This window comes from Aquila chrysaetos, chromosome 2 (genome assembly GCF_900496995.4).
Source record: "Aquila chrysaetos chrysaetos chromosome 2, bAquChr1.4, whole genome shotgun sequence".
Classification (NCBI taxonomy): domain Eukaryota; kingdom Metazoa; phylum Chordata; class Aves; order Accipitriformes; family Accipitridae; genus Aquila; species Aquila chrysaetos.
In genome coordinates, this window is record NC_044005.1 from 52,337,705 (window position 1) to 52,626,062 (window position 288,358).

The window sequence follows — 288,358 nt, forward strand, 5'->3', positions numbered from 1 at the left end:
GGAAGTAATTGGAACCTAAAAGGTTAGAGATTTAGGAATTCAGATGACATTTGAAACTGAGAATTCATATTCTCTGAGCTGAAAGGTTAACACTGTCCAGTACAGGACGTGTTGGGAATGATTAGAAAAAGAACATCTGAATCACAGTTATGAAACAACTCATTTAAACAATACTATTCATAGTGTAATTCAGTAATGTTTTATTATTCTTTCTTCGTCCTCCTCTGGTTCTGTGTTGATTTTTCTCAAATGCAAATTCATATATAAAGCGAGTTGCTGACATTTTCAGAAATCAATCCTAGTTGTGTCCTCTAGAACAATTTTCCCTCCCCCTTCTTGATTGCTCTATTTTCAGCAAATGAGAAAATCAGATATATATATAAAAATGTATATTTATATAAATATAGACATTATCAGTGTTACTAAGAATCAGACCCAAGCTGTTAAATTTAGGTACTCTTTTAATTTGGAGTAGAACAAATGCCAATACAAGATTCATTGAAGATACCTCCTTTGCTCAAATCAACATTCGATCAGTTAGTAGTAGTAGTAAACAATTACATGTCTGTAGAGTGCTATCAGATAAATGAGTGAGAAGATGTTAATGAAAGCTAAAATATTTCTGTCATCTTCTTTCTAGCATTTGATCACTAGATCCCTCTTCCTATACTGCTACATCCGAACCCTTCTTTCACACTCAAGCCCTGCCTCTTAATTTTCCCCAAATGACTGCTTCTTCTCTGGATTCCAAGACTTGATGATTAATGCAGACTATGTGGTAGAGCTGGGCCAGCGGAGACATCTATTCTCCACAGTTTCCTGTCCAACCTCTTCAATACATCCAGGTTTCCAAAATGCCAGGGTCTGTAAAGGAGCACTCTGGAAGACAGAGCAGATTGGAGGCACCTGTGCTCATTGTCTTATGATTCATTCTTGGTCACTGTTAATGGCTATGTAATACATTAATCAATCTTATTGTAAGTTGTCTTACCCATTTTCTAGCTTTTCTGGGTCTCTGTTGTTTATACGTTCTTTTCTTCTTTGTCTGTTTTGTCTTTTCTTTCCCCTCTTTCATTTTTTCTTCTTCGCTTTCCCAACTAACTTCAGACTATGCCCTTTTCTCTCCATCTCTTACCACAGCTCCCCCATACCCTTTCTCCCTCTTCCCATCCATATACCTATATCCTTAATACCAAGTGCCCATCTCACCCCCTTCACATGAACTCATGACCATTACACTGCTCTACTATAATGACAGCAAATTACTCGAAGGAGTTGCATGCCCCCTCCTTCAGACGAATGAAGGACTGTGTCTCCCAAACTTTCTGTAATTGTTTCACGCACTGCATTCATCCCTACACTCCACAGCTCTGTACTGGTAAGGTTTTTTACTTAAAACTCCTGAATGCGGTTTTCAAAGATTGGAAAGAGATAGCATGATTTCGCATTTTGTACCTACATCTAGATACATGTCTGAAACAGAAGCATAACCTTATGTCTTTGCTGAGTGCAAAACAGCATTTTATGTTGTAGTTGTAAGCTCTACAAATACCTTGGCTTTGCTACGCATACACTCCTGCCAGATGTGTACCTAGCCTCTAAACCACAGCTTTGAGAGTACGAGGTTAGTAGGCACCCTACATACTTTAGCCTGAGACCCCAAAATTCCTGTTGATGTTGCCTTCAAATACACAGGGAGCCTCACAGTGCCTTTCTGAATGGGGCATTGCCTGTTGTTAAATCCTTTATTGTTATCTGTGCTGTGGAATGAGGTTTGATGGGGAAGCAGATTAACTCGAAATAGCAGCTCTGGCTGTCCTGTGGTCAGCTTCTGCTCCAGCAACTATTCTCTTATCAGGAAAAAAATGAACTGTTTTCCTGGTGGTATGTGGTTGCCTGTTGTCTTCAGGCCCTAGACCTTATTCCTTTCCTGCCAAAAGGAGGCTAAGAGCTAATTTTAATTGGGGGGGGGTGGGAGGATGAAAAGTATCAGACACTTTCCAAAAATGGTTCTCAAAGAGAGGATTTCTCAGGTAAACAAAACCAACATTGGGCTGTGATAACAGTAAACTCCTCTCCCACTTAATGTTGTGAGAACTGCAGAAACTCTTATGAAATACTGCTCAATCTCAGTGCACAGATAAGAGCATGAAACCTTTTAGTCATGTGCATGGTGGGGATATAATGATGGACTGTCTCGCTGAACAAGAAGAGGATGCTGATGAATGCCAGGTGATGCACGCTAGTGGGAATGGAGAAATGAGAGATTGCGTGGAGGCAACCAGTGTCTGAAAACAGGAAATTGTGATACCTGCTGGAGGGAAAATTCTCCTTTGTAATTCCCAAAACAGACCTGATGTTTACATATTCTGGCATAACTAACTTACACAGCATGAATATTAACATGGATTTTTCCAGTTCCCTACCTCAACCTCATCCAGACTTCCAATAGCACTCTAGACTCACTATTGAGTAGACCCAGGAGAAAAACAAAAAGGTGGATAAGCAGCAAAAGCTTCTTTTCACAGAGAGCAAAATAAAAAACAGAAGTCAAGGGAGATGCCGAATTTTGCCCAAGACCAGAAATAAATGCCAGGTTTCAGGGCTCTCACTCTGTACCCTGAAGACAATTTCACCTTTCCAGAACTCATGTGGAACAAGTATCAGTGTGAAAATGATAGTGGCAGGAAGGGCATTGCATTTCCTCAGAACTATTCAAAAAACATTTTGCTCTCATCGCAGTAATGAAGGATACATAAGAGATTTGTTGGAAAAATGTTGAGCAGAGCTTTAAGATGGAGAGGTGTTAGTTTGGCAAATTTTGTCACAAAGCCTTGTGGGAATTATTTTTTCTGCCTTTAACTAAGGAAATGAAATGCAAACAAGTCTCCTTTATAACTCATTTGAGATTTTTAAGCACTGAGAACTCAAGAATTTCATTACTAACGTTCCCACAGCAACTGTAACTTGTCCATACTGCACATGTATATGGCACCATAAAAACTAACACTCCAGACAGTAATAGAAAATTTCTGAACAATACTTTTGTATTGTGGTAGTTATTGCAGAAGTTAAAATGCTGATTTCCATCATACATGTTGTATCAAAATGTCAGCCAGAAGGCTGAATTAACATTGGATAGGTTTCACTTAACCGTTAAGGCACTCTCTCAACTTCCTGGGAGGAGTTCCCTTAACCTCTGCATTGTCCTTGAACTTTCTCCACCTTCACACTGTCCTTGGCCATGTCCATCACCATAAGCCATGAGACGAGAACAGCTGCAGGTCTGTTGCATGCATGGGAGAATGCAAAAGGCTGGTAGCACAGCCGCTGGGATTCATCATTGACCCCGTTTCACAGGAACACAAGAACAGGCCAAAAGAGAGGTGTCATCAGTCACGTTGGCCAACTCTTTGGTCCCACCTGCAGATTTGAAGTGTTTGATCATTCTGCTACTTGAAAAGTGAAGCTTCCCCCCAGGCTATGGGGTGAATTCCTCTCTGTTATGCACAAATCCAGCATTCAAGGCAGTTAATCACAGTGGCAACAGAGCTTTGATGGTTTTTTCACATGGCGTCAAGGTTATGCTTGGCCATCAGGCAGGAAGTCTTGCTCAGTGCATCTGCATTAAAAAAAATACTAATAAACCTTCTGTGAAATGTATAGTGTATAATGAGCGAGTTGTTGTGATACCATCTTTCACCTCTGCAATAGCAGCTGAGCTTGTGGAAGCCAAGCTGAGTCAGGAAAAAGTTGGCTTTATCTTTGTGTCCGTCCAAGAAGCACCATCTGGCATCCACAGCAGGAGAACCGCTCCAAAGCTTGTCTTGGTATCACCGTCTGCCAGCTGGAGGCAGAACAACCATGTAACATGTTCAGGTGACCCAATTCCTTGAGTCGACCAAGGGTACTTGCAGGAATGACCGAGCGTGAACAGTGTATAGGTCCTGACCGGCCACGGAGGAAGGCTTGGTGCTGGAGCACATAACTAGCAGCTGTCAGGAAGCCCACTTCTCCTGCACTCACGTCCCCAGTTTTTTCGCTTGTCCTTTCTGAAACATCTCGGCTGCCTTTTGTTCTTCTGCCCCTCCAGCCCTGCTCCCGGGATGGGTTTTGCTGAGTGTCTGGCTCACTCCTCCAAAACCAGTTCCCACCAGCTAGAACGGGCAGACCATTGGCGATCGGGACTGCACGCAAAGCAAACCGAAAAGGTCTTTCCTATTTACGGCGTACCTTCTCGTTCTGGCCTGCCGCCGGGGAAGGGAGCCGTGAACGGGGAGGAGATCGCTGCTCGGGCCAAGCAGGTCATGGGGACGAGGGAGCTGGTAGTTTGAAGGGAAGCTGAGGATGTTGGCCAGGGAGCAAGTGGAAAGATGAAAATACGGGAGACTCCTGCTTCAACTGCGTTTTTGGCAGCTATGGGACTGTCGTTGGCTCAGAGCACGGTACATGACTGGCACAAATAGCTGTTTGGAGGAACAAGGGAAAGGGAACACTGTATATTTCACATACGGTTTGACCCACCATAATCAAATTTGTTAATAATAACCAGCAAATAGCTGAGCGGTAATGAAATGATACAGAACATGTTCTGTGGAAATTTCTAGACAGCACCAAAACTCTCATGCTGAGTTCTGTAAAACACCGCCCTTTTAAGGAGGGAAGAAGCCATTTGAAAAACAGCCTTCCCATCCTCCCGTCGGTCAGATGCAGCAGATGGATTCAGTTATGGCAAAATCAATAGAACGAAGAAAGGAATTAAAAGTAATCAGGTACCTGAGCACTAGTATGTCCGAGCAATAGTGTAAAGACAGCAAAGGAAGACATATTGCCAGTGATTGGGAGCTGAATGGGGAAAATGTCTGAGGGAGAGGGAGAGGAAGGAGAGGAATCTGTGGGAGAGAAACAGCAAAGCAGAGCTAGAGCCAGACTGCCGGTCCTGGCGTTTCCCCAGGCAGCTCTGTTCTATGGCACCGCACAGGCACAGTACAGCTCTCATACTGGGGAGCAAGGTGAGCTGGCCTTGGCCATGAAGCATGGTTCGGCAGATCCCCCCAGCGAACTCGGCCTTGCATGGTGCTGGGCAGGCAGAAGACCCTGGGTCTGAACGTACGTCTACACGCAGAGACCTAACAGGAATATAGAGAAAAGTTTGAGATAGACAAGTCCACTGAAGCCAAATAAAGATTGTAAGCAGTGAGGAGGGAAAGACAGGTAGCGCGCTAGTCTGATTTTTGAATCAGATAAAATAAAGTCAAGCTCCATGAACTGCCACTCAGTGATTCCTATATATATAAAAATATAAATATGTATGTATATATACATATAGTACTCCATGACCCACATGATGGAGAAGGTCAGAAAAAATTCTCATAACGGTCTTTGCTGGCCTTATACTTTATGAATCTCTGAATTTATGAATTTATATTTGAAAGTACAGCCCTTTCTCATGCCCAGCAAGATACACTGTGGCTCCAGCAGCACTTCAGTAGTGAGCCAAGTGGGAGCCACACAAGGAGAGTAAAGTCACGAACAACCAGGCAGTGGGGCTATTGCAATCACTTTTTATGCTACTATTTAGGAAAAAATCTTAAAGATTTCCCAGTATTTTTTCCGTATGTGAAAAAAATAGCTGCAAGATCCAGGTCACAGCATGGGGATGAGTATCCAGGCCTGCCTGGGAAGGTTCTGCTCTGCAGCTGGTCATTGCGCACTGTTCATCTCGCAGCTGCCACGCAGTTTTGTCAGCACAGTGCTGCTTCCTGACTCGCACACTCCATGAATCTTATCTACTGTCAGTGCATCATGCAGAGAGGATTTTGTTTATATACACACATGCCCGTGTGACACAGAGCTCCCCAGAGCTGCGTGCGTTATAACATGTGCTTTGACCTTTTCCCTTCACTGGCTTTGATCAGACTGAGAGATTTTTGTTGCGGATTTGCTATATATGCAAAGTAGATTTTGGGCAGCGTGATAAGGATAAAGCAGTGGGATGCTAGCTGAACAAACAAACAAACAAGCAAACAAACCCCAAACCGCTTCTAAAAATTGAATTTTGCTGTCACATGATTCTATTTGGGCTTCTGTTTGCAACATGTAATGATAACCACGCTGGCGGCTGACCTTGAAGAGCCCAGCTGCAAATCCCCCTCTTTAACTTCGCTGGGTTCCTCCAGGTCATCCTATAACCCTCTTTTCTCTCCTTCATATTTTCCCACATAGATCATTGCATTTGCAAGTGTAATATTTAAAATCGTAAGCACCGAATTGTTTGCCTGCCTGCCTTGGAAACGCTGCAGCCGCTCCACCCATGTGCACGTTCATCTGCTGTCCTTCCATTCCACTTCAGCCCCTTCTGAAGCTGCGTGCTGGTTGTCCTCGAGGCTGGCTGGGGAGACCGTGCCCTGCCCGAGGGAAGGATGCCCTCAGCACCGCTCAGCGAACGCGCATGTTGAGCCGGGTCCCAGAGATGCCCTGGTCCCGGGAGGGGTTTCGGTCAGGGCTGGTGCCTGCTCAGCCATGGGATACAAACCATAGCTAATTAGGCTCATTCATTCCAGCCCACAGGGAGCCAGTTGTTTTTACAGGGAACTACATAGATCCTGGTCCCACATGGAGTGGCTGTGGCCCCGGCTGGGGTCATTTGGGGTGTCGGCAGGGACACGACTGCAGTTCACAAACGTGTCCCAGAATGAACCAAATGGAGGAGAGGCTGCGGGAAAGTCTGTTCCCCCTCCCCGGGCACCCCCGTCCCGCCAGAAAAAGCCCTGGCAAGACAGGGGAAGCCGAGATCCCTCCCTCTTGTATTGTTGTTGCCTTGTATTTTGGTTGCATTTGAGAGTCCTGGTCAGAAATCAGTTAAGCTCATTACACAAGGTAGTGTGAAAATAAAAGTGGAAGTTCCTGCCCCATATATGCCTCCGTCACTTCTCTATGAGGTGAGGAGGTTTTCTGATGTGCTGTCTTCCTTTCTGTTGTCGGTCTTTTGTACAATACCATGCTCAAAAGTCTCCGAAGCTCCACTTAAACATAAACAGTAAATTAGATCTACCCAGACACAACTGTCCTTATGCCTCCAAACAAATCTGCAGTTAGAAACTGAACTCGGGACACGCAGTGACCTTTGAATTTTACATTACACATCTGAAAAAGCAGTGACGCCCAGCTTGCTACAAATTATTTGTCTTGGATTTAGTTCTCAAGTTATCATGCTTTGAAAATGAGGAATGGAGGAGAAAAAGTGCAAGGTAAAACCTGACCAACACTTCATAATGATCGCTGCAGTGATCACCCCATCAGCCGAAAGGGCTGGCTTCCAGGTAAGGCCTCTGACCTATAATATCCCTATCACTGACAGGCGTATTTCCTCTGGGCTAAAATCTTGGCGTAAGAGGTCTTACAGCTCACGCTTAAAAGCAATAGCTCTGAGAAGGGCAGGTACCAGAGAGTGTAGTTTTTTAAATCCCTGTTATATTCCTAACGCTTGCACAATGACCATATCCTGAAAGGGGTGGATTTTCTGTCTTTCTCAGGCCTGATTGATTTAGATCAGAATAGTTATTTGGTTTTCAAGAAAGAGTTATTGTTCCCATGTGCAGCGATTTTTATATGGCCAACAAAGCTTTGTGATGTTTCTAGCATATGGCGCGAGTACATTTACTTGACAGCTCACTTTATATTTAGTCCAGGAGCTTGGGTTAGAAGTGGGAAAACACAAGCAGTGATTAGAAACTCCTTAGCTCTCACCTGGCTCTTCTCACTGACTCCCTGTGTGGCTTGGGATGCTGGGCTAGAACAATTTTTAAAAACAGCCTCTGAGCGGGACTGCCAAGTTTCTGGCTAGTGCGAGACACTGTAGGCCTTCTCCTTACATCACTGTAAAAAATCAAATGTTTTTTCTCTCCTGAAGTGTTCACCTAACAACTTAACCACCTAAAAGTTACTGGACATAAATGTTGATACCAGTTTCCCCATTTCTAAATGTGGTATGCTTCATCAACATGCACCAAGAATCAGTTATTTAAAATCTATACAAAACTTTGATGTTCACTTTGAAGCAGTTCATACTCAGTCTCTCAATACAGAATTAAAGTCAGGTTGAATCGGGATGTACATGTCCTATACAGCATAAGGAAACCTTCCTTTACTGACAATCCAGAACGGTCTGATTTCAGCCCAGTTCTGATGGCAATTGATCGGAGCGTTTACTGCAAGTCCAACAAGTCTGCAAGACTTCTTGTGCAAATGTGCAGGTTGACTATTGCCACTTAGGCCAAGTGGCCTTCGTACAGGATTTCTGGATGGCTGGCAGACTGGGAGCTCGATTTCCAGCCAAACAAAGTGACAAGGCAGTAGGGAATTGCTAAAATCTGTGATCTACCACCAAAGCTTATAGAGCCAGCAGGGGTAGAATAACCCCTGACTGTATCTGCAAAAGGAAATTCTTCCAGCATAAGCTGTCTCTGGATAAAGCCACGTTCTGGTGATTGCTTCAGATGGCTTTACTCGCACAAATCACGGGCATTTACTTTTTTTCAACCATTGTTGCTCTGCTGCATCTGATGAAAATGGCAGGGTTATGAAAGGGCTGCCCGGCTTCCTTACCGCAAAGCATTAAGTGTCCAGGATGAGAGCATTTCAGAAAAAAGTGTCATAAAAACAATCCGCAACTCACAGGTGACCAGCCAGAGGGAAACGCCGGCTGCTCTCAAGTATCTCAGGTGCTTCCCAAGGCCTTCTTCTCTGGGTCCTCACCTGTCAGTGCTGAGGTGAAGAATGTTTTGCTGTGTTTCCACTTTGTCCACCGCAACGAGAGGCGTATGGGGAGGCCCCTGGGGCTGAGGTCTCCTTACAAGTCATCGTGATGGGCTCTGCTGCTTGACTGGGATTTTTGGTGGGCCTGGGATGAATGGAAGCCATCCCCTTCATCCGTGTGATCACAAAAATTATACACTTTCCACAGAGAAGATGTTAAAGCAAATTTAAGCAGTAAACCTCTATATGAGGACAATCAATTGTATAATGCAGCATAAGGACCAATGCCATCGTTGATCATTTGATGACAAGTAGCTCCTTTAGCAAGTATTGTCCTCTTACTGGCTGCCTACTGTTGTATTCCTAAAATTGCTAGGATCTTCTTAAATCAATCAGACACGTGCGCTTCACAAGCAATTGCCGGTTTCTGAGTAAAATTTTCAGAAGTACCTTTGTTACTAAGCCCTGTTGACTTTGAGTGGTACTTAAAGATCAAACACATGGTCAGGTTACCCAAACTTGTCCGGCCAGGAGTTACCAGAGGTTGTGCATAAGCTGAGTGGCAGTAAATGTCTGTGTGCGTACAAATGCAATGTAATTTGACCTAATTTAAGCCTCTCATATTATGAGGTAAGTTCAGAGCTGCCACAGACTGAAAGCAGACACATGGCGAGGTATTGCAGCTTAGCGGACACGTGGTAACCTGCTATGCCGCAGGAGTTCGGTGGTTGACCTGGGCTCTTAGGGTCTCAAATCCCTTTTGAAAATGGAACTTGGGCACTTCCAAAAATTGCACAAATCTCGCTTGTGTGTCGACAGCTTAAAGTCAGCTTTGTGAGTGCCACGTAGCTTTGGAGGGACTTTTAGAGATGACTGCTACCAACCAATAACAATAGCACTTGAGGGGAAAAGAAAAAAAAGCTTTCAAAACTAAAAAGTAACTCTGACAGAGTTTCTCCTTCCCCCAACTGAAGGGACTATGGGACCTTGCAACTTGCAATGATTTCTGACTCCCATGCAGAACACAACAATTTCCCTCAAATAGTCACAGTGAGAAGATAACTTGGTAGTGGAAAACTGAATTACCATGTACTTAACTTTATTTTCAGAGAGGTTTCTAATGAACTTATCATGTAATTTCCATAACAAAGTGTGTAATTATTCCTCTTTTTTATAGTGGAGATTTAATATTGAGTAGTAGCCTCAGGTCTATTGCTAAACCACATGCTACAATAAAGCTGTTGTTTTGTTTGATTTTAATTCTTAGACCTAACAAAAGGACACCCTGGCAGAGCTTTTTTAAAGTGGAAAATTGGCTACATCCCTTGTAGCTCAAAGAAAATATAATTTATTATACAGTCTTCTCAATGTCTTCATAAGCATTGTCCATTTTCTGGAAAACCATGTCAATAAATCAGCCACTAATTGTTGTTTGAAGGTCAAGCTAAAGGTTTTGTTTTTCTTGCAGTTGACTTCTGTAGGTGAAGAAACATTTGGCTTCATGGCTAGACATTCTTGGAATTAATTTTCCACCAGTTCTTATGCTACTGAATGTCAAATATTTCTGCCTTTGAAACTGTCACATCATTCTGAGGAGCTAAATCTAATTGCCACCTCTTTGAAATACTTCTTTGAGCATTTCTGTGGCTTTTTAATTTTTGCCTGTATTCTTTCCTTTTCTGCCTTTGGCACTTTTTTTAATTTTTTTTTTTTTATTTTTCTCCAAAGACCCTTCTGAATCTAAGTAAATGCCTTGTTAGGAGTCAGGCTAAAAACAAAAATTGCAAGTGAAGCTTCACTGCTGTGTGCTTACCTCCTTAATACTTTAGAAAAGGGTCTCACCTGCCCCATTGGGCTGAGACGGGGAGCGTGGTGGCTGGATGGAAAGGCAGCCACGAGAGTTTGCTTCACAGATGCAATAGTCTGCATGGGAATAGATGTAGCAGATGACTGGAGAGAGACAAGTATTGACAGGGGCTGACGAGAGGGATCCAAAGGAGAGAGCAACCCTGGAAAGCTGGCTGGCTGAGGGTTTCCAGGCTCTAGCTGTGGGCCCTGGGAGCGCTTTGGGAAGGGCTGTGCAAGAAAAGGCAAGAGGCCATAATGAGAGTCTAGCAGACAAGGTAACCTGGAGCCTGGATACCTTCAAAAGGAGAAAAGGTAATTACAAGGATGCAACTCTTCCCTGATTTCATCTCATACAAGTTGCTGCTGGAGGGACCTGCTGTACGAAGGACGTTATCGCAGTTTCTTTCCCATTGCGTGGGCTGAGTTATCGTATACCACTTAGCACCAGTCCCAGGGGACTGGCTGCACCCATGTGCATGAAGCTCTGGCTATGCAGCCCATTTCTTTGCTCCCCGTGGTGACTCATGGTGGAGGACTGCCACATCGCTCCTGGCACGGTGTGCGTTGCAGCATCCCTTCTGCTACGGCCACTGAGGCTCATCTCACCTACTATTAGATGCCAATAGACATCTACACCTGGACTAGTTGTCTAAACTCACTCTAGAGTTAATGGGGAGAAACAAACACATCTAGAATGCAGTTCACCTCTTCCTAAGACAGGCGTCTTAGGGCAGATGAATTGCTCTCCCAAGACACTTATTTCTTTCCTTTGACTCTAAAGGCAGTAGGCTCTGTAAGCCTCTAAAGTTAGTTTAGGAGAACACGCCCTGCATATCTGTAAGAACTAATTCTCTTTGTACAATGTCGACATGGCAACATTTTTTGGATTTTTTGCTTCTTTCTACTATTTGTTCTTTTCCAGACCACTGACTCTTTTTCATATTTTAATCTCTTTGCCTTTGCTATATGTATGATGCACGATGCCTGTTGCTTCTCTGTTGCCTTGTTCATTTACTAGATACCAGCAACATGATTAGGTGCCAGTTCCATCACAAAATATTCACTCTGAATTCACTGACTGAGCAAAAGTAGATCTTCCAGTGTAGTTGTTGACATTTGGCCCAGTGAATCCCACCCTAGGTGAGACTTCTTAGGTGCAGAGCCTGGCAGTTACACTATGTTTTAGAAGCAGAGAGAAATTCTACATCTTTTCCTGAAGACCTGGTCTTCCAGCTGAGAGAGGCAATCAAAATAGCAAGAACCACGCAGCAGATTGGGAACAGATGATTTCAGAACAGAACTGAGTTTTGGGTGGGAGTGTTTGGATGTGTTGGATGGAAAATAAAATCTGGGTCCATTCTTCTAAGGAGGGAAATGAAATCTCTGCACATAGACAGGAGAAAAGACTAAAATGAGAGAAAGAAAGAGGATGAAGAATATAGGAAATGAGTGAGGGCAGTCTGCGGAGGGTGTCCCTAAACCTCTCTCATCTCCTGCTCTGCTACAATCAGACCCAATTTTAGAAATGCCTGATGGTGCCCTGCCTCCTTGTGCCACCTCTTCCCGCAGGCAGCTCACGGTGTCATGGTGCTGCCCCTGCCCACGTCCCTGAGGAGAGAGCCTGGCCTCCAACAGCAGCCGAGGTGAAGGGGTGGGAGGGAAGGACTGCACGGAGAGAGGTGAAGAAACTGTTCAGCTTTGTTCAGCTGGGAGAGGTTTGTACCCTACTGAGATCTAGAAAAACAAGTGGAAATAGTAGCCATAAGTTTTGAATAAATAAAATAAACATTAAAAAAAAAACAGTTCTGCAGTTCTAAGGAGAAAATAATATTTGATTAAAAGACAAAACATGTATGGGGTAACTTTTTCATTTCCTGTTCATGATGAAGGTATTACTGACATTATTTAAGCTGTGTTGAAGACATATAACTAGAGTCTAAGCAGATATAAATGTTCTTTTGGAATGTTATTTATAGTTCCTTGGTACCCAATGCCAAACGTTAATAAGGTTTATGAGAAACCAGTGGAGACTGTAAATTGTTAGACTTCTAATTTAAATCATGTTGCTGACTCCATTTGTTTCCTACGCATTGATCTGACATTCAGATAAATCTGATAAAATTCTCCAAGTTGGAGAGAGATTTGTTTTCTGTCAGTGGGAATCTAACTATTAGAAAGACAAGGAGTGAGGTTATTGGGAACAAAGCCACAGGCAGTAATATACCACACTTGAATCCTTCTTTTTTATTTATTTAAATGTTACAGTGTTTGATAAATTGCTTATGCAGCCATTTAACTGACTCTTCTGGAAAGTGTTTATTTGCAGTCACCTCAATGTCAGCAGTGAAATGAGCTGGGACTGAAATTTCATTAAGAAAGTCATATTTCATTATTATGGCCCCAGCGATCATCACTCTGTATACATTAAGTACAAAACCTATAGAATGTTTAAATAATAATACAGCTATGGCAAAAAATGGGCACGAGCCAGACAGGATATTCACTGTTAATGCACCGGCCATACCAACAGCTTGAGCTCTTGTGGGACAAATAGCTGAAAGAGCATGTGGGTTTTAAACTTTGAATTTCCTTTGATTTGCCCATTTCAAATTGCAGCCTTAATTTCCTTCAGTGCAAAGAAAACCTCAGGGTACCCGCTCTGTGCCAAATTGAGCCCTCCTGCTGTAAAACCTGAAGGAGAAAGCCAAAAAGGGAGGGAGAAGTTACGCGGATCCTCCGTAGGATGCCTCGTCTGAGCGCTTCCCTCAGGACAGAAGGTGGTTTCCCTCCCGTGAAGGGTGAGGTTTAGGGAGGTGGGTCAGTCCCCCGTCCCCTGGACAACCACAGGGTCTGGGCCAGGGGCTCCAGCTTCCGAAGCTCCTACCATCTTATTACCATTTTAGAACAGCTAAATTCAGCCTTTTTCCAAACTCCTCTGTAATGTGTGTTTACAAACCAGCTTGCCCCAGTTCGGCTGAATCAGCTGAAGCATTTCTTCTCCCAGACTACAAGTCTACGTTGTAGGGGTTTGGTATTCCTACGGAGGGACGTGATGCAGAGCCTATGGAGCCAACAGAGAGAGGGACGGACAGACAAACAGGCAGGCAGGGCTGCAGCAGCCATGCCGGCCCGAATCAGGTGAGAGCCCACGGCACAAAGCTCAAGGCAGGGGAAGGCCCTGCTGGGAAGGACGCTTTGCCCAAGCGTAGTCTTGCACCTTGATTTTTCTTCCCATCACAGACCCTGTCACCCAAGTGGTCCGGTGCACCCCAAATGTCACCCGCTGACTCAGAACCAAGCCACGATATTTGCATCTGACTGTGTTATGAAGGTAACTATGGGTTTACAAGTCTGATTCAGAGGAAAAAAATACTTGGAAATAACAGCCTGTTAAGAATCAGGAGATAGAGCACTTTTATGGCTCCTTATGCCTTAGAGAGATTAATGATACGTGGAGTTTTATTCCTATTTTCTGTCAGTCAGAAAAGTCCTCAAGGAAAACAGGCATACAGAAATGAACACAATTTAGATATAGTAAATAAAATAAATCACAGAAGGTAGGCTTATATTGTTTTTTTTGTTTGTGCCTTTGGATATACTGGCATGAACCAAATGAAAATCAGAAAATCACAGGAAAATGGGACCAAATGGGACCTTGAAAGACAAGCCGCTCTTAGACAGCTTATCTACACCTTCCCTCCCAACAGTGTGATTCAAACCCTGCAGAAGTCGATGTGTGTCACAGGCTTCGGTGGCTTTAACTCAGCTCCTCAGTGTTTTACAGTCCCTTTGCAGCAAGAGAAATCTAGCTTGCCTCCTCCCATACACCAAATAAAGTTTCCAAAATGGCACCTCTGCCTTGCTGACTATACTCTTTTCTTTTTTAATTGTACACGTGTATCCCTGAGAAACCTCACTCCAAGTTCAGGATAAACTCATGTTTCCTCTGCTTGCCAGAAGAAAATGAAAAGTAAAGCCCCATCAATTTTATTGCTCATAATTGTGGATAAAATGCAATATATTTGGCTCATATAAATTTGCTAGCAAATTATATTCAATAAAACCCTGGTGAGCAATTTAAAAGCATAAATCCCCCCATGCTGAAAAAAAGCTCATAAATTATACAAGAAAAAGGAGTGATTTCATCAAAGAGCCAAGCTCTGCCCATGGAATGTTTCAATAGTACTGGATTTATAGTTTTCTGGGAGACGATTTATGATCCCTAATTTTCTGCAATAAAAAGCTCAGCAGGGATTCTCTGAATGAAATATCTTTTAACAAAGAAATAAATAATAAAATAAATCCATCCGAGAGTGAATGCAGACAATGCCATTCTTGGAGAGCTGCCCCTTTTGTGTTCCTGGTCCAAAATCAATCATGGAAGACCCTAATAAAGATTGCATAGTGCAAAAGGAAAGGAAGACCAGTAGACTGAAATAAACACATTGCACGGTTGGAGAGGGCATCTTTAGTAATAAATTCAACTGTGATACTTTACAGCCATTGTCTTTAAATAAGAATAAAATGATCAGACTGGTTTGAAGGAAAGATTAAACATTTCTAAAACACACAGGGATGATTACATTATATAAATAACCTAGAAGGGGAGGTTGTGTGTGAAGCCTGTGCACAGATGTGACGTGTCATCACAGCTAGAGGCACAGAGAGATTCACTCATTTCCCCTAATTTTAGGGCTCTGATTCCCAGTCCTTGCCAAATTTAGTGGTGGTGGCTGAAGATGTTCCTGTTCCCACGGGCCATCAGCCACCAGGCAGCAGGGACCATGAATCAGAGCACCCATCTGTTGCAGGTCACAGACCAGGGTGCTAAGGTGAAGTGAGAACGACAAGATTGAGGTCAATGTGCCAGGCTATGAATTATGACAGCTGAGGAGGAAACTTAATGTCTCTTTGACTGCTAAAGGGATGGGATGGAAAAAAAATCTCCAATCACCTCTTAAAAACTCCCACATAAATGACCAAGGTTGTGACGAAGAATTCCTGCTTTGAGAATCTGCTACTGGGTGGTAAGAGAGAGAAGACAGTGGGCTGGATGGCCATTAGCTGTAGTACACCGTGGTTGTTTCTCAAGGTGTTATTGTTCCCATTTTATTGATGAGAAGCTGAGGCATAGAAAGATGTAAAGACCTGTGTGAACGATCAGACAAGCAGATTGACAATACTGGGATCTGAGTGCATTATCCTACACATCAGATCGAGGACTGTCCTCCCTCTCTACCATACTAGTCACCCATACACAGTCCATGATCCTAGTACACAGGGATAGGGATAGCTGCCAGGGCAAGTGGGAGCAGCGAAACTACCTACTGCCGAGTACCTACATCGCTGGGGTCAGCAGCAAACACTCAAAATCTCTCACTGTCCCACCAGACTTCCAGACTTTGAGACATAGAAAAAGGCTGAAGGTGCAGTTCAAGCAGATTTCCCATTTCTACCCATTGGATTTTCCCTGCTTATTTCTCCAGTGGGAGGGCTCCAATCTACACCCCCACGTTTTCAACTTCCATGGCAAAAAATACAGATGCAGGCAGTTAGGAGCTGATCCAATGCCCACGCAAGCCTATGGATGAAAGGACTCTATTGCCTTTGCTAAGTATTAGATTGAGCCCTTGTCTAAACCCACGTAATACAAATGAAAAGAAAATGCACAAAAACATTTTGTTTTGACAGCAAACAATGGGCAGAAAAGGTCGGTGAAGATATTTGACTGACCAGCCTTTTTCTCATCAAGTTTTATCATGAAATAGAACAAGAATTACTGAAAATAACCTTGGTTCCACCAACTCTTTCTTATATAGCACAGCAGACTCAGTTGACAGAGCTTGAGGAAAGAGGGGTAAGAAAACTTCAGCAAGGAGGAAGATTTTTTCATGAAGTTAATTTAAACTCACATTGCAGCTCTGGAAGACTACCAGCTAAGAGTGCTGAGGCAGAACAGCTGGCTGAAAGGAAGGAAGTGTGTCTTTGGAAAGGTAATTTATAAGTATTAAGCATGCAAGATTTGCTACCTATCATCTATCCCTGCTCCAAAACACTTTACAAGCACCGGGCATTTTGCCCATGTCTGTCCGGCAGGACCTGGGAATACTTCCTAGCTCCTCTGCCTAGGTATTCACGCCAGCTCCATCCAATGCTATGTTGGGAGCAGACCCAGCTACAGACTGGTCTCCTCCACCCCATGGAGTGGAAACCCCGACTTACGGCCCAGCAGGTAACTGCAAAGTGCCCCTGCTGCTCCCCTGATCTGGACAGAGAGTGCGTGCCTGGAGCTAACTTACCCTGTACCCTTACAACATTTGTGGCTGAAGCAAACCAGGAGAAGGCATTCATCAACACCTTATTCATCGTTCCCCTAGGAAAAAAAAAAAAAAAAAGAAGAATAGACTGCAGCTTGATCATTCACTGCTCTTGCAGAGCTGATTTGGGGTTTTTTTTTTTGTTGGTGTGTCGTTGTCCCCCCCCCCCCCACCGAGGATGTGGACTGTATTTCAGATTCATCAAGAATGCAAAATAAGACTTTATCTTTGCAGGTATAACTGTTCTAGTTATCTACAGATATTCCAGTAAATATATCTATATTCTTTTCACCCACTACTGATACCGAAGAGACTTTAGGGAATGTATACATGTAGCCATATATTAACACATCTACTTGGCATCCCAGTGTACCAAAAAAAGTAGCATTTTCTTACGCAGACAGTGGTATCTGGCTTCCATTCCAAATAGCAATAACATTTCTTTGACATAAGTAGAAACATCCCTACAAAACAACAGCTCCCCACAAAATAAAGGCATTAAAAACTAGAGCTCTGTGATCCGTTCAGTCAGCTGACTAGATTAAATTTCAGAGACAAAACGAAATTTCTTTTTTACATATCTTGGGGATAATTCTAACATTTCAGTAAATGAGACTTATCCCTGATGCTGCAGTGTCCTAGTGTGTCCCCTGAAGTACATCAACTGGCCGACCTAGGCAGGAGCCGTTTCTGCTTAGGAATAGCTGTTCCTGAAAAGGCCTTTAAAACATTCCTTCTGTGGATCTGTCCAGGACTTTGACACAACTGGGGGGGGGGGGAAGAAAAGGGGGAAAAAAAGGGAGGGCGAAAAAAGCACCATCTCTTAGTTATTTATCTTGATCCACAGAATAGATCCAAACCTACTCTCCAGACTTTTACTTGATACCATATGGAAACTCAGGTCAATAAACATGGCAATTATTCATGGCATTGTGAAGCCTTACTGTGTTAGTACAGGCTCCCAGTGATCTGTAACAACAAAAATAGGATTTTTGAAGAACCTGCCCATTATTAGTGCCTAAAATAGCAGAGCCGGACCCCAGAATAAGTTATGTTCAGAGAACTGAAGGAACCCTGCCTGAAAGCTTTCCCCTTCTCTTGCTCAGCACAGTCTAACTGACCTGCAAGAGATCTTGCAGCTACTAAAAAAGGAACCAAGCAAATAAGAAGCCAATTCCTCAAACTGAAATGCAGAAAAGGACATACAAAAGGAGACAAAACAACTAAAAGACAAATGTACAGCAGACATAAAAGAAGCAACTTGAGCTGGAGAACAGTCCACTTATATAGACTAAAACCAGGCAGAGACATACTGCCCGGGGAGGGCTCCAGCTTGAACAAACAGCCTCACAGGCAGCAGATGTAAAATGCAGGGTAACATTTTTGCATAGTGAGTTCTAGTAAAGTGAGAGTCATAAACATCCCAGAAGCAAGGCTGGAAGGGATCTCAAGAAAACATTTACTCCATGCTTTTAATGTGAGGCAGGCTAAATACAGCTGAGAGCGTATGTTCAATCTGTTCTTAAAAATCTCTAACAAAGGTCAAGCCACAGATACATGTGGAGAGTAAGGGAAGGAAATGAATTCAAAACACACTACCTGCCTTGCAAATGGCCGGGTTCCCCAAGCTGACCTACATGTTACGTGCAAAGTTGCTTTATGGAAGCAATAAGCAACGTCTTTATTGTCAGTTACAACCATAAGTACGAGGCGTTGGGATCAGATCGCCAGTGCTAATGCTGGGTGCCCGTATTTTCTCCAGAAGAGGATAAGGAAGAAGTGGGATATGTCCCCTTTGAAAACAAAATCCACTGTTACTGACACAAGAACAAGAGCAACATCTCAGTACGACGATGAGTTGGCAACTGGATCCTGATGGCTCTTCAATGTATCCGGGAAATTCCCAGAGTCATAGGCCATGGCACTGACTATCCACAAATCGTGAGTTATGATCCTGAAGTCAACCTCAGCAAGGCCAAGATGTGCCCACATCATTCAGATTTAATGCAAAGGTTATTTTTTGTTTGTGATTTTTTCTGAGAGCTGAAGGCATAGGAGGCTCTTCCGAAATTTTGTGAAGTATGATCCAAGACCCAAATGCCATACAATCAATATTCAGCAGCACCCGACCACTAAGCCTTATGAGTGGAAAATATTAAAGGGAAAGGAAAGGAAAGAAATGCTCAACAGTAAAAACAGGTGCTTACTAAATAAGCCATAAATGAGCCAGGGACCTCTGGCCTAAATATAATGGTGTACTTATTCCTTTCTCCACTTAATTTCAGACATAACAAGGCTGAAAATGGCTGAAAAGGAAGACAGAGCAAGACGTGACTGTGTGCTTTACCGAGGGTCAGTTCTAGGATGCCCCTGGGACTGAATCAATAGAAAGCAAGAGAAAAATTAGCTGGAAGGAGAGCACTAACCTGCCTACATGCCTGCTGGGGCAATCAGATATCTCACGGTGATTCTGGGCTACAGTGAGACAAATTGGTGCTGATGTTCATGCCAAGCCACAGATACCACACTCAATTTGTTAGGGAATAACCCCAGGTCTTTCCAGCAAAATATTCACTCCCTCCATATCCTGTCAGTGAGCAATATGGAAAAATTTCCCTCTAATGGGTGAGTGCTGTGTCCTAAAACAAGACTGGAAAACCATAGCTTGTACTTCGTGCATGAAAGTACTGGACAATTAGAAACTCAGCTGAACCATGCAGATTGTCTGCTGATGAGGGTAGACGCTTATTAAAAAAGCGTGGAGGAATTTATTCTTTGAAGTTTACAGCTGTTGCCATTTCAACCTCAAGGCCAAGTTTACATCCATGACAGCAGAAAAACATAGCACAGAAAAAAGAGATCCAGCTTGCTAGTTACATGACCATTTTCCACCTTTCTGAGGGAGGCTTTTGTTTCCTTCTATTTCAGTGGTTTGTCAGGGCAAAAGATGATTTGTTTGGTACCCCAAGGAAGATGAAGTCACTTGTTGTTCCCCAAGATGGGGTAGCTGGGACAGGAGGAGTGTCTTGGAGCAGTTTCTGTTCCCTCTGGGTGGGAGGCCAGGCTGTTTTCAGTACGAGTGGGATTGCTAGTCTCTCCTCTCCATAATGCCTTCTTCCCCTCACACTCCCCGTAAAATGTCCTCTACCAAAATCGTACTTCCCTCCCAGAGGGGAGCCAGGATGGGACTCAGCTAGAGATGAAAGAGCACATTAGTGTCCATGCTTATTTTCTTTTTGGGTTACCTGTTAAGATCCAGGAAAGACTCTGGAGATGTGTTTTTCTTGGATACCTGGATAGAAGGCTTATGCTCTCTAGCCACTGCAATGACACTCTGACATCATGCGTTTAACGCAGTCCATTGAACAAATGATAACAACCTTCCCCTACCTTGACGTTATATCCTTGATTAAACTGAGCTGCTGCCTATTTGTACTTCACCTCAGAGCTGGGTGATCTCTTCACTGTTGTTCCAAAATCAGTGAAAAAAGATGAAGGCCATCCAAGACCAAACTTTAACATTGCCACACAGCTCCGGTTCCAATCTTCTTAACAAAAACTTTTCGGAAACACCCCTGAACCTGTAGATTGCTTACTCTGATCAGAAGAGCACAGGTGTCGGGGCAGGCGTCTCTCTACATTCATCATGCTGTGCGACTCTAAAGTTGATGTCCTAGGGACATCTGTATATGTGATGGACAAGGAGAAGCCTATTGCGTATTTGGCTGGGTAGCGCATGGTGTGGTGGACTCAGAGCTACTCCGCAATAACTTTAACAGTGTGCGTTGGCCTGTTTATTGCACAAATATTTTGGTTAAGTTTAATAGCAGACGGTAAGGAAAACAATCAGAAAAGAAGAAAAATGGCTTGAACTCAGCCAGCCCTGCAGTTAACACAGGACAATGGGAAAGTCATGGGCTCGCAGGAGTCTGGTTCAACTTCCTGCAGGGCCTACTGAACTGGTTGGGAAAAACGGAGCCAAAAGTCTGACAACCGAGAAGCGCAAATGAGCTCTGGCTGCATCAGCGGGACTCTCTTTTCAGAGCCAGGGAGATCTTGGGGAGCTGTTCAGGGGCACCAGACCGAGACTCAGGCACTCGCTGTAGTGTCTGCAGAAGCAAGACCTGCCTCAGTTGCCAAAGGGGCAGAACTTTGGATAACTTGGAGGATGGGGAAGAATTGCTCATTTTATACATCCTTGGAAAAGGAAACAATACTATAGTCTCGAGAAAGCGGTTTTGACATTTTGTGGGCATCAGTTGTCACACTGTCCTTGAGGAAAAGTCCACAGGCATCCAAACATGGCTGGATACTCTGGTGAAACCTTTCCTCCCTGTACTGCAGTCCCTGGCAACTCAAGGAGAGACGAGACACAAGCTCTTGAAATCTCCCCCAGCTGGCCAAGGCTAGGTGCCCAACGTGATGTCAAGACCCAGTTGCCAGTAACAAACTCTTGTGGGAGACGTTCTCTACTGGGGGACGTAGAGGCTGCCCTGTGAGCCCCACAGCCCAGCTGGTCCTGGATCACCCTGCTCAGACACTGGCAGTGGGCTCCTCCACATCTGTCCTGCCAAGAAGAACATCAGAGAGAGCCCGATGTCTGAGCCAAACTGTTTTCTTCTCCTCTTGTGGGCTTTGCAGCCCATCAGAGCCCCAACACCAGAGGGGCAGAAGTGTTGCTAGCCCTGCAGTCAGCCTGGGTGGGACAGAGTGTGCTTAAACAGATGCACGGGGCAAGCTTATACCAGCAGGAGAAACCATCACCTACTGGTGCTGAAGAAGGTAACGCCTCTTGCTAGGGCCTAGTATCCTTTGCTCTCCTGCAAATAAGTAAGCTAGGCTAGTTTAAGTCACCCGAAATCATGTTTAATCTATTAGCTTATTAAGGATTTTGCATTACATGTGCAACGCGGTATGTGCTAGGCCTGCTCAGTTCCTGCCTTCCAGCTCCAGGGCAGTAACAAGAAGTGCTAATGCATGTCCTCCTTGTGATCATTTGAGCATATACCCACAGCATTGCTTTTCCGTGCTGCATTTCAGGACTAGCAGTTCTTCTCTTCCAAAACCAAACTGCTTATTTAGATGAAATTTCATTGAGACTTCTGTGGGCATTATAGATGTGCATCAGTAAGAAAGGACACAGCCCTTGCGGGACAACAGCGAACACCCGCTGGCTTATGTATATGAGGACAAGTGACTGCTAGGTCATATTTAATTTACCCTTACCACACTGACCATAATTCTGTCTAACCAGAAGAAAACATTGCATGATAGGGAAAACAGGCAGACCGCAAACTAAGTATACACCACAAAATCCAGTACAGCATGTTGAGTAAGCAGATGCCACTGGAAGGAAAGTACAACACTGTAGGTACTGAAAACCTTCAACTGACATCTGCATTTCTTTATTGCTATCTAAAGGTCTCCTTTAATAGCTGGCTTCATGATCTCATTTTTATTCTTTCAGATGTAAAATGGTGAGAGCTTATATCTGCAGTTCGCTGAAAGACATTTTTCTCCTATTCAGAAAATCAGGTATCTTCTTGTTACAGGTGAATTAATGTTCATCTGACAGACGATTTCTGACCAACACTGGTGGGTTACTTTAGAGAAGGTCATATATGATCATAAAGAAAATGACATTTAGCTGAAGAAAGAATTGGCAGCAAAACCAAAAGGTTTGTCAGCCTTAGATAACCTAAGCAGCACCTTGTCCCTTAGCAGGGAACTAGTCTTGAAAAGCAATACTAACAAGGGAAGAACTCGCCCATAAGAGCAGTAATCCTTTCTCTTCTGTCCACAGTTGCTCATAGAAACTACAGCTCAAAATCTCGGCAGGGAGCTGGATGCCGAGTACTTCATGCTTTGGATGCACAACTTGAGAAATATTACAGGGGCCCAATTTTAAGGAGTCCTCTCAAAAATCAGGCTTCATTTTGGCCATCATAAGCTATTCAGCATCACCAGTCAGATGCTAAGATCCTGGCTAGAAAGTACATCTTCCCATAAGCAGTATGCACATCTTCACAACAGGAACCCGGTCTGCTGTTTGTAATGCTTGGCATTCTAACCTCAAGTAAATACACCAAGTAATCTGCAGGATATGTCTCTGAGCATGCTTAACATGGTAATAATGATGTTAAAGTAGAACGGCCGTATGATTTATTACGCCTTGTGAAATAAAGCAAAGCCAATCTCTTCCCACCATGGGAAGTACCATTACAGTAGAAAATGGAAACAAGAAAAAATGAAATACCACCCAGGCCTGGTTCAAACATGCAAACTTTCTAATAAAATATCAGAACCAGATGCTGCTAAAGATGAGTGATAATTAAAGAAGATAAATTAAAGAAATGTTTTTCCAGGGAATGACTCTACTGCACACAAATTGTTTCAGCATGGGGAAAAAAATATAATAAAATTACTGCTGCTGCCTGTTTTCAAAAGTTTCCATTAATGAGTCAAGGCAGGTTCCCTGCTAAATTCCCTCACATCCAGGCTCCCTCTTTGCCTCTGTTGGTTTAATCTCGGTGTGGTTTAGCAGAGTGAGCAGAGGACCGAGCGCCAGGAACTCGGTTCCAGCACTGACTCACTGTGTGGGCTTCCCTATGTCATGCTCAGGGCAGGTCAGCCCTGGAAAGCACATCTCTAAAAAGGGTCTTGAGGGGTCCAGAGCCTGACAGTCTCCCCACTCTCTCTGTCAGACGTGCACAGTTCACCAGAGGGTTTCCCCTGACTGCCAGGCCAGCAAACTGATCTCGGGCTAAGCTGGTGTAATGTGATTTTTTTTTTCGGTTTGGTGTCTCATCGCAAGAAATGAGTACACTGGAAGCCAAATTATGCAGACACCTGTGCAAACTCACAGCAGGAAACACGGCTGGAGCGCTGCAGATGAAGGGCGGATTCGGCAGACCCTCTAAGACCACCCTGGAGCTTTACGTGCCCGTGTACAAACTCCTCTTAGTCCAGGTTGTTGTTAAGCCTCATCCTGGCTAAGCACAAGATGATGTTTAAGCCCCTCAAAGACTTTTAATTTCTTTAGATTTCTTGCATGCAAAAAGCGCCTACCCAATTGCCGCAGGCACTTTTGTAGCAAATAAAATAACGTGCTGCACCGGGAAAGGAAAAGAATAAAATGAAACCATGTAAATACATGGCCTAGTTCCCTTTTAACCACATGTTCCCCAGGCTCATAACCTCTGGAAACGCCTATGAGGAATAATGTGGTTTGCAGTGTGCCTTTAAGGTCAACAAATCTGGCCCGTTTCAGGCTGAACAAGGGCTCAGACACAAGATCGGGTTCCCCTTGCTTAATGAGCTGCCGTGCGGCGAGCGTCTGCGTGAGCACGCGTCGCCCACGGTGAGCGCAAGGTGAAACGGCGCGGTTTCAGCGAGGTCGAACTTCGTAGAGTTCGGCGGCCGCGTCCCCGCTCGCTAAGCCGGGGTACCGCAGCTGCGAGTCTGACGTGAACGTCAAAGCAAAGAGAGCTCCGTGAGGGACACCGGGCTCCCAGATCTTCCTCCTGGACCGCTAAGTCAAACCGAACGGGTGAATGCACGTGCAGAGTCAAGAACACGGACAGGCCTCCCGAGCACGCAAGCTCCTAGCTATTTGCAGATATTTTAGCTAAAACTGGAAATTTATACTCGGTTGGAGACTCCGTGCAAGCTACATCTGTCCGCAGGCCATCGTCTGCCGGCCCCAGCCCAGCCGCCCACGTGGCGAGGCCAGCCGCGCTTGCGCCTTCTCCTTCCCAGCCCGCCGCTGCCGCCGCAGCGAGGGGACGAGCCGTGGGTGACGGTACCTGGGGCTGCTTCCAGAACAGTAACGGCCCCGATCTGCTGGCCAGAGGGAAGAGCAGTGCTGACCGCAGCTCTCGCCTCGTCCTCTAAAAAGGGCATTTATTAAGACCCTCTACTCCCTGCAGACCTTTGAACTTGAAATAAGAAGTATTGGTTACACATCCCATAGGGAGCCTGGCGATCTCTCCTCGGTCTCTGCTTTGGTCCTCGTGCTACCGATGCCGCAGGGCATCTGCCCCTGAGTCACGCTTCTCGCCCATGGGACAGACTTCCCCGGAGACATTGGATGTCGGAGTCAGTGGCAGGGGGAGGGAGAGGAGAGGCGAGGTGAGGAAAGGAGAGGAGAGGAGAAAGAAAAAAAAAAAGAAAAAAGAAAAAAAAGAGAAAAGAGAAAAGAGAAAAGAAAAGAAAAGAAGAGAAAAGAAAAGAAAAGAAGAGAAAAGAAAAGAAGAGAAAAGAAAAGAGAAAAGAAAAAAGAGAAGAAAAGAAAAGAAAGAGGACAAGAAAGAGAAAGAAAAGAAAAGAATAAGAGAAAGAACAGAAAGAAAGAAAAGACAGAGAAAGTAAGAAAGAGAAAGAAGAGAAGACGAGAAAAGAGAGAAAGAAAAAACCCACAGAAAGAAAAAAGAAAAAAGAAAAGAAAAGAAAAGAAAAAAGAAAGGAAAAGAAGAGAAAGAAAAAGAGAAAAAAGAAAAGGGAAAAGGAGACATGAATCTGGGTGTGTAATTTATATATGAGGGAAAGTTTAAACCAGTGTGATTGGCAAGAATACAATGTTACTAAAAGCCACAGACATGCTAATTGGTGAGTCATTTAAGTAAACCCTATTGATCTTGTAAGTTTGCCAGTTTTCAATTTTCACTTTTGCTTGAAAACAGCTCAGAAAATATGACTTAATCAGAAACTCATGATTGGTGACTTTTTAATCCAATTTTTTAGCAAATGTAACTTACCTGTCTGGAGGGGTGTTTTCTTCCTGACCAAGGGCACGGTTACAGAGAGCTTCCCTTTACTCGCCTAAGCCTCCCCCAGCGCGGGCTGGAGATGCGCTCTCGGGGCAGGCCAGGTCCTACACGCTTTTCTCCTGCAGTGGCAAACCAAGATTTTCTTTTCAATGGTGATCTTCGCTGCCAGCAACCAGTTTTAGGTGTACGAGGAATAACCACCAGGGGCCTGTGACGCCTCAGCAGCGGTGGGGGAATCCAAATGGTCAAGCTTGGCTCAGCTTGAGTTCTGCAGTTCTCACAGCCGTGCCCAGCACGGGAGCTCTGAGCTGCTCAGAAATTTGGCTGATATCATCATCTTGCTGACAGTAAATGAACTTGACTGGTGTCTAACAGTTAGAAGATGAGTTTAGTATGGCAAATCACGTAAAGGAACACACAAAAAAAGAAGCTTTTATCCCATTATCCCATTCCTCCTTTATTAGTTGGGCTGTAGCTAAGGTAAATTTGATGGAAGTGCCCAAAGCAGGTATCCCTGGCCGTCCACCTGCTCCTCTGCCACAGGTTAGGGAGGTCTCGTCCTCCCTGAAAGGAGCACCGTCGGCTGCCAGGCAATCCTGAGCTGCCGTGATAGAGGGACGGGCTCCTTCTCCCCCTCAGAGAGAGCGTCAGTAAGCAGGCACAGGCTTTCCACATTCTTAAGCAAAATATTTACTTTACAAGCGCTGAAACAAAATTTGGAAAAGTGAAGAATAATATTTATTTTGACAATGTTAAATTGCATTAAAGTTGAAAGTGAAAATTAGATGCATGCACATACACCGAGGGCATTAGCCACTAATCACAGGAACATAAAAGAACTGGAAAATACCCTCCTCCACTGCCACTAGGAAAGTTGGTCTGGACTAAATTACAGGCAAAATGTATAATTAAGCAAGCTATTATTATCCAGTGTCTTAGCAGATGCTGACCTCGTTTATGGTGATTGGGATACGAATTCAGCTGAGGGTTGATTTTCCAGCTGTGTCCATGGTGCCTTGGACCTGTTGTACTGCCCCAGAAATTCCCAGCATGTTAGCACTGGTGTCTAAGTGCAGCGCTTATGGTTTCGTATCCTCCTCGGCTGCTGACCGGGGAACTTTTCTTTAGCTTCTTGGGAAAGAGAAAATGGTTTTACTGATCTGTCAGCCAGGCTTTATACTTGAAACCTGCGTTTAATTACTTTGAAGAAGCTTTAATATTCCACCAGCACAAGGAGGGGGGACCTTCCACTGCTGTGTTATTCTCTTATTTTTTATTTTTTGCAGGTGTAGGCTTGTGGCTTAGTTACTGAAATAATAATTCTGTTGGAAATATCATTGGCATGAGAGATGAGCTGCCAAAGTGTTATGGGCTCAGTAATTTGTACATGGAAATGAGGATCCAGGGAACAACATAAACATCAGTGGCCCGAGGAGCTTATGATTAAAACATGATGCTGAGCTTTTATGATTTCTACAGCTAATTAGCAAGATTTATAAGCATCTAACAAAAAACAAGGCTGAGTACAGTAATGATCCTTATTTTCCACTTGGAGCAGAAAACTACGGGGCTCTAAAATAGCAGGGAAAGGAAGAGAAGAGCACCCTTATCTCTTCATTTGCCCACCATTTAGCCCAATTGCTCCTCTCTTTTCCATAGGATGAGTGGATGTCTCTCAGGTGGCAAGCATGAAGCCTGTGACTTATTCACATTGATGGCAATACCTCATTGATTTAATAGAGAAAAGGTTTCCTGCCGTTTCTTTATGGCTTCAGACTAGTACCGGCTTTGTTTTCTAGCAGCGTGTTGGGGGGAAAAGCCACTTCGACCAGTATATACTTGGTTGATTCTGTTTCCCACAGGTGCAAAAGGAAAAGGAGGGGGGGGGGGGTAGAGGGGGGAGAAGAAATACCAAGCTAGCCCGTAGAGGAATGAGAGACTTAGTCTGCAGCCGTAGACCCACGAGGGCCCCCGCTGTTCCCCGGAGGGCTTCTGGCTGGCAGCGCCGGCGCGACCTGCTTGGGAAGTTCCCGGTGTGCACGGAGGGGCTGTGCGTGACCTGAGCCCTTTCCCTACGGCTTCTGCATTTCCAGAAGCCCAAACATCCTCACCTAGTCACGGACTGGAAAACCGCTGGCCAGTGTGTCAAACTCTTCTGTTCTGCCTGGACAAACCTTTCAGCCAGAAAAGGAGAGATCCTCCAGAAAACTTGGTTGCATGGACACCTCATCGCATAGGATGAGCCTTGCTCAAAGCGTAGATAAAAAAAGATGACTGTTACTGAAGCCATTGGCAAAGGAATTGCTCCAACGCAGACCCGCAGCAACTGAAGTCAGATGCGATGACCAGTTTTGTTGTGATTGCAGCTAGCTCCTGTGCTGCTCGTCACCCAGAACGCAGCTGGCGGTTTTGGCCAGCGTGTCCCTCGCCCAGTTTTGCCTTTGGGAAGAGGCTCTCCAGCCACTGCAGGCGTTGCCCATTTTCAGCATCTGGACCGGGCACCTCTCCCGCTTCTAGCCAGGAATGCAAGGACCACAGGTGGGTCTGTGCTCCCCTGACTGGGAATTGTGACCCATGGTGGGCGAGTGAGAGCCCCTGCCGGGCCCTCAGCTGCCTGGGCAGCAGTGCTGCCCTTGGCACAGAGCTATGTGGAGGGAGATGTGCTGTTCGTACAGCCAGCCCAGGCAAACCTGGCCTTCAGAGGGCTGTACTTCATTCTTTGCCGGTTGTAAACTTCTAGGAGCAGGCACAACATCTTCCCCTGTCCATGGGAAGTGCCTTACCCGTTCTGTATGTCACCGCAATGTAATAATTAAAAATACACTGTCTTATTACACAGTTAGTGTGACCACAAAAGTCCATTTATAAAGCTCCATCTATTTATATTGTAGCTGTGTTTCCTCAGCTTAGAGATATACAAATGCTGGTATGCCATCCTTAATAGTATCCTAGTATTTTATTATTTTTTAATGAACCACTGTCATCACCTCCTCCAGTGTTGGTTTTTTTTCTTGTTCCCATATTACTAGACAGTTGGCCTAAATAGGTATAATGGAATAATTTCCACTCCAGCAATGGTTTGGCGCTTACGTTAAAAAGTGCCTGGTAGCTGGCACATCCTTAAGACCCAGAGTTTGCCGAAGCTTATGGCGAGAGCCACACTGGAGTGATGCCACACTCTTCATTTTCACCTCCAAAACCAGTCCGTTTTTTTGGTGACATGGAGTGGGGGCAATTACAGCGAAACATTCTTGGAGAGTTTCTGGTCTAACGTTAGATAGGGAGGTTGAGCCAGCAAAATTCCACCAAAGTGGCACCTGGCATCCCGCTTTCTTGGCCAGACGGGAACCTCACGTCGGCATCTCCGGCTGCAGAACGTCCAGGGAGAGGAGCGTCAGCAGAGCTCGACCTCACGGTACAAACTCAGGGCTGCGTACGGATGCAAAGCTCTCCCAACCGGGCTGCGGGTGAAAGGCTCTCGCCCCGCTGCGGGGACGAAAGCGGAACGAAGGTCTGGGCTCGGCCAGCCTCGCCAGGACGCCGGCAGGGCTGGGGCTAGTCCTGGCGGCAGCGGGAGGGGAGCGGGACGGGGGGCGTCCCGCCGCAGGGCAGCCCCCCTCACCCTCCGGCCGCTTTTACAGGTGCGCGGGGAAACGGGGGAGCGACGGGCTGCCGGGGCTCTCCTCCCGAGCATGTGTGCTTCCAGATGTGCCAGCAGCCAACGCCAGCCAATACGGAACATTATTTATAATAACAATAATAACAATATTAATAACATAAGAACATCTGGTAGCGTTTTTTTTTCCATCTACCATTTGGCTGGAGGCAGAGCATCCGGGTGACACGACGATCGGTATTTCTGGTTCCAATTTAGCCCCAGCTCAGCCGCTGCAGTGTCTCGGAGACGGGCGCTTCCAGGGACGCGGCCCCAGCTCCCCGCAGGTGCCGCTCCTGCCGCTGCCGACGGCAGAAGCACCTAAAATCCCCTGGGTTTGGGCTTCCTTTGTCAGCTGTTTCACAGGAGATTGCAAAGGGGGTTTTTACACGTCCACGGCTCCTTTCCGTCCCGCCCTGTGAGGAAGTTACCCAACTACAACTGTGTGCGGTTTCAGACAGAAAACATTAGCTAGCTGTTTTGAAATCAAAACACAAGTGGCTCTATTACACATTTCACGCTATTGAAAGTATATTTGACTAAATACACATTTAAACCATTTTGGTACTGTTTTGAATTCTAAGGCTTCCAAATGTGTCCAGTAAATATACCACTCCCACCTACAAAGATTTCGGTTTTGACACACAACTAACATCCGGCCTAAAAAATTAATGCTGTGATTAAGAAACAGTCCTCTAGCTTTTCTTTCCTCATTATACTGACAGAAAGCTAAAAGCAAAATTACCATGGGAGCTGCAGCTGCTGCTCCTAAGGTGTATATAGATAGTTGTAGTAGAAATCCTTTTACCCATCCTGCTCATCATCAGTTTCTCCCAGCAAGTTGTAGGCTGGAGACTTGATTTCTTCGGGATCTAGTGCGCAGAGGGTGGATTCCTCAGTCGTGGAACAGGCTCTTGCTTCAAAGCAGATAACGCATTGCGCACAGACTCTCATCTGCTATAAATTTATACAGGTCGATGACAAACTTAAAATGTGCACTATTAAAACTTCGTGTTCAAGAATAATGTTCATTTAAGTATTTGAACGTTCTCCCTCAAGTCATTAAAGACTGAGATTTATGTAAAGCAAATGAAGAGGCCCCCTTATGCCTTTGGAAGCATGTATCCCGTTCCTGTCCTTGGGGTCAGCCAGCTCTGCACATATGCTCAAGGACAAACTAGGCCCCAACACTCATTATCTTATCGAATTTGCATATGAAGCAGCAAAACTTGCTGATAAACAGAAAATCTAGGCCTTTGGCTCAGCACTTGTCCAATTATTAAAATCAGTTGCTTTAGATGGCATCTTAAATAAATCCATTTCTCCTAATGCACTTTACACACTGCTCTGTGAATAATAGGTTAGATTAAATCTAATTATGCAGCTAGACCTCCTAGTTTATGCAGCTGAATTTATAGGGCAATGCACGACTGCTCCCATCAGCTTTGGCTCCAGTGCAGAGATTCTTAAAATACATAAGGTGAAAATGTCAATAGTGCAGCACTATTTGTAACTGGCAAAAGCCAGGAATTTGGGTTAATTCTACCTCCAGCCTTATTTTAATCCCCACGTAGGTTCCCTGTTGTCACAAATATTATTAGCATACGAAATCTGCTGACTGCTAAAGTTTGGGGAATTCCAATAATGAAGGAATTTCCATACCCTTAAGTCTGTCACATTTTCTGAAGCAGATGCTCAGCTAATATATATTACAAAGCTCCCCTGGTTGTTTCAACACTAACTCAGAGTAGTCGAGAGCCTGGAGCTCTGGCATACAAATACAGGGCCCGACTCTCGGCCGGGAGAGCCAGCGGCTCCCCTTCCCCTTGGGGATGCTCGCGATGCCACCCAAGTGGGGACCCAGCACCCGCCTTGCTTTGGGATGCCGTGGCTGGCCCCGGGTGCAATCATTACAGGGCAGCACACAGACAGACTGGAAATTCGGCAGCTGAGCAGCCAGGAGAGATTGGGAAGCAGCAGAGTGGGAATGAGCAGACCTGGGAAAAAGAAACTGGGAAGGAACAAAGAGAGAGCTGTAATCGGAAATCATCTGAAGTGATGCTGTTAATATGTTATGCATAACAACATCCTTGATGACGGTCCAGGAGTCTCGGCTCGGGCCAGGGAACTGTCAGCTAGAAAGGAGTAAGTCGTTACATAGGTTCATGCTATTAATAGTGAGAGTGCTCAGTAAATCTTACCTTGTGCACTGTAAACAAGTTTTTATTCCTGTGGTTCAGGACAAGTCCTTCCAAATTCAGAATTTATCTGTGTCCCAGCTACACAGACCAGCGGTCCACCTTTGCAGGCAGAACTGAAACACCGCAACACTGAGCACTGCACTGGCTGTATACATTTTTTTAGCATAAACAGGTAGGATTCACCTTCCTCTTGCAAGATGTTGAGCCTCTCAGTTCAATTTCTCCTCCCCTTCCCACGTCCTACCTCTCTGAAACAGGGTCTTCACTCCATTCTGCAGGGCATTGCCTCGCATACAAGCTCTTTTGCTTTATATGAACTAAAGAAGTATCTGTGACAGTCATCTGGGAGGGTGAGAAGCGGGTTCCTGCCTCCGTCTGAAAGATTTGGTGCAGTGGGAGAGTGGCATCCAGATCTGCATGGTCTCCAGAGAGGTCTTGCAGCCTGGCGAGACAGCCCTGCCTCTTCCAGTGCTCCCTCTGAATGTCATAACTAAATCCTTGAACCCAAAGATGACAGCTTCAGTGGGAAGACTGACGTCCCCCACCTCAAAGCTTTCTAAGCCTTTTCTCCTAGAAGGTGGGTTAAACAGCCCTGGTTCCCCCTGGCAAGGGAGGGGTTTCAAACTGGGTGTCCCACAGACTGGGTAAGCAGGTAGAGCTGGACGTGCCTAAATCCCTTCTCCGTCCTTTGGGGTCTGTCTTACTGAACCGTCAGAGGTAAGCAGTGAGCCAGGCAGTCTTTGAACACCGAGTCTCTGTGCAGTGGATGACTGAACACCTTCAGGCAGAGGTGCTCTGCTCCCCAGTCCAGGGTTTCAATAGTCTATTACGAAACAATCATAAATATCAACACTGTTTTTCCGGTAAGATTTTAATTGGTTTTTAAAATGCAGGTGTAGAAGGTGGACGAAAGGTCCCCAGAGCAATGTGTGTTATGGTGTCAACATCAGAAATCTAGAGAGAGCATCAGTGATTCGCTCTCATATTTCTGCAGGCATGTCATCTGAAGGAAAAGCTGATTTAGTGCTGAGCATCATACTATTATAGAAGGACAGAGAAATCAAGTAATAGGATAGGGCACACACACTTCTGGCCACACTGAAAAATATCCCTAGGAATAAATATTGCAATTTATTTTTGTTGGTTTATGCCTCTTTCCGAAGGTTGCCTTTGAGCGTCACTCACAGGCAAGACACCTTCCTCTCCTTCTAGGCAAAAAAAAGAAAAACCGCTCTCCCAAAAAAGGCCTGGAGGGGAGTAGACGCAGTCTAGCTGGCAATTAAATCTGGGAGTCTCCAAGAGCTTCAGGATCTTCCAATGCATCAATGCCCACAAACTTGCTTGAACATTCAGATTTGTTCTTGAGTGGAGAAAAAATGTCAACTCCATTTACCCTTGATTTCCAAAAATAATCTATGGGCTCTCTGAACACCCGTGCATGCACTGCAATACTTGACGCTTCCTCCTACATACTTCTGAGTGTTTCAGCCATGGGACCACGGATTACTCTGTCTTCTCAAAGAGGACGCTGCTAGCAGCAAAGCTCCCTCCTGACACCAGGTTAGCATTGCTGTTAGTGAGCTGTGGGCTCATGCTGTGGGGGAAGGAAGAGAAAATACTTGGATTAATAAAGAGAGGACCCTGAAGCGGTCAGTAAATGGGAGAAGAAGTGAAGATGACTAGTGTCATACTGATTGCTGTCAGCAAGTGACTCAGAGCACAGTCCCTTCCAACCTCTTCATAAGGAAGGACAACAGGCTGGGGCTGGGGAAGAGGAGAAGCCATCCAGCCCAGTGAATCAGGATGGACAGTCCAACTCTGCAATGGGTAAATAAGCTGGTCCAGCTCCTACCACAAAATAGCAGAAGCTGGAGGGCTAAGCCCACTTAACTTTAACCAACTTTTGCTAATGTGGGACCTTAAACCACACATTTTGGAGGATCAAGAAACAAGAGTGCTACTGGCTGCATTACAATGAACAAAATGAGCAGCAAAGTGACTGCATGTGGGTAATAAAAATAATAGCCGGTGGGAAACATGAGGAATCATTTAAATGATGCAAGAGAAACGATATACATCTGAGTATATTTTTCATAGGCAAACAGATGAAAACTGGTCCTCCAGCAAAGCTGGGGTACAGCCAGGGACTTAGATGTTGCAATGTTTTAATTTGCAGATTTCCTGTTGCCTAGCAGACTCCTCAGTCAGGAATTAGACAGTCAAGATACAATTCCCGGGGAGAATTAGGTGCCTTAGAATAGTATTCCTAGAAACCAGCACACTGAGCACGAAGTTATTTACACTGGCCTGGAGAAACCACAGAAGAACAGAACAGGACCACAGTCAGAGACAGCAAAAATCTCTCTCTCTGCTCAGTCTTGAATCTCTTCCTGAAGGTAGGTGTTCAAGCCCAGTTAACTCTTTGTCACAAAAAGATACTCTGCTCTTTTCGTCGCCTCCCATTGCACGCGGCGTCTCGGTAGCTAGATTACTCTCCACAAAGGCGGCAAACCTGCTTCAAACCTCCATGCTGCCTGATCTGCAGCAAGGATTTGGTCCTGACTGCTGCCCATCACAGGCGAGCATCCACATCAAACCGGGTTCGCCTGCACCCTCTCCCTCGCCCAGCGACTATGCAAAGTGAAACAGCTTCAGCAGCAGAAACTGAGAAAGGCTCACCTTAAAACACCAGCTGAATGCTGACAGAGGGTGTCAGAGGACGGCATTCAAATTTTTGTTCCAAATCAGCTAGAGAGTGCGAGTTTGCAAAAATACCCCACTTCCCCGGTCAGCCTTCTGTCTGCTGGGTAACGTCTGTCCAATACATCCCAAAAAGCCTAATTTATGGCTGCTTGCAACAGCAAGACCCAGTCTGAGGATAAGTGTGAAAGCCGAGCTACAGCTGCGGTGGGGGGAGACATGCTCCATTGGAGAAGTTGCTCGGCAAGAACTTGGAGGTGAGCGAGGCTCTGAAAAGACAGGCCACGCCAAGACTGAAGCTGCGGTAAATGTCACAACAGCCAGAGGTTTAGGTGGACAGCACGGCCTTTCAGCTGTGCCTAGAAATCAGGATTTAGGTGCCCTGAGAAAGCTACCCATCTGATACTAACACAACAATCCCACAGCTGCCTGTGTTACTCACGGTAACATGAAGATGCAGATAAACTTCGTAAAAGCTTAATGGGGAAGAGTTTCACAGCCAGCTCTTTGTCAGCATTTTCTCACCCCTGTATTAGGCGTGGAAAACCAATAGACAGACTCTTGATATCTTCCCTTGTGCTTGCTACCTGTGAACGGAGGCCCTGCTCTCCCTGAGGAAGAGAAGCACAGCTGTGTATTTCTTTTATATTGGATGCAATATCTGTTGAATTCTGCCAGAAATTTACCTTCTCCTTATGCTCCCTTATTAAGTGTACAAGAGTAATAGAGAGCTGCATCCAAAACCCAACTATCCCAAAGAATATTTATGTGATTTTATCTAGCTAACAGTAAAATGCTTCTCCATGAGCAGAATCTATTTATGTAATATTATAATATGGACAGCTGTATATTGCTTGCAGGCAACCTCTCCACTGATTTTGCTTGGTATGCACACCTTAAGGCACCGAAGAAACCTCCTTTAAAATAATTAAAAGTATACTTCTCATTGTGAAATTTAGAATAATCTTGAAAGTCTAAACTTAGAGAATAATTTTGAAATTGGCATGAATTATATATGCTTTAGACTGGTATTATGGATTTTTTGAAATTTAACATAAATGTGCACTAAATCATTTTCATAATGACGTTTGCAATGCAGTATCACTCCGAGTCTCAGATTCAGTGGATTTCTGTCTCTGTGGCTGCCAGTGAAACTCTTACTTCCTTCTACAGGCAAGTAATTTTCAGTAGTGTCTTATCTAGCTCCTTAAGACAGGCTCCCCTGCTAGATAAACCACTGCAATTTGAAATCACGGAAAAGAAAACTGCAAACCTCTTTGCCCAGAATGACTGTAAACATCCAAGCAAACATGCTCTCAATAAGCAAAAGAACCTTTGAGTTAATGACGACGCATGCCAATAGCCATCTTGTTTTCTGCTAAGAGAATATTCTAGACTGGAAGAATTGAGATAAGCAGGACTCAAACAGTGCTGTTGGTGTAGATGTTTGATTTGACCAGTTAATGAAATGTGCTTCAGAAAAATGTACCAAATCTGATCTGAGTAAGAAGAGTCAAAAACCAGATCATTTTTCTGACCATACGAGACCATCTTCCACCTCTCAACAATACCCCAGACTACCCCCTTGTTATAATTAGGGTTATGTGGGGTATTACTGGTGGCAAAACTTTGTGAAATAAACAGGACCTATTTAGCAATCAGCTGGACAAAACAATAGCAAATAGACCATGAAAGCAATAATCCTGTGCTGGCAGAGATGGACACTGGATGATCTAATTGACCTTCTGCATTTGAACCTTGTCATCTATCACTGGCTACAGGCTGCAGAAGAATGAAAAATGTGTAAGATGAAAACAGGTTTAACAACAGAAAAAGAAAACACAAATGCAAACGCCGAATGCAATACGATTGCTCAAGATGCAAATTATAACCAGACCCAGGGACAGATTAAGAAATGATGAGTATACTCAGAATGCCAGACTCCAAATAGTAGGTTACTGTAATGCCTCCTTTTTAACCCCACTCAGTCACTTAGCCAGCAGTAAACTTCCTTTGCAGGACTTGGATCTCCTCATGTTCAGGACGTAGGTAGAAATGCACATTCAAAACTCCAATTTTACTTCTAGGTCTACGGCACATTAGAGACAACAAGCTAGACTTTGTTTTACAACTGGAAGAGTCACAGAAAGTAGCTCATCTCATCCGAGGCAGCTGAAGGCTGGATAAAACCTGTGTCTGTGGAAGATGGTATAATGGACACATCACCTGTGAATACAGCTCTATACACTCTGATTTCCCAGAGTTTATACTAGCGGGTATGCCAATGGTAGTGCTGCAATTAGCTGAAAAAACGCCTTGGATTTCTACTATAATCAGCCTGAAAATCTTTGGTTTGTAGAAGAAGTTAACTGCGTTGCTTCCATTTCTGCTGATTTGTTACCACTTCGTGCACAACCTGCAGCCAGCCCCTTTAGGCTAGCCACGGCCTAAGGACAACAGCATGCGAAGTGCTTCTCAACGCTCTCGCTCCTTCAAGATGTAGCCATGGGAGGATTCTCCATCCTCATCCCCAGGCTCAGGCCCATCACCCCACCAGGCAAAATACAGGAAAAGAGACTGTTCTCCTGCTCTAAAACTGCTCTCCTTCCTTCCTTTGGGAAACACTGGATTTGCTTCCCAATTCCTGGTAAAGAAGCAACTCTAATGCATCTCCACGTTGTCCAGCTGAAGCTCAAAAGCAGAAATTTTATAGGAGAGAGAAAAGAAGGAGAAGTGCTTGTGATGGGCCACAGCTCTGCTCTTTCTCATCTCTGCTACTCAGCTCGAGGTCCATAGAGCACCGGGGTTTCTACGACATCAGGAGGTGGCTGGTAAAATGACGACACCTTGCTTCAAACATACCCATGGCTTCCAAGAGGGTTTGCTGGGAAGCGTCACTGCCTGCTGGAGAAAACAGTAGAAGAAGCCAGTCACTCAGCCATCAGTTTTTATGGGTTGGCAGGACATATTGGCAGGTGTAAAGACATTTTTATTATCAACACTTCTAATCAAATTGTTTGATTACAAGGTTAAGCTAGGATTTTGCAAAGTGATTACCTCAATTGACAAAGATTTTCTTACTTATTACTGACCCTTTTATCCAACAAAGAGTAGGATACAGAAAGGTTCATAGACATTTATAAGACTACATCATTCTTCAATTAAGAAAGGTTGAGAAATACTACCCTTATTCAAAATATTCAAAGACGTTACAAATCCCCCTGCTCCCTACCACATGACTTTCAAAGCCAGATTAAGAAGGGAAAAATATAACCTTAAAACAGACAGATCAACCTCTCCCAAGACCTTAGCTGCAATAGAAATGGAGATGGAAGTATATGAGCGACTCCTTATTTTGCAGTTTTGCAATTTCTTCTCTTGCAAGTAGAATTAATAATAAGTTTAGGTTCATTCTATTTCTTAGACTCTTTAACAAAAGCAATTTCTGTCCTCCATCTCTAACAAAAGATCCCCAATCTCAGCATTCCCCCAACAGCTCTAATAAACAGTTATGGGTCTCCAATGAACAATTTCTTTGCAAATCAGATTGACACAGAACAATTTCTTTGGCCAAGAAAACCAAGAATTCAGCCAAAAAAAGAAAAAAAAAACCCACAACCTTTCCCCTCAATTTTCAGGCAAACACACAACTGTAATAATATTTGAGCATATTTTATCATCAAAATCAACTACTTCACTCTTGAACAACTTACACTATTTAGCCAACCATCCAACTAAACTGCTGGTCGGTCCAAACAATTAGTTATATTTTAAACCAATGATAACAGGCAAGATCGTGGTTTCCATAATAAATAAAGTGATCATTTTTAGTAGAAACCATACTTTGTATCTGTTTCTCCAATATATATGTTATTGTATGTATATCGATGTAGTTAATACTCAGATGACAACTGATGGAGAATAGAAAAGAAACCAAGGCTGGCGTAGATCCTACCTCATCCTGAGTTTCTGCTTCTGGGACAGGAGTCAGAAAAATGAAAGGTCTTGGTAAAGTTCATTCTCTCATAAATAACGAGGAGGAAAGAGGAAGGTGAACCCACAAAGAAACCAGAACAAGATGAGACCTTAGGATTTCAAACTCTCTTCCAACTCATATAGACAGAGGCTATTTCCTTTGGGTTTAAATCCCTACCCCACCTTATTGCTCTGTTGCACATGATAAGTAGAGGTCCCAACCATTTACCTGACTGACTTACCACAATACCTTCCCAGAAGAACTGCTGTCACCAGGAGAACTCAGGTCATCAGCACCCAGCCCAAGAGATCGGCTGCTCTACCACCCGCAAAGGGGTGGGTGGTTCTACTGGCACGAAGCAGACACGTTTGGAGCCAAGAACATGGCACGTTTTGGTCCTTCCAAGCCCTGCACCTCAGGGCACAATGTCCTGCTTCAACAGAAAAGCTATCAAGGCACAAAATAAAGCAGCTCAACACACCAGTGCTGGTTTCCTACCATGGTGGAGAGAAGGAATATCTGTCTTGACCTGTGACACCCGGGCACAGATCCCTTTCCCCTCTAGCTGCCCATCTAGTGCTAAGAGGGGACCCGTGGCTGGCTACTGGTGGTCACCTCAAAGCCGGCCACACCAGGACCCCCTTTCTCACAAGGACCAGCTGAAACAAAGACTTGGGACCTTCAGAACACAAACCCAGCCTTTGGTGGGGTTTTGGGGGGGAGTGGGTTTTGTTGAGGGTGTTTTTTTTTCAGGCAGACATTTATGTAACAGGGAGCACCTGAACTAACTGAAATCCTAGTAACGATGTGGGGAAGGGAGAGGAACAGGGAAAGGAGTGAAAAAGCTTGGTCATCAGTAATTCCTTACCTGTAATAATTTCTAAAGCTGGCTAAGCACCTAAGCATGTGCAAAACTGCATAGACTGAAGCCTTCCTCTGGATCACCTCCAAGACATTAATGCATACACAGTTATAATTAATGAGATTACAGATTTCGTGAGATCCCATCATTTCCAGCTCAATGTAAGAACAATAATTTTGGAGGGGTCAGTTGCCCTTTCTTATCCACAGGACGTGCGCCAATGTAAAATTACTAAGTGGGAGGAGAATTAAAGCATGTCACTGGAAACTGGACAATTTAAGTCTCTGGAGATATACATCTGGTTTTATAGTTCATTCTTTGATATTTTTCTTTAAAAGCCTGAAAAAGTACAAGCAATTGAATACCAATTAAACCATTACAGTGTCTGCAGGGCTTTTTTTCCATTACAGGTTCAATAACCTAAATGAGGCATTTTAGTTACTTCTACAGAGTCCAGATTTACAAAAACATTCCCCCCCCCCCCCCCAAAGCCTTTGAATGCTGAAAACCCTGGTTTACAAAATCACATATTGAGATCAGATCTGAGGAAACTCAGAAGCAACAGTGCAGTTATATATCTGATAGGACAGCCAGCAGATAGGGATAATTTCGAAGACAGGCACCCCTTTTGTCCCACTCAGAACAGCTATATTTTTGACAGTCCGTCAAAGTGAAGTACATTCTGCCATTGTAGCTACAAAGGCATCCTACAGTTATGGCAGGGACTACTGCAAAGTTACAGCACTTGTGCTTTGAGTTATAAATAAAACCACCTGTGGGACTGGGTGCTTAATGTTTGCAATTCAACGGATATTCTTTACCCCCTTTTTCAGAACTTAGGTATTAACACAACAGATTAGTTGGACGCTTTAAAGACTGCCCTATCCAACTTTCCAGGTGCTCCAAATCTACAAAGCAAAAGGCAACTGGTACCAAAATAGAGTCTTTGGGTACCAAGCTTACAGACGGCAAAACCTTAAGCCAAGAAGCGGTTAGATTTCCTGCTCTCTGCCCAGACTATAAAGAGGATGTAATATTTCATGGTAAAATATTGCCATGGAAGATATTTGCCTGCACTTTTTTTAATAAAGTCTATTTGGCAGCTATAGGGGAATGGACCATTAGGTATTTTTCCATCTCTAGCATCTATTATTCTAATTTCATCTACGAATAGCAGTCCAGTATCCATCAGTGAAGGCTAGAAAGGTAGAGTTAAGCACAGACATAAAAACACAGGCTGCTGGAACAGCCAACACGATCAGTTGTCCATATCTGGTAGCCAGTAATCTGATAGTTTAGCCTCCTACCTTTAAGACTGAAAATATCCATCATCGTAGAGTGGGAATTCATTTCTAGAAGAACAAACAGAAAACTGAAAATAATCTTCTAGGCATGTGCTGGAGGTACCTCACCACCCCGTCCTCTGTCTTCGCGCTGATGTGTTGCATCCTGTGAAGAAGGCTAAGACAGACTCTCTGAAATGTTGTGATGTTTTTCTCTTCACCTTGTCACAGCTCTGCTGAGTGACGGACGAGGATCTGAATGGTCTATTCTCTCTGGAGTGAGAGAATAGTGTCAACACTGCTCTAGATTTCAGATCTGGCAAAACGTGCCTGAAGGTGACATGGAAGAACAGTAAGTTTTAAATGACATCTCCATTCTCATATGACTCCTGTGAAGGTCTGCCATTAATAAGATAAAGCTTTCTTAAAAATTAAATGTTATTCTTCTGTCTCTCATACCGAGTGTCTCAGCTCAACACTGAGTTAAATAAGGCAGGCACTTATTTTAGATGTGGAGTGATAAGCACCAATTACTTAACCAGTTTTAATGAAATTCTATGAGTACATTTTAGTCCCAGCACCATCGGTGCTCAGAGACTAGCAATGCTCCACAGATAAATTAGTCTTTCTTGACAGCAATCACAAACATTCAGTTTTTTTCTTTGGAAACCTAACAGAGTTAGGTCTTTAGTGGAAAAAAACTTTCAGACCAGCTTTGAAGATAACCACTACAATAAAGGATTATTTCTCTTAGTTTCCTAGGTCTTGATCTGTTTGTTGTAGTTTGATATAAAATAAAGGGTACCTTCCTTACAAATGATAAGTCGGAGTGAATGAAACCAGTTGTGCAGATTACAACCTTTGAAGTTTTACTTTAAGATCATACTAATTGTCCAGAAAAATCTAACAATCATTGACAAATCTGCTTGCATTGTTGCTCACGGTACCAAGCCATTTACATAACCTGTATTTTGTTCAAGAGAACGTGCAGTATATTGTGGACAATTACTTTATAGTTCACCACGAATTTCCCCACTGATTTTAAAATCAGTCTTTCTTTCATGTATTTTCAGTACACTCCTATCCATCTCTGGTTGTTTCCAGTTAGAAAGCAAATGAAGGTAGTGCCCACAAGCACTAAAATATTAAATGCTACAACAGAACCCTACAAAATTATTGGTTTCACTGATAGATCCAGATTTAGATTTACAGATCCAGAACATTTTGCTTCCCTGATCTCCTAGCACAGAAAAAAATCCCAGTGAATGTACACCATTGTGAGTTGGTTGTGATCAATCCTGGAGGAAAAGATGGTGGCGTGGTTTGGGAGCTAGCCTGAGACTTGGGAGATGTTCATTTTTCTGCTCCACTATGATGTCATGTATGACCTTGGGCAAGTCACATTTCTAAGATGGGAATAATATCTATTTCATAAGGATCTTGTGAGGACAAATGCATTCAAGAATGCAAGACACTCAAATCATAGAATCATAGAATGGTTTGGGTTGGAAGGGGCCTTAGAGATCACCTAGTTCCAACCCCCCTGCCATGGGCAGGGACACCTTCCACCAGACCAAGTTGCTCAAAGCCCCATCCAGCCTGGCCTTGAACACTTCCAAGGATGGGACATCCACAACTTCTCTGGGCAACCTGTTCCAGTGCCTCACCACCCTCAGAGTGAAGAGCTTCTTCCTTAAAACCATTACCCCTCATGCTAGCACTACACTCCCTGATAAAAGATCCCCTCTCCAGCTTTCTTGTAAGCCCCCTTTCAAGTACTGAAAGGCTGCCATAAGGTCTCCCCGGTGCCTTCTCTTCTCCAGGCTTCCAGGTTCTCCAACCCCAACTCTCTCAGCCTGTCCTCATAGGAGATGCGCTCCAGACACCTCATCATCTTCGTGGCCCTCCTCTGGACCCGCTCAAGCAGGTCCATGTCTTCCTTATGCTGGGGGCCCCAGAGCTGATGTTTTATATAAATACATAAAATAATTACGCAATTTCTGTGGCTGGAAGCTTTGCAGGATAGGATAAGGAGTCCTAGGTTCCCATATCATCTGTAGAAAGAATGGCCACAGCACTATATAAAACGAATCTTCACCCTGCATTCCCAACGGCAGATGTTCCACATGGGAAGATGTTCTCAGCCTCAGAGATGAATGCCTACTTGCATTTCACACACAGAAAACCCCTTCAGGCTTCAGGCAGGACAGAAAATTGGGGGTACCCATGGCAGTCACAACTGCTGCTCTGTCTCTCTTGTACCGCTTCATCATCTCAGCATATAAGGTACAAGTACCCCCACGAGGACACACACAGCATCTCATCCCAAACACCTCCCCAAACTCCTCTGCATGCTGCTGTTGGCTGGGTAACTGACTTAACCTGCTACACAACACTGCTGCTCCCCCGTACTATTCAGGGTGGGATTAACTAGTCAGTGATTTCACACATTGAGTCTGGTTTATGTCCTGCTACTCAGACCATACCCGCACAGACAAGGACCGTCTCACCAAACCGCACTCAGAGAGGAAAAAAAAAAAAAAAACAACCCAGCACATCCTCACACCAGCTACCCAGGCATGCTCTTTGAAACGCCTGGGTCAAAAAGTTGCAGCATCCAAACTAAAGGAATCCCAGGTCACCCCTCAGTTGAAAGACTGAGAGCAAAGAACTGACTGCTCAGTAAAAATCAGTAGCCACTGAGATGCAAATCCAAATAGGACAAAGACCAAATCTTTATGTGACCAAACACATTATGCTCCAAAAGGGACAGTTTCACAGGGTTGGAAACTATTATGAATCAAATCAGCTTGGGAAGAGAATTTGTGAAAGGAAAACAGAAGTAATAGGAGGTATTAGAAAAGAGAGCACTGAATACCTAAAGATTCACAATCACACAGAAAAAAAGGAGATTTTTGCTGCTGTGACACACGCTGTGGCTGGATTTTTCTACACCTTAAAACCCTCCAGAAGAGAGGCTGCAAGTGCCCCAGGGCTGCAAATCTCTTCACGCCTCTCCGAGGTGCTAAATCCCATGGACCAAAAGCCCAGCTGCAGCTCCACTACTGATCCTCGTGGTTCCTCTGGGTTAACCTTGGCACACCCTGTCCCTGGATCACAACAAGAAAAGAAAGCTTTCAGCAGCCGCAACATAGCTTTTCATTTAAAAGAAAAACACAGTAAAGGGTAAGTTGCAAGTGAGTAAATAACCCCCAAAGGCAACCCTTCTCACTTGAGTTTATCTTTCCTTTTCTCAAAGATGTGGCCAATCTGTGCTGAGAAAGGCAGCTAATGACTTTTCTTCTTCTAACCTTCCACAATTTTAACAAAGCCCACCCTTACACAAAAGACCATCGGCTGCTTTCTTTCCGCCAGGAGGTTCTTGGGTGATTCAGCGAGGAGCTGCACAGTCTCTGCAGTCAGCCTGAGGTCTAGGAGCAATGTGACAGAGACCACAGTTTCACGACCACAGCGAGCTGATCCAACAGCTCACCTCCAATGGAAGGCAATTCACTCCCTTGCAGTAATCTTTTTTCCAGCAAAAAGAATAGTTTTCTGCTGGCTTAGTAAATCGAACTGGCAAAAGAAAGGCTCTAGTAAGAACCAGAGTCAGTGCAAGAGCGGGCAACTCTGCTGAGCCCAGCAGGAGAAGAGCTAGGACCAGGGAATAGGGAAAAGGCACAAATCCCCGCTCCTTTCAGCAGCACTGCACTGTCACATTAGCTTCCCTGCTTGTGAAACCGCAGGCTGAGGACTCGCTGCAGAGCAATAACTCATCTGCAAAACCTCTCATGAAATGTAATCCGGCACTCCCAAGCAGGATTTGTATCTCACCCATCAGCTCCCCAAAGTATCATACATATAAAGTAACAATCTAGTGAAAGGGGAAGTAAAATTAGCCGTACAAATATTTAGAGAACTCATGAAAAAAGGAGAAACAGGCAGCAACTCATAGAAATCATAAGCCAGAAAACTGATAAGGCGGCCAAAAGGACAAAGGGAAATAAATTCTGTAACTGCCAAAAGACACTAAGAAAGAAGAGATTTTGATGTCTGGGTGTTTGCTCTCCCATGTGTTTGTTGAATTCTTGTTTTTTGCTGTATTTCAAAACCAAATTGCTTCCTTTTTGGAAGGACAAAGTAGATGAAAATGAAGAGGCAGAACTATTTCATAAATATTCTTACCCAGCATTATAGAAGCATCAGCTGATAAGCTTATATGAAATGAAGGTGAATTAACTGGCCTCACTGTAAACAGAGTGTTTCAGTAAAACAGACGTTACCAACCAGAGTAATTCTTAAATGAGCAAGTCTGAGCCGTGCACATCCAAGAGCTCTAGACGAGCAGACTGACAAGTGCTCTGGACTTATTCCTCTCCATGGACTAGAAGGAGACTAACATGACTGTGTTAGATACAGACCTTGACATGAAACGTTGGGTGAGTCAAACCTCAGTCTAAATATTGATTGTCAGTCTGTTGCAGAAACTTAACGTATCTGGAATAAAGCGAATGTTCTGCCAGTTTGGTAAAAGACAAAGTACTGGCCTGCCAACTTGATCAGTGGTACCAATCTTGATATGAAACCCAGTTAATAAAAAAAAATTAAAGGAGATTAAAACAATCAATGCCACGCAGAATGGGTATCTGGAAAGAAGGCTTTCTCAAACTTGTAGCAGTTCCTGAAAGCCTGCTATGTGAAATTCTAAAATATCAGGGTATTGTATGGTTTAAACAACGCAAATTTTGAAAATGTCATTCCCAAACCATGCCTGATTTCCATAAATCATGAGAGACTGAAGTATCATGAGAAACAATAAACTATTTTGTCCCGTTGATTAGTAAGTGAGTTAAATGGATAGCTCTTGTTAATTAGGTATACATTTCTAAAGTACAAATGATTCTTAGTGAGATGAAAAAGCAGAGGAAGGATTCAAAAAATCTCCCATGTCTTATTCTTGTAGAGTTGAATGAATTAAAAACTTTTATCACATTAAACTAAAATTGTATAATATTCATCATTTACTTGGTTACTTTGTTAAAAGCTTTAGCTTTTTCAGGGAGTTCATTTCAATCCATTATGGGTGTAAGGATCACAGAGGCCTTAATGTCAACAAAGAACTTTCTGTATTACCTTTTACCTAAATTCTCTTTTCTGAGTGGCAGGTATTACCACCACTGAGTACAGTGAGAATTGCTCATGTAAAAATGAATGCTCCTTGTGGCTTATGCTATGGACTTTTAGATTCGGACATGTCAGCCTAAGAGTCGCAAGTCGATGGAAAAGCAAAGCAACCCATTAAAATTTTTTTTTTATTATTTCAAAAGCGGGATTCAAGACCTGCTGATTGTTGATAATTAAAAGATGATTAGACAATATATCTTTAAAAAGAAGCATGTCCAAATTCATGCCTTGTTTTTGCACTAATACTACAAACAGGTAGATTGCGGCAGATGTTTTCAAAGGCACAATCTGAAGGCAATAGCTTTATAAAGAACTTGTAAGGAGATTATCCTGAATAACTCTTTCTGCTCATAATAGGCTAAGTAGAAAAAACCCGCGTGCTGTTACAGAACTCAAAAAGCATTTGCAAAGGTGGCCGTCAGGGAAGAAATACTTCTTGCTCACAGACTGCGCACACTTGGTATAGAAACACGCAGGATGATGGCTGAAAATACACGCCAGTGCTGCCTCGCCTGACTGAAAGACAGGCTGGACTTCAGCTGAGACGTTTCACTTTCCTCTTGCTGCCTCCTTGAGTCTACACTCATCCCTACCCCAGGGCATCCCGAGAAGGAAAGAAGAGCTCGGTCCCTGTGCATTCCCCCAGTTCCTCGAGGCAGCTGGGAGGCCAGTTGAGGCAGCCTGTCAAGCATCTGCTCACGCCTGCTGAACAGCCAACGGAGAAAACCAGCAGCTAATGGTGACGAGGAGCACGCCCTTTAAAAACAAAGCCCTCAACCCAGGGGGAATGAGGGGAAGGTCTCCTGTGGGAGGTCAGAGGGGTTGCGTGGCTTTCTGTGCCACTGGAGATGCTGCTGCCTACACCGTCCCCCATAACGCTTCAGCAGTGGCCACCTCCTTCACCATCTTCAGGTTTGCCAGAAATTGTGAGCGGTCCACCTGGGAAAGCTGCTCTTGCTGTTGTTCATCATGATTAACAGAATATGCCATAAATATAACTGGTAGTGTTCATATTCCCTCTTGGTTTGGGTTTGTGTGGTGGGGTTTTGGTAGTGGGGAAGTGGGTTACAGGGCTGACTTCTGTGAGAAACTGCTCGAAGCTTCCCCGGCTCCACGTCGGACCCGCCGCTGGCCAAGGCCAAGCCCGTCAGTGATGGTGGTAGCACCTCTGGGAGAACAGATTTAAGAGGGGAAACCTTCAGCAGCGGAGGACGTTAGAATGTGAGAGAAACCCCTGTGCAGATACCGAGGTCAGTGAAGAAGGAGGGGAGGAGGGTCGCCGGAGGAGGGGATGCCCCCGCAGCCCACGGTGAGGCGGCAGGCTGTCCCCCCCAGCCATGGAGGGGAGCGGGGGAGCAGATGCCCCCTGAGATGGCCGGGACTCCATGGGAAAGCCCGCGCTGGAGCAGGCTGTGCCTGAAGGACTGCAGCCTGTGGGAAGGACCCACGCTGGAGCAGTTCGTGAAGAACTGCAGCCTGTGGGAAGAACTCGCGCTGGAGAAGTTCATGGAGGACTGTCTCCCGTGGGAGGGACCCCACGGTGGAGCAGGGGCAGAGTGAGGAGTCCTCCTCCTGAGGAGGAAGGAGCGGCAGAGACAGCGTGTGAGGAACTGACTGCAACCCCCATTCCCCGTCCCCCTGCGCCGCTGGAGGGAGGAGGTGGAGAAAATCGGGAGTGGAGCTGAGCCGGGAAGGAGGGAGGGGTGAGGGGAAGGTGTTTCAAGATTTGGTTTTTACTTCTCAGTATCCTTGTTTTGATTTGATTGGTAGTAAATGAAATTGATTTTTTTTTTTCCCCCCAGGTTAACTCTGTGTTTTGCCTGTGACCACAAGTGGGGAGCGATCCCTCCCTGTCCTTGTCTCGACCCACGAGCTTTTTGTTATATTTTCTCCTCCTCATCCCACCGGGGGGTAGGAGTGACGACGGCTGCGTGGTGCTTTGTTGCCGGCTGGGCTTAAAAACCACGACACCTCTCCGTGCAGGAGATGCTCCAGGCAGGTCAGCAAGGCGCTCAGAGCACCTGCAGCAAGGAGCTTCTGCCATCCCCGCCGGCAAGCGCTCCATCGAAGCCGAGGTGCTCACAAGCAGCTTTCCGACGCCCCTGTGAGCTGCAGCCTCACGCGTGGAGGGGCTGCGCCGGTGGAGACGGCACCTCCTGGCGAGGTCACGGGAAGAAGGTGTTAGCGTCCCACGGCACTGCCCGCGGTCGGAGCATTGCCTTCGCTCTTAGTGCGGTCACGAAGAGAGAGGAACACACCGAGCAAGGTCTTCGTAAGCTCCCAAGCTTCCAGAAGCCTCTCCTGGCAAGAGCGAGGAAGGGAAGGAACACGGGCCGCTTGCCAGAGGATTGTCCAATTTAAAGAAATTAATTTAATTGTTTATGGCAGCAGAAGAGCTTGCAGCTGCTGGCTCCGGGAAGCCTGGACAGTAAGAAAACACGGCGTCAACGCTGCTAGAATTAAGCAGGCGAGGTGAGCACCTAGCAGCCGGGACTCGGGAAGCTGGGTGGCTTCGTGTCCCTGCAACGACAGGCTTGCACACCCATTTTGAACAGTCACTTCCCAGCGTGGCAACCCTCTCTCAAATCCACGCTGGCTGTTAACACGTAGAGTCGCCAGCATGAGATCGTGCTTAAAAAAAACCCCACCACCCTGCAAAAGCCAGAGGTCTGTCCCACCAAGGGGAAGCCCAGCAGGCTACTCGGGCGGGTGGGAGCCGCCGGCACCGTGCTCCGTGCCCTGCTCGCCCCAGCCCAGGGAGGGGAAAGGCAGGGAGAGTGCTAACAACTGTGTAATTACAAAATTGGGTTTGCTTGGGGGTTTTTTTCTTTCTTTTTCTATTTTTTTTTTTTTTTTTTTGCCTCAGAAGATAAGAACAGTTGGAGAAGTATATGCTGTGGGGCCTCAGCAAATCTACTGCCAGGATTTGCTGTTTGAGGCTTTCATCCATCCAGTTTTAATCCAAATTAGTAGGAGCTTCAGAATGGGATTCTGGCAAAGTCACAGCTGGAAAGATTTTCATCATTAATTCTGCCAAGCATATAAAAATACAATTAAAAAAAAATAGAGAAAGGGGGGTGGGATATAACAGTTATTGGCACAAACATGTTTTGCTTTGCTTTTAGAGTAAAAACAAAAACCAAAAGAAATTCTATATTTAATTAAGAAATAGTCCGTATCTTTGTCGTCTTTGACATCTTTACATAAGGCTAAAAATGCTATGCTATGGTTATTATAAAATTAATTTCTTACTGAGGTAGAAATTTGCTTTGCTTTATAAAGAGGCAAGGCAGCCGGGGGCGAGAGGGGAGGTCCCGCTTCCCTGGCCCCCGCGGCACGGAGCCTGTGCGGTTTTTTGGCAGGTCATTCCCCGTAGCAAACAGCAGTAGTTTGTCGAGTTCAGCCCGCAGCTTGTCAGGTCGCTCCAGAGAACACCAGAACAGGGAGGCAGAACAAACACAGGTGGTGCTTGGGCACTTGTGCGTATTTGCCCAGTATGCACAAATATATTCGCCGCTGTCCGTACCGGCTGCTTTGCAATTACGGGACCGAGCAGAGGCATCACGCTACCGCAGAAGCTGCCTGCCAGGAACCACTACCGAAGAACCAGCCGTAGGTGCACACACACCTCTGTGACAGCTCCTGTTGCAAGCCACGGAGACAAAACCATGACATTTTGCAAATGCCAACTGTGACAAATATTTACTGGTTAAGTGAATCAGCCCCTTTTCTCATGTCATTTCATTACCTTTTTGCAGGGAATGTTAAGGAATGAGGCTCAAGCAAAGGCATACAAGTACTCTTTGCCACATACACGTTTTGAAGAGAGAGTAGAAACTTCCCAAAACTTTCCTAAATGGCTAGAAGTTTGTTTAGTAGCAAGACAGAAGGTTCTCTCCAAGACAGAGCGTGTGCCCTATGGTGCTGCTCGCGATTCTGGTTATCCTAGTCTCTGCCACAACTGGTTTTGCAACAAACACATTGCACCTGTCTAGCCCTTCTAATCTCAGGATCTCACAGCTTTATGCAAACACCCTCAAAACAAACCTGTAGAGCAGAACGATTTATAATGGCATGAACTGTGGCCAGAGAGGCATCATTCCACCCATCACATACATTCCCACGAAGAACAGGACCACAACTCAGTGGAGAAGACCGCCTGTGTGTAAGGAGCTATCCTTCCAATTGAATAGATCCAACCACGCAAAGGATTTTCTCCACATAGCTGTGTTTCATCTCTAGCCAAAAATCACAGTATTTTATGAAACTTCCCTATTACTTGTTAAGAATTTTCACAGCTAAATTTATCCTGTACTGAAATCACCCACTTGCATTTCTCCTAGTGCTGCATCCAACAGAAAAAAAGATATAACGAGGATTAGTCTTGCCTCCAAAATGCAATCATCAGCATAATTCCCTGTGTTCAGTGGAGATCTCTCGTATCAGTCTCAGGATAAAGCAAAGACACTCTGGGCTGTCCAGTCGTGGCACTGAACACCCATCCTTAGTCATCACTCCACTCGGAGACAGCCCATCTTTTGGGACATACTCTTACAGAAGTACGTACTATGATTAATTGCTATATGACTATTTTGCCAGTAGTATCTCCTTATGGAGATGAGATTGTTTAGTTAGGAGTTATGTATTTGATTAGAATTAACTACTTATCCCATCACATACAGTAACATGGCCTGTTATTTTGCACTTTATTAGTGAAAAGTTTATTAGAATGAATCCATGAAGAACAAGTTTTAAATCAGAATTTTACACAGCAAGTGGTATTTTCATTGAAAAAAACCTGAAAAGTAATTTTTAAATAGTATTTAGTTTTGGAGAGAATTAAAACAGTGATAATACTATGCTGTTTTGACATCTTTAGAAGGTAAGATTTTTTTTTTTATTTTAACCACTTTTATGTAAAGCAACAGAAATTTTGGATTAGAATCTCAGATAACCATTAGCAATCATCATGTCTTTGTACAAAATAGTCTCTTTCTAGCACCCAAAAATTAAATTTGAAAAAAATAACTTTGGGGGAATTTTAAATGAAGCAAAATGTCCTGTTCCTACCCAGTTGTACTCAAAATACTCCTTGTCAAACCTGACATGTAGGGTCGAAGCCTCCGGTGCCTAGGTCTGCTGTGGGTCATCAGCAATCTGTATCGCATCTCCTGGCCACCTGAGAGTACAGGTACCCAAGATCGCAACAGCGGCAGTAAAGACGGTAAGATCTCCCTCCTACCAATGGATTTTACCTTTCAGCTGCCCACCTCATTTTAAGCAACCTACAAGAATTAAAAAAGATCTTACCTGGCAAACCTGTCTTGAGGTCCGATACCCTTAGTGTAGCCAGACAGATCGTCCTTTCTCTGAGACCTTGGCTCTGATGAGGCCTTTGAGCTAACAGAGAGCTGCGTCTCTTTTGAGTGGTGTCCTCCCCATCCATCGGCTCAGGAAAGCTCTAACTGGTTAGAGGCACTGGACAAAATAACAGCAGCCATAATAGAAAACTATAATGAAAACAGTTGTGAGGATACATACCTAAACAGAGATTTTTACGGTAAAATAAGCCAATAAGAGAACATCAGAGAAATTATTCAAAAAGGTAGCAGGCAGGCAGGCAAGATACATTTTGCTGGTTTAAATTATGTGACCACCAAAATCAATGATCTAAGAGAACAAGGTTAAAAACCCACATTTTTTCCAAATAGCAAACAGAAGAGAGAGGCAGAGAGGGATGCTGGCCTCTTCCTTCTCCTGGGTACCCACAACTCCATTTTTTTTTAGGAGCAGGGAAGAAGTTTCCAGACTGAAAAGGCAGCCTTGTTCAACTCTGGACCTCAGTTTAAACTGCAGACCAAGTTAAACAGCGAAGAAAGACTGCATTACATTTTTCTTCTCAGCTTCTGTGATGGGGTGGAAAGGAGAGTCAGAAAAGAGAAACATGGTGGTGACGGGAGCTGAGCCAGCAGAGAACAACCTTTGCCTTTTGGAGACTTCATCAGCCGCCTGCCAGCTAACCCCAGAGCTGCTTGTTGTCCGACGGGGAAACCCGATACCACTGCGTATCAGCCGCTCCAGTCTTGCCCACTCCAACTGGAATTTTTGTCTCTGGAAAATGTGTGACCAGAGGACAGTGCAAAGTCACAGGGTCACCATCTCTGTGACACCCTTCTCTGGCTGGCGCCCCTGAGGCTATGGAGTTCTTCTGGGGACAGTGGAAATAACCACTAAAAAGAAATCTTAAAAAGCAGTGATAGAAGGAAAGAGAAGATTCAGAATTATTAAGGTGTTTCCTCCCTATAACACATCTACAGTTAACAAATATCAAAACAGCCTGAGAGAAAGCTCGTACTTTATCTTCTTAGCAGCATTTTTCAGTGTTTTTGGACAGGAGAGCCTTGACTGAGAACTCAGAAAAATTTGACTGCCTTCTGCCAACTGCCATGTGTATGGATACCTATGACCCTCTTATAAGTCACAACTCTGAGCTAGTCTATATGGAAAAGGAAGAGACGCCAAACAGTTAAGGGCTTCTACCACAGTCTTCCAGTCCTGTTGAACAGGCAGAGAGAAAGGAAGGATCCACCAAAACCAGACTTCAAGAGTTGCTGTTGAAGTGCCCGTACCCAGTGAGCGGACACTGCCGCAGCGCATGGTCCCAGCACAAAGTCCAGCAACAGGCGTTGTGGAAACAAGAAGCCTGCTCTACTAGAGGAGACCCAGAGTTGTTGTTGTCCCAATAACAGACACCAGTTTCTTAGGCTGGTTTAAAGGGTGGACTGGGCTCTCCTTGAGATGTTCAGCAAGCTGACACAGCTGCTTGACTCCACTCATCAGAGCAATAAGGAGAAACTACCGAGTCTGAGCTCTTGTGAGTTGGTCTTGTAGCTTGAGTAGATGTGGTAAGTTCAGCCGAGACCATTATGTTCCTTCTAAAAAAGCTCTCTGTATGCCTTCATTTGAGTCTTTTTGTTTTAAAGAGAAGATCAAGAAGCAGCAGGACCAGCACTGGTTGTCGCAGCAGCAACAAAAAACATTAGTTAAGAGTTTTTGTCTCCAGGTCTTGTTTCCATGTGGGTTCTCTGATGTTTAATGAGGGTGGAACTCATATTACAACCTGTTCCCTGGAAGAGATTAACTAGGTCTTTTCTCTTCAATACCTCTGCGTATTTCAACAAAATTTGTAGCTCCTTGATACCTCTAAGACCTCACTGAACCTTGAACTTCTGTCAAACTTGTTCAAACTGGCCACTAATTAAAAAAAGTATTAGAGAGAGATAGCAGGTAGGGCGCACAATTAATGCAGAGAAAATCGATTTCCGCTACTTTTCTGCTTCCTCTTCCCACAGCTATGTGGGAGGCTTGGCAGCCAGGAACACCGCCACCGGGTAAAAGGATTCTGTGAAAAGAAGACACGCTCTCCCTCTGTCGCCTCAACAAATCGCTCCCGGCAGCATGAGACAGCCTCTGCCCGTATCACCTCACAGCCGTTTTCAGCTCCTTCCTCCATCCAATTTGCTGCAGCGCAACAAAGTGCTCCAAAAATAACACTTATTTTTCAAAACTGGAAAATGGCACAAACCACCCCAAAGGAGAGAATGACAACGGCATGAGTTCAGCGCGGGCTCGTGAACTGACCCTTCCCTGCCAGCATCAGGAAACTGGAACCTGACGGAAAGAGACTGAATGGAACCAGATCGAACAAAAGCGCCAGAAACCGCGGCCACCGATCGCCAAATCCTGCCGAAAGGATAACTCACCCGCCTGTCAGTCCTTCGCTAGAGCGAGCGCAAGGACTGTGTCATGGCTCTGCAGCTATAAACGCCTCCGCTTTGCAAGTCTGCACATACAATCGGCTGGAGCATGAACGTTAAGCGAGGAGAAATTTAAAGATCAGAAATGTTTCCAAATGATAGCTTTAAAGTTGGGGATCAGCAGAGCTTGAACATCTGATTTCAATTCTAAACTATTTTGATTAGCGGATGTTGATGCAGTACCCCAAATACACTTACAATTTCTGTTCAAAACGGTATTCTTCAGTAATGATAGAGCTGTTATGTATGAACTGCTAAACAGAGGCCACACCGCTGCTGCTGAATGGACTAAAAGTTGGACCAGGCAGAGAAGAAATAAACTAAATCATTCTCTTTGAATAGACAGAGCCAGATTTGCCACTACCTTACATCTTGTATAACCATTTAGATCATGTCTATGTAGGGTAACCTTTATGAAAATGAAGTTACAAATGCATAATAAATCCATCTTGAAAAATTCCTTGCCTATGAAGAACAGAAAGTAATTTTAATTTGTAAAGTAATAAAAGCTGAATGCCAAATTTAATGCTAAAATTGAAGTCAGAAGTTATATGAAGACAGGTTTTCAGAAGCAGTAATTTTCTGATGTAATATTTGAAAATGATCAATTCAAATTCTGCTTTTGAAAAATTTTCTGAGCTTTGATCTTGCTCCAAGTTTAGCCCAGAACAACTATTATATGGCTGACATTAAAAGTCTCAAAACAAAGTGATTTACAATGGAAACACAGAAAATAAATCAGTATTTCAGAACTTCCTAACACACCACAGATTAGATCCAGAAGGTCAGACAAAGTTGTCACTGAGTATGCGAGCTCTCCCTGCTGCAGCTGAGGACCGCAACGCACAGAAAAGCAGAGTCCGTTAATGAACTCGATCAGATATACACAATGACTCGTGCCTTCCTAGGTATCTCTGATTTTTTGGAGAGGCACTTCAAGATTATAATCTACAACGACTGTAACATGACCACAGCCAGTGACTTACAGCGAGTTGAGAAGCGAGGCTTCCTCTGGCCGGAGCAAGTAGATACATTCACCAACGCCCTGCTGAAGAATATTTGACCACCAAAACGAGAAGAACCATTAACATCCTGAATTAATGGGCTTAGTGGTTTTCAAATGAGGTATTTTCATGATGGACATGGTGTGGATTCAGCAAAGTTTGCCCTTTAACAAATGCAGCTTCAATTTCAAAGATTTGATTAGGTTTAATACCATTAGGGAACCATTACTGATTTTATGCTGTTGTTGTTAACTGCTTTAACTATCAGTTTCTGAACCAAAAATTGCAGACAGTTGGCTTGACCAAGAGTCAAGGTTTAGGAATGCAAAAGCAAATCCAAGGTACAGATGAGCTTCAGATGTGGACAGGCTTCACAGGGTTTAATAGGCTCTCCAGAGTTTGTCAGGTCACAGGGGCTTTTTTTTTGGGGGGGGGGGGGGTATACCCACATTTGTTTCTTTGTGGTTTTTGTTTGTTTTAAATACTTCTGGCATCAGTCAGAGCAACTGGAATTCATACAAGCAGTTATTGCATGCAACAATTAAAAAAAACTCAACAACAATCTTTTGTTTTATTGTATACCATTTACAAAAAAACAAAACAAATGAAAACGATCACCACCACGTGTTTCTAAAACAGCCAGATGTTCACAGTTTAAGAAGCCAAATAATACTACTACTTTTTTGTAAACGTTAATGGTGAAAGAACAATAATAATGGTTTTAGTCAATCATCATTAGTACTTGAAAGTACACATATAAATTAAATAAGACTCAAAAAGCTTGTACAATAAAATCTGCTATAAACAAAGCTAATTAAAAAGAACTGCTCTCAACCTGTGTTGTGGGTTTCATCTTGTTTTAAAATTAAAAGCAGTATTTATTTTTCTGAAGCATCCAAATGAATGTTCATATCCAGATGTCCTTACAAAGAAACACGATCTTCATTCTTTCCTCATTTTTTAATCTGTTTATATTATATTTTACTTCTGATTGTCTTTTTCTTCCTTGGCAATCCTCTTTGTCACACCACTGAAATACTTCTCACGGAAAGAATTGTGTCCCCTGTATGGCATATATTGACCATCCAACAAGTAAGAATGCTGATCTTGATCCTGCATGGTATCAAAATGCAAGCATTAGATTTTATGGGAGTATGTTCAGCATATATTGCCATTGGTTTTCCTCCAAACTTTTTCAAAGAATTACAAGCAAGAGTAAAGTTGGTTTTGGTTTGGTGTTTTTTTTGTTTGTTTGTTTGTTTTGTTTTTTGGGGTTTTTTTGGGGTTTGTTTTTTTTTACAATTCAATGGCAAACATTTAAGTCACTAGATTGATTAAAGAATTTAAAAATTAGAATGCTAAGGCTTCCATAAGGATTAACAAGAACATATACATCCTACTGCAAAGTCTTAACATTTAACAGAAATGAAATTCCGTATGCAATGGATTCTCATTTGACATTGATCAAATGCAAGCTGTAAGCAGACAAGGGGTTTTTGTTGGTGTTTTATTTTGGTTTATGTACTCATTCAAATGTTCATTATTCTACTCTGTACAGCAAAATGATGCACGTTGTCAGTACCAGACACTTAAAGTGTTAACAGCACTGTATCACTAGAAATATCTCAGCTAACATCACCAGAATCCAATCCTTGCATGAATGAATGATAGCACAGGTAATATGCCACACAGACTTTTATAAAGGAAAATATAAAGTTTAGTTTCCAGAAAAAATACCGTCTGGAGAATTCAACCACTCAGAGGTTTGTGGAAGGTGGATACAAACAGAAGAGGAACACAAATGACTGAAATGAGTTCCTACAGTAACCGAAGCGCAATCAGAGGATTTTTTTCTTGTACAGTATTCACATACTTCTGAAAGTTAAAGTTGATGCAGTAAATCCCTACACATAATACCTATTTGACATCAGCCAAGAACATAGTTTAGAAAATTGGCCCATTATATATACAAAGGTTTAGTTCATCATGTACTGTGGCTTTATACCATTAAGATACTTGTCAACTAATGTTATCAACACTGTAAGATAAACAATACATCACACTTTAATCTGAGTGCTAAAGAAAACTGATGGCAACTTTTAAAAATGGTTTTACACTTATGGTTGATGTCAGTTTATTATGCTCAATAGCAAGATGGAACTGAGATAAGCAGCCTCACATAGAACAACTGAACTGTGCAAAGAGAAAATAAAAACAAGCGTACGACAGAACTAAACCTCTGTTCCGCTAAATGTTTCTTCTCAATGCATCCTCACTGTCATAACCTTTTTAAGCAATGCAGCAACATACAGATTGGTTCGTTACTTAAGTTCACAGTTCAGAGTTATTTATTCATATTTGAAAATACGGTTACTGTGGAACGCTTTAGCATAAGTACTAGGAACATGGAAGTAGATTTAAGTCAATATTTTCATACTATGAAAGTATTACAATGCAAGGATTAACTGAATCCTAGTGGACAATCTCCCCCTCCAGCTATTCCAGCTATTCCTTTCCAGGCCCTCCCCTAGCAAGATCAACACCTCATCTTGCTTTGGATATCCTAATACCCACTCTAAAGGAGTGAAACAAAAGGTTTTTCAACACAGCAAGATGCTTGTGTGCATGTACAAGTGCCCTCTTCTGGACACAATGAGATATTCCTATGAAGTAGTTCTCATCTGCTATCCTAGCAGATACCAGTAGCATGCCACTGGCTTAAATTAACTTGCTAAATGTTAAGTGCCACGTGGCTATCTAACATGTAAAGCATGTACACCAGTAGCAGCAAATTAGTTCTATTTAAATACCGCACTGTTGGAAAATAGCAGGAGAAAATGACCTCAGTAAACCCTACTGCAGACATGGTACTATCGGTTGTCTTTTGGTCACCTGTCAGAGACTGCCATCTCCAAAGCCTTTCTCAGGCTGATAATCAACAGGCTTTGAACATGTCCATGGGGGAAAAAAAAAAAAATTTACTATAGGCAGACAGGAAACAGGGACGAATTAAGACGCCCTCCTCTCACAGCCAGCCTGTACCCACTTCTCCAGGTCTCTTATACAGGACCACTCTGAGGAAAAGAGCACTTAATTCTTTTCCTGAGTTTGCAAGTCAGAAATCCTTCTTTGACCTAAACTTATAATATATTTTTATAGCTTTGGGATGTGTTTTAACGATAATTCTACATAATTTGCTTGTTTTGAGAAACGGATGGGATATTTGACCCTGAAGGATAATGATATATGGGTCAACAGTATTTTAACATAAAAATTAATCCCCACAACCTCTAAGAGGTCGCACATCTGTACACCATTCATCTTGATTCCTTAAGTAACAAAATGCTGATTCAGGGTGAAGGGAGGAAGGAAGAAAGGAACTACCCCCCTCTACCCCCAAGCTGGTTAGGGCAAAGAGAGGATATGATATGTAAGACAACAAACTTCAAGTTAAACACAGCTGTAAGAGGACCATCTGCCTTCATCAAATGGAAACAGGTTTGGTGCCTCACTCCACAGCAGAATCCATTTTGTAAATCCAGGCCTCATCAAAAGCTATGCAAATCATTGCTCACTAGATGAGAGATCTGCAGTCAGGCACGGATTTCTTGGGAGAGCTTACAAAGGAAGCTCCTGGCCCATATCAAAATCATTCCAGCTTAAGAGCTTCCATTCCCTACCTCACCCCTGTACAGACATGACTGCCCCATAAAGATGGTAATTGCTTTAAAGAAAAATAACAGATTGGGAATTGCTCCTTAAAAAAGGGAAAAGAAAATAAGAAATCCTGAACTACCTGGAGATGCCACTCACTGTTGACATTTACTGGCCAAAACAGTTTTATGGCCAACATGGGAACTGATCAAAGTAAAAGGAATTCTTGGATTTCAGAGACTAATGATCCGAACAAATTCTAACTTAGGGTATTTTATATCTACACGGGGAGCTGAATGGGTACAATCTGAACACTAGGGATAGGCTGCATTTAACTCTACAGAGATAAGAACTGGTCAAAAATAATCTTCATGAAACGATTTGTTGTGACTATTTGGACTAGAATTTGCCTGGGCATGAGGCACCAGCTCGTTTCAGTAAGGAAGCCAGTCAAACATCCTCAGTTAAGCTCTATCTTGAGTAGCATAAATTGGTAGAATATGCACTCTAAGTATCCGACAGGAATGTTTTGCAGTAAGAGAAGATCTCTTATGGAGGGTGGCAGTGACAGTGTCAACTCTCCCTCAAGTACATTAACTGTCCAGTACAGTTAATATGGATGTTTTTTCCTTTCTCTTGCTTTTTTTAAAAAATAGTTTAAGTTCAGGGAATGGAGTTGAACCACAGTGTTTTAAAGGAGACAGTCTCTTTCCTCCTCTTAACATGACATACTTAGAGAGGCATAAGGAGTACTGCTTGTGATACACAGCTGCATCTAGGGATGAGTAGCTTTTGTCACTTATTTCCTTTAAAACAAGTGTACATAGTTTTCAAGGCATAAAGTTTGTAATTGGTTACTCAACACAAAACAGCAAGACTTCCCAAGAAATCATTTCCAAGACTGATCAGCAACGATCAGCCTACTTGGCATTGTCAGCTCTTTCCCCGGTCTGCCAGCACTACCAAGACGACAAAGACTGCTTCCTTTATTTGTAAAAGTCAGAACTGAAGATGTTCGTTAATCCCAGGTCATTCTTTACCATTATCCTTGGTTGTCACTTTGAATAATTTAAGTTCTCAAAACTTAAAAGTCTGCTCAAAAGAGCAGACTAATTGCAAACAACAGTTATCACATAAAACTTTTGCTCTGAAATGTTTTACGATGACTTCTGTGACAACTGAAAACCAACAAAGCTCTTGTCAAAGTGCACCCTACCAAACTGCTTTTAGCTAATTTGAGTTTTCAACTCAACACTTATTTGTTCTAAAGACAACACTAAAAAAGGTGTTACAGATCTCCAATAAGCAACAAAAGAGGTGAAAGAAAGAGGAGGAAGCTTAAAGATATCAAGAAAGCTTTGTTTTTCTTTAAATCTTGGCAAATACTAAGTGATATTCTAAAGGTTTTTATGAATCTAGCATGCCTCAGTTCAGCCCCAGGGTAATTACCCACATTCAGTTTTTGTTTAAGAAAGAGAGAAAAAAAAACTTCCTAGCCTTATCACAGCTTCCTACCACTCTACATCTGGTGCTAGACAGTAGCTACAGAAACCACTTGTACTAATGTTATACAGCTATAAACAACACTGAGCAGTTTCCAAATCAGGGTCATATCCAGGAACAGACACTGCTAAATTCAGTAGGAAAAATTCTACACCAGTAATGACTCTGGAGTGACCATGACACACAGAAATCCTGGACCCATTCAGCGTCGTGGATGTGTATGCCCGATGCTCCAGAGTCCTTTCACGGGCAGTCATATGCTCAGAATTCATCCTTCAGTCAAGTTTCCTGTTTCATCTTGCTATGTAATTTCTAGGTGTCTCTCGTAGCCCTTGTCAATTACAGATCTCTCCTCCAATATTTTTTTTAAGAAGTCCTGATGAGAAACTTCAGAACTAGGAAGCATGTACCAGCCAAATAGATACCATATATTTCTGTAAGACAGCCAGCAGAGGAATGAAACAAGTAATTCAGCAACAGCTGAAATAATTCAGCATGGGAAAATCAACAAGCCTCAGAAAACAGAAAGCTAGACATACTGTTGTAAAGAAAGGGAACACCAAACAAGCCTACAGTTAAACACTGTTAGTAAGTCCACCCCTTCTGAAAACAGCTGGTTGATCACCAGATAAAGATTCCCAAGAACCCTTGTGGTAATAATGCTGTAAGTTTTTTACACTCTAATTTTCCTATTGATTAACCACTTACCAGATATTTGACATTTAAATACAAATGATGACAATTCAGATATAGGTGGCACAGACTGAGACCTTTCAGCCTTATGTAACTATATTTTTTAAGGCTTTTTAAAAATAAACTGGCACAATGGCAGGTATATTTTCACTTGATTTGGGCTGGAAAAATCGGTTCAAACCTCCTCTGACCTAAAGCAGAAGACTGGACTCCTACTAGATCACAGTCAACAGACATTACAACACGAATCTACTTGGCCAACAGCTTCTCATTCTTCCACTACTGCTGTATTTCAGTTCTTACATAAAAATGCCTACAGTCTTTGGAGAGCTGAACTGGTGTTTTTACTGATTCAAAAAAAAAAACAAACCCCCTCCCTTCACAGTTCAATGAGGGTAGACTCACACACAGTCCTGCCTGCTATAATATCAATTAGAAAGTTTTATTTGAGGTTTAAAGAGATGTTGGGGAGATCCATATCCATTTAATACCAGAAGAAGGGACACTAATGTCCACAGAAAAAAGTAATACATCAGGCTAGTAAGCTCTCACCTCATATCACTTCTGTTTTGCTCCTCTCCCGTTCCACAATCTGATTCTTCACTTCTGTAATTCTTCTGCCTTCAGAGTTTTAGAAGACTACAAGTTGCTAGCTGGCTACAGCTAGCTGCCCTCTACAACAACTGCCTTCATTCACTTTTATTATTATCACCATAATTTAAGATTGGGGAGGAGGGGAGTTACTAATGACCACCGTGGCTGTCCAAAAAAAGCGTTAAATGTTAAAAAACAAACAACTCTTCTGCTCATATCGTGCACATGCTGGAAAAGCCTATTCATATCAACTCTGTTCAGTAAGAAATCTTTTCCAGTTGGCACGATTTCATCATAAACTTAAATAGAACAGACTGGATGCATACAAGACAGTGAGTTATATACCACCTTTTGTGAGGCTTTTAATCCAACATTTATGATCTTCATGCTTGTGATTAAGTACAATAGATCAATACTTCAACTATTCACTTTTTACATTCACTTTGGTCTCCTTTATATTACAAGCACAATCAAATTGCACCACCAATTTCATGTTCAGTAACTGATTGAATTAATCTCCAGTTAAGAGTTTAGAGTGTTGATAGTGAAATCGAATTTGCTGTGAAATCTGGAATTCATTATTGGTGGCAAACACTGGGGAAACCGGAGGACTGCATAATGACACTACATGATTTGTAAAACTTCTTAGCCACTTGTGAGTACTACGCTAAGCTGAATTCAAAGGCACTTGTGAGTGCCTGTTACAAACCAGTTTAGTAAAGCAGACAGGAACTGTCTGGAAATATAAATGCTTACATATTCATAAAAATTCATTCTTTCATTTAGGAAAAAGAAAAAATGGCCAAAGCTCCGACTATTGAATTTTATGATCGTAATTGGTGGGTCAGAAGTATCCAATTCAAAGGTTGTTCAGGATATTAAAACAGGAAAAAACATGTCCCAGGTAAGGGACACTGGGCTGGGAAAATCTTAGATAGTTAGATGCCAAACAGCAAGCAGGCACTAGCTAAGGAGTCAGTATGTATTTGTTATTTGGAAAAGTTTTGCATCATCAGAAACAGTACATGGGTTCTGGTATCTTTAAATTACCTAAAAGACATCTGGAGTCCTGAGTGTAAGCACCTGCAGTTTTATCTAAGCAGTAAGCCTGCCAACTAGACTCAGGTGCTCAGAGTTAAGCATTTCCAGACATGAACCTCTCAAAGCATGTACTGAAGAACAGGTGATGCACAAGAATAACAAATGATGAAAGTCTATTTGCAGAAAGGTGGATATATTTTTTTAAATTAGAACATGTTATCCTACAGCACTGGCGTTAATAAAACTCCTGCAGAAAACCTCCAATGAACACCCTGAGACATGCATGTCAAAAACTTCCATAATTTACCCTCTTGGCTCGCTACTGGTAAAGTTGGCAGCTCTGGCTCGGAACTCCACATACAATGTTTTAAAAAACATTCAGGTGTTGCTTGAGAATCTCAGTCATCATTAGCATTATGAATGCAGTACTGAAACCATGCTGTGTTATTAGAGCAAGCACCATGCAGACAAAGCAGTCTGACTGTATCTCCTGTCATTTAAAATAGCTCTTCCAACTGACAAGGAATGTACTAAAAACACTTGCTCACTGTTTGCATGTGTTTTCATTAACAATTTGCTTCACCTTTGTTTAGCATCTGTCCTGATTTCGGCTGGGACAGAGTTAATTTTCTTTCTAGTAGCTGGTATAGTGTTGTGTTTTGGATATAGAAGAAGAACAATGTTGATAACACACTGATGTTTTCAGTTGTTGCTAAGTAGCATTTACACTAAGTGAAGGATTTTTCAGCTTCTCATGCCCAGCCAGCAAGAAGGCTGGAGGGGCACAAGAAGCTGGGAGGGGTCACAGCCAGGACAGCTGACCCAAACTGGCCAAAGGGGTATTCCATACCATGGGACGTCATGCCCAGTATATAAACTGGGGGGAGTTGGCCTGGGACGGGGGGGAGCAGATCGCTGCTCGGGAACTAATTGAACATTGGTCAGCGAGTGATGAGCAACTGCATTGTGCATCACTTGTTTTGAATATTCCAATTCTTTTATTATTATTATTGTCATATTATTATTATTATTATTATCATCATCATTCTTATTATTTTCTTCCTTTTCTGTCCTATTAAGCTGTCTATCTCAACCCACAAGGTTTAGTTTGGGGGTTTTTTGTTGTTTTGTTTTTTGGGTTTGGTTTTTTTTATTCTCTCACCCATCCCACTGGGTGGGAGGAGTAAGCAAGCAGCTGCATGGTGCCGGCTGCGGTTAAAGCACGAGAGCATCTCTTTTAACAGTATTCTAAGTGAGAGAAGCAGCAAGAATGCAAAGGAGACCTGAATGCAATATTCCCTGGTCCCAATGCCTCAGGAGAGGCACTTGGCATGTCCCAAAACAAAAAAAAGCCAATGTGCTTCACTGTACTTATATCACAGCTACAATATTATTTCAAAAGCTAAAAAAGTACCACTCCAAAAATGAAGTGACAGAATTGTATACAGTCTATCTGTACTGCAAGACCCACAAAGGCATTTAGTATTTACTTGGGCATCAAATTACACTTTGGAATCAGTGGGAACTTAGGCATCTAGGCATCTCTGTGTGTCGGATTCACAGAGTTCAGTTTTCCAAGAAAAGCATATGCAGCTTTCACAAGTAACCGTAAGTTCAAAGATCTCTCTCTCACTATTAAGCAGCTTGCTCAGGATTAAAAGTTCATCAAAACCTGAGGAGAAAAAGGAAAAGACCAAAACCAGAACACTCCCCTAAATCACTACCCAATTTATTTAAAAAAAACATGTGGCAATTTTACAAAAGCTCTAACTCCCATCATAAAAAACTCAAGTGTGATAGAAATAAGGATCAAATGCTGAATACAACAAACTTTTCATGAATGCAATAGCTAGTATTTTACACAATATAATCAAGAATTCAAGCTTACCTTGAATTCTTTCACCTTTTCCATGGTTATCAGGCGCCTTGATGTGTGGCTGGAAAGCATCTGCTCACAGTTGCTAATAAGTTTCAGGCATGGGTGGCGGGGAATGATCTCTTCTGTGTATCTGGAAGAAATAAACATTCATAGAGCTGTAAGCTCATGAATTGGAAGACTTGCGTCTGAAACTAAATTCATACAGATTCTTCACAAAATGGCTCACACTAGAAAGTTGCTGTGCATTTTAATCTATTAAAGAAATTCAGGTATTGGTGCTCCAGAGTTTTTACATCATGTATTCCAATCATCTTGTGACATAAAACGTGTAGAATAAATTAAAACCTCACAGTAAAGACACACCCACACACATTTCCTACATGTATTTACATGATGTTAATGTATGCACACAGGCCTGCCTGTGTCATTTCAAGGAGAAAATACCTCAGCCTATCAGAAATAATAACTTATCCAATCAGAGCTGTAATTTTAAAAATGTATTCCACAGTCAACATATATAAAGTTGCAGGAACAACAGACTTAACTCTGGCTCCCTAAAAGGAGACCATTATGCTTCAATTCCAAAACATATTAAACCAGCTCTCATTAGACAGTGACATTCCTGGACTTCAAAATTTGGTGTTACAAGTTTATCACATTGTAATTACTTTTTCTGAAGGGAAGAAACAAAAATCAATTATCTTTTAACATCAGATGGTAGCAACACTGGCTTGCAATTAAATCCTATCTATAGAAGCAAGCAGTTAGTGTTTTAAATGCCCCCATCTCATAAGCATACTATTTTCTATAGAAACAGCTTTCTCTAGATTGCTTTCAATCCTTCTATTTCTCCAAATGCTGAAAGAGGAATTTAAGGATTTAAGGGCTTTGCATGGGACTACAGGAGCTAGAAGCATTGACCTAGCTAATAAGATAAGTATGAGAACAGACATCCTTCCTATATACTGAAATATAGATCAGCTATTTAGTCTTAGTTTTTGTAATAAACTTTCCTGTAATAGTTACAACATAATACTGAAAATGGTATATGGTATTGTCAGTGACTATGATTTCATGTAAAATGCTTGCTCTCATGATTCCCCAATGCTTGGGGGTCAACAGAAGTCAGACATTAAAAAGCAGAACTAAACAACTTTCACACCTAGCACATGAAGTTAAAAGATACAAAGGAGGAGCTTCACATTTTTCCTGTGAAGGAGTAGATTTTCTGAATGCACTTTACAAAGTAAATGTATTGTTCTGGGAGAAAGAGAAGTCACATGTAACACAACTCAAAATAGGATCCATCTAGCTGCTGATGGAAATCTTGACATTTCTTAAAGATAATATGAGCTGTTAAACAAGTAAGACAATACCAAATACAGACTTGTAAATAGGAAAAAAATCAAACAGTACTGCCTCTTTGCATTGTTGCAAAACGTCCAGATCGCAAAACAACCTTTCAGTTGCTTCTCACGTGTGGAATCAAGCCACTACTTCTGCTAGGTGAAGTCAGAACATGCTTCTGACAAAGGAGAATCAAATTAATTCTCAGCTGTTTTTTCTATTACACAAGACTTTTGATGCATCTAGTACCACCAAACTGCCTCTTTCTCTTACAAAGGTAGGCACTCTGCCACATCTTAAAAGTCTCTCTTCATAACCATATAAAAGCCTGACTGCAAAGGAATTAAAAGAATTCAGACTCAACAATGATTTCAATGTCAGATTGAAAGAGTAAACTTTGGAGCAAGATGCTATCTTGCAGAGGGAGAGATCATTATCACTTTGTTAAAAAGCCTTGTCTGTTAGCATTAATGCATATATTTCTACATTCTTTCAGGTAAAACTCAGAACGTTATCAAGTAAGAAATATAGTAGCAGTGGTTTTAACAGACATCCATTTTAATCCTGTTTCATTTTTGAGTTAAGATAATACACAAAGATCTCAAATAACACACAAACCTGATGGCAGGTGCTGCCAAGGGATATTTGATAACAAAACATATTAGTAGACAGCATCTTATCTTCCCCTCACATACTTGCTTTAATGTTTGTTCCTGTGTTCATCATTATAGCTGAAAATAAAGTGACTACACTAATATTCTGTGCTGATATAGTGACTTCTGTATTTCAATTCATAGTAGTATATACAAATTCACTTTTTAAGAGGCATCCCAACTAGAGCTTGAGATAGCCAACCTCCCCAAAACAGCAACTAAAGTAGAATCAGAATGTGCAGTTCATAGTTACCTAAAGTTAAACACTTTATACTGCTGTACTGAGGAAGCATGCTCCTAGCAATGTTCAGTGAGCAGACAAAAAGCTCTGGTATCTTGACAAACAGAATAAACTCAGTAATTCCAAAGACAGTTTATTGACATGGAAGTCTAAGAATTCACAACCACACATGGTCTGTCAGGTTTAAGCATGTATAGACAGACATTTTGAACAATTAGCTACAATACTGTTAATGGCATTCATTGTTTTGTTTGTGAATAGTCTTACAAGAAAAAAAAGCCTAAGATACAAATTCTATCATTAAAAAAAAACCCACAAGCTGCTAAGTGCACTATTCTGTTATGGAAGCATGTAACAGAAATGGCTCTCTCTGATTTCCAAATTTTCAAAACAGCATGTGATAATTGTATGTAGGACTGTCACAAGCCATTTCCATGGTGAAACCAGGGACAACAACCACTTTATGTATCAGTATATTTTGACTATACATAGAAACATGTGACATTGTAGAAGCTACCTTCAGAGCAAATCTACATCTGGAAGACACTTAGAAACAGTTACTGTACATCAACTCCCCACTTTACTGTGAAACAGCTTTGGGAAAAACAAAAAAAACAAAACCAAAACAAAACAAACCCCTCAAAACCTTATCTAAGAGACGCTGAAGTAAGATATGCAAACAGACGTCTTTCCTTTTAAACCCAGTTCTAATCCCAGGCTGCACTACTGAGCAGACAGCATCCTGCAGTCTCTGCTGGCCTCTCTCGTCCTTAACGGGGCTGCTCCCCTACGCTTCCTGCCTCTCGCTGCCATCTCTTGCTCACTTGACTTTTGATTTCTCAGAAGAAAGCTAAATTAGTAGTGCCAAACCCCAAAGAGCCAAGAATGTTCTCTTACAGGACCTTGTCGTGCACCTCTATCAACTACTCTGGTAGAAACACATACTAATAAGAGCCTTGCCAGTACTATCTTAGAAATCTATCTGCACCTTGAAAGTCTAATTTTCTAAGCTTAAACTTCAACCCATTGGACATGCATTTACAAGGACATGTGAAGGTTTTTTCGGTAATAGTCAGGAATTATCTCCACCCAAAAACCTTATTTCAAAATCTGCTTTCCCTCCTACAAAGTTTTGAAATATGAAGTCTGAGCATTACTCTTAAGTGCTAGTACTATGGAAGTTCCAGCTCTACTATGCCCCAAAAGAAAGCACAGTGAGAATGTAGCACCCATTCTGATATACTACATACCAGAAATCAAGAATACATACTCAGGCCTGTAAATCGGCAGCCAATAAACTAGTCTTCCTCCCATCACCAGATATTCTGCCGCAAACTTCAACAGGTCAAAAAAGATGTCACTTAGATGATAACTGGATGAAACGAAGATGTGATTGTCTGTGCTAAACAAAAAATTTACAAGTGTAAACATAAAAGCACATTTAAAACCTGCATTTTTAGTTAAACAAACAACAAAAAAAAAACCTAAACAAAAAAACCCCAAACCACAAAATAGCACTACCTGAGATTTGCAAAACTACCTAAGACAATTCAGGAATACAACTTCTACTATGAGGAATATGACTTCCCAAATTCCTCTACTGGCTCTTTAGACTATCATCGTTAGTACTTGTGGAGGTCAAAGAATCACAAGCATGTAGGGAATAGTTATTTTGCTCAGCATCTTTCTTAAGGGCAATTTAGAGTAAAGGGCAGAAGACAAGGAAGGCCAGGCAGTGGAGAAGCCATGTGTTATCTCTGAAGAGAAAGGAGCAGTGGAAATCCAAGAGAGAAGATTAAGGTAAAATAGAGGTATTCCATTTTAGACTGATTTTGCAGCTTGCAGGGACTGAAGAGAACTTTCTGAGAATATGAAACACAAGGTAATGGTGGTTTACAGAGACGAGAAATAGGATCTGAAATCTGAATACATGCAAATGATAAGCAGGGAGAACAAAAAAACAAGAGGATTTCAGGAAGTCGCATACTAGTTTTGCAAACAGAACCAAAAGGGCTTTTCTGCTTTAATTATTATTACTATCATTTTTTTTAACTGCTGACAGCCAACCAAGAAATAATAAAGATTCTAAAACTATGACTGTGTTTCCATTAAGACATTTATATTCTACAACCGACAAAACAGTTTACCTACCTTCTTTCAGCTGACTTAACTGTTTCCTTTTGTGAACCCGTTCTGCGAGTAGCTTCTCTGATACCATATGGTGCTATACAAAGCAAATGCATAATGCAGAGATAAGAACCTCACCCTTTGTCAAACTAACATACAATTATATTATACACACACAACAGTGCACAAACTGTGGCTTATACAAAGTTAAACAAAAAGAAAAGCTTTTACAAAGTGAAAGTCGGTAAGGGTAATTTCTTCAAGATCTATTAAAAGTTTCTTGCTCCAAAAGGTTACTTTAAAACTGTTTCAAAGAAAGCCCTTCAGCTGAAGAGGCTTCTAGCAGCCAGACATTTGCTACACTACAAAGGACAATGCTTTTCTGTTTTGTTCATTAAAAGATACTCCTTACATTTCCAACATGTGACAAATGATCCCATCCTCTTTTGACAGACACAAACATCTCTCCTATAGCACTTAGCTAACCTTTTTCAAAATGAAATTGTATATATTGGAATTTCTTGCCAACACATTACACAAATAGTAATTCTCACACAGACAGAGAAGAGCCAGAGATGGCTTTCTCTCACACATTTCTACACATTTCTAATAGCATAACATACTTATTTCATGTTCAACACATTTCTTTTTGTGAGATGCGTTTCAGCATCATGGAAGCACGAATATAACCATTTTGTAAACAAAATAGTAAGAACTGAGTTTGCAAATGTGTCACAAGTCATATTAATATTCTATATTGTCTTATTGCCAAACAGGCCAAATAAAAATTAGCAGGCAACCCACAAAGTCACACTTCCTACTGCTAATTAATATGAATGTGTCATCCTAAGAGCCAGCACTAGAGATCAGAAATTGCTGTATCAAGGTCTTTTATTTAATCCCTTAGCCTCTACTCCCTCTCATGCATTACAAATGTGTTAAGTACATAGGTTTCTAAAAGATCAGAGGATCCTTTCAAACTGCTAGTGCTTCTAGTAGTTAAGGGTATCGGAAATGCATTAAAATTTCTCTTTGGAAACATTCCAATAAGCACTTAACATAAGTCGCCAGAAGTTCATCAGAGCTGCATGGCAGATTCCAGCGTGTTGCACATCAAGTCCAAACAGCAACATGGACCATTCTGATAAGAAGTCTCTGTGCATCAATAAAGTTATGCCTTTACTGAATAAGACTTCTTTGAAGGATGATTTTCAGCCATACTGATTTCTACTGGCAAACATAGTATTCTCTCCATGGAAGAAAGTATTATCACCAGCTCCGTTACATGTTTATAACTATCTTTAAATTAATGCAGAGACATCAAATGCAGATCTGATTTCCACAGCGCAGCTCTCAATGGTCATCTTTTGTAATATGGAAACTGCAGATCTGAGCACTCATCAAGACATTAAATCAATGTACATAGGCATAGACCTAGGCAATGATCTTTTAGTCATCGTTATTAGGCAACAAAAAGCATGAACAAACTTACGATCTGTAATGATTGCATCAAACAGCATCCCTTTTCGCCATATTGGTCTTGAAGAATCAGAAACTAGTGCATCAAGGTAATATTTCTCTAAACCATACTGTCGGAGATTAGCTCTGATATTTTCATCTGGTCCTCTCCATTTCTGGTTCTTTCTGCTTGCCTTGCCTGGGGTAGAGGCGGGGACACGGAACAGAAAAAAAAAGCATACTCAACAACAAACTATTTTATAAGAAAAGCTTTCATATGCTCTTATCATTTAATTTAAAGGAAAATAATTAAATATCACATACAAACCCAGAGTTTATCTCCTGCCTTATTTTGCTCACTGTCACAAGTATTTGTGACAAACTTCACAAGTAGCAAGGAATAATGAAAATAAATGAGACAAGTTCTGCTGCACCATCTACACAAGGGCGTCACAGAACACGTTTACAAAAATGTTGGTTTGTAAGATGTTCTCACTATGCATCAATCATAATCCTGTCCAATAAATCAGATACAATTTCCACTGCAGTTTTTCAGAGAAGTAAGAATGGGATTAGACTTCCTGGGTTAGATTACGAGAAGCTTCCTACATCACAGGCTAAGAAAGCACACAGCTGTTGTAATTACTATTTGGAACTTTGTTTTAGTTTTCATTATTCCTTTTATTAAATATTTCCTGCTTAAAAAATAAGTGAATAGCTTAGCTAGGATACATGTAAATTTGTCAATAAAAATAAGCATGACCAAATAAATCCTGTGAAGATTAATGTTGCTTTAAAATCCACTAAGTATTGTCTGCTACCATCAGTATTCTTAAATTCCAGAGAGTAAGATTTCAGTGGCTTAGAAATATTTAACATACCTAATCCATGGATTGTGTTGTAATCTATATCAGCACCACACACATACGCTCCAAAGTGAGCTGAGGAGATTAGAAGGCCACCTATAAAGGGAAGAAAAGGGGAAAAGTATAAACTGCTGTCATAAATGTTATCTGTGTTAAGATTTTTTGCTCAGGAACTTCAGGAGTTTATACCAATAGCACACTAGACCCAAAGCTAGACCCAAGAAAAAAAAAAAAAAAAGAAATAAAAAGAGAATTAAAACTACCAACCAGTTAGAATCACTATGCAACTATAATCAGAAATAATAACACTAAGTTCCTTGTCTGTTATACCTGATCTTCCTTATTTTGCTATGCCTTATGTCACCCCTTATCTCTGGAGACTGTTCTTAGGAGTTCGTTTAAGGTTTTCTGTATTTCAAGGCAATAAGATCCTTTAATCGTTACATGAACCAAAACTTTTAATTCTACTCTGCAAGGAGCAGAATTTCAAACTGTTGGCAAACAATCTGAAAAATCATCACCAAACAAATGGCAATTCTACTGTGCCTGTTCTCAAAGTCAGTCTCCTTAACTGTGTCTAAAATCAAGCTTGTATAATGTGGCCATTCCCTGAGTAAGAAGCAATGGTCAAGAACCTTGTAAATGTAAGTATCTCCAAAGTAAGCATCTCCAATGTAAGCAGCAATATCAAAAAAGTTTCCGTAATTGTTTTTCAGTGTGAAAGCTATATACAGATGCATTTTTTCTGTGAGTGTGCCACCTGTTTTGTCAGTACATTTATTAGCATACTCATCCTGCAATAAAATTAATTTTTTAATCACTACTATTGTGATCTGCTTTCCTAATTAAAAAAACCAACTACCAAAAACGCATGTGTGATTTCCCCTTGAAACTGGGCGATGGTTGAATAGCCCACAGAAAAGAGCAAATGACATTATCTTGTTAACAGCTTCCAAATGAAAAAAAAAAAGGACAGACAGCAGAAGATTACTGTCCTGGTTTCAGCTGGGATAGAGTTTATTTTCTTTCTAGTAGCTGGTATAGTGTTATGTTTTGGATACAGTATAAGAACAATGTTGATAACACACTGATGTTTTCGGTGTAAACACTGCTTAGCAAAACCTAAGTCAAGGATTTTTCAGCTTCTCATGCCCAACCAGCAATAAGGCTGGAGGGGCACAATAAGCTGGGAGGGGACACAGCCAGGACAGATGACCCAAACTGGCCAAAGGGGTATTCCATACCATGGGACATCATGCCCATGACCCCCCACATAAACTGGGGGGAGTTGGCCTGGGGGGCCGATCACTGCTTGGGAACTAACTGGGCATCAGTCAGCAAGCGGTGAGCAATTGTACTGTGCATCACTTGTTTCATGTATTCCAGTTCTATTATTATTATTATTGTCATTTTATTATTATTATTATCATTATTATTTTCTTCCTTTCTGTCCTATTAAACTGTTCTTATCTCAACCCATGAGTTTAACTACCCCCCCACACACACCAATTCTTGCCCCCATCCCACTGGTCGGGGCCAGGGACGGGGAAGTAAGCGAGCACGGCTATGTGGTGCTTAGTTGCTGGCTGGGGTTAAACCACGACAATTACCAGAGCTGTGTTGTCGAGTCGTTAATAAGGAGGTACATAGCTAACAAAATGGTTTAAAACAGAACAGTGACTGAGAACAAGGTTGTGAACCCCACACGACTGATGTTAACTGCTTATGGATACAAACGGTCCTGCTAAAATAAAGGGGACGATCGCTCCAGGACGAAGAGTTCACCAGCACAGGGAACAACATGCAAGCTAGCTGTGCGGGTGACACCAGTTCTCCCACTCACCAGCAGCATGGAGAGAAGCATCTCAGGCGGCTGCATTGCCCCACGCCACCCACTCAGCACCAACAAATCCCTAACACGCACTGTGTGCGCAGGCTAAAGATCCCATCTCAGGGCACTAGAAAACTCCTACACCATATGCTAATGAACTCTACCAAAACTGAAGCTGAGGGAGAAAGAAAAAAAAAAAAAAATTCCTCTGCTTTTTCTTGTGAAATGGATCAGGGAAAAGCAAGGTTACTCACCCCAGAGGAGTCACCCATTTCCCTTCTTGGCTGCAATCCCTCAGAACAGATGGGCAGTACCTCCAGAGGGTCAAGACAAATTTAGCTAGCCCTGACCCCAAGTATGGCATACCACCCAGTCCTATAAAAAAAGTAAGAAGAAAGTACTTTGCCCATCTAAGAATGTTTTTAATCACAGGGAAAAAGAAGTTAGGAAAACATGAACTTACAGCTTTTAATAAGTCTCAGCTGGTACTAGTTCAATTGTGTTCAAACAGAAGGTGCATGAATACCTAAATACTCTAATACAGCCAGCCCTTTGACCTACTGTATCAAACAGATGTATACAAAGGGTTGATCGCAGAATCATCGTGTCCCCTGATGACTATTAGCAGAATGATGATGGCACCGAATGTCCTGCCTTTACCATAGTCTATTGCCCCCACTTCTTCAGCACAGAGAAGGGTCTGGTCATAGCACTACCCTCCAGGATGTCAAAGAAAAAATTCCTGTCATTTGTAATTATGCAGTATCACAAATTGGCAAAGGGAAAGTAGGGACAACTATCTTGCAAAGGTACAAACAAGCAGCTTACTGAGATAACTTGAACAGATTGTCTAGGAGGAAATACGAAGTATTCAGGTAACAGACTTGATTTATTCTTCCAGAAACCTTCAGGCTTCCTTCTGCCCAACACTGAGGAAAGAATATCTAAATAGTTTATGGAAGTTATGTTTTAGAACTCAAAAACAATCCTAGCCATTCCAGTTCTGGTTTACAAAAAAGGGGAATCAAGTCTCTTAAACCAGCCTGGTCAAAAGCACTTTTTATTCCAAGGACAAATTGCAATTGTCCACTCTTACACTAACACGGAAGACTTGTGATTTGGCTCATCCAGCAAAACCAGTCTGTTTCCAACAAGCAAGCACCATTTTGCAAGGCCATTCTGATTTGATACTATTTACCTTTTCAGCATAAAAACCAGGAAGAAATCAAGCCAGGTATTAATTAAAGTTGCACCAATAAAGAAATCTGAACTGCAGTTTCTTCGAACTACTCCTTTCCAAACCCATCAGCTCAGACTCACTGCATCACTCTCAATTCTGAGCTACCTCCCAAAATTCCAGGGGCAGTGCACTGTTGCACTGACAGTCTTGAAAATCCTCTAAAGGACCTCAAGAGACAATTGAAATTCCTGGGGTTTACTCACCTAAAGTTGGTGCAAAAGCCACTGTTTTGTTGTTTAGTCATAAGTACACTTTACTGACAAATGGCGTGCCACTCAGTATCTCCAGTGTCCCTATGTACCTTTAATCTCAAGCTTATATATTACAGATGTCTAGTGCAATAAAACCACAAAAATTGCAATTCAAATCATTAGGCAATTTGGGGAGAATTTTGTATACATTACCTTTTGAACTGAAACACAACATTTATCTTCAATTTCTATAGCTTCACCACTTCTCTGTGATTTTTCTTTCTCTAGCTTTACCCTTCCTTTTTTTTTTTTTTACTTCGATTTTCACTCCCAAGAGAATGAATGCTCTCAGAGAATTTTTTGTGATTTAGGTTTAGCATATTTTTGTAAAAAGACACAAAACTACAGATAGCAAAATAAAACAAACTGCTTAGAGATGAAGTAGAGGAATCTCCTCAGCCTTTCAAAGGGTACTACCTATGTGCAAGGAACACAAGGAAGAGGAGGAGGAGGAGGAAATTTCATAAGACATTATTATGCACACACACAAAAAAAAAAAAATCAGGTTTTATATGAAGAAAAATTTAAGACAAAAACATCTAGTTCGCCGAAGCCCTGTGTTTCTGAAAATATTATATCCCTGATCTGTTTTGCGTGGTACAGAGAAGCCACATGCTAATAAGAATTTGTCCTACTAGTGACCCTGTGGTGTTGCCTCCTCTTTCCCTAACTTCTCTGCAGTGATTTCTGCAGTTAATTCTCTTCATCCTCCCATTAATATATTTCTGTATGCATCTTACACACGGTTTTCTTGATCAAAGTTTAGCAAAATACAGGTCCAAAACACAGCCTTTGCTATGCTTTTGAAGAAACTACTATAGGTAGCTCAACACAATATACTCTTGTACAATTAAATGGCACAACCTGACACAATAGATCTTCTATTTCACCTGCAAAACGTCCGAGTTTCCCTTAGGTAAAAAGGACTTCTATGCCACACACAGTAATATGTGGAATAAAAGCTCCCCCTCCTGGCTTAACTAAGAAAAGTTCAGCTGGGGGCGAATGCATGGTGTGAATAATATTATCCTGAAGATGAGACGTGATGGTACAAGGAACTGATCACTATTGAATGCTATGGCCAAACTATTGCTATATTACATTATACGTCCAGAAGTGCCCTCAGCACTCCTCTAAATAGCCACCTCCAAAAATGCTGCTCCTTGTAACATTCTGAAAGTGGCTGCAGGGAGTGCTCTATCCAAATTTCAGTTGTTAGTCACTTTGGATCTTAAGCAGTTCATGTTTAAGCCATGTTACATAAAATAATACAGTGAAGATAGATTTGTCAGAAGCATTTACATCTTCTGAAGTTGATCTCCCTCCCCCAAAATCCCTTTCAAGTTAACAAAATATTCATTTTATAATCACCATTTTGCTTTTGGCATCACCTCAAGTATCAGTCAAGCACCAGAAGCTGCTGCACCAGGTAAAAGTATGGTGCGAGCAGTTAACACAATTTCCCAGTTTTTCCCGCCACCAGAAAAAAAAATGTATATATACCTGTTCCAACAAATGGATCATATACAACATCATTGGGTTTTACTCTCCCATGGTTTGCCATAATGAAAGACAGGCAGGCATCCATGCTCGTATTTCCAATGAAGTGTCTCTTTTTTACACTATAAGACTCAATAAGTTCTCTTTGGCCATCTGCAATCTGTTGAAACATTTAAAATCACTGTCAGGTCTTAGATACAAGATATAAGCAGACATGCTAACAGACTTGCTTAAGTGGCACCATCCAACAAACAGGTAACTCTTCATTTCATAACACATCACCTTGCTTTCTGCCATCTGAAAATATGACAGACTTCTTTCCAAGCAACAGATATCTTGGTTCAACACCTACATAAATTCTTCAAGACAGAGGTCAAAAATATACAAACAATTTAGAGGAAAAATTCTTCTGAAGAAATAACAATCAGTGCAACTTTGCTATTATTCTAGGTATCAGAAAAACAATTCCTGGCAATTCAGAGTTAAAAGAATTTCAAAATTATGAGGAGTAGAAATGCATGTTAACACGTGCGTGCACATACACACGCACATGCTTAAGGTAACGCAGAATTTCCATCTTCACTGGCATTTCTGTCACACTCAAAATCTAAATTTAGGGTAGAGTTGACAGATCGGAATTTACTGGAAAAACAAACAAAGACCACATGCTAACATTTTTACATCAGACTTCCAAAATATGTTGAAGAGGACCAAAGCAATCTGGAAGAACACATGTTCAAAAGCTCTTCCAACACTATCCCCCAGCTCCAGTCAACATCAGTCTTACTGGGTAAACAAAATACACTTGCCTATTTTTTTCAGGTTGGTTTACTTGTTTTTAAACACTTCAGGAATCCAGCACAGATGGGACAACAGCTGCAATGTTTTGCAGTATTGCCACATCCTAGGGTGCTTTCACATTAACCACAGGCATGGAGAATATTTACAGGTGCTAACAGATCACTTGGATCTCTAATTTCTCTGTACTCAAGCCCCTGACCATAGCTGTATAATGTCAGCAGTAGTTCTCCCTCCTTCCAGCTGCCCTTGACCCAGGACATTGCAAGCACATATTCCCATCAGTGGCTGGTGTCATTCTGGAAGATGTCCTTCGGGAAGCCGCTTTTTTTCCTCACAAAAAATAAAAGACCAGATCAGATTTCCTCAGGATATCCTAATAACGCAGCAGGTTTGGAGTGCATACGCCAACAGGCAAGGAAGGCTGGAGTAAAGACCTCAGACGACAAGCTCCAGACAGTTTTTGGACGTGGTTCCTACTGTACATCACTGCACTGTCAGCGTCCCTCCGGGCGAGCATCTACCCGTGGGCTGGACCCGCTGATGTCCAAAGCCCCAGGGATCAATCAGCCCGTGCCTTTCCATGGAGGTGCCTGTCAGGACCACCCGAAGCGCTTACAGAATGCTCCAGCCGGGCTGATGCAACTCAGGGGGGCCGCAAGCCATCTACAGTTCCTGTAAATCTGTCTTTGTGTTTGAAACAAGCTGCTGGTGCTTTTAGCTCCATCTGGGCCGACAATAATATAATACACCACCATAGCTGTGCAGTCTCGCTGCTGTGTTGAGTTCCCTCAGTGGAGGGCAAGATAAGGTGTGGTCCCAGATACAACTTCAATTTTTTCCACCTCTAAATTGCTCAATTAACCTACTTTTTCCTAGTCACAATAAGGACTTTCACGACTTGCATAAATGTATTATGCAGTAACAGATTCAGCCATAATTATATTGCCTGCTTCCATTAAGGCTCAACACAATTTTTTCCATTTAAATTGAAGAACACTTTCCTGAAAATACAAGCTCGTAAGAACTGAAGCAAGTGTACTCACGCACCCATCTACCAAAATACAGGTGAAAGGGCTCTTCTGGAACATTATTAGGATCCATTCCATAATCTTCCAAAATCCAGAAGATGTGTTCTGGATTCTTTAAATTTACTTTTCCTTTGAATGGCAGAAATTCAAGGGCCTATACAATAAAGAAAAAGAGTAAAAGATAACAGGGTCAAATTTTTGAAATACGCAGCCCACAAAAAAAACAAAACAAAACAAACAAACAAAAAAACCCAAAAAACAAACTACAATTCCACTTGTGAGAAATGATAGGTTAGTACTAAAAGTACATTCTCAGTTTTCTCTGGATTTTTGAAATGCCTTTCTTGTGAATAAAGATAGCTCAAATGATTAAGGATTAGAAATCAGGAATCATAACTTTTTTATTAACTGAACAGAACCCAACTTTAGGGGAAATGAACTGTGCATATTAATTATGCAATTTTCAAGTTACAAAAACAACACGATGATGAACAATGAGATTTAAAATCTCAGTGGTGTGCAGCTACACCAATTTAAATACTCAGCATTATTTCATGTACACAAAAACTGAACAAACAGGAAAGGGTAGATACTACTAATACAGGTAATTTCAGTCTCTGTAAATGAAGTAAATAGGATAAATAGCTGCTAAAAATAGAATGTGGATGAGCAAAAATTAACAGTAGTGTACAAAAATTTCCTAATTAAAAATACTGATACAGTTAGGAGGAGAGCACAGGTGCAGACAAGAGCATAAGGACAGAACAGGAAATCAGCACACAATCCACAGCTTGCAGTTGAAGTCACTGGACTGGCTTGTTCCACATTCTGCAACAATAAATGCCTACTACGGAGATCAAGCAACAGATTTTCTAAAAGTCTAGCACCTAACTCCAGCCATTTGAATCTTACAGCTTCAGCTTCCCCAGCACACTGGGCTGAAGTCAGCAGTGATATTTGTTTGTCTTTGTATATGCCTTACTTGGTCTATTTAGAAAAAAAAAAAAAAATACAAAGTCATGAATTTTGAGGAGCATGTTAATTCAGACACAAAGATCTCACTTAGAGCTGAGAAGGCATAAGCTGTAAACTGTTTTAAGATCTTCAGAAACCCAAACTTAAATACACTCTAGACAGCACTGATAGCATGGCATAAGAACAATGTGAATAGATTAAATTAAATGTCAAAGTTTTCTTAAAGATCTACTTACATCTATCTTTTTAATTTTCTGTGCTTGGGTCAGTGTTTTATTAAATGTATGAATATGTACTTTGTAAGTAGAGTCTGATTGTAGATATGGAAGCTGAAAAAAAAGCAAAGACACTTTCATTAGTACAGCTGCAGTGCTATTCAGTGTGATTAAGGAACCATATTATCCAGATACTTTATATGCATACCATCTTGTCCATTGGATAGTTCTTCAAACATGCATAGAGCTCCCCCGCAGATCTTCCATGACCCCACAGTTCAAATATAGACCTAAAATTACAAAGTTTTTTTAGAGTGCAGTCATACAGTTGCGGGGGGCGGGGGTGGAAGCCTTGCAGATACTTACTCCTTTTAACCTTCTTCACCAAAGGATTTAGGCTTTGCTTTATGGAGTACTGAAGTGCGTTATTTAACTCTTGGCACATGTTTAAGTTTTGTTCTTAACAGGGACACACTTATTTTTAATCCTAAACTGGAATTTCGATGAAGCTTTTACGTTTGGTAACGTACACTAAAAGGTGAATTTCCATCTTAAGTACCCTTGGATATCACCAGACCTTTTTCTGGCACACAGTGATACTAGCGAATGAGCCAAAATTCATCTGTACCTATCGATTTGATGGGGTAAGCAAAGACTGAAAAAGGTCAAGAACAGACTTTCAAAGTGTTACACTACCCTGGAGCGAAACAAATTGTGAAACTGTAACATCCTATGTATAATGACATCATCAGAGGTTCTATCCCATTTTAAGACGTGGTTATGATGTCTCATATTTTCAGATGTTTAAACACTATGCTGTCTCACACTTTTTTTGTTTCGTTTCCATATTGCTGGCTTTAAGCAAAGCACTGCCTTGGACGATGAGATAACTGATGCTACTGTAATGAAGGCACAACATCCCACCATAGACCTTTCCCCCAACGTTAAAATATCCAAACTGAGTGGACTTTCCGTATCAAAGGAAAAAATCTTTTTCAGTACAGGAGTCCTAGGGCACTGCATGTATTGTTGGACACTCTTACGTGCATTTGCAATGCATCGTAAACACAGCCTTTAAGGATTACCAGTGCCACGTAGTACCTTTTCAAAGATGACTCCTGAAAGCAAATCTTCAAAACATTCAAAGGTTGAGCTCACTCAAGCAAAAATAAGCGAGAACTACATTTTACTAAGTGACAATAGCAGATACCAAGACCCAGTGGTAAGCCATTTTCTTCAAGTATTCCCTTCCTGAATAAATTATTTAAGGCTATATTTCTAACCTGCCTTTACCCTGAAAAAAAGTACATTTTTCACAGTGTCTAATTCTTTCCTAAAGCATCTGTTTCTATCTACTCTGAGAATTTAAACTATATTTCTAGATGGAGCAATGGACATGCTGGCAGCATAGGCTGTACTAGAGAGAACCGAATATTCATCTTTGAATTTTATTCAACTGTTGGGAGAAGAAGCTCTTACAACACCTTCAGGCCCACTTCTTACTTTTACACTTACATATGTATTGGAAAAAAACCCTGCAAAATGCTGGGGAGATTTTATTTAGATAAATGTATGCTTCAGAGCTTTTACTATTAATTAGCATTGCAATGGAGATGCTCCAGCAATCTTACACTAAAACTAACATATCTCCCCACAACCAGTAGTAGACCAGGAAAAAAGCAGTGGGCCAGTTATGCTTTCTACATAAAATAAGCATACATTAGTTGAAAGAGCATGGCGAATGGAACATCCGCAAGCTGTTTTGTCATATTTTACTCCCTTAGTTGCCTACAGCTGCTTTTTGAAGTGCAGTACAGTTTATCCCCATTGGAAACATACTATCCTAAGGACAATTTTGTATACATGGGGTTTCTTTAGGGAAGAGTGTACAACTCAAGTCACTGTAGGTAAAACTGAATACATGACACAAGAAGCACTCAACAGGGGCCATGCAACGCTCTGCAGAGGTGCCCAAACTAACCCTGAAAAGGACAGCACAGACACCCCAGATTTAGTATGGTCAGAGAGCCATACCACAGCTGGGCTGCTTCTCATCCTGGACCATACCTCCAAGGTATCTCTCAAGCCTCACTGGAAAGCATGTTATTCAGACACCTCTAGAAAGGACCAAAAGCCACTGGAACAATCACTGGCATATTCCTGCGCTCTTGAATTTTCTGGAGGAACATCTGCTGCAGCAGTCTGGGCTGAGGGCTCAGATACCAGCGCTAGGAAGGTGACACAAGGAATCACTTACCTTTCCCTTCCAAACTTGATTTTCAGTTTTTATGTATCACTGTTTTTATCTTTTAATTCCATACACATTTTAAAACAAGCAACTCACTAAACATTATTCAAGGTGACTAAAACATCAGTGACACTACAAGACAAGTACTGGCTCTGCACTGAAGAACACTGTCTCAAGACCCTGCATTGATCGTACACTAAGTAAAGAGGACAGGCACGCTACATAATCAGTCCTACAGGCTCCAGTAACACCTCCTCAATTCTAGAAGCAATCAGAGACTGTTTATGATAAGACTCCATACAAAATTGATATTTGCCACAATATAGCAGAACAAATTTCCACCACCTAAGTTATCATTTACAAGATTTTTCACCTCTTACTTTGCACATACTGTCCGTTTCATTAGTCCCCTCGCCATCTCTTCTGAAGGAATACTGAGAATCCAAAATGGAGACTGGAATAAAGAGAAGATAAGTGATGCAAACACCTAGCTGGAGGATGTCACATGAATTACAGAACTACACAATTCTGTTCTATAAAAACAGAACATGCATGCTGAAGATTAAAAAAAAAAAAATAAAACTGTACAGAGAACATGAAGATAAAACATTTAATTTGAGGTAAAACTGTATACTCAGCTTGAATGTCTGAGAAATTTTATTAGGTATTTCATTTTCTCACCATATCTTTGACTTGGTAAAATATTATTATTTGTTTATGCTTCTCTAGATTATTTATCCTCTTAAGACCCAAAATACCTCATTACACACGAGTAGAACTAAAACCCAGTAACGTTCTCTGACTAAGCATTGAGACCAGAATCATACAGCTTCCTAGCTTCATTCTTCCAGACACGCTGTCTCATTGATTTAGAGGCAAACATCAAATTCAAACTGCTGCAGCATAGTTTTCATGGTTCAGCTATTCTGAAAAGCAAGCACAGCCTCCCAGCAGATGGCATTGTTTCTTTTCACACTGTTAAATGGAGGCATCCTGAGGTGCATTTTGTGCATCTCTTACTCAGTTCCGAGTCTTTACTGAAATTGAGAACTGCTTGTTTTTAGAAGATTCCTTATTTTCCTAAGAAACTTCAAAATTTATTCAGCTATCCACATTTAATAAAAATACTATAAAGAACATACTTGTACACCATACACGCACTCAAGTATTTGGTCCTCACTTACATTTACGCGGATTTCCTGCTCACTGCTGAATTGTCCACCATAAAGCGAGAGCAAAGATGTTATTTCCTAGAGTGAAAATATAAAGGTCAGGCTTTAGGAGCATTAACTAATGTTTTAAAGCAAATAGTAAAAACCAATGCGCAAAAGAAAGCCTTAATGAAAACAAGGAAAATAAATGATGCAATACACATTAAATATTTTAAAACATGTGTAATGATGACCTACCAATTCTGACAAAAACTCTCTGCATTTCAGCACTGTTTTAAACAATATTAGCCTGGATGTTGTATTACTAGCTCTTCAAGGTGGTGCCTAGGAGAGCACTTAGGGTAGCGAAATTTGTTACAGGGTATAGTAACTCTGCAAGTCGTCATGGGAAAAAAAACAAACAATCACAAGTTAAATTTACAAACAAGAGGGTTTTGTTATAAACACGGAAATTGAGCATATGCTAAACCAGAGATTCACCAAGGACCCATAAAAACCACCACGGACTCACAAAAAAATACCAGGCAGCTTCAGGTACGTCACAACTTATTTTTGTTTTAATGATTTCTGTGAACAGCACTTGATAAGGCGAAACCACTTCAGCGGCAGGGACCGAACTCTGCGCCCCAAGTTTTGCAACCAGCTGGCACAAACGCGTCAACGACAAGCAGGCCGCACGACCCGAGGCAGGACTGGCTGGCCGTCCCGCCGCAGAAGCGGGTCCGCTCTCTCTGACCCCGCGATGGCCAGATCGTTGGCAAACCCTTCCGACCGAACGCCCAAACCCTTCCGACCGCACAGGAGCGAGCGCTCGGAATCGAAAGCCGAAAGCGAGCAGTCCTCAGGGCCAGCGGTGCGACGTGGAGGAGGGCGGCTGGCGACGAGGACGCCCGCCGAGGCCTCGGAGACCTTCTCCCTTGGATCCCGGCAGGCCCCAGGGCTTCGGAGAAGCCCCGTCCTCGCTGCTGCCCAAGCCTTCCTCTGGAAAATGAAGATCTCCGCGCCCTCCCGCCTCACGCCGCTCCACGGACGGAGAGGACCTCGCCTGTCGTCGGGGCAGCACCAACCACTTACGTACCCGCGCCACGCCGGCGGGAACACCTGCGTGCTTCAAACGAACTAAAAAAGCCACCAAACCAAGACCCTTAAAAACGTGTTTGCAAACCCATTTTTTTTCCAGCCAGTTTCCATTTCCCCCCTGGAGCCCGCAGCTGCTTCGCTGGCGACCTCTCCTAGCCCCAAAGGCTCTTGAAAGCGGCCAGGAAAGCGCTGCCGTAACGCCAGAGGCTCTCCATGGAGGCTGGGGGCAGGAGGAGGACGAAGCCTACGCCCCGCGGCAAGGCCGAGGGGAGAAGGGGCGGCCCCGCGCCAGCCCGCCCGGACCTCCGCCTCAGCGGGCGGGCGGCCGGCAGCAGGCCCCGGCCCCGTCCCCGGTCCCGGTCCCCGGTCCCGGTCCCGACCCCCGTCCCCTCTCACCGGCAGGCGAAACTCGAGGTGCTCCTGCGCCAGCAGCAGCAGGTACCGCCGGAGCGCCGGGGCCGCCAGCGCCATGTCCGGCCATTCCCCCGCCTACCCCGGGCCGCATGCGCCGCCGGGCGGGCCCAGCGCTGAGGCGGGAGCGGGAGGAGCGGGAAGAATCCGCCGCCGTTGCTGGCCCGAGCGCGGCCGTCGGTAAGGGAGGGGGGTGTGTGACAGAAAGAAGCCCCCCCACACACACACGGACCCCCACACACACACACGGGCCCCCCGTGTGCCCTCCCGCCCCGCAGCGCTGGGTACGGGCGCTGCCGCCGGCTGAGGGGGCCGGCAGCGAAGGACCGCTCGCTGATTAATTAGCGGTCGTATCCTCTTCTTCTGCGCCCTTTCCTTGATTTATGTTTTGCGCGTGCTTTAGGGCCCGCGCCGTACGTCAGCGCGGTAGCAGCTGTGTGTAAATCGTGAGTAAATAAACACCCGTTTGCGGGGACAGGCGCTCCGCCGGGTTCGCGGCCGAGAAGCCGAGGCGGGCGCTGGCCCGGCTGCTTTGGGCCTTCGCCTTCCCCCGGCGATAACCTGCCCTCGCTGGGGTCGGCGGGGCAGATCATTAAATCACATTAACAATTAACAGACACCAAAGGAGCGGCGTTCGTTTTTCCACGGGAAGGAGGTCAGCGCCGGCGACGTGGGTGTAGGAGCAGATGGAGACGAGGAAGAGATTCCCGGGAAAGGGGCAGAGATGTGACTATCCAACGGGGGGGGGGTGGTGTTGTACTGCAGCTTGTATTTTGTTTTATTTTAACATCTAGACTTGATAACTATAATCCCGTACTCACTGATCTCCCTGTTATGTTGAGCTGAAAGGTTCGGCTTATCCAGATTTCGGTAAGCTTTTTATTAGGACCAGGCCAGCTCAGCACTGAACTCATGTTCGGTATTTTCTGTGCTGATTTTTGGACGGCTTTTTTTCTAGATGGCTAAGATTTTGCTCATGACCTGCGAGCACTGCATGGGCCACGTTCTTTATGCATCTCCATAATCTCATCCTGCAGTTTCTCCAGTTATGTCCTCCTGCGGTAATCAAAACTAAGGTTTGCTATGAAGCTTTAGCCCTGACGATCAACAAGGAAACAGTTGAAATGTGAACCGGCAGCTAAACGTGAACTTTCCTAGAAGAGAAAGAAAAGAGGTAGATGTGGGTCAGGCTTGTTCACCTCAGCAGTTGAGTGCTGAGACCCAGCAATAAACACATTGCTGAACTGCTGACAAACCCTGCAAGTCTGAGATTGCTTACAAAACCTTGGGATTGCTGAAAGTGGTTCAGTAGAACTACTCTGCTTTTATTTTGCTGATCTGTCTCGCTTTACATTTCCTAGCTGTATAGCTTCCATTTTAGAAACTCCTTAGGGGGGGTTACTGGTATTATTGTTTAAGCTTAATCTCTTTGAGACTGGCTTTTGCTTACTTTATCTGCAGAGCATTGCTGTCTGTTCTCAGAAGGTGAATACCTCGATTTTCCAGTGATACTGTTTTCTACAGAAGAATTTAACTAAAGCCCCATTTTTTCCTGCTTTTGACTTGAGGATCCGTGCAAAATCGCTGGCAGTCTCTATATGCTGCTCAGCATAGTTTGAAAGTGGATGTATACTAATAAGTAAGACTTACCGAGTATTTGATCCTGACATAAAAACAAAGTGCTTTTCAGATGCTGTGTTTGTAAACTTAACATACATTCCTGTACTGCCACTGAGGAGAAACAAGCAGTTTGTTAGCGTGGATTTGGGGAGTCATCTTATGCTGGCAGCATTACATAACTATTTCAGGGAGGGAAAGGAAGAACAATTATCCTTTTTAGCCTTCGGGGGAATTTTAAGTACACAAAATGTAATTACTCAAGTTGAAATTTATCCAGGAAGCTAGAATTAACCACCCTCCTCTCACAAAAAATATAACAACAGGATCATATGACAATCATGAGTTTCAATTTAAAAGTGAGAGCCTATGAATGAAAGGCCATTATTAAATGTGCACCACTGCTGATTTTTCTCAATTCTCTTTCGCAGCCATTGTGTTGCCATCTTCTGCTCACCCCATGCACTATTCTAGACCCAAAGGCAACACAAGTGTTTTTTGACTGTGACTTGCACATTCTGCTGGTGCATTCAGGGAGCTCTGTACACGGCTTGTGGGGTTCATATGCAACAGCATCAACATGTGTATATGGGCAAATTCCCATGAAACCTTACTTTAAAAAAAAAACCAGCAATGCTTTTAAAATACAGAAATACCTAATTTATAATTCAGTTATTAAGTTGTTCAGAATTTGCATTTCTGTCCATTTCCCCACAGAAAAGCCAGCACTAATCCTCTGTTTTATCTCCAGCGCCTGTAAGAAAAGTATCAGCTGTGCTAATGTACTATATGGAAACTCTCGTTTGTGTATTTCAACAGGTGAGGGATATGATCCAGCAAAGACACGGTTGTAACACAGTCAGATCTCTATGGGTACATAAAAGTCTGTCCCTGCTTCACCAGATTAATTACGTACTGCAGAGATAGTCCATGATGTAAGCACACGTAATTTCACAGGTGGCCTGTGTACCCAGAGGGGCTGGGCAGTCCCACCTCTGGAGTGCAAGCTCCCTTGCCTGCAGCCTGCCTGGAGGTTTTCCCTGGCAGACATGGCTCTGCAGCACAGCCTTTTAAGGGAGAACTCTCTGTGCTGGTTTTGTCTTCTTCGCTGAACAGGGCGTTGCGGATGGTGCCGCGCTCGCTAACTGGATTTCTACTTCTCTTTTCAGTGCCCGGTGAGGAAAATCCCCCTGCTCCCACCACGTATCGGCGTTTCGGCTCCGGGTAACGTTTTCTGTGCATAATAACTTCCACAGTCTGTGGGAACCGCGCCGGCACAGCGTGGATTTGTCCACCTTTAAGCAGTGTGCAGGCAGGAGAAAGGCTGCCCACCCCTGTGTATGGGTTGGTGCGCTGGCTCTTGGGGAATGGTTTGCTCTCTTCGCCTGTCAGTAAGCTTGTGCTGAACAGGTCAGCCAGCACCGCATCAGATTGTTTGGGAAGTCTGCGGGGCTGCCGGCTGTAAGCATAAAGTTCTTTAAAAGGTGTCATTGCATGAAGAGTAAGTACTGCACCACGTTTGTGTCGCACGGAGGCCGCGGGGTATGTACAGTAGCTGCGGGACCGGTGGTATGCCGTGTAACCTTGTAAGCATAACTTACTGTCCTGGGTTACAAAATGACTTCCGAATTTCAGCTGAATCACTTTTACTTTCTTCAGTGCTGTAGGATTATGGGTGGACTTAACAAAATCTTCAGATATTTAACATCTCTTTCAGCAGCTTTGCCTCTCACTCAGGCAAAACTCTTCCAAAAATTATCATCAGGGTGATTTGTTGTTTTTCCTTCACAGCTGACAGTGCACCCAGGAACCACAGTTACAACCAGTCATTGATTTGTTTCCTGCTTGAGTGCCATAAAACATTTTCAAGAAATGGAAGAAGATAAAGGGCAGAGTGCTAAAGCTACCAGTGCAGTGGGTGACTTGAGGAAAAGCTGGCAGACCTGGGCAGAGGATCACATTGAATATCAGAGAAAGAACCCGTTCAGCAACGACAACAGGCTTGCATCTAAACCCGTGCATACTCACAGAGGAGATCCTACCTACGGGAGACCCCCTGAAGGGTCTCAGACAGAGCAGAGGGGGAAGGATGCTCACTCACACGTGGGAAAGGAAGTGGAAGAGCTCTGCTTGATCATTAGAAGCACTGGAGAGGTGGGAGAAGACGGACATGTGAGTGTGACATTCGGGCAGCTGTTTGAAACATACGTGACTATTTCTAATAAAGTAGTGGGAATCTTGTTAAGAGCCAGAAAACATGGTCTGGTTCATTTTGAAGGTGAAATGCTTTGGCAAGGAAAAGATGATGACGTGATCATCACTTTGCTAGAATAAGGCTTTCTCATCTGATGAATTCTGCTGCATGGTTCCGTTTGGGAAAACATAGCTGGATACCATCTTGAAAGAGGTTTTCATTACAAAATTTCAACTCAGCTGCTTCTTGGGGCACGAGCAGGAGAGAAAACGGGTGAGAAGGATGAAAAAATATTTTTGTAAGAATAGTAGAGATTTGGACAGAAATCACAAATAATCTACTAATCCATCACGCTGCCATTGGATTGTCCTTTCATTATTGTCATCCACTACCAAGTATACTGCAGTTCTTCACATAACTCTGCTGGATTACTGCTTTAGCTTACTGAAAGTATAAATTACTAACTTGCTACCGTACAACACTGATTCTTGTAGGTTGTGAAATACTCGCTGTACGTGGGATTTTGATTTGTAAAACATGAAATTGAAAACTTTTACGGGAATTCATATACTTCAAAAAAAGAGCCTGGTTTATAGCAAAAGTTTAGGTTATTTTCACATGGTGAAACTGAATAAATGGAAGTTATTTTCATGAAGTATATGAAAATTCCTGAATTTACAGAAATATGACGGCAAGCGTATCTGATGTTTCCTAAATTAGTTGTATCTTGCATGTATTTTGGAGTGCTGCACTAGTCCTGGTATTAGTCTGTTCTTATTATCATACCTTCTCCAAACCTTCTGTGTCTCTTGTTCTTTTCCTTCTGTATCTCATACCATTTTTACCTACCTGTTCTGTCCTTCTAGTGCTGTGTCATACCCTAGCAGATCACAAAGCTCTGCAGCCTTTTTGGTGAATTCAGCTATATCCCTTCTTAGAAAGTAGGGTGCCACAATATAAAGATGTGAAAGGCAACAGAAACTATATATCAGAGCACTATGCATTCGTGAGGAAAAAAAAAAAAAAAAAGGCTCTTTCTCATCTTTCACGAAAATGTAGCAATGTTGTTTACAAGAGGAGGAGAGTAGAGATCCTGTAGTGCCAAATGCATAAATAAAGGTACAGTGGAGCAGTCCCACACCTCATTTATCTGAGGCAGAGCTGTGCTTTCAGAGCATAGTTGTGAATTTGCCAAACTGGGAGCAAAAATGATCAGCTAGTTAAAATTGAGACTGAAAGATGACTGATAACAATTTCCTTCATGGTTCTTCCAGGGGAACTTTCTCTATGTTTAGAAAAAAAAAAAAAAAAAAAAGATTGGTTATATGCAATAGTTTTAATAATGCTATTAAAAATAATCAGGAGCTGTATTTACAATAGTTCCCACCAAGAAAACTGTATAATTAGAAACATAAAGTTCTGGTTTTTACCTGTGCAAATAAAAGCTTTTATGTGGTATTAACTACACTACTTGGTGGGTCTTTAAAGTAAGGTATTCTCTTGCCTCGAAAGGATATTGAAATTTAATATAAACTATGAACTTGATAAAAGTGATAGATTATTTTATGCTATTTATAGAAAAGAACATCTTTTTGCAAAAAGCCTAAAAGAATGGGGTTTTGTTTTGACATTTTCATCCAATGGACGTTTGCATCAAAATAAGCCTTTTGACTGAGCAAATAAAAATACGGATTTCATTATCCCTCTGCCTCCTTTTCCTAATGAAAAGACAATGAAAAAAAAGAGAAGAATTTAATGTGTTGAAATAAGTATATCTGGGGGACAGGAGAGTCAGATGCAGGTAGAGCATGGATAGGGAAACAAGGGTGGGTTTTAATCACCACATAATTTTACCATGTTGGAAACTGGGCAATATGTGCTGCACCAGGCACTGCTGGTGTGCGTGCCCTTTGTTTTCAAACCCACTCCTTCTTCCTAAACAAATCTACATCTTGCAGCTGAAAACAAGACATATAATTTGTGATCTTAACACATTTAAAATGCTTTGGTTTTTGGAAAAGCATTTGTTGCCAAAATGACACAAGCACACCTCAGTGGATTTCAGCTCCTATTAGATAAAGCGTGTACATACGTTTTGATTTTAAAACGAATCAAGCTTTTTATAATACAGCTGTGGAATGCAGTTTGTTTAATTCTAATGATTTTGAAATCCAGTCAATTCTGCTGTAGCATTAGTTCATAGCTTGCAGGAAGCAGTATCAGGTGGTTCAGGTGTCACCAGCTGACAAACAGGATGGTAATATCAGGAAAAATAATACATTATTAGACATTGTACAAATACTACATGAAAAGACACACAGTTGAGGCAGTGTGTAGGCTGAGCACCCCAAGATGCAAGTCCAGCTCATGTAAACTTACTAGTTCTTTATTAAGGCTGGCTCAAATAGTTACGCGTCAGGAATGGAGGCTTCCACTGCCATGTAAATAGTTAGACACGTACGTGGCCTCTGCTGCACTCTCTCCTGCTGCTGGTTGGTTTAAATATCACTTGAGTACATCTGCAAGAGCTTTAAGCACACCTCTGATCAAAACAGATAGAAGCAAAGTAAGCCCTAATGAAACACTCTTACCCACTTTGTAAGTGACTAAAAAAAGCTTGCCCTATCATGTGCCCTATCATGATATTTTGAATAAAATCAAGGATTATTATAAAAAAAAGATTATATATAGAGGGATGGATTTTTTTAAACAATTATAGGGCCAAACTTTCTCCCTGCCAGCTTCAGATGAGCATTCTCTAAAGAGCGAGTGAAATCTTTCTCTGTGCCCGTGCAAATGATTATAAAACACCAAGTTGCCAAACTGGGTCAGCACGCAGGTTGACAAATCCCATCTCTTGCTTCCAGCAATAGCTGGTATTTCAAAAGGAGTCTAAAAGATAGATAATACAATGGGTCAGCTTGTCCACTGGTACGCTCCAGAATAAAAACTTACTCCTGAAGCCTCTATAGTCATGAGCGCAGCATATCTAATCCACATGACTCAATTTAGTTACTAGTTTACAAGTTTTACAAAATTCAGCTCCCTCATCTGCAATGTGGGGATTAGGTTGGCATCTACAGATGAAACAGGAATTTAAACTTCTAAACAGGCAACTTTTTTGCAGCAGGCTCGCATTAGAGTAAATAGAACAGAATTTATTAAATTACTTTTACAAAAATTGTAGCGTGTGAGGTTTTTTCGTATTACGGATTATTTGGAGCAGTAAATAAACTCTGACCTTCTAAAAGGTGTTCTTGCCCTACTAAGTAACTTTCAGCTCTTGAAACCTCTCCTAAACTTCACTTCTTTGTGGCAAGCTCCCTCAGTGGTCCTTCCTCTTCCTCCACTTGAAGCCTGTGAATTCTGCAACTGTTTTGGACTGCACATCGTATGGGGATTATCTGTATTTTGTCAAACACTGAAAGCACTTTCAGCACTTCAATAAATGTTGCACGTCAGTTTGAAATGACAGCGAGTTTTTATGCAGCATTTGGTTGTCTCCAAGTTTTCAAATTTCAAATACAATTTTCACTGGTTTGCTCCCATTTTTATGCTTTTGTTTACAACTCCCACTTAAGAAGACTTCAGAAGAGCTCGAGGAGCTATTATCAATTTAATCGCATTGAAAACGTTGCCCTTAGTCAAAACACAAACTTTTTTTTTTTATTCTACATTTAACAGCATTGTATATCTGTTTCGTCCTTTCAGAGGGAGCAGTTAGTACTTCAGCATAAAAGCATTATTCTCTGGGTTCGCATTAGGTTGGGAGTTTATGTAAAACAATTGAGCAAACGAGTACAAATAAAGCTTTGTCATTCCTAAACATGTAGTCAAAAAAGCAGCTTTTCTTACGACTGCTAATACTGGATCAAAGAAAAACAGAGCCACGGGCAGTGGCTAAGCAACTTTCCTTTGTTTCTCCAGGCTCTTGGAGAGTAAGAGCTGCCGAGTTCCCTCTCCAGGAGTATTTTTTGATCTTTGCTCACTGGAAAGCTCTACAGATGATTTTAGAAGTTTTAAAATGCTGCTGTAGAAGAGGGTGACATAGTTAACAGGACCTGCCTACTGCCTCTTCCAGGGGCTAGCCAGTAAGTCTGAAACATATTCAAAGCATGAGGATAGGCTTTTCAGAAAATACTTCTTAGCCTAATTAAAAAAATTATCTGCTAAGTCCAAGAATGCTTGTCAATACAGATAGAAAATGGAACAGGGTTCTATGCTGAAAAACACTAATGAGATATTGAGCATTCATCTCAGTAATTAACATGGCTCTGTTGAATGCTTTGTTGTTTGAGCTGGTTTGAGGCCTGTCTGCTGCTGTCAGAGAAAAGTTTAATTCCCCATCTTGCTCATCAACAAAAGCTGGGAAGCTAGATTATACCCCGATTTTTACCTTTCCAGTCTTACTGTCACTAGCAGGACCCTTCTCAAATGTAAGATAGAGAAGTTGACCTTTGTGCTTTTGTGCACAGTTGACAACATACTGGGTCTGGCTGGGGTGGAAATAATTTTTCTTCTCAGCAATAAAAGCTAAGGAAGGTGGCGTTTTTGGGGGGAGGAAGCCATTGCTACTGGCCTGCTTGTGGGAGGTCATGAGCAATTACCTTTGCATCACATACCTTGTTTTTTTTCTTCCTCTTTCCTTCATTTATTGAACTGTCTTCATCTCGACCCATGAGTTTTCTCACTTTTGCTCTTCCCATTCTCTTTCCCGTCCCGCTGGTGTCAGGGGTGAAGAGCAAGCAAAGGGCTATCCAGGGTCAGCACCCCCAGTCAACTGTTCCATTGCACTGGAAGATCATTCCAAGATTAGCATTTATTCTGTTTACTAATCCTTTTTGACAACAGTTCACGTTGATACTTTAATATTACATGTCAGAGTTAAATACAGTTACGTAAATTAATTATAAATCAGAACACATACACAGTATTAACTCTTGAAAGATCTTGATGTACAGATATTTCATAAAGCTAGGCACCAGCTCAAACTTCCTAATCTATTGCACAGAAGTAGTCAGTGGCTTTAATTCACACTCTTCCTATCTAATGTTATAAATTAAGACCCTAAAGGGCTGCAAATGACATGTGAGTGCCCACTAAGAATAACAAGACGGTATCAGGAACAAGGTCTTACAGAAAAGAGAGGTGTAAACTCTTCTGGGTAGAAAACGTTGTTCTTCAGAAGGGTGTGAACTTTCTGAAATACTACCTATAGTTTACTGGAAGAATATCACAATACATTGTACCCCTAAGGCAAGAGGTGCTGGATCAGTGGAGAACAGGGAGCAAATAATGTTCTGGGAAGCCTGCAGGTGCAACAGACCATCATCACCTCAGCTGCATCTAAATGCATCGGCCAAGGACACTTGATGAATTAGGCACCAAGAGATACACGCTGTGAAGGAAGAAAACCCACTCCCTGTTTTCTGGAGTTTTAACTTCCCAGTCTGCCTTAATATGGTATTGAAAAACAGAGCACCAGCATTACTGATTAGAGTCACAGGGCAAAGGCAAATGTTCAGCAGGTTCCTTCAGCAACACACATGTTCCAATTTTGGGCTGAGTCCCTGCTATCCCAAATTCAAATCACATTGCCATTAGGCAAGCCTGCCACATGCTCACTGCGCTAAAGACCCGTTTCTCTTATGACTTCATTTAGAAATCAAATTTAGCCAAGGCATTAGTAATCTCCAAGGGACTTCCAGTGAGAACAATATCAGACCCATCTAAAAAGTTGGATTTTTTCTTTTTCTACCATCATGCAGAAGAGCCGCATATTAAATCAATTCCTCTGAACTCTTCACATTTTTTGTAAACATACAATAACTAATTTAAAGTATTGTGCACATGACAGGGAAAATCTTTAAGCCCAAGATACAACCACTTACACATACATTAAAACTATATTCTATGTTATATAGCATTATCACATCTTGGGCACCTATTGTATTAACATTTACTATGTTGCTGTCATGCAAATAAGCCAGGTAATACATTAAAGTGGTTCAGCACCAGAAAGTTAGTAGTGTACTTTCAGCAACGTACCTACTAATAACTAGGCAGGAGTAACGTATCATACAAATACAGATGGAAACTTGAATGTTTTAAATGTTACTTGCAATCCCAGAACAATGCATCCTTAAAATAAAAGCTTGATTCTGCAACAAATATTCCCTTTGGTACCGTGTACATGCTGTTAGCAGTAACTTGTTGCCTTAGTTGCAATACATTCTGCTGCTATACTCTGCCTTTTACTAGGAAAAGTTCTCTGCATGTGTGCATATGAGTGTGTATGTGTTATGAATATATATATACACACACATACAAAATTGTAATTAAAATACATTGCCTTATTGTCAGAGAAGTATACAGACTCAAGTATCTCAATGGAAGAATGAGGTTGGCAGCTACAAATTCTGTGTGTATTTCCTCATAAGGAACTAAAGCTCTTTTTTTTTATCCTTGTATATTATCGGCAACATCAAACTGTGCAACCTTAAATCAGAGTTCACAGACAAAGAACGAACTGGCTAGCAACACAAGGCTAAGAGTGCTTTCAGCTGGCAGCGTTTTCAGTTTGCAGTCGCTCAATCAGTTGTTCAGCCTATGAAAGAGAAAGCAATGCATTAACTACACCGTCGTAGACCTTCAGTTTACTGAAAATTCCATTTTAAAAATAGTGACACTGACAGAGCATTTACTTTTCATTTTTACAGACAAAGCATGCAGCAGAAGCAGAATACAATGATTGCTTTAAAGAGCAGACTCTTTTTCAGAGTTTTCATCAAACTCCCATTAGGTGATCAGAAGAGGAAATAGAACCTATGAAAGTCAAGAGGATGTTTGAGCAAATAAACAGCAGATAAATCAGCGTGGTTTTAAAGACCTCAGAAGGCAGCAGTGCTCAGAACCACCAAGCTGTGAGACCTGGAATTCTTTAGGAGATGCTCCAGAACAGCATGTTGTGGCCCCTCATCACCCAACAAGCTGCACACCAGCCACATACGTTGCTGAGGGATGGAGTGCATTCCTGTATGTGGTTCACGTCATGAGATATACATCCACTCTTTGGTTATGTCACTATGCTCACACATGCTTTTCTCACTGTATGGCTATTTATGCATCTAGCGCGTAACTGGGACAGCTGTATTTGGTATATTTAACAGCACCAGCCCACAGAGCCCTCAGAAAGGCTCAGGGCAGAAGGAAGTCTGCCATCGTTGTCCTAGCAGGCCAAACTGGGCACATGGAGACTACCATGGCCACTTCTGAAACAAATCAGTTTACTGTCAGCGTTTTGTTTTTTTTTTGCCAGTCCCACTGAATTAATCTCTTAATTTGAACTAGTGCTTGAGGTTTTAATAAGATCTCCGAAGGAACCACGTTAAAAGGTGAAAAGCTTAAGTTTGGCATGTTTTAAATGCACACAGTAAAAAAGCAATCAGCTACCTAACGTAGGAACTACTTAACAGTGCTTAAGTAGCTCTTGCAGTTTATTCGCAAATAAAGCTAGATAAAGCGTGGAGCAACTGAAAATGAAGTAATCTGAATCTTGTTTTGAGCTCTTTGACAAGTATCACATTCAAGCCATTACAATTTAAAAAAAAAAACAAAAACCAAAAACCCCAAACCCGAAAACAACTCAAGAACACTTTCCAACTTGACAACAGGGCAAAGTAGTTTTTGAAGTGCATCCATATTGGATAACCAAACTTGGTACAGATCTCCCTGAGCTAATCCAAGATAGCAAGCAGTAAAACTACACAGCCATACTTGTTTGAGGGCCAAATATCTGTGTGATGCTCTACGACACAGAAAAGACACATCTGCTTTTTTCAAGCTCAGTGAGATCTCCAGCAAGGTACCACTGTGGGGAAGCTGAGTTTTTTCTCTTTAAGTAAGAGGCTGTCTGTATTCTTTAGATGAGACAGACCTTTTTCAGCATCTTTGTTTTGGGGCTGTGCAGTGACACCAGGATGCTGTAGCTACATTGCAAGGACAGGTTCTTCGCTGCGTCAAAGCAGCGAGGGTAAGCTTTGGTTCTCGAGAGAGAGAGATTTTCAAATGGTGATTTAGTCAGTGCCAGTTCAGTTTCATTGCTTATCTCTACTGACACAACTGAGCACAAACAACGTTTTTGTAAAGCAGACACTTGTTTTAGTCTACAGATGACAAGATGAGAAAAAACATGTGAACTGATAAAAGCAATCATTAGGTGGACATGTTTTTCACCTAAACGGGATGAACCAGGGCATGTATAATACAGTCCATCACATTTGAATTTATCCTTTTAAATTAAAGAACAACTACTTATAAAGTGTCCTCAGAACCACATCACATTCACCCGAGCTACACATTAGATCCAGAACTCCTGTATTGTTTGCTGTTAATGTTATTGGCACTCAACTCCCCTTAATAAGCACAAACATTAAGGTTTTTAACATTGTATTTTCACAAATAGTTAATGCAAAATATACAAAACTATTAATTACAGTAATGACAACAATAATTTGTTGCTCAAAGAATTTTTGGACACAGTTAAAACGTTAAAAAGACATTACATTTTCAGCTTGCAACTGAAAACCTACCAAAAAGCTCATCTGCATTACACTTACCGTGATAAACCAGTAGGAATTGATCCTGTACACGAGTCTGGATAAGAATCCTAACTGACTGGCTGGGGCCAGGACATGAAGATGCAAGTGGGATATTGAGCAGAATGGAGGCCAGTGAAAACCCATCCTTCAGAAAAGGAAAACAAGTAAAAAATACTGGTGATATTAATTCAGGAAGAAGTGGAACATTTAAAGTTATTTAACATAATCAACTGAATTAACAACTCAATGCATTGCATTTTCCTTGTAAAAAACATGCCTTTTTCCTTCACCACGCTGTCAGGGAACCTTTTCAAAAGCCCATTAACCTCATCCTTCACATCTCTGTATTTACGATACATTTTGTTAAAAAGGAGGGTTTAAAAAATAAATGTATCTTAAATGTATCATATCTAGTTTTCAGCTGGAAAGCCAACTGTCACCCAATGAATGTAGTTTCTACATATTTTAAACCTGAAGGCCCAGCTCCCTATACTCTACACTATTTAAATTATATTACAATTTACTTCGGCTATCAAAGGCACTGACTTAAACTAAAGGGTGCAGCACCGAAATCAAAAGAATGCAGGTATGACTGAAACACAATGCAGTGCCCTGCCTGAATAGGACAAAGTTTACCTCTCTTCTGGAATCTAGTATTTAGAGCATATTTTCAGCACATAATTAAAGAGCAGCCTTTTAGATAAGTTGTTTGAGGTGCCCTCTCTATCCCAAGATGTGGTCAAGAAAGAATCTCAGAGTTGGAGTGCAATCTGTGCTGGAAAATCATCAGAAAAAAAGTCTGTATTCAATGCCAGCACATTCTACTTGAGAAGTCATGCGGTACGTGAGCGCAGACCTGATTTCTTCAATAAATCACACTGCAGTTGTTGCCACCATCTCTAAAATAGCATTTTGAAAAGTAAAAAACATACTCAATAAACACAGAAGGTTTCCATTACATACCTTACATCATTCAAGTCATTAAAATTATTTCTCTGGAGGACAGCTTTTCCAACTTCCATCATTCTCTTCACTATTAAACACAAATAAATTTCATTTAATGTTTAAGTAATATTTTACACATCGTATGTCATCAAGTAATTTAAAAAAGGTATCCTTCAGAATATTAACTTCAACAAACTGGTTACAGTGACATCACAAACACAGGTTTTTCAAAAGATAAATACTGTAACTACTCATAATCAAACAAAGATTGTCAAGACTGTGTTGTGCAATGACTGACATGAAAATTGCCACTGTTACCAATTTCCACACTGATGATGCTTTTAAGTGGGACATTATTCTAAGAAATTCAGCCAAAGCCATGCTATCACCACATCCTTATAAAAAAAACAAAACAAAACAAAAAACCCAACAAATACTGATTGGTCAAAATGATGATGTTTACTCTGTTTCCAGGGTTATATCTCTACACAGCTACAGGACTTTAATCTCTAGGTCCTGTGCAGCCTGACATAAGTTGGGAAGTTTTAGAGATGGTACACAAATTCAAATGAAAATAAAATAAATCTGTCCATCCCACTCATTACTAGGACAAAGTTTCATTACTGTATCACTGAGAAAAAGAGCAACCCTAGTACAAAACATCAATGCAAAAGCCTAAGGAATCGTCTTGAAGCCAAACATGTAGAGGAGTCGTTTCTGGAGAAAACTACCCTATATTTAGAAGAGAAATACAGTGATGCAATCTTTGCAACTACAATTCTTTTCCTGCATCACCTGTAAATTTCCCTCAGGTGGAATCTCTTCATGCATGTATGGCTGTAGTTTCTTCTGTTACTCAACGCACTTAGCTAGGCATTTCCTGTGAAACAAATTCCAGGACAATGTTTTCTTACGAAAAAAAAAAAAAAAAAAAGCAGCCTATCAACAATAAATCATAGTTTCGATATTTTAGAACTTTATCTCTTCAAAAATTATTGACGTTTATTGGGACACCATTTGCCTTTCTCCTCTCAGTCCCTTTTTTCCTGAAAAATAATGTAGCACTTATTTTAAAATATAAGTTTTATAAAATTCTTCTGTAATTTTTCATATAATTTAAAATTGTATATATATCTGGGAAAATGCAATGAAGCAGCATGCAAACACTTTAAAAACAAAGTTGCGGTTCCAACAGAGCATGGAGGCATCTATACTCCGTGCAAACAACAGAGATTTCATGCACTAGCGCAATGTTTTTCTAGAAACGCACAAAAAAATGTGCTGTTCTAGAACAGCACGCAGAAGTTCCCAGGAAGGGTAAGTCCCTACCTACACTCACTCACACCATCTATTTCCCCGTTTACATCCTCAACCAAACCGTGCTCAAAGGTGTCATTTACTTGACAACGCACTGTTTAAGGCTGTGCAAAATTACTTTCCGTTAGGTTAAATGCACGTTTACAGCCTTACCTACAGGTATGTGTTCTGCCTTCAGCGTTTTGCAGTTTCCCATGTGCTCCACCGGCACCACCAGAAAGTGGTGGGGGGCACCGGGTCTGATGTCTCTGAAGCAAACCAGGTCTTCGTACTAAGAAAGGATGCAAACGCATTAAATTGATTAGGACGAGGATACTGGCAAGGGGCAGGTAACAAGGCCCGTCTTCCCCATATCGACGTGATGATGCTTAACGCCATATTAGAAGCAACGAGCAAAAATCGTTCGGATTTGCGGAGCCAGCCTACAGAAAGGCTTGTAGGCGCGATTTGCGTCCTCAGCTGACCTTCTGCAGCCAGCGCTCCCCGGCGTCAGCTTTAAGGCTTCTAGCTGCTGTGCCAACGCTGAAGGGTTCCCTCCCGATGGATGTCCCCCCCCCCCCCCCCCATGTCTCCATAAAGGACCCCCCAAACCCGCCCAGCCCTTTAAAGCAGCACCCTTCCCCCGCGGGCAGCCCGGGCACCGCCTCGCCCAGCGGGAGGGCTGTCCCCAGGCCACCCCCGCAGCACTTCAGGGTTTCACCCCCCCGTTCTCACACGAACCCCCTCGGCCCCTTTTCCCGCTCTCCCGGAGCCCTGCCTCTCGGGCACCCCCATCCCCACAGGAGCCCTCACTCACACCGCCACGGCCACAGACGGAATCCGGCTCTTCGTTAAAAAAAATAAACGGCAACGAGCGACAACCACCCACCAGGGGCTACCAAAAGCCCCTCCGGTGCCCGCGGGGGAGCCGGCCGGAGCCCCGCCTGCGGCAGAGGAACGAAGGGCGGCCGGGGGAGGCCGCTGCCGCCGCCGCCCGGGGCGTCCCTCACGCACCTGGCAGGGGAGCAGCGCCGTGCCCGGCTCCTCCCGGCGGGCGATCCTGCAGAACGCGCACTTGCCGTCGTAACCGCCACCGTTGCCGGCTTCTTTCCCCTCGCCGGCGGTCGCGGCCGCGGCAGCCCCCTCCTCCTCCTCCCCCGCCGCCATTTTCCCTTCGCCTTCCGCCTGCGGCCGGGCCCCCCGCGCGCGCCCCCTGCCGGCGCGGGGCGGGGGGGAAGAGGGGAGGGGCGGGGCGTGAGGGCCGGGGACCAACCACAGGCGCCCGCGGGCAGCGCCCCGCCCACCTGCCCGCGGGGGCGGAAAGCAACGCGCCCGCGGAGCTGTGAGGGCTCCTCGGCCGTGAGGGGAAAGGGCGGGGGGGGGGCGGGATGCGCTCCCGCCGGCCTCCGACATAACCCCCGGCTTTTGTTTTTTTCCCGAAGCCTCACACAGCTGAAGCAGGAACGTCTGCAGGCTTAGGGGTGAATGAATCTGAGGCGGGCAGGCCCGCCCGAGCAGGGGGAAATAGCGGATTTGAATTCCCTCGGTGTGCCCAAGCAAACCTCCCGCCGCACGCCTGCAGCATCAGTACAAACACACGGACCTGCTGACCGCAAGCTTTCACTAAGAAGAAAAAGGTACAAACCGGGAATAAAATTAACTGAACGCATCCTGAGCTCGTTCAATTCATGTAATGGTACAGTAGTTTGGGTTGGAAGGGGCCTTCAAAGGTCATCTCGTCCAACCCCCCTGCCATGAGCAGGGACATCTTCCACTAGACCAGGTTGCTCAGATCCAACCTGGCCTCGAACATTTCCAGGGATGGGGCATCGACCACCTCTCTGGGCAACCCGGGCCAGGGTTTCACCACCCTCCGCCTATCAACTGCCCTCAAAGCTAACCAAGGGTATGTCTAAGAGGTGGCGAACCTTCAATTTCTAAAAATGTTTTCTTAATAATTTGCATTTTAAATCGCCTGCGCTGTTCATTAGACTAGAGTTGCAGAGCTGCAGAATCCCCGACCGTGGAATTGCAGTGTTTATGTTCTTCACACAGCCCAAATGGCACAAAGGACTTGCCCCACAGATGATAGGGCGTAGTGTTTACAGAGGTAACGAGTCGCAAAATTTAGAGTGAGATTTTTCAAAAATGCATTTCTTTCAGAGCATGCAAGCTGTGCTTGTAAAAATAGCACACGGTTAGCTATTCTACCTGAAGAAGCTCATTTGCCAGCATTTGCCGACCTGCAGAGCATTGCAAAGGCGATCCCTTTGCAATGAGCCAACCTGCTCCTTTTCTCTGCTGTAAACAGCCAAGTGAAATCTTGACAGTTTACACACGAGGATTGTTCTGAAAGTAACTTTGCTCAAAAGCCAGCTTTGTACAAAACATCTGTTGCAAAAACTGCACTGAAACCAGCACCAAATCAAACATCCGCACTTACCTGCATACTTACAAGCCTTATTGTGAATGAGCATTTCACCACTGTCCTGAATCAAAACCTTTACCTGAGTACCACTAAAAGACACGTGCTCCATGTTGCAAGAACAACCTTTTGTTCTCCCTCTGAGAGAAAAATTACTAGTGACTGGAATTTTCCTCTTACTTTACAGTAAGAAAAATCTTAGCGCCATTTCACTCAAAGGAAGGTTCACAGATAGCATGTGTGTTCTGTTTCATGCATAATCGTAGTTTGTTTTTTCTTAATGCCACCTCTGTATACCATAAAGCCAATACAAGCCAAGAACCAAGTAACTTTAAGGCATTGTACGCCTTTGTCTTGCTTGGACAGAAAGAAAAATACATCAACACTTTAGCAATATAAAAAGGGTGCATACAAAAATAAGGTACACGGACTTTTGACTCCTGGGAACAGGTTAGTCAAAAAAGATGAGGAAATACATGTCATTCACTACAGCTGAGAGGAGCAAGGAGAACTACTAGGTCGACTGTTTAACTCTTTACTGGTACTTCTTAGCCTTTTGTCACAGTCTATCTTTCAGTGAACACGAAACAGCTCTATTTCAGGAGATGCCACACCACACACACAAAAAAAACCCCCAACCCAAAAGCTCCCATCTCCTTACCCATGTTTCTAAAATATGATATTGCTGGAATTCTCTTTTTGAGGGGAGACGTAGGTATTTGTCAGCATAACCTGTAACTTAAGCTGCACCCTTTCACCTTTAAAATGTACTAAAGTTCATGAATAAAAGAGAAAACATCTGTAAGAAGTTTCTGAATGCATAAATTCCTTTATTGAAAATATTGTGATAGCACTGCATTACATATATTCAATATTCATGGTTTCAAGGGTCACAGAATTTTGATTGAACAACACTGTTTTGAATATAAGACCACAGCGTTTAGATATGCTCTGACAAGGATAATATAATGGAGTAAGTTGTAGGTAGCAATAGTGAAATGTATGTAAAATGTTGAACTTGGTTGGTTTGGGTTTTTTTTTTTTAAACTATTAAGTGGTCTGCCACCATTTAAAAGAGCAAACAGTATTAGATATTCCTGGTATCTTGAAAGCGTTATGCTGTTAGCGACTTCCAAAAATATTTTACAGCACTACCAGTAAGAACTTTATTTATGGATGCAGTAGACCACATAGAAGGGAAGTGTGAAAAGCTCACGTGCAGCGTGTTATAGGCTTACTGTATATAACATTGGTTTTTAGACTGTGAAATTTATGTGCAGGATTAAGATTTAGTAATGCTCTTGAAAGAAAACCACTTGGCCTTTTTTTTTTTTTTAATCAAAAAGGGAAGAGCAGTAACTACATTGAGTTGTATTACTCAGTTAATAATATTCCAAAATTAGACTGTACTGTTTTAACCCATGAAAACACACTACCGTTTCTAAAACCTGCCTTTCTCAGGACAATGACATATTTGAGTCTAAGGGCAGGACAGCGTCCAAATGTTGGTCAGGCCTGGATTGTGTAAACAAAACCAGAGCTTAATGGGAAAAGAGAATTCCTTAGCAAACAGTAAAGATTGCCAGTCCTTTGTCACGCTCTCCCCATTTACTGAAATTTTCATTTTGTAACATGGAGTCTTTTTCTCTTTAGCGTTGCGGGGGTGGGGGGGAAGTATCCGATTATCTCATGAAAAACAAAGAAGAATATTTAGTTGCCCGTCAAATCCTAAACCAGCCTGTTGCTTCAAGTCTTTTTTGGGAAGGAAATCATATATATAATTACTAAGAAAACAAGTACTACACTAACATGATCTGGCCTGTTAGGGAAATAGCATTCTTCTCTAAATCTCGATTGTATTTTCTCCTTAACAAATTCTTCAATTTGTAGAGAAGTGCTCATAAAAGCACAGTGGGTGGCTTATTTTGAATCATTTGGTGGTGATACAGAAAAACAATCCTCTCTTAGAACTGTCCTTCATAAACAGTCAAATAATACAAGGGCAGATGCTCAGAGCCTGCTGTCCCAATTCTGTTGACTGCAACAGAGCTGATACAGTCTATACTAGGTGGCAGTTTGCCCAATATCTCCATACACTGCCAAAATAATATTATTATTCCCATTAACAGGAATGTGGCAGCAGCGTTAATAAGAAGCACTATCCACCTTCTCCCTCAGAAAAAAACCAAAACAGAATTATGCACTCAAGTGTTTCTGCCAGAAAACAAACCCTCTAATTAGGGTAAAACAAAAACCGAATCTCATTTACAAAATAAAAATACAAAAATTAACGTCAGAAATCAAATAAATTGACTCAGAATAAACACCAAGGCATAAGAAACCTACCTGAATAGGAACTATTTATCAAGTTGAGATTTGAAATATTAAAAGGAAAACCTCAAAGCTAATGCATTTACAAAAAAAAAAAAATTTGCTATACAATAACAATAAATAAAAAGATTTTAAAAACATGTTCCCTTAAGTGCTGTATACACCTATTTGTGATTCTTTTCCATGGCAAACAGTATGCTGTAAATTTTGGTAAAGTAACCTTTTATTTTTGGTTAGCATTTGTACGTTGAACATAAATACACATGGAATGTACTAGATAGTTATAGTTTTCCCACAGGATCTTTTTCACAGTTACAGAAAACGTTTTCAACCTATACACCATAAATGTTTTCATAAGCATCGTATCTTCGATGGAGGAGCACTGGAAGTAAAAAAGACTTCAGACTGATCTCTTACTGTTCTGTCTCTTACTGCCTCTCAAAACCAGCTCTGTTTTTTCTTGGGTTGGTTGGTTGGGGTTTTTTTGCGTAGTCATGCTCTGGTACAAACTTGAGGAAAAAGCGTGTAACGTTGTGAGGCAGCCTGCACCTTCTAGTTAGCTTTTAAGTGCCTAATGGATCCAGTCCTTAAGGCAGTCAGTATTTCACTCAAATGTCCATACTTCTACATCTTGTATTATGAAATCTTCTTTCTTAGATAAGATGTCATTATTGAAGGTGCTGCAGGAGTTGCTTCGCCCGTGATACAAATCTGCATCTAACCATAAGCCAAACCGGCCACTAAAATGGAAATACACAAAAAAATTCAGGTTATATATAACAGTAAAAATACTAGAAGCTGTAGAAGCAACCAGAGCAGCGACAAGGAGGAATCTAGGTAATTCTGAGGACCTCTTAGACCGAACGTGAAGAGCTCAATCCTGGCAAAGCACTTGCCAAGAAGCTCGCGGAGCAGTCCCCTCGCTTTTGTTTGTGCCAGCGAGCGGGGCAGAGCGCAGGACCGAGCGTGCGCCCGCAGCCCCCCGTGCCATTCAGCTGTTTGCGCCGCCAGCTGTGGCTGAGGCTGAGGCGAGGGCGCAGGCGTTGGGGTCCCCTCCTTGGCTGTTCGGATGTGGACTAGGCCCCTTCTGGTTTAGGAGGAGGAGGGGGGGTGTATACACACTCCCGATGCAAATCACGCCCAGATGTTCCGTGGTACAGCCTGCAGTCAGCTTTAGTTAAGTCGTATAGCCTTAGGCCTTGATTTCATACCCACTGACCTTTGAAACTCAGGGCCCGATTAAGAACTGTCTGTATCCTTGCTCTGTGTATCAACAGAATAACGACAATTTAATAAGGACCACGTTAGAAACCTTAGAAGCTGATGGCAAAACTGTCATTAGAGATTATCTTTCAGTGGCAAACCGCTTCAGCAATGAGACACATATCTACCCAAAACATCTGGGTTTTTTTCTAGCTAAAAAAACCAAACAACAAACCCTTCTTGCCTGACATCAGTCATTCTCCTTAAGCAATGGAAATTACTGTGGGTCTGTAACAGAAATCAGATTGCTGAGGTATCTGCCCTGAACGGTCTACTAAAAGTAAGTTCAGCCATTTTACTGATTAGTTTTTCTTGCAACTATCATTGTTCCTAGTCTCATTAAAAAAAAAAAAAAAAAAAAAGTTAGCTACATGATTTGAAAACCAAACATTCACTCACCCTCCACCTCCGAGCTCCAGAGAGCTGGTGTCTCCATTGATGAAGTAGGTGTTCTCTCCACTCCATTTGAATACCTGAGGAGGGGAAAAAAACCCAAATATATTTGGACTGTGAAAACTACTGGGGACTGACTCTTAGCAGGTATTTTTTGATATGGTCATATTTTATTTTAGTTTTTTTTTGAAGGGGGAGAAGCAAGAGGTAATAGGTAGAAAGTAAAGGAACAATACGTACTTAAAGCTATGAACAAGGCACCCTAAACCTTTTTAAAATTCTCATTGCATCTCTAAATCAACAGGCATTCTGTTAAAAAGGAAAAATGTGTTCACTATTGAAAAATGCTAAGCCATGAACATTAAGGGGTACTTCAGTAGCACTCTTATTTCTGGTTTGTTGCCACTTTGATCCTAAGCACATGTGAAATTATACCCTATCCTTGGTATCACTGCCTTCCAAGGTGAGTCTTTGACAGTCCACTCCTCACTCCTCCCTGCTTTCCCCTTCAATCCATTTAAAACCCTCTCCTCACCCTTACAAACTGTCCTCTTGGCACTTCAGATAATTACAATCACTTTTGCTTAAAGCATAGCATTGAAGCAATGAGTGATTAACTGCATTCACCAACAGCCAACACATCCTCTAAACTCAAATATGCTGTCTCCATAAAAATCTCATAAACGTTTCAGAAGTGGAACCCAAAAATCTTATTTGAGAAAGTGAACACCCACTTACCTTGAAATTTGGACAGAATGTGTAGAGGAATGTTTCACCAGTGCCATAGTAATGGTCACTAAACCTGAAGGGATGTGTAGCATACGCTCCAAATATCTGTCAGAATAAAATGATTAAACTACTTTTGGGGACAGTGCAAAATTCAAGAGAAAAAGCCCAAACATTTCAAAATACTTTCTAAAGAACAACTGAGATGGTGTTTCATGTTAGAAGAACCAACTAGTAAAGTACATCAGATGAGCAAGTACTCCTGCAAATCTTTTGTATCCTGCAAGTTAAAAGCCAGATGACAACAATAGCAACAGGAATGCTGACTCTAGGAGCTGCCGAAGTACTAGACCTCCACAGAGGCATTATTTGTGACAGCTTGTTAACTGAGATACCTAAGGAAGATACACCCATGGGCACTACTAAAAGGAGCACTCATTGCAGTTATGAAGCTGAGGCGGGTATTTCTATTAGTGCTGATGTACCTTCCTGCCTGTAAGTTTAGTTTTAACCAGTAGAAAATATAAAAGAAAACAAACACCAGTGTCTTATTTTGGCATGATGTCACTTCACAGCATGACTAGCACTTCATAATGATAACTTTTTACAGTGTTGCCCTTTCAGTCCAACCCTCGCAGAACAAGCACTCCTTACCTGGTTGTCCATATCCTTGATGACAAGGAGCACTGGACTGTCGAGAGATGCTGATTTACGGTACAGAGTCTTCAGGCTAGTCCCGTGCTCCAGTGTACTGTACGCAAGCCGCCACGGATATCCCTGCACTCGTGCGGGCAAGCGCCGGGCAAGCTGGGCAATGAACAGGGGGAAATGGTTACATATTCAACAGGTTGGGTCACAGGTGGTGCCCCAGACTACTCCCTTTCTGCAGGGGCTTCTGAGCCAAAAAACGGCTGTCAAGGGAACAGCTGATGCCAGCAGCTTAACATCTCCGCTTAACAGGCATGTGGCCTTGTACTCTGAGCCCAACTGCCTGCATTCACATCACCTGTAAAAGAGATTTCAAAACTGGCACCCCCTCTCTGGGCACTGAAAGAGTTGCCAGTCCTCAATATCACAACTCCAACTCCAGAGTTGCAAAACATAAAAATAAGCTTTCCAGGTGAGCCAGTCCCGCAGCAAAACAGGACCTTGCACAAGGACACTCCAACATACTGAGTACTTTCAAACTCTTAAAAAGCATTGGTACTGCCTCCAGAAGGCAGAATGTCCCACACTTGGCAGAGACAGGACCACAGCTAACAAAGAAACTTGAGGTTTTTCTAGCCATACCTGCTCTATGTGCATATTCTCCAGGAGAGCGCTGTGATGCTTTAAGACAGGCAAAGTATCATCATCTTCTTCTTCATAGTAACTGCAAACGCTCTTTCGTCGTTTTGCTTCTTCTACAGTAATGATCTGAGGCAAGAGAACAATTGTCCAACCTAAAGCATAGCTCTTATGCTGTCAATGCTCTGTTGAAGCAAATTAATTTAAAACAACATACTCCTCAGCTGTTATACTCTGCGGAGCAAAACCACTGTATGGGATGGTTTTATCAAGCACAGGCAGCCTTAACCAAATAGGGAAAAACTTAGCTGGCAAGATGTCTTTGAGACATCACGGCCAGAATTTCTTCATGCTCTGGTGACCTCCCACAGCTGTAGAGTTCTTTGGGATTAATAAACATTGAGGTAACCAGGTGACATCAGTTTCTGTCTCAGACATACTTGGTCCCAAGTCAGAAAGCTAAAGTGCACCTTCTGCTTCTGAGGCACACTACACGTATCGGAACTAGATGTCTCGTGGGACTCTAAATAAGGAGGACACAGAAGCTTCTTTGTTTTCTCTCATGCAGCTAGTTGAGTACATTAATTATTTTCTCAGGTGCTAATGCACGAGCATTATATGAAAAAGTTTAAAATTTCACTTCTCCTTTTTATTAAGCCAGCAACATTTTCCTGATTTTCTTTACTGACTCAGACATGGGTTTGTGTATACAAACGAAACAGAATGAATATAGCAAAGAAGTAAAAATGTAAATTAGCTTGAACAGGTATTTCGAAGCTCTGTCTTGTAGGAAACGTACTAAGTAAGATTTTGAGCATCCAGTTTACGCAAGTTCTTGAAAATACTCATTCTGAGCGTCAAGCTCTTTATAAAATACATTCTTAGTTGAAAATGATCAAACAGCTCTTTGGAAACTTCTACATATTCCTTTGCTTAAGACTTTATAAAGCGAGCAAATTGTAGTATTTTAAAAGGTGAGTCCATATAAATATTTCTAACATCAGGTTTGAATTTAAATACTTATAAAAGGAAGCACAGACTTCTCTCCAGCAACTACAGGTAACCGCACGACCTTTTCCCACAAAGCTAGAAACAAAATGAGAATCCGAGTCCATACGCTTCACGCTTCTCTATAAAAGGACTTGGCAGCCTACAAGGTGCTGAGAGAGACAGGGGACAAACTCCGAACCCCACGTGGCACGGGCAGCAAACAGGAGCCCAGAGGCGGTGCGGGGCAGGAGCTGGCAGCACGGAGCTCACCGCAGACAGGAGGACGCTGCCTCACCCCTCGGCGGCCGCAGTCTGGGTGTCCTGGCTCCCGACAAGCTGCTGCTGGGGTGCTCGGCCTCCCAAGCTGGCAGAGGGCATCATTCGGCACAGCTGGCAAGCTGCTGACCCGTCAGCGCAGCTCGGGGCGCTTAGCGAGCGACGGGAGCCTCAGCTCCGCGCAGCACCGGGAGGTGAGACGAGGCACGCTGTGCCCGGCAGCGGGGCTTTACCTGGGGCTCGGTGACACCACGGCAAATGGGAAGCAACAGCAAGAGCTCAGAGAGGAGGCTGCTGAGAAAGAAAAGGGGAAGCAAGGGGGCCTAACTACAAAACAAACAGGAAACCTTAAACCGCCTTCCTTCCACGAGCGTATCGCCACAGAGGTCTTGGGAGCAGGAACCTCAAGATGTGGCTGCAGAGCACTCCGTGCCGCTGCCACACCTCCCTGCAAATATGGCTTCCAAACGACTTCCATGTTACACATGGATAAAGCTTTGCATAACTCCTCCGCACCTTCACGATCACTGCTTGAACTTGCAGGAGCTGTCAACAGCTGAGACAATTGCCAAGAAGTGCCTGGAGGTCCTACGCACGCCTGCCCCACAGGCAAGAAAGCAAATGCACTGGACCGACTCCAGGTGCAGATTTAACCACGCCACAAAGCACAGAAGGAGCTTTTCACGAAGACCAGGACCGGTGAGGAGTTAGTTCACTGTGTGTAGGAAAAAGCCCTAATGCTGCCAGTCACACCTAGCATCTCCAGGGGGATGGGAGCAACAGGTCCGCTCCACGTGCTCACGTCCAGCCTGCATTCGCCAGCAGACGCCTGAAGCTGAGCCCAGGGCAGCCACCCTGAGCAGGGCACGGCACTCCGATACGCACAGCAGAGTTAGGAAAAGAGAAGAGCGCAGGACCACAGGGCAAAATCCAGCCTGCAGAACTAACGTTGTGACGTGCCCCTGTCCACCCGGTCAGTACAGGTATTCCCGCCGGTGATACTGCAAGAGGTGTACAGCTTCATCCTGCCCCTCCAGCCCAGGCTCAGTGGAATCTAGTCCTGGGTCTTCTGAGACTGAAGAGAATTCTGTGCTGCAAAATTTTACACATGGCCAATTTCAGGGAAGGTTTGCACTGCAAAATTAAGATCGTTTAAAAAAACCCCAACAAACTGTCAAAGGAAAATGGTATTTCTGCTTTTATCCTTGTTTTTTTCCACCTCCTGAATGGTTATCCTTCTCTTGTCATCTCCCAGGCCATTATTTTATTTTACTTTTTTTTTTTTAACAAACACCTTTTTCATCTTAAATCAAAAGTATTCAACTCTTCTTTTGAAGACTATTTTCTAGGAGTAGTCTCCCCGTAGGAGTGGGGGGGAATATCACAGTAAATCAATCAGCAACAGGTACCCAGCAAAATGCAACCAAACTCAGACGTAGGCAACCACAGAAAACCCACTAACACAGTTGTAAATTGCAAATCAGCTCCCAAGAGAGACAAACCCCTCTCTTCACTGCATAGATACCTAGTCAGTCTGTAACTGAAGTGCACGTTTGAATGAAGTTCAGAGTCAATAACTGCAAGAAAAGGGATCTACAAGATCATATATTTACAGACCACGCAAAAGCAGAGATGGATGGAAAGAATCAACCACTACAGAAACTGGACCTACAAAATCTTTTAAAGATTTTACAGGACTGAGAAAGCAAGCTACCTGGAGTGGAAATACCCTATTAAAATTAATCTGAGTAAGCAGCACATTTTTGCTAAGGCAGAAGTGCTGTATTAGATCCAAGTTGTTCAAACAGGGACCCAGTTCAACATACCTCCACAAAAGGTTCCTCCTGGTCAGGTCTGGCATAGTAAAGAATTCGAATATTCAAAGGCATTTGTTTCCCTTTCATCATCTACCAGTTTATGTTACAGTATCGACTACACTTCCCTGCTCTACTGGCAAGAGCTCTTGCTCACAAGCATGACAGATGGCTACTGCCCGTGGCACACTGTGATAAAACTGCTTATGTGCTTCTCTGCAACCACACTTTCTGTTTCCCCACAAGGGAGAGTGAAACTTTCACAGTAATCATGCCCAAATTTGGACTTTCAATAGAGATTTCCTGGCAGACCTACTTTAAATTTGTAAAGCCTGAATATATTACAAATAAAAGAGACACACCTTTAGAAGCAGTTTCCACCTAATTCTTCTCCCAATATATATTTAAATAAAACAATGAGAGACAAGCTCCCAGTGTGCCCAGATCCCTCCCGCCTCTGTTCTTTGGATCACTGGCCCTCCTCCTTCATTTTGGTTTTATGAAAATGGCATGCAAATAACAACTGAACAGTGAAATCTAGTGCAATATATGACTGCACTCAGCTCTGAGCAAAACAAGGAATGAAGACTTTTTCTTTTTTTTTTTTTTCATCTTGCAGTTCACAAAGCACCAATATTAAGAAACTACAAAACTGTAAAAATAAGAGCAATTTGGGATTTGAGGTCATGTTGCTACATTTCAAATGACAAGCCCCACTCCCAAGCTCTACTTTTGAACAGTACAACATACTTTGAAGACAGAAATGCTTAAAAAAAAAAAAAAAAAAAAAGAGAGAGAGGGTAATAGAATTTTCAAAACATGTTTATATTTAAGACAAATAATCAGATCACTTCTTAAATAGCCATCAAGATATTTCCCACTTAGGGATTTATCTGTTTTTTAATGTTTCCTATTTCCTTAGCATAGCAAGTACTTCAGTGTTCAGAAATATCTATTAAAAAATACATGCAAGCTTATTTCCCTTAGAAACTAGGCTTTGTATGCACAAGAGACAGACAGATAACAAACAGAGGCATGCCAAGTAGTTAGAACAGATTGCAAAAGCCCCCATATGAAAGAGCTGAAGTCCGAGGATAAAACTTAGCCATTTTACAACCAATATGCAAACAGTATTGCTGCGTGCACCTGAGAAGCAAGGGTCTAGCACATCACCACATACCAAGCCATTTCAACCAGCACACAGGAGTCTATGTTGGTGTTTATGTCTACATACACATTTTGGAGATTTTATTTGTAACATATAAATACAATGCAAATTTAGCAATGCTGACAACATACACCTGTATAGTTTTGCAAAAGGCTAACATCGCATAACCAGAATATTTACACAACTTCTGCTGGTTGCACACCAGAGAGCTCCCAGTTGTTTGCCTGCTCTTTCTAGGGAGAGAGGAGAGGTCTGAAGGAATATGAGTACATTTGTGAGACAGATATGAGCCTTGAAGAGACTTCTACATGAAGCAGCAAGCATTATAAAGAAACACCATAAAAATCATCAAAAGAGAAAGTGCTGAAATTCTTAACAGAGGATGCACACTCTTCATGTAAAGGCAGAAAGCACTCACCTCCCAGCTTTTAGTAGTGGGTTCACTGAAGAAGTTGTCTATCATGTCAAGCTCCTCCTTTTCTACCACAACAAAACCTTGCTCTTTGGCATCTTTCCCATATATTTCCGGTGACCACTGAACAAAAAATGTGTACAAGTGATCCACCCTGTAAAGAGAAGAGGAAGACACAACCATTGTTCAGTGGTCCATGAACACAACACTATCATGTAGTACAGAGGTTTTGCCCAATGACAAAAAAGGGACAACCACACAAATAGGATACCCCTTTACTTCCACCCTCACATACCACGCAAAGCAATAGCTCCCTCCACCTGGCAGCCTGAAGCACTTCAAGGTTTCTCTGCTTTCACTCTCCATAATATATTTTTCTCCTCCCTTTGCTATACACACAGCCAAAGCATCATGGGAAAACTAAGTGGCTTGTCCAGTCCTACATAATTCATATTAAGAAGTCACATTGATTAGTATTAGGTCATACACACTAAAGCTAAGTCCATAAAACACTCACTTAACTTATTTAGTTTGACCTCCAGCATAAAACAAGCGATAAGAGATTACCAGTAAAGTCTGTATCACATTTCTAGCTGACCTCTAAAAGTTACAGAGACTAACCACGAACCAATTCTTCATTCTCTTAGCATAATGAAAATAAGCAGTTACTGACAGCTTTGCTAATGATGTATCACCAGCAGTGTATGCACTTCTGTAAATGTAGTCAGCTCTCAATCACCGTCTTTAAAGAGTTCTTTGACAACATCCATAACAATCAGTGAAACAATTTCTGCATAAGGAATTTATGTATGTGCTTGTTTTGGCTGGGGTAGAGTTAATTTTCTTCACCATAGCTGGTATGGGGCTGAGTTTTGGATTTGTGCTGGAAACAGTGTTGATAACCCAGGGATGTTTTCGTTACTGCTGAGCAGTGCTTACCCAGAGCCAAGGGCTGTTCTGCTCCTCACCCCACCCCACCACGAGCAGGCTGGGGGGGCACAAGGAGTCGGGACGGGACACGGCCGGGACAGCTGACCCCGACTGACCCAAGGGATATCCCAGACCATGGGACGTCATGCTCTGTAATATAGAGCTGGGGGAAGAAGAAGGAAGGAGAGACGTTTGGAGCGATGGCGTTTGTCTTCCCAAGTCACCGTTACGTGTGATGGAGCCCTGCTTTCCTGGAGATGGCTGAACACCTGCCTGCCCATGGGAAGTGGTGAGTGAATTCCTTGATTTGCTTTACCTATTAAACTGTCTTTATCTCAGCCCACAAGTTTTCTCACTTTTCTGATTCTTTCCCCCATCCCACTGTGGGGGGAACGAGCGAGCAGCTGCGTGGGGCTTTGTTGCCAGCTGGGGTTAAACCACGACAGTCCTTTATGGCGTCCAACATGGGGCACGAAGGGGTTGAGATAACGACAGATTTGATTGGAACGTTCTAGATCGAACTTATAGCTACTATTGCTGTTTAGCTATTAATTGGCAGGCTCCTGTGCTTGCCATGGGGCTTGCTTGCCTCACTGTGTATTAGAGTCTTGTGCTCATTCGTGGCTGCTTTTTGCTTTTGCTGCTTGCTGTAGTGCTTATCATCTCACTCTGCTGTGCCTGGGAACATTTTGATAACAGCGATGGCCACGTGCCTCGGCTGGCAGATGGCCAGGCCATTGCTGCTGTTTCTGCGCTGCTGTACTGGACAGGCTGGAACTCCAGTGTGAACTCGAGTCAAAGGGACTGGGACCTGTGGATGAGTCCACATGGGAGCAGGACACCCCAAAGCGTCTGTGGCTGTGGGTAAGTCCACGCCAGAGCAGGTGCATCATGAAGGGTCTGTGGCCGTGGTTCTGTCTGTGCTGCAGCAGCTATACCTCTGAAGGGACTGTGGCCCAAGGATAAATCCAAGCCAGAGCAGGGGCAAGGGGAGGAGTTCATTGCAATGTTAAACCCTACAACCTGGCCCAAAGGGCCCAGGGGTGGAGGTCGTAATGTAATACCTTTAAATTGTTGTAACCCATGATTTGAGTTGCACGTTCTAGGAATTACCAGAGCAGGAACCACCTGAACCAATGGAGGACAAGCCTTACAAGAAGCAGTGCAAGTGCAGCAGTGACCCGACCTGAGCTGGCTTTGGTGCCCAGTAACTCCGCACAACACACCATCTCTCCTGTCCTGAGTGACCACCGTAACAGATGGAGCCCAAAGTCATGGACTAAATGAACTCAATGGACACTTTATGGGCATTTGTGGACATTTTAAAGACATTTTATAGGGGTGGTCCATAGACTAAGGGAATGATACCTGTGTATTATATCAAAGGATGGAAAGGGGTGGTGGTTAATGAGGTTATATTGGATAGTGTGGTAAATGAGCATGATGTAAATGGTATGGAATAAGGGGTGGAGAGTATGCTGGTTTTGGCTGGGGTAGAGTTAATTTTCTTCACCGTAGCTGGTATGGGGCTGAGTTTTGGATTTGTGCTGGAAACAGTGTTGATAACGCAGGGATGTTTTTCGTTCCTGCTGAGCAGTGCTCACCCAGAGCCAAGGGCTGTTCTGCTCCTCACCCCACCCCACCACGAGCAGGCTGGGGGGGGCACAAGGAGTCGGGAGGGGACACGGCTGGGACAGCTGACCCCAACTGACCCAAGGGATATCCCAGACCATGGGACGTCATGCTCTGTAACATAGAGCTGGGGGAAGAAGGAGGAAGGCGGGGGACATTTGGAGTGATGGTGTTTGTCTTCCCAAGTCACCGTTACGTGTGATGGAGCCCTGCTTTCCTGGAGATGGCTGAACACCTGCCTGCCCATGGGAGGTGGTGAGTGAATTCCTTGTTTTGCTTTGCTTGTGTGCGCGGCTTTTGCTTTACCTGTTAAACTCTATTTATCGCAGCCCACGAGTCTTCTCGCTTTTCCCCTTCCAATTCTCTCCCCCATCCCACTGTGGGGGAAGTGAGCAAGTGGCTGTGTGGGGCTTAGTTGCCAACTGGGGTTAAAGCACAACAATGCAGTATATTGAAATTAAAATGAACACATGCAATTTCAAACAGGAATGTGATAGTGGATCCACTGTACAAGAAGTTGAATTGCCAGCAAAAAAATCAAACCCTAACTAAAGAGGGCAGATAGAAAGAAGTAAGTACTTATGACACTGGATCTTTCTCCAGTTATTCACCAGAAAGTTTTGTCCAGCAATTCCTTGATCAATACAAACCTAGAAAAATTTTAGAGAAATTTAGACATTTTCCCCCTGTATTTCAAGTTACTTGGATCTCTATATATGCACAAATAATCTTAAAACACCATTTCAGCACTGTTGGATTCTCTTCAGGGTCACTAGTATAATTCCAGAGATTTTTCCAATTGAGTCTACATTTTTTGTTCTATGCTCCTACCAATGAGGGCTAGAGTTTGATGTCAGTTATAACTGCATGAACTGACAGCCCTGAAATTGTTGCCCGCTCATGACAGCTACACTAATTCACAGTCAAAATGAGATACTTGGAAGGGCTTGTCTCACTTTGGCCTCAAGAAATTTGGATCCAATTTCCACTACCCTCAGAAAGAATAAAGGATTGACTTTGCTTCATCATGGAAATGTCCTCTTAATCACGAAAAAGGAACAAATTAGCACTGCCATCAGTTTTTTCTCTTCTCCTTTGCATACTCACAAAAGCTTCTGTGGTGCATGGCTAACGTGTTCTAGCAGAGTTTAAAATTTTGTAATCAAATAAGAACTGTACCTGTCAAACATTTTTAATATATACAGCCAAATACGGTTTTAGTACAATTGTCCTAAATTTGTGAACACCCAACACTAGTTCCTGAGGCATCAACAGCCTCCCTTCACCTAGAACAAGTAAGGTAACTAATGTTGATATCCAAGTAAAAATTTCAGCTGCTGCTCGTTCCTCTGCAACAAGACACACACAAAAGAGATCAAGGTAGTACTGTGCAAACAATCAGTCTTTGGGATAGCTCTTGCCAGTAATTGCCTGGAAAAGACTAAAAGACGTCACATTCCCATTGCCAAGGGTTGCCCCCTTTCTTTCTGAGAAGCCATGTGATTGCTTACAAGTTTGCATAGATCTAAAACTAGTGAACTATGGAAGGCACTTCTAAAAGCCGTAACACCTCATTTTAGTCAAGACCTTTTCTTCTAACTGCGGAAGTTTTCCCACATCAATAGGTGCCACTCGTCACACCCCACTCCTCTTCACTTGCTCACAGAAACTTCAGAAAGAGCAGTATGATCATCTCTTTGCTAACTAATGTGAGTTTTAACTGAAAGACACATTTAACTTGAGCACTGTGTATTTTATGTGCAGTAGTCCTAGTCTGGAAAATGAACTACTTAATTCCTACAAATCCCTATGAAAGAACAATAAAACTAGTGGTTGCTGCTCTCTGGCTAAGATCAGTTTGAAAGCATGTTCATGCAGGTGGGTGGAGGAGAGCAGCATACTCTCATCTCAGAATCGCAGAACATAGTTAGGTTGAAAGGCACCTCTGGAGATCATCTAGGCCAACTTCTGCTTATAGCAGAGCTAACTTCCGAGTTAGAGGCGGCTGCACAGTCCTCTTGCAGTTGTGGAAATCTCCAACAGAGATTCCACAACCTCTCCATGCAGCCTGTTCCATGCATAACTAGTCTCATGGTTTTTTTCTATCTAATCACAATTTCCTGTAATGCATGCAGCATGTGACCTCAGGAGGGGCTGGCACCATTCTACTTTTTTTTTTCTCCACCTCCCTCCCCTTTTTTTAACGATGTGTCCAAAAGGAAGAGGGGAGTAACCACCACCCAAGCTGTTGGCTATGCTCTTCCTTACGCAGGCCAGCAAGAAGCAAAGCCTTCGTTACTGCAAAAACACACTGCTGACTTATGTTGAGTTGGCTCTCAACTTCCCCAGCTCCTTTTCTGCAGAGCTACACCCCAGGCCACCCATCCCGAGACTGTACCACTGCAGGAACTGCTCCACCCCGGGTGCACAAGTTTGCATTTGCCTTTTCTGAACTTCTTGACATTTCTGTTAGCCCATTCCTCTGTGTTGAGGTCCCTCTGAACAGCAGCCCTGCCCTCCAATATATGAACACTCCCTAAATTTGGCATCATCCCCCAAAATGACAAAATGTGTATTCTGTTCCAATGTCCATGTCACTGATGAAGGCGTTGAACAGTGTCAGTCTCCAAGGAATATCACTTGCACCTGGCTGCCACTCAGACTAGCTATCAACCCTTTGAGCCCAACAGTCCAGTCACTTTTTCACCCACCTGGCAGTCTACCTGTCCAGGTCACATCTCTCCAGTTTGGCTGTAAGTATACTGTGGGAGGTTGTGTTGAAAGCCTTACTAAGGTCATGGTAAAACAATAAGCCCTTACTCTCTCCCTGTTCACAGCGCTACCCATCTCAAACAGAGAAATTATCTGGTTGGTAGAAAAACTATTTGCCCTTGTGAACCTACAATAGCTGCTCCTGATCACTTCTTGCCCTCCATGTGCTTGAAAATGGAGTCCCTAAGGACACGCTTCACAATCATCCCAGGGACCGAGGTGAAGCTGACTGCCCTGTGCTCCCACAGATCCTCCTCGATTTTTCTGAAGACAGTTGGAGCATTTGTCTTTCCAATTATTAAGCACCCCTCCCAGTGATTATAACCTTTCAAAGGATGATAGAAAGCAGCCTTGAAATAACATCAATCAACTTCCTCAGTACACTTAGAATATTTCCTGTCAGGCCCCACAGATCTGTATATGCTCAGTTTAAGTAGTCCATAACTAAGTTTTCCTCTACAATGGACAGATGCTAAATAAATCCAGACACTCCAGATTTAAGAAGCAGCAGCATAAAATGAGACATAGGTGACTGCAGAAGTGAGGTCATTCTGAAAGGGGATGCAGAGCATCCCTTCCCTGTTAATAAAATTATAACATTATGCTATGGTAGTATTTCCAAGCTACCAAATTGGAAAAATTGGAGACAGTTTTTAAATTGGAAAACCACTGCTTGAGGAACTCTCTTACAGCCAACTTGACAGCTGCAAGGAAATTTATCCTAGAACTCAATAGCTGTTGTGGTGATCACATGCTTATGAGTGTGTCATGCACTAACAGAGAAACATCAATAAAACACAAAGTACTTGGAAAGGAACAACTACAGAAACCTGAAGTTAGTCACTCCAGAAAGAAATTATTCAAAAGGAAACTATGATAACATGAAACTTTTTTTTTTTTTAAATGAAAAAAAGCAAACTAGGAGACACAAATCAAAAATGAAAGATGAACACTGATTAAAGAGGGACCCTCCCCAGCTGTAGCCAGATTAAAAGGAAAGTGAATATGCTTACAAATATATTCATAGTAACACACACACACACACAGAGGGCACAAAAATGTAAAAAGAAAAGGATATACATTCAGTAGAAAACTAATTTTGGAGAGTACAAAACGTGACATAAATATCATGACAGCAAAGTGATAAAATCAGTGTAAGACAAAAGCTTCATGGAACATTTATGCCACTGCATTGCTTAGTAAACTGGGCACAATCAGCTGTCTGTGTGAATGCATCTGAACAGGGAAGCACACTCTGCAGAACAGTAAGCAGAGGCTATGCTTGCAGGATGGGACTTTACCCTTGGCAGAAGGACCCCAGAGACCTGCGATAACGGCTGTGAATTTTGGAGCAAGAGCTCCACACCAGCACACTGATGACAATACTTAGCGCAATGTCTGAACGTACCAAGAAAGTCACATTCAGTGGAAGGAATGAGATTGCGTTTAGTTTGATGTTTGACACTGGTAATCACTGCTGGAATACTCTGCCCATCTCTGGTGCACCATTCCCAACTCACGCTCAAGTGTTGCTGCTTAGAGACGCAAGACCAACTGGCGTACAGCAAGAGGCAAAAACAGTTACCTAGCTTACAAGAGCAATACCCTGTGATTGCATACAATAAGAACTGAATCCCGGTAATACAGACACAACCACAACCAGGGACCGGAAACCAGGAAAATTAAAGTAGGTATATAGTGCACTGAAAAAGAGCAAAGGCAATTATCAATTAAATACACCAGACAACTTCTCATGTTACAGGTGATTCTTGAGGGGGAACCATAAATGATTTTTCTTCTAAAAGATACACTTTAATTAGGAGGTCCCAAACTGACATCATCACCACCACAATTTCTGTTGATATGGCAGCAATATCAGACTTTGATGGCAGAGGCAAACCACTTTTCCATATATTAATGTCTTCAGGTCAGTCACAGGTGGGAAGGGTGCTACTTCCAAATTAGTGTGTTTGGGCGGTGAGGGAGGGTTTGTGCATCCTGTGATACATGTACAAAGGCTCTAAGTCCAACCACAGCTCCTGGCCTAGAAACAGGACTTAATTCAAAGGAATCCTATGACTTTGTTATAAACATGCCTGACTAGATGATGATGATGATCCTTCATGAATCTTATGAGGGCTAAGGTATCACAAGCCCTCATATGCTTATGTGAGCTTATATAAACTTAAATGAGCCCTCATTATAAGATACTAAGCTACAGAAGCAAATGGGTTTTCATAGGTTTCATCTGTATAGTTTGATATCTTATTTATCAGGAGTCTAGGAGTACTCTATTTGTAGAAGGCTACTTCAAAAGGAGCCTAAATCTAAGCTTTATGCTACCTATTCCATTCCACTAACAGAGGCATGGAAGAGTGATCCTTCAGCCTCAGGACCATCTTAAATCATCATCCCTTTATGGAAAGCCCTGCGTAAGTGCACAGAAGCATCATGTAGGTATTGACTCCAGCTAGTTGTACTGCAAGTTCTTCCAGATCTCAGCTTCAACCATATTAACTACTGGGTGTTATGCACTAGATACTAACAGGAGTCACAACCAAGCAACATGTTGCTCTACAAAAGGAAACCCCACAGAAACAGTAACAAAAACCAAACCAAAACTCACCCAACTCCCCAGACCAAACCAAAATAATCAATTGGGCAGGAAGCTAAGATTGAAAAAGAGAAGCAAGGCTCAACTCCTGTTCCTTTTCCTCCTTGAACATCTGCCTGTTCTCAAAAAGAAACTTCCAAAAAAACGGATACCCTCTCAGCAGCATGATCCCAGTGCAATGTCTTTTACGTCAACATCAACGCAAATTATACATTCATAAACCAAGCCTGTCTGCTGAATTTATATTGTAGATAATCAATGAGATTTAATTCTTGACTGAGGAACTAGTCAATGCTAAAATGAGTAAACTATTTGTTAGGACATGTGCTTATAAACAAAGAAATTCTGCGTTACTCTATCTGTCCCAGGGCAAGGCATTTTCCTCTGCAAGACCTTGAGGATATCTGTGACATAATTACTGACCTACTACTACTCAAAATCCACTAGGGTGGATAATCTACATACCATTTAAGCATAAATCCATGTAGCAAGAGCATGCACAGACTTACCCTCTAATACTGTAAGCTATACCCATTGCAAGACTCCTCAGCAAAAGAATCAATCTCTTTATTGGTGTCCAAAAGCATGGGTGCCTCTCTGCTCAGCTGAACCCGACAAGAAGCTGCCCTAGACTGAGTAATCTATTATATAAGGCAACTCAAGATGCCCATCTCCCCCGTTACGTGCTAAAGTGAGTGCTGCTGTGATCAAGCATAGTCACTGATTAACTCAGCTGCGTTGTGTGGGTCATGGGGTGACACACGCCAGGACACTCTTGGCACCCGGGAAGCCACGTAGGAAGAGAGAAGACCTACAGCAGCCACAAAAGGCAAACAAGACTTAAGACTATTGACAGCCTTTATAAAGAATATCAGCCCAACAGTCTCCTCTCTCTATTAATAACGTTTCCAGAGGCTTCCATTAAAAAAAAGAAAAAAAAAATACAGCTTTAAAAGATAATTATGCCTCCCCCCAGCACAGCTTTCCCACAGCCTGCCAAGGGCAGAAAAGCAGCAGCAGTCTGCAGATAGATGAGCAGCTCTGCTGGGAGCAGTGGGCTACGGGGCCCAGGTTGAAAATGGACCCATTTTCACAACTGATGACAGAAGTTGTTTTAACTGGAAACACTAAGAAACCATGGGAAAATGTAATTAAGTGCAAATCAGAGGAAGACTTAACTTATACAGTGATTATAGACATGCACACCTACTTTTCACAATCTCAATCCAGGTTTGGTTTGGTTGTTGTTGGTGGTTTTTTTTTAATTACTACAGAACATTAAGATGCTACACAAGCTACTGTGACTGCACTGGACAGAAAGTGTTTTATTTATACTGCTTTAGGGCTAATGAGATGAGAGTGGTATTCTTGATATTTTCATACATGACTATAAATTGCATTCCAAATGTTTTTAATCTTAGTAAATTATTTTGATATATTGTACCAAAAATACATTGCAAAACTATCCCAAACGACCTACTGTCCATGGCATTCTCAAGATGCAACACTGATAATTATATACTATGCAATACTGGTGCAAGAAAATCACCAGAGGGTAGGAAGCGATGCATTTTACTTTGAGAAGGCATGCGAGAGTTTGGAGAAAACACCGACTTGGTAGGCAAAGACATGTCTTGCATTAATATGAAGGAGTGGGTCTTGCATTTAATTTTTGCCCCAAGTTCTACATGATCTTTTATGCACCTCTGCAGTGTTGAAACAGGCACGCGTGAATAGCACCAAAATGACCCAATCTTATACTACATTCACTACTAATTTTGATCAAGATCTGAACAGCAGTCCCGAGAGCAAAGATCTGGCCTGTCAGCCAGCACAGCCAAGCGCTGCTGCAACAGCTCACTGCAGAAATTACTCCTTCCTCATTCTAAAAACTGAAGTATAAACCAGTTGTCCACACTTCAGTCTATACATGGGTTAGGTCCCCTCACTATTCAGAAAATGACAAGCAGAGAAGCTGTTTTCCAAGTTTGTGATAAGAAGCTTAATAGATTTACCTGTTGCACAGAGCAACAGTCAGAGACGACCTCAGTTCAGCTCAGCAGCTTTATTCAACATTAGATACACTATCCCCAAAGCAGCTAACTGACCTTGTGTTATATTACAGCATCATTCCAAATCCTTGAAGTATTTACTCATGCTTCAACCTAGAATTTTCTGAACCCGCCCTTTTGCAATCCCTGAGGAGCCAAGGACTGGGTTCAGCAGTTAGCAAGCAAAACAAAAGCTATCTTCAGCTACGCTCCCGATGGACACATTCCAGCTGGATTAAACCTCTTTCCCTCCTCCCCTGGGTCAGCAACTTCCACACTACTGGTCTGCTCAAAACACTCTTTTCTAAAATACAGGAAATAAACACTTAAATCAACACACATGCTACAAATCTGAAAATAACATTAAATATTCTGAAAAATTATTACAAAAAAGAAAAACATTGCCTGCGTCTTAAAGAGACACCTCTGAGATTGATCACCAGTTCAGATTCTTCCTTCCTGGTATCTAATTCACCACAAGTGTGATCACTGATTTCCCTATTTTGGTTCATCAACAGACTGGAGAGTTGCTCTAGCTGCCTTCTAGCAAAAGAAGGACCAGGGATTTGATTCCTCACAGCCAGTGAAAATTCTTGGGTGATTCATGTGGAAAAATCACAGGCCTTTATTTTTTTTCCTTCTATAGTACTATTTATGCATACATACACACCTACAGGCACATAAAACATTTAATGGATTTTATCATGAAGGAAGGGACTTTTTTTATGGGCCTGAAGGCTGAAACAGCCACACCCATTCAGTTAGGAGTTTCTCCCTTTTCCACATCATGCCCTTTGCTCATGTGAAATACCTATTTTTTAGCACTGGCACCTTAGTGGATTCCTCACCTCTCTTGTCACTGCTCCCTTTTTCCCCTCTCCCTCACCTGCTAGACTACAGCCAAAACCCAGATAATCCCCCAGTGCTTTTATCATATGTTAGCTGCACTTACATCCCTCTCTTCATCTTCCAAATGGCACCTGATCCCTTCTTCCTTCCCACTGGGAGCCATGTTAGATCAGCAACAAACACTGCTTTCTCTCTGGCATGGCACCCCTCTCCCCATCTTAGCATCCTTGCTGCATTTCACACCTTGGACCATGTAGGGAAAGTCAGATTCAACTCCAGAAAGCACTAGACATTTAAAAAAAATAAGAGTCAAACATGTTTTTGTGCTATGCACTGCAGCTTACCTTTCCCGAGGAACAGCAAACCAGTACTCTGGTTGCTTTATCTTTTTGCTGTACTGTTGAGACATGGTGGTGCTCTGAGACGCAAAGGACTTTCTCATGGGCTTGCCTACTTTAATGCACAGAAACATTGGAGGAGTCTTGCTCTTCTCCTCTTTTGAAGGAAGCATATCTGAATGAGAGACAAAAGAAATAGGCTGCTTACAGGAAAGTACAAATACTGCAGCTGATAAAACACTGTCACAAAGATTAACAATCTTGTGCAAAGGAATACTCAGAGGCACCGTACACAGAATTAAACCTGACATGTCATTCAATAGCAAAACTGGTTTAATAAATCCTTGTTCATCCTAAACTGTGACCATTTATTCCCATTTCGTCACAGCCTGTATCCCCCTCAGCTGTACAGCTATGTACAGAACAGCCCTGTAAAGCAAATCAGTAAGATGATCAGGGTGGGTGCAAACTGCAACATGAAGCGGGCAAATAAAGGGGACAGCGTTTGACGGGGTCCAGGAAACCCATCCAGTCAAAGGGTAACCCTGCACACACACACATACATACAAAGCCCGATCAGTTCCTCAACTCCGACAGACAGCCATACAAACACCTTCTGTCTGCACAAGACAGGGTCAAGCATAAGAGCAGTAAAAGTTCCTTAAACTGCTAGTGTGACAAAAAAATTGCTTATTAAACTATGGCCTCAATCACACTGAAGTTGCCCCATTCACTTTAGGAGTACGTATACAGCCATTATTTTTTTTTTTTTTCTCTCCCAATGAGAACGACCACCAAATACAACTGGCGAGATATAAACCCTTCCAAAAGAAAGGAAAAATCATTTTAAGAACAACTGTTTTTAAAGTAAAGGCTTCCACTCTTATCATCCCCCACCACCTGGTATGAATCAAGGGTATGTCCACTGGTTCATTAAACTACCAAGAGAGGAGCATCAGCGCTCCAGGATGGACTAGTGCTTAAAGGCACTGGGCTGAGGTAGAAGTAGTAATATGTGTACACGCTATCTAAACTGAGATTTCATTTTGTTATATGCTTTCCAGTAACAGCCTGAATTTTATTTATGATAACCCAATCAGACCAATCAGGACAACATGATCAGTCAGTAAGACTCTACATATATTCCTGTTTATCACTTCTTTAAGGGTTTCCATAGCACGAAACACACTAGACAGATGCAAATACTGTCAAGTATACTTTGGTACCTCCCTTTACAGCAATGCACTACTACTTTGGACAGTATCAGAAATACACTGACAGACTTCACTGAAACAACAAAAGTTACCAACACAGAGTGACAATTCCTAGGCCATGAAGTGTCCCTGTCAATACTGCAACTGGATGACATTTCACTATCCTTCTTAAAGCCAGTAAACAGAGGTGAAGATTATACAAACAGTGATCACTGAATATGGAAAGAGCACACAAGCTACTTATCAAACTAGAAGCTTAGGGAATTTGAAAGTATTTTATTTCCTTCTAAATAGCAGATAATATAAAAAATATAATATATGAGAGTAAAAAAAAAAAAAAAAAAAAAGACCAGGTATTACAGAAAGAGGGAATTTAGAGCAGAAGGCTATCAATTCAAAGGTTACCGTCATAATGCTGTCCAAGTCTCAGAGGAAACAAGGATAACCAGAGACCTACCTTCAATTGGCACTTGAATTTTCTGCAGCAGCCACAGTCTGATTTCTGATTGATTGTCTAACTGTGTTTCTTGACAGGTCTTGTCTATGGCTGGTACTAATGAAGAGTCCACAGACTCTTTCAGATCCTTTTCCTCTGCTGCTGCTGAGCTGATTTCTAATGAAGGTGCTTTCCTTTCAACACAGCAGGAATCAAGCTCCATACTTTTAACTGTATGGACTTCATTAGCTTGGGACTTGGAACAGCTAAGTGTAAGGTCTATGCCAATTGCTTTATTGTTTTCACCTTTCTGGATTTCAGCCTTGTGTAAGTCTTCAGATGACTGAGACCCATTCCCATCTTTATTGAGGTAAAATTCAATAAGTTTATCTTTCTCTAGCTCTTTCTTAGTGTCCAATGCAGTCTCCACCTTACCTGTCGGGGAACTGACACATTTGTTTACTTCTGGAATAACATCTTGCTTTTCACACAGCTCTAAGTCTAAGTCAGCTTTAGGTTCAACACTGTCCTTTTTTTCCAAGGAATCAACTGTCAAGTGCTCCTGGACTTCTGTAGTGGGTTTGGTTACCTGCTGCTTAGTTCTCCCCAACTCCCTGGGGTCAGCCAGCAAGCCTTCCATTACTGAGATTTTCCTGTCCAACCCTCTATCCATACGAGATGACGTCTTTTCCAGCTCAATGAAGTCACCGTCTCCTTCTCCCAGAAGGGATTTTTCTTTGGTTTTGATATCTGAAGCATTTTTTTCCCCAGAAGGCTCTCTGGCACATGGATCCACAGCAAACTTTTCCAAATGTTCAGTGGCAGTGATGTTGCTGGGAAATTCCAGTGACTTTGATTTGATTGAGCCTGTACTCTCAGATGACTGAAGAACTTCAAAATCAGCAGACTTTTCCTCATCTGAAGGCTTTATCTGTTTGGCACCCAGAGCAATGGATGGATCCCCATTCTGCTGCCTCTTTTCCTTGCTAAGGGATTTGAATTTGCTGAAAGGATTGATATCTTTCTCACAGGATAGGTCTTCCCATTCTCCTGGCCTGTACAGAGGACAAAGATCCTTTGGTATGTCACTGTCAGGGAAAATGATGGATGTACATAGGATGTTAAAAGCAAAATGGAAACAGAAAAAAAAAAAGGAAAAGAAAAACTAAATAATATACCAACTTAACTTAAGCTCTGAAACTCAATGAAAAATTACCTTCTCCAAAATAAACATATATCAGTGGAAATAAGCGACTTTAAAGAAAACAAAGAAAAATGCAGAAAGGATAATACGGAAATAAAATGAGTAAACCATTGGCAGAATACGCCACATGGGTGAAGAAATGGTAAACATGTAATAACAATGTGCAAGTCATCAGAAGTTCAGTAACTAAAAAACCACAGGACATGTATTTAGCTGCTGGAATTTCATTCATACCATATTAATATTGTTATTTCCCGCACCTGACAATGAGTCAACCTCTACAACCACTCATGCTTCCCTAGTCAGTACAAATGTATTTTTGTGAGAAAGCAAATCAGAGATAAGCTGTACCCTGTTTGAACATGTTTACTGCAAAACAGTAACAGGCAACAGAGTTTTTTTCTTTTCTTTTTCTACATTACTCAAATGTACTGTTTGAATGCAGACTTCTCCAAAGATTTCTTCTTAAAGCAGGACAATCATAAAACATTTCAAAATGGAAAATTCTTAAAAACCTAACAGCATACAACTTGAGCTCTTCATCGCTGCTAAAAAGTCTGAGGTGAATGAGAATATGAGATTCTCATCACTTAAAAGCTACTAAGAAGTTACTAAACACTCTACTAATGAGTGTAACAAGTATCCGGAAAGTTTTTCTTGAAATGAGAAAATGGAGGCAAGTAGATGAATTTCACTGATCAACAGGTGTTGCCTGTAAGGACAAAACCTTGCTTACAACAAATATGTAAGCAGTGCCTAGACTATGCATAAATAAGAGTAGCAAACCCCAGAAAATCTATTATGTATTATAAATGATAACTATCAATGCATTTCTGGTTCTGAAGTGGAAGTATTCCACAGATTGGTGTTCCTGTAAGTCCTGAAGATGGCAGTTAAGGTGCCATTATCTTCATAAATTTTAAATACTCCTCTCAGAACAGTCCTGGTAACACAACAAATGATCCAAATCTAACCCTCTTCACTTCCACTGAAATAACCCTAGAGATGGCTCAGTGCAAGAGCCCAACCATGGCACACCACCAGTGCTTTTAATTACTGTTTTTTACTGGTCTCCTTTGCACTTTGGTTCTCATATTCATGACCCATTTCTCTTTACTGCCACTGGTGTTCTAAAAAGAAAGCGGAAGACCAACACAAGTGAATCACTCCTTTGCTGGCACCTTCCTCCCCTGATTTGTTTTATTCTGCTGCATTAAAACTCTTCCCCTCCATTCCCCCACCTCTTTTTCCATGGCCCTTACTGAAGATCTGTAAACATAAGTTCAGGGAAGAGTAGTCCTTACGATGGCAATGCATCTTTAATCTTCATGTGAGAGATGTCATTGTAGAGAGCTATTGAGACAACCTCCTCCATGGGACAGATGAGTCCATATTCTTCACAGCCATTCTCAATTACCAGAGGATCAGACTTATGTGGGTCAAACATGATATTGTTGGGAGTTACTATCATGACTCCTCCAACTACACCCTAAAATAGGAGAAGGAAGAGTTAGAAGATTACATGTAATTCACTTATCATTTGGTATTGGATTTTAGGCAACTATCCTAAAAAGAAAAAAAACCTCTCTTGTGCCTCTTTATACCCCGTCATGCAATGTTTGCTAACAAAACATTTTGGTTTCCAATTGCATCAAGCCTGACATTGTAAGGAGAACAAATTAAAAAATGGCTTAGTAACACCAAAGTTCCTGGCTGATAAGGAAGAACATCCCAACTATTCAACTTTCAGTGCTGGCTGCTACAAGCTAAAACCGCAGATTGTTAATCAATCAAACCTCAGACAAAATAGAGTAGTGGATTTAAGAAAAAAAAAAAAAAAAAAGGTTCCATTTTATTCTAGATACAGCCACCTTCATTTGATACATGAATTTATATGCAGCCAGCACACCTGAAGGCAGTCTTACTCATGGAAATGTCAAGGTTACTATGCTAAACTAGATTATAGGTCCCCGTGATATACTCTACCAGAGGTACACGCAAAAAACTTCTTTATATAGGGACCTGTTATGAAACAGCTTCTCCTTGATCTAGAAGCAGCTTCTACCACTGACCCAAGCAGATTTTGCACAGCTGTAGAAGACTTATTTAATTCTTCAAAACGTGCTCTAGCCATGGATTCAATAACGCATCAGCCATTATTCAGCATCCAACCCATGGCAACTGACATTTTTCAAGGTTTACAAAGGAGATTTCCATTGTCTTTCTCCTGCACCCTCTCTTCCAGACAAGCTACAAAATTCACCAGACCAACTCAGAAGCTCTGTGTAAATCATGACATCTGACAAATAGGAGCCACCCATCAACAGGAATGACCTACACTGTAGGTACTATTAATTATGCAAGGTCATCTGCAAGGCAAGCCAAGGAAGGCTAACAAATAGGCAGGTAAAGGACCACAAGCTTGGTTTGTTTTTTTTTCAAATCGGGGAGATGCCAAGCTGATGGCTTGGCACTGGCGAGTGAGTGCATGTGTGCCTGCTCCTTTGGAAAGCAAAGTCTGTATGTATTTCCCACTTGTTTCTCCTGTATGACTGATGTACACGTGCCTGGTTTGTGTTTGGATGAAAAAAATCAAAATCACGTGCAGAGGCTCCTCCCACAGGTACGTAACTCTAGTTAACTAGAAGAGCAATATATCAGTAGGCTGTACTTCCTACCCAGCCACTGCAGGAAGCAAGGCAACAAGGGATTTTAGCTACACTGGCAAAGAAGCCATCCCCCTTTTGATTGTTCTGACTGCAAATTACTTTTTCAGTCCTGCAGCCATAAAATTGGCAATCTGTATCCTCTGCACCTAGCGAGCACCACATAACAAAGCCACAGTATTGCCCTAATTTACATGCGAGACATCAAGTAGTCCTTTATTACTTTCTACAAAATAGCAGACTGAAAAATTGCAGAGTGGTTAAATACAGTCTACATCCACTCGATGCAAAAAGAAGCCAAAAACCGTAGCTGTAAACACATCCATCTTACAAAAGTCAGGACTAAGGGAAAAATATGTTTAAACTACAATGGTTAGCATCTCCAGTGCTATATATTCCAGAGAACTTGAAAATCCAAACATGCAGACATTTAACTGAAACCAGTCAACAAGAGCAGATAAATCAAAGTAGACAGTTCAAGAAGACAGTGTCTTGCAACCTTGAGAAGAAGAGGGTTAAAATACTGCCCAAGCTTTGTGCCTTCACTTCTAAAACAGCTGCTGTAAAATTTAGGGTTGCAGTCCCAGTGGGAACACATATGTTAGAAGAATGCTTGCAAGAAGAAAGAAAAAAAAAAAGGTTGTATCATGCAATATTTATCTTTTTATTAGGGTTTGCATGACATTCATTAGCAAGTGCAGAAGCAAGATGGACATATTTGGAAACACTGCTTTGGAAACAGTTAAAATTTAGCTTAAAGTCATAAATGAAATAGATAGGCATGTGGTCGTTTTATAAAGCTGTTGCACAATTTGATGGAACTGGACAACTAATCTTGACACGTCTTAACTCTAAAGTGCAGTTTTCTCTGTGTATCTAGCAATACACTCTTAAACAGATAATTCTGGTATGACACGGTAAGGGAATGAAGATGGGTAGAAGAGCTATTCTTTCATAAAGCAATTATCATAACAGATTAAACAATTGAAAGAACAAAATGATACAGCGTATTACCATGGTACCAATAAACACAGCAGTGATAGATAAAGCCATCATAACATTTATGTTCTTCACAAACATGGAGCACGTTTGACTCCCTCAGTATTCATCTCTCACTTAGCCAAACAGATTTTGCTTTTAAAGAATCTCAAACAATGCCCAAAAGCCACGTTTCACCTACCTTACCATCTGTGAAGTAACGACAATTCATTTTTAAAAATTTAACAACCACAGGCTCATCCTCTTCTGAAGTAGAAGACAGGACTCTCTCAACTGGTTTGAAGGCCTTTCTTGCCAAATCAGCATCCTTAAAAAAGAAAAAGTTCAGTGCAGAGCAACAGCACCAGAATCATATACTTTTAGATTTTGGGCAACTAGAAGTCCAGGCTTGACCAACTATTTTCTTTTTGCTTAAAGAGGAAAAGTGGTGGTCATGTATGTATGTACACTTCTTGCAGTATCCTGTATGGAAGAAAAACCTCATAACATTACAATAAACCTCCATACAAATAACAGGCAAGAAATTAAAAAATGGCAAGGCAAGCCAGCTCTCCTACCTAATGAGGTAGTCTCATCAAGAGAGGGCCAGTACTGCCACCTCACCTACACTGAAGACCTCTGCACACAGAGCACTGGTGTGATTCCCCATGCAGGTGGCACACAGGCATAAAACTAAGGTTAAACACAGTTATTCACTCCAGGCTTCTCTCCACTTTCCTTTTGAAATTTGAAATGTCTAATTGCTTTAACATCAGCAGGTGGACAGCTAAACTGCCTAAAACTACTATGTAAAATCATCACGGCCAATCACCCTTCTACGGAAGATGAAAGATCAGCTATTCCAAGGCCTTTCACAAAGATTAAATCCCTCAACCTTGTCTATATAAGACAACTCTATATATGGGTACCACCATAATATGCTTAACTAAAAAGAAACTGACTGCTCAGACTAAATTAACAGGCTCCGTGCTCAAGGATCCCAATGCAGGATCAAGGCTCTGGACTGCAGAGCAGCATAGAAATCTCCAGGGTGAAACACTAAATAATTCTTCATATTTAACTTTCTGCTCTTTAAAAACTATACACTATACCATTTTCAACCGCTTTGATAGACTCTGGGCCCAACAGAACTTGTACTGGGTTTCTACGCTCAGACAGAATTCCCTTAATTTGGAATATTTTAAAGAGATGGTAAATTTTATAGTACAGCAAATTAATGTTACTCAATACACTACACACAAGGTCTGAACTGTAACCTCAAAAACCTGTTATTTATACAGCCTTGAATCTCAGCTTCAGAATCAGAAATTATTTTGTGAACAGTGAACCAATGTTTGACTTACAGGGAGTTTATCATATTCAGCATCTGATGATGAAGGAGAAACGGGAGCACCAGGACTGAAAGAAGACAGCCTTGCAGCGCTTGTCTCTGGCACAAAGAGAATCTAAATACAAACATGTATGTCAAAACAGTGAGACACAAGCTTTAAAAAGTAATTCACTATAAATATTATGTTCTACTAGAAAGACAACCCAATATGGATCACTCGTGATTGCAATGCACTCCTTAACAACTACTTATTCTAGAGTCCTTCTTCATAGGTGGTGATGGCGGGGCACGTGCAGGTCTAATTAATCACAGGATCTACCTCTACATTTTGTTTTGCAGCACAGGCAAGAAAATAAAACATTTTCCATAGAATGAGAACCTCCTTTTTTTTTTTTCCCCCAAATTTACAATCCCAGGTTGTTGTGCGACTATCACAACTACAGAAAAAGTAACTGTAAAATGACTATTAATAGTCATTAACTTCTAATAGGAAACTCTGGCCCAAAGAGAAGGCCACTGCTGAAGATGGGGGATTTTTAGTGCTAGAAGTTTATAACACTCCACTATAGGTTGTCTGTTTCCAAAAACATACTTGCCTCTCCAAATTTAAGAAAATACTCTTTATATGAACCAGCATTTTAGCATCATGTACTACATTTAAAAGAAAAAAGAACAACTTACACAAATACAAGTGTATATAAAAATAAAATGCTCTGTTTGAATTTTCACATTCCCTCACAGTGAACATCCCAGACTTTTAGTACAGCAGTATTAAAATTGCAGTACAGCTTTGGACCTCCACCCCAATAAAAACAGAGTCATTTGTTGCAAGTGTCAGAGCAAAGATAGATACTTCTATAGTTAAAAAAATGTTCACAGTTTAGTTTTAAACTAAGAATGTTCAGAAAAATAAAACCATTTTCCTTATCTCAGCTTTTGTCTGCTGGGTATTCTTAGGCAAGTCACGCCATCTCTTTGTGCCCCAGTTTCCCCATGTGCAGATCAGGACACTTCAATCTCTTAATGTCTGTGAAGCAGAAGTAGAGATCTGCTCTTCATGAACCAGGTGTTAGCCTTCACATTTGCATTTCCATTACTTGACTCTCCTCAAAACAGGTTATCTCCATTTATTTCTCATCTTACAGAAGACTGACTCATCCCCAACGTAACGGCAAAGAGCCATTTCAATTACTGTATCTAACTCTCTAATGCTTTAATGTATTATATATAGCATTTATCTAGGCTTCCCAAGAACTCAACTCTCTTGCAACAGCTACATTACCCTCTTGAGCTTCCCAGTCATCTTTAAGCTTTACTGCCAGTAAATAAATAACAAGAGTCAGATATGGCAATTACAAAGCTCCCCCCGCACTCCAGGTAACGATCTAGTGAGTTCCCCTTTGAGGGATTTAAATTACTGTCCATTATCCTTGTATATAAGTACCTAAAAGATATGTGAAAGTAGTAAAAAGCTTTTAAATACATAGCAAATAATCAGGTTTCAGGTATTAAAAAAACATAAAAGATTTACCTGGCCTGGCACAATCGTCTGCGTGAAAAGCTTATTGAGCTCCACAAGCTTGTTTGGGGTGATGTTAAACTTTAATGCTATGCTGTTTATGGTGTCCTGATTTCCAGCCTGAAGAAAGAGTTGAAGCTTAAGATACCACAGTGAACACATTCAGCACACTAGCTGAACTAAAACCATCTAACAGACTGTTTGCAGAGAGTAAATTTGATGATCTCAACACACCCTCTGTTTAATAGCTTACATGATAAGCCAGTATCAATAAAAAGAAAAAATATTCTCTCATACTATACAGTAGATAAAATGGAGAGGTGTTACAGATGTCCCTCTCCTTTTCTCACAAAACTTTAAAGCAGCACCACCTTATTTCGAACTGGTCTGGCAGCTGGGGAAAGGACACACACTGGAAAGTTCATTACACCTTCAGCAGTCGCAGCACATCAGGCATTTGTGCTGTTCCCAGCTGGGACGCTCGCCTTCCACAGTCGCTCTGCATGACAGAGAGGGGGGTGCAGCCCCCGTTCAGGGACCTGGCTGGCTCACACAAAGACTTTTTGGGCAGAACTAGTCCTCTGAGCCGCTGCGGCAGCACACTGCTGCCCTGCTCCGGCTTAGAGAAAGGGGTCTCACATCATCTTGAGACCGAGCATAGGCCAACCACTTGATGACCTAAGCAATGCTGTGGAATAGAAGTATTTTTCAGAATAACGAAACCGATTCTCTACTAAAGGGCCACAGTGGAGAAGTAAAAATAGAACTGTCAGCTGTGAGAAGAGGCAGAAGACCTGGGTTGAACAGTGGCTCAGGATGTGAGCCTAGCTCTCCCCATACAACGATATTTGGAGCAATCCTTATTGAGATAAGTACAAACTGCAGCCAGTATTCACTTAGTGCTTTGAGCTTTGTGCCACTGGCTCCCTGTCGGCCTCAACAACCCCACTTTCAAAAAGCAGACAGGAACAAACCAAACAGCAATACTTACAGTATATTCTATGGTACCATGGGGTTTCTGAGAAACCATTTTTTTCTCTTTCTTTTCATTGCTTTTGTTTTGATTGTCATCTAAAGAGAAAAAAAATTATTCAAGTAATTGACTTTCAAGATGTTTACCTATCAACATGTTTTGAAAGAGAGCTACAGGATGTGCAAATCGCAGCTGTGAACAGGAACAAGAGAACACATCAAAAATATCTGTTAGGCCTTAAAATTGCATTGCAAGGCAAGCAAAACTTCATCAAGTACAGCAGGTTTAGTAATCATTCAGGAACTCCGCAAGAGTAACGTATACACGATACCATATCAACTCAGAACTGCTCCCATGTTTTTCTCTGTGATTCCTACGCATTCACCTGTCAGATACAAGTGCTTTGTGTGATGAGCTGCTGTCAAGGCTGAGGTAGAAACCAGCAGATGAATGTATGTGCTGCTACTGCATCGGTGCGACCACAACAAATACTGGTTAACCACCACTTCACCACCGGTACGTCAAATTTTAAAACTCTGAGGGTAAAAGCATGGCAAGAGTCCTGCAAAACACGCACGGATACAGAATACAGTCAAGCATCAGAAAGCATAAAAGCTTGTTCAGAAGACATCTTCCGTCAGCTGCAGTTCGCAAAACTCACTGCACTTGCAGAAGAAAACCCTTGCAGGACCCGAAAGGCACAGGTGAGCTCTCAGCAGCGTGAGCAGGGTAGCTATTTCCAGTTCCTACCGCAGCAGAGGGTGCGGGAAGCCAAGGATCGAGGCGGACGCCAGCTGCCCAGCCAGCCCCAGCCCCACGTACCTGGCGGAGGCGAGGGTGACACGCAGCCCCAGCTCCACGAGCGGGGCCGGGACACGGAGAGGCCGCGCATGGTTGCCCCGCTTGTCCAGCCTGCTCGGCCCCGGCCCCTCGGAAAAGTCCTGCTGCCTCCGTCAGGGTGCTGCAGCCCAGCTGAGATGGGGAGAGGCGAGATGGCGAGGCAGGGCTGGGCCCAGCAAAACCAGCAGCCGGGGCCAGGAGCAGGGAGACGCTGCCCTCCCGGGGGGAGCGATCCCGCAGCCCAAGCCGGCAGCTCCGGGAGGAGATCGGGGAGGAAAGGACGGGGAATGGCAGCGCAGGGCTTCTGGCTCGCATTCGGGGTTTGCTGCAGCCTTTGCTATTTCCAGAGAGCCAGAGGCAGGTAGTAAAAAGAAGGGCGAGGACTCGCCTGCCCCACTGTAATGTACACAAGAAGAAAGGAGGGGCCCACATGCTGCACCTGAGCCTTCCGCCCGCCCGTTTCCACAGCGAGATTAATGCCGGGGGGCTGCCTCGGCGTCCTCCAGAGGCTGCACGGTCAGAGACCATCTCCTTCAGCCAAGAGCGACTCACGAGACCCCTGAAGATACACCCGGGCGTTATGCCGGCGCACCTCACCCACTACCTGCCAGGGATGCAGTCATAAGAAGTGCCATGGTGAGCGATACGACAGACAGCAAAGGCGTTCTTCCCACCGGATAGTAGAGGTGGAAAGCATACAGGGACTAAACACACACAGTTTAAGTGGATGTGGATAGTACACGTGGCATGAAGGGCAGAAGTAGGAAGAGAAGGTCAGGAAGATGCTGACTTTTCCCTGTTAGCATTTTGGAACAGAGCATCACTCAGACATTTCATCTCCGAGACTGGAGACGCACAGTACCACTTTTAAAATCAGCGTTCTTGCTGCCTTTTTCTGACCAGTTATATTTCCCCCATTGTCACACCATCTTCCTCAGATCAAAGTCAAAGTAGTCTATGGTGAAGGATGGAAAAACCGGTAATGACAACGTTAGCAGGGCATAGTATTAAACCATCAGAAACACAATGCCATTACGACAGACAAAGAAGCGGCAAATACTGGATGTTTCCTTAATCCATTATTTATGTACAGCTGCCAATATGGACACAATCCTGCCTGAAGAAACCCCCTCAACTAACAACAAGTGAGTTCACGCTATTTTGCGCTACTCAGGAGATGCCACTTCAACTACTCCAGGATAACTAGAACTATGTATCATACCCACGCAGGCAAACTACCTAAGCTGCCTGCGACCTATCACTGGAGAGAGACAAGAAAGGTTTATAGGTAGGCTTCATCTTCTAGTAAATCATTTGGTCTAGCTGGAAAAAGTAGCAAAGTTTTCAGATGTATTAACTCCTGCTTAGCTCTGAAACAGCACACAAATCAGGAAACAGTTAAGAACAACTATTTCATACTAACTAGACATGCACTGGTAAGACCTTGGTGTGGGTGGGGGCAATAAAAATGAAGTAGCCCAGAGAGATGACAGAGAGAGAGAGAAAGATTTTGTTCCTGCTGAATGTGAAACAGTTAAGTCTGTGTGTGTATGTGAGAAATAACAATATGCAATAAAAGCAGTTTCTCTGCAAGGCTTATGATGTTTGGTATTAGCTAAACATTTTTGTTCCAAAACTTTGTCTTTGGAAGGTGGGATGGCGACTGAGAGCTGACAGCAACCACCATGCCACCGTGGCACAGGACCACAAAATACTCTAGCAGTTTGGACAACTTTCTCCTCTACAGCTTCCTACCTGGGAAGGGATGTTCCTCTCTCCCTCATCTCTCTCCCCGCCTCCCTTGTGAAATACACTGGATTTTTCAGGTCCTCCTAACTGCATAGGCTGCAAAGTTTGGAGATTAAAAAATACTATCCAGTGAAAAGTTATAACCTGAAATACGCTCTAGTTCTTGGCCGACAGGAATGTGGGTCTGTTTGTTTAGTAGGGTCCCCAACACACCGTGGTGCAATACAAAAGAGTGAGTTAGATATTCACACATAGTTGAAAACCCAAAACTGTACAGGCAAGTAGAAGAGCAAAAGTTCAGAAGACAAGCCACGTTTAGACTAAACATAAAATGGTCCTTCTTTTGCCAATAAAGGTTAATAAATCCTAAATAAGCCCAACAATTAGACAACTTGCTTTTCTTTCACACCTATGTGCAAGAATATATGTTATATAGCCTGTTTAGCTAAAGGCTAAAAGCAGTCACAGTCTGTGAACCTACCTGTCTTCTGAAACCAAATTCTGACGCTTCTTGTTTGGATAGTTTTTTCTTTTCTGCCCTGCCCCCAAACCCCTGCCCCCCCTTTTTTTTAAATCCCACCTGCAAGGAGTTCTGGACACTGTCCTTACACTGAGCATAACTACTTGGCAGGCTTTGGCAATTCCAAACCGCATCGTATCACTTTGAATAGTGGAAAGTCTTAATTAGTCTACGTTTTTTAATTGTGCATATACAGATTTAAAATCATAAATTAAAAAATTCAGACCTTCAGAGGAAAAAATTCCAATAAATCCATTAAATCTAACAGGTACTGCTAACCCCACTTACTGTACACGTAGCGAGGCCAAGATCACAAATTATGCTCTACATGAATGGTTACAGCGGAGGGGGTGGAAAGCCTGGCAAACCAAACAAAACACCACAATATACTATTTCCCCAGTTCCCTTATTCTCTCTCATTTTTCCTTCAGGAAGCCAAACATTTTCTGACATGATCTGAAGGCAGTTAGCTCTAGTAGTAGTCCCAAGGGCACCCAGAACACATGCAGGCATGATGGAGTCCTCGGTAACCACACCTCTTTCAGACAGAACTAGATGGAAGAGCTGCACCTCTCCACAGGCTTTAAAATAAATGCCACTGGCTACTTTTTGAACTTGGACATTTGTTTAGTGGTGAAGTGACTCACGGTTCTGGCTCCCAAGTTTTCCTGCACTGCACGTACACTGAAGATGGGATCGTACAGCCACGAGAACTGACTAGGTGTTAATGCAAATTCAATCACACTGCATTTTTAGGAAAAGGGCAGAGTGGGTGGACTGAACCTCTCTGTGATTTCAGGAAACATGTAAAGTAAGAATTATATAAAAATAGTAAAATCAATAAGCAATGAGAAGAAGAATGCCAAGTGAGAACAGGCAAGAAAATACAGGCCTACTGAAAACAGACAGGTTTAAAATAGGAATTTTTCTGCCCTTATTGATATATTTATACCTAACTCAGTTTCATAGCAGACTGTTCCTATTTCATTTTGCAATGCTACGGGAAACCTTACAAAAAAGAGTTACCTAGTAATAATTTGGAAAACAACTATTGAAGGAGTATGACAAAGAGGTCAATCAGTTTATCATCCAAAAGACCTTGACACATGATAGGAGAATTACACCTCTGCAACTATGTAAATAGCTGTGTAAGTAGATAGAATAGGTCAAGAAGCATCAACAGAATCCCAGGCTGCTCACACTGACATACCACAGGCCACTGCAAGACAATACCATCCCCACCAATGTTCCAGACTAACCTGCCCCCAGCCAAAATCAGCGTGAGGTTTTGCAGTGCTGGCAGTGACAGCTGAACCTGCCTGACAGTTCCTGAGCCATCAGGCTGATGTCTGGTAATGCTAGCAGTAATGCTGAAATAAACAAGGGGCCAAAGGACTGACCACTTCCCACAGCAGGTAAACAAACTCAGTAGCCTGAGAGAATAGAGGTAATGGCATACTTGGACCAAAAGTCCATTTTACTCATTAATCTCTGTCTTACCAAACACTTAGATGGCATGTAAATAGAGAAATCTTTCCCCTGACTAGCCCCCTTGGCTTCTAGAAATCATGGATTTCCCAGGGTGGAAGAGCAGCATCCACTAACCTGCCTAGTCCCTTCAAGACCTCCACGCTGGTCCTATGCCAATGAACCCCACAGTACCATGATGTGCTACATAAAGTAGTGCTTCCTTTCTTGTACTTTATGCTCGATTAATTTCATTGAGCATCCTAATTAATGTTATTTTAAGGGTGAACAAATAAATAGTCCTTATTCACCTTCTGCATACCATTCACAATGTCACAGATTTCCAACATCTTCTCTTAGTTATTTCACTTTTTCAGATTGACTAATACTAGCATACTTTAGACTCCTTCCTATTTCTCTGATCACAGGCTGTCCTTCTCATTAGTTTTTCTTCTCCTACTATATCTTTTTTGTGATGGAGGAAGGAGAACCAAATGCAGATTTTAAGATGCAAAAAACCCATTCATTTCTGCAATGACATAATGAGGGTTCCCTTAAGACTGTAAGATACTAGTCATATTTTTCCACATCGCTGAGTACGTCACTGCTGGTTTAGGAAATTCCAGTCTCTATGTGGAATGAGACTGTCTCTATGACAGACTTGTTAGAAGAAATAAAACTATATTACTACAGTCTAGCCAAGCACTAGGACCAAGAAGTGAAAACCTGAAGGCAGCTTACAAGAATCTGAAATGCAATAAATTCAGGGGAGAACAGTTATCACTTGGAGTAACCTTATCAGAGTACTGATAAGAAATTAAGCAAATAAGGCTTCCTGGGGTAGTTCCCTTATCAGTGAATGAGGCCTGATACCAACTATCTTGACAGAGATGGAGTACAATAAGTATCACTTAAGTCATTCTAGAGAGATGCTGAGACCTCAAGAATATGAAAGTCCTGCTTGGGCTGGTAGAGGAGGAAGGAGGAAGACAAAACAGTTTATCTGAACAATTTTTTCCATTTCTACTTTCTAGACTAACATTTTAATAACTTTCAGCAATGCTGTTATGTACAGGATGATTTAATCGCATCTCCACAAGCACCTTTCTGGCTCTTCTCATGGCTCTCAAAGTAAACTGAACAGTGTTCACATCAAAATTATTACTTTTAAATAAAAAGTCTTTCTTTCAACTCCTGTCAAGCGTGGGTGAACCCCACCACTGCAGAGGCCAGACCCCTGTTTTGGGACACCCTCCACCCACTCTGACATTCCAGCACTTACCAGAGGCTGCAGCAGCCTTCTAGGAAGAGACATTTTCCCAGCACCATTCCCTCCTCTAGCCATCTGCAGCGGCTGGGGTGCACACCCATCAAAAGGTTTTTTGGCCACCTGATCAGACCTACCTCCCTGAGGAAATGGCAGCAAGGTAGACACAAACACTCCCTGCCCAGATTGCGTAGTGGAGTGCTACCATGTTAAGAGAAGAAAAAGAAACAAAACCAAACAAAAAAACCCCACAACATCCCCACCATCTCAGGCGTTTGTTCTTCTGTTCTGCTTCCCACTTTTCCCACAGCCTCCTGCCAAGCCCTCACCTTTACGTCTGCATATTTTCCTCTACTGAATCATATTATCATTTGGCTTCCCCTCCTCTACTGCTGAAATCACTTGAAACAAAAAGGCAGCTGCTAGCCATCACGACCACACGTGCCCCTTCATCAAACTTCTCCTGCCATAGGAGAATAGCAATTCCCTGATCAATACAAATCCAGGCACAGGACTCTGAAATATCTATGCCTTGAACAACTTTTCTCTGTTCTCAATAAATATTGATTGTGATTCTCCACTAGTTATTTTCCAAGCAAGTCTTTCAAAGGAATAAGGAGATCACCAAAAAATACAGGGCCCCAACAAAAATGACAAGCAGTTCAAAGAACTGATATAAAAAAGGTAGTAACTCCTTCTGTTATAAATGGAGAAGGTATTTTAAGGCAGATTTAAATAAGAATTTGGCTATTGATATTCATGCAATATTCATATACTGCAGCTTCTACATAAAAAACCGCAAATATTTTCAAGGAACTTAAATTCCCTCTTTTTTTTACTCCTTCCTCCCCAAAATGCGGCTTTAGCTCCTTTGCAGAGGCACAAAGCGATGCTACATGTTACATGTTTAACAGTTTATTACCACCTGAACATGCCGCACTGAAATGCAAAGCAACCCTTTCCCACCACAGCCAAAGCAAGAAAGGACCCGTTGCCACCCTTCCCCTGCAGCCGTGCACAGGGCTGGAGGACAGACAGCACCCGTACTCGGGCAATGAGGTATTTTTGGGCAATGGGACACGCAGGGGTGCCTGAACATCCAGAAAGACCTCCAGCTGAGTGAGGGTGAAGGGCCTCCCTGCAGCAGGATTCCTCCCACCAGGAGCCTTGCAAGGAGACATTGTCCAGGGCAGCTTCACTGCTGCTTTTTTCCTGGCACTTGAACAAGGTGGACACCGAGCAGGAGACACAAGCCCTGCAGGGACAGCGCAGGGGGAATGAGCACTCATCAAGAGTGCCACGCTCCAGGCAGCTACGCATCTCTTGTGTTTAAGATGGCAAGACGTGCGCCACTGCATTCTAAGTTTCCTTTGTGATGATCTGCTTGAAAAGTAAGAGGAGGAAAGATCTAGTTTAAAAGGTCACTGAGGTTTAGGAAAAGGGTAAAAAAAACCCAAAAAACCCCAAACCAAGAAAACCCCACCACTCAATTTCAGAGGGAGGTCAAGAGGAAAATTTGACACATTATTGTAGAGAAACAGTGAGATGCAGCCAACAGCCCAGAGCTTTAGCTCTAAATGTCAGCTGGAAAACAATATGGCAGCAGTTGAAATGTACTGAAACTTAAGAGTACTGCTGAAGCAGCGTGTCGCTGGGCACCCAGGAAGAAGCACTGAAGAGGGGTGGCTAGAACTAGAAGACTCTTTATATTGAACAGTACGGTCAGAAAAGAAGTTTAAAGGAGAGGATGCGCAGTGCTGTGAGCAGGGAGGACGTGCAGAGGGTATCCAGCAAAGGCAGAGGGTTTCCAGCGTGCGCTGTAGGTGCTGTCTGAAGACACAGGAAGGATTCAGATGAACCAATAACTTTGTATCAGACAGAGAACAGACATACTTCTGTGGGTAGAGACCAGTAGTTAAGAAATAGGTCATGGTAATGTAAGCATCATGGAATTACAAGTTATACGTCCTAACAGCAGAGTTAATCTTGCTCCTATTACATTTCAGACATTTTATAGAGTGCTTTTCACCATGAATTGCATTCATATGCAAGGTTTTAGCCTGGGCAACACTATTTCAAAATGCAACAGTGTACAGTTTGGATCTATCCATATTATCGTATAAAAAACAAGTTTTCAGTTCCTCACTTCTGGGGAGCTTAATTTTTTGGATTATGCTTTAAAACAGTAGTTTCCTAGCTTTAGTTACTGCTCATCCTACACTAATGTATTAACTCTCACCTCATCCCAACCTGCCTAATCCTCCCAGGACAGGGTGGCATTTAACCAAGTTGGTGTCAGCACTGCTGATGAGAGAGGGGAGGGAGGGATGGACAGGGGGAGAATGAGGCGATGGGAATGAGGAAGGGTAGGAGCATCTGTAAAAACCAGCCCCATCACAGCTGAAGCAGTTGGGTGGTAGATCCAGGTCCTAACTCTATTTTTTCCTTTAGAAAAGGACAATTGTTTTCTCCCTTCACTATCAGTCCTATATCTGAAATATGTTATCGCAGTTCTTTTTCTGAAGGTTGTGTTTAGTTCCCACTGATGCTGTCTGGATACAAAGACACGTGAGATAATTTTAGCCTTCCATTCCACAGCCAGGTCTCCTTCTGCACACTCCTGCATATAGCAAAGCAGTGGTGAAACAAAAGGAGATCTTGTTACACAAAACTTTAAGTGTGACATTCAAAAGGAAATCCACAGAAAATTTCAGATGGGAAAATATTTGCAAGTGCTCTCCCGCATTTTGCATGCATGATCTAACTATACTTACTGTGGAAGTACTTGTAACCATGTATTTATTCTGGCCCTGGATAGTCGCAGCGAAATACTGACATGCCTGTAACAGTAGGAAGTGATCATCATTTCTGTGACAGAAGCTTGTACCTACGCGCCCTGGATAACTGCTTTGTGGTGTCATCAAAACCATGGACTCTTCCTGACCTACTTTTCATTTACCACTAATAACTGTCTCTCCCCACTGCTATTTCACCAACCTCCAACAGCCTATATAAGATGGACTTGGGAGCACAATGTTCACCTGAGCTGTCCACAAGACAGACCAAAGTCCTACTTCACATCGACACCACCTTAGATTAACCGTTGTTAGCAGCCAAACACCACATCTTCAGCAAAGTGCTTTATCCTCCTTCAGAGCAAAAGTTTATGAACCACATTTATCAGCTACACAAAAGACAGCCTGCAAGCAATGGATGTCTACTGCCTAAGGGCAGACTAAATAGCTACCATCCATGAGGTCTGCAGCTATCAGGGAAGTAATTACACAGCATGCAGGTACAAGTGCCATCTTCAACCTAAGAAGTGCGAATAACAGCCAAAGCAAAGATGCAGCAATAGAAACTTCAGCATGGGCTGCTACCAACTTGCTGGGTATGCACACAATAAGAACCCCAAAACTGCATTATTATATACTCCAGACTGTTTGGCAACAGTCTGGTCTAGTTCCCTACTAGCACAACTAGCATTATACAAATAAACAATGTTAAGTCAACCTTCCACAGAAATATCAACTTGCATAAGACAATTCACAGACTCAGCATCCAGAAACCTCCTCCCCATCCAGAGCTCTGCTTTACTCATATATAAGAAATGTGGAGACTCAAGATCAGAAGCTGTTCATACCATCTATCGTCACTTCTTCCAGTTTCTAGTTCAAGACATTCAATCTACCCCAAGAGCCCTGTGTTTGACAATCTACCTCTAAAACATCCTGCTCTCCTTGTGTATTTGTGTAGGAAGAAAGGCCCTCTTGGGTGCACTGATAAAGGCAGGTGGAGCTGCAGGACAAAATGAATTTTGCGCTTTGCCACGTTTATCAGCCAGTGTGGTCTTAGCTGTCTTACCACATTGCAACAGTGACCACAGACTTAGCAGAGAAGGCAGCTACGCCCCAAAACCCAGAAAGGTGAATTACATGAAAAAAATAGAACAAATTACTTCCCCTGGTTTTCTTTAAAATCAGGGGAAAAACCTCTATATTATCAGTCTGATAAAGACAGTAATAAAGTATCTGGTAAGGGCTCCCTTGGATAGCATTTTCCCTCATTATTCACTGCATGTGAAAGAGCTTTTCTGGCTAAGTTGGTCACCTGCAGATGTATACTGCATAAATGGATCAAACCACACAGCATAGCTGATGTATGTCAATCTTTGAACACACTGCAGAAACATGCTGTGTTACTGGGAACTGCAAGAAGCAAGCCACATGTATCCTTCGATCAGATAGAGAAGGTTGTTCTTATTTTCTATCACTGCCCAGATGAGCTGTTCAGACACTTGGCATCTAACTGTGTGGTCAGGAACCCAATTCTTACGCAAATTCTACATCCTGTTTTCAGTTACTGAAGAAAATCCAGGTGCAGGAAGGAAGGCTTTCACACTGCCTTTCTCAGGCCTCTGCTGGATGGAGTTCATTCAGGTTAAGAAACAAAATGGGAATGAGAAAAAGCAAAGACTTCCATTAAGAAAGACTAACAATCCCCAACATGTAATTTAAACTGTACATTGTTTGTTTGGTTGGGTTTTTGTTTGTTTGTTTTTCTAGTTGTTTTTTGTTTGTTTGTTTGTTTGTTTTAGGAAAAAACACCAGATATACATTTCAGACTAAGCAATGCTTAAAAATCAACACTTTCACACATCTAACTTTAATTTCTGCAGTGAATTTACCTTGACAGTAACAAAGGCTTAATGGACATGACTCTGTATAGCTCCCCCTGAAAACAGACCCAATATTAGTCCCCCTGGAGCAGTACTGGATTTGGGCACAGCCCCACAAGCAGCTTAAACCATCCCACCACGAAGCTGTTGCCAAAAAGGGCAACTCCACCGACCTCCTTCCTCCATGTGTTCCTGCCACCAGCCCGGCACCGGCCCAGGTCGCTAGATGCCAGCCTAGGGAAAACAGCTCCTGACTCTCTGGGCTGGTGACAGCTGAAGGCCAGGACTGGAACCACCCAGCTGGGCTCCGGAGGAGGACGGGCAGCGCATACATCCTCTTTTAGCAGCAGCGTGGACACAGATTGGCTCAAACTGTTTATGAAAGCGTACCGTGGGAGGGATATGGTGACAATCAGAGCTAGTTCCAGGTTTCTTATACAAAGGTGGAGGTTAAAAGGGTCGGTGATTATTTCAAGAGATGAGGGGATGCAGAAAGCGAAGGTTCAGTAAATTTTTACTTGCTCTGGGTGTAAGTAGACTCAGGAGCACTTTGGAGATCGGTGGACGAGAAGCTGCCCCCTGGTCTTTCTGTGGTCTGACAGACAGCACTACCTGTGAATCCTGTTCAGGTAAGTATCAGTACATAAATGCATCTATCACAAAAGTACCACCATAAAATTTCTGACTATCCACTACATCAGGGACTCAAAGACAATACAGAGTGAGGAAAATCAACCTGTCAAGGGAGCAGGGCTGAGAGAAGCAATACTTAGTCATCACAAAAGAAGACATGCGCATTTTAGAAAATGGTTAACACTACACATGCTGTTTTCCTTCATTCATTTTGCTGCTTGAACACACAGCAGCTTGCCTGGGAAGGCTATGCCTTGTAAGTCGACCAGGGCAACATCCCTTCAAATTAACATGCTGTACTGCCTTGTCTATTGGTTGGTGATTACGAGGTCATAGGTTAAAGACACAGACGAAAATCACAAAGACTCTAAACATATGGGACACATGCCCTATTTTCATGTATGGAGATGATATCAGCATCTGATGTGATGCTGACTGCCAGCACTTCATCACACAGATCCTCAGGAGCCATAGAAAAGAGCAACTCAGTTTATACACAGTACTGATCCCAAGTGTGAGCTGACGAGTCGCATCTTCACAGACATCATGACAGACTGATGAGACATGAGGAAACATCAGTGTGGAAAACTGGGAGCGAAAGTGTTACAGAATAAAAAAGATCTGGCTTAACTTTGTATGATTATATTTAAATGCAGGCTAAAGGAGTTCTGCTTTTCAGAGCATTTAGGTTAACTTCCAACAGTGTATTTCAAGCACAATATGGGAACTTGTTGAAGAAGAGAAATTAAAGTGTGCCTTGAGGATACCAGGCTTGAGTTACACAGACTCCCTGAGAATGACTCCCTCACATCTGTGCTTGGAGACCAAAAGATTTGCAATATGATTTCAAATGCACTATCTCGTGCTCCTTATGTACTTGGCTTATGAAAATTCCTGCCTTAAAGAGATAAAAATCTTACAAATGTAAACCTCTTGTCTGAAACTATAAAGAGAATATTCTGCCTCTTCCCCGCGGGCAGAGATCCTCAGAGAGCTACAGGGAGTGACTGCGCAGGGGAGAGAGTCTACGGCACTGATATACCTGGGTACTGCAGAAAACTGCTCTGCAGGCACCAAGGGTGCGGGTCCTGGAAACCTGGGTGGGGGAAGAGGCAAAGGATCCAGTCTGCCTGGTCGACAGCCCTCCCAGGAAACGTTGAAGAGAAAAACCTGTAAGAGAGTCCAACCCTTTCCACCAGAACAAGATAGCTACCAAAATCGCCTCCAACGAGCTGCACATCCCCTGAGGCACTCCGAGTAACTTCACAGGGCAGCCACGCTCAGCAAGCACAAGACCCAACAGGCAGTTGGCAAGACCTGGGAAAGTTCAAACTACCCCAAACATGATGAGCCAGTGGATCCTGGAAATGAAGAACCTGCTAACCATGCAGACCTTTTTCCCTTCATTATCCCCGGCAGAAATATGACAACTCTCTTCATTAACTCTCCCGACACACTTTCCTTTCCCCTCCTGCACATGTACACCTGCCACAGCCTCGCCTTGTGCTATATGACCAATTGCTCCACAGCTTTCCTGCCCTCCTCGGGGCTCGCTTTTCAGAGATGTTAAGTGCATCTGCATTTAAATATAATTAAGAATGTAAGTGCTCACTCTTCCTGAAAATTCAGGCCCTGGGAAAACAGACAGCCCTTGGAAACATACTTGGTTCTTTCAGCAGTGAGATCAGTTTTAGCTGATCAAACACCAGTTGTGTCATTCCCTAGTCTGACCTTTGCAGAAGAGATCACAAGAAGTCACAGTCTTAAATCTTACTTTGAGTAACTGCTACAGTAAAATGTAACTTTTAGAAAATATGAAATCCTGGTATTTCTTCTCCAGTGACAGTAATTCCACTGTAACACTTTTTAATTTTATGCCTCAGTGATTACTGATAAAAAGGTATCCCTGATTTCTAATCTCCACTTGTTTCTCTCCATCTCCTAGCCTGCTCAGCCTGACAAAACTCTTTGCTATGATATTTCAATTACTTACACAAGTAATTTAGGATAAGGCTCCGGGTTTTTCTCCCCTCAGGAACAGTTATAACTGAAGGAGTCTCTCACAACTCCCTCTAGTCCCCCAAAATTTGCTTCCTCCCTGAGCTGTACTAAACAGAGCTCACAGTAAATCAAGTCAGAGAATCTGAGTTAAGAGCAAAAACATCCCCTGTTCCAGCATCCTGGGTCCTGGAGGTTCAGGGAAGGATAACAAGGACAAGGAAAGCCACGAAACAGATTACATGTAAGGAATGCCAAAGTTCTTCAGCCTGGAAATGATAGAAGAGGGATATTTTATAAAGAGAAGAGTAGAAAAAAAAAATCATAGGAGGCTTGGAGATGGTGAGTAGGGGTTGACTGTTCAGTTTCTTCTACAAGAACCAGTGGCCACCAAACAAAGCCAGCAGGAGCAAGACTGCTCTTCATGCAAATGGTAACAAACCTGTGCACTCTTTACCAAAAGATATCGTAGAAACCTGCACAGGCCCAGGGAGAGACAAGGTAAGCATATGGAAGAACACTCTCTAAACGCACAAACTGCAAGCAGCTCAGAAGATCCCCAACAGCTGAAAATCATCGAAGGACAGGAGAACATTAGTGCGGATAATTTTACAAAATTCACTGTGTTCTTAATCTTCCCCAGAAATCCAGGTGTGGCCTTTGTGGGAGAACAAATGCTGTACTAAAGGGGCCCTGGTCTGAAACAGCATGGCCATTCCTATGGCCCCTCTAGCACTTCTTCATCCTAGAATCACGGACACCAGGCTTGGACGTAGTGGTTCAGCAGCAGTCACACCGTCATTCCCATTACTCCCTTGCAAAAAACTTCCAAGTACCTGTCCTATTGTTTTTTATTCCAAAGTGATGTTCTGCAATTTTATGCTGAGGTAAATACGCACATCAACTACTCCAAGTGATTTTTCGGAGTTAACAGGCCCCTTATGCTGGAAATCTTTATTCTACAACCTACCTTTAAAACATGCAATTTGCCTGTGCTCGAATTACCAATCAATTCACATAACTCAGCATTGGTAACTTGCACTGCTTACAATTCTTACAACTTTGTACAAATACGATGGGCACCTTTTTTCCCCCACCTATAAAAGCGTTAAATCACACACAGCAAGCACCTGATCCTTTCAGAGCTGAACACACTTGTTCATCATCCTCCTGGGGGGAGGTATTGTCCAAATTTAAAACTCACAATGTTCTAGAATATAAACTCAAGGGCCTCACAAAACAGTAGTACATAACATCAGCAACGTAATTCTTACAAATGCAATTGGCCTTGATTGACTATTTGAAAATTAAAGGAAGGAATATAAAAATCTGGTATGAATCCTTTTTAAAGGCTTACTGAAGAAAAGCCACATCAATGATCAAGAAGGTTCATCAATTAAACTCTCAGGACTCCTACATGAAAAGCAGCTCTGCCAATTAAAAAAATAAGAGATTACATCTATTAAGCTCAAGTTTACCTTCATTTCTAACTGTTCGAGTGGAGAAAATCACACCAGAGGATACAAATACATCAATTCTCCTTCTACATCCTTTCCTCCTCCCTGCTGCCCAGAAGCACATCAGAAAATTACTGAAAATTCAACCGCTAGCATCACATAATGAGCTAAAATTATTGTCAGTTTCTCTTTTGTTCTTAACACAGTTAACAAATCTCTTTATGTTACTGGACACAGTTTTTGTGTTGTGTCCTTTACTCTCCCACTCCAACTCCCTCACTTCCCACTTGAAAAGTATATTAGTTTACTAACTATCAATGGCCAAGTTTACAATTTGGTTTTATGTATCCATATAGCTTCACTTCCATCTAACAGCAGACCTAAAAACAGCTCAGTCTTCTGTCTTAACTGTAGGTTTTAAGGCAACTTGTGTGTTGACAGGCAATACCTACAGATTACATACAAAACACCAAGTTTCCCTTATTTGTGCCTTTTACTTAGTTTTACAACAAACAGGAGTTTATCCATGAAGATGAGAATTAGAAGAGGATTCCACACATGGGGAGGTCAGGCAGCGTTAAGATGTTTCCATCCAAATTTTCAGAAGTTAAGTCCTAGCAGCATTATTTCTGGTACTTATTGCTCAGATCAAATTCTCCTGCCTGCGGACAAGGCATTCCTTCTGCGTGCAACAGTTTCTAGTAAACACCAATTAACAACTCAGCATGAATAAGCCTGGTGGCCTTAACACTGATCCACTGGGATTCAAGATCTTTTGTTCTTATTCCAAAACAAGTGATCTGAAACTGGCTGTCTTTCAGTTATTCATCCACCTCATTCTTCCCGCATGGTTTCAGCAACCAATGCTAATACACCAACTGCCTGAAGCTTCCCAACCAGCCACTGCCCACTACATCCAGTTTGCACTCATATGTAAGTTATTCCAACCCTCTTGTTCTACACAGGCAATTACAACCAAATTAACTTCTTCCTATGCTGCTTTAATTTTATTTGAGGTCTTGATTCTGGAAGAAACAAATTATTTTCCTTTTCACCTGTCCTTATATCCACTCTCATTTTTGCTGTCTGAAGCCAACCTGAAACACACAGGCTAAAGCAAGGTCTCAGAACTTGGGAAAATTTAGATCCTGTTCCTCTTACTGTTGTATTAAGCAACTTGAACACAACAACGAGTAGCCCAGTTTGTAAATCACTTGGATTACTTAGAATACAAAGTACTTGGCTACATGAATAGGGCTGACCAAATCAAGCCCCCAGAGATTAGGACAGATTACAGTTAGCTAATTACCAGCAAGAATTTATATGGGTTTTCTTATTTTTTTAAGTGCACTCTACCTTTTTATGACTAGCACCTTAATTAAGTCCTCAGCTGCATCCTACTGTTGAATAACCATACCAGGTAGTACAAAAGACAAAACCAGGACTCATTAGCAGAAGGAAGTTTAAATTTTCAACTCAATATATACTGAAAAGTCCACTTCAGATTAAGCTTATTTAGCAAATGACCTAACTACAAGAAACTATTATGCAAAGTGGGTTCAGTAAGTGCCCCACCTTTTTATTAAATTTAAATTATCTATAAATTTTCACTGCATTGCAAGCAACATTCAACTTTGAAACAGAGTAAGTACTGCTGGTATCATGGGAGCTGCTTCTGCTGGTTCTGTGCCAGCCAGGGCAAATCTCACATTATGAGTGATGAAAATTGCTATGCCCTCTCTGTTTTATTTACCAACATTTGTTCTTGGCCAGCTACCCAGAACATTCAGAGGCTTGGTAACTGCATGCATGCCGTGCTGCTCCCGTATCGCCTCCTGCCCGAGCGATGGTGGGGAGGACAAGTCAAAAAGGCATCCATTTTCTGTCTCTGGACTCTGGGGAGATACTCTGGCACCTCCTGTTCAACACACAATATACTACCGCATTAAATGGGCACATACCATTTTCCCTCTTATGGCATTTATGACTCCTGCTTGTTTTGGACAGAAATCAGAGCCACAATAAGAGGAGCTTTTGTTAGTCTCACCTCCCACTCGCTGCAGAAATTGAAATTGAACACCATACAGTGAATGAAAAAGGATGGCTTTATGATTAGAGGGCAGAATGATTAAGCTAGTCAACTGGATTTTATTTTGTTGGTAAGATAAAAGTAGCTGTGTGATGTGGCACAAGTCACCTAAACCAAACTTTTCTTTATGATGCATTCTTTAATGAAGACCAATTCCTCACACCTACCAACTGCTTATGTTTTCAAGCAAAATCAGTGGAAGCGAGGAATATTCTGCACTTCTGGTAGAAAGACACATTATATTGTACTGGAATAAATATATGGATGAAATTCAGAGTGTTGTGCTTGACCCTAATTTACACCACTGTTACACTGCCTGCTTTTAGAAGGTCACATTTTTTCCCGTTTTAGTGTCTTCAGTGGCAACACAAACGATCACCTTCATCCAGCTTAGCAATTCCTGACAGGAATCCTGGTTTCCTAGTTTCACAGGAGTCCACCTAACAAATCTATCCCATCCTGCCCTAGAGCCAATAAACTGGTGCTTCCAGGCTGTACAGGTCCACTGCTGGGTTCCTGCAACTCCCCTCATCTTTGTGAAAGTGTTTTAGAGCCTGTGACACAGGGAGGGGGGGGAAGCAAAACAATGAGAGGGAAAAAAAAAAAAAAAAAAAAGAGAGAAAAAAAAAAGAGAAGAAGAAAAAATAAATTGAAGCTCAGAAAGTCCAACATCTTGCAACAAAAACAGTTGTGTGTTTTTTCACACAGAAAGTGTGCCTGAACCAAACAGCCAAGCTGCAGAAGTAGGTCAACTAGGTTATCCCAAAAGAAGGGGAGAGCATCCCGAGCGCTGGCTATAGCAGCCGGAGTGCCTATGCAACCATTGCACTGTGCCAGACAGACACATCCTTGGAAGTCTGAAAGCAGATTACTGCAGCAACAACAGCAGAAAGGGTAAGACAAAGTTAAGAAGCCGATTACCACATAAGCCAAGAGATGAGGCAAAAATAAGGACAAAGGAGTGTTATTTCCATTGGTCCTCAGGAAAGAGCAACAAGGAGCATCGGCACCTCTTGTTTTAAGGCAAGAGAACAAGGGCTGTATCTGCAAAGCAATGTCTTATAGGGTGAGATTTGGAGTCTGAAAGGTACAAATTATGCCAGCATTATAGAGCCACTGAAGAACACCACAAGTGCTAAGAGAAAAGGAAAATAGGAGGCTACACTGGAGAAACCACCTGGCAGTGGTACCTGTTCAGCCACTCAGCAGTGCCTCGAGAGAAGTGATCAGTACCTCATACCATGAGGTTATTTCTAACGGTGCCACCCCAGTGCTAGCAGATATGCTGTACAGAACGATCTTGACTGGGGAGAGGGATGCTGGAGGATCCCTTTCTAGAGGATGTATGAGTCGCAACTCCTCCTCCTCCTCCTCCTCAGCTCGGCAATGCCACCCGCCGGCTGCAGGCATTAACGCAAGGCGGCACTTGGATATCAGGCGAGGAGATCCTCCCTCCATCACTGCGCTTCCATCTTCAAGTTAGAAAAGCCTTTTAACCACTGTTTTCTACAAAGCGTGGCAGGGAGCACCACCACCTCCAGTTCTGCGCAGCCTTCAGAAACTGTGTTGCAGTCTTTCCACCGGAGAAGAGGGATTGACTGAGTCAACAAAATCCTTCTGACAGAGCATCAGCCTTTGCATAAATCTATTAAAAGGCATGACATTCAAAATGAAAGAGTAAGGATGTCACTGTCAGCATTCACAAATTCATAAAGGCAAACACATTCACGAACTTCTAATGAAGGGACATGGTGTGCAAGGAACAAATTATAGTGAGATGTGATGACCCTTCCCGGATCTCTTAGAACAATAAATAGAGAAGCATTTATAGTCCTGTAAAATACAAAAGCCAGATTATTCAGAGTACAGAATTCTTCACTCTGTTAGACTGACAGACACAACCCTTCTAGGCTCAAAGCATCTTATGACAAGACCTCCATTAAGCCACAAAATAAAGATCGTATGCATCATCATATCAACACAGATGAGAATATGCAAGACTGTTGCTACCTCTAACGCATTTTTCTTTTGACTAGGAAAACTAAGCATTTTGGTAAAGTGCAGAAAGCATTTAGAAAAAGAATTAGTAATTCTTGTATCAAATTTTCTTAAAGTTCTAGACATTAAGTCAAAGCTGGGTAATTGGGAAGAAACAACCATCAAACAAAACCTCCAGCCCTTATGCAAACGCACCTAGAAAAATGGTTAACCATAAGTAAGAGAGAGAGACTATTTTAGTCAGAGCACCTCAGAAACATCAATAAAGCGACAAATCGGAGGGGAAAAAATCATGTGGAATAGAAAGAAAACCCAAGGTATATGCATCCATAACGTTAAATAATGAAGACAGATGTATATGCATGGATAATCCCTCTCACCCAGTTTCATATGAAAGCATATCAACAATTAAAAAATAAAGTCTTTACAGATTTGGCAGTACCTTCTCACCACTGCAGCTAACACACCTCCCAGCAGGGAACTGCTGAACGCATACCTTCTGGCAGAACTCAGCTCAGCGAGACAAGACAGTTTTGTCCTCTGCCGCATGCAGGCAAAGGCTATTTAAACAAGTCCAGCTCTTACAGGCTGCTACGGGTGTAGGGAGAGCTCTTGGAAACTGCTCGGGATGTTAGCGCAGGCAGCAGCTTTCAGGAGAGCAACAGTAACAAACAGCTAAGCAGGTAACCACCGCCAGCTATAGCTGTAGTGGACGAAGGCAGCTGTAAGACGTGCAGACTAACACTATGGCAACCAACGATTCCACAAAAATGACTTCATTTTGAGAGTTGCATAGGGAACATGGAGCTATTGCACTTGTTTCACAACCATTTTCCATCTCTCTTTAAACTTTCACTTCCTTAATTTTGATGCTCCAGCTGGGTAAAAGTCTTTATTTAGGGACAACCGAAAGCAGGCGTTTAAACAAGAACGGGGTTTCTCTCTCTATGGATTTTGTCAGTCGGGTCTGTGCTCAGTTCAACAGCAGCACTGAATTACTGTACCTCTCAACAGAAGTTCTGTATTTCTGCAGAACCCAGAGGCTTTGCACACCCGCATGTCGGCCAGTAGCATTTCAAGTCACCCCCGCAATGATGCCAGTCCACACAAACCACAGGAACGCTTATGAAACAAACATTAGGTAAAAAAAAATAAAATAAATTTGTATTCACTGTTGGATTGCAAGCCAAAGACAACCTAGAGAACTTTACGTTCTCCCTTGCCAGCCCGGCCACACTCTTCAGTGAGAGAGAGGGATGCCACCGGCCCCCTTCTCCCCCATCTCGCCACCGCAAGTGCCAACTGTCACAGCATTTTTCACCAAACTACTGAAACGCTAGAGAAACAAAATTCAGCTACCTCACAAAACCCCAAATTCCTCTAGGTACAAGCCACCAATAAATTGCTGCTTTTAGCAGAAGCACTTTACTAGGAATGCAACAGATGTTTATATTTTGGTGTGTTTGGCTTTTTAAAATTAGCATACTACCAAACCAGAAAGAGTTCACGGGTTCGTTCATTAGTTTTCCTTCTACAGATTTTATTTCAAGAACAATGCGGTCAGAACTTCAGACAAAGAGAAGCAATTTTGCTTTTAGTTTCCAAATTATTGATCTCATCAGATTCAAACCTGCCAAAAATTATGGACTGATCAATAAATCACTGTAAATGCTTGAGCTTGCCAGGAAACATTACTCCAAGATTTATCTCCTTTTTGGTAAGGCCTGTGTTGCCTCATAAAAGACAATCTTCAGGTGTGGACTAATCTGCATGTGCCAGTCAACGCATAACAACATTTTTACTGCAGATCCATTTCTTTCTCCTGAAGAGGACTCGTCCTTAGGAGACAGCCATCCATGCACACGCCGTGTGAGCAAGAAAGAACTCTGCTTTGAGAATACCTACAACTGTCTGTTCCCTTCCTTCTCTTTAAAAAGGATTCTTTACAAGATGGAACCAGAGTTCTCTTAATCTAAGAGTTCATTCCTACAAAACACCAAAAGAAAATCTGGAAGAAGTATGTCATAAATCGTATCCAAAATTACTTAAGAGTATCTAAAAAATTACAATCCAGAACTGCAAACAGATGTGTATATGACTCATCTCACATATTTATGCACAAACTGAATTTTTTCTGAATTTCTTGCAAGAATAAATCTAAAAAAAGGTATTTATGATTAACTGAGGTACTAATACAGTTGGGGGGATGAGGGTGAAACGAGCCATCCAGCACACAAGCCATTTGACATCTTGTTTAAAAATATGTAGTTAATTTACTTACTTGTTCACACTTCAACAGATAAAATGAGTATAAATTAGTCTTAAACAGTATACATCAGTTTATGAAACAAATAACCCCACCAAAAAGACCTGAACCCCAATGCCATAAAACATTAAAGACAAATCTTAAAAATAATTAAAAATAAAATACAATAATGAACTTAACTGTTGCTTATAACAACACTGAGTTTTAGAACTGAGAAACAAGAAATACGTATTTTTTCAGAACTGCAAGGTTAAAGTTAGAAGCAGATGATATTCAGAACTACATAATTCTGTTTCTTTTTACAGGAAGAATATCCAAAGTCAATTATCCTTTTAAGGAAGGCCTACAGAATGTGAGAAAAGTACACTAACAAGTTATCAAAACAAACATATTTCAAAATACTATAGCATTAACATAACTCACCAGTACTATAGTATCTTTTAAGTTCTGTGCGTCTGATGTCTTTCAGTTGATTGTATTTTTTCTTTTTCTTTTCTTTGTCTGGAGCAGTTTCCTTTTCCCCAGCAAATTTACAGTTGTCTTCAGAGGAACTGATTTGCTCCAAAATAACTTTACTTTCATCATCTTTTGCAGAAGGTGTTTTGGAAACAGGAGATCCAGGGGAATTGGCAGAGACAGTCTCGGTGTTTTGTTTGGCTTGCCTTTTCTTTTTCAAACTATGCATAAAGAAAAAACCCACAATGTTAAGATGTAGCCAACCTCTACAGACAAGTTAACTCTCTTGCTAACTTGATTTTTTCAAAATGAATTTAACATCAGAATTCCTTGCAACTCAGTAAAAACAACACACTTTGCATCAGTAACTTGGTAACTAAGATTATCCTACAGCATACTTCTCAATCATATCATCATCTCAAGGATATCTTCTCAAGAATAACAAAAAAGGTAATAAAGTTTTTACTGTTGTTTACTGAGGAGAAGGAATGAGGAAAAAGAAACAAAAAACATCAAAAAGTTGTTTTGTTTTAAACCACCATACATCTAAACGTATAAACAAGATACTGAATCATGTTTTCAAGATGAAGCTTAGGATATCATAAAACCTCAGATCATAACGTATTATAATGCAACAGCTAACATAACAATTTCACAGTCAACTGCTCCTGCTTTATAAAGCTACTTATTTTGATATAAACTTGTTATTTCTTTCCATTTTGTCCAAGGTTATCTCCCAGCGGCCACCCATGCTACTCCACATTTGTCCTTGCACAATCCACACCACCTGGTACTCCAAATGTCACCCAGCAGCTCCTTCCGCAACGTGACCGATGTGACCGCAAACTGCTTGTGGGGGAACATTTTCCAGCTGCTATAGCTCTTCTGAGAGAAATCTTAACAAGCTGCTTATAAATCTTCCAACTTATCACTATAGCAACAAGACTATTTTCTTTTTAGAAGAATCCTTAAACCACAGTTCAAGTGAGAAAGATGCTTCAGGAATCCTAACATGGAATTTTCTGCTAAATCACCATCTTTAGCACTGACTTGCTTAGCAAGAGCAAAGGCTGACTTTATGGGCTGAGGGTCAGCATCAGTAAAATAGTCCTCAGTTAAGAATCACTGACACATACCATACAAAATGAAAAACTAAGCTATCTAATGATCCTTCTCTCTAGTACATTAACTTCTTAGTTACAAGGTACCTAAGGGAGGGAGTAGTATATTAATCTTGTTGATGCTAAAAACTTTGTTACGTGCACAGGAAGAATTATGCATAGAAAATACAGATAATCAATGAGTCACCACAAATGGGAAAAGGTTACATGATCTCACAGCATTAGTTTACGTAAGGGAAAACTTAATACATTAAGTTGCTAACATAATGCAGGAATTTCAGAGATTCTTCCTTCCACCTTTTATATTTAGATGCTATGCATATATTTTTGCAGGCTACAACATAAAAATAAATACACAGAACATTTGAAAATTATAGTCAGACATTTCAGGCTACACTTTTTTTTTTTTTTAATAAAACATTAAAACCAGTTCCCAAGTTTAGAACATCCAGCTTGAGACCTCTGAGAAGGGTCAGTTTCTCAGATGACATGCAACCAACACTTTCCAGTGAAACATTTCAAAAGACTGTCTTGCAAAAGCTGTGTCTATCACACACGTATGTACACATATTTCTTAAAATGCTTCCTAAAATATGATAGCAGGAGATTCACATTCTGCAGCCAACTCAGTGAGGACACTGTGGTTCCCCACTCATTTGTAAGACAACTAGTAGTTGTTCATGCTCTGCACAGCAAGAGAGATTTACTGTGTGCGAAACTTTACAGATCAGGTCCTGACTACATACGAAAACAACCTACAGGGATTTATAAAAGATAAAAGTGAATATATCTATGTAACAAATGAAGTGTTTTGTTTAGACTAATGAAAACCTGCACATGCAAAGGAAGCTTATTTTTGACTAATAAACCACAGTCCTGATCAAAGGCTGCTGTAGCAACCGCAAAACATTACATGCACATTGCATACACAATGTCTATATTTAGCCCTGGTAGAAGCCTTTGCAAAGCAGCCCTCTACACTGAAATGGCATATCCTTACCACGGTTGTACTCGATTCCAGACTTGTAAATGAGACAGATCCCTGACTTTTTACTCTATTGACTCAATGACCTTCCTGGATGTGTGCGTATCACAGGGTACCCAAATCATCTGCTTCACTAGATGAGAGCTGGCACGCACCCAATGGCAGCCCCATTTCTACTCACATTGCATCAGACTTCTGTCCTCAGATTCCTAGTCTATTTGTTTTCATCACAAGCTCTGTTAAGTAAGCTTTCTGTAGTATAAATGTAGTACCTCAAAACAACAAAAAAGCTGCTAATGGAAACATAGAATGTTTTTTTGGACAGGAAAATAAAGAATAAAGAGGAAAACCTCTCTAGAGGTCAACAGTCCTCGTGACAATACTGACAGCTTCTGTCGGTACTTCCCTTAAAACATACTCATTTGAACTACAGTTTTCAAAGTTGCCCCAGGCAACTTTAAGAATAAAGAGCTAAAGCAGAACTGGTCCATTAGTGGTAGAAAAGAGGGAAGCAGAAACAACCATCTGAACTGACTGCAACCTGACTGATGCTTCTCCCTGTAGTGTTTAATATCGTCCGATTCCCACGCACTACAGCCCACTGAGAGTTCATCACACAACCTACAGCATCCCCAGCACACAGCTGCTGCTGTGAATGGACAGTACCACAGGCACTTTTCAAGTAAGACTGATCAAGAATCTGGGCAAACTGTAATTTCTATTCCGTCCTCATGGCAGGCATCAGATTTTCAGATAGTGCCAAGCCTACTCCTCCTGCCCACTGCTCCGTTTCAAGGCAATGACCATACAACTCTCAAAGCGGCAACCTTGGCACTAGAAAAAGTACTAGATGAGGACTGAGTATCCATGACAGGACTTGGAGTTACTGCAACTCTGCCTAGGGTTATGATATCTGCTTGGAAGATGCTGCTTTTAGAGGTCTCTAAAGCCTGGCCAAAATTATCCAAAACCCTCCACTCAATCTTGAAAAACCTCAACTATAATATCCCAAGGAACAAAAACAAGCCTTCAGCAGCATTTAAAACTGTAACAGCAGCTTCAAATTTACTATGCTTTTTGACATTACGTGCACCCTCTTAGTAAAGCAAATACAAAGTCCTGTATACACACAAGGCAATTCATTAACACATACTGGTACGGTGCAGCAGAGATTGGGCTGCGAAGAGCACAGCTGGAGGGTTTACTGCATCTTAAACAAAACTCCATCCCCTTGAGGCATGCCCTTCAACTTCCACCACCCTACTCTCACACTGACCTGCACCTCCCAGCAAGGCAGACTGGGCACCCACACAAGCTGCCAGCCCCTCTCCTGCTCAGATTTCAAACCCATCACCTCCTAAAGAAGTTGGAGGCTGAAGGTCTCATCTGCTCGTCTCCCAGCTCTCTGGTATTTCCCACCCTTCATGGCAAGAGCTGCCATGAAAGATGGATTTAAGAATGCCTTTTATCAAATTATTTCCTTTTTCAACTACTTTGGAAGATTTTGAGTGGTTTTGTTCAGCTTTAAAGGGTACTTCTCTGAATAAAACCAACATTCAGTCTTATCCTAATGGTTATGAGAGCAAAAGGGAGCTGAAGGCCAAATAAATAAATAAATAAATGAAAACCTTCAGTTTTACCAGTGTCAGGTTTTGCAATTGAATCAGCCTTTCAGACAAAACGATGTGCACCTTTTCCAGTGAATGGATAAGGCATTACTGCAGAAGTTGTTTGTTTTTCAGTATCCTCAGTATCCAACAGTCAATGGACATGTTATGTTTCACTAAGAAAGTTGCTGGGGGAAGGAAGAGGGGGAGAGAAAAAGGGAGGGCAGCAAAAGCAAACAGTTCATCTGCAAAACCACTCTGGTTTCTAAAGAAAGATTCTTACACATCTGTAATTTCATTTATATGCCAGATAAGATTTTTCAAGCTAATTGGTTCTGACAGACAAAACACTTTTTCTGAATTTATTATATAGAGGCATCCTTTTACAGCTCCTCAAAGTGTTTTCTGAACAACAACCAATAAGCCATTTTCTAAGTCTGTCCAAATACAGAGTTTCCCAGTAAAAGTTTTCTGTCTGTTACTGTGCATGGCAGACAGCATGGGAGCTTTTCCACTGAGTTCCATGAGAATCAGAGGAACTGGTTCTTAATGGGGACTGTGAGCTGGCTGCAGAGATCTTTTGGGCATCTACCCTACAGAAGGAACAGGGAGCAGAAACTTTCTTCAATACAAAGACCATTCTCATACCATTTAATAAAGACTAACAATCTAAAACAGACATAATCTCAGAGTAGGCAGGTAGAAATACAAGGTTAGCAGTGCTCACTTAAATTAATTTGCAACTGACTGCTTAACAGCTTGGGCACTGACTTACGGGAAACAAACTAGGAAAGATCTCAAGAAATGGCCTACTTCATCTACCAGACCCAGGTCTATCTGACTGCCTACAAAAGGCAAATAAATTTTTAGAATTTATTATTATTATTATTTCTATTATTTAGAAATCTGCATTTTTAGAAGAAAACAGCCTGTATTTCCCAGTACACTAACAAGGTAGGTAGGAAGAATAAAAAGAAAACTGATCAGAGAAAGGAGGGGTGATATTATCAGCACAGCTTCCACTGGAAGACTACAAGCAACCAGTAAAGCTATGCAACTCTGACACTGAGACAATAAAGAAATGGAAATCTGACGATAATTTTTTCTAGAAATTCCATTTGGTTTTGGTTAACACTTCTTCAAGAGACGCATAACAAACAATTGAATAGGACCTCATTTGATATATAATAATTAATCACAGACAAAGAGCACTAGATCCACATCATAGGATGTTCTAAAAAACTCCTAGGATAATCAGGCATGATTTTTATAATGTATTAATGAAAATCATACAGCATGGACAAATCTCACTTTAGAAACAAAAGCATCTAACAAAGTGCCCTCCAAAGAACACAAAAAAAGAAGAGGAAAGGGAGAAGAAATCTTCATTTTATCTTGAAGATGACAGAGTTTTCCTTTTGGGAAATTTTCCACAATGTGCATCCTTTAAAATGTGCCTTCATATCTGGCATACAATCAACTTAACATCCTGCACAGCACAAACAGATCATGTTCTACAAATGCTGGGTTTTTTAAACCATTTATGCATATATGCAATAAGATTAACAGAACTTGTAAAAAAGAACTTTAAAACACTTCAAACCTCTTAATCTGTTTTGTTCCCACCAAGATTTCTGTTAATGTACTTTGTATATGAAATTAAATACACTCCAATTATTTCATTCAGAATTAAGCATTTTCACCTTAATTTAAATCTCTGCACTCAATATAATATGTACTCATTTCTTTGTACCCTACATGCCTTTCTCCACCCATCCAGAACAGCTAAATACATCAAATTTGCAACACTAAAAAAAAAAACCTACGTACAGAAAACTTACAGTAAAAATCCCCGTTAGGCACCCACAGGTCTGATCCTAGTCAGCTACTCTATTCCAGCCCGCACCGATCATCCATTGCCCCTTCACCCAGCCTGGTGCCAGCACAACTCGGCCAGGTCTGGTCACGGCTGTGCTCTCATCCCATCTCATGTAACCTGATGAATAAGCTGTCTCAGGCAAAATAAGTCATTACTGCTTGCAAAGCCAAAGGACGTCAGACTGCTTGCCAGACCATAATGCTTCACTCCTGACTTCCCCGGTGTGGCTACTTTCACTTCACAACAGAAATGAATACAAAACCATTCATCCTCAGTGAGAAATCTTCCTAAAACTAAACAGCATCCACCCCACAAGAAAGCACGCTCCATGAAACACCAGCCATTTCAGGCTGGCATGCATCCTGTTTTGGAAATGAGCAAGCCACAGGGCTGTACGATTACTATTAAAACAGAATTGCCTATTAAGGCAAAAATAAGGGATGGCACACTTTTTTTTTTTTTAATGAGAGATTTAAGCAATTAACTGCAGGGGAAAAAAAAAAAAACTATGAAGAAAGTAACTCTGATATAGTTATCAAGGACAACAGCATGATTGCAGACACTGAAACGTGTCCGTACTCTGGTCATTCCAAATGACACACAGCAACTACAGGAAGCTCTGGTATTAGTAGCACAGGTCAAAGCTAGACGTTTCCACTTTTATTGGAACTCCTGTTACTAATTTACAACAAATACAGCACCAGATTTCACACATGGGCAGTTATCAGCAATGCTCAAGAAAGTTGGCACGCTCCAAAGAATAAAGTGCTCTGCTGACAATCAGGGTATGTCCGTTTTCTTCCTGATACTGCCATTAGCTTACAAAAACAAGTCACTCTACCTCCATTTCATCATCTGTAACATGGAGGGAAGTATTTGTAGTAAAGCTGTTCTGGAAATTTAAAGACATGGTACCTTCTCATAGAAAGAAGTTCTTAGATTAAATGAAAATATGTTAATTTTTCCCCCAGTCTTCTGACTGATACCAGGAAATTTTAAATATCCCACTTAAGCTCTCTGATGTTTATTTTAAGGGGGGAAAAAAATAATCACAATTTCCCAGGGTAAAACTCGAGAGAGTTCTGAGCTGTCAGAAAGTTTTTATTTTCTTAAATTTAAGAATACAATGTTCCCACGCAGCTTAATAAACTTTCTATTTTCAAAGGCAAAAAGTATCCCCCTGTCTTTTCTGTTTACTTAGCAGAAGAGGTTATGATGTATTCAGCAATCCATTACCATGACAACAATGTAATAAAATCTTTTCCATAGGGAAAGGATTTTGGAAAGCTGTTTTGTTTGATTTAGACATCTATTTAATTCCTCCTCTTGTAACCTCAGATACTGCAGGCTCTCAAAGAACAGCTTTAGGCAGAAGGCAAAATGAAGAAATCCCTCCCTTCGGATGACTCCTTTAACTTTGCCTGTGGTTCACTTAACAGGCTTGTTCAATTAAACTGGCACCACAGATCTATCTTGTCACAAACACCAACTTGACTCTTACCGCACTCCCATCCCGCTCCTCCTCTTCTGCTCTGCTAATGATGCCAGATACTTTCTGCTACTGCGGTATTCATTAATCACCCCAAACCGCTCCTACACATGCAACAAATTCTTCCCAAAGCAGCTCGGCAAGACGCTCTCCCGGCACCGAAGCCCTGGAAAGGGAGGAATGGCCTTGCTCCGTCCCCTCCAGCCGGTGCTGGGCTCCAGCTGCTCTCCCACGCTCAGTGCCAGCTCCCCAAGCCACCACTCCCCTTGACATCAGCTGGCTGAAACTGTAAGAAAAAGGGAACTGCACTTACACGGCAAAGGAGGCTGTTAACAGGGAAGCTGCATGGATTCTGCACAGGAAAGCCGCACCATGTTAGAACTGTTAAGATTATTTGACAATGACAATAAGCGCATGGTAATCAGGCTGGCTGAAACACATCTCAAGTTCTCCCTGAAACTTTGATAAACGCCTCCCTCCCTGCCCCAATTGAACACCCTTCAAGAAACTCAACTTCCATGAAACAAAGAGGAAGTCCCTTTTAAACTAGTAATTGATTAACATAGGGAAATGAAGTGCAAGAACTGAGAATGACCCAAAAGAAGAAAGAAGATGACAGGGTACATGGAGAGCTGTGGGGGATGTGTACTGCTCCATACAGTCATTGCTGCACACCCACTTTCTCAGATCAGGTAGAGTGCCAAGCTTTCCCGATAACACAGAGCCAGTTTTAGTATCGATTAAACTGATTGAAAACAGTCAGAAGGAAATTTAATGCTCAGCAACTCAAATGGCAATAAATATTTACAATGAAGCGATGAAACAGTAGATGAAAATCAATGGTCATTTAAAGCAAAATCCACGGGAAATGCGGCATACATTGTGCAGCAATAATGTAGCTGGAACCCACCTCCAGGAAAAAAAATCTCAGGGAATAGTATTTTAGTATTTCTTATATGAGAAGTACCAAGGGCACCACATTAAATTCTTTCAAGAAATACTTTCAGGTAAGGTGAAAAGCAGCTAAAAATAAATAGCTTAGGCACGCTGTGTTTGCCAAAGATGTAAACAGGTATAAAAAGCAACTATGAAAATTTATCATGGCAGAGCCTGCGAAGAGCTATGGAGAACAGAGTCACAGGGATACAGCCTTTTCTTCTTTTTTTTTCCTCAGCAGGTACCTACACTGCAAACTGCTAGAAGCCCGTACACCTGTGGGCATACTCATGAAGGATCCCTGCATGCACTCATTTTATTTTTTTTTCATTCTTAACATCCCTGACTGACCCCTGTCAGAGATAAAGCATGGCGAGTGCAGTGGTAATGGGGCAAAAAGCATAGCAAACCCCTAGGATTCAGGAGGAGCACGGTACTGTTCAAGGAAAAGGAGACTCGGCTCAAAGCTTGTAGCTCAAAGAAGCGTTTTAAGCCACTTCTGTCAGCAAAAGAAGGCGCCTCTCTCTTTGCTCACCATTGATCCTGTCCCCAGGAGTTGGCCGCATTCTCGCACACAAGCGTTTGTTGCAGCTCCAGATCTGGGAAATTATCTACATTAAAGATAACCCAGCAGAAATGCCAATACGTAAATTAATTTTTCACAGTCGGATCACTCCTCCATTAGATCCCACTTGGCTGTGCTATCACTTGTATCAACACAAAGGAGAAGGCCAAAAGAGGAGACAAGACTGCTCCTCCAAGCAGCAGTGCCAGTTCTAAGGCACTTTGCCCAGACCGAAGGCCTTCTCAAGCTACAGCCTCGCTTGTTCCCTGTAACATTAGGCTGAGATCAGCAAAAAGAGGAAGACAGAAAGCCAAACCAGACACAGGCCACACCATGCCCAACAGACCTCTGAAGCGGTTATGGCAGCTTCTTTCCACTTATCCAGAAAAGGCACTTTGATGACAGGAAATTTTCATAAAGGTTTGTGCTGCAAGGGCTGGGAGACAGGCAGCTTCCCCTGCTGCAAAAAGCAAGGAGACAGTGACTGCTTCTCCAACAGCAGAAGGGAAGAGAAAAAAATCGTTGTTTTCTTCATAAAGAGGGTCTTAATGTTGAATAAGTTGACTCAACTCAATAAGTGAAGTCACCTGGCTGACTTAGCTGACCAGCAAGGTCAGGGGGATCCAAAAGTAACCATGGTCAAGAAGTCAGTGATCAAAGTAAAGTAAAAAATTCAATTATTTCTTTATTTAAATGACCACTAAAAGGGATATCTTGGAGAGGGAGGGGACTGAGATTTAAAGCACCTGTCTGCATTAGCTTTTGCTTTTATTTAAAAAGTTACTTTGAAAATTAACATTTAAATGTCAAGGCTCTCTGCATCACTGCACCACTCTGTATGGCATGAATTTAATACAGATATAAACCAAAAATAGTTTAAAAAAGAAAAACACAGAGGAAAAAAACCCACACAACTTCTTCTTTTCTTATTATTAATAGAGAAGACCAGGACGAGGGAAAAAAAACACTAAAAAGGAAGCCAAACTAATGGTTTTAAATGCTAACTTTCATGATGATGCAAGAATTATCCAAATGCCACTATGTATTTCTCTGGGATTCTGTTAATCACATCTGGAGCATATAATACAAGAGATGCTGTGTACATGCTTACAAACAGTTGCAAACTCATCTATTCAGGAACAAAATTTACAGCAAGAAGCATCATAGCACAAGTGGAGAAAGGTTCTACTTAAAGTATTTCAGAGTAATTGTTAAAACCAAATCTCAACCAACCGACTGTGTGTCTCAGTTCTATGTTTGCATTCATTGTCCCCAAACAACTTATAACCCATTTTGCACACTGAGTAGTTTAATGGGCTTCCTGAATAGAGCTCCCATTAACTAACACTCACTCAGCACAGAATAGGAAATGCCCAAGTGTACTGAAGATCCTGTTACATGGATTAAAGTTCAAAGAAACACCTAACAATGCTGATAATGGGTGGGGAAAAGAGGAATCTGTAGCTTTAGCGTTTGGAATAATGGGCGATATTGTCTCATACAATGGATATTTCATAAGTGAGAATGATAATCCCCCTGCACCCAAAGGGGGTGTCTGCAGCAACGCTTCTATACAAAATAATATGGCACCACCTTTATTACCACGGTCAAAAGATCATTAACCATAAGTATAAAGATGACACAACAGGGTAGGGCCTGTCTCCATGGGACGATCACATGGCATGCATGTACCAATGCAACTTCTCGTGTGCGTACACCTTATGCTAAAATGAGCATTTGGCACAGTCTGATATTTTTCAGTAGCCATACCATTATACTAGTGTAGCAGGTCCTCCGTTATGTTTGCTGTAAGAGACAAAATGTGTGTCAATTACTATGTCTTAAAATTTCTCTGTGGTTTTTATATCAAATATTAAATTACTTATGCTTTTATTTTTGACTGAAAAAGAGTTTGGATTTTTTCTTTTACTCTTCAGCTGAAACTTTTAAACACGTGATCAAAATGTTTATAATTGGAAGGGGAAGAAGCAATTACTGCAGAGGAAAAACAAAGGCAAAAAGTAAATCTTGCCCAACATCGGCATGATGGAAGAAGAAGTGACAGGAAGACATGAGGTTCTGCTCCATCTCAAAGGTTCTCAGGACTCCGCAAAGTCCAGAAGGTCCCACCGCACTTCAGGCAGATGCCAAACTAGAATAATAAGCTGAGGAAACCAGAAAGTTTCGGTGCTCTGCCTCCTCCCCACAGAAGCGGAGCAGGAGGGTGGCAGGGAGAAGCAGCCCAGCTATCTTCAATCCCCTGCTGCGTTCAAGGACAACGGCCTCCTAGCAAACCCAGCCAGAGCCAGATAAGGCAGGTGCTCTGCGACACCCTGTCCTGCCGCTGGCCACTGTCCCCCCTTGCCCATTCCCTCTGGGCTGGGAAGCAAAGCTTCCTGGAACGCTGGGTCCTACCCCAGCTGCGGCAGGCGGGCGAGGAGCTGCTGGCCTTCCCTCCTCTCCGGTGCCCTGGCATCTCACCCTGCAGCAGCAGTGCCTTGGACCTGCTTCCACCACCCTTGCTACAGTGCTGCTCCTACAAGCAACTTTCATCGTTCCGTTAAACCTAACAGGATGATTCTTCATAGGCACAAAATTGCTCAAACGCATCGGTTCACGGGACCAGAGTCATATGCTGTAGTTTTAAGACATTCCGTGGGACTGCAAAAAAAAAAAAGAAAAAAAAAAAGGGAAAAAAAAAAAGGGGAAGGAGGGGTTGGCAGCATTTGTGACACAAAATGCTTCTATAACAAAACAACCTTCTCAGCCTCAGGCAAGCAGAACTGCTACATGCAGCACCTGCTGTGGTCCAGGTGGAAAGAGGAGCATCATCTTTTTAACACAGATACTGAACATACAGATAAATCTTCTGCTTAAGCAGATTTGATTTTTAAAGACTGTCTGATTGAAACATGTGATTAACACCTTGAAGCCATGTATTTATAGAAGCATTACGGAAAGCAAAAATCCAGCAGCTGACAGAAATGCACTGTAATGTCAAAAACATAAAATGCAATTTAAACAAAGTTGACCTGCGATTGGCTAGATGTTAAGTTTACACCTACTGAAATAAAAACAGCCAGTTCAGAAAAACAGTGGTAGAAACCTGGAGTTATTATCAGTATATTAAGTGCTATACAAGACAAGTTCTCTGTGCCAGACTGCTGTCTGACAGGAAAATACTCAGTTCATTAAGACACTCAGAGAGCTGATTTATGGCTCATTTACATTACAAAGGTTTTCCAGCTATAAGGACAATTCTCTCCCTCCTCCCCAAATTCCTAACTAGTTCTGCTGCTCTCCTTGGGATTTTATTTCACACAAATCAACAGGACGAATCCCACAGACCTCAATGGAATAGCATGAGAGACTTAGAGCATAGCTAACATACATGCTTAAATTTCAGATGATCCTAGGAAACACTCCCTGCCCAGACTACAGAGTAGGACAGAAAAAAAAACATCACAGACCTACACTTACAACCCACCTCCCCATAATCAGATTGGCAGGAGTGGGGCAGGGCGCGGAGAAATCCCTTCCAAACCCAGTCTGGAAACGGGATTAATGCTGAGGGCATGAGAGTTTACCAGGCTGGCACCACGGGGAACCTAATGCCGTCAGGAATATCCACACAGCCTCTTACCCTGTCCAAAGCCCCAGGGAAGAGGGAAAAAGCTTCATGTCCTGGGGGAGGCAGGAGTAGGGAGCCCAATGCCCACGGGCACGCAACAGAAACTGCAGAACATGCAACTAATAGTTCAAATACAGTGCAAGCAGTCATCCAGTGTCCCCATGCAGGATCCACAGCATTTCTTCTCTTACCAACAGAATTCTCTTTAGTTAGCTATGTAATGCCTTCCAATCCCTCAGACAGAAGGGAAGAAACTGCCTCTCTCCAAAAGCACATTCCTGCAGCTATCATTCCTATCTTTCCCTTTAAATGTGCAGCACTGTTACCAGAAATAGACCATCCCACCAGCATGGCACATGCCAGAAACAAATGGGCAAAAGTCTTGAATCAGGGCAGCAGATACAAAGCAGGCAACTTCATCTGTGGGCCAGAAACACCGGCAACCTTCCCTGAAGGGGCATGTCTAGCTTCTTATCAATCTGGGTTTTCTTCAGTCCAGCGAACTCCAACATATCTTACGATGCTGACTCTTCTCCTCCTCAAAATACCATACAGCCCACTCCCTACCACCACCTGGTATGAAGCACAGGAGAGCTGGCCAGGACTGCTGGCACAAGGTGGTAAAACAGCTGGGGTTTCTCAGAGCACGAGCAAGAGATGATTAACAGCACCACCAAAAAGTCAGTACCATTAGGCATCTCTAGGTGTGTGCCTCCATGTCACTTAAACAAGACTGTGGCTGCTTCTGGAAGGGGCCTTCCTGCCACAGCAGCTCCTTGATGGCAGCTCTGCCATCCCTAAGAGATGTGGCAGAACCAGAAGGATGAGTAGGACCACCTCTTTCGGTAGCATCTTACACAGCATTGCTTTAAAATTGACCATGGAACCACACATCTGCCAAGTATTAATGCTAAATTTAAACCAGCATTTAAGCTAGGCTTAATTTTAAAACAGTTCACTGGGATTAAGCAGAATTTTATGCAGTAGGTCCTAAGAGCAGAAGAGAAAACACGTCTGGGAGGCTGAAGGGACAAGACCATACCTGCCAACACTACAGAAACACAGTGTAATTTATAAAGGTAATTATATCAGTTTCCTGCAGACAACAGTAAAAAGTCTGTATCTCACCTATCCAGAAAGCCATCTTTTGAAGCCCCCAAATGTTATAGCCTTTAAGATATGACATCTTTAAATCTGTCCAAGAGCGATAAGGTAAATGGCCCAGCGCACCAAGAGCCTCCAGCACACCCCTCGTGCCTGGCATACGCAGCTGCAGGCCACAGGGAAGGGAAGGAGAAGACGACAAAATACATTACAACTATGTTAATAGCAACTCTTATCAAAACTGCACAGACTCTTACATCAAAAGGCCTCCCGTGTAACTATTTATGTTCTAAAAAGGAGGCTAAATAAGTTTCTTTTTTGCAGTTTCTTTCTAAAGGCTGATAAGAGACACCCAAAGGTCCCTTTGGGAAAAGCAAATACAAGGTCATTGTATGCTTGCTGACTGACAAGACAGCCTTATACATACCTTGCAAGGTGATTAGTGAAAATTCTGAAATTGCTGGTGTGAGACAGCATGTTTGAAAATTAAATAAACAGAAACTCTTTTCTCTGTATATTCTGTGATATAGCCCTCAAAGAAATCAAGAAAATCATGAAACTCTGCCTTTCTTCTCCTTCCTAAAAAAAGCCTCTTTATACAGAGCCCACACTGTTACCCAGTCTCACTTCACATGCAGAGGGAAGTGAACGGGTGAGATTAACCATGCTTCCTGTCTTATGCAAGCTTTGTATCTCCATAAATAGCATTCCTGGTACTGGAAAATTTTGAAAAACCCTGAAGAAAGCCTCAGGGCCCCATTAGATACTTTCACTAACTCTGTTATGCAATAACAAAATTCTTCTTCAATCCTAAATGACTCCACTACTCGTGAGGATGAAAGCATTGGAAAGCACCGAGGCTGCAGAAACCACTGCCTTGTTTATGCTTCCCAGAGGAAGCAATCACGTTGGGAATAATTCTGTGATTCACAGGCTAAATAGAGGACGGTAATTCATGCTCTTCTGCTGACTCTCATCCTGCACCACAGAATTACAAGACCGCTAATACGAAAACCTCAAGAGTCCAGCAAGCAACAGCAACGTGAGATGAGGAAGCAGCTCCCAAGATAAGCAGCTGTTCAACACACTTTTCCCCTGCACTGCAACACTCTACAGAAAAAGCAGGTTCAATTTTCCCCCCAACTTTCATTCTCCAGGCTTACATCTATGATAAAAAGAAAACTTTCATTTTTTTTTATATATATACAACAGTAAGTTTATGAGCAATGAACAGCGAGTGTCTCTCAAGCATCTGAAGGACCTGACCAACCTCCCAAAGCTCTACTCAAAAGCTCCTCATGCTGCTCTCTGTGAAATTCTAGACATTCTTCAATGTCTGAAAACTACAACAGTTGCAAAGGACAGCTGAAATACTAACCTACACAGCAGCAGGCAGAAAGTCTGCTAAAAACATTGAAACCCCTCCATTTTAAGTAACTGGAAGGCAAACCATGATAGTGTATGTTTCAGAAAATATTTCACAGCTTCTCTCAGCATCCAACATAGCAAATCAACTACTCTGCACATACACCCCTAAATAACAGAGCAAATAATATCCATTGCACCCCATAAATCTGAAGTAGTGGTATCTTCAGCCTTTTCTTAGAAAATAAAATGCCTCAGGCATACGTTATTGGTCAAAACTGTGAGTAAAATGCAAACTGTTTTTTTTAGTTTCAATAACAGGATTGTGAGGTAATGTTTATATGTCTGGAAGCAGAGCTAACAAATTTCCATTTTACAGATGAGCTGAAATGATGTATTGTTTCCTAGAGTCATTTAAAAAAATTTAAGTATCTCCAGGATCTTGGCTTGACTATTCTTCACGCCCAAGATAAACCTCCATGACGGTTTGTTTTAAAAACAATGTGTGGAAACTTTTCCTTCTAAAAGCAAAAAATAAATTATGGGTGCTACAGGAAGCCTGAATAAACATCAACACTTCGGCTCAGCAGAGCAAGAACAATTGCAAGGAGATGACTGCTGGAGAAGTAGCAAACTGAGGAGCACCCAACATTTGAAGCCTGTTGCATGGATATAATGAGCCTGGCCAACAAGAAAAGCACCTGACTGAAAAACCTATGACACAGTCTCACATATAGGAGATGCCCTCAAGAAAGTATGTTTGTGCATATATTCCTTATCTGGGCTTCCCTCCTTCCTAGCCATTGATATCCTCTCTTTCCACATACTCCCTCTGTGCTTGCTGCATTTTTCTCATTTCACCATCTTCCTATGTCTTAATAGCCACAGGAATAAAAAATATGAAGTATACAAATACTGAATATGGGAATAAAACAGAACAAAGCCAGAAAAATTCCAAATGAGATACTTATAAACCTGTTAGTTTGTAATATGCAAAAGGCTGACCAAAGGAGTGACCATAGTGCGTCAGACCAAGGGTCTGTGCAAGTCAACATCCCGCCTCCAACAGCGGCCAGGAGCAAGGACCAGGGAAAGACCATACCAATATGACAAGTATATATGACTCGTTCTCCAGCTAAGCTTTCCAGACTCTTGCTGTTTACAGCTCAGCAACTATGTATTAATGATTCCTACTGTCAAGAATCCTGGGTTGTGAATGTTTAAAAAGGAAAGCTAATGTTAGGTTGTAAACAACTAATTTGATTGGGATGCTGTATACCGTTTATTGTATGGGTATTTTTACTGATTTTTAGGTATTAAAAAATAATTAGAAGAAAAAAGCTGTAAATTAGAGCCTGGTAACAAATAAACAATAACCATCCTAAACACTCATATCTATCTTTGTAAATCTTGGTTTTAATGTACAAATCTTAACCTGTATGAATGTAAATTTAGGTATCTAAGTCAAGAATCTAAATTAAATTAAAACATGCTGTGATTTCCTTTATTTCCCTTAAATATTCACATCATAAGGCAACATGAGGTGAACATCAGGTTGTACAACTGGCTTCAGGTTCTGACAGAGTATTAGCAATCTGGAGCTAAAGGGAGTCTCCACCTACTCAAACAGGCTTTGGAGCATGTCCCAGTTGCTTATGTAGTTTTTTTCAAAAGAATGATGGTAACAAGACCAATGTAAATTCAATAAACACAAAAGCACCCAGATCCCAGTGAGAATATTTTCCCTAGTACAAGCACTTAATCTTTGACTTCAGAAATCTGGCTCTCAGTGGTGACCGAAAAAAAGAGACTGAGAACTAAAATTCTTAAGTCCCCTGGAAACTATTAAAAAAATCATTCAGTGTAAGTATCAGTTTTAAGGTTCATCTCTATACAGCATTCTTCAGATTAAGGTCACCACAAGCTGGAGACATAACTATTGATAAAATTAATGTCAGCATCTCAGTCTACTTGTTGAAAAGTAACATTTTTTCAAATAAAGCACTACTTATTTGTTGTTCTCTGCTAAGAAAGTAGTAGAGAGCTATTTGACATAGATCATAGATAGATCATATAAAGCATGGAAAATGCCAAGTAACCGACAGTGAGGAAGGTTAAAAGACACAAAAAACTTGAAACTGAAAGAGCCCCTTTTGTCATTCTTTCAGGAAACTACTCAAATTCTTCCCTTGTGATTTCTCATCTCCTACAACTTCTTGTCCAAATATATCCAGTATGACAACAGCGCATGCAAAGCAATTCCAGATTCAAGCTGTACATTTCAGGACATGGTTTAGTGGGCATGGTGGTGTTGGCTTGACAGTTGGACTTGATGATCTTAAAGGTCTTTTGCAACCTAAACGATTCTATGATTCAGCGTTCCAGACTACCAATTTATATCCAAGGCAATTTTTTCCATGTGACACACGTCACTCATGTTGATTAATTTCTTTTTAAGTTAAGTTAAAATTTTAATAGCTATTCATTTCACACGATGAAATACCTCTGAACTTGACCCTATGCAATGGGCAGGGGAAAACCAAGAGGTTCTTCACTCTGTAAGGAGAGAGGGAAGATAAAGGAAGCACAGGCAGAGGGAAATGCCAAGTTGTACCAGGGTTCAAGGGCACATTATCACAATAAAAAGCACCAAATGTCACAGTAGAGTCAGGGACCCAATACACATAGATGTGACATTGTACATCTATATTACACTGTACCATTTGTTTTTGAACTTGCTGGATACCGAGACAGACTTCCCAACAAGAGGAGACAGAGTTCTTTGCAAGAGCTGGAGTAATATTGGTCCATTTGGGAGCTAATGACACAGAAGTCAACAGAAGAGCCTAAAAACAAGGTTTGAAGAATTAGGCAAGAAAACTTAACTACACGAAATAGTGTTTAAGTAGGAGTAGCAGTCTTAAATAAGGACCTATTGCATAAGAGAAATTCATGCTTGCATGTTACTCTTACACTCTTACTTCTTGCCTGTTAAACTCCCACGAGCTGTAACATCTTATCTGCATAAGGAATCTAAATTGGTCTTTAAAAAGTTTCGTAGAGATTTCTCTGTTGTTTGAAAAGTTACTTGTTTTATTTCTTGCCAACCAAGGCAAAAAATAAGCCCTTTACCACAAAACACAGTGGGTAAAGGAGCATTTGGTAAGAAGCAAAAAGGGATGGTGAGGGTTTTATTTCAGCTTCACTTGCCATAGGGAGGGAAAGAGACCCAGGGAAACTGAGGCACTTGGACCATGAAGGTTGTAGTGGAAAGATATGATGCCTGGGTGGCTCTCTTCTATGGAGAAATTTTAAATATTTTAAAAGGATAAATGTTTAAACCAGCTTATTTACAAGAATAAATCTGGGGGACAGAGATGCAGACAGTTATTTCACGTTAATCTTGCTTCATCTCTAGCAGTTCAGGAGCTGGTTTGTCAGCACATAACTACCATCATGCTAACCACTTTAAATATATTGGGGTTCTCAAGCTAGCAACCAGTCAGACACTGAGTGCCACCCCTAGCAAAACTTGTCCATGAGGGGCCACGATTACACTAGCCTGAAGGCCAAAAGCCACCTTCTGACGGGAAGTCAGACATTTTGGGATGCTGGCAGGGCAGAGAGGCTGCTGCTCATCTGGCTGTTCATGCCCACATGTTCCCTTGCTCTGCCAACAGAGAACTTGGGTTTCTGTTAGCAGGAGCTTAAGAGAAAGAGCTATCACCACCCATTTTTCATTTAATGCCTTTGTCCTTGTTAATACCAGAATAACCTCTCTCCTCACATTAGAGAGTGAGGTTTTCTATCAAAATTTGTGTATTTTCATTAATATAGTCCACATGGTAGCTATAAAACATTTTATTTCATCAGCATCGAATATGTATGTTTTCTCCTTTCTAACCAGGATATAAGCAGGATACTCCTTGTCAGCTCTGGGTGGAGGAAAGCCCTTTTCCCTACCCTCTGGACATGGAGCACAGTTTTCTCTCCTGCTGGCAAAAAGTCTAACCTGTTTTCCTTTCTCTTTCTTGGTAAGCAGTAGTCTTCTCCCATGAACATCGGATCATAGGCAAAAATAACAAGATCCAGGTAAAGGTGGGGAGAGTCCTTGTCTCACAAGAATGTTTACTATACATAAATTTAGATTTTGTAAATACTATTATTATCTTAGGCTCACAAAACATAACAGTAATAAGAGGTAAGGGGAAAAAAAACAGTAATGGAGGTAAGAAAGGTGCATGTGTTGGGCAATCAGCTGAGATTGCTCTTAGCTTAATAAATATGAGCCCAAGCTGGCAGGAAAAGCATGGTGTTTGAAGTAGCACACAAAACAGCATGAGGGCCAAAACTCTAATAAACATGGGTGCTTAAATTTAAGGACAGAACAGGTGTCCACAGATTCTAAGACACGAAACAACCAAAACTGACAGCAACATCAAAGCATGCACCTGATTAAATCATCTCGGCATCCCAATATCGGGCACCTTAGCTGGGAACTTCTGTCTACATCAAGTCAAAAGCTAAATTTTAAAACGTTTAAAAAAAACAGGTAGGGACATTGTTAGAACTGCCTTTGTACTAAAGGCAATATAAGCTGCTTACTATTTTCACGTACTCATATGACATTTACATGGGTCATCATGTAAAGCATTCAAACCATTCATCTGCAGGATGCTGGGACACCTGTTTACTAGAGGAAGCATGCTAGACTTAAGGTGCTAGACTAAAATCAAGGACATGTAAATTCAGTTCTGCTTCTGTCCCTGACTGCACACACAGACAGTGTACATGAAGGTAAGCTGGACGTACCACCTTCTGACCTACTTTAGCTCCTATTAAAACATGTCTTGAGGGTCTGCAAGAACATTCTTGTAGAAATCATACATGGGTTTGCTTAGAGTGGGAACTTAATTTAAGGGCCTGCAACCTGCACAAAGAAAACAGATGCAAGCCAGGGGGGAGACAGATGACCTCCCCAAAGTTACATAGCATAGGTAAGTGCTAGAACTAAGAACTGACTTCAGGTCTTTTTGACCCTTGCCTAATGTCCTGTGCCTATACAAGACACAATGGCCCTGTGAATTTTTAAAAGAGAATAGCCACAGATGATACAGGAAAGCTGCAAAACAGATTAAATAAAATGTCAAGAACTTTGCTGAAAGACTTGTGTCTTTCCATTTTGTTTAGCAGACACTATTTAGAAAGGACTCAGAACATTCTCTTCAGTACTAAAGCATCATACTCAGACATCTGTCTCAAAGCCTGAGTCTCTCCTTAACAAGAAATTACTTGTTCCTTAGTACAATGTCTTCAGCTACTTCTGCTTTGTCCTACTTGATACCTCCTCTGCTATAGGTGCCACTTTTTATTTCCCCTTCTCAAAATCCCAAACTGCAACATTCTTTTCTGTCAACATCCACATAATTGCATTTCTTCAAATGGAGAGCAAGTTACCTGGCATTAACAGGTGTCCTTCACCACAAAACTTCCTCAAGTCTTTAGCGATTACTACTTACCAACTGAACAGCAATACAGAAGTGCTGCAACTTTTCCCCACGCTACTACTTCTAAGTGGTGCAACAGGCATGTCTCTAGATGTCTGTAATGCACTATGGCTAGTGTTTTAGTGCAGTTTCAATAACAGTTATTTAGTACAGAGTGGAAAGGCTATACACTTTTCCTCTTCAATGGTGCAGAAAGTATCTTTGAGTCAAAGATGGTTTTTATACTGATTTCCTTTCCCTCCTACCCCCAACAGTAAGTGAGCTTTGGTTCTTCTTGTACATCAGAGCTCAGAGATGATTACAGGCTTGCTAATTGACAAAGACAAGTTATCAGGAAATCAACGTCACTTATTTCTTAAAAATCACCAATCATGAATGCCAAATGATAAAAATGATTGACTGAAAAAACATTGCTTGTATTTAGAAAGATGATACAGTCTAGGCAGCTTAACCTATCAGCATATAACTACCCTTTCTTAGATGATCTTATCCCATGAGATAATACTAGTCTGTGCTTTACCTGAAATAAGATAAACTTTAGGTTTAGACATGTTTATGTTTTAGATGTGCTTGTTTTTATAAACACGCTTCAGGAACTGGGTGCTGGAAGCTCAAATAAATTGCAATTTGCAATCGAGTACCCAGGAACAGTTTTGTGTTACAAATAACAATTATAATTCAAGTTTATCTTCACTACCCAAAAGGAAAAAATTACCACTCCAACATTACAGACTCAGCAAGGAAAGCACTTTCTGGATACATAATGCAGCATGCGTTTCTTTACATGCTTTAAAAATCCTAAAGCCTTGTGAAAAAGGCAGAATGAGGAATTCTACATTTTAATCAACATTGAAATAAACCCTGTAACCTTACCGAGCAAAATAGCCTTGTCTTCGTTCCTTCTTCTCTTCCTTGGTCTCCATTACGTACAGTCAAATGGGCAAGGTGAGCAGCCAAGCGTGAATCTCTTTTTCCCCTCAGTATTTCATACCCAGACAGAGTCCCCTGTATATAACATTTAAAAACAGGAAGTTCATAAATCAACATGTCAACAACACCTACAAAAATCAACAGGGTTGTGGAAATGCAATTGATCCAGTGACAAGCAAAGTAAAACTTTAACCAGTCAATGTTTGCCATGGGATATCCATTTAGCATACAATGAGACAAAAAACAATAAATGCACTCAGGCCAGTTTCTCCAGCAGGGGAAGAAAGATACTGCAAAACACGTAACTCAAAGAGCAGTAGCAAGTTTTGAAAACCTGGAAGTTTGCAAGCTGTTAAATGGTTTATACCAAAACATCTTCCTCGTTTCATGTGTTTTATAGACAGGAAGATCAAGAGAAGCTTTGGAAATAACCGGTACAAACAGTACAACCAGAAAGATACATAATGTTCACTTTATAAAAATTCTTTAAAATACTGAGAAATAAGAAAGTTTTAAAACAATGTAAAGAAAAAAAAAGAGCAATCTACATTCTTTACACAGGTTTGCCTGTTGTGAACAATACACAAGTTCAAACAAGTATACAGAGAGAAACACGATGGACCTCCTGCTCTCCAGATGAATTGCAGTCACCTTGAGATACACAGGACTAGGGAAGGTTTTCTGAGAAGTCAAAAAAAAAAAAAAAGAGACCAGTAACACTGGAAATCACCACCTCCACCACCTCTTTGGAGAATGCCGTACTGAGGCACTTGGAAACCAGAAGTTGGGAATTTCAGAACTGCTTGGCAATTACTGCAATAAATGATATGCCACATCAATTGCTTTCCAATAATCCTGCCAAGATGTTTTATCCTCTTCCCCTCTCCAACACACATTCAACCTAGCCCAATGGCTTGTGCACACGCACAAAATAAGTTAACTTCTTAAGAGTTCTTTATCAGTATTCCAGATTAAAGTTCAAATCAGAAGTTACTACTAAACATTTCAGTTTAATGGACTGTAAAACAAAGAAATAGAAGCCACATAAATTATGATTCGTAGCAAAAGACGAAAAATTCCTCTGGGACGTAATCAGTTCCCATTATTTTCTCCTTCATTAAAAGATCATAAGCTACAAACTATCAGATGTCAACAAAAGAGATAATGTAGCAAAACCAGACTAATCTACTCAAAAAGCCCAAGAACGTATCCTGCTTGATTTTATCAGAAACACTTGCCATAATTTTCTCTCCATATTTATGGAGTATTAGTCCACTGCAATTAAAGTCCATTGCTTCAAAATGCACTTTTTCTTACTTATTAATTTTGAATACATCCAATGCATCAAAAAGAATCTAGTCTCTCTGATCTTTATGCATCAGGTAGAGTCTTACAGTAATACTCACTCTTTAAATGGCAGATTTGCCTATGACACCTTTGGCTTTATAAAGAGAATACTATTTTATATCTGCAAGTTAATGCATGTCACAGTCTTCAGCCAGACACACAAACCTACATGATAGTAGCGTAAGAATAGCATCAAAACAAACTGTCCTGCTCAGATGTCCAGTCTGTATGAAGATACCACATACTTCCTCAGAATTTTGATACATCCTTATCTTCCCTGTTGGGGCAGGTCCTTAGATCTTCAGAAGATCAAAAACAGTTGCTTTGTTAGCCCTGCATTTAGAGTTACAATAAATCTTTCCAAGCGTACAACTATGACCTCTATAGCAAACTACAAAGAGTTCAAAGAAAGAAGAACCACTCTTTCCCCTTTGCCTGCTTTGCCTTCACTACACTCAGCTATGTGTGAGCAAGGGCACTGACGAGCCAGAGTTGAGTCTCATGTCGACACCAAGGACTATCAAATACCCATGGAGCATCGAGGTAATATTAGACCCACAACCAAGAGGACAGCAGGACCGGTGGGAAGGAGAAGAGGGAGGCGGGGAGAGCCCCTCTCACCACACAGAAACACGACCAGCTGGGATGAACGGAGGGAAGTGAGAGCCGTCCTCGGGGCTTCACCCCATGCAAAAGTCAGCGGCACGCTCCTTCCATTCGTCCTCCTCCTCCTCTCCCGTGATCTACCGACCCTACCCAGGGGAATACCAGCCCTGTTCCAGCACAGTGCAGGAGGAGAAAACCCCACCTGCCCGCAGCCCTGTCTTGCCCAGTGCCGGAGCAGGCACCCCCCGCTTTGGCCAAGAGGGGCACGAAGAGAGAGGAGGTAGGGCTTAAGCCTAGACCTGACCGCAGATGCTGCAGGAGGTGGCATTGCTCAGCTCGCCCAGTGTCAGGCTTGCTGTTTGCTTTCATCGGCACTAAACAAAGCTAGCAATGACAACAGGGGTACGGAGCCTGTTCTTCCCACATCAACAACGCAACTCCAAGTCCTTTCATACGGCGAGGCGGAATAAAACGAGAACTTAAAAAAAATTTTATTCAGAACAGGTAGGCACTCAGAAAATGGGAATGTTATCCACAGACCAGAAGTAACAAAGGCATTCAGGTGTAATTTTTTTTTTCTTTTGCTAGTAAAAATTCACAGGGTTCTCATATCCAGTCACCAATTAATGAAAATTTGCACAATAAAATAACATCAGGTCCCACTCTGTTGACTTATAAATTATTTAGCTCACCTTCTTAGAAGAAACAAAGGTGGTGTTCTAGGAAGGCATATTTAAGTTGGAAATTATACTTTGAAAATATAGTACTAGGAAAAGCAAGCTGAGCGCTGACTTCATAACCTCTGATTTTATTTTTGTTGTTGGGAATTTTTCATGTACTAGTTGGCTTTAACGAAAAAAGAAAAAAAGCCTGAAAGCTAGGAGGATCACAGCGTAACCTGCAGTAATTGCTACTGAAAACTAGTATTTCTGAAAGGTCCTTTTCAATTTTTAGTTATTTAAGCAGTAACAGTACAAAAGCCACATTTACTTTATAGGTTGTCACTGATGTTTTAAAGTTACATCAAAAAAAGCAAACCTACTGCACGCTTCCCCCCTACCTGTCCTTTGATATCTCCAAAGAAAGAAATCACAGGTACTCTTTATTAATATTAACTGCTTAAAATGTTATTAAGGATATATTATTAAAATTAATCTTGGTTTCCTGGTAGCTCCTTTCTGGTAGAGACAAAGACTGAATCAGGCAGACTATTAAAAATGTACATATTTGGGGGATATTTATATGCTGGGAGACAGACATCTTACTCATATATCATGAATACAGTCCAAACTCAAATGATGACAAAGCTGATTTTACAGAAATTTCAGGCTCAGCATAACCCTTTCTACACTGAACAAAAACAGATGGTGAAAAGCTTATATTACATGTCTACAGCAATGCCTATTCTTTTATTAGGTAATTTCAAGAGGAAAGATATTCCTGATGGACAAACAATGCATTTAAGTTAAGAGTCCTGTTAAAAATTTGCCATCCTCCAAATTTAGCCAATGTCAGCACCTGATAATTATATGAAGAGGAGAACAAAATACATAAAAATATACTGTACTTTTTGCTGTTAGTCCTATTGATCTGGATTTTTTCATTTATATTGGCATATTTCTGGACATTTGCTTTGCCTGTTTAGGCTTGCTGCCAGGGAGTTTTGGGGATGCTACTGGGAGTTTGTAATGAGGGTAGGTATGCCCCAGCAAGGCCACAAAAACCCCCAAACAAACAAAACCAACAAAGAAAACAGGAACAGACCGAACTCCTGAATGTGGGTACCCACACCACTGCAACTGCCCCCACGCTCCCAAGACCTCTAGAAATGCTTCCAGTTCCTGCTGCCCGCTCTGCCGCCGGGCACTGCAGGACAGCGGCCTCCTGTCATGGCATATTCAGAGCAGCAGAAGAGGAAGGTGTTCAAAGTGTGAGGATAAACAAAGGGGAAGGGAACTTATTTTTGAGGGGAACATTAAAAATAAATAAATATATGAGTAGAGCATCCTAAGTCCTCTAAAGACTTTGATAAATTTATGAAATTATTTTGATTTTTTTTCCTCTCTTTTCCCTCCCTTCTCAGGCATGAAGAATAATATACCTTACTACTTGCAGTTTAAGTAGTTTACATTTTCATGAGACAACAAGAGGACCTGCCTGAGGCACTCGGGGGTAAGCATCCAGAAATCCTGTTTGCTGGCTCTAAAGCATCAACAATCAGTCCTCCAATTGGGCGCATTACTTTACAAAACTGCACGTGAACAACAGCACATCCAACAGCACTAGCAATACAGAATCCAATGAAATATCCTGATTATTTTTAGAACATTCAATGGACTCGACAGCTTGTCTCTGGCCATCTGTGCCCACTGCAGGTCCTGGAAAGACATACAGAGAAACAAAAACGTTTGAGATCATGCAATTCTCTAGATATATTTTCATGACCCTGTAGAGTCAGTATCTCTCAACCTTGCATGAGGTAGGAAAATCCTGTAACTCTCTACTTTGCAAATGGGGAACTGAACTACATGAAGTACCTCCACACGCTCAAATGAGAGCAGGAAAGCAACGTGTGCAAGTATCCTCCCACTAGCTTTAATCCAACCAGCCTCAAGGGCCAGCAGCAATGACAACAACGGAGGACACCACTTTGACAAGGAGCCAGATACTGTTTTCTGTATAAAATTTAAACTGACAAACTTAGGGGACCAATAGCAAAGTCTCACCTTTATTTGGCTCTGCGAGCATATGCATAGAAATTAAAGCTCAGATCCACAAAAGGAAATAAAAAGCCTAACTCCTCTGAGGATCTACGTTTAAATGGCTCTCTCAGCTCCTTCAGGAAATATGTAAAAAAGCAAAGAATTGACTTTAGGGAAACCAAGTCAAGGGTAGTATCCTATTCCTTAGCAGGGGCCCCACAAAGCAAGCAATGGTGGCAGCTATCATACTGTGAAAAAGCAGGGAAGGTGAGAGACCTAAGCACAAATTTTCCACGGTTGGGAAGACAGAGCAGATTAAGGCAGAAGACTCCCAGTGAGACAGCCAAGCAGACATGGTCACGCCAAGGATGTAAGAGGGAGACCCCACTGTGCCAAGGGAGCAGGATGCTGCCCAGACACACCACATAGCTCTCACGAGCTCTCTGGCACAGTATCCCACACAACATTAGGGATTTTTTTTGTTTCTCTATTTTACCTCTGCCCTGAGATTACAGACAAACAGTGCACACACCTGCTCATACCACTGCATGCTTCTTTACTACCATCTGCTCTAATATGAACATTCAAATGTTGCCACAGGTCATTTTCAGACATGAAGCATTACTAACGATTCTGCTTAGATCTGCAACTCTGCAGCAGAGTGTTGTCTTACGAATAACAAGTCTTCTGGGTACATGTGCCAATTCTGACCCCTAAAATAATGCACCATGAGAGATGGGAAAGATTGCACAAACAAGTCAATATCAAGACCAATTAAAGGGAAGATATGTATGTAGTGCTTCGAGAACAAAATTGTCTATCAAGCTGGCAGAATAAGAAATTGTAGAACAAATCACAGACAGAGAGGAAGTATTTTCACTGCATTATATCTGAAACTGAACCCTTGGGGGTGGCTATCTGTGCCTCTGGTGAGACCAAAGCAGTTTCCAGAGCACTGTGCAGATGCAAATACATAAAAACACACAGCAACAAGGTTGCAGCATAGGGTCACACACAACACCTTTAAGCATAAGGCAACAGAAACAGGTAAATACAGAAAAAGAGACACATAATTTGCTACTGGGTCATATAAATGCATATCATCAGGCTTCACCAGCCAAAGCACTAATGTAGCATTCATTCCAACAGACATCCGATTTTTAAAAACAGGAAGGTGAAAGCACCTTAGCACCTTATGAGAAATGCTGAACTCTGCAGCATTTCATTAATGCCTTACTGAATGGACTAACCAGCTTGAGTTTTACTGCTTTTATATTCTGCTAGTGTATTTCATTCCATGTAATAGAGTGGTGGTGCAGCCTCCCTGGTCCACTCTGAGATCTCAGGATAAGCCGTGCATGGTTTGGGAAACCCTCCCATTGTGCTGTTATCTCAGTTGCAAGCGCAGCAGCCTGGGGTTGGGGTGGCCAGGCAGCCCCTGGCCACACCTGGGCCATCTGCTGCCTGAATTGTGTATCAGAATGACTCAGCACGAATTGTGGCCAGAATGTAAAATAATGACCAAAGCCAATCATCTCAAGACCTTAGAAACAGCGATCCAAGGTGAGACCTTCGGAGCTCTCCAGGACCGCGGTGGGCTGTGTGACCCAGTGTCTCCCCCTGAGCTGGGACGCCTCTCAGGGTAGGTTTCGTGAGGATTGAAAGATCGTCCGTCGATGATTTCGTGAGGACTTAAAGACCTGATTTGGTGAGGTTCACTGACTGTCTGTTGATGAACGCCGGCACATAAAAGTCAGTAATTCACGAAACTCACAAAAGGGAAACTAATCATAGGTTAACCTGGGGGGGGGGGGGGGGGGGGTAAAATTTGGTTCAGAACTGTTGTATCTGTGCGTGTGCATTTGCAGTTTGGTTCGGAACTATTTTGCCTGTCTGCGTGTGGTTTGGAACTGTTTTCTCTATCTGTGCGTGTGTGTGATTTGATTTAACCTCCTATCTCTCTGCAACCCTGCTGTAAGTTTCAGGCGATCCTTGCCATTTTTGAATCTTTAACTAAGTCACAAATTTGACTGTAACAAATTCCATCAAATCACTCTGTTAAATTGGCTGATGATTAAGTACTGTTAAAATTATACAACCTAATCCTGTGATCTCTCTCAAAAATATTAATAAATCCTAAATTGCTGCTAAACCAAAGCCATGTAACAAAATCTCATTCACGACAAATAATAAAGATAAACGTTTCAGAATAAACACTACAGCATCTCAAGATGAAAGGTAACAAACGCACAGCCAGCAAAGAGAAGAGTAAGCGACAACTTTTTTTAGTCTTTTCTTCAGGCAGAATGACCTAGGTAAAATTGAGATTGGAAGCTTTCGGGAAAGCACTAGCACAAGCCAATAAAACACAGCACAGACTAATTGCATTAAGTTAGATTCAGTAGAATGGACAAAAAATTGTTTATTCTAAAGCTATCAAGATAAATATGCACTTATTTTAATACAATTATATAGTTACATTATAATTACCACGTAAAGTGTAATGTTACTTCTAAAACATTAATAAGCTCTATAAAGAAGTTCTAGTCCATTATACGTAACTGAAGGGTACTAAACTAACCTAGGAGAGCTTCTCCACCTTGGTGAAGTTGAGGCTGATGACTCAACCCTTGCTTAGGTGAATAACCCTTATTTATGCACACAACTCCACTGACCTTTAAAGTATTAAGTCTGTCATGTTTCTTGTAACAAGGGTGCACTCTTAAAATCCCCAAATAATTAAAATGCAAAAATTAAGACACCGAAAATAAATGTGTATGCAGAAGCAGCATCTGGACTTCTTGTTCAGATTAAACACAGACCAGTATCACAATTTCTCTGTCTCCAAATGCAGAGAAAGAGAGAGATTTGATGTGGCTATTGCACCCTGTGCACTCTCAAGGACAGTGAAGATAAGATCTGGAGATAAGATAGGCAAAGGAAACAAACAGCCTTGCTCTTGAGGAACTGGTGCAATGTTTAGGAGGTTATTATCCCCACTACAGAGGTGTAGTAAGCTAAGAGTCCAAGCATTTTCATTCCCTACTAATGCAGTAAGAACAGGATAAGCTTAGAGCTCTTTCAACTCACCAACTGCATCTGCAACAGCCTATCCACATGAACAAAGTTCAAATAAAATAAATGAGAATCAATGTAACAGAAACATTTCTGATTCAGGAACAGAACAACAACAACAAAACTTGATTCAGCTCTGATGGACATCCCAGACGAATTATGCCTACCTTGCTTAGGAAAAGACTTTTACCGACTAACTCGGGCTGTCGTGTTTCACACAAAATAATTGGAAGCAAAAAAGCTACCAGAAATTCCGTATCACCAGTGAGGGTTGTCAAGGAAAAACATCCAGATTTAATCTTCCCTCATTGGCAGCTGAATATCACCAGATGCATTTTCCATAAGGAACAATGTATTTCACTGTGTAACTCAGCTCCAGTTACTAGACAGAAACTGGTTACAAAACACATTGTAAACTATTAACAGGTAGAGTGCTATGCCACACCAAATGTAAAAGTGCAGTGCTGTTTGAAATCAGGCCACTTGGGAAGACTTTCATGTTTAAGTCAACAAGAATATTGCTGCAGAAGTTTTAAAATAATTAACACCTTCATTTTCTTGTATGCCCTTTTTCAACCCACCCCAGTTCTTAAAATTAAGCATCAAGCCTGAGCCTTTCAGACTCTGCAGCCTTTCACACTCACATTGTACAGGTATACGCAGTCTGCAGAGTTTACACGCCAAACCTTGCATCTCCATGGATTGTTGACAGAAAACACGTGTCTCTGCCTACCAAATACTGTAACAAAAGGTACAAGGCAGCAAAAAACCATCAGCTTTTGGATGAACAAAATGAACTCTGTAGCCACTGAAATACAGAAAACCTCATACATGTAAACAACAGAAACACCCAAGAATTTGCAGGGTGCTGGTTCCAGTTAATTGAGATTCCAGTAAATTTTAGCTATTTTTATTTAAAAAGCTAAGCCTTTCAAACATTCCTTGTCAAGAATATTGCTTTCATTTTACAGGTGAGAGACTGAGATCCCTAAGAACCTTGTGGTCATTCTGCAAAGTTACTACAAAACCACAGATCTTATAATTGCAAGGCAAATGGCTTACCCTTTGTGCCCTTCTTTCCTGGGACACCTGCTGAATGAAATCAAGTTTGTGCTTACGCCACATACTAAGGCATTTCCATCACAGTTTATGTTGCATTTCTGAGTCAGATCCTAAATTCATGTACAGCATCATAGTTCCACCTCCACAGAACAAGAGGAGGATGCAGTTCACCGCATCCAGAGAGGGTAAGACAGATGTCACTGTTCTCCTACCTCTCCCTGGAGCACACGGGCATACACACATTCTATGTATGTGCTTTGCAGCATTCAACTAAAACACCAAGTACTTGCAGTGTTCTAAAAAATAAAAATTGATGAACACTCAACACATCAACTAGCATTTAGACAATACCCTTAGCACTACCTTGCTGATTTGGCAGTTGACAGCAAGCATGTTCCTTGTTCATAACAACTGCTAGTTTCATGATCTGTTTAGAAGCATTTCAAAGAAAGCCTGCACATCTGTTTTGACAAGGTCAAAACATATGCATACAAATAACCACATCACTCCCAGAGCCAATGAGTTACGGGTTCTCTACCAGGTTTTTAAGGGACATGACCAAGTCCTCCTTAGATTCCCCTCTCTGAACCAAGCAAAGGGACAGAAGCAGCAAACAGAAAGTCACTCCATCCTCACCACTCCTACGCAGCAGCGTGTTACGAGAGCAAGTCAGGTAGCAAACAAAATCATCTGACCGCCTGGTGCCACCTCCACGCCAGGTGAGCAACCAGAAGAACTGCCCTACGTCCCATACACAGAATGCTGCTAAGGGCCATTGGATCCACAGAGTCACATATCCCAGGCCTGGCCATACATCAGAGTTGCCTCTGTGAATTAGCTTACGCAGGGCTCGAGCAGGATTTGCACTGGCGAAACAGCAGCACTACTGCAGATAGATGCACAGCAAACATCCTTTGGCGATCAAGGGGACCTTGGTCAGCCAAAGTGCCAAGCCAAAGAAACTGGGCTTTCGCTCGCCTCTCAGGCTGTTAAAATACTTCCACGCAGCAAGCAGCTGCCAGTTTGCAGTATTACGGCCCTTTGCCTTCCTCCCTTTCACCTACTTCAGCTGTTTGCTACCACTCCTCCACCCAAAATTACCACACAAATTACCTGCAGCAGAGTCAGCAGAAGCAGCTCTGTATCTGCAGTTCAGTTTGTATCCTGCCATGTCAGCTCACACCCACTTCCAGCGGGCTTTGCTGCACACCGCTGAACTGCAAGCACACCCTTACTTCTGCCACAGAAGGCAGACCTGCAGCAGAAAGCTTGGGCAGATAACCGTCAACGTTAACTCCTTGAGCAGCGACTTCGTTTGGTGGGCCTCAGCAACCGCACGCTTTGAAAGACGAGTGCTGCTGAGACCTATGGCCAGCATTCGTGAGATGAGAAACAGACTATGAAAAATGAATGCGTGTTCTCCGCTTCACAGCAAACTGGCTCTCTCGCTTCCCAGCTCTTTTCTCACCAACCCAATAAAGGCATTTATACCAACAGTAAATAAAGCAGAGGCAGAGCACGAAGAGACAGGTGTTCAAAGAGTCACTTAAACCACAAAGATGCAGCTTGATGCTTGGCACAAATACCTGTACTGTAAATCACAGGTACCATAAATCACCTCCGACTTACAATTAGTTTAGGTCCCAAAATGATTAAGTGTCAAGTTACATTTATATTTGTAAATATTCCCATTGTACTCAATGAGACTTGGTTAACATGTTCTCAATGCTTTACAGAATAAGGCCAGGCAACAAGGAAGTGTTAAAATATGAAAAAACCCATCAATCTAACAGGAAGTATTAGAACTGGTCACTATTTTTTACGTCAAGTACATTTCCAACAATATTCATAATCGTGCTGTGAAAATTACTGGAAACTTTTCTTTAGAAAGTACCCATCATTTTCAAGTTTTTAGAAAAAGACCCTCAAATTAACAGCCCACTGACACTACACTGTGAAAGATTAACATTTAAATACTTCCTCACTTCAAAAAGCAACTCAAGACACAATAGCTACTTGACGGAAAAATTATAATTTTTAAGTTTCAGCTCAACATCCCTTTTTCCAATCAACCCTGACTCATGCAAATTCCAGGCCATGGCTTTTTTTCTGTCACCTACCTCCCAGCTGAGAACCAAAGGAGCTGAGAAGTGGGGGTAGAAAGGAGTCTCGCAGTAATGCAATGCAAATGTTTTCCCATCTGAAACACCATTAACAGAACCAAAATGCCAGGTTTCCATAGCAACCTTAACTGTGTCACATTGCACACACTGTACATTAAGTAACATAGTGAAGTTTAATTGTAACAGAAAATCCTGTACATTTGTAATGTATAAAATTAACACTAGAAACCTTCATTGTTTATTTTTCAATTCCTTAACCTGCAACATTTATTGCGTTACAGTCTGTAGAGAGTGACCTTGTATTACACCACAGCTTCACAGGTGCTCAGATGTTGGCAGCATTAGATGCATTAAAACTACAACAGTTGACAGTAAATCGTACCCTCTACCCACTGCATAGTCTGAAGCCCATTTTAAAAGCAGCAATGTTTCTAATTATTTCCTTCCTCCTTGCAAAATTCCTTTAGGTATTGTGTAACTGAGAATGATTAGTTGTCTTGCTCTTCTGAAACATCCTTAAAACCTTTATTATCCTACCATTTTCATTCCTCCATCTCCAGATTCCTGTACAACACTACACCCCGTTTCTGGCCTCGTATCAAGTCACCTTGCACTATACACAAAGCAAAAACTCCCCTCTCAAACTGAATTCCCCTTGCTATATACCATAGCACAGTTACATTTACCTACCAAATTAGCGAGTCTCTCTGAATAGCTGCTTGCTTCTTTCCAGAAACAGAAAAATAAGTTTTCTCTACTTTTCTGTATTCTAACCATCTGTGCATAGCTAAGTGTCTGCTCAAAATTATTCAGGTAAATAGAAGTTAGCAACCTATTTCTCTGTATGCAGAAAAGACATAACAACAGAATGGTTTGTACAAAACAGCTATATGCTATCCTTTTTTCAGCATATCTAATCTGGACTTTAGTTGTTCAACTCTGGATGTGTTCAGTCAGTGAGATGGTTCAGGGCTTAGTTAAAAAAACCAACAAAAAGTTAAAAATACACTTTAATAAAGTTGATCACTGTTGCATAAAAAACAGAAGTGTAGAAATTTTCTGGTAAAAACCCAGCAGTATATATTTTACTTCCAGATTACTCAAGTGTTTTAAACATTATTATTGAATCTAGGTGCTCTTGTTGAAGAAAACAGGCTGATTTTGAAACTAAAATTAAAATATCTTACACTGACAGTATCGACAAAGTAACTCAACATTTCTGAAGCTAGATATTTCTTTTTGCTGAGGAAAAAAAACCCCAAACAAACCAAACAAAAATCTTCACAAAATTTGACCTAATTTTACAAATAGCTTCAATTCCTCCAGTGCTGCATTTTCATGGAAGCCATCTCAGCCACATCACCAGGTACCACAACATCTCTGAGCTCCCTACTCATGTACCAAGTGCATTCAGAGGGACTACTCACTTACCCAAGTCATGCTTGTAATACCTAAGCACACATTTGCAGAATTGGGGCCCAAAGATGAAGGCTGCTAACTTTCCATTCACCACAAGTTACACCCAACATAGCTGGTAATGGCAAGCGTTTCAGATTGCCCAACACGTTTCAAACAAAACCTTGTCTCCACTTGTTTATAGCTACATCAAAGTATTTGCTCGCCCTTGCTCAAGTTGAAGCCAGCCAAAACAGTTAATGTATTAATAAGTTTGGGGGGTTTTTTTGGTTCATGTTAAAGCCTCTTTTTTTGAGGGGCTCTAGTGCTTCCAGTTTTGGCATTAAAACTCAAAATTTTGCAGAGCGCAACTCAGACCTTTTCACAGTTGCTCTGAAAATCTGTCCAAACTGGGTAGAGACCTACACCTTTAAAAAAAACGAGGAAGAGCAGCTTACACCTACCCCATATGGGTACATTAGTGATTTGTAGTTAAAAAGGACTGACACATTACCTGTGGGAAGTGTATTACCCCAGAGCTAGATTCATGTTCCTACCAATAACTATTACGAGACCTAGGATTAAAATGCACACTTCCAATCTCGAACACATGGCTGGGCTAACCTAATGAAGACGTAATATCTGGCACTAGGTTCCACAGGTCAAAATTGCTTTTCTGAACTATCTGCTTGCTGGACTCCGTGAAGTAGAAAGAAAAAAAAACAGTGAAGAGAAGCAGGAAGAAAGATATGTTTCAAGGCCAGATAAAGTAAATTCGAATTTATAACAGAGTATGCTGTCATCCTAGAGCCTTTCAGTGAGAAAATGATCATCCATAGCTCTTTCATCACAGAATTCACAACAAATAGTATGTGGGATGAAGAAGGAATCAAAACTTAAACAGTTACAAAACACAGTACCAGGTAAAACTTTTATTTTAAATGCAATATAATGCTGACTGCAAAGCAGTTAAGAGTTAAAAACTGTACTCAGTACTGAAGTACAAGACAGGATGTCCTGATTTCAGTGACATCCATGGAAGTTTGATTGTTTACAAAGTTTCTAGATACTGGGAAAAAAAACCAACAGTAAAAAAAACACAGCCAGAAGAGAGGCTTTTAAAGGCCTGTTACCATTTACTGAGGGATGACAATAATTTTGCCCAAGAAATACATTTTGTAACTTGAAGCCCTTACATCCCAAATCCTACACTGGTCCAAGTGACAAAATGAACACATTACAGTTACTAAATACAAAGAAATACACATTTCCTCAGAAGCACCTTAAAATTAGGTTTGGTGCTACAGGTAGCCCCTTGAGCTCCACCAGCTTTCCTTCTGCAAACCTCCTTGGCTTTCCACTGGCATTTGCACAGACTGGCCAGGGCACTCGTCAATCGTGGCTCGCTCGTAGCGTAGCAGGGCCCCATTCTGCGAGGAGCAGCGTGCCCCTGCTACCAGGTCTGGGTCTGCATTTCCTTCCCAGGAGGAAAACAAGGAAGGGAACGCACATTCCTTGCTCTTCTCACAAGCTTAATCCGAAGCACGCTCAGAGTTGAGCAGAAGGGCTAGGAACCGCTCTCCTGGGCGCAGTGCTTTTTCCACAGCTCACCATCTGTGGAGCCCAAGAGAATTCTCCAACACATGCCACTGCCTAAGGTCCGGTTGTTTCCTGGTGTTTATGTTACTTGCTCTTCCCGCCCTGCCTGTAGAAGATTCTGGATTTCTTGTATTTGCTGTACCATTTTCGTCTCAAGATCAGTATCCAGCCCCCTTCCCGTAAAACCTGCCTGTTACTTGCCAGGCTCAGCCTGGGACTGGGAACTACCAGAGCAGGGCTCAGGAAAGGACACAACTAGTTGACAAAACACTGAAACTTACTACTTACACAATAGGGTCAAGTGCACAGTGTCAACAGAGCAGGAGAAAAGAAAACTAATCTCCAGCTGCTTAATCTCTTTTCATGACAACCAATGTGTTACTTGTACTAACAGAACTAATGCATTACAAAGGGAAATCCAATTTTCAAAACAAATAACCCACTTAAAAATTTAACCACTGAGTGATCAGTTAGCAGCAGGGCTCAATTTTAAGGAATCCAGAATTCCTGTATATAAGGAAATGAATGTGCCCCAATGAGCAACCACATTGGCACTAGGCCAACACAGGAGATCTTACTCTCCATCCTGTAAGCATGACTGTAGCAGGATACAAATTTAGATGCCACCACAAGTTCCTGCCTAGCCTCTGTACAGTGATGAGATGATGCCAGCCACCTCCCACCATCTACTCGCCCCTGACAAGGCACACCTAACCAACACAGCTCAGCACCATACACTAAAAAAATCCAAAACAACCCAAACCACGAAACAAAAAACCAAATTACTTGTAAATCAAACGAAATTTCTTCAGCTGATACCTAAGCACAAGGACTGGGTAACCACACTGGCAGAAAGCCACCTGTCATTCTTCTGTGGTTCTGAATTCATCTCCTAACTGCTCTGATGACTACTCAGACTGCATGCTACTTGAGCTCACAGATCTGGGCAGCAAGGAGACTTTCATGTTCATCAGCTGCTGCACAGTTGTTAATTATTTGGGCCATATCTGCACAAGTGACTGGCTTACAGCAGGCAAAGTCAATCTTTCACCACATACCTGGACACGTTTCAGCACACTGTTCTGTAACAAAGTAAGAGTCAAAGTTTTATCTCCTGGGTTCTCCACCCATTGTCACCAGGATGTCACCACTTGCACCACACATCTACAGGGCAACACCGGCATTTCAGAAGCTTTTGGAGCTGGGACAGATGGAACTGCCTGGATTTTATGTCATGAGTTATCATAGTTGCTACCTTTAGCTATTCGTCTTCACCAGCTTCACTGCAAAACGTTTGATCAGCAACCAGGATGGAAAAAAAGGGAGTACAAAATGTCAAACATTGCTTATATATTGTTAAGTGATGAGTTTCTTTTTAATATATATTCTAAATATCATACAAATAATCTTAATGTGTAAAATTACTTTATTATACTCTTCAATGCTTCTTTGAATTATCTGAACCTTTGTGAGAAAGCATGAAGGAAAAAATCAAGCCACTCTCTGGCCTACAAAGCTTTGCTGAGCTTGTTACAGCTACAAAAACCTGCATACAGTATTACACCCAGCTTTATCAGAAGTGCCCAGGTCTCTGGCATCAGTACAGCTACTTAAAAAGCATTATAAAATGCTACTTCTTAAGTTGATGGTAAAATAAAGCCCTTGCCACCAGACTGGGGCATTACTTGACCACGAGACCGTTAACTACAGCAATAGACTAGTGCTACCTACTACATTATTTGTGCACAGTGACTACTGACACAGCATGCAAGCACTGCTCAGCCACTGACAATACCGAGTTGTTCCTTGTAGCATCCCCTCCAAGTAACAACCTGGGCAGATCCCAATTAGCTTCTGCAATCACAGCATCATCCGACCTGGCAGGAAGCCATCCACACCTCTTCCCCTCAGAGGGAAGGAAGGTGGCAGTGAAGGTTCATAAATATTCATACTTCTATCTGCTGCATTAGCTTAGAGTATTTAAAAAGAAAACAAACCAGAAAATAAGACAGATGGCATGTGGGACAGCAAGTAGAAAAAAACAGACAGGAGTAGCAGCAGATAGAGAGAGCACTGTTAGAAAAGGTTAAGTTTACTTGAAAAATGAGTCAGGGAATAAATTACCTTTTCTTAAGATAAGGCTGAGTTCAAGGAAGCAGTAGCTCTCACTATGAACTTCTGTAAAACAAAGCTGTGATTTCCTCTAACTGTTGCACTGGGACAGCTCTTTGCCCGGGGAGTCTTTGATTTTAGGGAAATGTCTCTCAGATATCTACGGAAACACTATGGGAAGATCCCAAAATCAGTCACTAATGGGTGAGACCACTGTAAGAAAATTTCCTTTCTAGAAATTGGTAGCTATTAATAAAAGGCTTTTAAATCCTGCTAAGTGAACACAGAATGAAACATAAACAATCCTAATTTGACACTGTAACCAAAAGGTGAACACAAATCTTGCCTGTATAAACAGGTATAACTTCCCTGCTCAGCTTGGATGTTTTCTGTTCCTCTAAACCAGGTTGATATCATCATTACTTAAATATGACAGGTAGTCATACAACCTGCATTTCAAAAAGGATGTTGAAAAACAAACCTGTAAAGCATACATAGTAGCCATAAGAAAGGCAACAAAAGGAAAAAAGTGGCACCTCAGTGGGATCTACGTGTAGCATACCAGAGGAGGGCTAATGCTTAATTACAAGGCATGAGTACTACAGGGTACAGTATAACTGAGAGCAGGAACAGCTGCATCTAGCTGACAAGGCCATAGGACCACACAACACATGGAATTTGAGGCATGCAACTGAAAGCACAGCTCGCATCTTGAAAACAAGGTAAGTAACAATCAGAAAGACTTACTAAGATTATGAGGAGTACTCTGTCCACTGAGAGCTCAAGTCTAAGCCAGAAGTCTTCCTAAAGGATAAACTGTGGTTCCATGACAAATCATTACGTCTCAAGTAAGTACACGTATGTCACTAGGATGCTATATGGTACTAAGCTGAAATACTAGTACTATTTCTCCAAGCTTGGTCAGAGACTGGGAGCAGCACAGGTGCAAGAGCAAAGCACTGCACCTGGAGTAACTCACCCTTCTTGGCACTTACTACTACCTTCTGCATTGCAACCCATCAGGAAGTACTGACAGACCCCACGAAGCCTGCCTGCACCCTGCCCTTGCAGGCAAGCAGAAGAGAACCTGCAGATAAACAACCACAGCCCCCTGCCCCGCTGCAGCGTGCTGCCCACCCCAAAACTGAACAGACAGTTCATAACAGACACCTTACAGCAACAGCACAGCCACTCACACCTGCCTGATATTTTGATCAAGAACAAAGAAGGACAGCTTTTTGCCTACAATCAGAAGGGTTTGCAAAGAAAAGGGGGAAAAAAAGAATACTGCCATGTATGTGTTTAATGTATCGATCTGAAACATTACATTTGCGGGGGGAATATAATCCCTCTAGCTTGCTGTGAATTTTGTCACTGCCTCACTGTTTCATGAATCTGGCTAGGGAAAAATGACATGGGAATAAGGAAACCAGTCAGATTTTTAAAAAAACATAACAAAATGTGAAAACTTGTTTCTCCTACCCTGCTTTTCTTCCTGGTCAAAGGAGGCCACCTAAGTGAGTGCTCTTAACACTGACTTCACTCCTCAACTGTAGTGTTACGTTTTCTCTTTTTGGGAAAGCAATCTTAACGCCCAGGACAAACTTGCAGCAGTAGCAGCGTGACTCGTGCATTTTCCTCCACAAGGGCGCAGATCCCGAGGCCCAGCTCCCTCACAGCAGGGAGCGAGAAACCACCAACTTTGCGGCAGGCAGCCATCCCCACTGTCAATGACTACACCAGCGATCGGATACCTCACTAAAACAAGAGCTGCGCCCATAAAGCCTTAGACTTTTTTGGCTTATTGATCACGAGGAATAAGAGAGTTGTCAGTCTGCTGCTTCTTGGGTGATGACACTAGATTCACCCTGCCAGTACAGCCGAGGACTACGACTGCCTGCTGCTGCATCAGGCACCTGCTGAGACACAGAGGACACAACCCAGATGCCAGACAGGGAGTTTTACCATTTTTCTCGACATTGGTTATATTCCAGCTTTCCTTCAATGCCTACTGGAAAGCAAAGGGAAATTGAGTCCCTCCATCCCTCATTTCCATCATAATTATCATTTGTGAACATCTCCAGCTACCTGGAGCAGTAATTTCTTGTGTCAGATCATGCTGCAGAGGCTCACGCTAATTTCTCATCTTTGAAACACTTACCCAGATGGGTGACTGCAGGGAGCCACTCTGGCTGCAGCACCCATCTATAGGATTCTCACAGTTTTGTTAATAACCTTTTTGAAGAAATGTTACTCTCCAACCCAAATGACTTCCCAATGAATTCACCTTTATTTGAATAGAGGAACTTATTCCCTAACACTGCAAGCTGTCCACTGAAGTCAGGACCATAAGCTAGCCAAATATTTACTAGAGCCAATCCCCAGCCAAGTGTACTCTTCTCTTTCAAAATCCTGGATACACAAAGCAACAAAGCCATATTCCTATACAACAAGAGGACGACCGTTCCAATCAATTCTAAGTCACTTCAACTCCAAAGGGAATCACTTATCATTTTGGCAGTAGATGTGATGAATCCAAATGGGAGTGTGGCTGCTGGTGCAGTAAGAACAGGACACTGGGCAAAGGCAAGGAGCAAGACTGAGAGACTGTGCCTCACAACTGACTTAGACAGATCAGTATTTCTAGAAGCGTTGTTTTTCCTAACATAACACACAACAAGAAAAAAAGGTACTGAATTTAAGTGAAGCATACAATTTCCTTCCAAGCCCAAGATTTTGATTCGTTATTAAAAAAAAAAAAAAAAAAGAAAAAATTTGAAAAAAAAAAAAAAAAGCCGGGGGCGAAAGCCGTCAGACAACATTTTGTCTACAAGCAGTCCCAACAGCTTCAATACAACTCTTCACAGGACCAACATTACTTGCCTGTTTAGATCCTTAAAATATTTTGTGTACATTTATAGACATCTTCCCAGTAAAAGAATGAAAGAGAAAGCAGCCTAAAATGCACTAGGACTTATATATTTTTAACCATGACTTACATTTAAAGACATATCTTTCTGATAAAGTAATTTTCATTCAGAAAGTATATACGCACGCATACTTTTCTTGGCGTTTTCTACTGCCTTCTCCGTTAATTTTCTGAACTCTGTGTCTGTATACATACACCTCCAAAAGAACAATATTAGCAAAACGTGATTTCCACACTATGTAAACACTTGCTGATTCAATATGCTGGGAGAGTTCATCAATATGCATTGTAAGTATCCAAACACAGGCCCTTAGTCTGGGTCACAGCATTTGAGGCAAACCATAATCGACTAATGGGCACCTACCCACCTTAAAAGTCCATCATTACGCATTAATACAAGAAACGTATGACTGCTTAATAGGAGAACAATAATTGTGGCATGTAAAGTAAACACATGGTAAAAGCCTGTTACTGAGTCTAAGCGTTCATCATCTTATTTCATCACCTAGAGGACAAACAGTTACTGCATCCTTTAGCACTGTAATATTGCACGCACATCACCAACACGCAGGTAAGCCCCTGCAGCCGAAAAACAACTCCGAAGTAGCATACGATGAGGCACTGAAAGTCCGTTGCCCAGATTAGAGAGACAAAAATCAGTTACTAACACACCTCTGGCCCCCGGCAGCGCTTCTTAATCATGACAACCTGAAACTATAAATTAATAGAGAGAGAGAGAGCCTGGAACATTCCAGTAAGTCATCCAAGATCTCGGGAGGGAGGAAATAAATGAGCTTTGGGGCCGTGAAAGCCAACAAAGCAATCCGCTCAGCTCCCTCGGCCGGTTCAAGGCGGCAGCAGAGGCGAAACCCGGGGCTCGCAGGCACCCTGAGCACGGCGGGCAGGTCACCGCCGCCGCCGCCCCCCCGCAACCTCCCGGCCACACACACGCCCCAGCAGAAACGCATCTCCAGCGCGGGGCCGCCCCCCACCTCCCCACACGAACCGAGCAGGCAAACGGCCCCTCCGGCCCCCGCACCCCCCGCCCGGCAACAAGGCCGTAGCCGAGCAGACGCTGCCGCCCGCCCGCCGCCCCCCGCCCTCCCCTCGGCACGGCGTAAACAGCAAAAATAAGGCGGCCTCCCCCGCGGCGCGCACCTGCAGGGCGGGCGGGCGGTGGCATGGCGGCCCCGCGGCACGGTACGCTGCCCAGGCCCCGCTACCGGGCGGCGGCGGCGGGAGGCGGCTGCGGGAGCGCCGGCTGCAGCGCTCCCCGCTCGGCCGGAGCAGCGCCAGCCCCGCCGCTCTCCGCCCCGCCCCGCCGATCCCGCCTCCCGGCCGGCTGCGGGGCCGGGGGTCGGCGGGCTCTCGTCTGGCAGGGGGCAGCGCCCCGGTACCGGGGCCCGGAGCGCGGCAGCGGGCCGGGAGGGAAGGGAAGGGAAGGGAAAGGAGGGGAAGGGTGCGCTTTTCCCGAGCCGCTTCACGGAACCCGGCACCCACCCCCCGCGGCGCGGTGCGGTGCCGGCAAGCCCTGTGCTGGGGAAAGGGGTCTGTCTTGGGGGCCAAAAAAAAAGAACGCCGAGCGCGGAGTGTTTCTTCATAAAGCCCAAGCGCTGGGCTCTGCCTCCGGAGAGGAGTTTTCTCAAGGGCAGTACTGAAACAAAACAGCCCGTTTTGGAAATGGAGGTTAAGCAAAGCCTTGAGATCCCTGGGAAACTGAAAACCTTGCAAACTTGGATCTGCTGTTGCCACGCTGCCAGCACCCAGGCTTCTTCGCCCAACCCCCAAAACCTGCTACAGGTACCAGGAACTCCATTCCCTTACCCGAGATAACTCCAGGTAACCCTTCTAGACGTTTGTGGCTAGCCTAAACAAGATACAGCTTCCTATTCCCTCCTTCGGTCAGTAACCAGCTCTGAAAGGGCAGAAAGCTTAGGGAGAGGCCCACGGTATCGTAACACCATTAAACCCCCAATTCTGCAGTTCAAAAGCCTGAAGATAGGCAGATACCTGCATAAACTAAAACGCAAAGCGTATACATACACATACTAAAAGAATGTGCAAAAATAAAATAGCAAGTGGTGCGCAGGTGTCTCAACATCAGAATCAATTTTCTTAGTAGTTATAATGTTACACATCCAACAAGTTTTAACTAAGAAGGATATCTGTCAACAGCCTATTTTTTAACTTAGCAGCTGCTTAAAGATCCATTTCAAAATCATTTGTGTCAATTTCAGGACCGAATGCAACTCCAATATGGACACGCAGCCACCTCCCACCCCTACCATTGCCCTACCCGTAGCATGTGCCTTCTACCACTCAGTGTCAGCACGGGGACAATAACCATCTCCACTCCTCCATGAAACTTGCTGCTCTACTTCCAGCTAAAATTGAAGTTTGCATCAGTTTTGGTTGGTTTGGTTTTTTCCTCCAAAACAGTTTATTTTACAAGGTACAGATCTTTTTTTAAAACATAGTCTCCTGCTTAAAGGATACATTTTGATAGCATACTGCAGTTACTACATCTTGTATCTATATTATTACGCGGGCAACAGTCAGGCAAACCCAAAGTTACCCTGGTTAAAATCTCCAAGACCTCACTGACACGAGGGTTCTCTAATGCAGCATAGCATGGGGCCCTGCTCTCAGTTACTCCTCCAGTACTGCTTAGGTAACAAAATGGGGAAAAAAGAGGAAGAAAACTGCAGACCTAAATGAGTAGCGCTTACTTGACTTCTTTCGGATTTGCCAAACTGCAGTAGAAGACATGCAGCCCTATCCATCCAAGTGTGGAAAACCCACTTAGCTCTCAGCTGAACTTGCACAACAATGACAGTGACTAACACCTTATTTTAGCTCCAGGAAAAGTTGTCTCTGTCCTAATGTACCAGTTCACTGTCCGTCATCGTTCCAAGCACCTCTACTGCATTGTGTAGAAAGCTCTATGAGGACAATGCATAGATTCCATACAGCAGACAAAGAAACTACACATTTCTACAGTATTTACATTGCCCCAAGCATTTCAAATACATATTCTAGCCTACTGGCATGGGGAAGAAATTACTCAAGCTCCTGTCAGAGCAGCAGAATAAGCAGGCTAGGGCTGGAACAGAAGCATCATACAAGTTCTGGTTACAGCACTGTGGGTTATTGCCTGGAGCTCAACCCACAGACTTCATGTCATTGGAAGAAACTGTGTGAGTGGGACCTAATGTACCATTTTCTTTTACTGAGTTTGGAAGTAAGAGGTAATGCCTGACTATCTGTTAAAACGATTATATACACACACATGACCTTCAAAATAAAACCTCTGAAATAAAATTTAGTTTTGGTCTCTCTATAGCATAGAGGATAGAAGATGGTCTGAATGGTTTGCTCTTTCTCGTGGCAATAGGATCCATGGCAATTGATTTGAATACAAATGATCTAACATAATTTTATTAATTGTCTTTGTGATATCAATGTTTAGAAAATCTCAGAAAATCTTAAATTCATGTCGCTCATTCATTTCAGGATTGGGCACATTTGGTTTATCACTTATTGCACTATTTTGATGGAGATAAAATACAAGTTTGCTTTTTTAATCACTACCAAATTGTGAATTTTTACCCTTGAAAAAGATTTCTCACACAAACTCACATGTATAATAACACATGGAAGACAGAATAGACTTGGGATACTTAAGTACAGTGTTTGAATAGGGGTTGATCTCCCACAATACGCACTTCAGTGAATATTAATAGAGCTGCATACATTACAGAGAAAAAAATTGTCAGAAGTACTGACAAGAAGTTTATGGCCTGCAGTCAGATCAGCTTACGCTAATATAAAAAAATACCGTGTTGCTCATGTGTGGTTCATGTAATTATTTTTTTTTTAACATCTGTAACTGTTAGGTTACAGCTCATTTATTTAAGAAAGACAACCTGCCATCATTACACTGATGAGCTTGAATACCATAACAGTCCAGTTTTGAAAAGGTATAAAATAAAGGTGACACCAATCTTTTCTTTTGCCGTTAGCAGTCATCCTGTTTTTTCCCCAATTACTCTTACAATTATTCACCATGAAGTAGTCACAAAATAGGTTTCATATAGGCAGACTTTTATGCATAATTGAGGCTCTGCTTGATCCTACCATGCACTGGGGGTTGACTTCTGTAACAATACATTGCTATTTTTAGCCTAGTTTCTTCGGTTTATGTAATGATGAATTTTCTGAGTGTCCCCAACTAACCCTGTAACTTTGAATTGATTGTCTGGATATAACTCAATTTGACCGAGTTACTGAAAATACCTACAGTTTTCACAAAAATGACAGAGAAAGAGACCACAGCTTGAAACTTTTATAAGAAGTTCTCCCCTAATAACTGATTCTGTGCACCCGTTTCTACTGTCTAGTAGAGCAAACCAGAAGTTGCTTCCAAAATGCTCTGCAGAAGAAAGACTGTAAAAGAAAAGGAATCTGCTGAGATACATGAGGAGATGATAAAAAAGTCATATTTGTTTCAACTAAGATATTTTGTTGAGCTCAGTGGACACCCCACCGCCATACCTTATCCCGAACCCCAGAATCACGTGCATTTTAGCACAGGCTAAGAGAAAAAAAGCTGACACAGGTTCTCCTGGACCAAATACGGTGTCAGGGGAAGAACGGAAGATCAAGGAAAACAATACAAGAACTTGTACAATTATTTATAAAAGTATTGCTGGTGAGTTACTCCCCCATTTTTCTTCAGGATCTTTAAAATATTTTCTGTAAATAGTGAATGCCTAGTCTTCACAGTATTAAGACATGACACTGCAAATTCTCGCATACTGCCCTCTAGCCCTACTTAAATTAAAATACAAGAAGATAGAGCAAGTCACTGTGCAGCTTGGAAGATGATCTTGGAGCTAGGAGTATCAGAACTGCTGTAACATTTGGACAACGCCTTTTGAGACCTTCCTTAGATTCTTTCCATAAAACCACTATTATGGTGAAAGTAGATATAAGAAATATAAACCACAATGGTATTTTTCCCCCAGAAAATCATTATAATCTAACAGTTAAGTAATCATTCTGACCATACATGGAAATTAAACATAAAACAGCAAAAGACTGTGCATCATCTTTTCCTCCCTCTCCTCTACACCTCCCTGAAACTGGGATGATGTACATTTTAAAGCAGTCTAACTTAAAGAAGAAAAGTTAATGCCAAGACTTTCCAGATGAAATACACAGTTGAGGAAAGAGAGGAGTGATAAATGCACACATTACACATAGTTATAAATAGCATTTACAACTTCTGTGCAAATCAAGGATTTTCACTAGTGCTGAAGCATGTACCCCAGGTACTAAAGACAATTTGTACTTACCATTATACAGCAGAAGCATACCCAAATAATATACTTTCAGTAAATTAGCACATTACTTTGATGTTATTCTTAGTTGTTTTCACATAGTAAACCTACTGTCACACATCAATTAACATGGCAAATTAAAGTAATAATAAAATGTAATATATTCATATGGAACAGACAAGTTAATTGCATGCTACTTTACAGCTTGCATTTAAAGTAATCGCTCTGATTTTTCAGGTTCCAAAATTCAGCTTTGCATACCAAACTCTGAAAGCTGGGGCACAGTACCTCTAGCATTGAATGTTACTCACTTGGTTTTACTGACACACTGCCGTCCCGTTGTGTTAAGTGAAAAGAAACATCGGCCTCTGACATTCCTTCCCTGGCGCTTTCAGGAGGATCATTCTTCTCCAACTAGCATCGCGGGGATGCAGGCACAGGCACTGGCTGCTTCTGCGCTGGCAGGAGGCTGAATCGCTGACAGTTTCACTGATGCGTTTCTCTATCAGATATAGGAAACCAGAGAAGAGGCACATGACTTGTACAGAAAAGAAAGCTATTTCTAAAAATAACTAGACAGCATATGACTCTCAGTGCTACTTTCCTGGTGGTCTAGTGGTCAGCCCCCCGCACCCCACAACCTGGGTTCACATCCAGGAAAAGATTTCTTATTTCAGTGAAACTTCTCTAGTACATACATTAGAGTTTGCACTACTCTTACAGCTGTCATCAACGAGCCTTTCACTGGGTAATAGAAATTTAGTATGATACATTACACATCTTGAAAATAACTTGCTAATTGTCAAGCATAGAGATAGGACAAGGGGTAATGGTTTTAAACTAAAAGAAGGTAGATTTAGGCTAGATATAACAAAGAATATTTTTATGATAAGGGTGGTGAAACACTGGCACAGGTTGCCCAAAGAGGTGGTAGATGCCCCATCCCTGGAAGTGTTCGAGGCCAGGTTGGACGTGGCTCTGAGCAACCTGATCTAGTTGAAAATGTCCCTGCTCATGGCAGGGGGGTTGGACTAGATGACCTTTAAAGGTCCCTTCCAACCCAAACTATTCTACGATTATATGATAACAGAGCAGGAATTATTTTTTTCTACATCTAACACTTTCCTAAGACATGGATGAAACACGTTTGCCCACCCTGCCATCAGCCATGAGATCCCCTCTTTCATAGGGTCAGCTACTTTTCTGAAATTGTCAGAGGGAATATTTTGTCTCTGTCACTCAGGCAGCTTAAGAATTGGGGGGCTCACCCCTGCATTCCTCTGAGGTGTCACACAACAGAGGTACTCTAAGAACAAAGAGTGGCAACGAACCTTCTGTAACACACGTCTTCAACACTCCAAATGAAGCTGACGCAGACCTACCCTAGTTTTAACTTAGCTGTCTCAAGTGCTGCTAGCATCACAGCCGTGGAAGCACAGAAGGCACGACCCCTCCAAAACCCACCTGAGAAGCACCCAGGGTGGGGAAGCCTATGCTTTTAACCACAGAGCTAGTGAAGCATACAAACTCCTTTAAAGCTACCTCAGTTTCTGTGGTATAGAACCACCTTAATATTTGGTTGGTGTTCCTTGCAGGTTCTGGGGCCAAAATCATCCCTACATTTGCACTGGCAAATTTTCCCTTGGCTCATAGTTACAGGAAACCAGGTCCCACTTTGCCTTGCTCTTCAAGAAGGGGCACAGATTACCTGCTGGGACCAGGTGACCTCTCCCACCTAACCACGTCCCCCTCTTTGCAGTCACCTCAGGCCCTGGTGGTACCCTCAGTTTGAGCTGTGCTCTGTCTCCAGTGCTCCACAGCTTTGTCTCCTCAGGGACTGAAATGCCCTCGTCTTACCAAAGAAGCTGCTATCACTAAACACATCAAGCGCAGTTCTTGCAGTATGTAAGGTATCTGACTGTATCTAATAGGGCCTGATGGGAACCTCACATTTTGTAAGTTATCTACATCATCGCACAGTAAAACTGCTCACATTGGACAAAAGAAAGCTCCATCACAATCGAGATACACATTTTGATCCAAGCCTGCTACCGTGAAAGGTTTGGCATGAAATGCACCATTGGCTGAACAGGGACTTTGGTGAGATGGAAACCAAACAACCAAACCTCCTCAGTACATCTCTGAAGAAAGAGGTCTCCCTAAGTTTGCTTTCAGACTCTAAAGCTTTTCAAGATAAGCTAAGGCATATTTGCATAGCCCACAAGCATGAAGTCTGAAGCTTATCTATCTTAACAGGGAAAAGGTTTCATATATAATGCATTTCAGAGGCAGAGGGTCTGAGAACTAGAGAATTTGCTTGTGTAGAGCAAACCCTCGTATTTTATGGTCACTGCTTAAACAGGGAAAATTACTTTGGCTATCACGGCTCACACATCTACGTTGCCGATGAAATTAACATGCCAGAGGAAAAAGCACTTATGCAGATGTCATCTGCATCCGCGGTAGAGCTTTCACGCCTCTCATAGAAACCTCACCAAAAGAAGCAACGTTCCAGATTCCTCTTTTGGAGAAACCTCACCAAAAGAAGCAAAGTCCCAGATTCCTCCCTCAGGGAAACCTCACCAAAAGAAGCAAAGTTCCAGATTCCTATCGATCCTGCAAGAGGGCCCTGGCAGCGCAAGGCCAGTCAGGCTTCCCTCCGGGGAGCCACGGGCTCCCACCTGAGGTAGGCCTTTCTGATCGCCTCTCCCCCGCAGACCAAACACCGAAAACCGCCCAAGCTGTGCTCTTTTTGTTTCCACCGCCTGCCTGAAAAGCAGTTAAGACGGAGCGGGGGAAAGCACCACAAGCACGCTGCCACCGGCCGGGGTTTGCAGCGCAGAGCGCTCGGCTGACGAGGCCCTGCCCGCAGCCGCCGCGGCAACGGCCCGCACAGAGACTATCCTGTACGGAACAGCGGGGACAGGCAACACGAAACGAGGAAAAAACAACCCCGCTGCCGCCGAGGACCCGGCCGCCCAGCTCTTGCCTGCCGCGCCGTGGGGGGCACGCCTGCTCCCACTCCTGCACCGCCGCACTGGCGGCAGGGCCGGGGGCTCCGTCCCGCCGCCATCCCACCTCCCGCCCACGGCGAGGGCCCTCACCCGCCTCGCCTGAGGCGCCCTCCCTCCGCCCCACCCTGCCGCCGCCCTCCCCCCCTTTTCCGTGGGGTGGAATGGAACGTCCCTGCCTACACCCAGCTGCCTCCGGGACTTGGTACTGGCCGGGAGGTGGGAGCACGAAGAAGACAAACTAATAGGGCGGTGAGGCGCGGGGGGCGTGGTTGTGGGAGTTAGCTCTTGAGGAAGGAATAGGAAGTGATGTGTGTGGATCCCTGGTGGTCTAGTGGTTAGGATTCGGCGCTCTCACCGCCGCGGCCCGGGTTCGATTCCCGGTCAGGGAAAAGATTTTTTTTTTTTTTTTTCCCCCACCTCCCTCCCTGACCCTTTTGCTTTTCAGGATTCTCTCCCAACTTCTCTTTCTGCTCTTACAACTCAGGGAGCAAACGGCCGACTGCTGCCCAGAAGCGAGTTTTAAGACGCAAGCGGTAGTTTGGAGGAGCCGCGCACGAAGGGAGCGTGTAAAGTCTCGGCGCCCTGTGCAGGTGCGGGCGGGCGGGGGAAGCGCCTGTCTGGAAGTCTTCCCTTCACAAAACCGCCCACGGACACCCCGTGCCCACCCACAGGGTTTCTAGCAGTCAGCGGAGGGCTGCCGAGCACTGCCTGCCTAAAAGTGCACTGGCAGGGCTGTTGCCCATCGCTTAGAAATACCATATTTTCTTTTTTTTTTTTTTTTTTTTGGCTGCTCTGACAGCGAAGGGTGTTCCCACCCCTTGCCCCCCCCCCAACAGATGAATGGTCACTCGGTGCTGTCATGAATCTTTGAGCCGTGGCAGCAGGGACCCCCGTAGCTGTCACTGGTGCGCACACACCTCTGCGAGCGAGTGTTGTTCCCCCAGAAAAGGTGGGACGCGTCCGTCCCCTGCATCTCCCTCCTGGCGGGAAGGGGGCTGCGATCCTCCACGGAGTTCGCTCCCCTCAGGAGCGGACTGCTTCTTCGCAGGGTATTTGCGCAGCCCCCACCACGCGGGGTTGTTGGGTACATGGTTTGGGGGGGGGGCAAGAGAGATCCCAGGTATTCTTGGGGAGGTGGACAGAAATAAACGGGGAGGGCAAAGGGAGTTTTAATTAATACCTCCCCGTCATTAGCATCTGCCTCGCTCCCTCCTGCAGTGAAGCCCCCACCACACCTCAGTTCCTAAAACCGGTGCGGGTGCCCTGGCAGCTGGGGAGGAGAGAGGAGCTCCCAGCTCTGTCCCTTCAGCTGCGCATCCAAACCCGCATCCAGGGCTCCAGCAAGAGCTGCTCTTCTTCACCGGCAGCCCCCGCTGCCCGTGATTTGGGGGGTGAGAGAGGGGGCAGTGGGAGAACCTCTCCTTTCGTGGTGGAGCAGTGCCTGCCTGCGGTGGGCTGACCTTGGCTGGCCACCAGACCCCGACCCAGCCGCCCTCTCACCCCCCCTCCTCGGCAGGACGGGGGGAGAAAATCAGATGAAAAACTCGTGGGTTGAGATAAAGGCAGTTTAATGAAAGAAAGCAACGGCCACGCGTGGAAGCAAAGCAAAAAAAAAAAAAAGATTTATTTTCTACTTTGCATCAGCAGGTGATGCCCATTGACTCTCTGGGAAACAGGGCCTCGGTACACATAGTCACTGCTTTGGAAGACAAATGCCTTAAAAATTAATCCCTCTCTTAGCTTTTATTGCTCAGCACGACAGTTATATGGTAGGCAATATCCCTTTTTGGTCAGTTTGGGTCAGCTGTCCCGGCCGTGTCCCCTCCCAAACTCTCCCCCTGACACCCACCAGCCTACCGGCCTGGGGAGTGTTGGAGAGATGTGGGATGCTGTGGGAGCACTGCTCAGCAGTAGCCAAAACACTGGTGTGTTATCAACTAACTCCCTTCTAGCTACAAATAAAAAGCACAGCACTGTGAGGACTGCTATGGGGAAAATAAGCTCCATCCCAGGCAGACCCAGTACACTGCTGTAGGTAAAACAAAAAATACTGATAATAAATGAATATACTCGTTAGCTTAGACGGACTGCAAAACAGAGGCTAGCACACCTGGCAGATTATGCTTTAGCAGGGATCCTCCCTGCTGCCAGGAGCAATCCAGGGCCCTTGCATCACCCATATAACTCCTTAATATTGGCAGGCCACAGTTATGCAGGAATACTTTGCCCTGATGTGAAAGCACCACTGGAAATAATGGCTTTGGCTGCCTTTCCCAGGGTGTGCCGGAGGCGTACTGCAGTCTGGGCTGCCCTCCAAGCAGATAGGAGTGCCTCCTGAGAAATCCCAAGGTCCTCCACTATATTTTTCATGACAAAGAAGCTTCAAGGGGGTGCAAAGGGATGGGATCACCTTTGCTTTAAGGCAGAAAGCAAACAGTCAAAAGGGCTGTTCTCATCCTGTAGGTATTAAGAAAAGGTGCCCGATAACAGTTAAGTGCAAGGACCAAAGGATGTAACCTAAGGAATTATTGCATTCCTATGGCTGGAGGTTGTTGAGAGCAGGCTGGGCGAGCATCTCAGCAGGGGTCTCAGACTGGGCCAGGGGAGTAGCTCAGTGGGTCTCCTAAGATCCTGGGAGTCCTAATTTTGTTATTTTGTCTTGGACTTTCCCCTATAATTACCAGTTTACGTGAGTTGCACTGAGATAGCTGTTTAGGTCTCTGAGATTCCCCCCTCTCTCTTCAGGCTCAGTGCTTGGTGGAAGAAGTTGCTGTTTTCTACCTCAGAAAATGATGGGTCATTTTAGAAGCAGCTAAAGTGAATTTTGGGTGTTGACTAGTTTTCCAGAATAGGTATAGGTATGGTTTTACAGAATAGGAACAAAAGACGCATTTCCCTTGGTTTTAACTCTTTTTGCAGTAGTATGTTTGCACACTCTTAGCCCTGTGAGTCCAGCTTTAGAGTCATCTGAGAAAGGATAATCATATGTAAGCCTTTAGAAACCTAGAAAAGTCACCAGAATAGCTCTTGCACACAAAGGAAGAGTACAGTTTCCAGTATTTTGATAGGAATGAAAGCATAGTCTCTGAAGAGGCTACCTAATGACCTTCCCAACCCCTTTTCAGTCCAATGCCAGACCTGAAATTTGCCCTCATGCAGAAGACAAATATCCACCAGGCAAAGAGTGGGAACCAGTCTTCTTGCTGATGTCCTACCGTTTCAGGTCCCACTGTGATTAAAGGTGTCCTGGTTTGGGGTGAAAAGACTCCAGGATCAGTGTTCACCTTCAGTGTCGGTTGAACAGTTACCGCAGTTTCCGACTCCCCGTTTCCTGGGCCTTAAATTAACATGATGGAGGGAAGGAACAGGGTACTTGTTTTTAACAGGTGGAAGAAGCAACTTTCTTGGAATCTTTGTTGATATTTTTGTTTTAAATAAGAAGTAACTCATGCCACTGGCTTGCTGAAGCCCCAGAAAAAGGTGGAGCTATTTTGCAGAGGACTGGCAGTACAATCAAAAGCACATTACAAAAGTGATCTGGCACATGGCTGCACAGGCTAGAACAGAAGTATTTCAAACAATAAAGTCAATATGGTTTTTATTACTATTATTATTATTATTATTAGCATCACATTCTCAAAGTGTAGCTGACTGTTTCTAACTGTGATATATTCTGAGATACTGGATCACAAGTATTTTTACTTTCATTTCTGGTCTTCCTCAAAAGCTTGCCCAGTTGCCTTCCATCTCCCGACAAAGGTTGATGGGAATGCACTGCAGTAGAAATAAGGAAGGTAAGGAAGACTATACTTTAACTATAGATCAGTTTAAACCAGCAGCTGAGTTTCTGGTTAAGACTGTTAACTCTTACTTTTTATACTTTATTGGAAAATTTGGGAATGGGAACTTTCACATCCAAACTTGATCTTTTATCTCTGTCATTACCTTTTCTTTATGGCTACCTCTTTTAAGTTACAGCCCTACATTAGTTCCGCTGCTTAAGTTTTTTCCAATCTCATATGAAATATCTTGCTGGTGAGTGAACGCAAAATTTTGCATGACTTTTACAGCCAATAGACTCTTTAGAAAATGAGAGCTCCCAGTTTTTTCCTAAAGGCACATTTGCTATTTGTCCTCGTATTTCACTCCTATCTGAAGGACATACAGTCGTGCAGTCATTGGGTTTATTCTGTTCCCAGGACATTCTGGTGGCCGCTTATCCCCTTATTTTTAGTTTTATTGTGGATATAAACAAGTACAACTTCTTGCTGTCCTCTACAGGGCAACGAGCCTCTGCTTATTGATAAAAATATCTTTTGAACATGCCACGAGGTGGCACCCCGGTCCCACGTCTGCCACCAGCCACCCGCGTCTCCCAGCACGGTCCCTGTTCTCAAGGGTTCCAATTTAATTCCGCAGGTTAACACTGCGCCCGGTTCATTCCAATGAGCTATAGAGTAGTGAAGGCTTTTCATTTGCTGATAAAGCCAACTTCATGTATAGATGAAGCTGTTATTAAGCCAAATCATATGCAACGCCTTTCCTTGAGTCTAAGGCTGTACACGGAAGCTTTTCAAGCTGTCTTTTAAAACAGCCTTCATGTAGCATTTAAAAAAAAGAAGTTACAAAGGATTATCGGGAGTATGACTCGGATTCTTTAACACCTCAGTCTATCTGTGCCATTTATACATTGATGATACATGCCATTACCAGAGCGACAAAGAACCAATGTGGCCCTGGACGTGGTCATCCTCACAGCCGCTCCGTCAGGGGCCAGCAGCATCTCTGTTTTTCACCTGTGGATTTTGAACTGAAGATCGCGCAGAAAGTCTGTGCAAAAGCAAAGGAGGGAACTACAATTTCTGCACCCTAGGTCAGGATTCCAGGGCATCGGCTGCCCGAGGAGACAAGAAGGGTCTGGTTTTGTTCCCTTCTGCACAGATTCACAAAGCTGGTGAAACATGGGAGCAGTCTGTGCTGTGACATCAGTGCTGTTGTCACCATGGCAGTCAAAGGACACAAACAAGGCAAAGCGTTTATTAAACTGCCAGAGATGTAAGGGAAAGAAAAAAAAAAAAAAAAAAGATGCTTTCGGGCACATAATCCCTTCTCCAGCATTTTTTTTTTTCTCATCCTATTATCTCTCCCTAAGTTCCTTTCTGTAAAATACTGCTGCCTTAAAACATAACTGTAAATCTCTTTCCTAGGTACAGATTCAATACGGAACACCTCCTGGACTGTAAGATAAACTTAAAAAACAAAACAACCTCATTTCAAATCCTGCTAGGACTGTCCCTTCAGAACTACAGCTGGAAAATTTACTCTGCATCATGTTTTAAGAGAAATTATTTTATCCAAACCAAGGCATTTTATGTAAGGTGATGGTAACAAAAGTCCAATGCAGATTTAATTACCACACGCGGGTCTAGATAATACTATCTGAGGACCATTTTCCAGAAAGTCCTTTTACAGGAGCAGTTGCCATGTCCTATTAAGAAGTGCTCTGATCATGAAATTATGAAAGCTCTGATCCTTTTAAAAGCCTGAATTTTTTCACTTACACGCTGAAAATCTGCTTTCTAGACCCCTTTTATTACTGCCTTGTGGCTACAGTCAATCATTACCTTCTGCTTTTCCATGCTTTGTTTCCCATGTGCTCTTTTGATTAATCACATTTTAGTAAACTATATTGACAATGTTATTATGCTGTGCCTAATCTTTGTCTTGCTGGCAGGAAAACCGAGCTGGGAGGTGCCAGCTTCCCCCAAAAGCAGGAAAATAATAACAGACTATAAATTGATATTACAACACATGCTCTGGCTGGTGGTGCTGCCCGCTGCGTGTGACAGGGAATAGCAGCGACCCAGGCGAGGCCAAGGCGGCTGATGGAGCGTGGCCGCGGCAGGGTGCTTTCGGCAGCTCTGCCGCCGAGCGGCTGTGCACCCAAACTGGCCCCGCATCCTTTGCAAGGGATTTTTTTTTGACAAAAATGACAACTCTGTATTCCATAAATGGCTTAATTGGTATTGTGTAAGCTGCGGTTCTGCGCAAGAAAGCCAGCAAAATAAAGGAAGGAAACAGGAATGATCTTCCGCTCTGTTGAGATAAGACCTGGCCAGTCTAGTTCGATCCGGATGAAGTTTTGCAGTATATAATCTTCAGTTTGTTCGCTCTCTACCCCAGGCTGGGTAGAAAGTCTCAGCTTCAGATTTGTTTGGACTATGGCCTTGGGTCAATCGAAACGGAGCATCCCGCTGTAGCCTGCTGGGTGGCTTTCATCCCTCCAACCATCCTGCGCTCAGCTCCCCTTAAGCAAGCGGGCTGAAGCTGAGCGTGAAGCACGTGAGACGTGGAGCACGAGGGAGTCACCGTGACTCCCCCGCCTGCCGCGAGGCTCTCGGGGAACCTCTGCGTGCCTGCCAGACCCGATTCTGACGTGCTCACCTTTGGGCTTCCCACCACGACCTCCCCAAGTCTGTGTTTGGTGTGGAAGGAGTGACCGGGAGCCGCTGGTGGCTCTGGCTGCGGGCGCGGGCAATACCCAACAGCTCGCTGCCACGTGCCGTACCCGTCACACTTCTTCAGAAACACAGAAGTTTAGGAGAGGTGCCCGCCAGCCCCCCCCAAGGCTGTCTGCTTCCTCGGTGGCTGCACGCCGCTGCCGGGCTGCTCGGAGCGGGCGACTCACGGCGGCGTGAGATAAGCAGGCAGCCGTCTGCCTCCGGGCAGGCAAGGGTCACCTCACCCCACGCACGGCAGCGATTCCCCCGTGACAGCTCGGCACGGCAATGCCCAGAAGTAGCATCCTCTGCTTATTCGTTCCCGTCATGCTGGTATACTTAAAGGCACTTCAGCACTATGGAAAACCAGGTATATCTTAGAATGTTTTGTGCCTGGTGTTTATTACAGTTTGCTGAGCCTGCTTTAAGAGCAGAAAAAAATGAATGGTTAAAAGCAATTTAATAAACTCTGCTTCTCCTCTGGTCATACAATTTGAAGGGGATTTTTCTTTCTTGTCACCCCTCATGCCATCAGAAATTTTCCTCCCTCACTAGCGTCTGGGCTTCAGGACAGCTACTGTCCTCTATTAACTGGAGGCTTCTGGTAAAGGCCAGAAACTCTAGTTGAGGGTGCTCACAAGATGATCATGAGTTTGAAAAGCAATCTTTGCCCTGGAGTCTGAGGTCTAATTAGACAAGATCAAGGACAAGAAACTAAACACCACTATTTGCACTTGCACGTGGGCAGCCAAGAAGTGGACTAACAAACAGTTGTATTTCTGATGTATTTAAACACTCAAAAGGAGATTGACACCTAAATATTTTTACAAATCAGACCAATGAGAATGCATCCTCTGAAGTTTTGGTCCTGCAGGTGCTTAAAGGCATGAATAAATTTATTTATATGAATAGTCCCACTGAAGAACAATAGTTCCTCCTTAGTCCCTCTGCAGGATCAGTCCTTAAGTGCATATTGGTGATGAACTATCATCAGACTGATTTTTGAAAAGCAACAGGGAACCCCCCCTTAGCTGAAAAAGCCATGCACATCAACGGTAGCTAAAAAATCTCTCTGTAACATGCCCAGCTTTTCTTTCCTTAAGAGGCTATATACAGGAAAAAAAGGGTCTTTATTTCCCTTTTTTGTCTCCAATTTCAACCACAGGCTCAGAACTACCCCACTGCAAAAGCTGGGCATACGGGCAAGCAGGTTTTACATATTTATATTGAATTATTACTCCTCTATTGTTTTGTTGGTGGCTACTGCTATTGGGCATCCTTGGGTTTTGACGGTCACATCAAAGGAGCTGCTCTGGCGTGAGAACCGGTCAAAGCGAGCCAGATAATTCATGGATTTATTACTGAGGTTGGTTCCCATGATTGTCAGTGGGCAGCAGCCACTGCTGTGTCGTAATCCTCATTCTCTCGGTAAGGCACATACTGCCTTAAAAAGGTTTAATGATCCAATAGTGATTTACTAATGGGAATCTTTCTTGTGGGTTTAGCAGGCCTTGAAGGAGGACAGGGCGGCACATGAAGGTCAGTTTTCAGCAGTATCGAGAAACATTTTTATTTGTTTTGGTTTGAGATTCCTGTTTCTAGCATTTTTATCCGCTAACTGCAATAATAAATTGACGGGGCCACGTCATTGGAGCTGGGCAGGTATTGGGCCCGTGATAACAGGGGGAGGGAAGGAAGCAAACACTGGTGATAGGGGGTCACGACTGAAGACCTGAGGTAATTATCAAAACCCACACACTTCGGCCTTTGTGATCAAGGAAAGGAAGAGAGCACAGCGCGAGAGACCGGGACAGCCTGGAGAAAGCCCCAGCTCTTGCTGTGGTTGCAACCCGTTTGCCTTTCTGTCGGGAAAGGAGGGAGGGGGCTGCCCAAAAAGAGGGCAGGGGAGGGAAAAGGCGAGGAAGCGGCTTTGCCTGCCCAGAGGAAAGGAGATGCTCCTCGCACCCAAGGAGCCGGCGTGCCCTGCCATCGCTCCCCCTTGCCACCCCGGTGCCTCTTCAGAAAAACAAACCCAAGAAAACCCAAACAAAATAAGCTCCTTTTTCCTCCACCCAAATACATTTAGAAAGCAACAGAGGGAGACAGGGTGGGGAGAGAAACGATGTCAGTTTATTTTAAGGCTTGTATATTAAACTCAAGGGTTGCGCTGGGAAGTGTCATTAAAAACAAAACTGTTTGAACTATCCACACACAGCAGACCTCATCTTGTTAAGCTAGTTGCAAAAGTGTACCTTAAATGCATAACACTTTGTTTTGAACTCCCCAAAGCAGAGTCCTTCTCCTGAAGAAAAATAAAATTACTTGGCTCTCTGATACATGAAAAAAAAAACCCCAAACAGCATTCAGAGTTAAATCAAAACTAAGGGGGGGGAAGTGTAGGCCTTTAAGTAATCGTAACTTTGTCTCCTTAGGTTTATGGATTGCCTTGTAGTAATTTATTAGATTTTCACCTACCACACAGTAATACAGAACACTCTTTACAAGTAATTCTGACCAGGTAAAACACTTTTCTTTACATCTTCCAATAATATACTGGAGCAGTGCGCTGATTCCATAGAAGGAGGTCTTGCAGTGTAACATATATGAAGACATGGGCAGAGTTAAAAATTTCTCAGCTCTTAAGCAATTGCAATCACAATTTCAGTCTTGCATCAAGGTATTTTTTTCATCCCAAAGACTTTCCTTTGTAGAACAGAAAAATGCCCAATATGGACTGTGTGGAAAGCAAAATTAAGTCAACACCTCAGAAGGACTGTCCTGTAGAATAAGTAATAGTAGTGTTCAGATAAGCATCATCTAAAACATTTAGCTTTGCTTGAGTGCAATATCAGCAGCTGTAGCTGTAAAAAAGGAGTCTGCCTCTCTAGACCATGAAAGTAATTCAACTAGACACATTCCCTTTTATTTCCCATATTCATTTCCTTCTGACTTTTGCATTTCTAGGGTACAACACTAATTCATGTGTCCCAGCTTTGCACTGCCACCGTGAATGCAGAAAAAGATCCCTTTAAAAAGAAATTACATTGATACCATCTTATAATCACTGCCACCGCTGCAGCCAGACCGTTAAGAGAAATTCTGAAGTTACTGTTGAATGAGGTGTTGACCGGTCTTAGTTTTACAAGATTGACAGATGGTAACACATTATCATCAAATGATTTTGATACTGTTCTGTTGTGTCTTCAGGTGAGAAGGAGGCCAATTCTTTGAAAAGAATTAGATCATATGTGAAAATATAATTAAGCTTTAAATCCTCTCTCTCCACAGATGATGCAAGATAGAGGAGAAGTTCCGTTGCCTGGCCATACGCATTTAGTGCCACTTGAGCAACCTTGGGTTTCCCAAGCGTTTGCACAGGGCTGGCAGAGGTGACGCAGGGGAGACCTGCACCTTCCACAGCGATAGTTGGAGCCCAGCTTAGGACATGGCAAATATTTAGGCAACTGAATGCAGACTACGTGATTGTATTTACACATTAATAGCAACTACAACTTCCAGTAGTAGCAAGTACCAGAGGCAAAAAACCCCCACCTCTTTTCAGATAATTATCTGTCAGAATTTTGGTTTATTTGTAAATCAGGAAAGCTTGGGTCTACCCTCAAGTTGAGATCCCAACATTTCCAGCACCTGCCTGGTGCTCCTCTGCTTATCATTTCTGGTCATGGTCAGATGTGTTGCTCTGGTCATCCCTTCTGAGACCTTTACACATTAGCTTCCAAAACACAAGTCTTTGCCAGTGAAAATGGTGAAACGGAGGAACAGAGCACAAGTAAAAATTGCACCATTGAGTAAAATTACCCTCAGGTTCGGGCAGTAGCCTCACACAAATGAGGCTGAGCACAGGAAGCTTGCAAACAAAGCTATACCGATTTCTTCAGCTTTTCTTGAAGTTGGACAAAACTACCTGTGACTATTAAATCACTCAGGTCCTCATTTGTGTGAACTCAGGCCCTCTGTGCCTATAGAAGCAGACGACTAATGAGACTGGGGACTACACAGCTGGTAACAGTCCACACTTCAGTGGCATTTTCTGATGTAGTCTCTTCTGATGAAAAGACACTTGTGACCTTTTTCTATTATGAAGAAGAAATCTCTCACTTACAATAGCCCTAAGAATTTGCCCATATCCACGTCCCAGGCTTGGGTAAATGCCCTTTACTTATCTCATGACACCCTGATTGAAGTATCGTCTTTCAGAACAGCTGCAAACAAACATTTTGAAGGCTCACACTAAGGAGACAGCAGCATGAACTGGCACCTCCTGGCAGTTGTTCAGGCAGATGTAGTCACAGCCAGGATACGATTATTCTGGTTTGAATATATGCATTCAACCCTCGGCCACAGTAGCTGGTTTTGCTTCTGGAGCAATACTTAATGCCGGATTTCCTCCACTTGCAATCCGAGCAAAAGGAGGACGGGCAGCACCGCCTCTCAATTGCCCGTCTCCTCTCTAGGGTAATAATCTTCTTTTGGTGCTGTGTGACACAGTTAGTCTCACAGCTACGGCAGCCTAAGTGCTTTTTATTTGCACTGCTGAGGGCTAAGGTTTCCAGCTTGCTAATGCTGAGTGACAGAATTGGTTTTTAGCTTTTTTCTCTTAAGAAAAACATTCTAGGAAATTGCATAACCTCCTTTGATCCTCTTGATAGCTGGAATTTAAGGTTGCAAACCCACGCCTTGAAAAGTTAGTAGAAGCCAGATAAACTGTTGAGTAAGCAGCCTGATTTGCTTTCTTGTACTGTGTGCTATGATCTAGCCCTAAATTATATGAATTACAAACTTTCTTCATCCTCCAGGTCCATTCATCATTGAACGCAGAATAAAGATAGAAAAGGGCTGAAGTAAGATTGTGCGTGCACAGCCACGAGTCCTATGTTTTGGATCTTGGTTATGCCAGGGAAACAGCTTTGCCTTGCTCTGTTTTAGTAATTCCAGAGCTCCTTCAGCTCTGACCTGTTAGCACAGCTACAACCAACGCCATCAGAAACAATTACCCTCTGATGTCTTTCCAACACCACATGTGAAATATGCTTCTTCTCCACTAATTTCTCACTTGGGAAATCTTCATCTGCTCTTGCAAGAGGTAACATTCGCAACAGAGGCTCAGCACTAAACAGGCATGAAGGCTGAGCTCCTGCCTTGTGTGCTGGTCCTTTCAGGTGATTCAGATTAAAAAAAGCAAAACAAAACAAAACAAAAGACAACAAAACAAGAAAGGAGAGGGGACATCAGCAACTTGGCATCCATGAATTTGGCCTGTTTTGTGAGAGAGAAAATGGGATAAGCCCAAACACACCGGCTGCACAAATCACATCCGTGATGTGTTGTTTCAGGATGCTAAAATAACTATGCTTTCATCTAATTGGTCTCTTAGAAATATTTTTTTCAAACTCCCTTTTTTTTTTTTAGAATGAGGCAAAATGTTGCGTTTGGGGCAACAAATGGTGATGTTTTGGAGCACATCAATCAAATTGAAGCCCTTGGGTGGAACCAAGTCAGCGGCTGCTCATTTTTAACATGATGTGATGCATGGGAGACCTCCTACCAGGCTCTTAGAGGGCAGGTTAATAATTAACAGCTTAAAGTCAAGTAGGGTTGCAACCCACTCTTTTTCATGTAAATAAAGCCCACTTTTTATCTATTTGCCAGTTCACTAATGTCATCTTTATTCTTGAAACTGCTTATATGGAAAGTGAATGGTACCTGACCCAGATGCTGCTAAACACGCCAGCACAGCAGCGCAGCATTTGTGTCCCGAGTCAAAAAATGTCTGATTCCCCCAGAAACAGCAAAACTTCAACGAAGAACAAGCACGATTTACAGCGCAGGAGTAGAGAGCCTTCCTCCCCATCTTTTGTCCGTTTTCTCCATGGGACAGCACGCTGTTCAGGGAAATCACAAGCCCTCCTTGCCTGGGTGCTGGAGCCCGTCCGACGCAGGCGGGGATGGGTTATGTGTTTAACATTTGGGAGAACGGGATGATGGAGAGCGAGCCACTGAGGCTGCATTTTGGTGATGGATCGTGTCCCTATGGCTATAGGGTGGTCATCCCACTTCTGTGCCTCAGTCTTGTCAGCTGTTAATTGGGCATAATAATCTTTTAGTGTCTTGCGGACACGTAGGACTTTTTGCTTATCCTTACGGACACAGCTTGACATGCCTTCTACAAAGGGCCTTTGCAGATCTAAGATGAAATAATAACAAACCCTTGTCTCAGTGAGAACTGGTAAATTAGAAGACCAGAACTGGAGGGAAAAACCACCCTCTCGCAACCCGGATATTTAATGATGTCAGTGGGTTAAAATTTTTTCCTTCTAAATGCAGGCCCCTAACGAGGATCTGAAGGAAAGCTGAACCTAGAAACCCCAACGATTTTTGGGGCTCTCCAGGATGGACAGATGGGTTTGTATCATTAAGCATACCATCAACGCAGAACTAATTTACAAGCCTGAAAACCGATGCTGCTTTACCGACTGCTTTTTTCTGCTTATTTCAGAGCACGCTGTACGAGACGGGCTTCCTGTCTGAGCAAGGGGAGCTGAAAAGGAGGGAGCAGCCGACAGGCTCACTACCAGTGGCAGAAACTAACTCTGAGCCCACGAGTATTCCTCAAAAGCAAACAAAAACTGCAACAAATCATCCATAAAACGCAGTCAAAAAGGACTTCGTTTAATTAGTGATATGTAAAGACTTTTGCATAGAAAAAAGGTTAACAAAGTAATGCATAAAAGACCGACTAGGTACAGTATTTTTAAAACAAATATTTTAAAGTATATTTTGCATAATGTTTAACATTCTCGATGCTTATTGCTTTCTCCACACAGCAGAGAAATCAAGTGCATAATAATACATGCTGTGTTTTATTTTTATTTTTTTTTTTTTTTTTACATAAAATCTCTAGTTCTTGACTGGATGTATTAAAATACTTAGGTTATTTTAAGTCACCGGAATAAAAAATGAAAGCAAACCATTTTATGCAGCACTAGTTGTCTGGGTATTGACAAAATAATTTACTCACATCCCCGTTAATACATTCATTTTGGTTTGGAATCAAACCCACATTACAATGTTGGCGTGTTAATAGCCAATTAAAAAACTGTCCCTACCGTAACTTCATTCATACCCAGAGTGATCGTTCTCCCAGAAGTTGATAGCGAAGAGGGATCTTGCACAGAATCGGCTAAAAGTAAATGTCCAAATACAGCTAAATAAGTTAATCTGAGCTCTTAGAACACTGAGTCTTTTGTATTGGCATGAATCGACTGTGTGCACACTTTAAATCGGTGGTTACTTCTGGGTGCATGACAAATTCACCATTTGTGCAGATAGGAGCTAGCACCATATTTAAGCCATAAAAAAGGGTGCCTCAAGGCTCACAGGCAGTGCTGAAACGTTCATTAATCCCAGCACTGATAAGATAATTGCTTTTACCAACGCTATGCTAGATGTCACAATCTGGCAAGTCTGTACAAAGAAAGTGAACTAAGGAAGCGAGAACTAGGCCTGTCAAATTGAACATTCTTCCTCGGCAATCTTTTGGCTAAAAAACCCTCTCCCCTTCAAGAGCACGCTCTTCCCTGTAAAGGTATCCCAGTTCTGAAGCTGAATGCAGGATTTCGTCCCTCTCCCATACCATTTCCATACCTGTGCAATGTTATTTGTTTTAGCAGAACACACATATATATACTTTTTTTATTTATTTATTATTTTTTCAAGGTCAGGCACTTATGAAACTCGAACTCTTTTTCTAGCCTGGGGAGACCCAGAAGGTGCGATCCCTCGCCTCTCTGTCAAACACGGATGCATAGCTGGAGAATTATTAGTTCTAGTGTCTACGTATTTCTACGTATTTCCCAGGAAACCTCTACGTGCCAATACGGTCGCGCTGTTACGAAAGCCACCGCTGCTCCCTCAAGGTGCCTCCAGCAAAACAAACTGAGAAGAAGAAGAAGAAGAAGAAGAAGAAAAAGAAAAAGAAGAAGAAGGAGGAGGAGGAAGAAGAAGAAGTAAATAGAAGGGAGGAGGAAGAGAGAAGAGGAGAAGAAGAAGGAGAAGAAGAAGAAGAAGAAGAAGGAGGAGAAGGAGGAGAAGAAGAAGAAGGAGGAGAAGAAGAAGAAGGAGGAGAAGAAGAAGTAGAAGAAGAAGAAGAAGTAGAAGAAGAAGAAGAAGAAGAAGAAGAAGAAGAAGAAGAAGAAGAAGAAGAAGGAGGAGAAGGAGGAGAAGAAGAAGAAGGAGGAGAAGAAGAAGAAGTAGAAGAAGAAAAAGAAGTAGAAGAAGTAGAAGAAGAAGAAGGAGAAGAAGAGGAAGAAGAAGGAGAAGAAGAGAAAGAAAAAGAAGGTATCGCCCCGTGTCCTCTCCGACGCCTGGAACGAGGAGGCGAGCGGTGCCATTCCTCGGCGGGCTTGCCGGCACCGCTCGGGCCCTTTGGCCGGGCCGAGCGGGAGGGACGGGCCGAGCCCCGGGGGCTCGTGGGTGGGCGGCTGTGGGCACGTGGGGGTGCGAGCGCACGCGCGGGCGCGTCTGCTGAGGGAGAGGAGGGAGCCAGGCCGGGAAGGGAGAGGGGGGCACCTAAAAGGCTCCGACTTCGGTCCCCCAGGGTCGGTAGGGTTTATTGCCGCCCCCGCTGCCAGCCTGCTGAGGGCTGGCGGTGGCCGATACGGCCAACGGAGGGGTGATGGCCGTCGCCGCGGCCACGGCGGCGGCGGCGGCCGCGCTGGGGGGAAGCATGGGGAAGGCGCCGGTGAAGGAGAGGGGGAAGCTCTGGGCGGCGGCTGTAGCCGCGGCGGCGGCGGCGTGAACGGTGGCCGAGAGGGACAAGAGGGAGGTAGAGAGAGGAGGGACGCAGGGAGCGACGCTGCCGGCGGAGGGGACTCTGAGAGCGGCGTCGGCGTGGGCGAAGGTGGCGGTGAGCAGCGCGGAGCCGTGGGGGGGGACGTCGGAGGAGAGTCTGCACGGGGCGGCGTCGGAGGCGTGGAGTCCGTTCGGCTGCAGCAGAGCCGCCGGGAGGTGGTGGAAGGCGGCCGCCCAGTGGTGGGGGTGCAAGGGGTGGTGGTGGTGGTGGTGGGCCATGGAGGAGGTCATGGCGGCGGCTTCCCTCTGAGAGGCGCAGGTGCTCAGGTGGGAGACGAGTCGAACGCGCAGGGGGTCGGACGTGTCGAGACCTTCCACCGACGTCAGGTACCTCGCGACTTCTGTCAAGCACTCCCGGAAACCAATGCTCATGAAATCCATGGCCAGGGAATGGGCGTCAAAATAACCTGCAAGGGGAGGGCAAAAGATGCGTTGAGTGTCGAGCCGGCTTCCCGGCCGACGTTAGGTGACGCGGCTAACCCGGCCCCCGCTCGGCCCCCGGATCCCCCGGTTAAGACTCGCAACGCGAAAATTTTGTTCTCCGAGCTGCAAATGATTTGTGTGACCATCCCTGCAACGCGATAGGCTGCAGTTGTTTTTTGCAGACGATACACAAACGAAAAGAATTAAGTCTGTAAGTACTCGCGATACTTAAAAAGATACCCCGCGCCTCTCCTGGAGTTCCTCAGCAAGCTGCTGCAGTGCAGCATTGACCCTGCGCGCGCGCGTGGGAACGAGACGGTTACCCACACAAAGAAGCAGGCTGGAGATCGGAGAGCTTGCGTGTACGACCCTGCCTTTTCTTCCCTACGCTGGCATTCACTGTAACGCTCTCAAACTATTTCTGGACATTGCGAGATAGTTGTTGTAACTGCTGCCGGGGTCCCACCTACTTCACAGAGTCATTAAGAGAACATGACATACGGTGTCACTTAACTACAAACTAAAAACATCTTGTCATGACTCTGCACACACACAATAAAAAGCTTTACTGAGAAAACGTTTTATGTAATGCCATTGCTAATTTGGAGATGGAAGACTGACAGTCATATGGCCCATGAGGTATTTCAACAAACAGCAACTGCAGCTCCACAGGCTTGGGACAAAAAAGCATTTGAAAAAAAAAAATTGGCTTATTAAATGCACATGAAAAGATATTCCCTTTCTAAAAGGGTCTAGGATCAAATCTAGTGCTTAAGTTGCAGCTCTTCAACCACAAAAACCTATTCCAGTTTTTGGAATTTTCCTATTTTGGTTTAAAAGCAATCTCCTTGGGAGAATAATGTCCTATCCACTCCCAAGCTGGTATGGTGTTTTTTTCTCTTGCTTTCAGTGAAGATTTTTAGGTATGCGTGACCTGATGTATGTTAGTATATAAAGATCAAGTGCCCTTATTGTGGAGGAATACGGCAGCAATAGCTGCATTAGGCCTTGCGCTCTCTGGCATGAAATGACCTCGGTCTTTCTGAAAAGTGCTAGCACCTTAGACAGTTGTTTTCACTTCTCTCAACTTTCCAGCAAGAAAAGAGCCTTTCTGTCGCTGCGCGCCCGTGTTACAGAATTAACTTGGGCACATTTATAGACGTCTGCCTGATATACACCCCTTCTTGCCAAATTATGGCAGTGATTTTGACGCAGGCTGCCTTGCTCTTCTGAGGCTGTACGAAACCCAAGAGAAACGCCAGCAGATCGGCAAATGCCAGGGGTCGAGGGCTCGTCTCACCGAGCACCGACTCCTCGCAGCTTTTTTCCCGCCGGGTCCGCTGCGACCGAGCGACCCGTGGAAACGCTGCGGTTTGAGTGAATTCCCGAGAAACGAACGCCAGGCAGGCCAGCGGTGGTACCTGCCGGGGTGCCAGCCAGCCCGGCGTGGGCTCCGGGACCTCCGTCGGCTTCGGAGGGGCTGACGCGCGGCCAAAACCGCCTCTCGGCTCTGGCCACCAGTCAGCCAGCCTGGGAGCCCCGCGAGCGCGCGGCTCCAGCCAGGGCTTCCCGGCCTCCCTCCCTTCAGACCGGAGGAGACGTGGGGGATGCGGTTGTCACCAGCCTCCCCCGAGTCTGAGCTGCCGGCGCTGTGACGAGCCGTCCCAAAGCCCGGGTGATCCCGGCTCCCTCTCGGTCTCCTGTGGTGGCCGAGACATGAAAACAGAGGGGAGATGAGAGCTGGGATTCCCAGGCTCCATTATGTTTTGCTTTTGATGGTTATCTTTTCCAGGTTTCCCCTTTTCTGGCTTCCCCCTTCTGAGAGAGACTTAAAAATGTTGTTTCTTGCTCCTTTCCAAAACCCAAAAACATCCTCCACCACCACCCCACACGTACATGCCAGCGTTTTGTAGCCAGTGGGAAGCTTAGGTTTTGCTTCAGCTATCCTGGTAACCCACCTACTCTGCACGCAGGACACCGGCTAAGTCATCTGAGCTATATTAACCCACGTTGCCGACCCAGGTGTCAGTCACCCAAGCTAAATTTGCAGTGAAGCTGCAATAAAACCGCCCTGAGGTCCCAGCAAGTGACTCGCTGTTGACAAATTACTCCTCCCCTGTGCTTGCTTGCACGGTCAGCAAAAAGCCCTGGCCCCGGGCCAAAATCGTAACTCAATGTGAAGAGGAGACCATTCCTTGCACCTGCAGCAGGGCGGCGGGAACGCCGAGTCTGCGCAGGACCTCGGAGGCGGCAGCCTGCCTGCCCGGGCAGCTCCGAAAAGCAGAGAAGGGACAGGAGCCACGTCGGGTTTTCTTCCGCCGTGCCGACCTCGGGCTCAGCACGCTGAGCGGTGGCCGACTTCACTCCAGTTTGCCCAGCCCCGGCATTCCCTGTCATGGATGTCCTCCATTTCTGCGTGAGGAGGAAGAGGACGAGCTCTCACCAGCCCTCAGTGCGGGGAAGCATAAGGGTATAAGGACCCATTTCTCCCTGCTGCAATAATAGCTTTTGTCCATAGGAAAAATGATGGAACTCATTTTTTTGCTGATCCAAAAAAGTTTCTGGCTTGGAAGACGAGTTACAAAGTGGGAATAACTACACTTGCAAATAAAACAAACATCTGCCTTAAAAACACCTTAAGAAATGATATTTAAAGCTGTTACTTAGGTTGCAAAGTGAAACATTAAGCAAGCCGGAAACGCGGGCTTAAACTTTGCCCCGGTACTAACTCGCAAACCTCTTTTCCTTAAAATTTCTTAATCCGTGCAGTGAGATTACTGGGTCGGGAGGAGAAGATAAAGTCACAGTATTTGTGAAGCGATTGGGTATTATACCGATGCGCCTCCCACTACGGACCGCGGTGTGGAAGGCGGCTGTGGGTATAATCCGGCGTCGCCTCTCCCCGCACCCCGACCCTTCGCCCTTCCCCGCATCGCCCTCCGGCAGCCGCAGGCACGCCGGTGTCAGCCAGGGCAGGGACAGCCGTGGTGGCAGTGGCGGGCCAAGGAAGAGACCGCAGGTCCTGGGACCGCTAACAAAATCCCGCTTGTCCGGAGCCTGGGGCTCTGCCGGCACCCCTCTCCGCCCGGCAGCTCCCGTCCCGGGCACTTCGTCCCCTGCCCCGCTAGCTGGGCCACCCACCCTGACCCAGTTATAAAATAATCCCCCACGTACTTTTTTGGAGCGAGGAGGCAGGGAAAGGAGGGTTCCTGTTCAATTTTGCCCCCCCCATCGGGTTCGCCTCCCAGTCCTCCCGCTGTCGGTGCCGGCATCGGAGGGGTGGGAGCTGCTGCAGCGTTCCAGAGGAACGACGTGCAGCGGGAAGCGGGGTCAGGTTGGGATAGCTGAGCCGCACGCCGTACGCGGGGAGGATGAAGCGAAAACAACCGCCGCTCCCCTCGGCAGCTGAGCGTTGTTCGCCCCGTTGCGCCAAGCGAGACGCAGCTTGTGGAAAGCCAGCCCGCGCCCGCGCAGTGAAAGACGGCACCATCACGCACGGAGGATCTGAATTCAAACCGCACGAGCGTGGTCCATTCCGGCGTTGCGTAACTTTCGAGAGCGTAGCTTTACCGACTAAATAGTGCTTTTTAAACAACGTTTTTAGACATAAAAATTAACTTTTTTTTTTTCTTCATTTTCCACATCTTCTGAGGAATTGAGGCATCTGTTATATGAAGGGCAATAAAATTCCTTTCACCTCTTGTAGAACAAGTTTCCCATAGATTTTAAGCTTAAATGGACTCCTAGCAAAAGCCTCTTAACACCTAGAAAATACGTACGTCAGCTTGGTGTTAATTTTCACAAATAGCAGAATACCAGCCTTTCCTATAACCGTTTGTTCTTAAGCATGCACTGATTGTAAGTTGAATTCTGTATTCGCTGTAAGGTACAGAGAGGAGCAGTAATTCAGTCACGGGCTGAAAACTTCTGAGTTTAATCAAAAAAGGAAGAGAGAGCAGCAGCCGCCTCTTTTCTAGCCTTTACCTAGATGGCAGAATGGGTCAACGAAAAATGGGCCAGTTTCCATTGCACCAGTTTGAACCATCACCGCGGTTGATGGCACGGGATGTGGGACCCTGCTTACAGGAGGCCAGGAAGTTTGTCACTCCAAACAAGTTCCCAAATCATGACTATACAGAATACCTCGTGGGTGGCTGAAATCATTTGGCCTCCAGCCTCGGGACTGTCAGCTCGCACAAGCGAGGGACGCTCGACTCCCGGCAGCCGGCTGACCTACTGGGTCAGCCAGCGGAGCCCCTGCATCACATCGGCACCCACTACCAGGGAGCTACCCAGACCTCTGACACACAAATGTAGCATATACACGTCCTCTGACACACAAATATAGCATATACACGTCCTCTGACACACAAATATAGCATATACACGTGAGTGCAGGGAGCACTGCTAGCCGTCTGCCTGTCTGCTTTATCAGGTACCTGGAGCTGCATAGAGCAAGACCGGGTTTTGTTCTGGTGAACGAGACGGTCTAACCTGGCATTTAAAAGTCTTTCCAGAACAAAGAAAATACATAAACAATAATGAAAGTTCCTCTCCATCCACTTCCTTCGGTATAGCTGCTGGATAATGAGGTTTAGCATCAGTTTTGTGCTACACAATTGTTGCCACAAACCTCCTGTTTATGTTTGGTGTTTGTGTATTTGTTTTGTCTCCCTGTGCAGATTTCAGTGCTCTTTGGAAACCCCAAACAAATCTCTGACTGGGCTGCCTGTGAATGAAGCCTTTACTCCCACAGTGTTATGAAAGCAAACACAAGCCCAGGGTCAAGTGCTTCTTTTGTCCCAGTAGTTCTTTCCCACGAGTTCAATCCTGCCATTAGCATTGATTTCCACTCCTTTAATCTGGAAACGCCTATCACGGCTCCTCAAAGCGCTTTTTTTTGCTGAGATTTCCCCAAATATTAGAAAAGAAACTGTCGGCTCCTTACCTTTCCCTCCCGTCGCCTGCAGCATCTTCAGATGATCCACTGTCATTTGCAGTATTTCCGCTTTTTCTAATTTGGCAGATCCCTTTGAGATAAGAGACTCATATAAATAAAGGCTTACAAGTACTAGAAACTTTAATTTGATATACTTTCCACTGAGCTCAGCCTTATGGTTTCAATTTCCCCTATCATTAGGACATTCTCGGCTTAATTCTTTCGTGAGCATCTGCCTCCCAGACTTTCTCTAAGGACAAAGGCCATCTCCTCTCTAGCGATACAAGCAGCAGCAGCAGCAGCAGCACAATTTTGCTTTATTAAGGCTATAGCTCAGTGTAGCTCTGGCCTTGAAGCTAGCGCAGAGATTAACATCTTCATGAAATGAGAGAAATGCATAACTTGCCAGACTTTCTTTTTAACAACAAACACAAACGGAGAGCTGGCGGGACAGGTCTGCCCTATTTATCGATGAAGACCCTGCTGCAACATTTTTTTTTTTTCTGCATTTACCAGTAGGTGTCCCTGTGGACACACACCCAGAAGTAACCCTCTTTCTTAATCGCCTCTTCATTTTCGACATGTCATTTGGCTGCTGAATATTCTATTCTCATCCTCGACTGAAAAAACAACCGCACAGTCCACGGTATTTTAAGTTAGCGAGAGGCCTGGTTTGCAGGGACGTGAAGCTAAATAGGGTGAAAAAGGAAAATCTTTTCCTGTTACTGAGGGTGGCTCACAGAGCTACAAGAGGAAAAGTATAAAATACAATTCAAAAGGTAGTAATAATATATTAATCTGTGAATAAAACTATTTTGCACGGTAACATTCCCTCCAATATCTGGAGCACGCCCAGACGACTGAGTTTCCCATGCAAATGTTATTCCAGTGCAAGAGATCATCCCTTGGCACCAGTGAAAACCAGGGCTGCGCAAGCTGCAGCCACTGGCGGATCGCATCCTGCAAGCCCCATTTTTCTCTCAGTTATCGTCCGGCCCTCCTCACTGCCGTTGACCGTCCCGCAGCCTCAGCCAGCGATTCAGGTAAGGCTTACGCCCTCCTCCGCAGCCCGGCTTTGCTGGCGCCGAATCTCTGCGAGGGACTCGGGAGAGCAGAGCTGTGATTTGGGGAGGGAGGGAGGGAGGCGGAAGCGAAACTAAACCTCCAACTTGGAAACTTCAGTGAGCTGAATGTCAAGGAGCTGGAAAAGGACCGATGACTTTGTCCTTGGCATATTGCAGAAAAATGGTGGGGCTTTCGGAACAAAATACAGTGCGCGCGCGCTCGTTTTTACGCCGATACATTTTTTTCAATCTGCTTATTGCTTTCAGCGCTTTCCTCGTACAAAGGTTGGTGAGCGTGTGAATTTTTGGTCAGAATTCCCCATTTTACACGCGACTACATCCTGTCCTTTCCTCAGACTTAATCTTTTCCATAGACACAGCACAAGCCGTCTCAGTGAGAGTGACTAATAGCTAAAAACTGCATGGCGCTGGGTAATTTCCAAAGGCTCTGTAGGACTTGTTTTATAATGTTTGTGGTTTTCAAGAAGTAAACAATAAAATGGGACAAACAACTGTTGTCTCTTGCCCCTGTTTATCTAGCTGAAAATACCTCTGTCACTCTGTTTTGCCAGAACCTACACAAGGGCACGGTTATAACCACTAGTTATTAAAAGCGTGTTGCAGGTGACACAAGTGATGCTCTCACCATGATTACAATACTTCAAATTTCTTTTTAGCCAGCTTTTGTTCAGGCCAGGGATGTAACAGGCCTATTACGGCGCAGTGCTTATCATGGAGTTACCACCGACATTCAGCGCCTCGCAATCCTGCTCTCAAATTTTACTTTCTGTTTTTTATTTTACTATTACAAGGAAGTCAGGTTCTTTATTTTCAGTTGGTTCCTTTTTATTGAAACATAGTGTCACTTGCACATATCCATAGATATTCAGATACATCCAGCAAAACTGGAACAAGGCTAAATATTGAATCAAAGCCCCCAGATCAAAAAATCAAGATATGGAAATGTAAATAATTTAATTTGAATGGCATAACAAAATGTCCTCTTTTACAGGACAGATTGTATTCTAAGCTTTTGGTCTGTAATTTCATGACCAAGGAGCTGAACCAAAGTCAGCTGGATCCGTGCAGCCTTCCCACTGAATACTTTCTCACTGACAAGTCTTTGAACGTATCACTGACTTCACTAGCTCACATGAAATGGGCCTATTCCCTCTCCTAATGCCCCGGTTCTAAAGAGTCAGTTTAAAACGTGAATAATCCAGACTGTCTGTTCCCTTTTCAGGAAACTGGATTGATCAGTTTGGAACTGAAATTATAGATTAAAAAATTAAGGTTTCTTAAAGTAGGGGCGAAGGAGATTATATTTAAAGATTTAGACGGAAGGCTAATTGACATACAGGTTGGGGGGAGTTGGGTTGGGTTCGTTGTTTTTTTTTTAAAATATGGAGTAAAGCACATTTTTAACAAAACCACTACTGGAATTCATCGAAAGAACAGAGGCAACATGAATACAGTTACCCTTAAGGGAAAAACAAGCCAAAGAATGGAAATGTTTTTCAGCCTTATAATGAATTATGTTTCTAATAGTTTTGCCACAAGAAAGCATTTTATTGAAATGCCTGCTTTGTGCCAGATCAGGACACATACAATATTATTTTAATGAGTTTTACAAGAGAACTAACATTGCCAGATGAGATACAGAATTAAAAAAAAAAAAAAAAAAGAAGGGCTTACTTGTTTTTCAAAAGCAGTTGGCACAAGCCGCCTCAGCTCTGATAAACTGTTATTTATACGATCACGGCGCCTTTTCTCTATAATCTATTCCCAAAAAAACAAAACACATTAAGTTTATAAAAAATGTTGAAGGGCAAAATCACAGCACACACGCAAATTGGCACACGGGAAAAGAATTAAACACAACGTACCCCTCTTCTTTTCTTTCTGGCCATAATCTGAGATGTTGTTGTTGGGGAATTTGATCGAATGACAGAACTATTACTTTGCCTGTGAAACAATAAAAGTATGTCAGGTGTTGCACAACTTGACACCGCTCTTTGAAGACACCTTAGGTCACCATATTAAGTATGCATAGTCCCTTTCATGCCGTTTTCAATGCTTAGGACACGTTCTTTGCACCACACAGTATTTTTAAAGAGAGAGAGACATTTCATTTTTGATTGCCCCAGCATATATTTTGAATTGACAGAACACTCTATTGAAAATAAAGTCCCTTTCTGGAGACAGTTCACCGTCCGGCGCAGCGGGTTTTGTTTCCATCGCATATAAAGCCCTGCCTACCAAATACAGGCTGAAGAACCGAGTCCAAACCCACGTGAACCATCTCTATATGCTAACAGCAGTGGTAAGGACACGTATCTGATGCCACAACCTCTGCCTGGCCTGCTAGGTTTTGACATTCCTGCCCATTGCTACAAGAGTCGATAGATGCTTAAGTACAAAGCCAGTTGCCCAGCCCGGGTCTGTTACATTGTCCCGCATCAGGAACAGAATTCAAAATCCACTTTTAAAACTACACTACCCACGAGTACGAAAAGGCTTTTATTTCGTCACGAGCGAGTGAAAAAAATCCAGTAGCATTTAATGCTCATTTAGCCGCTGATGCGGACGAGACGGGGCTCCGGTGCATGTGCCTCTAAATTGGCAGGACCAGTTTTGAGGACCGGCACGGACCCCGTGGAGCTCCCAAGCCGGCTTTCCTTCGGCAATGCCTTCGGCTCGCCCTCGGCTTGCACGCGGGGTTCGCAGAAGTTACCGTTATCTGCTGTGGACCCCTGCTTACTTTCCAAAGCTCACTTCCCTCGGGTTGTTCGGCCTGCTGAGGAGCTATTTGGGAAAAGGGCTGATTGAAAATGGCAAATTAAGGGGAGCTAATGAACTGCAGCCCGGTGGCTCACAAGTTACTTGAGTGCTCTGCGTGATTTCGAGGCTCGGGCGGCCAGACCTTGGGGCAAATTCTTGGCCGGGGGGGGGGGGGCTTATCAATAAGCTGCTAGTTGACCTGGACGGAGGACAAAACCGCACCCCGCTTCGCACTCGGGGGGCTGCTCTTCCCAACCCCCCCCCCCCCCAAAAGGATCGGCTGGGTTTCCCCCTCACTCTGCCCCATCCCGGGGTCGGGGTCCCCGGGGTGGGAGTGGGTAGGGGGGGCACTTACCCCGAGTAGTTGTTCTCACTCCCCACGTCTATAGTCTCGTCCATGTCGCTGTCTGAGGTAGTTTCCTCGCAAGGTCGCTTCATCGTGGGCCCAGGACGCGGCGCAGCTTATAGCCGGGGTAGGGGCAGAGATAAATAAATCCGGGATGGGGGGGGGAGGCGGGGGGGGGGGGGGGGGGTCCGGCACGGCTCGACTCGGCTCCGCACCGCCAGCAGAGCAAACCCTCTCTGAGGCGCTTTCCCACGCCGCGGCACAGCCTCAAGCCCGACGGCCCGCCCCCGGCAAGGCCCGCCCCGCCGCGGGTGACGGCTGGGGGGGGGCCGCCCGCCCACCGCGGAACGGGCGGCAGCCCCACGGGGGGGCTCGGCCGCCCTCGGCCCACGGCAGGCGGGGAGCGGAGTGGGGGCAGATGCGTCTGGCTCCTAGCCCTCCCACTCCCCGCTATCCCACCCGGCTTTCTGGGGGGTGTCCTTGCTGCTCCTGGTCCCTAAGCCCCGAGCCGGATCAGCCCTCCCCCCCCCCCCCCCCGCCCCGTCCTGCCAACCCCTTGGCGGTGGTGGGTAGACCTGGCCGCCGCTCGTGGGGTGCCGCGGGGTGTCTCGCAGGGCACGCAAGCGCGGGTTTAAGGGTTGTGTAAATACGTCCCGGGAAAGGTGCAAATCCCGGGAAAGGTGTAAATCCCGGGAAAGGTGTAAATGCCGGCCCGGCCGTGCGAGCGGCCCCCGCCGTCCCGTCCCGTCCCGCCGGGCTCCCACGGGCGCGCCGAGGGGCAGCGGGCACTCGCAGGGCCGGGAGCCAAGCACGGCGATAATCCCGGCTGGAAAGGACTCGGAGGAAGCTTAGCGGCTCGGTTACCGGAGGATCTGTAGCAGGCGGGTTTTATTTTGCTTTTGTCTGGGATTGCCCCCCTCCCCGTTTGTTTGTCTTGCGTGTTCTAATTCCGGATTCCTCACAAAATACATCCACTCGGAGGGCTACGTTCTCCGCAGAAACGTAATCCTTCACCTTCGGTGCCTCTCCCCCCGCCTCCGTCCCCTTTGCCACCTTCCTGGGGACATTTTTCTCCCGTCCCTGCTGCCGCCAGGCTGGCCGAGAGGGACACAGGGAGCCGGGGCCGGGCACCGGGGAACGGGGCGGCGGCAGGGGCAGCACCTGCCGGAGAGAAACGCGGGATGCAACGACCGGCATCGCCGCAAAACGATGAAGCGGCGAGGAGTTGGGTTTTTTTTTGTCCTCCCCCCGGGTCGGCGCGGCGTGGCCCCGCGACCCTCACCGTGGCGTCGCGGCCGCCGTGCCTTCATCTCGCCGGGTTCCCGAGAGGCGACGGCACAGGTGCTGTGCCGGTCCGGGGAGGTGGAGGAACCGGTGGGTCGGGAAAGGAGGAAAGAAGAGCTGGAGGGAGAGATGGCTCCGGCTTTCCTTTCGGGGCAGGCAGCGAGCTCGGCGGCGGGCCGGGGGGAACCGGCACCTTCCCGGCGGGGCTCCGCTCGGCAGCACCGGGGCCGCGTTTGCCCCGGCCGCCTTCTATTTAGCAGCCGACGGGTGCCGGTGACTCAGTTTTCCGCTCGGTTAAATCCTGCTGAAGGTACAGGTGGTTTGGGGTTCTTCTGCGGGGCTGCGTGCGAGAAAGGGCCGTGGCGAAAGAGAAACGGGCGCCAGCTCTTTTTCTTTTCTTTTTTTTTTTTTTTTCCCCGCTAATACCCTCCATCTATGCAATTATATTTGGTGGCACGTCGGGTGTTTGCTCTTTCATTTGGTTGTTGCTGCTATGTAAAGGAACAGCGGGATTTCATGCCTCATTGCCCTACCGGGACATCCCTTTCATGCCCCTGTTTGCAGAGCTGCTAAAAGCTCCGCGGCTGCTTAGACACGACAGAAGCGAGCGCCGGCGGGAAAGGCAAAGGCAGTTCCCGAGATCTTGGGACGAATTCCCCGCTACCGTCCCTTTGATGGGTTCTGACCAAAAAAACCCAATCTCCCCCCAAAGTATCGGGGCATTTCGGGAGAAGTGGAATAGCAGGAGCAGCCTGCGGCTCCCGGCTGCGATTTGAACCAGAAGCGCTTTACAAATCTGGGAGCGGACTCAGCATTTACTGCTCGGCGTGGGGTTTTCTAGATAAAAAAAAAAAAAAAAAAACAAAAAAAAACCAAAAAACCAAGATAAAAAGCCCCCAAACTTCCCTTCGTTGGCTGTGCTGTAGGGACCCGGGGGGGACCTGCGAGGGCCAGGCCCGCTCCCACCCGGGACCCTCGGGTTCCCGGGACCACTGCCCCGCTGCAGAAATCGCCTTTCAGAGGGGGGAGAGATTTGCTAGGTCTGACTTAAAAAGGCCGTGTTACCTCGCCTGGGCTGTAGCTGCTCTAGATGCGCCTGCAACCACCTCCGAAACGGGGGAACAGGCTCCAGGGTGGGTGTTTGGATCCCCGCTAAAATAGCGTTCATCACCCGGGGATATTGGTGCTTTTTCCGAGCTGGCTTGGGGTTTTGCACAGAAATATTTAATGTCACGCGTCGGTGCCGCTGGATTTGTAATTACTGCTCACTCTGGAAATCGTTCCTGCTGCCTTACGATAGTTTTATTTTTGGTGTTTTTTTTTTTTTTTTCTTTTTCCCTGGGGCACAAGCCTCCCGTGCTATTCTCCTACAGAAACCCGAGCTATCCTGTATTTACCTCCCCGAGCAGAGCTTATGTCAGCGTTGTTTGTCGTGGATCCGGCTACTAAATCCTCCTGGCAGCCTTGCTGAAGTCCCTCCTCCGGGAAGCTCCTAACGTTAGCAGGCAATTACCGTTTTCATTTTGCTCAGATTAGGGGTTTTTTGTTGGTTGGTTTTTTTTTTTTTTTTTTTTTTTTAAAGATCTACCTGCTCCCTGGGGGAGGAATTACCGGCTTTCCCGGGACGCAGCAAGGAAGCCAGGCCCTTGCCCCCATCCCTTCTCCGCCGCCGAGGTCCCGGGCATGCCGGGGGGGGCTCCCCGGCCGCCCCCGCGGGCAGGGGGCCAGCACCGCCACCCACGGGCCGGGCGGGGGCTGCGGCGGGCCCTCCGCCCCCGAGGAACCGCCGTCGCCGGGCGAAGCCTCTTCTTTTCCTTAGATCCCGGGTGGAAATAACGTCCTGGGACTCGCGTGTCTGTCTGTCTGTCCGTCCGTCCGTACAGCGTGGCTCCCCGGAGCGTTTGCTGCAGCGGGGTTACCCGCTCTGCCAGCACCGAGCAGCGCTGGCAGGCACGCAACCGAAGCCCAGAGAAACGCATCTTGCTCCGTCGCCCAGCAAGTCCTTCTCCCTCCAGAGCCGTACCGACCCGCCCAGCCCCGCCGCCGCTCCCTGCCTCCCGCCTGGAAGCCCCGGGGGCAGCTCCCGCCCTCAGCCCCCTCCGGCCGGGGAGACCCTCGCTCCCCGGAGCCCCCCGAAATTTCCCCCCCCCCCGGGAAGAGGCAAGCTCCCGGTGTAGCTGCGGGGAGCAGAGGCGGCGGTGGGTCGCGTCCCCCGTGGGTGACACGGGGCCAGAGCCGGGCGGGTGGCGGGCCAGGGTGCGGTGGAGCCGGTGCCCCCCCGACGCTCATCTGCCCCCCCCCACCCCGCCCCAGTCCCCGAAAATGCGTCTGCCACTTCCCCGAGAATTCAGGATTGCCCCTTTTACGTGGCTGCGAGACATTTAGGATTGCATAGTTAGGAGTTTTGAAGAACGTTTTAAAAATGACCGCGGCTTCCTGAAGGAGCTGAAGTTTTACCCAGCAGCTCTCTTCAAAGGGGACTCAAGATTGTCCCGAGTTTCTTTACTGGACACAGAAGGCACTCAAACTTTTAGTCTCAGAGCTGTTTTTTCATACTTCACCCCCTTTCTCTGAAACAAATGTTTGCATCCCATTTCCTTCACCCCGTAAGCAGCCTCTTAGGGATAACTGTTCTATTACTTGTAAGTTACTTTCTCCTATTAGGAAGCTCTGAAAACAGTAGAGGAGGACAATCGGCGTTCATGGACGATGACCCTGGATTTTTTTTTTCTTGATGGACTTACTATTAACTGCCAAGAAAAGCTGGAAAACGAGAGAAAAGCTCTTCTTGATTTTTTTCTCTGATGTGATTGTAACTAAAAGGTTAAGATGATTTCTGGCGAAGTTCATACCAAGGCGGGATTGACAGACTGCAGAAAGAGCAGAGAACCGAGGGAACCGTATGTTACAAAGCTGAAGGAAGTAATGCTCAAAAAAGGTAGAGAGGCCTTAAAACGTGTGGCTTTGCCTAGACAGTGGCTGCACAGGGTTGGAAGTGGATGCATGGCATTCCACGCATTTTTCCATTGTGGAGGAGTATTTGACTTTTAGCTGGGCTGTGGGACTCTTGCCAATGGGTCAGCGTAGGGGCTGATCCATAGGTGGTTGCTGCAGTACTACAATAACTGCATAGATACTGATAGAATTGCACTGCCCTGAGGTGGGTGCGATCAATCCAGTAGATCATCTTACTTCAGTTTTGGGAAGTATAAAAATTGCGCACAGACTTGCCATAAGAAACTACAATTTCAAACTGAATACGATTTAAAAAAAAAAAAGTAGGAAGGAAGGAAGATGCAGTGGGTATTTATAGATCTTTCTTAGGGACTCTTTTAATGTTTGTCATTGAGTTACACCTTTGCAAATCTGATCTTGGTGAAGTAAGTGAAGCTGACTGTCAGGCTTTTAGGCTGACCGCTGAAAACATAACTCCGTGTCCCCTGCGATGTGTCACACTACTTCTCTGCTTTCGGTGCCTACAGAGGTCAATGAACGCACCCTCCCGGGTCGAGTGCTTCCTCCTGGCCCCTAGTCAATAGGTGCTGCATGTTTGTCCGGTCCTCCCATTAAATGCATGAAATGCTCTCCCTGAGAGCTGTCACTGCGTGGTAGGTGACAGGGAAAGGCAGGAATACCTCCTCTGGCTCCCACAGAATCAAGGACCAGGGCTGTACCGACTGGTGATAAAGAGGATGGTTGAGCAGCACCCCAAGGAAGGACTGCTGGAGAGCCTCATCCTTAACTCTTTGCACCTTGGCACACTTCCTATGTGAGCTCAGGCACTCAGGACAATTAATTAAATTAACAAAAGGTGTAAATTAAAAGTGTCTGTGAACTGTATTGAACCTCAATTTGCATGCTCTTATTCACAACAGAACTGGCTGCAATTTGATTTAAATTAATTCACTTTCAGAATAAAATAACACTGACTAGAATAAAAGCAGCTTTAGTTTTGAATGGATGTCTACATAGAATTGTTTGTGGTTTAACTAATCCACTCTAAAATTTAACTCTGTTCATTTTCCTGGGCACTTCCATCTAGCCTAGCTTGCTTCGTCTCTCTATTTTAGCCCCCTATCAGTAAAATGGAAATAGTAATTGCCTGCTAACATTTTAAAGTCATTGTGCTGAAGGGTCTCGATAACTGCAGCATTATGCCTGATATATGTATATGTTCTGCAAAAGCTAGGTCTTGATTTTCTACGCATGTGCAAAATTCTTGCCTGGTAGTATTTTAGGAGGACTGTACCCAGCTGTACATGACCACAGGAGACATGCAGCAGTGGAGAATTAGGGCTTCATTGTGCATTTTAAACTTTCACTGAACATCTCCTTGGCTTTGGCTCTGTGTTTTCTTCAAAGACTATGGGCCAAGATTTAAGAACTCTCTAACTTTAGTCATCTTAATGATCGGCTTCAATGGTGTTAATGGGAAGTAGGGCACTTTCTTTATTAATGGAAATCAGGCCACTTAATTACTTCACAAAAATACACAGAACCTAGTCTCACGGTTTTCTGCACAACACGAATTATGAACTTGAATCTATTTTAGAGGTAGCTCTATTAAAATCCATAGAGCTGTAGCAAGAATAGAATTGTCCTATTATAATGGAAATAGAGTACTTACTTGTAAAAATGAGCACATAAGCACAGCTTTCTCATTGAAACTCATTTCTGTTTAAATAAATTTTCACAGTGGTGAAGCATGGCTTGACTCACTAGTAACCGTGGCACCGCTAGATAAACACATCCTGTGTTGAAAACGGGGACCTTCTCGAATTTTTGTTATCAAAACTTGGTGGGTTTTGGACTAAAGGAATTCTATCTCTTTTCATTCCTTCTTCCTAGTCAGCTTTCTTCAGCATTTTCCTTTCTTTCTTGAATGTTTTCACTCCAAGTGGGACTTCTTTTGTGCTTTTTGGTTGCCAAAAACCGGAGAATCGTCATTATTTGAGTTTTGTTGTTGGTTGTTCTTTTAAAATAAAAACCAAGATGGTTTCCAGAGAGTTAGGAAGGAACCAATTTTCAAACAAGATGGTTTCTAGAGAGTTAGGAAAGAACCAGTTTTCAGGGACTGCTAAGGAAATGGCAGCGGCCTTAGCAGAGTTTTCTTTATGGAAGAAAATAGTGTATCATCTTCAGGCTTCAACCCTAGCTGTTAATAATAAAGCACATCACCTAATGCTCTAAAAATACTCCTGTATATAGACTATGTATATAATAAAAATAAGCAACCCCAGATATTCTGGCTAGGTCCATGGTATTTTAATGAACTTCCTCAGTAACAGTCGTCATTGTTGGCACCTGGAAGCGACTGTGAAACTTCAGATCCCGTAAAGCTAGGTAAGTAAAAGGACACACTAAACATCTGCCTGTCAGTAGAAAAAGTTATGATCTGTGGAAAAAGAATATTAATTAAAACAGCTTCCAAATCTCTGCAATAAAACATGAATACTCAACTGGTAAAATTTGTACCCAAATTAAGTAGGCATAAATCCATTCAAGAGCCACAGAAGAGTTTGCATCAGGTTCTTACGCCAAAGGGAGAAAATGGTTTTCCCCAAACTGAAAGTTTTAAATACTGCCATGAATGTGTGTCCGTACAGAGAACAGTTATTCTAAATTGCAGAAAGTTCCCTTTTATCAATCACTCTCATTTTCCGAGGGAGAGAAATTGCCTCTGTCTTGGTTGTGCTCAGTCCTGTGTCTTTCGGCTGCCTGTGCTTAAACAAGTATTTTTGTGATTCTTTAGTTAATATAGCGTTTGATCCTGCTGAGCTTGATCAGGAAAACCTGTGTTGACTGAATATGACTTTTGATTCAAGAAGGAAATTGAAGAGCTCTCTGTAGGAGCTGGGCCTAATTCCAATTTTCTTCTCACTTCTAAAAGAAAAGGATACTGTCAAGGTATCTTTGATTTATGGTGGTAGACGTTTTTCTCTCCTTCATAACATTATATTACTTTGGTAGTATTTTAGTTTAGCATCTTTCTGATTAATTTTATTCTGTGTATCTTTTTTGTTTATACACAGTTGAAAATAAATATGTCATATTACAGGAAAAAGAGATCAGACTTTCTCTTTGAGAAGAAAGCTCTGAGGACATGTCAGACTAATTGTCAGTAACTTAAAAAGTGTTCACTGCTCTTTGTGGTGCAAGAGATGAAAAAATCTGTGCAGACTGAAGGCTTTCCAAAAACGCTAAATGCTTTCTTTTGCTTGGTAAGTTGTTTTCTTGTGTTTTATTTTTTATGGCAGATGTTAACCGAAGAACACTTACAATTACTGTGAGAGAGCACTTTGCTTTTGGTGCTTGCTGGTTCTGCGTGGGTGTTGGTGCTTACCTTCGCAAGGAGCAGAGGTTTCATTTTCGGAGCCATGCCGTTCCCGTTTCGGGCTCTGTCGCAGGACCTGAGGCGGCCAGCGCCGCTTCCTCAGGCCTGCGACCCTTCTGGAGCCGCAGCAAATGGGCTCTCCCCCTGCCAAAACACCATGAGGTCCCTGGGCGTTTTTCTCCTGGTGTTAAGGATAAAACAGACGCTGTTATTTCATGCTTCTTCCCTCCAGCCCCCACCTTAGCTGCTGTTGCATTGGTTTTGACCATGGAATGCTTTTTAAACTGAAGATTTTAGCTTCCTTTTCTGAGCCAGATCTCAGGTCTCTGAAACTTTCTCTTCTTTCAGGCCATCACTCCTGCTTGGAAAGCTGCCCTCCCCGGCCTTCTGCAAGCCCTGCTCGTCAGCTTCTTTTCCCGCTTCTGATTGTCCCTTTATTTCCCATTGCTCTTCATGAGGCATGCTCAGGTCTCCACCTTCGCTCCCTTGCTTTTTGCCAACTCCACCTCTGGGAACAGCTTGAGGATGTCTTATGGACTGCAGCTCGCAGAACTCAGTTTCTAGCAATGACTTCTCCCCAGTCACAGGAGTGGCTAATCCATGGTGTCTTTCTTCAATAGGCTCTCCCTCTTCCTACGTCCCTCTCCCATCGTTGGCCTTCACACAGCCAGTGCTGCAGAACTTCTCTTCTTCCTTCCGAAAGCTCTCGTCTCCTCTGCTTCCTCGGACAAGGCTGAGGGCATCAGTTCTTCCAGTCTTGGGGAGAAAGACCAATGCTGGTGCCTCCTCTGCCCTCTTGATTGCTTAGATGTGAAGGTTGTCTCCAAGTGCAGCTATCAGGTCTTCCTACAAAAGTAGAGAATAATCTGACTTTTCTGGTAGATAGACTAAACTTTGTTCAGGCTTCTGCCTCGCTTCCCGAGTACATCTCCTTTCTCTGCCTCTGGACTGTCAGAAAAGCTGTTCAGTTCATCCTTCTGGTTAATGGCTCTGGCCGCATCGCTCCTGTCACTCCCTCTGGCTCACTCATTCCTACTCTGCCTGAAATACCCTGCCTTCACCATCTTGGCCCTTCCCCAACCCTCCCTCACCCCTGCCTTTTCTCTTGCCATATTCTCGCCTTTCTTCTTCTACTAGTCTGGTCAAGTCAGACTTATCTGCCTTCCCCCATTCCTGCGCATGCGGAGTCTCCGAAGCATTTTAATGGATTTTCCATACATGCTCAGGGTTAGCAGTGGTTGCGTGGGGTTCCCAAAAAATGAGGGCTGTGGTGGTTTTCTGTGGTGACTGCTCAGACTCATCATGCTGATTTTCCAGGCTCAGCAGATGCTCCCCAGCAGACTAGCTCCAGTATTTTCCAGGTTATATTACAATAGCACTGCTAGTTTATCTTCTGTATTACCTTTATATTGTTTCTGGGCCTGAGCATAGGTACTGTAAACCCCAGGTGCCCCCAGGGCTACTAGGTATGTCCACGTCCCTAAGCCACCAAGATGTTCCCCTCGGCCTTGGAGGTCCCGCTGGCTGGGAGCCCCACACCGAGGTACTTTTTGGCACACGTTATATTTTTTTGGTGAGGTGACGTGTCAGAGCGGCGGCACTTGGTCTCCATCACCCGTCCACCTCTGGGGGAGATTTGGGTTCCCGCAATCAGGGAGGGATTTTTCTTCCCTGATAGGGGAATTCCAAGCCGGAGCTGCAGCCCCGCCGTCTCTGTCAGGGAGGAGGGAGGCGAGAGGGACAAGCTCCAGAAACCTCCCCGCTGCCGTCCTTCCTCAGCTGCCGGTGGGGAGGGCAGTGCCGGCAGGCACGTGGGGCTGGGGAGGGCGAAGGGAGGTAGGACGTTTCCTCTGAGAGAGTAGGACATTTCCTCAGGCAGAGTCCCTGCTGAGGAAATGTGCCGGGCAGACCTTCCTGCTCTGAGAGGGAGTCTGACAGCAAGGAGAACAAGGGAAAATCTTCTCGCTGGTAATTGAGTAAGGAGAGGGGATGGTCACGCAGAGCAAGTGGCCTGCTGGAGGCTGTTGCCAAGGACCTGCCTGTCTGCGGTGGGTTAGTCCCCACGCCGTGGGTACGTGTCACTCGTACGATCTGCTTCGGGAGCCCTGCGGGGCTCAGGGCACGGTTTCCTCTAGAGCGAGGCTTCAGCTGTGGTTTCGAAAAGGCCAGAGTCCTTGTGCTCTGTGAGTCCGTGGGCTCATCTGAAGTCCACCACTTGTGTTATTAACAAACCAGTCTTTCATTTCTTCTGTACAGCAAACCGTAAAATAGCACAAGTAATACGTATTTAGATTTTCAGGACCACTCTTCCAAGCAGAGTTTCTCCAGGAATGTTAACTTTGCTAATTAAAATTATCTCAGATAAAACCACTGCTATAAAGAGAGAAAGACAGCTAACAGACCAGTTGCAAAGAGGAGATGCCAGCAATACTTTAGAGAGAAGTGCCTGGGAGAATTGTTGTTTGGTCCATTGATTTCTTCTCTATCGATCTTAAATGGGAAGTAAGCAGACTACTGGAGTGGTGCTAAAGAAACCATATAAGAGTATCTAAAATTTAGAAGACCTGGTGGTAGCAGTGAGGACGTGGGCATGACAGAAAGCAACCTGGAGAGCTCAGGAAACACAGCCCAAGGCGCAAGGTGAATCATGAGAAACGGGGGTGCGTTCCGGCGAACGGAGGGGCACAGAGTATTTGCTTATAACATACCAATGAAGCAGCCACCGCAGCTCAGCTGGTCAAATGGCCGTGCACGTGTGGGGCACAGGTACCGGGGGAGTAAATCCTCACGGTACAGCCGGCCCCTGTACAAAGCCTGACAAAAGCAGGCCACAGCCTGCGCTGAAGCTCAGGAAGAAAGAAGATGGCACGGGTTGCCTTCCGTTGCGTGTTTCACGCTGTTCCTGCCTTCTCGTTCAAGTCACAGTTTTTTGATACAGAACATGCCTTGTACAGGGATCAGAGTCAAACCAGGAAATATTTAGAGAGGATGATAACTCTGTGTAGAAAGAGAACAGGGTTTCATTGCTAGGGACGGAGGTCCCTAGCACGTGTCCATACACCTTTGTCCACACACCTGCTTCTCGCCTTCCCCTTCCCTGCGGGCACAGAGAGCATCTGCTTTCACATTACCACCCCTCTGCTTTTTCACGTGTGCCTGGGCAGATTCAGACTCTTTAGTGGGGCAGAATTTAAGCCCTTCAAAAACAATGGAAGAACCTGTTGAGTTAATTTTCAGTGTAGCCAGTTTTGCAGTCTTGGGTTGGCTGGACTTCTGATGTTTTGCTGGGGTTTCATGGTTGCTGGCAGAATGACTAGGGAAGTATTTCACAGAGTCGTCTAAGGGAGAAAAGAAAACATCCTAACAGAACACATTCCAGCAGATGACTAACTTTTAAAAATACGTTTTGATATTTGCTCATATAACTCTACATCATACACAAAATCGTAACAGATGAGAAAATGAACCACTGATGTCTCTTTTCCTACATCATTAGGTATCTTGTCCAGTAAAGACATGTTTGGATATCTCTTGAGAGAGAGATCATAACCCTAAGAGCATAGGGAGTCATAAACGCTTGTTCTGAAATAATGGTGTAAGTGATCTGCTGCTATTTTATACTTCAGTAGGTTTGAGTAGTCCATGCGATGCCTTATCCAAAGACCTCTGATGTTTTAGTAATAGGAACTTTTTCATTGACTTCTGTATTAGCACCATTGCATAGCCTAGTTATTAATCACTTCATTAACTATTAATTAACTAAATTAATAACTAGTGCTTAAAAATCTGCATCTTGTTCATATATAGTAAGTCAGCTTTTGAGTATGGTAGCAATTCATGTAGAAGTATTTCCCTTGTAGTGTTTAACAGATTGAGTGCTCTTCCTAGACTCAAAATACCCAGACTTAGTGGCTCCCACATAAAAAATAAAACTGTTCAAATGGCAAAGCTGCAAAACTCCAGTTCAAAGGGTGAAAGTTTTGCAAACTGTTCCAGTAATAATAAATGTAAATTTTGCTATGACCACTTGGTGTCATCTAGTCAGAGCTAGTTAGTTACCTTCTTGTTCTAGACTTGGTTTTAGCGTTAAAAAAAAAAAAAAAAATCACATTTAATCTTGATTATCTGAGACCTGGGGGACCAATACTAGCTCTTATTCTCTCCAGGTGAGATCCTCAGAGTCAGCATTGCAGGGTCACCAGAAGACCACCAGCCTTAACTGCATTCCCTCTTAGAAAGGCTGCTTTGGGGGCAGACCTAGGCAGGCGACTGGGACTTTTTGCCCTGTTTGCAAAGTTATTTTGCTGCCAGTGCTGCTGAAGAGCAGCCAAGGTGAGTACCTCCTGCTCACTATACCTGAGATCAAGTGCAAGGGTCCAGTGGCCGGCAGACAGCACTGTTAGGTGACACAAGTGGAGCCCTCAGGAGCTGCTGTGTCAATCCGGTGTCAGCTCAGGACAGCTCTTCACTCACTCTGGAGCGTGAGCCCTCCACCTCTTTGCCAGTCTGCCAGCGAGAGGAAAATACTCAGCCCTCGAATGAGACAAACAACTCCGGGTCTCTGGGGGGGAGCACATTTTTCAAGAATTCCTTGTGAGGTGAAACACTTGGATTTTTTTTTTTTTTTTTCTTTGTGAAGAGCCTTCTCTGTTCTGCTCTCCAGTTGGGCGACCCTGCAGTGAGTTACACCCAGCAAATGGGTAATTGCTTGGAACTTGGAACTGAGGCTTGGAAAATCTTTTTGTGTTTAAATCTGTACCTAATCAAATATCTACTCACTCTGTGAGGAGCAAGAACATAGAGGAGAGAGGGGGAATATTTCACATTGGCAGAAATGAAAGGCAATGTTTTGATTTGGTTGCTTTGCTGCCACTTAAATTCAGTTTACCGGGGGACAGGTTTAGAGAGAGGACACTCTTGAAAAGGTTTTGTTTCCTATATCAGAGTTCACTGTGTTTTAAATATCTCCGGCAATTACCTTTGCTGCCGACAGACTAAGGAATCCGATTGTGTCTGGTGCTGCTTACCACAAAAAGTGTAATACGGAGAGAGTAACGGAACTGGGAAAAAACAGAGGTAGAATTAAGTGCAATTAGTAAAATGCAACAAATGAGTCGTTGGTTACTTACCAAGAAGAAAATGGTCACACCTTGTCAGCACCGCGACAATCCAGTTATTCAAAGATCAGAGCATTGCAGATTGATGTTGACAAACTGGAGGGAATTCACATAAAATAACTCAAACCGCTGTTGGACTTTAAGGGCTGGTTTATGGGAAAGATTAAAACAGCTAGATAAAGCCTGTCTGTCTAGGTACTTGCATAACAGTAATGAATGTGATATATTATGCTGCGTGGTGAAGGGCTCGGTGGAAGCTGAGGGATCCAGTAACCACTTACAAAGTTGTAGGCTGTAAGCACGAAGAAAGGAAAGAAGTGGGTAAGGATTGCTGAAGGAGCACAAGTGCTAAGATGAAAAGGAGGAAAGCTCATGCCAAACACTAGGAAATATTACCTCCTGTGAGAACTGTTAGGCTGTGGTCAGAAGTTATACAAAACCCCTCAGCTGAGTCATTTAAACTGAATTGTAAAAAACACTCTAGAAAATATGCTGTATTGGCACAGGGCGAGCCTAGATCGGGAACAACCAGCCTACTCCCTGGTTTCCTTTTTCCCAAGGGCCCTTTACTGCTAGTATGGTAGATATTAATTGACTTAGCAAGAAGCAGAACAGGGATGGCTGGAGGCAAAGAGGGAAAATTCAGTACATGAGTTTTGTGCATCGTGGGAGCTCAGTGTGGCTGCTCTTACGCAGATGCGGTAGCCCCACGGACATGGCACGTCGCACTGACAGGCAGGAGCCAAACGCGCCTTGTCCCGCAAGGAGCTATTGTATCAGCTCAGATCTGATCTTCCCTGTATCACTGATCAGAGGGGTCTGCGCCGAGAGGAACTGCTGGAAGACATAACGGGGCAAACCGGGGGATCTGCAACAGCCGCTCTTATTGCATCCGTGTTCGTGGCCGGTTGTGCCTGTGGAAGGGGAGCGAGAGGCAGGAGGCTTGCAAGGACACGTCATCTTGCTGCGCTGACGTGTTTTCACCTCTTTCTCCTACTGCCACAGATTTCCCACATTTTTAGTTAGGAAGAAAAACAGTTGAACCTGTCACTGTGAACATTTTATGTTTCCTTCCTTTCTTGTATTGATAAGGCAGGAGTTACAGGGATTCGGGGGGGAAGCTCTATGGAAGTTGGAAACAGTCTGGAAAGAAGAAGAATTGCTCTCTTGGGAGCCTCAGGAGAAAGCTGCAAAGTGAAACAAATTGTTCTCTGCTGCACGGAAAATGTTGGGTCTACTTACTCATCCTGCTGAGGTCACCACGAAGGGTTGGTGGTGCCCAGCTGCACCCATCATGCACATCCAGCTACCATTATTTGCTTCTCCAGGAGACTTCTCCCCATGGCTTTACCCCATCATGGCCAGCACCGTGTTCACCTGGCCAAAATTGATTTAAAACACAGTCTTTAGCATAAATACTATCTTTGTTGTGAGGGAATAGTTGTGATCTTATAAAGTCTCAATTCTTGGTCCGTATTTGTAGGAGTCTTATTTTTCATTTTGTTTACAAAGGCCACCTCAGCGTATGCTGCGAAGGTGATGGGCAGGGTTGCTCATTTCCCTGTAGCACCTACAACTCTGTCATAGCAAAATGACCCCAAAGACACAAAGAATTAAGCACCTCATGGACTTTAATGTGCTTTATATTCTCAGTACTCCTCCAAGCTCCAGAAGCATTCTATCTGGTGAAAAATATTATTCGTATTATGCAGATGAGCACAGGGTGGGCTAAGGAATAGATTCACAACAGGACATTGAAGTTTTGACTCTCAGCATTGGCTGGAGAAACCCATGCCTTTGAGTTGGGCTCCCAAAGACATGCAGGCATGTCCTGGGGAGAGTGAAGTACCTCTGAGCAGCAGTCACACTCTGGGATGTGTAGTGGCATGTGTAGTAGACATAAATGATGTTTACGTGTCGCTTAGCAGGCTAGTAGGACACGCTATGGGTATGTCCAAGCCCCAGGGTCCTTTCTGGATCCCCAGTACTGATGCAGGGCTGCGGTGGGACACAGGCTGAAGCTCTCCCCTGGAGGTGGAACCTGAAGCATCCCATGCTTGAGGTTCTCAGCAGCACAGCCAGCCTGGTCTGAGGTGAGTGATGGAGAGACTGGACTTGCCCTGGAAAGAGAAGGGGGAGAAGGAGAGGGCAGATCTGAGGCAGAGAGCTGGGGGAGAGCCCAGCCTGCTGCTCCTGCTCCATGGGTGCATGCCTGGTGAAAGAAAGAGGGAGGATCCCACCAGCAGGAGCTGGTCATGCAAGGTCAAGCAGCAAACCCAGTTTCTCAGGCCCGTGCCACCAGCAGAGCAGACCACAGGGCTGCTATCCTCAGCAGGCAATGGTCCTCCTCGGCTGCCTACGCCCAGTCCCAGCTCTGTGCTAGAGCCAGTCCTTTGAAAAACAGCCAGGCTTATCTCTTTCTTTCAAAATCTACTTAGAGATGCGGTGCTTGTTCCTTCCATACATCAAAATTGATGGGTGCAGGAGGGGGTATTTGCCTTCACTTCTGTTGAAGTCATGGCCTTTTGAGATGAGAGTAAAAAAAAAACAACCAATGAGTGGACCTGCTCTTTGCATGGACAGTACTCTGAACAAGACCCTCCTGACAGCCTGGTGTGGAAGAGGAAAGTTTCATGGATTAGTGACACATGGCTTTGTGCCCAACCAGCACAACCATTCTTCTCTAAGTATTTAGAGAGTAATACTAATAACTCTAAACTATAGTACTTAATACTTCTCGAGTATTTAGATTTTGGGGCATTTTGACCTAGGGATCTCTTTTCTTGTGATGTATTACAGCAGGGGAGGCCAGACTCAGCTGGAGACTTTTTGCTCGTGTGAGTGTGCGAGTTGCACTCTGCAGAAGATTTCCTCTGGCAGAGCCTTTGGTCTCCATACCTGAGTGTGTTAAATTCTGGCTGAACTGCAAAGGACCATCCCTTCTCTCTCTGTCAGACTTCCAGGCTGGGAGGCAAAAAGTGGACCTGGCAACTCTTAAATTTTAATGGGGTCTGTGGTCTCTTTATTTGATAATGTATTTTTAGCAGAAAAAGATAGGTATCCTTTTCTGGGAGAGAAATGCAGTAAACCTCCAGTGAATAAATACAAGATTTTGTTTTCAACACTCTCCTCCTGGACTCCTGCTGTCAAGTGACTGCAAAATTCAAAGAGATTATTTTGGCGGTTCCAAAAATCTGTCATACAGATCTGAGTTTTTTTCCTTGTATTTGTCAATGTGTGACTAAGCACAAGTATTACAGGAAACATGGAAATGTTTGGGCTTTAAAGAATAGCTGTGGAAAAGGACCTCCTACTGATTAACAACTGCTGTTTAATAAAATAATTTTCGGATGTCCAAATTGCTGATTGTTCCAGCGAGGGTTACGTTCTGACCAGAAGGGATCCCACCAGTCCCATGTCATCAGCCGGGTGCGCTGAGAAGAGACTTTTCTGCAGCCGTTTCCTGCTCCTAAACAATTGGGAAGGAGAGATGCCCATCTTTGCTTCCCGCGGCGCGGGGGGGATCTGTTTGGCACAATCTCTAGGGTGACATCAAAACTGTGGGAGAAGGAACTGGGAGAGGAGCTGGAGTGCGAGGAAGCGCCTTCGTTTCGGATGCGCAACCCGCTGGATGATTAGGAAGGCCCAGCTAGGATGGAAAAAGAGAAGATGTCTCACGCTTGCTGAAACGTTGAGGGTTGGCGTGGGTGTACTGGGAGCTAGCTGGAAGGAGAGCCGGGGACCCACGTGAAGTTCACCAGGTTCTTTGTTCTGAAGTTCTCCCTCCGTGGCAGGGTCCCAGCCGGGCTGCTCTCCTCCGCAGGGCTGGCGCTCTGGCTGCCGGCTGCGCGCCAGAGCCCTGGTTGGTACTTGGACCTATCCAAGCGCTCACACACACACACACAGACACTTTTCTCTCTGTTTTGTGCTTGTTTTTGCTGCGCTGCGAGGCTGGGGTCTAGTCCGGCTGCCTGGTGACGCGCTGGCAGAGTCCTTCACAGGTGACGCGCACCGTGCCACAGCCAAATCTTCACCTTCAACCGGGGCCTCATTCGGGGCAGGTCCAGCACACTCCTAGCGATATGTGTTTTTCATCGGGCGCAATACACGTCTCCAGCTCCATGCAGTTGTGTATTCTTAGTCTAAATGTGGCTGAAAGCAGCAAATCTATGCGACAGCCTCCCCCCCTGTTTTGTGTTTTTTTTACAGGGAACCAGCAGATGCCAGGAAGGGTTGCTTATTGACATTAATCATTACCCTGGTGATAGCCCTGGGCAGGCTGCTTTAATTGACCAGAACTGAATCCAGTAATCATATAATGGAAAATATACATCACATTTATTTCAGTAGCACATCTGAATTACAGTAATATGAGTTCATGGCAAAATTCTCAGTGACTACATCAGAAGCAGGAGCAGAGCCATTGTCTGCTAGCGCAGATGTAACTGAGCTGTGCCCCACAGTCTGCTGTGCTTAGGCAGGACAGTGAGGCTATGTCCAAAAAGCCATAAAATTATCCTCCAGGATCCTGCAGCCCAAACCCTATTCAGACAAATAAAGAGAAGTCTGTGCATGGTGGTTGTAGAATTGTGTTTTCCATTGTTTTCTTTGAGTATAGCCCTTCAGTAGGAGGGATGGCCACAGTCCCTTCAAACAGCAGAAAAGCTCTAATAAGAATGCATAAAAGAGACCATCCAAAAAGACAATAATTACAGAAGCATCTCCTTTTAGCCAATTATCTACAGAAAATGATAGTTAAAAAAACAGCTGAGAAAGTAGAGCAACAAGAAAAAACGTCTGAGATTTAGTTTGATCACTTTATGCCTGGGAAAAAGAACAAGAAGTTAATAATCAAACAATATTTGTATATTGACTAATGTGTTAATGAATTCAATTTTTGTTAAATAGCATCAACATGTTAGATATTACATTGAAAAGAAACGAGTATGAATAGCTGGCCAACACAGTCAACTGAGCCTCTTTTTTCCATGCAGAATGCAAAGTCTATGACCTTTGTTCAACAGAACAGTTGAGAGATGAGGGTTGGGACTATGTTAAGTTACCATGAACGGCAGAATCCAGGGGGACCAGTTGTGATTAGTTGTCTAAACTTGACTGTGGATATATTCCTGCGGACCTTTTCTCATCCCCTTCCCTGGAGCACACAGCCTAACCGCTAAATATTAACAACAATTAAATTAAAATGTGGATTAAGATGCCGATTTGCAAAAATTAATAGCTTGAGGATGAGGACACCCCTTACCCCTTGGGCTCCATCAGTGTGAATATATTATGGCTACTTCACTTTGTGCATTAACTGTATGTATTTGTGGTTGTTATAGTGGCTCACTGACATTAAAGCTCCAAAGAGCCAAAATGTCACTTTTGGAATGTGACTTGTTGCCTTATAAACCAGTGGGATTGTGTACAGTATGCCAAATTTAACATGTGTAACTTTTGTTCAAAATTTTTATATAAAAATAAGACCTTATTTTACATGGGAAAAATAAAATACAAAAAGCCTTAGAGTGAAAGCTGTACAATTGTTTCAGACATGCAAGTAGTTTATTACTATCGGTTTTTAAAGCAATGCTGATGTATTTCTAGGTAACACTCACCCCCTTCAACTTTGCTGTTTCTGAGAAAGGAGATAGAATACACTGAAAAGCAGAGGATACACATGCAGAAGATGTACAATGTACACATATGCATGTACTGAAAAGGTAAGTAGCCTTTAATTAGATCATTGCCTTCTTTCTTGCAGGAAAGGTGTGTTTTAAGTCATCAGGAGAGATCTGCAAGAGTTTTGAAGGGGAAATTGGTGAGGACATTGGTGAGATGGATCAGAAGAGTCTGCCAGTACCAGTCCAGGGGGGGTTCAGGGGGAGGTAGAGCTGAGGTAGAGACCAGAATTAGTTTATGTTCGTTTATATTGCAGCGGCTTAGTATGAAATTCTTTAAATATAGCTTACTTAGTAGGGAAGACAGCCTCTTCATAGCAATGAGGAAACATCTAGAGGTAGATTGGTGCTTGTAGCTGCCTTGCCTTCAGGAGGAGATCCGCTTTTGGGGTGCTTAAAAATTCTCCATTTCTTTCATGTTTTCATCTTTCTTTTAAGCCACCATCATAATGTATTAAAAACTAGACAATGCCCAGAATTTAACCTTTTTATTTCAGTTCTCCAGTAATAGAAATATTGCAGCATATAAGACAAAACGATTCTCAGAAGCTACTAACTTAAATTGACTGCTGCCTCTTATCCAGCCATGTACTACTTCAGATTTTTGGAATCCATGCAAATTTTAATGGAGAATCTCAGTTTTCAAACCTTATTATTAGTAGGCAGAGAGAAATTGTAATAACATTCTCAATTATTCCCTAACTTGATCTGCACGGAATCTCCTTAGAAAAACTTGCTGTGTGTAGATTAGGCACATCCTTGGGTGATTTGTTGTCTCAGGACCTCTCAGTCCAGGCTGAATGTGCCAGGGGATCGTGTGATTTCCTTGTTGCAATCCTTTGATCATGGAATCAGGAACACAGTAAAGTTGGAACCCACCTTTCCGTGTCTTTAGCCTCGACTCTCTTCTCTGGATAGACCTGTACTTTAAAGCCCTGGTGAGAAAATTCACAGTCCTGCTGCCTTCCCTGCATTCTAGGAATGACTGTCAGGTCAGTAAGTTATGTCTCAAGAGGGAAAAATAAAAGAATTAAGCTATCAAGACTGAATTTCATTTTGTTGTACTTCCAGAAAGGGTTGAATTACATTAATGATGGTTTTGTGTTTGAATTTTCCCTGGCAGAGTTGTAGGGACAATATGCAAAGGACTTCTTGGTAATGAAATGCTCACCTAACTGGCTGGGCTTCCAAATTTTCCTCTCTTAGTGCCCAATAAATGTGCAGACTGGTTAAAATTCACCTCTTTCCATTTAGATACTTGGCCCCAGCTGTTTTTCCGAGTGCCAAAACTTTGCTAGGAAAAAAAGAAGACCCAAAAGAATGTGATGCTACTTTACAGAGGAGAAATCTTCTCTTTCTACCCTGGCATTAAACTCTTGAAGGTGAACAAAGAGGGAGACGTGTCTAGAAATGCACAAAGAAGCTGAGCTAATTAAGGGAGCTCCCACTGCCCCCCTTCATGAAAGCTGCTATGCTTTTGAAACCCTGGAGATGGTTTCACTGTGAATTTGTGAGGTTAGGAATACAGCTGGGATTCTGAGACTGTGGGCTGGGTGGTATGTATAGAATGTGTTTGATCAGTTTCCCCGGTTGTATTAGAAAGAGATGGCATAAAACAAATGGGGTGGAAATAGGCAGAAAGGATGAGCAGCTCCCCTTGGGATAAGTCTGAACTGATTTAGATTGTGGGACATTGTTTTTTTGGTGTTGAATGTATTTTTTCCTGGAGATTTCAGTGAGAAGATTTTTTTTTTCTTCCTAATCTTTATCAATGTCACAGAAAACATTTTTTTGAGCCTTTGGAAACATGAGGCTCAAACCTTGCAGTTCATTCCTCCAGAAGTTAGCATGGCATGCTACAGACCAGCTTTCTGTATGTTGACATGCAAATAGCTTGCCAATCTCATCTTGCCTATGGCATTTTGCACTATTACTATGATTCCCTGCTTGGTTTTTACCACTTTTTGGTATTCAACCTAGAAAAAATACTTTTCTTGCCTGAAACATCCCCACCAAGGGGGTACTTGAACACTGCTATCTCTGGGCTAAATATATGTAGTTGTGGCATGTTGAACAAACAGATCCTGGGTGATGCAGGACACGGTGCCTCTCTTTACAAGCCACTGAATATAAATAGTGAACCTTCGAGGCACCCCATTAAATCCACCAAAATTAAGGTTGCCCAGGAGATCACAACTCATCGGTAAGGAGATTGATATGGCACTCAGTTCTTTTAGTCCTATTCACAGGCAATAGCTCCTTCACTCCTCCTCTTCTTCAGTAGCAAGGGTACGAATGAGTCCTTTACACCGTCCTGAAATGCATCAGAATCCTTGTGTCTCTTCTTCCCCGGTGAGCCCAGCTCCAATCATCTGATTCCTGTACCAGCGAGGAGGGATCTCCTCACTTGACAGGACCATGGATAAACTTGGCAGAAAGTAAAGAGCATTAATAATAACAGATGTTGTAATGTTTTGCTATGTTTACAAGACCCCTGTGTGCTCCATGTATCATTTGAAATTACATTGAAATGATTGATTTTCATTTAATTAATATAAGGTAAAATATTTGCAGAACAGCTCAAGGCTTTTGGAAGATGCAAATAAAGAACTCAGAGTCTGTCTGAGGAATTTTGTTTGAACCTGACTCCACCTGTTAAAAACTGGTACGCAAGTAAATGGGAAGCTATAATTTTGTTTCCATTTTCTTTCTTTTCTATTGTAAAGGTGAGAACTGCACTGAGATTCTACTGGGAAAGCAATACCAATTAAGGAAAAGTAAGGCAGCAGAGTTAGAGGGAAAACAATTTTAAAGTTTGTTTGAAAACTTTACGCAATCATTTGTGACTGCCTAACCTTTTCTTTCAATGTCTCTTCCCTTTGGCTTTTATTCAGCAAGCTGCTTGAGCCTATGGCTTGCTTTAAGCAGGCAGCAGATTAAAAACCTTGTTGAACTAGGGTAGGCACAGTTACATGTTAGTTCAGGTCAGAATGATAAATATTTGCTTGTATTAGCACTGTCCAAAACTTAATCTTTAACCTCATGAAAGCTCTGTGACATGAGCAAAGGACTTGGAGTCTTGCACAAGCCTCTCAAGAAGTTCCCCATGTATACGATGCATGAAAGGCACCTTTATTCAGAAGCAGCTATGGATCTGTAGATCTGTGATGATTCATTGAGCAATTTCTGGTGATCCTGGAAACCCGAGTTTCCTGGGGTAGCAGAAGGAGTACTAACACATTTGACAAAGGAAAGGGACTAATTTTGCTTTTTCTGCCAACGGGAGGACATCGCATTCTCCCTCAGGGTGTCAAGAAGGAGACTAGCAGTCAACCTTTGAGTGTAAGTTCCTTCCTGCTTTCCTACATGATGGTTTGCAGTACAGGAGTGATGGGGCACTGGGGCAAGTCACATCCACAACAATCAGAAGTTGGTTGTCTTTGCAGTTTTCATGAAGTGAATCAACTCATTTCATCCTAAATTGTAACAGAAAGTTGAGGCATGCTAAAACAATGTAGTTTGCAGATTCACTGAAAGAACTGGCTAAACCAACCCAGAGCTCTCAACACATTTTTAATGTGAACATTACACAGAATGAAGCAAGGAGAAAAGGCAACAGACAGATTACCTACCAATAACCAGCACTCTTTGAAATAGGCAGTCCCTATGTACAAGCGCTCAGTGGGTGAAAGTAGATACGGTGGTTCATATCTGAGCCTCCCTCCATCTCCCCAGGCTTGCTAAATGCACACAAACACGGGCACCATCATCTTGATCACCGTGTCCCCAAAGAGGCAGATTAAAAAGCCTCCGATGAAGAGGGAAATGAGTGCAACATGCATTCAGACAATGCATCGTGAAACATTCCCATTGGTGTTGTTCCTGTCTTTGAGGCCACTGACGCCTTCATACTGTGAGTCCCTCCAAGCTGTAATGCCATGCACTCACAGTTATCCGTGAATGGCTTTCAGAAAGTATGGTTGGGGCTCCAGGCAGGTGCTCAGCGGATGTCATGGACATTGTCAGTCCTCAGCGAAGCCACTGAGCTTGCTTGGGGCTATCGTTGAACACGTTGCTGTAAGCGGTAACCGGTAAAGGGCTGTGTAAACAACATCAGCCGTTACATCTCTCCTCCGCAAACAGACTGCCATGAATTACCCTTTTACGAAGCATTCCCGTAACAAGTCAGGAGGCTGATTGGGACTCAGAGGGCTGCCCCAGCTGAGTGCTGAGTGCCACATTCACGTCCCTCTGAGGATCACGTAAAGGTGGGAGCAGGCTAACAGGTCTGTGGAGGAAGCATCTAGCACCATACTGATGTACACAGGCTGGTTTTCAAAACCAGCATGTAGGTGCAGCGAGAAGGAGGACAAAGCAGATACCTTTGGTTGTAAAAGACCCCCACCAAAAAAACCAAACCCCAAGCCAAAAATCTGACCAAAATGCAGTGCTTAGGAGCATTCTGTGGCATTGCCGGTCTTGCAGATTTGGCCTCGGTGAGCTATTCCCTCAAGAGGCAGAGCCTCCCATCACCGACCCTGTGAGAAGCTGGAGTGACTGTGGTCCCCCATGTCACCCCTGGGGAGCCTGGGCACTGGCAGCACCATCCCTGCCCTGGGACAGCGAGTGCCACAACTACTTGGCTGCCACTTTTAGCAAAAGGCCAGGAAATTCAACCCAGTGAGCGATGAAAACCTGTGCCCTGCAGTCCCTCTTAGGCGAAGAGCTTCTTCCAGATGGGGAACAGCTCTGTGTGTCCCTTTTTAAGCACTCCCACCCAAGAGGCAGAAATCTTCTCTCTCCTCTTTAGCAACTGGAAGATTTAAAAAAAATGCTTTCCCAGCATCAGGCTCTGAGCACACTCAGATTGTTTGAGCCACACTTTTTGTAGTGCAAGAAAGGCTGTTCTGGTTCTTCACCACATACCAAAGCCCCTCATTTTTTGTCCTCCCTATCCTGGACCCATTCTACCACCATTTCCAAAAACTGCATTTCGCCTGCCCTGCTGAGAAGCCTGGAGCTGGCTTTACATTAAAAAATACTGAAGTCAGCTGAGTACTTAGGAACGTGGAGGCTGAGGAAAATTTGAGTCATAAGCAACTGTATTATTTGAGTGAGACTCTTTGTCTGACTTTGAAAGAAATACTCCGACATTTTAGGTATGGGGTAGTTTTAAAAGTTTTTTTTCACTCTTCGCTCCCTAGGTTGCAATTTTAAAGCTTAGTGCCTGTATCTCCCCAAATCCATATGCTGGTTTGTCACCCATAGCTCACTGTTGCCTCCTTTACAAGTGGCTGGGCTCTACGTAAAGGCGGTGCAGCAGTCTGAGGTGCGTTGATCCAAGCCTCGGCTACGGCTGCAACACTGAGGTGAAGCTATGTTGACAGATTTGGGGTCTGTTGTATCGCTACTCTGAGCTTTGCGGGAATCTGAGACACAATTGTGGTATTTTGGAGTAAACATTTTAAAGACAAGCAACGATTTTCAGTAAACTGTAGGGAGGGTGGGAGAGCAGCTTTGCTGTTCGAAGAGGAAGCTGGAAATAAAGGCTTTTGTTTCTTCCTGCATGGAGAGGTCACTCAGTGTCTCTGAACTTCCAGTTACCTCCTATAAAAAATATTACAGCTGTTAATGTGAACCATTGTAGTGCCCAAGTACAAAACCGGACAAGCTGAATGGCAGAGCTGGCCTTTGGGGTTTTTTTTTCCCCCTCTGGAAAGAAGAAAAAAGAAGCAGAATAAAATGGGTGCAAATTGTAAAGTCTTTTCTCTCCATTTTCAATTGCTGTAATAAAAAGGGCCAATATATAACGGCCACATAGAGAATAACACAGAGCGGGAAAGGAATGGTAAGGTGGCCTTATGGCTCAAGAAACGGAGCTCATTAGGCTGGGTGCAGTATTGCGTTAACGCGGAATTAATCCCCCTTTCCCGCAGCAGCTCATTTCGGAGCGGTTTGAGGATTTCTGCAGGGCGTTACCGGCACTGTGCCTCGGGGGTACGTGTTTCCCGTGGATGTACACCCGCTCCCGGGAGGTGCTCAGCTGGGCTCTGCTCCCTGGCCTGGGTGAGAAACCCAGCTGGGGGGGTCACAGGGAAGGGAAGGGGACAGCAGGATGAGGCCACCCCTCCCGGGCAACCCAGCTGGGTTACATCTGCTCTTACGGACCTCCTGGGAAAGGTGGGAAGTGGAGGAGTTAACTTGTTTTCCGCACACCCGGTGTCTCTGCACAAACACGCGCGCCTCGGCCGTTGTGCCGCTGGTAACTCCTCCGGCCCCTCTGAGTCTCCGGCAGAGAAGCTGGCGCTGGCATGGCATTTGTTGACAGCCAGCTGTGTCCTACTTGGAAAGCAGTGTTTTGCTTCTGCTTCCCGGCTTCCCAGCTGCGGAAGAATCCTGTGGAAAAAAGCTGAATATCAGGTTTATATCAGAATAAATGTATATGAGGGTCTCAAATTAATATCATGCGGGCAACCTTATTTTTATACTTCCTAAATTTTAAGTGCCTGACTTTGCACCTTATCAATATTCATAGGGTTTTTTCTTCTTTTACGTTTTGTTATTGTTATGGGAAACTCTGGCTGCCCATTAAGTACTATGAGCAGTCCCGAAGAAACCCGCAGGTTATTGGGAAATATATTAATTTGTTCCAGATCTCACTTTACTTATCACCATTGGTTTTGGAAGCCAGTGACTTTAAAGCAGAGTTGCAAATCGTTTCAGCGTGTTAAAACCCACAGTGGTGTGTAAGTTCATCTGCGTATGCCATGTGGCTTAAACAGAGATGTGCATTTTATGTCAAACATTCAAAATGACCACTTAAGAACATGGGAATTTATTTAAATTTTGGCTGCCCAGTAGTGTCTGACTGCATTTCCACTAAATAATAATGACATCAAGAGCTTTGTTATATTAACCACAAGACCAGTATGTATTTCCTATGGCTTTCTCAGGGGACGTCCAGTACGCTAATCCTGCCAAAAGGCAACATGCTAAAATATTGCAGGGACTGAGCACATGTGGAGCAAGACTGCAGCTGACAAACGACTGTCAGGCACTAAAGTCCAGTGTACACCTACATAATTTAGGATTATTGCTGCTATTCTGGAATGTGAAATAAATCCAACATCAGTTTGATGTCAGCCCCCCTGGGGTGGCCTGATGGCTAGAATATATAGCTGAGGATGCTCTGCCGATGCTGGGAACTTCACGGCACATCTGCTTTCCTATCTCTTGTGTACCGTTGGGTTTCAGTTCTGAAAACTGTTGCCCCAGGCCATGCACACAAGCAAATATTGGCTGCTGTTCTTTGTATTTGTGTGTAAGTCTGTCTTTGCTCAAAGATCCAACTAGAAATGACTGTTTCAGTTCCACTGTCTATTGATGAAAGGTTTCAGAGAGTTGATCTGGCAATAGGAATAGTATCATGTGAGTTAGGTATAACATGAATAGCATATGCTTCAATAAAGAGTTACAGTAAATTTCCTACAAGGAAACCAAACTGATAAAATGCAGAGCTTAAAAATAGTTTATGAATGGGAAAAAGGGCGGGATTTGTTACGTTGTTGGCTACAAACAGTTTACTTAGCTATGGTGCTGAGTCGGCCAGGTAGTTACACTAGTGTGCAAATGGTGTCTGGCTCCAGGAGCTGCAGAAGCTGTGCTGAACGCAATGGAGGTCTGCGTAGAGCATGGCATCTCCTGTGGCACATATCTCCCCGGCTCCCCGGGTGCTGTTGGGTGCTGCTGCACGCTCACAGCTTTGCTTCTGAAGCAAAAGGAGATATCCCCGTGAGCAGTCGTGCTTCATGCTCTGGAGACAAATACCTGCTGCTCCAGAAAAAGCAGAGGCAGCTGTGAGTATCTGGCAGCGATACTTTGCTGGGAGATGGAGGAGCAGAAAAAGGACAAAATTCTGTGCATCAGTTCAGACACTTGGACAAGAGAAAATGGGAGCTGAATGAAGGGAAAGGGAAGGAAAACACTGTAGGCACGGAAAAGGGAACTTCAGTGGCTGAATGTTCCTGACTTCTTTCTCATTGGTGTTGATCTGATCCTCTCCTATCATGTCTATTCTCTTCATACCCAGCTTCATAATAGTGATCTCAAGGGAGCACAAGAACTGAATCTCGCTAGAAAATTGCTATTTAAATTTTTTTATTCCAAATAGCTAGAAATAATGCAGGCATACACTGACAATGATAAGACACCTGAAAGCACCCATAACATGGGTGCAGGGTGTGGAAAAGCTAGGCTTTTGCATTGTACCTGCTCAGTATATCAGTTAGGTTCTCAGGATTCACTTTTTGGCAAATTCTTTTATGGGCATATGTCTTTTATCTTGGTAAGAACCACTAGGGTTCAACTAAGTTTTGTGGTAATACTTAAAACAAAACTGAAATGACTATGCCTCCAACAAGTCATTCCTTCAGTGTATTTAGAAGCATTTATCAGTGGTACAGCATCAAAATTGTGGTGAGTTCCTAGCTGACAAAACGGAATAGTCATGCCTTGCACTTAAGTAGCAGCATTTTAAAAGATTACTTTTGGCAGGGAAAGAAGGACATCATCATAATGATGTTGCCAAGTGCATGTTTTTTTGACACAAGAGCATTTTGGGTGTTATGCACTCTATGATAATGTGGTCATTGGAAAAAATAATGAAGGTCAGTCTTAAGGAAGTACTTTATTTTATATGATGTACAAATTGTCACTGATATATCTGCATAAAAAAACCTTTAGCAAAGCAGTTTGTGGTTATAGAGTGCATGGATACCACCACAACTGTTGCTGAAAGGGGTAATTACCACTGATGGCAGCAATAGCAACAACTTCTGGCTCCATAGTTGGTGGGTCAAGAGATATCTACATTCTTTTCTTCCTTTTCCTACAACTTTGCAAACTCTCCTCCACCAAATGTGTACCAGCTGATCTATTTTCCTTCCATACCTCCCATACCCCAAAAGGCAGTTGCTATTGGATTGCCATTATCTAGCTGAGTTAACTGAGCATGCAAAAGTAGTAATTGTCTATGTAGAGTTACCTACTGTGATGGCAAGCATTTACACCAGGGATAATCAGCAGCTGCTGACATTCCCCTTGATAGAGTGCATCAGTCAGGTAGGTGTAGCCCAGGCTGGGAATCACAGCTGTAGGGTAAGGCCTTGACATACATAAATCTGACTTCACACTCACTTGTCAAGCATCCAAGTGAGTCAGTTGTGTGGCCCACTCTAGAAACCATTCTGGTTATGTATTTATTATCATTCTTAGTGTGTGGCAGCGTTAGTAAAGTCATAACTTTTTTTGTGGTATCGGAAATGCAAGAGAATAAATCTGTATGCCCAAGTGACTCCTCGCGGAGGTCAGCGGTACCAAGGCGTGCTCATTCCTCAGGTCTTAGCAGGGTGGCCAGGGCAACTGTGCTGTAATACAAGCTTACAACAAAAGTATTTTGGGACATGTTTTTTCATATTGCCTGGTTTAGCCATGAAATATCAGTCCACTCAGAAAGTGAGCAATTGCAAGTATCGGGAGACCACATTTTTACTGACGGGTGACTGTTTCTGGTATTTGCCCACTAGATGGCTGCAATTGTTGAAGGTAAGTACCTCAGATGCTTGGAAGGGGCTTCAGATGACAAAATCTACTTGCCATTCTCTCCTGAGCTGTTGTCCTTTCATTACTTAGAGATCACGAAGAACTGAGAGGCAGCAGAGGGCTGGAATTCTTCAAATCAAAGGTGTACAATCTACCTCTAGGTGTAAAAGGTGTAAAATCTACCTCAAAAGTGTGAAATCTACTTCATCTTTGGCAAGGAAGAACTTGCAGAAAGGGGTCCAGTTGTGGTCTCATGAATTGTTGTGTCAAACTGGAACATATGAATGAAACTCAAAGGCTACAAGGAATAGAAAAAGGACTTATCAAGAAATAAACCTTTTCCTGGAACTTAGAAAATGTAGGGACAAAGCGAGAACTTCCAGAAGTCAAGCTTAACTTAAAAGAAGAAATTACAGCAAATAACAGCAGGCAAAAAACATAAAGGAAAAAAGAAAAAAAAAGTGCATCTGCTGGGCCATAAGGATATTACAGGGTTTAAAGATAATCTAAGTATTGTGTAAAAGCTAAACAAACACTTTGTCTCAGCTTTCACTAATGATGATGTTGGCCATGAGGTAAAAAGTGGGAAAATGAACGGGAGTAAGTATGTTGGAATGAGTGTGGTGGAAATAAGACTCAGATAAGCTACTCAAATAAGATATGGTAGATTACACAAATATATAAGAGTCAATTCACTGTGTTTGACTGAAAATCCATCTCGCCATGCTTCCCAGTTCAGGATTAGTGTCTGAGCCTCCAGCAGCTTGTGGCCCAGGGACTTACATACCCGGAGTAAGCATGGGGAGGGTTGTAGTTATTAACCTTCTGTTGCGTCCTCTTTCATTGACTCATTCATGCACCCCCTCATCTATTTTTAACCTTAATCATCCACGACATCTCAGGACAAAAAATTCCAGAGGTTACCTGCAGCTTGATTGAAGAACAACCTCCTTGTGTTTGCTTTGAATGTGTCTCCTTCTTCTTGGATTGGAAGAGACAGTGAGGAACATGGGGTCTCCAAGCCCTCTCCACGTACTCAAGTCAGGGCACTGGATGATCTTCACCTGTGAGACCAGTCGGAGAAGTGTAGTTCTAGCAGCAAGGATTTTTAGCACTGCTTTCTGCTGACGTACGGAATAATTAAGGAAATGGAGGTAAATAGAAAACAGGACAAAACATTGCCTTGGTTGCATAAAGCATTCCATATTGACATAAAATTTCTCTTTGAGAAAAATAAGTCATTTTCTAGCTAAAGGAAATATAGTATTTCCAATATTCCTGGTCTCTAGTGAAGTATTTGATATTGTACCACCTGAGAAACTGTCAGATTGCAGAAGATGGAGATTAATATGAGACACATGAAGTTGCAGATAAAAGGGAAGGGACAACATGCTGTGCTGAAAAGAAACCTGTCAGGCTGCAAGGAAGTGCCTTGAGACCCTGTCTTGGCACTGGTGCCACTTAATATGTTTGTTTCCTGAGCTTGGCATAGAAAACAGGAATAAGCTGATGAAAACCACCGGTGATAAAAAGAGAAGCACGTCAATACAGATGAAAATCAGACCATCGCATAAAGATGACTTTGAAGATTAATTTGAAGATGACTGCAGCAGAAATGGGATAGAATTTAATAGTACAAATAGCAAATCATTGCATTTAGGAGGTGATTGGAACATCTGTTATAAACTGGGTCTCTGTAAGAGGTAATAGGAACTTAGAAACACCAGTGTGATTTGGGAGTGAAAAAGACTTACTTACCCTCAGGTATTTTGTCAGGTCTGGCATCTTAGATGGAGGTGGAGAGGTATTAAGAGGTATTATTTTGCAAGGTGCTTGTGAGCTTGTATTTGAAATTTCATTTTCACTCTGTTTACCCCATTTCAATAGGAACTAGTTTGGACCAGAGTAGATGCAGCAGTGGAAAAGGAGAGTGATCACGGAATCAAAGATCTGATTTACAAAAAGAAAATAGCAGAGGTTGGTGTGTGTTAGCTTAGTGGGGGGGGATATGATTACTCTCTGTAAGCACATGGGGGGAGAAGATAAGCTAACTAAAGCTAATTTAGAAACAAACTAAATGCCAACGTAAGCACAAGAACAAATGGCTATGAACTGACTGTGAGTAGGTAGGAAAAAACCCCATTTTTTTGATGGAGTTAGATAAGTACATAAAACTTTGCTTCTATCAGTTCCTCTGGTGATAAGGGAGAGTCCAGGAAGATCTTCATTTTATCACTGACTGATGGGCCGTTTGCCTCTGGCCCCTCAGGAGTTTGTACTGGCAATGCCTGCCCCAGCGAAGGGCACTGCCTACTTGGTGATACCTTTCCTGGTACGGATTACGTGCCAGCCTTGAGCAACTGCCAACAAAATGTACGAGAGCCTTGGCACATTTGCCTGTGGTTCGTTACACCAGTTTCCAGAACACAGTGTCCTTCCCGCTCTCTTTTGGAGAGCCCTGTCTCATGCTGCCTATTTTTAGCTCCCTTTTTTTGCCCACTCTTCGTGGTGGGGGGTTTGCCTTCAACCTCTTAAAATGCTCTTCGTGTTCTCCTTCCATTTCCTTCATTTCTTTTTTTCACAATCCTCTCTTTCCTTCGCTAATTGTAAAGCCTGCACAAGGCTGTCTTTGAGATATTTCAAAAGGACACAACACTCCCTAAACAGAAGGTTTTCAAATGCCTTCCTCTTTTCTGTCCGGGGCCATACTATCTGGTACGTCTACATTTTGTCAGATCAGTTGGATTGTTTTCTGGTCTCCTATTAAGATTCTGAGAAAGCTGCATTAACTTTACATGCCTGTAGTGTAAGACACACCTGGGCAGATCTGTATTAATTGCTTGGAAAGTATTGCTCCCAGTAAGCCTAATTTCAAGAGTTCACAGAGCCTTTTTTTCGCATGAGACTGTAGGGCTGGTTTTGTGTTTTCTTTACATGACCGTTGAAGAGAGGGAAGCCTGAGTACAGAGTCCTCTCCCTCCCCTCACTGTCCTGGTCTGTTAGCTCATCAGACCTGGGATCTGTTGGAAAATGCTGGAGCTGCATCCAGCAAATGCGTATGGCTTTCCTTCCCTCGGGACCAAGGGCAGGAGGGAGGGGGGCTGTATGTCTGGGTCGTGTTTTGACTTCCCCCACAGTCAGTGAGGAGTTTGGACATGCCTCAGGCATGGAGCTGGGCTGGGGAGCTGGTCCCACACCATAGCCTGGTGCTATCGAGGTTCTCACCTGTGAGTAGTATCAGTTCATCTTGTGGTAGTTTCGGTTTGTAAAGTTCTTTTTAAGGGAGGAGCATCAGAAGCATAGAGAAAACACGTGTTGTGCCCAAAGCTGTGGCAGGTCTGGTGACAGACTTTAGAAAACCTTATCCCCAGACCCAGAAATAAAGTCAGATAAGCAACAAACTCATCAACATCATGCTTGATATTGAGAATTTTTCTGTATTTTTCCCTTTGTGTGACCAAGAATATAGTCTCCCCACACTTCATTTATATGCATGGCATACCACAAGATGAAAACCCACTCATGGAGTTCAGAAACAGAAAGGCTTACCATGATTAGAGAGGCATATGAAGAGATGCCCTGGGTTACAGTGCTGCTTCTCATTACAACACATAGATTAGATAATGTGATGTTTCAGCAGGGCAAGTGATGAAGGGTATGTGTGTAAAGCAATAGATGACAAGCTGGTCCCTGTCACTGTTATGTCACTCTTCTGTGAATTTCTTTGCACATTGCACTTTAAATGACAAAGTGACAAATGGTGACTCTGTACCAAATTATTCCATTTTCCATGCAAGATACACAAATATAAATCAAAGTGGTCTTTGGGAAGCTATCTCTTATTTTCTGCTCTTCTTGCAACAAAGGACCTGTCTCAAATGTCTGTGGGACATCTATTGCAATACAAATACACCACGGTTAATGCTTGATTTGAAATCCATCATAGACATCTGAGACAAGAGCATGTCCATCATTTATTTCTTACTTTTTGTGCCAGTTTGCTAAAAGCCCTCCCAACATTTTCTCTAATCTTTTCTTCTTTTCTGTCTCTGTTGAAGGGAGCATTCTGAGAGCAAGGTTTTTTTCCCCAAGCTTCCAACTATGTCACAGGCTGCAGGATGCAGAGGGACACCTCGGGGTGTCTCAGTTTTACTGATCTTTGTTTGTAAGGTAATTTTTGTGGAAATTTTTAGCAACGCTGGAGTTACAAATAAAAGCAACTGCAGGGAGCTGGGAAAGGAGTATGTAGACAGGGACTGACTTAAGCTATCGTTTGGTAGCTCCAAAATGCATGGAGATCAGGGAAATATTTCTTGAACTATTTAAAGGCATGTAGGGACTTTTTGAACATATGCCACCAATCTGTACTCAACAGATGACCCTGGGTCACAGTGACCGTGTTAACATCAGAGTAATAAGGGATACCAGGGAGAAACCGTTAAGGAGGACTGTTCTGCTTAGGCATAGCTGACGCTTTTTCCCCATGATGAGAAGATTACCTTGAACAACCTTCCTGAAACTCTGTGTTGATACTTGATATTCTCCAAAATAGGGCAATGGCTGTTCTGAGATTGATTTCTTGGACTGAACATCCTGCATGACTTCTCCCAGCAAAGCTCCCCCCAGTGACTCAGAGTGCTGGCTAGTGCAATACTGGGCTCATGGCAAGGAAAATACCACTCCCTTTTTGCGACTGAGTCCTTTTAGGCTCCCCTTAGTGCATCTCCTGGCAATGATTAGGAACATCTACTTATTTTTTTAAAGGCTACTCCCCCTCCCATAGACTCCAGTCCTGTGAAGTCCTTAGGAAACATACCAAGATCTGAAAAGCTATTGTTTGGTATTTCAAATCCTGGTCCCTTTATGTCCAGCTGGTGGGAAAAGAGGAGAGAGAGACAGAAAGAAAATAGGAAGGCGGCAGCAGGGAATGGGGGGAGGGTTAGAAGTTTAGCGCAAAATGGATAGAACTAGGGATAAGCAGATCCAAAGGATGGAGAAAAGCGGGACGAAAGTAGAGCAAGGTATGCTTAGTCCTGGTCCTGCTGGATGTTTCACTAGGGGCTCTGTGCAACCAGGGGGAGGATTGCTCCTATGAAATAGCCTGTAGGGAGAAGTAATTAAAAATACAGGCGCCTCAATAAACAAAGCAAAGAGTGAAAAAAAAAATCAAACAGAATACCATCAAGAAAGAGAAAGAAAAAATATCTAAGAAGTATCTGGAATAGAAAGGCGGGAGAAAAAAACAAACAAAAAGCAAGTATTCTGTAAGTGGCTTCCTGCCAAGGACAGACGATTTTATCTCTCTGTGCCACGGTTCTTCCCACTGCAGAATGGAGCCATGAATGCTCTTCCAATTTTTCAGAAATATTTGAAGCCTAGGAATTGTTTGGATTGCTATTAACAGAGGATAATGTAGGGTGAGAGAGGCTTGCTACAGAGATGGAGTCATCTTGGGAATATCAAGACAAGGACAACTTTGTAACAGCCACCAATATGTAATAATAATGCTACTGAGACTTTATGGGAGAAAACAAGGACAGACTGATGAAGATGAAGAAAGCATTAACAACACATCTTAAAGAGAATCAGCAATATTAGTGTGCAAAGAGTTGGCTTGTCATGTTGTAACTTTAGTATTTTCCCCTCCTACAGTTAAAGAACTACTTTTTTTTTTTTTTTACTGTTTGAAGTTTAATACAAACTTTTCTTTTGGTTAGAGTTTACCCCTCCCATTCCCATCTCCAAGCTGCAGGTCATCAGGTTTGCTTACTGTCTATGATGGAAAAAATCTTCAGAATAAAGCCTTATCTTTGGTTGGTTGTGCCAAACATGCACTCGTATTTACAGAGTCTGAGATCCTGCTGCAAATGCAATTACTGTCTGTTTGGTAATCTGATGTTGTGCTTCTGATAGATGTGTGTAAATGTACAGGCTGCATGGGAGGCTTTATATGGGATTGTTTGGCACATGTTTGGGTCCTTTTCTTGGCTGAAATGAGTTTGTGAAATGGCTTGCACTAGTAACAGCTGAAAATTGTAATAATCTCTTTCATCTTTAACATCACTTAAAAACACATGGCTATTCTCTATTGCAAAATCCTGATGGTCTTTGTCAGTTGGTTGAAACTTTGGCTATGGATGTATCTTACTTACCAATCCCTGCAGTATCTAATTTCATCTCTATCTCATGTATAGTTACATTATGCAAACTGTTGGATGATGCTTTATTTTTGTTCAGCACCACTATGCCTTCGGCTTCACTTGAGTCATGGCAAAGTTTGGGCCATGCTCAGAAAAACAATGTCAGAAGAAGTTTGGATGGGCTTCAGATCTCTTATATTTCAAATGGTATTTGGCTGCAATAAAGACAAAGAATTGTGACCAAAGGATTGTATTTTCAATGCTTAGGAATCTAAAAAAGATACGATAGATAAGAAGACATATAAAAGCATAAGGTTATAGTTGCATTTGTATGTGAGCAGCAAGGCATTGAAATACCCTTTTTTTTTTTTTTTGGAAGAATGCAGATCTGTTTCTCTGTCTCACAGATAAGTGTGTGCAGAACACTCAGCTGTAATTAAGAATGGAATCTCTCCTGAACTCTTGGCTGCATGGGGAGACCTGCTGGTTGTTTCATTTAATGAGGATAGCCCCACAGAGTTTCTGTCTTCAAAATTCTGGGATTAAGAAATAAAGAATGTGAAAGCTATGAATACTGAGGAGGCTAACATTTTTCTTATTCCACTGATTTACAAATCAAGTGTGGACTCTTTGTTGTCCAGAGCTGGCCTATGGAACTATCATCTCACTCGTATAATGTTTTGAATTAAGAACTGGACGGCAAAGGTTCCTGGTGGTCTGCAGGCTGTCAATGATCAGTGGCTGTCTGGATTCAGGATCCACTTGTTGGTTTGACATAGATTTTCACATATCACTCTTGGTAAGAGACACCCAAGTGTCTTCTAGCGATGCCTTAAGCGTGGCTGTACAGCTGCAACATTTGGCTCATTCTTTCTCCCATTCTTCTTTTCCAGTGCTCCTCTCAGTAGGGCTGAATGCAGGATGTGACACATTTCTAATGGATAAAGGCAAGGAAGAAGTTATCCTTTTCTCTGGAAGCATAAGGCATTGCTGGAAGTTAAAGTGGTACTTCTATCCACAGGCTGACAGCATCACTACCACACGCTTTTAAATATCACTGCTGCCATAATGGAGAAATTGGGTCACGCTCCATGGGCTATGTTGTGAAGGGCTGAGCAAACCTGACTGCTTTTATGAATGCTGGGTTTCCTCCACAGGTTTTAGTCCTGGCTTTGTGATCCTTGTCATCACTGTCATGGTACAGCTTACAACCAAGCCAGGAATGAAAGGATTGCCAAGGTGCACAACATAAGATAATAATTTCAGATTTGATTGAGACTTCAGCATCTGTCCTTCAATTGTGGTGTTAGCGATTGCTATAATGTTACTGTCAGTAAAGTACCTGCAACCCCACGGCCAGAAGCTTTAGGGAGGAAAAAGCTATCTACTCCCTCTATTGATAAAAAGGGCAAAGTGCTGTTATGAAGAGCTACATTTGCAAAAGAGAAATTCAAGAGGTAGTTTATCATAGTTGCACTTGTGCTGTGGGAGTTTAACAGAAGTGTTGTCTTGTAGCAAAGACATCATTTCCACGCTGTCAAGACTTTCTGCTCGAGGTTGCTGCAGAGGTCCCCATTTCTGGGGGTCTGTGTTGCAATGGGCTGAATGCTAGTGCGGGTGATGGTAGGGAGGACCTTGCAGCGGGAGGTGGCACGCGGGACCGCAGTAACTTCCTCGCCTCTTCTGCCCCTCAGGGAGGCTGGGACACTGGCTGAGTAAGGGAGCGATGCTCCCGTGGTGGTCTAAGCAAGCTGGACCCCCAAGGACTAGAGACAGACCTGCCAGGAGAAACCTGGTCTACTGCTCTGCATTGACGTGGTCTGTGAGAGGTGGTGGAGCTGTGGGACAGCCTTCATCGCTAGGGAAAAGGGAGTTAGAGAGAGATCTCTACCAAGGGCATCAGGAAGATGTGAGTGGGATACTCTATTTACCTTATCCACTGTATTTCAGTGGGTTTTTTCGTTTTGTTTTGCTTTCTCTTCTTTTTCCCAAGTTCGTGATTACATCCCCCATCCTCTTCTAAAGACTTTGTTTCTACAGCCTTGGTGTACTTGAATGTGAGAAGTGATGATGTGGGGAATAGTCCTAGGGAAAGAACATTGAATTTCCCCATATTTCTGTATTAGTCTTGGACCAATCCTGGTATTTATCACAAGACAACCCCACAGATGCTAGCGTCTAAAAGACACGTGGGACCCGGAGAGCAGCACGCTCCCAGGGCTTATCTCAGGGACTGGTGACGCCAGCCGCAGGGCAGCCTTTTGCCCTTCCAAATCGTTGTCTTCTGTCGGGGTGGAACTTCACAAACTAGCTACAGACCAGCAGTGGAAAGAGACAGCATTTCAGAAAAGAGACTGATTCTGTTTTTTTCTCTCCCTTCCCTCCCCCCGGCAGCTCGGGCGGGACCCGCCGACGGCTTTCTGCTGCCTCCACGGAGCGAGAGTGCTCTCTGCGCCACAGTAAACTTTGTCTCTGTTAAATCAACCCTAGAGGCTTAAAATACACTTCTAAAGGCCCTTTTGTCTGACTGGTGCAATGTCCTGTATCCCTGGTGCCGATCACATTATGTCGTTTTTACTTGCCACTTTTCAGCTATCTTTACAGCTTTTTCTTTCTGAAGTCCTCTGCCAACAATCCAGTTGCACTGCTGCGTCCCTATCAGAACTGGGAAAATACATTTAAAAACTATTATTAATCTCTGTTTAAATCCATGAGTTTCTGCAGTACTTTCTGGAAGGGGAGAAACTAGTTAACTGGAAGATCTAGTCATTTTAGAGAAGAACCTGCAGCTTTCACCAGAGGTTCAAGCGGGCAGGAAGCACATCTCAAGGGATACAAACGTGCGTTATCTCTATAAGCACTGCATTTCTCCATCAAAGTACAGGAGAGGATCTTGGAAGGGTTTGTCTGGAATGTAAAAATACAGAGTACTTCCCCAACAATGGCAAGGTGCTAAAGCAGAACTTCTCCAAAATTACATATAAGATTTATATAAAATTATACACATGCATCTATGTTTTCTCATATATTTATTTTTTAACTTGACCACTTTCTGGAAAACGAAAGAAAGGGAAAAACTCAGTTTCTGCTAGGAAAAACTCACAGCTAATAGAAAAAGTTATCCCTCCCATTCTTCAGTGTATAATGAGATGTAACTATGCTTCCCCACCACCTTTAAGTTTACAAAAACTTCCTTGTTTCTATAGTCATGTGGGAAAACACTGCTGGCTCTGTACCTAAGAACTGCAGAAGTGAACGTATTTCACTGCCGTCTTCCCTGTTCATTCTTGTATCTATTGTAATGATCTATTCTTTGAAGTTCAAGGTGTCATACATTCAAAATGAATGCTGGAGGTATAGCCATAGGTCGACATGTGCCATTCATGGCTTTAACTGTAATGTATGCGCTGGTTTCTCCAGGGAATGTTTGACCTGACACTGCACTGAATTTATGAGAGTGAAATCCCTTCACAAAGGCAAGTGCTGAAAATTTATTACATCTGTTTCACCTTGTGGGAAAATTATGTGGTTTACAGAAAATACAAAAAAATGAAATTAAAACACACAGCATCCTGGAAGCAGGTCACTTCTGCTGTACTTGGAATGTTTTCTTCTGGCACCTTGCAAACTGCACAGCAGTGACTGGCCAAAATATAACCCCATGACTGAAAATACAAGAAACTGGAAAGCACAGGCAAAAGGAACAGAAAGGTAATTTAAGTTCCAAAGTTAGTGCTGGAAATAAGAGCATCAAAAAAAGCCAGACACTGATTTAATCTATTATCAGTGCAATTTTAACACAGCCATGACAGTGTAAGTCATCATTATGTGTCCTCCGTGAGAGCACCGAGGACCCTACGCAGCACAGTACTTCAGCGTATATTTGTATTTAGGTATCTCTGTAAAACTAGTCATTTCTATTTCATCCTCACTATCATTAAGGAAAACCCTAACCTAAAGTTAGAGAAATGCTCCTGCATTCTGCCCCATTTGAGAGCTCTGAAGGCAAGAAAAGCTTGATCTGTTCTCTGCAGATGGTACGCTGCAAGACCTGGTAACCTGGTCCATCACACCTTGTCTATGGGCAAGCCCTATGGCCAGCCCAACGCTGCTTAACTGCTGGTTAAAGAACAAATCACAGCTTTGTGTGTCGCCATCCTTGTCATTCCTGTTGTTTGGTTTTGCTTTCATGGTTATTACTGAGACAGAGAGAAGCAGAGAAAAAGATGTATGGGAGGGTGAAGCTGGAAACCCCTGCATAACCTAAAAAGCATCTGATCAGCTGTATTTTGCCTCTCTGGAAGAGAGGCAGAGTCAGCGAGGATGACAGCATTTGCTTCAGGAAACAGCAGCATTGCCCCCCACCTGAGATAACTGACCCACTGTTTTCGCTGCACTCGTGCCTCCGAGCCTAACATGGACCAGCACCCCACCATGCTAGGTGCTGTACAGCACGAAAAGATTTTCAGAACGTGCTGATTTCTGAATTGCCTTCTGGTGCTTGGTGGCTGCCATGCAGGGAGCCTGCAGAACAGCTGAGTCGAGAAGATGTTGCCTTATTTAACTAGTATTATTTGTGCTAATGCTGCCTGTATGTTAGCCAGCACATTCTTCTGCTCTCAGTTCTTTACTCATCACTACTTCTAAATCCAGAGGCTCAGGGAACAACCACCTTGTGGGAATGGAAACACCAAAGCTGGGTCAGCTGAGCCAACGCCAGGTGTAAAGTATTTTAGTTACAGAGACAGTGTCCATATGGTCATTCAGTACCAATAAGACATATCTGAAAATAATTATTTTCACAATTCCATGTAATTCTATGAATTACTGCTTCCACATCTATTCAGAGGAGGCTACATGGGATTGCCCTAATGTTTTGAGAGCACGCTGTGCTGGGTGCACCCTTGCGCTGGATTTTCTGTTTTGTGCTCTGCTGCACAGCAGAGAGATGCTCCTTGGCCCTCACAGGGAGAGCTGCAGCACAGGAACACAAAGGAACAGAAATCAAAGTCAGGCAGCCTGAGAAAATGTCAATTACAGTAATTGTGCTGGAAATACATTGGGGATCAGGCAACCGTCTGATCTCAAATAGCCAAGGATCTGATTCTGTATTTAAATTTACTTAGGAATACACTATCCTAAATAAGATCAGTAGCAATGTGATGGTATGTTAAAACATAGGTATTGGTCCATATGTATTTTATTTCAACCACATCTCTTTATAGGTAATTTTATACTTGGCTTTGAAACATTTGCACTGTTATCTGTTTTTTATTGTGTGTGGGATAGCTAAGTAAAGACATCTGCTTGTAAGGTAGCTGCATAGGAATCTCATGCAGAGGCTGCTGGAAGCCAAAAGAACCTAAATTCCCAAGGGATCTGCGTTCCCGCCAGGAAAATTACCCGAGCCCCTGCAATTCTGTGTGGCCCTGGGTGTGCAGAGCCACGTGCGACCTTGCTTGCCTGGTACCCCCTGCGGGTCCTGCCCCGGCGCAGACGTACACGGTGGTCTGCACCTCACGCACCCGACCTGCTGGAGGACGTGGTGATGGGTCAGGACCAGAGGAACAGTTGCTCAGAGGTGGCTTCAGTAGGTACCACATCAAAGGACTAAGAAGAAGAGAACAATTACGGGCATTCCCTGCAAGCTATTGCTCAGGAGAGGTCTGAATAAGAGACAGTGTGCTTGCTGTAAAAGAATATTTTTCCTACGACACCACTCTCGTACCCTTCCCTGGCAGAAGCATCCCTCTTTTCTCTCCCCTTGTATCAGCTCTCCGTGGCCTCATCCCATCCACTGCTGTGCCTGAGCAGGCAAACAGTGAGTTAAAGTTTCTGTAGCCAAAACCCACGGCCGGGTCGAGAGCGAGCTGGCTGCCTGATCGGTGTGGCTGTTTGGGAGGAGATGCTACGGCAGCAGGGCTAGCACTGGCCTCCCTCCAGCTGGTCATTGCTCTCCCTGCCCCAACCTCTGCCGTGGGGCACTGGGGTGACAGAGGAGACCGACCAAGCGGGGCACATCCCTGCACATCCAGCCGCTGTTGCTATCCTTTCACAAATTGCTCCTTGGTGAGAGCACGCGGGGAATATAGTTTTTAGCCTCTTACTATACATGCAATATGAAAACCCACCCCACGGCAGCCTGTAGCCGGTAGGCACGGTGCTCTCCAGGAAGGTTTGAAATACAGAGGCTTTGACAAATCCATGTTGACTGTACTCCTTTCCTCATTATTTTGCAGTGACTCACAAAGAGCTTATTTGATTCTTCTTACTAGTATTTTTCCTACCTTAAAGATAACATGACCGCCCTACAGTCCCATAACTTCTCCTTTTTCTGAGGATGTAATTGCAGTTCAGCTTACATGATGTGAGACGTTGAAACATTAGATGTCCAATTTAAAATATTTATCAAGGTTCCCTCTGTAATTATGGGAGAGAGATGGGTGCCTCAAGAGAGTCATTTTAAGAACCATTTTAGGATGAGAAAATTACCTTCTGGAGAAGACACTTGTCTTCAGTGACTGTGCAATGTGGATTATTAATGACACCTGACTTTCAGATGATCTGCGCTGGGTGGCATGAACGTCCATTCTGCATTTGCCTGTCTGAGTCCTGTGAACCTCCAAGGTGGTTTCAGCTAGTTCTTTAAACACCCCAAGATAAAATTAATCAGGAAGCTGATTTGGGAAAAAACACAACTCAACAGCTAACTTTTCTAAACATTCTCTGCCTTCCTCTTAGCCTGAGAGCTGAGGCCTCATGTAGGTTGTGTTAATTGTGTGATTGCACGCGATGTTTGTGTTGAAGGCTGATGCAAAGATTTAATATTTTGCCTTCGCCTGTGTGATCGAGTGGTGTCATTCCTTCTACAATGCATGGTGGTCCAGCTCTTTTCCCATCTTCTTACTTCTAATGTAACTGGAGTATATTTCTTTGTTGCCTTTTATGTCTATTGGTATGTGTATGCTGTAGAATTATGATTTCAGCCATGTAGTAATCTATTTTGAATGATTACTGCATAGCTGCCTTGTAAATTCTGACATGTCGAATGTTTTAAGAACACAGACTGGGATTAATTCACATCACAGACTAATCTGCTGCAAATGTCCTTTCAAAAAGTCTTTTATATCACTCCTCAAAGAGGGCATCAAGCAATAGAAGAAGAAAAACAACTGTGACAAAACTGAGAAGAAATGAGGTTCTTCTTAACTTTAACTGGTGTTAACTGATTTTTGTTTTTTGGGTTTTCTTTTTTTCCATATTTCTAGACTGACACTGTTTGGAGTATATGTTCCAGAACAAACTTGTGTTGTGATCATGCAAGCAGGTTGTTTTGAGCCGAAGATCTAAGACACGTAATTTTTTTGACTGTAGTATGGTGGTGGTTAACAAAGTGAATTTAAAGAAAGAGCGTGAGTGTTCTGGTACAGGATCTACCATAAATATAGCTAAGCGGAATGAAGGCGGTTGACATCATTATATCCTAGCCCTGTAGGACAGAGCTATACTGTGAAAAAAACTTCCCTGTCTAATAGAGCTGTATCTGGAGGTTTTACCACACTACAACAGCTAAAGCATTGCAGGAGGGGCAGCGCACGCCCTTAGCCCTGCCGGTGCCCCTTGCCTTCCCCAGAACCTCTCACGTGCATCAGGATGTTTCTGTGCAGCTGCTACGCGTGCTGCTGAAAGCAGACGAGACAGATGCTGTGTGTAAGGCAAAGCACGCAGCCGTGAAACACATTGCGCTATCAATTTTTAAGCACTGTTGAAGAAGTGGTGGCACAGAGTGGTTTTTAGAAATAAATGCGAAGGATTAAGTGTCCTAAGTGGGAGGCAGCAAAAAAACAGTGACAAAACTTGGTATGACATTCTCTAAACTGCTAGGCAGCCTTCTCCCTGCGGCCACCGCAGCCGGGCTGCGACACTCTTGCAAGCAGAGCACGGCTTTGGGATCGGGCACCTTGCAGGAAGACTAAATGCTGTCCAAGGAATAACGCTCTCCTGGTAGTTCTTTAAGGAAGAGGTCATTCTTCTCCAGGAGCAAGGAATGAATCAGTGTCCCGGCATGAAGCTAAGGGCTCCAGACCTCCACGCTCATTGTCAGAGCTCCAGTAAGGCTTTTTGTAACACTTAGTGGCTCCTCTAAATTTCAAGCTGAGAAATTATGTTCTGGTTGTCTGTTTTCCTACAATGGTTTTATTTGGGCATGATATACTCATTGTCTAGCTGTTGCAGTGTCGCCGTTGGTTCTCATAGCACACAAAATGTTCCACCTTAGAAGCAGCCGCTTTTCAGGGATAAATAATGCCAGCATATGCAGCACATGAAGTCCTTTAAGAGTCCACACAATGAAATGTCCTATATTTTGAAAAATTGTGTTCTTGTTATTTTAGGCCTCAAACAGGAAATATTTAAGCACATTTTCAATTAAGTTGTATTGAAGTTGGTATAATTGAAGTCCATATTTTTAGCATGCGTTTCTAATTAAACACGTCCATAAATGCTTTCCTGAGCAGAGGTCTTCAAGCCTGCAAAAGCGCAGAAGCTCAAGGGCTCGTTTTGGGCTACTCTGGGTGCTTGTTTGAGTACATACGTTTGAAAGCAATCATCACATTCCCTCCTTCCTCCGTGGCAGGACTCAGGCCTGAACTGGGAACTGCAGTTGCACCTATAGACTCCCAGTCTCAAGGCTATGGGTTGCTTAAAGCAGTACTGGAAGGTGTGGTGCTTATATGTTACACAGAAAACAGTCAAACACACACATAAAAAATGTAACTAAAGAAGCACTGAAGTTGAATGTTTCACAAATTAATTTAATCTTCCTGTCACGCTGGTTTGAAAGGCCACATCACCTTCTAGTCCTCTTCAGGACAAAGACAGCGAGCCTGGTTTAAGCCATCACTGGTTTGCTCTGGCTGGAAAAAGAGAAAAAAAATTCACAGTAAAGCACTGATTTGGACTGAGCAAGAGTAATCACATTTTTGCAGCATAAAACACAGGTGCTTTAAGCTAACCATTCAACACTGCACTGGGAAGGAGCAGAGCAGTGTGCTCACAGGTTAGGCACTGGTTTCAGCTGTCTGTTCACTGGAGTATTGGGACTCCATTACAGCCCTGTTGCATTAAGGAGATATTTGGACTTCTACAGCTTGAGATCACTGAAAGAAAATTTGAATAAAGGACTAGATCCATCAAGATATATACTACGGAGTATCTGGCTGGTTGGATACAAATGTGAGTGCAAGCTGCATGCCTTTATGATGAAAATTGACTGCCTTTGATTATTTTCTGTATTATGTCAAGTAAGGAACATGTTGCCTTTTTTAACCTTTCTTCCTAGGTTTCGCAGTTAAAACCACAAATCTATAGGTAATGACAGCAGGAATTCTTTTTCAAAAAGAAAGGCAGGATTTGGTTGTGATTTTGTGAAAATAACCTGACAGTCATTTGCTGGCTTCTTTTACTGTGCTTATCGTGTCATTTTTTGAATAGCTCATCAACTTGTAAAAAAAACCCCAAGAACAGAAGGAGATTTCTGCATCTTTCTCCATCTCCCTTTTTTGCAAGATATTTTCTCGTGGGTTTTTAATTCTGAGCTCTAAGTGGATGGAGGATTAATGGTACGCTGTGTTTCTACATTTTCTTTTCAAAGGCTGTGAATGTTGATATCTGAGTCTTCCTGCTGGCTTTGAAGAGCACGTGCTGCAGCTGAAGGCTGGCTGCTGCGGAGCCCCTGCCAGCCCGGCACAAGGCTTGGTCTTGTGGATCTTGACAGCTCCATTGTCCCCAGGAATGAAGCTGTCATGGGAAGCCGTTGTCCTCTAGGCTTGGCCCACAGGTAACTTTGATAGGTCTTACAGAGGATTTTGACACAGAGGACAAAACCCAGGGGCTGTTGAAGGATATGCCTATAAAGCATCAAAGAACAGACTGTAAAATGTGGTAATAGCACTACAGAGGACATTCAGCCAAATGTTTGCACAATGACTGAGAAAATCAAACACTAACTCACTGATCTCGACTCAACAAAATAGAATATGATGCTCGTCACCTTTAATACTGGAGTATGAGTGCACTGCAGGATCCCAACGTATTTTGGCTTCTGATCATCCGAAGAGTACCACACTATCCTCATGGAAGCCTGCGTGCCGGTTTCTCGAGGTGGTAGCAGCCGTAGCTTATGTGTCTACTCTAGTTCCAGACATGCTCATGCTGGAGCTCCAACTTGTCCCTCTGCATGTTTTCCCATAACAGGACTGAGATAACAAACACTCCCTCACTGGCACTTGACACTTCCTCATGCCATCCTTTAGCACCTTTCACCTTCCATCCTCAACCGGAGGTTGAGTGAGACCGGTTCTGTGATTTTAACCTCTCATATTCTTTGCTACCTGCTGTAGACTTCAGCTCTTCTTCCTTTTGTCCATGGCTCCGGATAGCCAAGCTAAAGCATCATGTAGATAGCTAACCATAAACAAACTCTTGGGAATACTCCAGTGTTTGTGATCTTGTTTGCAGCAGGAGGAACATATTTGTTATGCCTCCATTTCAGAGAAGCTTGTTCAGCTTCCAGTGATTATTACATGGCCTTAAGCCTTGTAGGAGTTATTTAATATTATATTTTCTTTGCTAACACATGCCACAATGCTGCACTTATTATTTAAAGCTTTTCTGCTAAAACACCATTGTTCGTGAATTAGTTTGATAAGACTTGTATAAATACAGGGTTGTGACTTTGCATGTGAACTATTTAGCCTTTTTCATAAGAAATAATTCCTAGTGTTAAAGACTACCCCTCCCCTCCCAAGTCGATTTTTTTCAGTAGTTCCTCACCACGGAAGATGCCCCAAGGAATGTCGGCTTGTTGGCTAAGGTCATCTCAAGTATTTGTACTTTATGAACACACAGAGTGATAAATCCTTGACAAGCAGAGATATCATTGCTCATTTTTGCCCTCTTCCTCCTCCCCAAAAGCTTGTGACATTAGTCCCAAGTCTGTGAGCCCCAAATTATCTACTGAAAGGTTGTATAAATATACTTCGTATGGTTTTATACTTCTAAGAGGTGATATTTACAGATCTAACCCTGACTGGCTAGATACTCCATATTAGACATGTCGGCGTGCCATCTGGCTTTTAGAAGTCTCCTTGGACAGGATGGATGGAGCCCTTTCTCCTGGCCAGAGATGATCAGGTCTCCTTATCTGCTATGAAAACATTTACGGTAATTTTATGATCGTGACAGTTTATTTGACCTGAAAAAGGACTCCTGTACACTTCAGTCTCTTGAGATATGTCTCTTAGACATGTTTTATAGTGCCTATTTTAATGCAAATCTTCCAATAACTTTCAGAGCTCCACCGTTGTTGTTGTTTGGTAGGTGACATCAGGGTGCAGTGGGTCTGCTCCCGAAGGGGGACGAGCCGAGAGCCGAGGGGACCCCAGCGCAGGTCATGCCCTCACCAGTGGGTGCTGTCCCACAGGGTCTGATCATGGTGGGCAGATCCGGGGGCTGTAACAACGTCCTCCAACAGACCCCGACGTGGCAAGTGACAAACCAGGGCCCGGGACCATCCAGGTGCTGCTGTCAGAAGCAAGAGGAGATGGGGCAAGCCTACAGCGTGGGTCCAAAGTCCATCCAGGGCCAGAGACAGGACTGGAGACGAGGTGTGGTGTACATCCAGGAGACAGGCTGTCTATGGCGTAGGTCCAGTCCATCCAGGAGATAGGGCTGGAAACCAGCATTGCTGGTGCCACTGGGGCAGGGACTGACTGTCCCAGGCTGAGCTGAAAGGGGGTCCTGGGCTGTGGGCAGGGAACGGGTAGCCCCAAGGGAGGTTGCCTGGGGACAGTAAAGGCCTGTGGGTGCCCTCAGCACCATGACAGGAGAGGGGGCTGCTGACACTACTGCCAATGACATTACTTGTGGTTTTGTTTTACTTAGTAGCTGGGTTTTCTAGGAAATAAGGCTCCCAACATACCACTCGATGTGGTATGCATGTGTTTGTTCATATTCACATCTCTCAATATCTTTCAAACTGGCTGGCAATTGGCCAGCTAGAGCAGTTAGGGACCCCCAAGGTATTAATGATATTCCCACAAGTTTCGTGAAATCCCACGAGCCTGTTGTAGCACCCCAGCTGAGAGAAACGCTGTTGAGGGAGCGCAACCCTAGTAGCCACCTGAGAATTCACTGGAGACAGAGCTTTCCAAAGAAGAAACTTTACTCCTCTCCGGACACCAGCTTTGAAACACAAGTCTGTGGGAAACCACGTGCCCTTTGAGCTGGCACCCAGAGTGACGCATTTGGCGGGCACTTCAGTTTTCCCCCCTTGCACCTCGTTTGGCAGCAGCTGACTGTGAGCAGCCGGCTGGTCTGGTCGGCCCCCATTGTTCTTGCTTTTCCCTCAAACATAAAGGTACATTCATTAATGTTTGCAGTTAGTACTTTTTGTACATTTACTTGTAAGGAAAGGAATAAGTGGCAGCAATTGCAACAGGTTGTACTGAGCTATCAGGAAGAGGAAGCAATCTGCGCAGGCAACGCAGGACTCGAAAGGAGCAGCTACAGACCTTCACCTTCAAACTGATGTTTGGCAAGGAAAGCAGCCCTTACCCAGTGCAGTTCCTCTCCTGAACTAGGCACAAAATACTCTATCCCCTCACCACAGGAGCATAGACAGCATTATTAATAGTTTTAAAAAAAAATTCCATAAAGCATCAGGGCTGTATATGCAGAAAGACATCAGAAATAGCAGTGCTCCAGTGTACAGGAGGAGTGAAAAAGCAATGCTGCCCTCTTTTCTGTGGGCTCCCACGAGGCTGGGTTCCTATCATGGAGAAGAACAATCCATCCGGTGTCCAGCTGGAATCTCAAATAACCATCTCATTTTTCTTTTCCAGTAACAGGGCCAGTTTTGTGCAAAGAAGTAGACATGGAGGTCCAGAGACAGCAGAACTGTTAAACTCATGTAAGTGCAATTGCAGTTGGCAAAAAATTAGAATGAGGCTTCCTGAAGCAGGAGGATACTTGGATATAGACGTTGTAGCCTGAAGGTGTTTCCAGGGACAACTCTGTACCTCCTTCCCACTGGTATCATTATGTTTTGTTGAACATGTCTAACAGTGGACAAACATGAGGTTTGAAAAGTGCAGGAAAATATTTTGCAAGTGTGCCCAAAAAGCCTGTGACTGATGTGGTACAATTTGGCTTTTCCTCAAGATGAGATTTTATGCACTCTACCACCAGCTTACAATTGAGATGATTTGCGCCTGTGAAGACATCTTCTCTATAGTTTTTAATACCTAATAATAGGCTAAAAAATCATTACTAGCCCTGGTACAGTGCCCTTCCCTACTCCTTGTCACTCAACCACGGAGCTTTGGGAAGCCTGCCAAGGCCCTGACAGCAGCTTCTTCTCATGGGAGCAGAACTGCACGGCACGATTTGATCCAGGAGAAGAGACGGGGTTTTCATATTTTATTCTGATGTCAGCAACAGAAACCTTCAAAGCAGAGGAATATTGCCCAACTGTGAGCTGAGTTGCTCAGGAGGTACCACTCCTGTCGCTTCGTCCAGCTGATCGGGGTAGGGAAAAGCTCTTTTTCTAGGCTGGGTGCAGTGAAGAGGCGCCAGGGCCTCCCACCCACAATCCTCATTAAAGAAAAATAACAACAGCACAGAGCCCAAGGATTGTTTACTTATTTGTAGTATCTCAGCAACGGCTACTCTCTATCATCTGTTTTCGCTTTGGTGATTTCTTTTTTTTATTAAGAAGAAATGCCACATGCTGCCACACAAGTAGCTAACCTCCTGCTGCCGGTCAGAGGCTGCCCGTTACGCTCAGGCGGGACAGGGCACGGGCTCTGCTCCCCGGCTGTTGGACCTGGCTTAGAAAGAAGTGGCACAGACCGGGACTTTGCAGTTGTTTCTCTTTTCCCCAGTAAATCAAGCATTCGCCCCCAAAAGTTCAGCCTTGTGACACTAGGTCGAGCAGGACAGCTAATTTTGGCCGATGCGAAAACTAACAAACAAATAAAGTTCTGGAAATGCCCAACTGGTTCATTTCGACATTTTCAGAAGGAAACATTGAATTTTGGAAGGCTTGATTCATGAGGCGACTTAGTGGCTTTCACAATGCGGAGAAGAAAGGGATGGTTGCACATCTCTTCCCTGCAAACCATTCTTATATTTGGGTGCCTACAGCACTTGTCTGAGTGGGTAATTAATTACTTTAACTACTTTCTATAAATTGGGATGAAGATTCGGTTAGAAATATTGGGAGAGCTCCACTCCAGACCACCTTTTCTGAGTGTTGAGACAGGCTCATGAGAAGCAAAGGGCCCAAATTCGAGTGTGTTGTTCTCTGCAGTAGAGACACAAGGAGGACTATTGAATTTGTGTCTCCTCGGTAAATACTGCAAAAAATGAACTCTCCTGATTAAGGATGTAGGCTCAGGGCACAACACATTCTCAAGGTTTTTAAAGTCACTTGGCAAATCCAGCCTTTAATTTCCAAATTTCTTTATGTTAAAGTTCTCCAAAATCAAATCATGGTTCAGAAAAAAAAAACCCAATTAAAATAGTTCTGAGTCAAACATTGAATTTAAAAATAATTTTTTAGGAAGCTGTACTGCAGATTAGCAGAGGCAAGGGCTAGCACTGTATGAAGAGTTAGCTAGTTAGACAGCAGGTTCTTTGAGATGGGAATCATGTTATTGCATTTCTGTCTGTGACAGATGACACCTCCCTGGTGTAAGAGCTCTGTGTGAGTATTAGGCAACTCTTTTGCAGTCAAATAGTTGTAAAACCTTAATGAGTTGTGAAAGATGTTTCTGGCCTGGGGACCAATCAGTACTTCTGCCTGTAAAGGAGAGTCTGCCAAACTCTGGTGGAGGAAACCGAAGGCATAAAAAAGAGGCAGGAGAGTACTACCTTGTACCAGGTAGTTATCCGGAGAGGATGTCAGTACAGAGTGGTAAAGCTGAGCTTGGTAGCAGCTGTTGTTAAAAGATAAAAAGGGGAAATTGTATGTGGACCTCCATCTCTCTGCTTGTGTTTTGGGGCTACCATATAGGCTCTCAGTGACACTGGTGCCCGTATGGCGGGCACTGCATAAACACAGGGGGAGAGGCACTCCTGGCCTGAGGACCCACAGCTATGACACACAGATAAGGCAGATACTGGGTGGGGAAACAGAAGAGCTGTCATCCCAGTCACATAAGATTTCTTGGCTCATCCGGCATTTCAGTTAGTCTCCAGCTGAGGCAGGGACTGAGCCTAAAACACCTGAACATCAGCGCTCTAACCATACGGCCACATGTCAGGAAGACTCAGAGGAACGTCAGAACAGCACGAACAACCGAATTGAGTCCCAGTCGCTCCACAGGCAATTTCTGTCCCAGCCGCCACGGCAGAGAGGATTACTCCTTTCCCTCCCACACTCCACCACACAGCTTGCTCACAGGCTCCTTTGTCCTTTGTACTCGCTCCCTTTGGTTAAGGGACTGCCCTGATCCGACCAGCGGGACAAGCTCTGCGTGTACTGGCTTAACTGAAGATGGTGAGGAGCACAGCGGGGATTGTTCCTGACTACTGGAAACAATACTTATAAAATCGCTTCACAGTAGTTGTAACGCAACTTGCTGGAATGCAAACAGCTTTGAAGACCAACGGCTACTCAAAACCCACTCTGAACAAAGAAGCGCTTATGCTCTTCCACTTTCAAGTCTACCTGTACTTCTGATCCTGCAGCAAAGGGGGGGCTTTAAGAGAAAAGGAAGATGTCAGCGCTTTCCGTATGGAGATACAGGTGTGCCTCCTGCAACCAAAGGACAGAACATGAGTTTATGTGATAATTTTGCAACGGTTGAGAACGCTGGGGGCTCGATTTTCAATCATCAGTTCTAAAGGCCCACTTTAAGGAGCATCATGGCTGAAAATGATTTAGGAACACAATGGTTATCGATTTTCTCATGCAATATAGATATGCAAGCTAAGTACACAATTTCAGGTGGCCTCCAGAGCTGAAGATCCTCAGGTTATCCATGCCCGCCCTAACACACTATCAGGCTGGAAATGATGCCGTATGTTCCCCACTTTTCTGCGTTTTCCAAGTAAACTTGGAAAAAAACCAAAACAAAAACGTTTGGTGCCCTTGCAGCCCCAAGTGCTGAACTTGTTTTTTTGAAATGCTATGTCAACAGCTCTTCACTAGCAGGCCCATTATTTTTATTGGCCGTGGCTCTCTGGCTAGTGTTGACAGGTTAATTTACAGTAACAGTGAGAATCACCTTTACTCGCTATACCAGAAAGCGCAACCCTCTCCGTACTTGAATGCCACACTCTCGAGAGCAGGAATGTTGGAGAGCAAGCGAGCGAGTGCGCTGCCTTGCAGCCTTGCGCAGGCGCGTGGGGACTCGCACAAAAGAATGCTCTTTTGGTGAAATAATTTTTGCCAGCATATGCGACTAGAGAAGGAATGGTTGCAATTATTTCTTACCGTGCTTGTTAGAGGGGACATATGGGAAGATTAGCCTCAAGAATGTCACTCTTGGACATGGTCTTCCCATGGGGATTACACCACAGGTTTTTTTCTTTTTTTTTTTTTTCTCTCTTTTCTTTTTCCCTCTTTTCAATACATCGAAGTTCATTGTGAGAAATTTCCCTTGGTAACATGTGTACAGATAGTGCTAAGCAGATCCCAGAAAATATGTTTTGTGGGGTGTACGTAAGGGACTTGTTCCCTTTTTGCTCTTTTCTCTTCTCTTCTCTTCTCTTCTCTTCTCTTCTCTTCTCTTCTCTTCTCTTCTCTTCTCTCCTCTCCTCTCTTCTCCTATCCTTTCTCCTTTTTTTCTTTTCTTGTCTTCCTAAGAGAGTCTTTGTAAGAGAGCAATGCTAGCACAGGGAGGGAAGTTTAGGCTGAGAGAAAGGCCTTTCCTCTAGTTTGTAAGGCCAGAGTGCTGCAATTGAAAGTCTCGGGCTAGGCTGGCATCGTACAGATGGTGAAGAAGCCATGAGAAAGCTGATGGAGAGCATATACATCAGAGAAAGAGGAGGAATTCAGAGGAGCTAAGGGAGAGGGATAAGTGCTGCCAGGAGACAAATTATGACAGCTGGGGTGCAGATCGACAGACCTTGCATCACAGGAAAACTAAAAAAATCACAGTGTGTCTCTGAGTTGTTTGTGTTTCTATAGGACTGTTTCTTTTTGGTTGGTTGGTTGGGTGGGTTTTTTTTAATAGGACTTCCATATAAAACAAGTGAATGAATAGTATTTTAATCCTAGAAATATCAGATACTAAAACTTTTGGATTCTTGCAGTCTCCTCATATAAACTGACCATGTTCTGACACTGCTTACCCAGCACGAGGCAGCGCCAAGGCTGAATCAGATATAAGGACTTTCTCTTTTTTCAGCATCGGTGGACATTGTGCCACCGAACCTACAGCCCTTAGACTCAGATATTCTGTTTTGGCTACATGGCCATTATAGATCCAGAAGACATGCCTGTGGTATTGTGACCATATTGGAATTTGGAGTGGTTACGCTCCACTGAAGTGATTCTGTGAGTTTGCAGTACGCTCTTTTTCCAGGCTAGCCTTCACTCTTGCTTTTACTCACTCCTGACATAGCAAGTGAAAATATCAAAACAATTAAAGTATTTAGTCTGCAAATCTCTCAGTAAAAGCTTTCTGAAAAGCTTTAGGATCTTTCTGATGTACAAATTTCAGATCTTTGTGTTTAAAACTGCTCTGTCACCAATCTGTTCTCATCAGCCAGCTCTTTGAAAGTCTCTATGGCACCTCTCCATCCTGCTGGCTCAGCTGTAGCTCAAGATCTCAGAAATTGTCAGAAGTTCCCATCAGCTTGGAGAGCCACAGCAAATCAGGGAGAAAGCAGATGGGAGGAAGTAGTGTGAAATCATTCAGAGATAGATTAGATTAGAAAAAGCAAATCTTGGTTTTCTCTGTTTTCACACATGGATTTCTATGCACACACATATGCGTATATGCAGAGTCACAAAGGAGTGCCACTGAAGCGTACCACTTCTCAGTCATTGAAACAATCATCTCTACAACACACTTGTTCAGAACACATGTATTTAGTTGACAGAAGAAGATTGTTTTGGTGATTAGGATGCCAGGTAAGGCTTGAGGGAACCTTGTTCAGCTAAGATGATACAACACTTACTTCCTCTTTTAGTTGATACTGTACAAATGTCAGATCTCCTGTGGTAATTGTGAGGATAAATATATTGAGAGAGTAAAGTATTCAAATACTAAAGCAATGATGACCAGGAAAAAACTATATGCAGCCAACTTCCTGTTCTTATTATTTGACATGTATACTTCTCTTTTCAAATGATCTATTGAAAATCAGGACTTTATTTTGGCTAGAGGTGAGAGTAAACACAGCAAACCAGAGCTTATCGAAATAAATATTACAGAATTCAGCTACTTCCCTTTGCTGCCTCTGAAAAACAAGTACTCAGATTTTCTCCAGATCATTACCCTACTATTAGTAAGCCCTATATAAATCATGTGGTAACCCCTACCTGCAGTAGCTTTCAGCAACAAGTGTAGCTTGCAAGTAGCTTGCCAGTTGTACCTGAAAAATTAAAGACCAGCTCATAGAACTGCTTTTCTTTACATGTTGAAGATAGCTCATGCTTTTAAAGTTCAAAACATCACTGGCTTTTACACAATCTCTACAGGCTTCATAGAAGGACTGTGCGTGAGGTGGGATCCTTGTATTAGTTAAGGATCTTCCATGCCTCAGTTGTATGGGGACGAATGGAGAAACGCTGATTGCAAGAGGGTTCCAAGAGCCTTCTTGAAAATCAGGCTGCTTTGCTATATTTTAACATAGGCACTAGCAAACTGAGGGCCACTTTAAGCCATGTCACTTATGGAAGTGATATGCAGGAAATCAGATTTAGGAGGAAAAGGCAAAACTTTGGTGTTGTGTGGTAGTGTCCCAAAGGCAGGAAGGCTGGGATTAGTGGTGTGTCATGTGGAAAAGCTGCCGCAGAGCCTACCTGGGCTTGGAAAGGTGGAGGGCTCCTTCGCTGCCCTATATCACTGCTGTAGCTCTGGCCGGGGGGGGCCTCTCCGTTTCCGTGGCCAGCGGACGGAGACGTTCCCACAGTCTCCTTTGCGCTGCTGTAACTCAATCGCTGTGTGATAGCGACAGACAAAGGCAGAGACAGAGACACGGAATCAGAAAACCTCTTCTTTGAATGCCAGTCTCTATTGTACACCGTCTCTTTTGCTCGCAGCACGGCTGAAAGAATGCCAGAGAGACGGAGTTAAACACACACCGGTGCGCCAGCACGGGAGGATGCTCCCCTGCTGTTGAGACTATCTATACGGGGGGCGAAGGCTAGAACAGAGCTCTCTTATGCAAGGCGCTGGCCACTATAGTTTCAGGATGAATGTTTCCAGCAATTACTCCACATCTGTGGTCCAAGACCCACTACAGCAAAGGGTGTAATAAAAATAGACAAGCATTGTCTGCTCTCAGACCTACAGTGAGCTGAGCAGGATTTGCCGCTGTCCCCACTGTCATCGCTGCTGCCACGTCAGAGGCCAGGGGAGAGTGTAGGAGGGACAGCAGACATGGTCCGAGCAGAGCAGCCCACCGTGCTGCTGTTGGGATGACCCCAGGCTGCCGTCAAACCGGTCACCCTTCCATGTCCCGATAGCCCCTCCGGCAGCAGTATGCAACTCCGGCCTCGCAGAGAGGGCTCCAGCCTGGCTGAGTCCTCCCAGGGCTGCCAGCCGTGCTTGCAAGGGGTTTAGCGGTCGCCTTGCAATGGGAATGTGCCGATGGTGGGAGACCCCCGCTTGAGCAAGTGCATTGGGCCCAAACGTTTTTTGTCGCTGATCTCATGACCAGCCTTGGGTTGGAGGGCAGAGACATTTACCATCCTGTCGTTCTGATACACATTCAAATGCTATGTTCAAATTCAGACCAGAAGACTCTGACAGAGCTGAAAATTAAACCCCGGTCTCCTCGTGTCCAAGGCTACACCCCCCTTACGCCTTTATCCAGAAATGAGGAGAGGTAGGCTGGTTAGTGCTAGACTAGATAGTTAAATTATTTCCATGAGCTGAAAAATGAACTTCATAGCCAAGTCCCTAGTTTAGCAATCTGTAACATCTGTGACAGATTTTTAAAGTGAACATCCCTTCCCTGGTGGCTTCCAAGCAGCATTGTTACACATTTTGCCTTGCGCTTTGGATTCATCATCTTTTGGGACCCAGAAAAGCATCCCTGGCTCACAGTATGCTGGCATCTGTAGCTGTTGCCAAGTGAAGAAAGAAAAAAGTGATCAAAATCCCCTGTTTGCATTTTGGATGGGGCTCTTCCATAGCAGCAGTTTCATCTACAGTCAAGGTGAGACCCATGGTTTTGTTACAGGGGCGTGTTGGAAAGTACTCTGGCAGTCTTTTAGTACCTGCTCAGGAGTCTCTCATTCCCTCAGTCAACAAGCCCAAAAAGCCAAAAGAAAGTTTTCAATCAGCCAGGGACCTGGTGTTACTCACTTCCTTTCCCAGTCATGCTGTGGCACATGTCAGGAACTCCCTGATTCCAGTTTTGGCAATTCTTTCAGCGTCCATGCTTTTATTGCTGGTGGAAAAGAGCTTGCTCCAGCCTCTTGCACCACTCCTCCACCTCTGTGACACCCTTGTTGTGACTCAGGCAGCAAGAGGTCACAGTTCCGCTTGCTAGTTTATTTAAGTTTTGAATCTGCATTCCTTTGCTGAAAGCATCCATTCAGATACGATATTATGGCCTTCAGATATTTATTCTCTTTATTAGACCTCTTATTCATTCCAGAATAACATAGTCATTTTAGTGGGAACTTCAGATAAAGGAGAGCAGCGTGACAGAAAGCATAACAACCTTCATGTAGATAAGCACTCCAGCTGGGGTAGCAGGTCTCACTAAACCGCACCAGAAAAGTCCAAGAACAGAAACATTTCGGTGAGTGAGAGCAGTTGGGAAAGACTGCGAGGATCTGACCTCGCAACCAAATCGGCGTCGCCACCTTCTTCCCGTCCGATCGGTTCACGTTGCTCCCCGACCCCGCTTGCTGCCGTTCCCGCTGTGCCGGAGGGGCTGGGGGCCGGGGGCCGAGCTTTCCTGCTCTCCGAGCTTCTCTTTGCTCCTGGAAGGGTCGGAAGAAGACAGTGTAGCCGTTCCTATGAATTATGCCTACACATAATTGACTGAGAGATTCAAATGTCAATGCCAATTCATGCCCTCCTCTCAGATGTCGTTACACTCCTTAAAAAAGCCCACGATCTTCTTTCTTTATTATACTAGGAATGTAAAAAACCCCAAACTCCCATATTTTTACAAGAGGCCATTATTTGTCACAGTCATATATCTGATGTGTCTTTACCCTTAATGCAATTATCTTAAGGGATATTTTGTTTACAAGGAACACAAAGGAAAAACTGAAATATATGACTTAAGCTCTTCAAAAGTAGTTATTTATAACTGTACTAATTGTTTTGTTCCCTTAAAAGCTGTGGGTCATGGCAACACAGCTGTTTTTGCTCTGGCTAGTAAGCCTTAGCTTTGGACTAATGTTATGAGGGAAAGTTTTCAAGCCCGTTACGAACAGGTCACAAGTAGTGACGCAAACCTTTTATCTGCCTGCTGCGGTCTGCTGACAGACTGCAAAGGTGGAGATTTATTTGTGCTTTAAAACACACCTACTCTCTTTCTTACAAGTAATCCATGACATATTTCCCCTTGATTATACTGGTCACACATAGGAGAGGACAGGTTTGTTAAGCAATACCAGGATTCTCCTGTAACCTCTGCCTCTGCCCTGTACCGCAGGCACGCAGTAACTCATGTGGACTTGCTGCCTATCAAAGGCATTCATAAGGCATGAAACATCAACCTGGTATTTTAGTAGCTCAGTATTACTTAATGAAGAATATTTAATTATTTAATGCAAAAAACCTCTTCAACTGATACTTGTCTGTTAGACACTCGACTGTGAATTTGTTAAATAAGAGTGATCCCCACGGAGCTCGAGGAGGCTGCTGAACAAGCATGCAGGCTGCGTCTAGCTCCTGGCTTTGTTAATGGAGCAGAGACAAGGGCTGACTTCCCCAAATCATTTGCCGGATACTAAATGAAACTCAAAGTTCAATGACATAACTAATAGGTTTAATCAACAGAATTTCGTTATCTGGCGGTTTAGGCCATACAAGCTAGGCAAAGCTCAAGGATTCATAGAAATCGTAATTGCTGTATCTGTAGGACAGAGCAGGGATTTACGCTGAAGGTGCTGGAGGCAGGGGTACTGCTTTTTTCCACGGGGCTCTGCTCACTCAGCCTCCTGGGGTAAGGCACACAGCCAGGAAAAGCCTCCCGTGGCTGGTGAGCACGCAGGTGTAGTGGGAGAAGGATGCTGTAATTGGAAAGCTAAAGCCAGGAGTGTAGTGCTGAAGTGTTGCAGCCGACGTTTAGAGCTCAGCTGGTAAAAAGAATAAGTTAGGGAATGAGGTTAAACAGTGACCAGCTCTCACAGATGTTTCTGTGCCAGATACCATCGTGAAAATGGAAAAGATGCTACCTTGAGGTTGATTCTAGAATTATCAAAAATACCTCTTTTGTTAGGGATACTGGACCAGCGTACGGTTCATCCTGTTTGATATGCTACCTTAAAAACCCATCAGCACCAGACACCCATGGAGAAAACCTTGCCTTACACAGGCAGGCACATTTGTGTTCCTCCCCACAATGTATCTTCCTTACCACTAATATTTAGAGCCATCTAAATCCTGAAGTAATAGGTTTAATGTCTCCTCTGGATTTTTTTCAGCATTATCTTTTATAACTCCATATATTTTCACATAATTGTCCAATCTCTTTATCAAATGTTAACTCTCCCAGAAGCACTAACTATTGGAGTTTTCTCTCTCAGAGGTACATTGAGCAGATATTTTTTACTGAGCCCTTCTAGAAGGTACCCGAATCTTCTTTCTGGTGGTTACAATAACTGAAGTATTTCTTGGATGCTACATAAAAATTACGACTTGCTGTGCCTTTCCTGTGTCACTACTTGACAATTATCCCAAGAAAACATCAAACCCACTCATTTAAGAAGAGAGAATTCTGGAGAACTCTGTTAATCTTGCCACATTGAAAAATAACTCTTTATGGATCCTAGCTTTTTCCTCACTGCTGTTTCTGATTTGTATAGCAGGCTTTTGTGTAGTAACAGGAGAATAATCATATGCAGAATTGTTCTGTTTGATTCTTTCTATCTTTCAGTTAAAATTACTTCAGTTCTGGAATATTATTCACCTGTCGATTCCAACTGAGGGAGATCCATGTGGTTGTCTGATAGGCAAAGTTCATTGCCCAATGTCTTGGCACCCGGTTACTGCAATTGATTTAAATGTTGGACATTTCCTCTTCTGATCCCCTCCTACTTACGCTTCTGAAAGGGCCTGTGTTTTTAAAACAATGGCGATAGGAAGTGTATCATGGTACTCACAAAAGAGAGTCCTGCAATTAGAATTTGGCGAGACAAAATGCAGCAAAGAAAGGGTTGGAGCATATTACAGCTTTAATCGCACCATCCCAGAGCCATTAGGAGGAAAGATGGGTCTGACCGGACCTATTAATGATAAGGATAAAGGCAGCCCAAATGAAAATGCTAACGTGTAATGCGTTTTGCCTTCCAGAAGAATGCGATGCATGCATACCAAATGGTAATAAAGGAGACTGGGGAAGATCTTAGGAATTGTTTTTAATGTGCAGCCAGCTACACACTGAATTATGTTACCTGGGGAAACTGAGGAATCTCCATCAGTTGACATCTTAAAGAGGAGATTCCATAAACATGCCTGGAATAGTTTAGATATAACTGGTCCTTCCTTGGAGTCAGGTCAGAAAACCTCTTCAAGCCCTATAATCTGTCTGTTGTTTAAAGGTCTGCTCATGGCTCTCTTGCAATGCCACAATTGCAAATGGGTCTGTTCCCCTGCTTGCTACTTGCTTGGAAACTGCTTAGTTTGAAACAAATCCTCTCTGTTACGGGTGTGACAAGAAACTCTTACAATGGCTGTGCTGTTCCCTAGCATGGACCCTGGATTGTTCCATATACAAAACATATTGCTGTAAAATTATTTTTCTGTGTAACAGATCATGATAACACCTATTTTGTGATTCTGTTGTTTCTCCATTAATCTCTGATACTGAACCAGCCCCATCCCTTTGAGAGCTGGCTTACTGCTCTCTATTCTCCAGAAAACTTGGCTTACTTTGTACACCAGTATACTTGGCCTTTGAAAATTGGCTTGCAGTTAGCAGACAGAAGCAGGGTCAGAATTAGTTCAAAATAAATTAATAGTCAGAAGTTCTAACTTGCTAAGCTGCATGCAATCCACCCTTCAAAGGATATTCACCAATTGCTGTAATTGCTCTCTTCAAGGGCTTCCAAAAAAATCCTTGGACATGCTAATTAATGCTGTTTTAGATATATGTTAAGGTATTTGACCTGAGAGTTTAATTCTACAGTTTAATTCCATAATGATTGTAAATGGTAGGACTGCTGCATATTTAAAGGAACATTAGTGTGAATTTAGCTAGCTGTTGGCAGTTTAACAGTGACTAACAGATATTAAATAAGCATGAAATTCTAGTGGTGAATGACACTTTTATAGGGGCAAGGGCTGGAAGCTGAAGGCGGGAGAAAATATTGCAACCATCCATGGTGACCTTCCTTTTCCCCTGGATTTTACAGAGTCTTTGCACAACTTTCCCAGCATTGGGGCAAGTCTGGGTTGGTGGAAGGGCCTTGTTCTTGCAGCCTTGGGTGGCACATAATGAACTCGGTGGGATTTGATCTCCTTGATATGCTGAAGTCATTGACACATCCCTCACTGATGTCACTGGCACCAGGATTTCCCCAAAGATCTGAATTCTTTAGCCATTCAAAGTTAATTGCGTCTTCCAGTATTTACAGCGTCAAGGCAGAGGTGTGTGAATTCTACCCCTTCCCCTGCCAGAATTTTCTTTTTTTTTAAAAGCGGATGTCAAAAGAAATCAATTGCCTAGAGAAGAGAAAAGAAAACAAGTTGATCCTTGTATTGCTACTGTTCAAAAGCATCTCTTTGTTTTAGGAACAAAAATGGTGGCAAGTGACTTTTTTCCACCCCGCAGTGGCTATATAAATTTCTGCTACTAAGGGACAGACATCATTGATTTGACCGACTTATTCAAAACAGGTCACGAAGCTACAGCTTGTTGTGTCAATTCTCATCATATACTGATGTGACAGGTTTTATGAATAAAATATGGGCAGTTGCTGTCTGGGAGGGTGCCACATCTTAGCTACCCCAAACCCTCTGTCCTTGAAGAGCAAAGCTTTGAAAAATTAGGACCATGTTTCAATCCAAGCTGTACAATATGCTTTTCAATGAAGTGTAATATATTGTTTTTAGCTGAATAACTCTCTTCTCCTCTTCTCCCCTCCCCCTGTCCCTCCCCTACTTAGGGGAAAAAAAAAAAAAGCCATGGCATCTTAAACTAAAGCACACTTCAGTCAGGCTCCCTGTGTGTGCTCTGTGCCAGCAGCCACAGCATTTCTTTCATCTTGGCTTCAAAGTGGTGCTGAGAGGGGGAGGGGGGCATCTAATGAAAGAAGGGAAAACAAACAAACAAACAAACAAACACAAAATGGGGGAGGAAATGAAAAATAGCAGTCTACCTTTCAAATCTGAGTGTTGCCTGCAGGCACGCTCTGCAGTGGATGTTGCACTCAGCTTCAGCCCCTTGTATATTTTTTTTTGTTATTGCCACTTCCCATGCTGGGAAGATTCTTGTCATCCCTCACATATTTTATCCGCAGAAAAGGCTGCCCTGCCCTGTGCTTGGTGATTGAGGCTGTGCCCCTGGTGTGCCACACTATCAGTGGTTCCCAAGGCTGCCTAGCCTGGGAAAAGCTGCATGGAAACGGTCCAAAATCAGCATTACATGCATTATTGTTCTTACTCTCTCTGATTAGAGTGCACACAATGAAAACAACAGCAACAGCCTCGTTTTCTAACCCTCCTCCCAACACAAGGCTGTTCTTAGACTGTTTTTCTTTCTCGGAGTCTTCATAGAAATTAACTGCTTCTGTGCTGGTAGGTCCCAGGCACCCCAGCTGCTTCTCTGGGGGAAGCCCGAGAGGCTCAGTCCAACTGGGAGTAACGTTTCCAAAAGCATCTAGTTGACTTGCGAAATAATTTTTTTTTTTTTTTTTAAATAGGTCTAGATGTAGGCTGTTTTGTGTACCGCTGGAAATGCACCACTCAGATACCATGGTAATATACATGGCACAATAATCCCCCAAAACAGAATAGGCTGAAAGATATTCAGGCATTTGTCCCTTGAATGCTTATGCATTGTGTTGAACGCTGGATGCAACACACACAATGTCCTAGCAGTGGGTTGCAGCACCTGGGTCTCCCCAAGCCTAACCACCATCACTTTTGGCCTTACTCCCTGCTCAAAGGGATCTTGCTGTCCTGGCTGAAAAGCACCAGAGTGGATGGAGGACACCAACACCCAAACCAGCCCCTGCCTGTGTGGCTATGCAGTGATTTGGTGGGTAATAGTTTAAATTTCCTCAGGCCGCCGAGTCTGGATGTTCCACGTCCTGGGGTAGCCAGTTTGGGATGGGATAAAGCTCAGTGTCGTCACTCTCTCTGAAGAAATAGTATCCAGCTCTCACCCCAAGCTGGTGAGAAATGCCACTCTGGAGGCACTGAGTAAGGGATTTCAGACTGACTCCTCTCCTCTGTGTTTCATATTCCCTGAAATACATTAGGTGGCATGTCAAAGGAGGAAATGTATTTTCTTCCCTCTTTACAGATTGGATCATGTCCCGGCGTGCCAAGTACCTGCACCTTGAATGTGCTCAAGTATTTGCTAGGAAGTGAACTCTAAAGCTGCTTCAGAAGAGAACAG

At 43.3% G+C, this 288,358-nt stretch overlaps 4 protein-coding genes, 2 long non-coding RNA genes and 1 other non-coding gene across 17 annotated transcripts; 3 read left to right on the forward strand and 4 right to left on the reverse strand.

Annotated features, from left to right (window-relative positions):
* Window positions 1-54,929: 54,929 nt before the first annotated feature.
* TRMT11 (tRNA methyltransferase 11 homolog) lies at window positions 54,930-83,296 on the reverse strand. 3 transcript variants are annotated; one of them, XR_003925942.2, is made up of 13 exons: window positions 83,166-83,296; window positions 81,702-81,767; window positions 80,898-80,971; window positions 78,478-78,559; window positions 78,291-78,383; window positions 77,099-77,233; window positions 75,254-75,410; window positions 70,444-70,524; window positions 69,597-69,761; window positions 68,129-68,201; window positions 67,228-67,379; window positions 63,746-63,866; window positions 54,930-55,485 (listed from the first exon to the last, which is right to left on the reverse strand). XR_003925942.2 is itself a non-coding variant. In XM_030032183.2 (13 exons), exons 1-13 carry the CDS (start codon window positions 83,238-83,240, stop codon window positions 55,354-55,356), a joined length of 1,386 nt encoding a protein of 461 aa, XP_029888043.1. In that variant the 5' UTR covers window positions 83,241-83,295; the 3' UTR covers window positions 54,930-55,353. The 3 variants fall into 3 exon arrangements, 2 of the variants coding, with proteins under 2 accessions (XP_029888043.1, XP_029888058.1); XM_030032183.2 differs by having other exon boundaries at window positions 67,248-67,379; window positions 83,166-83,295; XM_030032198.2 differs by lacking the exon at window positions 83,166-83,296 and having other exon boundaries at window positions 67,248-67,379; window positions 80,891-80,971; window positions 81,702-81,773.
* A 2,447-nt stretch (window positions 83,297-85,743) lies between these two features.
* LOC115348844 lies at window positions 85,744-88,691 on the forward strand. The gene is made up of 2 exons (XR_003925943.2): window positions 85,744-86,021; window positions 86,589-88,691. It is a non-coding gene; the product is annotated as an uncharacterized LOC115348844 (long non-coding RNA).
* A 3,101-nt stretch (window positions 88,692-91,792) lies between these two features.
* Window positions 91,793-99,031, reverse strand: HINT3 (histidine triad nucleotide binding protein 3). Its single transcript, XM_030032211.2, has 5 exons — window positions 98,847-99,031; window positions 98,007-98,124; window positions 96,555-96,624; window positions 95,610-95,736; window positions 91,793-93,598 (listed from the first exon to the last, which is right to left on the reverse strand). Exons 1-5 carry the CDS (start codon window positions 98,997-98,999, stop codon window positions 93,551-93,553), a joined length of 516 nt encoding a protein of 171 aa, XP_029888071.1. The 5' UTR covers window positions 99,000-99,031; the 3' UTR covers window positions 91,793-93,550.
* Window positions 99,032-101,066: 2,035 nt separating this feature from the next.
* NCOA7 (nuclear receptor coactivator 7) lies at window positions 101,067-199,775 on the reverse strand. 6 transcript variants are annotated; one of them, XM_030038040.2, is made up of 16 exons: window positions 199,585-199,775; window positions 174,925-175,056; window positions 153,830-154,083; window positions 132,463-132,542; window positions 131,484-131,591; window positions 129,966-130,067; window positions 128,804-128,929; window positions 126,262-126,446; window positions 123,775-124,808; window positions 122,110-122,278; window positions 110,924-111,071; window positions 106,261-106,386; window positions 105,625-105,777; window positions 104,983-105,078; window positions 104,251-104,324; window positions 101,067-103,328 (listed from the first exon to the last, which is right to left on the reverse strand). In XM_030038040.2, exons 2-16 carry the CDS (start codon window positions 174,972-174,974, stop codon window positions 103,193-103,195), a joined length of 2,841 nt encoding a protein of 946 aa, XP_029893900.1. In that variant the 5' UTR covers window positions 174,975-175,056; window positions 199,585-199,775; the 3' UTR covers window positions 101,067-103,192. The 6 variants fall into 6 exon arrangements, with proteins under 6 accessions (XP_029893900.1, XP_029893914.1, XP_029893882.1 ...); XM_030038054.2 differs by having other exon boundaries at window positions 124,189-124,841; XM_030038022.2 differs by having other exon boundaries at window positions 123,775-124,841.
* Window positions 112,100-122,059, forward strand: LOC115351397. Of its 3 annotated transcripts, none has more exons than XR_005934001.1 (3): window positions 112,100-112,136; window positions 116,317-118,182; window positions 118,617-122,059. It is a non-coding gene; the product is annotated as an uncharacterized LOC115351397 (long non-coding RNA). The 3 variants fall into 3 exon arrangements; XR_003926785.2 differs by lacking the exon at window positions 112,100-112,136 and adding an exon at window positions 113,622-115,902; XR_003926782.2 differs by lacking the exon at window positions 112,100-112,136 and having other exon boundaries at window positions 113,622-118,182.
* A 2,829-nt stretch (window positions 199,776-202,604) lies between the features above and the next one.
* On the forward strand, window positions 202,605-202,676 carry TRNAE-CUC. Its single transcript has one exon. It is a non-coding gene; the product is annotated as a tRNA-Glu (tRNA).
* A 14,357-nt stretch (window positions 202,677-217,033) lies between these two features.
* On the reverse strand, window positions 217,034-227,443 carry HEY2 (hes related family bHLH transcription factor with YRPW motif 2). 2 transcript variants are annotated; one of them, XM_030006718.2, is made up of 5 exons: window positions 227,221-227,443; window positions 225,971-226,049; window positions 225,780-225,863; window positions 223,030-223,111; window positions 217,035-218,065 (listed from the first exon to the last, which is right to left on the reverse strand). In XM_030006718.2, exons 1-5 carry the CDS (start codon window positions 227,301-227,303, stop codon window positions 217,377-217,379), a joined length of 1,017 nt encoding a protein of 338 aa, XP_029862578.1. In that variant the 5' UTR covers window positions 227,304-227,443; the 3' UTR covers window positions 217,035-217,376. The 2 variants fall into 2 exon arrangements, with proteins under 2 accessions (XP_029862587.1, XP_029862578.1); XM_030006727.2 differs by lacking the exon at window positions 225,780-225,863 and having other exon boundaries at window positions 217,034-218,065.
* Window positions 227,444-288,358: the final 60,915 nt, after the last annotated feature.

Bases quoted from the DNA above. Each gene is read 5' to 3' on its own strand.
- NCOA7 (XM_030038022.2), bottom strand. From the start codon at position 174,974: ATGGAGACCAAGGAAGAGAAGAAGGAACGAAGACAAGGCTATTTTGCT. The intron at 154,084-174,924 runs GTAAGGTTACAG...CTTTATGCATAG, and splicing joins AGACAAGGCTATTTTGCTCG to TTTGAAAAAGAAAAGGCAAG. The intron at 104,325-104,982 runs GTAAGTGGGTGT...TCCCCTCCTCAG, and splicing joins CATTCTGTCCAAATTTCAAG to GTATTCAAATGGAGTGGAGA.
- HEY2 (XM_030006718.2), bottom strand. From the start codon at position 227,303: ATGAAGCGACCTTGCGAGGAAACTACCTCAGACAGCGACATGGACGAG. The intron at 226,050-227,220 runs GTAAGTGCCCCC...ATTGTTTCACAG, and splicing joins AGTGAGAACAACTACTCGGG to GCAAAGTAATAGTTCTGTCA. The intron at 223,112-225,779 runs GTAAGCCCTTCT...CTTATCTCAAAG, and splicing joins CAACTGCTTTTGAAAAACAA to GGATCTGCCAAATTAGAAAA.
- TRMT11 (XM_030032183.2), bottom strand. From the start codon at position 83,240: ATGGCGCTGGCGGCCCCGGCGCTCCGGCGGTACCTGCTGCTGCTGGCG. The intron at 78,560-80,897 runs GTAAGAGGTGAA...TTGTAATTTTAG, and splicing joins AAACGGACAGTATGTGCAAA to GTCTATATTTGAACTGTGGG. The intron at 75,411-77,098 runs GTGCGTGAGTAC...ATGTTTCAACAG, and splicing joins ACCTGTATTTTGGTAGATGG to ATTGCAGATGGCCAAAGAGA.
- HINT3 (XM_030032211.2), bottom strand. From the start codon at position 98,999: ATGGCGGCGGGGGAGGAGGAGGAGGGGGCTGCCGCGGCCGCGACCGCC. The intron at 98,125-98,846 runs GTGCGTGAGGGA...ATCCTTTCTTAG, and splicing joins CGGCGCTGCTCCCCTGCCAG to TACGAAGACCTGGTTTGCTT. The intron at 95,737-96,554 runs GTATGTAATGGA...CCTTTTCTGAAG, and splicing joins AATGACTTGAATGATGTAAG to GATGGGTTTTCACTGGCCTC.